At 37.0% G+C, this 288,358-nt stretch overlaps 15 protein-coding genes and 2 long non-coding RNA genes across 26 annotated transcripts; 5 read left to right on the top strand and 12 right to left on the bottom strand.

The window, feature by feature from the left end:
* Window positions 1-16,907: 16,907 nt before the first annotated feature.
* Window positions 16,908-45,098, top strand: tmem121aa (transmembrane protein 121Aa). The gene is made up of 2 exons (XM_082143332.1): window positions 16,908-17,117; window positions 42,662-45,098. The coding sequence occupies exon 2, from the start codon at window positions 43,129-43,131 to the stop codon at window positions 44,077-44,079; it is 951 nt and encodes a 316-aa protein (XP_081999458.1). The 5' UTR covers window positions 16,908-17,117; window positions 42,662-43,128; the 3' UTR covers window positions 44,080-45,098.
* A 1,642-nt stretch (window positions 45,099-46,740) lies between these two features.
* On the bottom strand, window positions 46,741-49,067 carry pth2 (parathyroid hormone 2). The gene is made up of 3 exons (XM_082142659.1): window positions 48,791-49,067; window positions 48,098-48,207; window positions 46,741-47,534 (listed from the first exon to the last, which is right to left on the bottom strand). The coding sequence occupies exons 1-3, from the start codon at window positions 48,911-48,913 to the stop codon at window positions 47,168-47,170; spliced, it is 600 nt and encodes a 199-aa protein (XP_081998785.1). The 5' UTR covers window positions 48,914-49,067; the 3' UTR covers window positions 46,741-47,167.
* Window positions 49,068-53,124: 4,057 nt separating this feature from the next.
* rin3 (Ras and Rab interactor 3) lies at window positions 53,125-67,310 on the bottom strand. Its single transcript, XM_082143979.1, has 10 exons — window positions 66,851-67,310; window positions 64,905-65,565; window positions 64,242-64,356; window positions 63,390-63,462; window positions 63,190-63,281; window positions 60,856-62,286; window positions 59,643-59,951; window positions 55,660-55,791; window positions 54,420-54,583; window positions 53,125-54,335 (listed from the first exon to the last, which is right to left on the bottom strand). Exons 2-10 carry the CDS (start codon window positions 65,502-65,504, stop codon window positions 54,009-54,011), a joined length of 3,243 nt encoding a protein of 1,080 aa, XP_082000105.1. The 5' UTR covers window positions 65,505-65,565; window positions 66,851-67,310; the 3' UTR covers window positions 53,125-54,008.
* Window positions 67,311-73,187: 5,877 nt separating this feature from the next.
* Window positions 73,188-80,332, bottom strand: LOC309479301 (synaptosomal-associated protein 23-like). Its single transcript, XM_082143358.1, has 9 exons — window positions 80,234-80,332; window positions 79,790-80,197; window positions 79,094-79,167; window positions 78,710-78,751; window positions 78,494-78,542; window positions 77,463-77,580; window positions 75,726-75,878; window positions 75,459-75,603; window positions 73,188-75,061 (listed from the first exon to the last, which is right to left on the bottom strand). The coding sequence occupies exons 3-9, from the start codon at window positions 79,148-79,150 to the stop codon at window positions 75,002-75,004; spliced, it is 624 nt and encodes a 207-aa protein (XP_081999484.1). The 5' UTR covers window positions 79,151-79,167; window positions 79,790-80,197; window positions 80,234-80,332; the 3' UTR covers window positions 73,188-75,001.
* A 1,980-nt stretch (window positions 80,333-82,312) lies between these two features.
* LOC309479295 (synaptosomal-associated protein 23-like) lies at window positions 82,313-91,914 on the bottom strand. 3 transcript variants are annotated; one of them, XM_082143347.1, is made up of 8 exons: window positions 91,756-91,914; window positions 89,233-89,347; window positions 85,101-85,142; window positions 84,919-84,967; window positions 84,691-84,808; window positions 84,399-84,572; window positions 83,196-83,340; window positions 82,313-83,066 (listed from the first exon to the last, which is right to left on the bottom strand). In XM_082143347.1, exons 2-8 carry the CDS (start codon window positions 89,287-89,289, stop codon window positions 83,007-83,009), a joined length of 645 nt encoding a protein of 214 aa, XP_081999473.1. In that variant the 5' UTR covers window positions 89,290-89,347; window positions 91,756-91,914; the 3' UTR covers window positions 82,313-83,006. The 3 variants fall into 3 exon arrangements, with proteins under 3 accessions (XP_081999473.1, XP_081999472.1, XP_081999474.1); XM_082143346.1 differs by having other exon boundaries at window positions 91,563-91,887; XM_082143348.1 differs by having other exon boundaries at window positions 91,486-91,887.
* On the top strand, window positions 89,365-95,728 carry ccdc28a (coiled-coil domain containing 28A). Of its 2 annotated transcripts, none has more exons than XM_082143356.1 (6): window positions 89,365-91,435; window positions 93,125-93,284; window positions 93,392-93,555; window positions 93,636-93,790; window positions 94,415-94,437; window positions 95,034-95,728. In XM_082143356.1, the coding sequence occupies exons 1-6, from the start codon at window positions 91,363-91,365 to the stop codon at window positions 95,086-95,088; spliced, it is 630 nt and encodes a 209-aa protein (XP_081999482.1). In that variant the 5' UTR covers window positions 89,365-91,362; the 3' UTR covers window positions 95,089-95,728. The 2 variants fall into 2 exon arrangements, with proteins under 2 accessions (XP_081999482.1, XP_081999483.1); XM_082143357.1 differs by lacking the exon at window positions 89,365-91,435 and adding an exon at window positions 92,358-92,514.
* Window positions 95,729-95,818: 90 nt separating this feature from the next.
* ect2l (epithelial cell transforming 2 like) lies at window positions 95,819-104,418 on the top strand. Of its 2 annotated transcripts, none has more exons than XM_082143218.1 (21): window positions 95,819-95,949; window positions 96,602-96,714; window positions 96,811-96,973; window positions 97,139-97,391; window positions 97,545-97,648; window positions 97,942-98,060; window positions 98,180-98,264; window positions 98,340-98,508; window positions 98,754-98,882; window positions 99,010-99,102; window positions 99,879-100,055; window positions 100,140-100,243; window positions 100,340-100,438; window positions 100,510-100,715; window positions 101,128-101,275; window positions 102,024-102,097; window positions 102,185-102,341; window positions 103,022-103,087; window positions 103,413-103,501; window positions 103,734-103,906; window positions 104,096-104,418. In XM_082143218.1, exons 1-21 carry the CDS (start codon window positions 95,887-95,889, stop codon window positions 104,224-104,226), a joined length of 2,715 nt encoding a protein of 904 aa, XP_081999344.1. In that variant the 5' UTR covers window positions 95,819-95,886; the 3' UTR covers window positions 104,227-104,418. The 2 variants fall into 2 exon arrangements, with proteins under 2 accessions (XP_081999344.1, XP_081999343.1); XM_082143217.1 differs by having other exon boundaries at window positions 95,872-96,285.
* Window positions 104,419-104,665: 247 nt separating this feature from the next.
* Window positions 104,666-110,882, bottom strand: LOC309479266 (Golgi resident protein GCP60). The gene is made up of 8 exons (XM_082143296.1): window positions 110,395-110,882; window positions 109,958-110,099; window positions 108,871-109,011; window positions 108,614-108,772; window positions 108,057-108,219; window positions 107,791-107,956; window positions 106,475-106,747; window positions 104,666-106,394 (listed from the first exon to the last, which is right to left on the bottom strand). Exons 1-8 carry the CDS (start codon window positions 110,606-110,608, stop codon window positions 106,180-106,182), a joined length of 1,473 nt encoding a protein of 490 aa, XP_081999422.1. The 5' UTR covers window positions 110,609-110,882; the 3' UTR covers window positions 104,666-106,179.
* Window positions 110,883-114,313: 3,431 nt separating this feature from the next.
* Window positions 114,314-134,096, bottom strand: xdh (xanthine dehydrogenase). The gene is made up of 36 exons (XM_082143200.1): window positions 133,937-134,096; window positions 133,734-133,791; window positions 132,602-132,698; window positions 131,618-131,726; window positions 131,309-131,435; window positions 131,144-131,205; window positions 130,457-130,534; window positions 129,970-130,065; window positions 129,729-129,870; window positions 129,166-129,258; window positions 128,788-128,939; window positions 128,150-128,243; window positions 127,564-127,673; window positions 126,950-127,134; window positions 126,662-126,836; window positions 125,527-125,616; window positions 125,282-125,451; window positions 124,939-125,065; window positions 123,967-124,089; window positions 122,750-122,846; window positions 121,892-122,016; window positions 120,655-120,788; window positions 119,904-119,991; window positions 119,730-119,816; window positions 119,430-119,621; window positions 119,210-119,355; window positions 118,347-118,428; window positions 118,165-118,260; window positions 117,911-118,039; window positions 117,424-117,498; window positions 117,222-117,274; window positions 116,956-117,070; window positions 116,763-116,828; window positions 116,491-116,679; window positions 116,238-116,405; window positions 114,314-115,543 (listed from the first exon to the last, which is right to left on the bottom strand). Exons 1-36 carry the CDS (start codon window positions 134,015-134,017, stop codon window positions 115,493-115,495), a joined length of 4,062 nt encoding a protein of 1,353 aa, XP_081999326.1. The 5' UTR covers window positions 134,018-134,096; the 3' UTR covers window positions 114,314-115,492.
* Window positions 134,097-135,735: 1,639 nt separating this feature from the next.
* LOC309479565 lies at window positions 135,736-137,171 on the bottom strand. Of its 2 annotated transcripts, none has more exons than XR_014199308.1 (3): window positions 136,850-137,171; window positions 136,163-136,239; window positions 135,736-135,912 (listed from the first exon to the last, which is right to left on the bottom strand). It is a non-coding gene; the product is annotated as an uncharacterized lncRNA (long non-coding RNA). The 2 variants fall into 2 exon arrangements; XR_014199309.1 differs by having other exon boundaries at window positions 136,374-137,171.
* A 1,620-nt stretch (window positions 137,172-138,791) lies between these two features.
* LOC309479225 (adenylate cyclase type 8) lies at window positions 138,792-153,830 on the bottom strand. Of its 2 annotated transcripts, XM_082143210.1 has the most exons (19): window positions 152,567-153,830; window positions 151,303-152,248; window positions 150,826-150,975; window positions 150,615-150,745; window positions 150,411-150,522; window positions 150,064-150,191; window positions 149,443-149,601; window positions 149,125-149,356; window positions 147,759-147,947; window positions 147,575-147,675; window positions 147,266-147,467; window positions 147,101-147,193; window positions 146,807-146,979; window positions 146,072-146,153; window positions 145,292-145,450; window positions 144,961-145,107; window positions 144,633-144,725; window positions 143,277-143,391; window positions 138,792-142,021 (listed from the first exon to the last, which is right to left on the bottom strand). In XM_082143210.1, exons 2-19 carry the CDS (start codon window positions 152,176-152,178, stop codon window positions 141,615-141,617), a joined length of 3,549 nt encoding a protein of 1,182 aa, XP_081999336.1. In that variant the 5' UTR covers window positions 152,179-152,248; window positions 152,567-153,830; the 3' UTR covers window positions 138,792-141,614. The 2 variants fall into 2 exon arrangements, with proteins under 2 accessions (XP_081999336.1, XP_081999335.1); XM_082143209.1 differs by having other exon boundaries at window positions 151,303-153,830.
* A 1,366-nt stretch (window positions 153,831-155,196) lies between these two features.
* Window positions 155,197-161,948, bottom strand: dnajc27 (DnaJ (Hsp40) homolog, subfamily C, member 27). Of its 2 annotated transcripts, none has more exons than XM_082143337.1 (8): window positions 161,463-161,948; window positions 161,105-161,187; window positions 160,610-160,679; window positions 159,930-160,094; window positions 159,723-159,845; window positions 159,469-159,629; window positions 156,515-156,643; window positions 155,197-156,169 (listed from the first exon to the last, which is right to left on the bottom strand). In XM_082143337.1, the coding sequence occupies exons 1-8, from the start codon at window positions 161,547-161,549 to the stop codon at window positions 156,139-156,141; spliced, it is 849 nt and encodes a 282-aa protein (XP_081999463.1). In that variant the 5' UTR covers window positions 161,550-161,948; the 3' UTR covers window positions 155,197-156,138. The 2 variants fall into 2 exon arrangements, with proteins under 2 accessions (XP_081999463.1, XP_081999464.1); XM_082143338.1 differs by having other exon boundaries at window positions 155,197-156,091; window positions 161,463-161,867.
* A 1,902-nt stretch (window positions 161,949-163,850) lies between these two features.
* efr3ba (EFR3 homolog Ba) lies at window positions 163,851-189,195 on the top strand. 3 transcript variants are annotated; one of them, XM_082142493.1, is made up of 22 exons: window positions 163,851-164,075; window positions 170,855-170,931; window positions 171,679-171,806; window positions 171,934-172,084; window positions 175,851-175,972; window positions 176,745-176,894; window positions 177,347-177,472; window positions 178,483-178,561; window positions 179,008-179,143; window positions 179,392-179,553; window positions 180,434-180,545; window positions 180,696-180,747; window positions 180,905-181,077; window positions 181,983-182,220; window positions 182,462-182,590; window positions 182,714-182,781; window positions 183,090-183,217; window positions 183,391-183,482; window positions 183,662-183,710; window positions 185,184-185,287; window positions 185,448-185,497; window positions 185,692-189,195. In XM_082142493.1, exons 1-22 carry the CDS (start codon window positions 163,970-163,972, stop codon window positions 185,789-185,791), a joined length of 2,532 nt encoding a protein of 843 aa, XP_081998619.1. In that variant the 5' UTR covers window positions 163,851-163,969; the 3' UTR covers window positions 185,792-189,195. The 3 variants fall into 3 exon arrangements, with proteins under 3 accessions (XP_081998619.1, XP_081998621.1, XP_081998620.1); XM_082142495.1 differs by having other exon boundaries at window positions 164,022-164,075; window positions 185,181-185,287; XM_082142494.1 differs by lacking the exon at window positions 163,851-164,075 and adding an exon at window positions 164,731-165,264 and having other exon boundaries at window positions 185,181-185,287.
* pomca (proopiomelanocortin a) lies at window positions 186,783-192,280 on the bottom strand. The gene is made up of 3 exons (XM_082142496.1): window positions 191,590-192,280; window positions 191,225-191,355; window positions 186,783-190,081 (listed from the first exon to the last, which is right to left on the bottom strand). Exons 2-3 carry the CDS (start codon window positions 191,351-191,353, stop codon window positions 189,578-189,580), a joined length of 633 nt encoding a protein of 210 aa, XP_081998622.1. The 5' UTR covers window positions 191,354-191,355; window positions 191,590-192,280; the 3' UTR covers window positions 186,783-189,577.
* Window positions 192,281-195,743: 3,463 nt separating this feature from the next.
* LOC309478585 (fibroleukin) lies at window positions 195,744-201,115 on the top strand. Its single transcript, XM_082142190.1, has 6 exons — window positions 195,744-196,157; window positions 199,000-199,234; window positions 199,404-199,541; window positions 199,635-199,851; window positions 200,530-200,725; window positions 200,821-201,115. The coding sequence occupies exons 1-6, from the start codon at window positions 195,759-195,761 to the stop codon at window positions 200,965-200,967; spliced, it is 1,332 nt and encodes a 443-aa protein (XP_081998316.1). The 5' UTR covers window positions 195,744-195,758; the 3' UTR covers window positions 200,968-201,115.
* A 2,596-nt stretch (window positions 201,116-203,711) lies between these two features.
* On the bottom strand, window positions 203,712-219,277 carry snx9a (sorting nexin 9a). Its single transcript, XM_082144183.1, has 18 exons — window positions 219,019-219,277; window positions 215,824-215,910; window positions 215,196-215,270; window positions 214,722-214,808; window positions 210,222-210,321; window positions 208,833-208,977; window positions 208,658-208,745; window positions 208,395-208,520; window positions 208,173-208,290; window positions 207,713-207,843; window positions 207,368-207,471; window positions 206,630-206,733; window positions 206,415-206,492; window positions 206,228-206,304; window positions 205,889-205,978; window positions 204,854-204,968; window positions 204,637-204,728; window positions 203,712-204,533 (listed from the first exon to the last, which is right to left on the bottom strand). The coding sequence occupies exons 1-18, from the start codon at window positions 219,028-219,030 to the stop codon at window positions 204,486-204,488; spliced, it is 1,677 nt and encodes a 558-aa protein (XP_082000309.1). The 5' UTR covers window positions 219,031-219,277; the 3' UTR covers window positions 203,712-204,485.
* A 30,765-nt stretch (window positions 219,278-250,042) lies between these two features.
* LOC309479753 lies at window positions 250,043-252,288 on the bottom strand. The gene is made up of 3 exons (XR_014199425.1): window positions 252,207-252,288; window positions 251,565-251,792; window positions 250,043-250,732 (listed from the first exon to the last, which is right to left on the bottom strand). It is a non-coding gene; the product is annotated as an uncharacterized lncRNA (long non-coding RNA).
* Between the last annotated feature and the right edge of the window lie 36,070 nt (window positions 252,289-288,358).

Raw genomic sequence — 288,358 nt, forward strand, 5'->3', positions numbered from 1 at the left:
TGTGTCTAATGTTGTGCACCTCTTTCTTACAGAGGCAATTCACTGAATTGTGCCATGAAAAATGCTGTTTTGTAAGTGTTTTGGCAGCTGGTCCCTTCACGGTGGTTGTGATCAGCCTGAGCAAATGACCTAACCCTCCATGGGACCAGAGCGATGACAGAGCAGTTTGTAGGGCAACCAGTGACAGCTGGATGCGCCCCAGCAAGGCAAACACACCTCTGAGCTCATACATCTTTCTCAGGGCCAGAGCGCTGACGGGAACAGCATTGCAGTACAAGCTCAGCTGCTTCACCTGCCATTTCCAGCACACAGCGAGACACGACAATGGGGTGTCACAGCTCTGCAGGAGAGAGGAAGTGATGTTAGACAGGACATCAATGAAAGCACTGTTTAAAGCTGCAGTCCGTAACTTTTTTCGGTTAAAAAGGGTCCAAAATAAAAATGTTAGCAAGTACATAACCAGCCAGTGTTCAAAACTATCTGCTTGCCGTAGCTCGATTCAAAACGGTAAGCTTGTAATAATGTTTTTAATTCCAGTGGTACTGGTGGATTTCCACGGGAAATTCGAGTAAGTCTTTGCGTCATTACGTCACATCTGTAAAAGAAGGCGTCTCGGCTAGTAGGCTATGTTGCGTGTGAGGATGTTGGAGGAGGAGATTTATAGCCTTTTCTCACAGGACTTCATATAATTAAACGTATCAATCTTATGGCGGATCCAGAAAGGTTCAAACGACAATCACCAGTGACAGCTGAAGATTCACCTGTTGTAAAATGCAAAAGACTTCGTTCGGACTTCGGAGTGGCCACAGAAAAAAAGAGACTGCCACCGGGCTCATAGGAAAACAAGGATAATATCGGAAGGGCGTTAAATGTAGTCACGCAATGCTGATGTTGTTAACATTAACAATTTGAGAACAAAGTATAATTTGCACGGTTTGACGTGATATGATAAGCGATCGTTAGATTTAATGCAGCCTTAAATTTCCCTTAGTTGGTCAGAACAAAAGTGGATGTTACTTGACTTGTTCAGATGACATTTTCCAGTGAAAATTGTTATGTTGGTCATACTTCCAAAAAGTCGAATCTGTGATTCTGAATGACAGTATCCACACCACCAGCGCGGTTATTGACAGCCGCACATTCTCCTCAAAACATTGGATTCATCCGTGCTGTGCCGAGGCAAAACGCACATAAAGTTGATAATTCCGCGAATAACTGCAATTGCAGATTTCGAACAGAGAGGGCGACAAAGAGGAAAAACTACGGACTACAGCTTTAAAGTCGGCATTAAATGAAAATTCACCCAATTAATTTTTTTCAATGCATGTTGATCTTATTTTGAATGATTCATCCATGCATGTTTACATGCATGTGAATGTTTTCAATCTCAAAACCTAATCAACAACTTAGGGATAAAACAAAGTCCCGTCCTATTTTTTCCCCCCAATAATTCTTTACACTTGAATATACATCAATAATAATCTCACAATTTAAAGGGGTGCTTCGTTGCTGTCAAAATGGGCTTTCAATAAAACTTGGCTGCCTATACAGTAGACAGGCGATTTTTTTAATGTGTTTTTTGCAAACCTTTTGCAATATAGGTAGGAAAACTTCAACACCCATAATGCACTGGACATGTTGCCATCCAAGGCCACTCCACCAGTCTGCTATGGATGCGCTTACCAGAGTCAAATGCTATTTTGCTTTAGTAGGAAATACTTCTTAGCAAACTTTTAGTGATAAGGGTGTCGACTTGTATTGTTCAAGAATTGGTGCAAGAATTCAAGGAGTAAACGTTTAGCGGGAGGGAGTTACTTTCAGTTTTAGGATCCAGCGCAAAACGAATGACCATGAACACAATGTTTTAAATGAGGGGATACAATCTGAAAGAAACCTCCGATCCGTCAGCAAAACAACATCGCTTAGAGGTAAGAAAGCTGCTGCCATAGTGTTCCAGTTTTATCATAATGCTGTTTAATGAATGGATGAATGAATGAATGAATGAATGAATGAATGAATGAATGAATGAATGAATGAATGAATGAATGAATGAATGAATGAATGAATGAATGAGGCATTTATATAGCGTTTTCATATGTACTACTGTACACCCAAAGCGCTTTACAATCATATCAGGGGATCTCTCCTCAACCACCAAGAGTAGACTAGAGTAAAGAGTAGACCCACCGAGAGTAAAGAGTAGACATAGTACAACACACATTTCAGAGATAGACCTACCCTTACAATAACTGTTCTGTTTAATTCAAGATATATTCTTAATATCTCATATATATATATTGGGCACCTTTAAAATAAGTTTATAAAAAATTATAAATTTATGTTTTAATTTGTTTTATTGAAAAACAAACCAAAAATATTTATTGAGAAATCAGTTTGTGTGATTATTTGCATTTTTTTATATATCAATAGCCCTGTCTCCATTTACTTTAATTAAATACAGGTTTAGAATTATCAGAGTGAGTAAATGGATCAGCATTTGCATCATTACCTGATTTGCATAATTCATTTATTGAACTGGGGAAAAAATATAATATAATAAAAAAAAATATTGCAGAAAGCATGTGCATCTTGGTGAATTACCATCTTTAGCTTCAGTTTAATAGTGCAGGAATACAAGTATCACAAACAAAAATGCAGCAAGGGAGAATTACCGAAAATTCATACCATGGACACAGAATTAAGTAAATTTAGGAAAACAAAAGTTTATTTTTTAAAACGATACTAGGGAAGCAACAAAATTTACCCTCTCATATATCCATAATTGTGCCAGTGACTATGTGTTTATACCCTTGCAGCAGACCCAGCTGCCTTGTTTTGGAAGATAGTGCTTGAAATTGATTTATCCCATCCACCTGTAAAAAATTATAAAAGAGCATCATAATCAGGTAAGGTTTCCATGGAGAAGCAATGTTCTCTTTGTTAACGGTAGCTTTTGCTCTCAAGATGAATAAGACATGACCCTGCTTACTTGCAGCCTTGCTGTAATTGGATATCAGCTGTCTAATTGGTGAATGCTTAGGCTTCACTCTCACTAATTACAAATACTAATAGGCTCTCCAGCACTGCCCAGTCCTCTTGTCCATGTCACTGACAAACCGCACACCAAACAGAAAAATATGTTTGCATCATCTCACCACAAAGTCTCTTCTTTACCACAGCTGCCTCTTTCAGGCTCATGATGGATTCTGTTTTCCACAAGAAATGGCACTGAAATACATTTTGGAGGAAGAAACATGGTAGCAGTTTAGACAGAAAAGAAATAAAAATGCTGGTTTTATTCAGGCACTCAAAGAATCCAGCAAAGATGCACCTGGAGAAATTGTTCTGGGTGGTTTTGTTACTTTATGGACGTTTATGATATTCTGGTTCCTATAGATGTTTCTCAGGTCACTCTTTGGGATTTGCTTGTTTGTGGTCCGCATGGTGACAATTGATCACTTAGAAAAGTTATAGTCTCCTAGAAAAGTCTCCTCAACAAGCTATACACGATTTGAGTTATCAAACATACAGTGTAATATTTGAGGAATGAGGAAAGGCATTGATTCAAATCCCTAACCTCAATGAGCAATAGTAAAAGTGATGGTTGCCTTAGCAAATACCGCTAAAAAGTGATGCAACTAAATGCTGATATCCACATATACCCTTCGATATGAATATGAAAAAGGACTGCAATTTCAGTCTGAGCTGAGCTGAAGCCTTTCAGGGGAAAATACAGTAGCAAGTACTCAATAATTTAGTCCGGTCGGTATAGTAAGTATCCATATGTTGCTGCAACTCTCCAAAGGCAGGCTCATGATTTCTGCACTTAAATCAGCTCGCTCACAGACTTCCCAGGGGTTTGGGGACCGTGTCTTATGTGTGGGAAAATGGCGACGTAATTGGAGCTACAGAGATCCCAGTTTAACGTGGCTGAGATGATGCCACTACAATTAATAAGCCGCACAGGTTCCAGTTCAGCCTACGGGAAGAAGATAAGAGCTGATAATAACAACCCATCTGTTCTCTAATAGCCAGCACATTGTGAAGATTTCAGATCGGTGCCGTACTTTAAGAGACTTTCTGACACACACACACACACACACACACACACACACACACACACACACACACACACACACACACACACACACACACACACACACACACACACACACACACACACACACACACACACACACACACACACACACACGCTCTATCCAGAGGGAAGACTATAGATGCTGGCTACATCTGCATCCAGTGGCTCCATGTTATAAGGAGTTGCCATGGTAACTTATGATCCTTTTCCTCAGAATCGTATATGAAAGGGACATTTATGACTCCAAACCACATGTGTTTGTGCTGACTCTCTCGGAAAAAAAAAATCTTCTGAGACAAGTAAAACAAACCACATTACACCAGCACCCAATACCTTCAAATGAGTGAGTGGTGTAAACCACGGAAGGCAAAATGCCATCAGCTCAAACTCCTCTCGCACGCAATCCATCACCTCTCAGAAAAGCCAGGGAGCAACCTTTTCCTCCCAAATGAAAATGTCAGAAAGGCTATGTGCAGAATGGAATACTAGCTCACTATTTCTCAGTATACTGCACAGTATGCATGCACTATAAACCGCCTTTTTAAAAACAGTAGGTGTTATTCCATTCTTAACATTTGTTGAAGTTGAAATATACTATTGTTCATGTCTTCAGTGTGCTTTTAAACCTTTAACAATTCAATATTACCTCGTTATTTTGCTGGGAAAAAAATATAATTCATAAATAATATTGATAATTAATAATATTTAGAAATAGTATCTAAGTAATATTTGTAATATATTTTGTTTGTGATATTTTGTAATGTTTTATTTATTTATTGTGTGTGTGTGTGTGTGTGTGTGTGTGTGTGTGTGTGTGTGTGTGTGTGTGTGTGTGTGTGTGTACTTAACTATATTTTGGGGACAAATCTGTACCCAGAAGTGACGAAAACCTGACAAAATCTCCAAAAAACTCCCTTTAGTAAGTAGTAGTATTTGCAAATCTGGTATAAAAATAAAGTAAATAAAGGTTTTTGGAAAATGTAAAAATGCAGAAAGTTTTGTGTGATGGGTAGCCTTAGGGGTAGGGTTAGTGTAGGGGGATAGCATATATAGTTTGAACACTATAAAAACCATTACTTCTATGGAATGTCCCCAAAAAAACGTAGTAAGCAATTCAAAGGTAATCTCTAGAAAAAAATGTATACTCACTGTACTACAATAGTATGCTACTACGCTATTCAATATGTTTAGGCAGCGGCTATTTTTCACTAAGTGAAAATAGCAGTATTTTCCTCTTGTAAATAGTAGTTAGATGCTATTTATACTTAGTTGCATCTAATGGTTGTTAGATGCTATTTATACTAGCAAATAGTGGCAGATGCTTGTATTGTAGTACCGGTATATAATAAAACATTATGCAATAATAACAACATATTCAGAGTATATGATTTATTTATTAAAATCATAAATTGATTCTGGTTTATTGGGACACTACTTGTACTTGACATTACCTCCCCTACACATATACTCCTAACCCTACCCGGTAAACACTTTATTCCCACTATTAAATACCTGTTAGACACTTTATTTCCACTTTTCTAATATTTTATCAATTTTTATTTAAAATAAAAGATACTCCTAGCTGATATGCGAGAAGAATGAGTTTGGTAGAAGGCGGATTCGAACCCAGGTAAGTCGCGTCAAAAACTATGACCACCCGCCTTACCCTCCATACCCTCCATACCCTCCATACCCTCCATACCACTGATTCTGTTGTCAATAGTAGTACTTTTGTAATTTTGAATGGCTCAATCAGATAACGGTGAGCAGAGTTAGTGTAAACAGTCTCTGCCAACAAGGCGGGCTATTTGCACTTGGTGTAAATAGACACTCCAATATGGGGCAATGTTTAAAGCATAACTGTCACCAAAATGCAACCTAGGGTCTTTTTGTTAATCTACCCGGGGATAATTTTCGTCTAAAAGCATAATTAGAATGGAAATGCCACTTTTAAGTTTGACCGTATTTTCATTTTCGGTCAAATTGCCTTTTGAATGGGAGTGATTGGGGCACTTCTATGATACCATCAAAAATCGCTATTTTAAAAACACTAAGAAGGCTCGACACAACATGAAACTTTGCTCGAAGTATCACCAGGGGCTCTACACATGAACTCCAGCATTGAGAACATTGTTTGTGTACACAGAGTTTACTAAAAAAGATAGATTTTGTGCAACTCACTGTAGCTGTGTCCGCCGGCATTTTGTCAGTCAAAAATAACCGATCTCCGAATGCAACGTAACAGGGAGGAGAGTAAAGTTGGAAAGCTCCTAAAGCTTAGTTTCATATAAATTCACAGATAATTTGTTGTTTTGTCGTTAGTGAAAATCAATATTGACCTTGTATTTGAAAAAGGATCCTCATATAAGAAGCAATACTAAAATTCAGTTCATTCTGAAGAGTCAGTTCATTCACATTCGGAGATCGACTACTTTTGACTACAAAATGCCTGCGGACACAGCTACTGTGAGTTGTTCAAAATCTTTCTTTTTAGTAAACTCTGTGTAACATACACAAACAATGTTCTCAATGCTGGAGTTCATGAGCCCCTAGTGATACTTCGAGCAAAGTTTCATGTTGTGTCGAGCCTTCTTAGTGTTTTAAAAACAGTTATTTTTGATGCTATTATAGTCGTGCCCCAAGCACTCCCATTCAAAAGGCATTTTGACCAAAAATGAAAATACGGTCAAACTTAAAAGTGGTGTTTTCATTCTAATGATGCTTTTAAACGAAAGTTCGCCTCGGGTAGATTAACTAAAAGACCCTAGGTTGCATTTTGGCGACAGTTATTCTTTAATGTGAAGAAAACTCAGTTGGATGCCATTCAAACCACACTGTTCTGCTATTGTAGTCGTTTTGCGCAGATCCTGTGCCAAGAAGCCATTGTCTCCTGCCAGGTCATTAGCACATTTAATTAACAGAGAGAGCAGAGGAGAAAAAGAGCTGGAACTGTGGACAAAGATAATTCCTCAACATCTATTTGCTTTATTCCATATGCTGCACATGGTAATAAGATTAAAGGGGGCTGGGTTCCAAAAATATGGCCTAATTCAATGAGCCTATAGCTAGAACAGCGGCAGACTGAACGCTCAGAGTATCTCTTCGTTTTCCTCATTAATCAACTTTACCAGGAGCGTAGCGACCATAATAACTTATTACTACATTCCGCTTCCCTTTTCTGGGGGATAATCCTTATATTTTGAGTTTTGTTTTACATGTATGTGGCACAAAGAAAAAATTACGTCAGCAGTAGAGCAAAGTGTTTTTTTTTAAAGTTGCCATGCCAAGATAAAAGTAATTTTAACGACCCTTATTATGGCTAGCACTTACTTAAATTTTTCAGCAAATCATGTAGGACTACTTGGTGCATGTTACATAACAAAATTATTATTCAGAAAGAAAATTATTATTCAGAAAAAATGATTATGATGTGTAATAACCCGCACACACACTTTTCCTATGAATTTTAGTATTGCATTTGAGAACCTGCCATTCACCTCTTCTCCTCATCATTTCGATTGGTTGGATCTAAGAACATTTTCATTGCTTTGTTCTGAACATTCTCTCATCATTCAGTCACCCTTATGTTGCTCCAAACCTGTATGACTCACTTTATTCTGTGGAACACAAAAGGAGAAATACTGTGGAAAATATGATGGGCTTCTCCATACAATTATAATGCATTATAATGAACGTCTTTCAACTTTAAAAAAAATGGCACAAATGCACCGTAAGGAGCTAGGATATGTTTTTGCGAGACGTATGGCAGTGGAATGAAAAAGGTGGTGGAATGAAAAAATGCACAGTCTCGAGAGACAGTTAACAGAAGCTGAACTTTTGTTAACTTGTGCGCTGCAGTTTGTGAACACTGTGTCATGTGCAAGACGCTGTAAAAGATGCCAGCGCAATGGTCAAAGACATTCGTCTTACATAGGAAAACAACAGGAAAGCACTGCAGTGGGATTGCAAAAAATGTGTTCTGTGAGATCAGCCCTACCTTTAATGTTCCACAGAATAAAGAAAGCCATTCAGGTCTGGAACGACATAAGGGTGGGTAAATGATGACAGGATTTCATTTCATGGGTAAGCTGTTTCTTTAAGACAAAATGTCTGATCCTAAATGAGCACCGATGGAAATATTTTTCTTGGGATAATACTCACCAATCTGCTTACAGATGAACGATATACATTCACATTAATTTGTACTGCACACATCTGTCAACTCAAGAGGCTTGGTTACAATCAAAGCGGGAGGAAGCTTGCAGAGATGCTGAGTGTTAAATGCAGATGCAGCAGCTTTGTGATATCTGAAGTGTGAGCCGGACAAACCCCGAAGAGGCGTAAGCCGCCGCTCGGCGTCTGCAAGATTGGTTCCTTCCCTCATTACAGTTGGGAGTGACAGGTCCTCAAGAGGAAGCATGCCTCAGCATTTCTGTCCAATTAGATCAGCCTCCCTTTAATATGACCCATTCACCATTACATCCATCAGATGTTCTCATTTATCAATTAGCTCTCTTTAGGGGCACATCTTTGACTATGACTGCAGGGGTAATCAGCCTGACAAATTCTCAGTGAAGGAGCCTGTCCAGATCGGGCAGATAGTGTTTTGCAGTGTGTGCATATCGCTTCAGAAACATCTGTCCGGTCTGTCAGGGACTTGCCGATGCTGTCTTCCTTGTGCACTGCATTTCTGCATCGCCATCCTACTGTCTTTGCTTTAATCTCCCCCATCTCAAATTATATCTGTGTTTCAGGCAAAGACAGTGAGAGCGTAATGAGTGACAGCACAAAGGCAACGCTCTCGCTGCTTCTGCAAGCCAGGCGCCCTGGAAAACTGATCCCCAAACCTCACATTTTGTGCCTACAGCGGAGAACACACATATAGCTGAATAACAACGAGCATCAGTGATGGAGTGATGACCTCAAGCCAGCAGTAGAGATAAACAAACAAACTCTCAGCAGATGCTGAAAACTCCCACCATCCACCTCCTGCATACTTCCAAATAACGGTGCGGTATTTACCTTCAAAATACATTTATATGTAGATTTTGATGCACGGTACAGTAATGACTTGACCTGATCGTGCTACGAGGGTCACGACAGTGCAGTGCGGCCGTGATGGCGGTGACTCTGTGTGGCCGGCCGTGCAAATCTGTAAGGTCAGCACTTTTGCAGGTCTATAAATCTGTCGTGCTCTTCCTTTCCTCAGGGCTGGGGAAGCTCTTCCAGCAAGAGGTGTTCTCCAGAGCAGACGGCATCTAACTAGTGCCGAGATCCCATTTATCACCCGGAGCCCTCGTCCCATCCCCCTACTAGTGAGGAAGAGCACAGAGGGAAGGATTGTAATGTCTTTTACTATGTGCACAATCTTTGTTCGAGGTATCCTAGAGCGTCTTTGTGTATGACAGCATTTGTCTGTTCACAAACTGAGACATTAGCGATTCTGTGATAGCAATTTTTTCTTCACCAGCCTCAGTTTGACCTTTATACCACCCACTTACTCGCACCTACGCACATAGGCAAAGCAGAACCATCACTCTGATTGCATCGTGGAACGCTGATATTTTTGTACCTAAATCTGTTGTTTTAAAAACAAATTATTCAGTCAACCAGAGCTATTTTAGCACTTTAAAGGGATAGTAGAAGTTGGATGTACTTCCCATGGAACAGAAAAACAAGTTATTTATAATGTTTATAAGTTAATAAACTTAAGTTATAATGTCCAAGTTGCTCTTCTGCATACAACAAATGATATTGAGGTGAAAAAAAGCTATCCAGAACAGAACCAACATAAGGTGTTGCAGATATCATCAATGTTCCTAACAACAATTATTTATTGTAACAGCATAATAAAAAATAATAAAAAATGAGCCCTTGCCAGGTCCTGACTGGACGGCAGGAGGAGCTGGGGATGGAGGGTAATTCGCTTTTGAGCAACGCAATAAAGCTGCTGATAATACTGAATGGACTTTATATATAGGGATGCTGTGATAGGCGTCATATCCCTATAGGTAGACGTGGATCAGCTGAGAGTCAGCTGATGCGAACTTGACTGACGTGACCTGCCAGAACTAACGCTACGCTTGATTTCTCTTCTCACAGTCTCTCCAAAGTTTGACTTAAAGGACGTCCTTTTCAAAAAAGACTGCCTCTGCCTTGTATTTACAGCTTGAGCTGATGAATCACTATGATAGCTGCTGTCAATACCAGTAGAATCTGCATCAGTCTTAAGGCCATTATCAACAGCGCATCTTGATTTTTCTGAAACTGTGTCTTATCAGAGGACTACAGTCCTGTACAGACTATAGTGATTAAAGTGATGTGTAATTTTTCAATGTTTAAGTACTCCCTTCTATCCCAGTTTAACATGCAAAAACAAATTAAGTAGTTTCTAAGTTTTCTTCCCTTAAAAAGTGCAAACACTATGCTACTATCAAAACATAACAAGTTTGTTTGAGTATCCCAATAGAATATGTCATTCTGGCCGGAACGCTACAGGGGAGCGGCAATCCTTTTGGGCTCCGACCCTGAGGAGCGCGTACGCCAACAGCGAGCTGGCTTCCTGTAGCTGAGGGAAAAGATTCTGAGGCAATGGCACTCAGCGCCGCCTCTATTTCATGCGCTTGAACGCCATTGGCGGGCGTATACTCGCCCGCGAGATTTTATAAGGCTTCAGTAGATTCGTAGAAGGAGGGATAACCCCCCGCAGCGCCACCTAACTGTGACGCAGTGTCGAGAGACCGACTCGAAGGGGAACCTGTTTGAAATCAGTAATTTGTTGCAGTCGAAGTAGACATATTCTGTTGTGTATATTTCTGTAATTATGTCTTTTTTTTTAGGTGACTCCTGCACTGGACTAGCCTGGAAATCCAGACCTAAATCTAAAAGATTAATGGTCTGGCGTCGACTAATGAAAATCGCCCAGCTCGAGGGGCGGCACCAAGCATGCATTTGAAAATCTCACTGCACGCAACTGGATAACATTACGACCAATCACAACAATAAACCCCATACGCTTAGCCACCAGCGGAGCTAACTGGTAGATTAGACTAGCTTACCGTATCCGGTCGGCAAAACAGCAAAAATGTCCTTCTTGCAAAGGAATGATTCGAGCGGCGTTTTAGATAAAAACCCAAGTCTAACTCGTTCATTGTAGCGGCCAAAGCCGTTTCAAACAACTGGTGTTCATCCATAGCCATCTTGCAATGTTTACTAATGACTTCGACGTCACGGTGCTGTCGTCATCTCGCCTCTGGCCCGCATATATCAGATAACCCGATGTGATTGGTGCAGCTCAGATCGAGAGGCATATTTAATGAGCATCATTACTCGACACCAGAGTAACTCGCTGAGCAAATTCAACTTGTGCTCTCGCGAGAACTCTGGATTACCAGGGTAGCACTGGACTGTATCTGTAGCCTCTTTGCAAACATCCTTAACCATCCAGCAACCTCAACATCAGATGAGTAGGCTGTGTGTGGATGTTTTTATCCTCCCTTTCATCACTAACAAGCCTATCACTTCCACATTTAAATGTGTGTGTTTGTTTTTGCTTCTGCCTGTGTAAGAGTGAGACAGTGAGAGAGATGGAATTTGAACACTCATAGATTATTTATTATTTGCTTTAAGTGATAATGACAGTACTTTGAGGGAGTGAAATTCGCGTTGTATGAACTATCTGTATTAATTCGGCTACATATATTTTGGGTTGATCTGAAAACCAACAGCATTATACTGTATCTACAGACACTAATGGACTCTTTTTGGAAGAAGGATACTGCTGAGTGGCCTCTTCAAATCAGCATTGCAAAACAGCCCTCTGTACACAGAATACAGGCCGACGAGAGACAATTACTGCATTCCAGCAGAGTGGCTGAGTGAAACCAGAACTTATCACACAATGATGGCAGAGGCAATATCAGGAGTGATGTGTGCATCCATGAGAAAAGAGAAAGGCAATTAGATCATTTAAAAGGACAATGTTTTTTTCTGCTACTGTTTCTCCTCTCACAGTCGAAGAAGGCCCCATTTACACTGCATGGTTCAAGTGACCCAATTCCGATTTTTTTCCTCTCATGTGGCACAGATCGGATATGACCGGCAAACGTGTAAGCAGGGAAAAAACACATGGATTCCGATATTCTCAGATCGGTTTCAGGCCTAACTCATATGTGGAAATAAATCTGATATGAATCGGATAAATGCAGTACGTCCCCAGTACATCATTAAAAAAGGGACGTCAACTCATCACATGACTTATTAATGGCGCGATGGAGGACGAAGGCTCAACACAGTGGAGTAATTTTTTCTCCGCCTTACGAGAGCAATGTTTTGCTCACCTTTGAAAATAGTGCGGAAAGCAAAACACTGGATAATCATTTTGTCTGCATCTGCATCCATTGCATATCGCGCTGTTTTACTTCCTTTTCCGGGTCAGAACATCTACATTGGGTCACTTTTAAAAGATGATGTAAGCAGGTTGTCGGATATAGTCAGCAAATCGGAACTGGGCATCAAAACCTGCTGTGTAAATGCAGCATAAGGGTCCCTAATGTGAAATACCACTTTGGCCTGGACATCAGTTTTGAGGGAATATACAGTGAAATATTTTGGAGAGAACTACGTGAAGGGTGTTGTGAGTCATGAGTGTGAAAATGTATGCCCATAAAATGCTCCACGCAATTGTAAATTACAAACAGATTCAGGTACAGCAGAACAAAGATATTTATACAGGGTTGGAACCATTTGAGAGGGAGTAAACAATGACAGAATTTTCATTTTTGGGTGAACTATCCCTTTAAGTAAGATATTAGACACAAAAGTTGCACTTTGCTTCGCCAACAAAAACAGATCTAAACGAAGCCAAAGTGGATTCAATGATCTACCAGCAACACACAGAAGTGTTTATTTTTCTAACAGAATCACATTGTTGAATGAATCAGTTGTGTGAATGATCCAATGTCTCACTAATAATAACAGTTAAATAATTTGGAACCACATAATAGATATGATACATACACAAAAATATATGGTACAAATAAGAGTCTTATGCTAATATGTGATTCTGAATTCAGTCAGTCAATTGTTGTGTACCTAAATAAATCAGTGTTGAACATTTTATGGTGCTTTTGTCAATTTTGAATAAAACAGAACAGAAAATAGAGAGTAAATGATAAGATATTCATTTCATTTTAACACCTTTCTCTATGCATAGAAAGCAAACAAATAAAATGTTTACAGTGAAGCCAAAAGAATAGGCAAAGATCCTATTGTCTATTTGTGAACCTAGTCTGAGATGCAGAGAGGGCCTGAGCTAGTCTTTGATATGGTAAAGAGTGTTACGTGTCCCTCAGCTCCATGCATGAAAGAGGAGCATCAGAAGGGACCTGAAAGGTGTAGAAATCATTTACCGTTGTGCTTTTTTAATTTGCTGGACATATGCACACAGGCCAGCACAAGCATTCCAACTCATACTTCCTTCATTAACAATCTCCTTGTCAAATATTTTGATCCACAAACACAGACAGAACAAATAAAGCAGAAAACATCAAAAGCCATCAGCGATTTGATCTATCTGTGAATTCACAGCCTTCCTACAAAGCCTTTTAGCATTCTGTGAGTGAGGGAGAAAGAATTGCTCACAGGACAGCAGCTTAAGGGCCATTACTTGTTCATTAGACAAAGAATAAACCAGAACTCCGCTATCTATATTTTAAAATGAAAGATGTGTAGGAAGTAAATCTGCATTTAGAAGTAAATCTCTATTCGATCTCCAAGCGGGTTCTCGGAAAGGACTGTTTTCCTTCATTGCTTTTCAATGCCTTTCGGCCTTGAGTTTCTATACGCAAGGTAAAAGAATATATCACTCTTCACAGCATGAATGCACGAGAGGGAATACAAGTTAACACACCTTTGAAATGAATCACTCAGATGCTGAGCTAAAAAAAACAAAAAAAAAAACAGATTGAGAATGTGACAGAGTGAATTGAAATGATTTATTCTTAAACTTAAGTGTGATATAGGCTACACACTGATTGTTCATATGTGACCCTGGATCACAAAACCAGTCACAAGTCGCACAGGTATATTTGTGGCAATAGCCAACAATGCATTGTATGGGTCAAAATGATCTATATTTCTTTTATGCCAAAAATCATTAGGATATTAAGTAAAGATCATGTTCCATGAAGATATTTAGTAAATTTCCTACCGTAAATAGATAAAACATTTATTTTTGTGAGTGAATGCAGCACAATCGCGAACATAAATGGACAACTTTAAAGGCGATTTTCTCAATGTTTCGATTTGTTTGCACCCTCAGATTCCAGATTTTCAAATAGTTGTATCTCAGCCAAAAATGTTGTGGTCCAGGGTCACATATGTACAGTTTGATATATTCTAAGCAAAAGTGAGCCATTTAAATTCCTATATTAATAGAGCCATTGTTTCACCCTGCAGCAGCCAAAACTAACAAGGCCACTGATTTTAGTAGCAAATGAAGATGTTAACGCCCACGTGAACTTCTCAACACACTGCTAATTAGTTTGGCCGAGCTGTAGAGGGCTAATGAGAGGTGGTGCGCGAGCCACACGGTGTCAGACTGCTACAGGGATAGCAAGCGAAGGGGAAGCCGAGCGTGTGAAATCGGAGTGATGTTTAATTAAAACTACATGTCCTAAATGCTGCCAGCCCAACAACAGTCCAACAGTCTCCCAATAAACGTCTGTCCATCAGAATGGCGCCTAATGAGGGAGCATGTGGTTAGGTGGTTCGATATTGAATTAAACTTGGGTTAGAAAGACAACTCTTTTTCTTTTGTTCTTGATTTCTCTTTCTCTTCTGTCTTTTTCTTAGTTGTTAAAAGCTTTATGCACTCTTCTCTTCAGCAGAATCTCAAAACGAATGCATTTTTTTTTCCTATTATATGAGGAGGCCTTCAAGTCACATGTTGTGTATTCTCTCTTATGTATGCATTTATGGATGCTTCTATATGAGCAAGCCTGCATGCATCACGTTTGCATTCATGTTGTTGGTGAGAAGGTTCATTACAGCGGGTTTTGTTGAAAATGTGCTAGTGTCATGATTCTTCTCTATATCTTGTGGAGATTCTCTAGGAAAACCTTAGAGTGGAATTTCTTTGTCTCTTGGGTTACTTCATTTCCAAGTCTTTCTTTCTGTCCATGTGTGCCAAAACATGATGCATTATTCATTTATTTCTTAACACAGATCCAATTAGTTGTGTTTGAAAAATTCATAAGGCAAAGAGAATTGTGTGCAATGATACTCCAAGAAAGGAACTTTCTGAGTATTTTATCTTTAGCGAATGTCTTGGGGGAAATGTTATATTTCAGATGCAGGCAGAATCTGAGCATTGAGCAAAGTTGCCAGGTAACTGTATTATCATGGCTGACTCACAAATGATGTATGTATATGAAATAATAATCTCACAAGATGTTTAAAGGCATAAAATCAGCTTTTGGTGTAATTGATGCCCTGAAGCTATGCCTAATTTCCAGAGAAACTGAGCCAAAATACGCAAACTAATGATCTTGAAATAGTTATGTTTAAGGCACACACTGTAAAATAAAAAATTATGCAGTGCTTCTGAAAATTTCTTGAATATTTCATAACTTTTTAACAGTTTTTTGTTATTAAATGTTTTTGACTATTTTAGTTAATTTAAAAATGATAGAAATCTACTTTTGTTGTGAAGAGTATAATCATTCTGATTAATTATTGAGTAAATCCAACAAGAATAAGCTGTTATTAATAAAGCATTTCTGTTATGTCTAATCATGCATTTTGCTTCCAAACTAAAATCAAGGTTATTAGTCCCATTTGCCTTCTTCCCAGCATGCTCTGGGTCATTAGTAATTGCAGTAGCATTGTTTGACCATTTGCCGTTTACTTTATACTGTTGTTGTTGTTGATTGTGTTGCCACATTTAGTAGTTTGTTGTTTTGTAATCTCAGAATGCATTTGTTCTTCTTAAAATTATCAATTATTAGATTGTTTGTTGTGTGTCTAGTGTCTTGTGGCATGTGGCATGTTAAGGTATTTCATGAGTGTATATTGCCTCATATGATGAGTGTTCATGTGATGTTGTCAGTATACAAAGTTCTGTCATGAAACTCTAGATGGTGCAGGCTGATTGCAATCACATCATTCTTTATAGGGCACAGCTGATTGGTTCATGCCATATCACTCGCCAATTAGCTTGCTGCTCAACCTTCAAATACTTGCTGTTGCAGAGTGCTTTCAGAAACCCTCCACCTTCCCCAGCTCCACCTGTATAGATCTGCTACGGGCAGTGCTCGAAGTGGGCCAGTACGCACCGATATCTGTATTTTAATGTGTAGCGTATTGCGTACTTCTTGCATGTAAGTTTAACTAATGCCTAGATAATCAATAATTACAGATAAAAGATAATCACAATACTCCCCATGACAATTCCAATTAATTCAGATATAAATGTTATATATAATCTGTTTTTAAAACGAACTAATTTGAAGGTCCGTTCTAAATGTCGCATTTTACTAATTTTGAGTAGATATACTGTATGATTTTTAAAGTGCACACAATATTGGTGGGGGTTTCATTTAGCTGTTGCATTGTCCAATAAAGGGTGAAGGCACTGGGCTGACGGTCTCCCAACATAAGCAAATTGCCAATAAATTATGTTCTCTGCTGGGAGGGTGAGGGAAGAGACTGAATCACTGATTCAAGAGAGGGAGAGGGAGTGAGAGAGAGAGAGTGAGAGAGAGAGAGAGAGAGAGAGAGAGAGAGAGAGAGAGTACCGTGGATCGGACTGACGAGCACCGGCCCGCGCGCGCGTGTCTATTTCCTCTCTCAGTGGTGTGGTGCACACGCGTTTCACTAGTTTTGACAAGGGGTTGCATTCTTTTGGAGGCGACATCTCTTGTTTTCCATCAGCGCGCGCTTGATGCGGATTAAATCACTCTAGAAACATCAATCTCGTCTCAGAGTGGATCAGCACCTTGGACAGCGGATGCCAGAGGTACAGTCTGCTGAACGGTCTGTTCGGATGAGGGAGGGTTTCCTGTCAAAATCATGAATTACCCGTTGTGCAATGAGCTGTGGCGAGCACATAAGGCGCGTTGTGCTTCCTAAATTAATATCAACTTAATTGAACTGACTGCATGAAGGACAATTAGTTAATGGCTGGCTGAGTACATGTGTGGATAAAAAAGTATTGTGATTTATGTCGGTGCTTCTAATAGGTTCGAGTTTTAGAGCAGTTTCTGTGGCTAAAGTATCCGTTCATGAATTATTGAGACAGCTAGCACTTTTAGCTAACTAATGGGATTGTGAGATTGCAAAACTATTGGCTAATGATTGTTAAATGAAAGAAGAAAGCAAAATTCGAGGCTTTGACAGATGATAGTTGTCACTGTTGTCTAATAACGTAGAAGGTTTTATTTTATTTTATCTATTGTTGATTATTTCATTAGTTTGGGGTGTGAATCTCGTTAATAGTCAAGTCACATTTATTTATATAGCGCTTTATACAATACAGATTGTTTCACAATCATTAGATTGTAGGAGAAACGATTCAAACTGTTTCTCCTCTCATGATGGTGGTTTTGATTCATCTAGTGACACGAATCTTTTGAATCCAATTCACCCAAAAGATTTGTTCATTGACTCTTTTTGGAGGTTAAGTCGTTACGCTAAGTGAGCATTAGGCTACTGTGAAATAATTGAATCGTAGAATCGTTCACTCGAATCGTTTAACAACTCAGAATTGCCTTTTATTAAGTTTTATTTTACATGTTATTACAATAATCAACAAATTTACACTGTAAAATGTGGTAACCTGCAATTGTTACGTTAAAGAGCAATCTTATCCATAAATTTAGTTTTGTTAGTGTAAACTTAATATATTTATGTTGATTCAGTAATGTTTAATGTTAATTTTTTTATTATTTTTTTATAAAACCGATTAATTTAGATGTACATGAAGCAAATTTTTAGGTTACCATTTTTTCAATGTATAGCCTACTGTAAGACTTAAGAAAGAGTTTAAACACACTTATAAATTACAAAATATTTTTTTCGTCCTTTTATACCTGCTGGGCATGATTTTAATCAATCTATAACAAAGTCTATAAAATTAAGTAGCCTACTATTATGCCATTTTTAATATGTTCATCAGTAATTTTTAGACCTAACTCTTCATCGTTCTTATAAGTGACTCATGTCGAACCGAACATGTTCCTCGTTCAGTAGATCCTTGTTCACAAATGCGATGCCTCGTTCATTACGTTCGGTCACGAACGGGACAACACTATAAATGCCGTTTCGAGTCCGTTTTTGGAAGAAGAAAAAAACGGTCACGAGAACGATTCGTTAAAAAAATTCATTCATAAACATTCCATGAGGAAACCCATGCACTGGCTCGAAATACCAGTCTCGACTCTCCACACTACATATATTTCTCTGAGTCTTTCAAACAATGGTCTTGAGGTTTTCTTCTGTTTTCATTGACTGAATATCATTCTAGCACCTCGAAGGGTTTAAAAGGATTTTACAAACGACTCTTCTACCCGTTTCCACTGACAATGCTGGCTCGAAGCCCGCGGGCATTTTCACGCGCTCTGCAGTGTGTTCTGTGGGAAGCCGAGAGGCGCCTCACGTGACAACCTGAGGGATCCTCAAACCCTTTCACCTCTTGACCATGCATGCACTTTTATCGGCAGCCATGCTTACAAGGTGGCTTTTTCAAAGTCAGTTTATTTATAGGCACATATCTTAGTTATAACTTAGGCTTTGCTAAAACGCTATTGAACATAGCATTTTGGCCAGGAAACACACAGGTAGCATAGGCTACAATCAAACCGTTGTTTTGGCCAACAAATATTTGTAAATGTTTTGCACTACACATTGAAATAAACATACATTACAAAAGCATTAACATTTGTGTAGCTGAATTTTGATTCAAAACCTATTACTGCAATATTGTGACTACTCCCCCATCCCATAACTGCTCCTATAATTCCCTTATGAATGTTTGAATTTTGAGGTCTCCTTTTCCTTCTCGCCTGGTTGGTCGAGGTTTGTTGATTATACATCATTTCCTTCTGACCACAGTTTCATTATTCAGTGTTGAAATCTTTGAGAGTAAGAAATATGTAATCTGAGTAATATTTTGAGTGCTTGAGTATCTGTGCCAGTTTATATAGTCAGTAAGCCCAAACAAATTAGTAAACAGCTTGAGTGATTTGGAGACATTTATGTGGGAAAGAAATAACTTTTATAAAAAAGTCAAAATCAAAACGATTATATTATTTCTAGTACAGTTAATGTAAAATTGCATTTACAGCCCATTTTATTTCTGCAATATTTTGGAGATTTAGCTGGAAATTCAACAAGAAAAAATAGTATTGTGGGATGGGATGTTTTTTTCCCCCCATCAGAAATTGATTGGATTTTGAAAATTGGCCGTTATATAGCCTACCTGATCAGAGCCAGGTGATTAAACGATTAATTTTTCTTTGAAATAATGTGCAAATATGAATTGCTCTCAATTAGACCAGAAAAGACACAGTACACAGGGTCATTTTCATGATGACTTTAATTTACCTCTCCCTTTGATCTGACTATGGCACACAAAATTGCCAAGGCTTTGCTGCAGGCAAATCAGTACTTTATCTCACTTCCTGTGCATAAAAACTGAATTGGGTTTTCAGAGTGTCACACCCCCCTCAACTATCCTGTCTGTCCATTATCAGGACACAAGTATGACCGGTACATTCTCGCCCCGGCTACGGAAGTTCCACCTGCAGATTTCCAATCTCTCTCGGGGTTTCATAAGTGTGACATGACCGCCTCCATTTGCAGGCAGACAGGCATAGCTGCCTCCCTGCCAGTCCAAACCCCCCACTGGCTAATTACTGACACAATGTCAGCATGGACAGCTGGCAAGGCCATTTTGTGAAGTGAAGCATTTGACTGGGGTTAGCTGGATGGAGTCCTTTCCACTGAGTTTTGCATCAGTAGGAGTCCTGGATGCCCACATCAAACACTGCAGCAGTGCCCATGAGATAACATGCTGAATGCACATACACAGCCCTTCAGCACTGTGGAATGATGGTTAAGATGGACTGGTTTTGCTCATTAGAGATAGTTGGATTACTCTAGAGTGTGTGTGTTGTAATATGCTGGGAGGACTTTTAAGGAGTAGCTGTCATTCTAGATTGTTCATATGTGATCACATATGCCTCCAGTGCACTGTTAGCTATATCAGAATCAGAATTGAGTTCATCTGCCATGTAAACAACTTCTTAGAAGGAAGGCGACATGGTGAGTTGCTCCCTAGGTAACAGTAAACCTACATAATTCCAATGAACACAGTTTATGCAGTGCTGAAGTACAGGAGAGGAATGTTTAATATTCTGCAGTTATGTTCAGAATTTATTGGTGAAGTGCATACCGTTTAAGTTAGATAAGCACATATTTGCGCAATTTCAAAGACAAGGCTTAAGCCAAATGCATGTTTGAGGTGTTTTAACTGAAAGTAACTTGCACTGACATATCTTAAAATATGTCATTGCCTTTGTTTCGTTTCAAGATGCACACCAGTAATGTTTTTTTTTTTTTTTTTTTTTGCTAAGGCATGTTTAAAATATAACTAAGGCCTAATCCTGGCTTAATCTAAGCCCTGTCTGTGAAACTGGGACATACAGTCTAAATAACATACATTGGCAAATGCAGTAAAATTATGTGGAACTTTATATATCATCATCATAGTATATTTGTTACTTTGTGATGTGAGGGATGTTGCAATACCCAGTCAGTCATTTAAATCAAGCATTGTTAAAGGGGTGGTATAATGCCCCTTTTTACAATATGTAAAGTAAGTCTCTGATTTCCCCAGAGTGTGTATGTGAAGTTTTACCTCAAAATACCCCATATTTTTTATAGCATGTTAAAAAATTGTCCCTTTTTGAGGAATGAGCAAAAACGCGTCATTTGTGTGTCCCTTTAAATGCAAATGAGCTGCTGCTCCCGTCACAGAGGGCGGAGCTTCAACTGCTTGTGTCCTTAGCAGCTCCGATGACCTCACCAGACACTAAAATGTCAGAAACTGTTCTGTCTTTTTTGTTTAAACCGAAGTTGGACAAAGATGGAGAGACCCAAGAAGAAGTGACAACATGTAGAATGCAACAGGACATTTCTGAATGGTTAGTTGATGAATTTATGTAGCTGATGTGGGGTTAACTATATTCAAGTCATTGAAATCGCTAGTGTGGGAACTGTTGTAAGATGCCTACAGAGTGAGATGCTATTGCATTTGTGTTGCGTACTGTATTGCAATAAACGTGAAAAGACGAATGCGACAGCTTGAGCCGTCTCCCAAATGTGCTCTACTACAACAACTCTTCCTCTTCTCATGGACTCACTCACCCCCTTTGTTGTTCCTGGGGGCGGGGTTTATGTACATTTTAGGGTTTGTGATGTCATGAACTGGTGAAGAAGCTTATTGTAGTCCCTATCAGTCATTTGTTGTAGTCCTTAAAAAGCGATTTCTGTAAAAGAAAATATCTCCCTTTGCTTTGAACTTTGAGCATTGTAACTTTGCAGATGTTGTTTATGCTGAAACAGCAACATTACACACTAACTAAAGTTAAAAAGTTAAATCATAATCAACCACCCCTTTGAGCAGTTGAACTGATGTGGTATATTGGTCTGACCATTTTTCAAATCATTCACCATTTTAATTGATACAAAGTGGGATACAATAAAATGTGCATTTCCCTATCCTTTAAAAAAGGATTCCCTTAATCTAATTTCCATCACAGAATTCTGTTTAACATACATGATTTCGTGGATTGAATATACATAAAATGCTAGTAATAAAATAAACCTAAAATGGATATTTCACCCAAAAATGTAAAATTTACTCACCCTCACGTTGTTCCAAGCCTTTAGGATTTGGTTAATTTTCTAAACAAATTAAAATATTTCTTATGAAACTTGAGAGGTTTCTCTCCCTCAATTAGTCCAGGTAACCCAAACTTAAAGGGATAGTTCACCCAAAAATGAAAATTCTGTCATCATTTAATCACCCTTATGTTGTCCCAAACCTGTATGAGTTTCATGCTGAACACCAAAGATGATGTTATGAAGAATGTTGGTTATCATTACCCAGTTATTGTAATTACTATAATAAGTGCATAGTATGTACATGGGGAACAGGAGAGTAAAATAAAGTGCAGCCGAAATAACTTTTAGATAAAAGACAAAATGGGTGAGAGTTTGAAAAGTATGTTTTTTAAGCGAATCTACTTTCTAAAAGTCCTCAGGGCCAAAAGTGCCCATAGTTGAAAAAAAAAGTCTATATGTAAAGTGGTTTGGGCTGAATTAACTGCAGATATGAAATACTTAGGGTTAGGGATTTAGAAAAATCCCACAACAAAATGTCTAAGAATATCAATACTGTGCTGCTTTACAAGCAACGTAATCAATAGCATTAGTCTGAACCCAAAAAAAATCTACTGTGCCCAATTTTAGCAGAGTAATTCATTGTCCCAAATGAACATTAGTTCCCATGACAACCTAGTCATCTATTAGTTCTCTGGCATCATGACAATGGTACAGTAGCCAACATACTTTCACATGACAAATGTTCCAAAGCAAATGGAGTTCTTTTCAGTGTGTGAGATGTCATTTTAGAGCTGAAAAGCTCATAGCGACTCGGCTTGCGTCTGCCTTTGTGTGTCGTGTGCTGTGTGTGATGAACGTATTCTGCTGTGACGGATATATTAGTCAGGTTTGGTCCTCTTCCCTGATGCTGGATGACAGTTCATAACACATTCTACCTTAGAAATATCTCACAATTAAATCAACTTGGGAATCCACGTGGCTTGAAAGACTCCTTCCAGACTGACTTTTTTCTACTATAAAAATTCACCATGACACCATCTCTTGCCTTACTGCGCACTATGGGTCTGCCTTTCAGAGTCACCTAAAATATAGCTATTATAGTTTTACACTTGAATGGAGTGTGACTGTGTGGTGTTTCTGTTGATGTACCTGGACAGGAGAGTGCAGCCCTTCTATAACAGCAGCATAAAGGCAGAGACCGTGGAGCCTCAGAGCAGCAACCGCTTAAGAGCGCGTGGAGCCTGAATTGAATCACCTTTCAGAGAGGGAGAGGGAAAGATAAAGTGAGTCAGAGAGAGGCTGCAAAGATAACATCTATGTGCCACAATGTGTGATTGCACTGGTTACTGCCTCTTTTGTAGCAGATTTGGAGCTCTAAGTCGTTCCATTTGTTGTCTCTCAGTGTAGCAAGCATGAAAATGGTAAAACTTGTGTGGTCATGAGCCTGTTTCTAAGCTTGCTGAGATGCATTTAATTCTTTGCAAATGGTTTGCAATTTTTGCGCGCTAAAATTATGATTCTAATATATTTATATACTCTATTACTTTGTGTATCGGGGACCAACATAATCAACATAGGAGGAGAACAAATGCAAAATATAAAAATATAAAAAATATCTAAAATGTAAAACCACTGAAAAAACATCAATTGTCTGCTAATCTAATGCTAGATTTCAATTTAGATCATTACTTTCTTTTTTCTGTGGACCACAATCAGAGAGTTTATATTAAGATATTACATACAGTTAAATTAAATGGTGACCACAGCAGTCAAGCAAGCATTTTAGTGAATAATAATTTCAATTTCATTCTGTTTCTCACACAAAGCTATCATATTGCTTCAGAAGACTTGGATTACTTTTATGATGCTTTTTCGTCTTTATTTTTTTTTGGAGCTTGACAAACCCTGGTCCTCTTACATTTCCATTGGAAAAGAGCAGCATGAACATTTTTCCAAACATCTCCTTTTGTGGTCTATATACTGAAAAAAGAAAGTCATACAATTATAGATTGACTTGAGGTTGAGAAAATTATGAAAAAACTTTATATTTTTGGGTGAACTATCCCTTTAAATATTTGCTTAGATTCATCAGGCTTCTGATAATCAATCTGTATTGCAGTATAATTCCATGCACATAACTTCCCCCAATGTGGTTTAATAAAATATGATGCACCTAAAACATTAATTCTGTATCCTTAGCCACCTGCTTAGGTAAATATCATGAACATAATTAAAACACTTTTTATTAGACCCTTCGGCAAGAAATGTAAATGTGACCCATAATGCAGTAGAAACCTAAGTTTTGTGCTTGAGGTGAAGTAAATGACAGAATGATTTTGGATTTTAAAGGTACACTATGTAACTTTTGGTGCTGTAGTGGTTAAAAACCAAAACTGCATGCATTTTGCAGAAGACCATTATTTTGGTTGTGTTTTAGCTCTGCATGACTGTTCTGATGAATATGGTTATCCTACTGATCATAAAACATTTACTACTAGGTTAAGAGAGATAACCAGTTTAGATGGAAACGTTACTGTAGCTTTACCCATTAATAGACACAATACTTCCTTGACAATAAATTCCAGCACAGTGCTAAAACAACCATAATGAAATGACTCTTCAAAATAGATAATGCTTTACAATGAACTCTGTTAGAGAGCTATATGGCAATTTATCTGTTCAATAAAATACCTTACTCACCTGTTGAGTAATAAAAATGCTGTCTCCGCATCGCTTTTACAATATTTCGAATCCCTCAGTTCTCGCAATCTCCGAAAAGCTCAGCCAATGTTGATTCTCATCTTATTACGAGCTCTATCGCGTTCTCTTTTTGCACGCAGAAGCTCCTCTGTTCGCCTTTTTTTTTTCAAGCAGGTGATTCCCTGGAGTTTTAAGATTTAGCGTGTTCTTTGTCGCTTTGTCGCTTAAAACTTCAAACTTTCTCGCTCGTTGTGACAACTATAGCACTCCCATGTCCGTCAAAGTAGCTGTAGCAATTTTTCTCTATTTACGGATATAACGAGACGCAATTTTAGTCTAAAATATAAACACTTATAAATTAATGTGCATACCATAGTGAATTAGGGTAAGATGAAAACACGTTTGGTTTAGTTAAATTTGAACAAAACAAAAAATGTAACAGTGCACATTTAATAGTGGTACTAAAAGGTCACATTTATTTTCCTCAGTCACTGTGGGCTGTATCGGTTTCTAGTCTTTCAGCTTTACACAATCCTAGTCCCCCGTCTCTCTTTAACGTGTCAAAGCTGTTGTGCTGCAAACACCTTGGGTTGCTCAAAGCTTCAGCTCTTATGTGAACAGAGTAGTGGAGGCACAAGAGTGGAAGAGAAGAGATACTCTCTTCTCCTTCTTAGTACAGCACTGGGGACAGTTGTGTCACGCTGAGATAAAGAATCTCATGGACGTGAGAAGACTCCCAATGCCCGGCTTGCCAAAGTTCTGCAGTTTAAAGCCTCCCTGTCATCTCTAACCAGAAAGACATAAATAGTAAGCGCTAGAGCTTTCTGGGTCTCGCCTCATGCCTTTGCCTGATTTTGTGGCTGAGATTCCCATGGGAATGACTGAGACCGTAGAACAATACAGCTGAGAAATTAAAAGATAAATCCTGCCAGTGAGACTGGGTCTGCATTCTAATATCTAATATCTATTCTAATATCTCAGAATGAAGCTGTAAGGAAGACTCTCGACTGAATGTGATCTTAGAGCTTGATTCACTATTCTGGACAAGATAAAGCTTTTAAAAGAATAGTTTATGGTAAAATGAAAATCCTGTCATCATTTACTCATCTTGATGTTGTAGTATGCATGACTTTCTTTTTTTGTGGAATACATTTTATTACAGACTTTTACACATTTTATTATTTATTTCAAATGAAAATGAATGTCGAGCTCCAAAATATTACAAACACACACACACACACACACACACACACACACACACACACACACACACACACACACACACACACACACACACACACACACACACACACACACACACACACACACACACATACTGTATATATATATATATATATATATATTAATTTGTAATATCACATTTACTGTAATATATTGCCATCATTTTTGTGCATGTAACTATATAGCTTTCTTTATATTTTACAAGGGGATAATTATATTTGGTGGTTGTTGGCATCAAAAAGTTTGAAAACTCCTGGTTTAGAAGACTTTAAAAAAGCTGAAAACAGAGATTTTGAACGTGAGAGAGATACAGATTAGACAAGGGCTGACCTGAGAATACTTTGTAACAAGGAAGTGATGTTAGGATTAATTGGAGTGTCAAGAAGAACAATCTGCAAAGGAAAGATGTTAAAGGAAAAGTATCTGAGAGAGGAGTGAGATAAGAACAAAAAGATGTGTTCCGAAAATCTGAGAATTAAATAAAGTTTTACAGTACATCCTTCACTATGAAAGTGGTCTGCTCTGTATGTGTCATCTACCTTAGAGTAAGAATCTGAACCAAAGTCTTAACACCAAAGAGAGCCCAACACCTATATATGCTTTCTTTGAAATCCCTTCTCTCTCTCTCTCTCTCTCTCTCTCTTTTTTCTTTTTCTTTTTTTTTCCCCACAGAGTAGTGCACAGCATGAAGGCAGCTTATTAAGTGAGGTGCTTGTGATGGGTGTTTCCACTTCCAGTGAAATGAAATGGCAGCATTCGAAGAGACAAATCAATAGGTTAAGGTGTAAATGCTAAGTTGAGAAGAAAAACAGCAGTTTTTTGACAAAAGCTCTCCATGGACTTGAAAACTGTCACTGGAAGCCGTTATTTTGCAGGGCTGCATTCAGACTTGATAGATTTTCATGTAAGAAATGTCAAGTACTTTGTGAATAATTGTTGCAATAAGGAAATTTCAATTTTCAGTTTTTCTAAAAAAAAAAAAAAAAAAAAACTACAGTCAAAACCTTTGTTTTGGTTAAATGGTGTGAAATGTCTTTGTCTGATTTTGCTTTAAGAAAGTGCCTTTGTGATTTAGTTAATTAATCATGTCTTGTGATTTTGATGCCCAGATTCTTGTCTACATACATCTTCAGTGTACTTAGTATAGAAATTTAGTGCTGCACTATAAATGCTTTTAGTGCTTGCTATTTGCTAAGTTATGTGGTTGCTAAAGTCATAAAAGTCTAAAATCTCTATGATATTCTGCTTTAGATATGAATCAAGTCTAGGGCTGGGTGTAGTGATTTAGGCTTAAAATGGGCACCATGAATGTAAGGATTTAGTCTATATGGGCACCAAATTAATATTGTGAGTTTTGATCGCGTCACTTAACCTGTTAAGCCTCACCAGTGCGTCGGCGCACTGAAGCGTTTTTTTATTTATTTAGTTCAAAGTTACTATCAGATTAAATGTTTTACCTTGACAAACTATACATCATTAAAAAGATATAAGACTCAAGTTTCAGTATTTGACAACTATTGTATTCTGAGAAACTTATAGTGACAGTTATGTCTTAATTTGTGATAGTTCACCCAAAAATGAAAATTCTGTCATTAATTACTAACCCTCATGTCGTTCCCGCAAGACTTTCGATCATCTAATGGATTAAGTTGATTGTGGCTATGGCAGAGTTACGTTATCTTATGGAAAGATAAACTATTGTGTCTCTGAAACTAATAAGGTGAAGAATCTTATTATGCATCAAACAAATAAACGAAAGATTCTTTGTTATTAACTAGAATCAGCTCTAACTAGAATGACCTCTAATGTAAATTAGAAAATCATATTCTGATAATATACAACAATGCCAAGGTCTCTGGAAAGAGGTTTGGTTAAGTGGTATTTATGTTCCACGTGGTCGAGTGAGCAGTCCGATGGCGGTGATGTTTTCCTCTGGTTGTAACAATGCATTGGGGAAATGAGCTAGAATCTGTTTCAACAGCCTTGAACACAAAAGCTCTGTGGGATGCTGATTTCCTGAAGCACTAAAAAGGGTTCTAAAATCTGGAACAGGCAGATGAGGCCCTGAAGTAGATGCAAGTTCCTTAACAATCTGGAACATGCAGACGAAGGTACTTTGAAGTTAAGGTTTACTCTCCTGAGCTTAACCTTGTTGCAAATGTGTCTGTATGTCTTCTGCCTCTGGGCCAGACACTCAAAATGTTGTCAATTTGCTTTTGTCTCTTTGGCATTGAGACTCAGGACCAGATGTACTAACGCTCTTGCGCCCACTTCAGGCGTATTTGTTTCGCAAAGTGCGCATAAAACCATGGTGAGGTATGTACGAACGGGACGCACCGAGATGAAAGCGCAGACTGTCGCGGGAACTGAAAATGGCAAAATGCACTTTTCGTGTCATGCATATGCATTCATGGGATTGTCAAGGGGAAAGTGGGAGTGTCACATAAAGAGATGGGAGGGGAAGCGTAAACTGCGCCTTATTATGTATTCCGCGTTATGTACAGAAAAAGCCGGTGAAAGCGCGCCTCTATTTTGCGCTGAAAATTCTTAAAAGCAGGTGTAACTTAGGAAGTGGGTTTCCTGGCCTGTGCCATGTTTTCTTTGGTACGGCGTTTGAGGTCCTGCCACCTCTTTTTTTACCTCTTCCACCTGTCTGCGGGTCGAGGATATTGCATTGATTTTTTTTGTGATTTCGGTCCAGATGGCATTCTTTTGTGTGTGTGTGGAATTCCGGCCTTGTATGATGTTTAAATTTGCTGTTACCTCATGAACAAGCAGATCAACCTCATTATTGCTAAATTTTTGTTTTCGCTGTTTTGCCTGACTTGGTGGCTGATCCATGATGGAAAGAGAGGAGGAGGCCCATTCAATTGCGCGTTTAAATACGCGCAATTTAACATATAGTGGGTGGGGACAGGCGCTGATTACCTGATGAACTGCAGGTTTGGTACATAACGCACACTGCGGTTTCACATCAAGCGCTTTCTGCGTCTTGGCCATGGCGCTATTAAAGCTGCCGTCGGCAAGTCTGGCAGATTGGGTCGATTAGCCAAAATTTTGAATGTTTACAACTCTCATGCCCCTCCCCACTACCAGCGAGCACCCTCCCATCGAGGTCGTGCTCGTCAGTGCGTCACTGTGCGTGTGTACCTGATTTTCTGTGAACGCGTCCGTCTCTTCAGCATCTATCAACACCATGGACTCGGAGGTAGGCTGCCCTGGCTAATCTATCCATAGATAGCAATTAACCGAGGAATTGGAAGCTTGTTAGTAGATTTTCTCTCCGCCATCACGCTTCATGCAATCTCCAGGCGAACTTCAGGCGTGGCGTGTGCATGTGATATTAACGTGCGCGAGTGAGGGGGGATCTGTGGCGTGTGCACGACCTGTGATTGACAGTCAGATCTCACACCCCCCTGCGCTGATTGGACCTGATGAAGCGGGAGCGCTGGATTTTTGCAAAACAAATAACACGCTCCAGGTGGAGTTAGAAGCTCGGGTTTTTTTCTAAAACCACCTTATTTATGTTGTTCTGTCGGATTATAGTGTCGATTACACTGAATATGATCAAAAAAATTTTGCCGACGGCAGCTTTAACGCTGCGTTCGCAAATGTACGTACATCTGGCCCTCAGTACGTGCTGTAATTGTTACTGTCTCACCTTTGCAGGTGCATCTATTACAGTCTCTCCAGATGGGAGACTCTGAATGGTATATCTGCAATTGTCTCACCGGATTAATTTGTTGATGAAGATGTTGCACTACAAATAGCTGTCACTGAGAACACTTATTTCCCTTAATACGTATGAAATGAATGTGTGTAGTTTAAGTTTTCCGAACATAGTTATGAATGGATTTGATAGCTTATTGTGGCCTCCCTTTGTTTCAGCCACTGCTCTTGCATCCAAAAAGTCCTAAAGAATTTTTATGGTGGTTGGCTTAAATGGTAGGGATTAGTCTCCTGATGGGTGCAGGGCAGAAACTGCCTGTGGACCAATGGGAAGTCTGGTCCTTCCCATGATTGAGGTGTCTGTGAGTTGTCCTTGCATCCTTATCTGATGGTGTTGGACATTTGTTTGTGCTAGTCCACCAAAGTCCAATTGAAATGTAGCAAACCTTTCTCCACTGTTGCAGCAAGGGCCCTGGAATGTGTTTGTATCGATTAGAAAACAATACATTTTTATTTGATTGTGATTCATTATAGCTACAAATTAAAAAAATGACATAAAAAAATCTCTCTCCTAAATAATGCTGTTAATTATAGGGCAGTGTATTCTCTGAAGTCTGAACTATGCAAATTTTTCTGAACTATTCATAAAAAAGCCACCTCACAGGAGTTTGAAGAAAAATTAAGACTTTTGTTAAGCAGGTATTAAACTAATCAACAGTAACAGCACAGCCATTTATAATTTAACAAAAGATTTATATTTCAATTAAATCCTTTTCATCTGAACTTTCTATTCATCATAGACTCCTGAAAAAAAAAAAAGGTTGAATCTGTTTTCTTCAGCACCAAATCAGCATATTATAATTATTTCTGATGGATTATGTGACACTGAAGCTTTACCATCACAGGAAGAAATAAATTAATATTACAATTGTAATAATATTTAACAATATTACTGTTTTACTGTATTTTTGATCAAATAAATGCAGTCTTGGTGAGCATAAGAGACTTCTTTAAAAAACATATTTTAAACAGTACTGTACATTTGAGGGATATTTGTAAGTATTGGTAATTTAGTGAGAACAATATTAATGTTTGCTTACTTTCTGTGTGACATGAATGAGTATAGTATCATTAAGTATCCATATGCTGGTTGTTGCCTTCTGTGCTACACAAGGTTGTCGAGTCTGGTTTCTTTGCGCACTTCGCACAATCCCTCTGGTCCTGCTGAGAGTGTATATGCTGATGCAGTCTTTAGATCCGTCTTATATCACAGTGTGTATACCTTCCCATTCTTCCTCGCTCCAGCAGATGCTGCAAGGTCAACCATCTTCAGGCGCCATGGGGACTGTCAGACAGCTTTGGTTGGCATCCGGGGAGGTCTTACTTTGATTATTTAGGCAGATGACGAGCGGAGTTCGGTGTTTAAACCGCGGAAAAGGATTCAACATGGCATCACGTCTGCTGTATAGGCTGTTGAGAGAGCTTTGAACATGCAACAGTAGTAAGCAGCACCCCTAAGGGTCCCCCTCACAGAACCAGTCATCACAGATCCTGTTACTGCACACTTCATAGGGATGAAGCTGCTCCGAGTGCAGCCACAGAGACAAGAGGAAGGGAGACAAGTGGAAGTGAGGCATTTAAAGGACAGAATGAACGAGGTCACGGCAAAAAGAGAGAGGCAGAAGTAGTGCTTGAGGCACATCCCAGACAGACGTAATGCACTCTCTTTTACTCTCCTCTGTGTTCCAGTGTGCAAAATATTGAAAGCTCTAGGCACTGTGCCAAGTCGGAAACTCGTGCCACAGATCTGAGAACAGCTGCGTTCTTTTAAAAAAATTGTATGTATCCGGCTTTTGGTGACAGTTGGCTTTCCTTTGCTTTCTTTCTCTCTTTCATAAGTGTCTTTTCTCTGGCCATGTGCACTAATACTGTACATGCGTCCTTGGTCTTGTTCTTTACATACACAGTAATTTAGCCGATTCATTTAAACTTTGCAGTGTGTACATGCCGGAGGTGTTTTCTCTGAGATTGCAGAATGCCTTCTCAAAACAATATGAGAAAATAATCACCAGTATATGACAGGATGAGATCTTATGAGCGCTGTTAAACTAAAGTTGCAATTTTCTGCCATTATCTTTATACCAACAGACTGAGGATTGTTGACTAATGGTCCAAAAATACGGTGACTATAAATAATAGGCCAGTGGTAAGAATTAAAACTGAAATGCTTTTACTGTATCATTGTAGTTACTACTACTGAGGCAAAGTATAAAATGTTTAGGTATATAGCACTTTAAAACAACATGACCAAAAGTGCTTCACATTAGACGTAGTGCAAAAAAATGGCCATACAATAAAATAACAGGATATAATAAAAAAGGTAAAACAACAAGTAGTAAGCCTGAGAAAAAAAAGTATTAAGAGATGTAATTCAAATGTAGATGTTGTGAGGAAAATGGGTAAAGTATTAAAAAATCTTGGTGCTAGTATTGAAAAGGCTATGACTATGGAACCGTTAGTAACAACTGAGAGGAGGATCTAAGAGTTCTTAGAGAAGAACAAAGACAAAGAAGATCCAAAATATAAATAAGGGCAAGTGCACTCAGAGCTTTAAATGCAAATACTAAAATCTTAAAATCAATTCTGTATTTTACTGGTAACCAATGAAGTGAGGCTAAGATTTATTTCAACAAATGAAGACCAATTCACACTGCACTGACAGATGGCAGTAGATTCTTTGTTGGGTTTTGTCGGATCAGTGTGTTACCCTGTCGACGAATGTTGGAGCTTGATTTTGCCGATTCAACATGTTGAATCAGCTTTTGTCTGGTCGTGGATTGTCTTAGAAGTGATTTATTGTAATCTTGTGATTGTCCATGTTGGTTGGTGTCAGTTGGTGCAGTGGGATTTGGCCTTGAAGTTTTACAAAAATCAAGCCTATTACTAAATGTAAGGATAACAGTCTCTAAATCATGTTGTGGTCTGGTCATTTCGACCTGGAGAGGTTTTTCTTTTACCCCGAAAATGCTAATTGTTATTGCGTTGGACTAAAACTTACTGACTTTGCTTACAGATGGTATAACGACTTCTCAGAATGTGTTGTTCTCTGGTCAAAAATGACTTAAATGGCCTTTTAAATTGCTTGTAAATCTCTTGTCATGCTATGTTTTTGCCAGTGTTGGATTTCAGTCTTTTTATCAGCTTGTTTTCTTTCAATTAGTGCAGATTTTATGTTTGTTTTAGAGCTGATTGGTTGTAGGCCTCATTGATCTGAGCTTAATGCACCTCAGATTTGTTAAGGTGAATTTTTCACTCAAAAACTAAGGTGCATACAATATAATGTTAATAAAAATCCCATTCATTTCATGCATCAGTATGTGTATTTATTGTTTGTAATTTCACTACTGTAACTGTAACAACATAAAATATTATTGAGGTCGGAACCAGCACTTCTCCTCCCTGAACGTGCCAAATCTGCCGATGTAATTAATATAATTTGGGAAAACTGTACTAAGGTCTGAGTGGATAGAGAAGGGGATGGCGGCAAAATCCACAGCCAGATACTTTTGCCTCCATTGGTAAAAAGAAAAAGAAAAAAAGAAGCTAAAATACATTGCAGAAGAGTCTAGCCTCCCTTGGTATATCAACTAATCAATGTAGAGATGTAAATTACATATTAGTTTGAACTTCTGCTGATAATGTACCAATACCTTAAAGGGATAGTTCACTTTGAAATTAAATTTTGGTATGTTTTAGCTTACCTCAAGGGCATCCAAGATGTAGGTGTCTTTGTTTCCGCAGTAGTTTCAATTTTGATATTTTTAAGTCAAACCGTTCTTGTCTGTCAGTCATATAATGCAGGTCTATGGTCACTGTCTCAAAGAGCATGCACAGAGAAGTCCAAATTAAACAATTCCCCATCGTAAGTACACATTGATGGCCTAAGACACGAAACGAGCGGTTTGTGTGAGAAAACGAACAGTATTTATATAGTTTTTACCTCTACACAACCACGTCCAAGTGATCTGAGGGCGCGCGCGCTTCCTGGTATGTGACGTGTGCGCGCGTTCTGGCTTAGTCTGCGCAAGCGCCGGAAAGTGTACAAGAGGTAAAAACTATATAAATACTGTTCGTTTTCTCACACAAACCGCTCGTTTCGTGTCTTAGGCCATCAATGTGTACTTACGATGGGGAATTGTTTAATTTGGACTTCTCTGTGCATGCTCTTTGAGGTGGTGACCATAGACCTGCATTATATGACTGACAGACAAGAACGGTTTGACCTAAAAATATCAAAATTGAAACTACTGCGGAAACAAAGACACCTACATCTTGGATGCCCTTGAGGTAAGCTAAAACATACCCAAATTTAATTTCAAAGTGAACTATCCCTTTAATTATGGAGAGTAGAGATATTGAATATTTGATCACCAACAAATTTACCAAGCTACCATTCGAACAGCAGCAACAAATAAAAAATGAAGGTAGACCCCATGCCGAAATTGGACATATAGGTGACAGCAATCTGCTTCAACAAACAGCCGAAATATGCTCTTTTAACACGGATATTTAAAAGGACAGAAGGTCCCATAAAGTGAAAAGAAATGACACCCCAAATAGCCATTTTAAAGCGGTAAAAAAAAAAAAAAAAAATCCTCAAGAGGGGATCCCCACTGCTACAATTTAGTGTGCCTCCTCTATTTTGAAAACCCACCAGTCACCACTGCTTTGATGTGATTTGATTTTGATAGATAGTATGCACAAACATTACTGTGTTGGTAGCTTATAGTGCAAATCAGGCTTGTGCACAATTCAGAATTGAATTGAGAATGACTCCTTAATTCCAATTCAATTCTTGAATTTGAATTGAACTTGAATTGATGTCAAAAACAGGATCTAGAATTACAATTCGAATTTGAATTAAAGGAAGCAAAATTGCAATTCAATAAAAATTCAAAGAAATTCATATACATATTTTAAGTGAAGTGTTTAACAATGAAGCTTTACAGTATATGTCAGATATGATTGCATTATAAATGATATTAGTTTGAACTACTTGTACAGATTACATTAAAAGGATATGTTTTCCCCCTGCAATGAATGTTAAAAGCTCTAGTCACAGAACAAATAATTAAGTTTGACTTATTGTAATTGTAATTTTGTGGAACATGATGGAACATGACTCCATTTCCCAGAATGCTTTACTTTAACCAAGTATTTTAAATGGTTGCTAAACAATTTGAGGTGGACATTTGTTTGAAAGCACAATTTGATGGGCAACACTGGACTTTTTAAGTTTCAGAAGTCCCTTACAACTTCACTCTGCACCTGTAGAGAGAATCTTTAGTGTTGCAGGAAAGATATTCAGACCAGAACGGTGCAGACTCAATGAAAAAACATTTAAGGAGCTATTGAGAATTAGATGCAACAGTGTTGCTCAGTCATTTTTTGCATTGGAATAAATGATAACTGCATTTACAACAACTTTGTGTTTGTGTGATTACTTTGAAATGAAAATTACATTGGAATAAAACTAATTAAACAACATTGAGGGGGTAATTTATTTCAAGAATTTGATCAATATCTATTTTAGAACAAAATGTATGCAGGGTTGAGGAGTAAATAGTTACGTGAAATGAAATTTCTGTTATTAAATTACAAAATGAATGTAGCCTAATTGTATTTAGTTGTATTACTGAGGTAAAATGTTTAAATCAATTAGTTACTAATCAACTTAAAACGAAATTGCTTTGCATTGATAAAGTTATCCAAATAAAGTAATCCAAACCACATTTGTAACTAATAACAGTAAGCAATAACATTTCCAAAGTAACCTTCCTAACACTGAATGCATGCGAGACTCAACACATTCTTTCTGTTGTGTGACTGTGTGGAATTTCTTTGAATTGCCATGAATTTAATTCCACTTCCTGTCATTCAAATTCAAATTCAATTCAACGTCCTGTGGGGCGGAGTAAATTCAATTCAAATTCCAATTCATGAATTGAATGGAGGCCAATTCTGAAATTCTGAATTTTGCACAAGCCTGGTGCAAATGCTGTTTCATACGGCTAAAAACCGTGTAAACATCAAATGAAAGATGAACTGAAGTTTCACTAAAATAGCCAAACCCACAGAGGGGACTTTGCCTCCTCTTTGTCTTAAAGGATGGGTCTTGGCCTGTCTCTGAGCAGAAACAAGATAGCGTTATGAGTCTGTGTTGCTGAGCTCAGACTGCTCTTGCTGATATAGCTCCACGGGGAGTTTTTGCTCATTGCGGCTGCCAGGCTGGATGAACATGTTGATATGATTACTGGAGAGGCCTTCAGGCCGTCAAGCTCTCTATCTGATTCTGCTGAGCTCTGTTTCCTCCCCTCCGGTCCTGTCTGTTCCTGACTGACCTACTCACAGAGTCCATTCACAGTGCCAATGATACATACACAGTCACATGGGGAAAAAATTACAGTGGAAACCAATGTCAAGAACGTGCCTGGGACATATTTTATCCTCAAAATCAGACATTTATTTTACTTAAAAAAAAAAAAATCTAAGCCAGTACATTTTTTTTTTTTTTTTTACATTGTGGCATTATTTTCATAACATTTAAGCAGGGTTTTCTATGGAAACTTGTTTCCGGCATGGAATATAAAATAAAAAAGGCAAGAACTGTGACTGTAAGTTTTTTCTCAGAATTGCGTGATGTAAACTTGCAATTCTGACTTTATAACATGCAAGTGCGAGTATGTATCACACAATTCTGACTTTAACACGCAATTGTGAGTTGTAAAGTCACAATTCTGATAGAAACTCGCAATACAAGACATTGGACTTTATAACTCACAGTTGTGAGTTTATATCTCGCAATTCTGATAAAATATGATAAAATATCAGAAGAAATAAACTCGCAATTGCAATGAAAAAAAAAATCTGAATTGCAATTTTTATGTCTCGCAATTTTCACTTTATTTCTCACAATTGTGAGTTTATATCCCACAATCCTGACTTTATAATTTGCAATTGCGAGTTTATGTCTCAGAAATTCTGAGAGGAAAAAAAAATCTGAATAGTGAGATGTAAAATAACTAATTATATATTGTTGACGTATAAGAGACAAACCAGACAAAATGTCAGTTTAATTGAAAATAAATATATTCTGAATAATATTTTACACAATTTAAATTTCACAATACAAAAATAGTCTTTACATGAAAATATTCTTATATAGCTTATATAACTGTGCCATTGATTATGTTATTAGGGCTCTTGGACAACATTCACAGCTGTTAATTGACTGAACAAAACTAAATTAAATAAAAAAACAAATTGAACTATATTAAAAAATCAATAGTACAGCATACAGATGCAAAATTGGGGAGGGAATAAATTTGGGAGAGAAATGCACATACAGTAATTGTCTCAAAAATAATGTTAGAAAATTTTAATAAAAAGCAAAAATAATAATAGGCCTTATTTCTTATTGCAAAAATATCTTACAGTTTTGTTTTGAAGTGAAATGTGACCAGGATTAGGTTTTTTTTTTGTAAGATTTTCCCAACTAGAGCAGAATGCATGCTCATTCATTACCTTACAAAGCCCCTCTCAGATTTTCAGACACTCGCCGTTTTAATTAAGTGAATGAGGGGGAGGAATGCAGTGAAAAGAGGGAGAGAGGTCAATCAATGAGTAGGAGAGTTGAAAGAGAGTATGAAACAGCTCTGGAGAGGACTCCAAAGAGATGGAGGAGGATGAGAGACCTGGCTCATGAGGGTTGGGGGATGAAGGACCAGATAAAGGTGGGCAGAGAGGCGAAGAGATACAAGGACAACCTCATTTTGTATATGACAGAAGTCACATTCTCATGAAATCTATAATAATTAACTGTTGATTCTTTTTTTGTGTGAGAAATACTGAGTGTTAAATCAATTTCTGTTAGAATAATTGATGGTTGAATCACTTTCTATAAGAATAACTGACCATTGAATTGATTCATATAATGATTAGTCAAATCTCTTTTAATACTCGCAGTGAAGATGCGTCATATTCACAGAAAACACAGATCATGCGCTGGTAATGTTCAGACAGCAGTCTATGTTTATGTTTTGCAATACCAGGCCATATATCCATTCTGTGTTTCCACAGAAAAGGCTTTAAAACCACGGTTTGTCTGATCTAAGAGTATTTTGATGTAATAACACCAAGATGAAAAGAGGGAAAGAGCACGAAATCCTCTACTTCAAGTAGAAGCACAGAGGGTCTTGTTTTTTAGTTTTCATTATACTGAGCAGAAATAAGTGTCACACTCATTATTGTTTTCTTTTATTGGGGGTCTGGCGTATCAGTCTGATGGATGCCTGTTACCACAGCAACACAGCAACCTATAAGCATGTGTGTGTATATATAGGCCTATATATATACATATACATACATATACATATATATACATATATATACACATATATACATATATATACATTTATACATATATATACATATATATATATATATAAAGACTTCAGATGCAAAAGCCTCTATAAGTGCCATCTGAAATTTTCTTCTAGAATGATCATTTATATCAAGCTTGCATGTTTATGTTCAGTTATTTCACTTTAATGGCAATGAAAATGACCTATTAATTGTCATTAAAGTGAAATTACTGAACCTAAATATACGAGCTTGGTAAAAATGATCATTTTAAAAGAAAATTTCAAATGGCAATTATAGAGGCTTTTGCATCTAAAGTCTTCATACACATGCCTATACACTGACGGTTTTTGCAGGAAGACAGACAAAGGCAGATGAATAAAGTTCCAAACAACTCAAGGTTTTATAATAATTCCAAAGAGGCAGGCAGTAGCAAACACTTTAAACATAACAGTAGAGAGTGACTGTGAAGGTACAGCTATAAAGCAAACACAGTTTAGTCAAACACAGCTGAAACACAGAACTCATAATGATGGTGACCATAGTAACCAAGGAGTGGTGGGAAAACAACAAAGGAAGGCATGAACTGAAGAAATACAAACTAAAAGTCCTTGAACTGAACTGAACATAATGGTGACACACACATTGTACAAACGCATACATACATGTATATTCAGCCCCTTACTAATTGCTGAGCTTCCAGTGAATGTGTGACAGAGCCACAGGCTTCTGGCTCTTAAATAAACTATTTTGTTTTTCTATTTGTTAAGTATGCATGAGAAATTAAACATTCAACATCATTTATAAACTTTCTTTTGAAAATATATTTCGGGAAAGTTTGTTGTGTGCTCATTGAAAATTAATAAAGTGTCTCAGGCGCCGCACGATGCGGAATGCAAATCACCCCGTGTTTAAACTGTTTAGTAAGCTTTGTCCATACTTTCTCTGCTAAGCTTGTATGGAAGTCGCTAGATCTGTGTCAGCCAGGAAAAACGGAGGTGTACATAACCAGAGAAGGTGCCAGACAGCTCAGTTTCAAATGTGATGCGCCTACCATAATGTTTTATTTGATATTTAATTTAATTGTATATATACATTTATTAACTTTCATACATTAACGTGTCTCAGATGCTTCACCAAAAATTCCTTTGAAGAAATAAACATTTTGTACTACAAAACTGTAAATAGCATATCTCATATCATTTGAGTTTAGAAGAATTGATAAGAACTATTTGAGTTCATATTGAAATCTCTGCAGACTCTCGATGTATTTGGTAAAGGTGTTGAGATCTAGTGGAGATGCATGTGATGTCACTGGGGTCTTTTTCTCAGAAGAAACATCTGAGAAGGAGGACTATTGTGTATCCTTTATTCCCATTGCTATAGGAGAAACGACTGAGATATTATAGAGGTCTCATTTGTTATTTATACCAGTTGCAGCTGCAATGCAGTAACTTCATGTACAATTTATGTTCTGTGCAGCTGTGTTGCATTTTGAAGCCAATAGCAAACTTAGAGCACTGCCTGTAATGCTTTGCCTTATTGGCTCCTGTGAGTGTCTAGGGTTTGTCTGCTTCACGGGGGGGGGGGGGGAATATTCCTCATATGTGTATTGATTGGCCTGATGAGCTCTCTACTACTCCAGACACTTATTTGCTCCCATGTGTTTTGCCACTTTAATTAAACTCTTGATTTAATGCTCTCACTCCATTTCTCTCTTCACTTACAGTACATTGGGGGAGGAATGTGTGTGCATGTGCTTGTGTGTCTGTAGAACTATTTAAGAACCAGCAATGGAAAAGCAAGATCTTCTACCAAAAGCCCTGAACTACTGTACCATGAGATGACATTAAATAGTTGTTGTTATGCTTGTATTTAAAAAACCTATGGAGGACAGTTTTCAGTTTCAGTTTTCAACTTCATATCCACAACTTGACTTTATATCTTATAATTTTACTTTATATTTCACAATTGTGACTGTTTCTCATAATTGTGACTTTGATTCTTTCTCACGGATGAAACTTTTTTCTTGTAACTGCGACTTTATATCTCCTAATTCGACTTTATATTTCACAGCTTTACTTATCTCAAAATGACCTTTTTTACTCTTAGGCAGAAACAGACTTCCATAGAAACCAAATCTTATAAAGGATAAAAACTCAATTAAACCAAACTAAATAGAGAAGTATTTAAAACATTGGCTTAAATTACAACATAATGGAGCAAATAGGAATATTATCTGACTCTAAATTTACAATGAAAGAGACATGATACTTAACACTAACAATAGAAAAGTCATGAAAATATGGATTGACTATTTGGACATAGACTTGTCATACAGATACCTGGCTTTAAAAATGTAATACAGTGTTGATACATCTCTCAAAGTAGTCAGAAACTGATTTAAACACTTTCTCTATTACAAACCATCACAAAGATTTCTATTTGAAAATAAATATACTTCCATCCCTCCCATGTGAAAGTGTAGAAAATATTGCAAGGTATGTGAGATCTGTCATAAAATAAGGACAACCCAAGGAAAACAAATACCAAATATCTCGACACAAATAAAATATAGAATCTCATATTCAAAGAAGCTTAACATTGATACCTTTTTCATATGTGTGAGTACATGTACCGTAATATTATTTGAGCCATCCTTCTTTATTATTCAAGATTCATTTGAGACAGGGCTGGAAATAATGGCGTGGAGAGTGGGAACTATTCTCAGGGTTCACCAGTCCAGAGTGGTCACAACAATTATACTCTAGGATTGATGTAGTATCTGGCAATTAATTCAGAGTCAAAATACATTATTAAAACATTAATCCAGAAATCAGGCTTTGTGTGATTTATTTAAAGTCTCAATCTGTGGTTCTCTCCACCCTCTCCAAAATAAATAGTTCAATCTTCCGCTCAGCTGCGTGTTCTGAAACTGAACAGATGAGAGTTCAGAAGGTCAAAGAGTCACGTTGTCAGAAAAGAAAATCTGTGCACTAGAAAAGAAAGGAAGTAGGAGGCCGGAAGCAGTGTAGAGGCACAATGCATAACCAATTTTTGTTCTGAGGAATTTAAAAGAGCAGTCATATTAAAAGAACAGACCAATTAAGTTACTGCAGATGTCATAAAAAAAAAAAAAAAATTCTACTTTGTTCTATTTTAATATTGGTGGGATCAGAAAACGAAACTTGATATAAACTGTCACTCAACTGGCAATTTTTCTGAGCATGTGCACTTGGCCATCACGTCGCTTTACACAATGTTGCAGAAGAGGTATTGATCCATAGCACAATTTACACTCAGTGTATCCAGAATTCCTATCTAAAGCTAAATGCATTCAAGATGCAAGATAAATGTAGGGAAAAAATTACAACAGCAGATACACAATAGAAGATATACTGCCACATGCACTCTATATTTTATTCTGTGGATCCATGTATTTCTCTCAGTGTACGGATTTATTGTGCATGATTTTTATCTCTTTGAGATAGAAATCAATCACTTGAGAAGACGTATGAGCAAATAGTCTGTGTTTGCTTCCATATATATCAAACATGAGCGGCATTGACGTGAACTAACTAGCAATAGGGGATTGTGAAGGACCGCTGTGTAAGTAGTGTGCAAAACAAATGTCGCTGTGATTGGAATTTCATACAAAAGACACTAGATCAACGCTAATCCCTTGTTTAAATTTATGTGTTGTTCCCTAATATTCCAACTGAAGAGGAAATCTTGTCACAGTAACATCTAGATGTGACCGTGAGTTGGGTCTTAATAAGAACACAGTGCATTCGGAAGAGTTGCTTTATCTTAAAACAGTTGCTTGCCAGCATTTACATGTGATGCAATTTATTTTAACACTTCGTGTCTACCATGCATACTGAAACTTGCAAAGAATCAGTTGACATTTTTTGGGGGATTATTGTCATTCACATCAGGCCACCTCACACCAAGATATCAGAGTGAGTGCACACCCTCTGCCTGTTGCACATCCAATAACATCTCGCTTTCCAGAAATCCGAGGGTTCCCTGCTGTGTTAGACTCATCATCACTTATTATCACTCTCTCAATAGAAACCGTTGCTATGGAAGCTGGTGACTCAGAGCTCATAGGAATATTAGGGAATGATATTCTAGAAGCTGACACTGTCATACCTAAATATGGATAATGCAGCATAGCGAGATCGAGCTTATAGAACTCATACAAAAAGGAGGAATTTTCAATTAAAAGTATTCAAAAGAGTTAAATCACGGTAAGAACTTGAGGAATGAGGTCAGATGTTAAGGAAAAAAACACATTGAAATCATAATTCAGGCTATATTGCGTCCGCCAACCCACTCTATTTACTGTAAGTGACTTACTTTTACACACAGAAACACATTCCTTTTTGGATATTTAAACATGACAAATTCAGTGCCCTTCAAAATAGCTAAATCCTTTTCAACATAAAAGGCTTTAGAGAAATGTGAAACAAACCCAAGGACTCATGGGATGGTTAGTTACACCTGACTGTACTAAATTACCACAGTGACCCCTAGTGTTTTGTTTTAAAGCTTCATCAGTTGGAACAAGGTCAAAAACATCCTCTGAAGTTAACACATTTTTCTTTCTTTAATTAATAGATGCTTCAAGCCGGCAGAGGAGAAAGAGACCTGTGACCTCCCCTTCCGTCTTCACGACTGACGATACTCCTGTGCACCCTTGACTCCGATGCAGGAGTAAGTGACGACAACGACAAGAGAACGGCACAGTGTCCAGCAATGCTGTTTATATGGGGCAGCTGACACAGACAAGCAGGCCCATGTCGGTAGGAAATCGACACAATCTGCCTCAGCAGTGGATACACATACAGATTTATACAATACGGTCACATTGAATCAAAGAGATATTGACATACTAAATTAGTGCGGAGGCCATGTAAGCCACAAAAATGCGGTAAAGAGTGGTCTTTGGACTGTGTGGAGCTTTGCAAAACGGGCTCCTCAGTCACCAGCATCGATGGACAACAGTTTGCACACCATGAACTAACCTTGCTACTTTTTGAAGGATACGATTTGTTCGTTTTTTACTTCGATAAACAGATAGCACCATGGTTCTGCCGCCACCCGACAAGCGGCATGTGTGTTTGACCACCATTGTGATCATGACCAGCATGGCCTTCATGGATGCCTACCTTGTGGAGCAGAACCAGGGCCCACGCAAAATCGGCGTCTGCATCATCGTCCTGGTCGGAGATATTTGCTTTCTTATAGTGCTGCGTTATGTGGCGGTGTGGGTGGGTGCTGAGGTAAGGACTGCGAAGCGTGGCTACGCCATGATCCTCTGGTTCCTTTACATCTTCGTTCTGGAAATCAAGCTCTACTTCGTCTTCCAGAACTACAAGGCTGACCGTAAAAGTCTGGAGACGGTAGCTAGGAAAGCATTGACTTTGTTGCTATCGGTTTGCGTACCTGGACTGTACCTCGTCCTGGTCGCGCTCGACAGCATGGAGTACGTAAGAACCTTCCGGAAGAAGGAGGACATGCGGGGTCGACTCTTCTGGGTGGCTCTTGACCTTCTGGATGTCCTGGACATCCAGGCTAACCTTTGGGAGCCACAGCGGACGGGTCTGCCAATCTGGGCCGAGGGTCTGATGTTCTTCTACTGCTACATCCTGCTGCTCATCCTGCCTTGCGTTTCTCTGAGCGAGATCAGCGTGCAGGGCGAGCACGTGTCGCCTCAGAAGATGATGCTCTACCCGGTCCTCAGCTTGGTGACCATCAACATAGTCACCATCCTCATCCGAGGTGTCAACATGGTTTTGTTCCAAGACAGCCGAGTCTCGACCATCTTCATCGGGAAGAATGTCGTTGCCATCGCCACTAAGGCCTGCACCTTCCTGGAGTACCGACGACAAGTTAAGGAGTTTCCCCCGCAAGATCCTGCTGGGATTGCAATGGAGATACAGCACAACTCTGTGCCACACAATCAAACTTTACCAAACGCCACGACCACCCTTCCAGAGGAGCCCTCACCGGCCCGTGAGGTCATTGACACGTGACCAGAGCTGACCAAAATGTCTAGACTTTAGTGTTAGGGGGAAAAGAAGAAAATCGTAGTTAGTTCAGACCAGGAAAAGATGAAGCATCTTTCTTCTGGTCCTTTTACTACTGAGCAAGGAGTTCAGCCCTAAGTTTACTATTTTAAAGAATATTTTGTAAAGTGCTACTCATCTAGGCTAAGTGTTCAAATGCCATTGATGCTCAGATGCACAGATGGCAGCTCACAAGATCTTGATTTTAACCAGATTTTGTAATTTCAAGCAGCTGTTTTGTGATGTTAGATATGGGCTGTTTTTAAAGAGATTTGAGTGGTGGTGGCTCACCTTGCTCCACACATGGAATCTGATTTCTGTAGAATCTGAATGCTTGTTATTTTCAAAGTTCTTCAAAGTTGCCCTGCCCCTTGTGTGTTCATTTATAAAATATTTTGGCTAGTTTGAAAATGCTTTAAGCAGTCAATCAAAATCCAGTACTCTCAGCTCACCATGTTTAAATCAATTTCACACAATTCTGCAGATTTTCCCTCGGAAATCTGAGCATCAAATCTGAGGAAATTTCCCGTCTGGGCTTGCTGATGAGTGAAAAATGAGAAACGAAACGTACCAGTTTCAGAAGTTAAGTCCACTCGTCTTATCACAATCTGTAAACAGATCTGAGGCAAGACGTGAACTTCAAGTGAACTTCAAATTATGTTTTCAAGATGTGATTTGAAGATTAATTTTTTTGTGTGTGTGTTAAGATGTGAGCATGTTTTAAAGCAAAACAACTCTCACGGAATTCTTTTCCTGGGTATTCAAATGGAAAATTGTCAGCCTTTATAAGTTTTGTATGTGTGGGTGGATAGAATGGAAGAGAGGACGGAAGAGAGTTCATTAGAAAAAACAGATAATATTGGATGATAATACATGAATTAATATACAATTCAGTCATGTTTTTAAAGAGGATCATTGTATTATTATTATCTTGTTTCTTTTTTTCTTTTAGCTGTGACATTTTAAATGTTGCAAAGTGTAATAAAACCTCCGTAATCTTGAAACTGTGGTGTGTTTGACATTGACAGCTGAAATATGTAGATCCAGCAAACATTGATCATCAGCACAAACACAAAACACATAGTCTTTACTCCCACACCCAGCCAACACTTGTGCCAGAACCGCTGAGAAACAGCAGGACTGGGTGATTCTACATGAGCTTTGAGACGCAGTTCCACTTGGTGAGAATGGGGTGCAGAAAGCAATTTGGCTACTGCTGATTGGCTCTGGCTGCCATGTAGGCCAGCTGTAGGGAGTGATAAATTACAGTTCCTGTGATCCTCAGCCCTCTCATCCATCTCACCGTTATAGAGTTTCTATAGGCTTCCTCACCACGAGGCCTGAGCAGCAGGAAGATTTCCTATTGCACAGTTCTCAGTCCTAACAGAGATGCCATTTCTAGGAGTGTTCCATAAGAGCAATAAATTGCACTTCTGAACTGACACCTAGATATTTTTGACAACTGGAGATAAATGGTCAACTGTGTGAGTCAATCACTTTCTGCTGAAATGTATTACTCCCAACAAACAGCCTATAAATGACTTCTTGGACTTCTTGAATACATAACCATCCATACAGGATTCATGAGAAGATATTATTTAACAACCCCTCCAGGCACTATTTGCAAGACTTGACCTTTGTAAAGCCATTTTGAAAGGTAAAGGGAAGAAAACATTATAAAATTCTAACAAATAACCTGAAGCAGCGATTCAGCTGTCGCAGTGTCTGCCGTCAGAGATTTCCTCATACTTAAAGCCTCTCCAATCAGTTGATTAATCGCCTGCTAGCTCGAGGCTAATGAGGTCATGAGGGTGTATTTAACCATGGCCCTATTTAATTTTCTGCTGTCAGAACATTAAAAATTCCATTTTAAGCACATCATAATTCGGCTTGGCGATAAATTACTAATATTATCATGGGAGGTCTTATCTCCTCTGACACACAGCTCAATTTACCAGCTTGGTTCACTTCATGGTACCTTTACAGTGCCTCAAAAATCTATTTATCTAGATAATGTAATCTACTGTCAAACATGTAGGCAACCTGTTACCAGTGTGTTTTCTAACACACTTTTCCTATTCAAACTTTTAAATAGCCCTAACAATTTGGTCGATATGTTGATCTTTCTCTGAAACTGTATCTAGTTGCAATTAGAAAGCTTTATGTTTAAGCATATGTCATTTTATCGCATAACTTTTAATCAGTAAAATCAAATAACATATGTGAGCTGCGATATTGGATTCAAGCAACAATAAATTTTACTGAATAAGTCAAAATGTTTAACAAAAAAAAGCTGTTACTGAGGTCAATATGATTCTCTTACTGAACAACTTGTCATTTTACAGTTACGTCTGTTTTCAGTTATGTTAAATGAACCAGAATTATACCTATAATGTTATTTGTGAGATTTGCATCAATCTATTCACTAATTGATTGTAAATTTGACAGCTTATAAATAAAGTTTGCTGGTATTTTACAATAAATTAACTGAAACTAATCAACTAATAAACTGAACAACATTCACCGTTTCAGGGGAAAGCAAAGTGCCTATATGAAATCTATTATGGCAGCTTATATTATGTGAATCCCATTAAGGCAAATTGCTCAGACAGTCATGCAGAATGTTTTCAGGTGTTTATTCAAATCAAGATCAGACCAACAAACACATCATGCATTTTCCTTATTCAAAGATCATCTAAAAAGAAAGAAAAGAAAGCACCTTTATCTAAATTCAGATTTTTAACATGGATAGATCACCCAAAAATAAGTTCTCATCATTTACTTACCGTCATGTCATTCCAACCCCGTATGATTTACTTTTTTGTTGAGGAAAAAAAGCAGCAGAAGCATTGTACTATATATCTCCTTTTGTGTTCCATGCAGAAAAATAATATGGGATTAAAATGAGTATATGATGAGAGCATTTTTGGTTGAACTAACCCTTTAACTCGGTTACATTATCTCATGTAGTGATGATCAAATGCTTTTTTTCTCCCACATAAAACACAAAGATTTTCTAAATATTTTATATATTTACAATTACATTACTTAATAACTACTTTGAATTAACTACTAAGAGTTTCTGCATATAGGAATTGAGCCATTTCTGTCTTTCCATTGCTGTCAAAAGCTTGCTCTTTTCTCTAAATGCAGCGTCATCTGCCACCACTATGTTTCTCTTCTGCTGGTGACCCACCCGTGAAGGCCAGTTGCCCAGCCAGCCCTTCACCAGCTCCTCCTCCATCTGTGACTGGCTGAGCGGAAGCCAATCACCCTCCACCAGCTGTTCTGTCCCAGCCTTAGCTGCTCCAAAATCTGGGGCGCTCAGCATCTGAATGCTCCAATCACGGAGCGAGATGGAGGGGTACAGCACTTCCCACTGTTCACCTTTGGAATCCTCTTGACCAATAGCAGGCAAGTTGCTGTTTAGAAGAGAGAGATGTGTCAGAAATGTGTCCAGCGAGTAATAGGCATGCATCGCTAGACAAGCATGAAATGATAACTCTAAATGGACAATGAAACATGATTTATAATTTAGTTTTTTTACACCCATAATTGGGGCTGCAATTTCTAGAACTCTATTAAATGTAGCCGGTTTTAAAATGCTATCTCCAAAAATGACTTTTTTTTTTTTTTTTTAAGGTTAACGAGAACTTTTCTAAAAAACAAAAAAAAAACAATTCTATGTTAGGAGAAAGACTTCCATGTGAAATTTTAAGTCTCTAGCTCAAATGGAGTTGTGTGTTTGATGTGTTGAATTTAGCTAATTTAACCACTAGTTTATAAATAACCACACATCTAATTTATCCCATAATTAATTTAAATGATATTCAAAACAAACTCTTCATGCATGCAGAATTTGGTGAGTTTTCACCTAAGGGATACAAGGCTACAGCTGTTCAAATTGAGGTAGAACAACAACAACAACAATAACAACAATAATGATGATAATAATAAATCTCCTATTTTTGAGGAACAGTTATACCTTTGCAGAGGTCGAAGTTGAGGCTGGGGAAACGCAGATGTCATCAGAGTCACACTCATGAGGACTAAGAACAACAGGGCAGGACGAGGAGGCAAGGATAAAGCCACCATCTACAGATAAATATGTTGACCAAGACATAATATTAGAAAAAAAAATTCTGTACAGATAAGAGAGGGAGAGGATATGCATGCGCAACATTTAAAATGTAGATATTGAATGTAATTTACGAGGGATGCTGACTATTGCCAGAAGATAGTTCTGACTAGAGGCAACTTTGAAATTAAACTCATATATCAGCCAATCAGAAGTATATTTCAGATGTCTACATGCATTATTTATTCACTCACATTATACAGCAGTACTTCAGAACAGACCAAAAAGGTACATATTAATAGCTGCATTTTTATATTTTTAAATACAAGACAATTTTTATCTTATCTTCTGCTTTGCAATATATTTCAAAATGATAAAATCTGAATGAATAAAAAGTTTCCACCTAGAGGAAAAAACTGTTCCGTAACAAAATCTTTAAAAAAATCTAAATAGATGTACTTAAAAAAAAAAATAATTAAAATAGTAATACATTATTATTAAATTAACATGCATTTTAAATTATATATTTATGTATTCATGAATACTTGAAAATATTATGATTTGCAATTATAGTAAAATTAATTTTTATGTTTTTGGTACCTTTGTGGAGTAGTTCTTCCTCTTGGCAGTGTGTTGCTGTGGTGAAGTTTGTTGTCTCCAGTGTGTGGAGTCAAAAATCCAATCAGTCTTGTGTGACTCCAAGCTGGTTTGCAAATCTTCCATGCAATGTCTCAAAGAGGTTTGTGATTGTCCAATATTTCTGTCTAACGCTCTAGGTAGGTAATTAATTGTTGAGAAGTTGCCGATGGTCCCTCTTTATATGTATTGCTTTATCAACTTCTCTGGTTGTAGCTCTACCTCCAAACTCTATTGTGCATTGTCAAGTGTCAGTGTGAATATATACAGGATTTGGTTGTGTGGGATTATATATACCTCTCTTTTTGTCAGAAGTTGTAGGGGGAAACAGAAAAGATAAAAAGGCATGTGTCATTCTCCTTGTTGAAAAGGAAACCGAGCTGAAACAGAGAAGGCCACACCCCTGAATGTCCTGTTTGGATGGAGCCTTAAAATAGAGGAAAGAATCAGAGGAGAAAAGACAACTGTTTGGACGTCAGAACACCTTAATGATGTCTCAAAAAAGGAAAAAGATAAATCTGGAAAGTGCCACATGATCATGATCAAAACTAGTTGTTCCAGCGTTTCCATACTATGGCATATAATAACCTTGACTCAAGCGCGTGACCTACCTGTCACTGGGCGTAACCTATAGGATCACGAGTTACAAGATAAGGGTCGATAATGAGGATCCAGAACCAAATTTGAAGTGACGTGCTTGCTGTCCTCATGTAGCCCACGCACACGTTTGGATTCTAGGCCAAGCAAAACGTCACTCTCATTAAATTTGAAAGGTCTTGTCAAACACACTGAATCCCCCACAAGACAATTTGTCGCATTTTACGCAACCACGGGTAGGTTTTTGCTTCAGAAACACTCAACACAATCTGACAACTGCTAAAACAGTCATGTGCAGACAACACTGTTTTTCATACATAAGGAGCATCTTCTTTTCTAATGAAAATGATTGCATATTTCATTGTTATTCAATGTAAACATTCATCAGACCGTGGAAAAACACGCATTCAACTTATAGGTGACATCCGGCGAAAGAAAACGCTCATTTTCATTCAGCACAGGGAGGCTTGTTACGGAAGCTGACTTTAGCTAGGTCTCATTTAAAATAATGGGCAGCGGTTGTGAGTGCAAGGTTCAGACAAGCAGGTCCTGACAGTCATTAGAGCACGACAACAGCGACGTGGACCGGTCGCGTCGGACATGAGTGGAGGGACAAGAATGAAAGCATCAGGGCGTGAGGCAGATGAGGTCAGGGGATTCAGCGGCGAGAGGCTGAAGAAATGATCTGAAGCGTTTAGTAAACTCTGGCCTCAATGTTGGTTGTAATCCATAGATCTGCAAGTTTTAACATCCACCGTCAACCGCGAGTGTGAGTCATGAGCTCTTTTTACACAAGCAAGCACTCTCTCTTCTCTCTTATTCCTCACCTCCTTGTCTTTCATATCCTCATACAAACCTCTGGATTTTTCATGCTCACAAACTGTGAAAAATCTCAGAGTAAACTTTACTTAAAGGCCATCTGTTCATACAAATGAATTTGAGAGATTTTTTGGAGTGTTTATTATTGTTAAAGTAAATTCTAAACTCTTAATTTTAATAAACACTGTTGTCACAAGATACACTGTAGCTATCTACCAAAACATTAATATCTACTTGTTCGGAACATATCTGAATACAAATAAATATTCTGTACTTTCAAGAGGGGAATGTGACGGGTGGAACATTTTAAAAATGGCTCCTGCTTTTCCTATTATCAAGGTTATGATAACATTAGCATTCCTATCATTAGCATTCTACAGCCAACACAGAAAGATGTTTTTGGCTGCCAGATTATCTAAGTGATCCACAAGCAGGTGCTAACAGCAGCCATGTTAACAAGCCAAACCTTGACCTCCCTGAGACAATAATGGTCTACTGTTCTTTTTAAAAGTCTATACTGTCTATTATGTACAGTAATGTGATGTTATGCAAGCAAATCCCTTCATTAAGCACCCATTAAAAGGAAGTCAGCCAGACATGTTATGGTCAGGGAAGTAATGTGCCATTAATGATCATGTGATCGTGGGTGGCACATTTGTAGGATTCATCCAAGAAAGCTGATGTAATTATTATTATTATTATTATTTATAAAAAATTTAAAAACACACACAAACCAACACATTCTCACCTGTGAAAGGTTATCCCATTTCTTTGGGAATTTAAGTCTCAGTGATTTCAGGACCCGAAGCTGGGCAATATTGTGGCATCATTGATTCATAGGCTGCTAATCATTTCTCAGTTTACCTATTTATACTACGCCCTAAAAGTATGTACTCTTTTTGTGAAGAAAAACCTAGATACTTTTGAGTGTGTAGCAAAAGAGTAGGCCTACACAAGCTTTGTGACATTTCATCCCGTCATACATTTGCGTCTTTAACGGTTGCTCTCTGTCGCATCCTGTCACAGTAAACTGGCATGTCAATCATCTTGTCACAGTTAAAATCCTCCACATTTCATTTCATTTCCTACCGTCTCCGAGAGAAATGCAGTAGCACGTTGATCTGCAGTCGCGGGTCTTTCATGCGGAGAACTCTCCTCATTTTAATGAATTATGACGCATTTGAAAGTTAATGCCCAAACGGATCTTTATGAAAGTCAATGCCCAAACGGATCTTTATGAAAGTCCACATTGTTATTGCAGATGAAATATAACATCTGTTATATTTATAAATCTGATAACGTTAAATAAATATTATTTTTTTTATCAGGTTAAACTTTGATTAGTCACTCAACCCTTTATCTAAACCACCGTCGGTCGCGCATATCCGCCATGTTTTGTAGTTTTTTAACACTTTACACGTGTTTGTAGTTCCTTCTCCAAAGCAATGGGATGTAGGCACGGATCCACACTTCAAAAAACTACCGGAAATACTTAGGGAACATCCGGGTATTTTTGACATACTCTTTTCAACACACAATGCTTTGGGACACACTTATTCTCACATACTATTTAGGATAAATATTGGGATGCAGGGTATGCGCAAAGAGTATAGAAGCAAAAAATATACTTACACTGTTACACACCTCGGGTCGTTAGCGACCCTATACTATTTCTACAAAAAAGGAATGAGAAAACAGTAATTCTTTATTATTTTGACTTGTTATATTGTTTATAATGAATGGATTGAGGAATACTAAAAAGGTTGATGTCTAACTTAAAAAAATTAATGAGGGGGAGGGTGGTGAATGATGTCCCGGGTCACTATGCGTTTTAGTGTTAATTTTGAGAATTTCTATAAGGTATAAGAAAAAAACATGTATTTTTAAAAACACAATTAACACATACAGACCTGTTTCTTTGTAACTGTTTGTGAAATTTACTAGCAATTTATGAGTGCATTTTTTACACCATTTTTTAGTGTAGATATTTGTGTTTAGTACACCATCAGATGTTGTTGATGCAAATGGTTTCATGGGTTTTATGGAATGACACTGTATTCAGGCAAAGATTACAGAGATGCGTTAATGAAACTGTCACATCTGGAAGAGAAGAACAGCATGACATCACACATTTGCATCATACACCTCTGCAATCATCTCATGTGTATAACAGTCAGCATCAATGTCTCATTTTTACCCCGCCGCATTCCCAAATCATTGATATGCGATAAACATAGCTGAGCTCATCTGCCTCCAGAGAGGCTCCACCACACAGAATTCCAATGTTTGATAAAACCGCAAATATCCTTCCCACACGTGTCACCCTGGAGCTAAATCTTTGGCGCCGTCTTAAATATGACAGGTATTCATACACCCCCTCCTATTTTTGTTCATGCACAACAAACAAGAATGTTGCTATTGTTAAATCTCTCACTAACTAATGTGAGGGTTTCCTTAAAAAACTGTCTGTGGGCAGAATTGTTTTGGATCACATGTACATTTTTAGGGTAGCAACTTGATGAGTTACTGTAGTTGTAAAGTCCTTTAAATTCACTCTTACACAACAGATTCAGCTACATAATCTGATTTGACAGTAAAATAGTTGAAAACCATGTACCTGTTACCGCACAATGGGGCACATAAATTGAAATTTATATTAATGAGTGCAAAAATATAAAAAAATCTTTTATAATATTGGTGTTGTTTAGCTTTGTGTTGTGTTTCTATGAACACCGAAAACCACTGCAATGCACAGCCTCTCATAGCTTGTTGCTAATTTATATATTCAGATAATATTATATACAGTGCAGATGATGAGACATGAGAGGAAAGTGTTTTATCTGAAGGGGAACCCTAAAGTTGATCTTAACACACACTGTAAATAATGTAAAAAGTGTTTATTATCAGTATACATTTTTAATATAACAAACATCGTGTTGTGATCATTGAAACACTCACATAACGTGTGATACATATGCATTCATGCTGCTTAGAATAATTTGCCACAAAGTCAGAGCTTATGTCTAAACTATTGTATATGTTGTGAGATATAAAATGCAGCAACAATGAACCAAATATGAAGAAAATATAACACAGAAAGCATATCTGTACTATGGCAAATTACTGAGTACATAATATGAAAGCAATGCAGGTGCATAACCAGTTCAAGGTCTGTAAAGATGCATTGCTTTAAGAAACGTATAAATGAAGAAATCAGCACCGAAACAGGGTATGAGTCACAATCTGTAGAGCCCTGAGATGTGAAAGGATTTGCGTTGTTGGAAAGTTTAAAGTTTCATTTATAAATCATGAAACTTTCAAGGACTGTATAACGCTTGGGAAAATCAGATCTGCTGAAGTAAAGGCTAACAAAGGTGAAGGATGAATCTGATGTGTGTGCGCTGCTATTCTGGAGTCTCAGAAAATGAATGTTTTTATGATGCGAGCTCTTCATGTGAGGCTCACCGTCTCAAAAAATGAGATCTTTTCAAAACAGTTTTCGGATTCCAGACCTGGACCTTTCCAGCAAGCGTTTTAAAGCAAATGCCACTCACCCTGTAAGCCAGTCTTTGAACTCATGTAATTTCCCTCTGCAAATAGCACATTCTGCTATGTGGTTAAGCATTGTATTTTCAGCTTACATTCTTGTGCATCGCTTACATTCTTTTGAATATTAAAGTTGTCCATTCAAGCAACTCAAACCCTCTGATAAAGACTCACCTTTTACTGACACATCATGCGCACACATGCACACAAACGCATTAGTTCATATCAAACTCTCTTCTGGTTCTGGTGTAGTTGGCGTCTGGTCCACAGACTCTTGTTCTGGCCAGCGACCATGGCGGTAGACGAAATAATAATCTATGCGTGGCTCACTGTGGTGCAAGGTGGATTTGATCATGAGAGGAAACTCTTCAGGGGCCAAATGCTTGAAATGGCCCTCAACCAGCACGCTTAGGCAATAGGACTCAGGATCCAATACCTCAAATTTGTCCGCACACTGATTGCACAGGTCCTGAGAGGTAGTGTTGGGACGCACTCCCAGGGTCTTGGTGTTGGAGCCAGCCTCCAGAAAGGACACATTAATGAAGTCCTGACAGGAAAGAAATTTGAGAAAAATTACTAATCACGTTGACTGACTAATGGTTTTCCTTTGCCATTTTGGTTGCCATAATACCTGTACAGAGGAGCGTGACGCTCTGGCTTTGTTTAGGGTGCGGCGACGCTCCCAACGATGAATGGAGTCCTGGATCTCCAAACTTAACTGTCTGGTCACAGCTTGTTTATCAAAATTTTTGATGTGCTCCAGAGCTCCATAAGTGGTGGTGAGATAATATGAACCTAGAAGAATATAGATATATAATGGTGATATAGCACTAACTTTGACATGCTAGCTGACATTCAGTGTTACTTTGTTTGTGACCAAAGCAAATGATAAAAAATTGTAAAATATGTTATTTATTGGTCTTCAGCTATGGCAATCTTCTCTCCCAGAGGTTGATTTTTATTGAAACTAACAAATTTGCTACATTTCAAATGCATTTTATTAGTAGATTTTATTGTTTTACTCTCATCTAGTAATCTTAAAATATGAAAATGAATCAAATTATTACATTGTAAAAGCGTTGACAATCTAAACAAAAGAGTGAACAAATATAAAAAATAAGACCATGTGTAAAGAAAGAAAGAAAATAAAGATAAATATCACCCGTGGACAAAATATTTGTTACATTTATTATTTCTAATCAAGCTGAGTGTCAAATTAGGAAAAAAGTGTGAAAATATTGTTTCATATTTTGTATTTATAACACATTAAATGCTATCTGTCACATTTTCCTCAGCAAGCAAATGAATCTGCCTCTCCAAAAAATGCTTAAAATGTCATTTCCACCACGGAATGCATTGAAACTCAAGAAAGGAAGATATTTAGAAGAATGTCAGTAACCAGACAGTTTCTGGTCCCATTGACTTCCATAGTATATATTTTTTCCTACTATGGAAGTCAATGGGACCAGAAACTGTCTGGTTACTGACATTCTTCTAAATATCTTCCTTTCTGTTCAGCAGAAGAAAGAAATTCATACAGGTTTGAAACAACATGAGGGTGAATATATGATGACAGAATGTTCATTTTAAAGTGGAGTATCCCTTTAAGATGTGGTTGAAAAGTTCTTGATTTTCAAAAAGAAGACGGGCATAATTCTTCTTTGAAGTATGCAATCAATCCATTATGCACATGATCACATCCACGGGTTTTTGTACGTTCACTGTGTGTATGTGTGTGTGTGTGTGTGTGTGTGTGTGTGTGTGTGTGTGTGTGTGTGTGTGTGTGTGTGTGTGTGTGTGTGTGTGTGTGTGTGTGTGTGTGTGTGTGTGTGTGTGTGTGTGTGTGTGTGTGTGTGTGTGTGTGTCCTCACCCTCTCCGAGCTGCAAAGCCGGATCCATTAGCTCCATCATATACTCTACATCCAGCAACAGAGCGCTGATGTTACAGCGAGCCAAGACGTACATCAGCACAGGCAGGAAGTCATCAGCCCCATGAGCCTTTCCTGTAACATACCAATCAGGAAATAATCAAAATACAGTCATTAATAAAATATTTAAAAAGTTTAAATCATTCATAACACATTAATAATACAACAAGCTCACTTTAAGAACAAGTTATTTCTAAATATGTCTTATTAGTGTAATTCAATCTCACAGTATGTGGCAATCCGTTGCTTTGAGAATGTGGATAATGCTGCCACATTGTTAAGGGCCAGATCAATGTGCTGGCTGGTCACTAACAGGGAACACTTTCTCATTCCTGAACGCATTCATTGCAACACTACACAGATTCCTGTTTGGTCATTTGCGCTCCCTGTATTTTATTTGTATATAGAACAAGAAATATATGCAGGAAAGAAATGCACCCTTGACTGCGTCTGGAGTGCCGCCAATACACTACGATCCAGAATATGCTGAGAGAGCTGTGCTGTACACTAAAAGCGTCACAAGACTGACATTATTCTGTATGAGCAATAGGGCCAAATCATTTTAACACTTCAGGCTTTTAATGCTTATATTGTGACATTTGACAATGAATATGTCAAAAAATAAATAAAATAAAAAAATACAGAAACGTATGTTGGATGTAAAAACTGGTTTGTGCTGTAACTGCATACCCATGAGCTGGCTGTCCATACTTATATAATCAACAATAAACTGACATCGGTTTCATTTAAATTGTGAAAAACATTAATTGGAGCTGTGAATATAAAAGATGAAGTCTGAAGTCTGTATTCTATACCTGTCGCTTTGAGTCTGCTTTTGCGCTAGCTTTATCACTGGTGCAGTGAAGTAGACTGTAAATAAAATAGCAGTCAATTTGTTGGCCAAGCTGGAAGGCTAATTCACCCTGGGTTCCCTCAGGATTTTTTTTAAATGCGTTTCAGAGTAGTGGTTGTCGGATTTGAGTAAAATAAGGTCTGTGGTTTACATTTGCTGAAGTTATTTTCTTGTCTTGGACACAGAACCTGATTTCACCAAGTGCAACATGTTCTTGGATCAACATCTTTGTTAGTCCTGGAAAAATATTCCAATCAACCAATCAGATTTAAGGAACAATTTTACAGTTTATGTCAAGTTTAGGCTTTCAACCAAGGTTAGGTGCTTCTACATCAGTGTTAATAATCACCTATCATTTCCCTCTTTTTTAGGGATAACTTATGGGTAGGGGTAGGGTTAGGTTGAGGGGTAGGGATATGGTTAGGATTACATTTTCGGAGATGAATTTGGTTCCAGGATCAACAAAATTATGTTTAACTAACTTGGCAAAATCAGGACGTCCATTTTAGACACAATCAAACTTTATCCCCCCACATCCTTAAGGTTGTTCTCCATATTTAGTAATTTGTCAGCAATGTTTTTCAATCACAATTGTTTTGAAATGCAAATAGGTCTCATCAAGCAATATTAACAACAGACATTATTTTGCTCAGAAATGAAAACCATTATTCTTAAAACATCAAAAATTCCCAAATACTGAATGGCTATATTATCAGTTTGCATTACCTGTTCACGTTGAAATTATTAAATGTTTTTATGATAATACAAAGGCTAGCACACAACAATGTAACTTGACTGCAGTACATTCAGCTTTCAAAGAATGATTCATTGTGAGTGCATCTGTTCCGATCTTCATTTCAAAACAGTGCTTTGCATTTAAATGAAGTAGCAATGCGATTTCAAAAACAAAATTGCACTGCAATGTGTTGAATTTTAATCTTGATCATTTAGAGGCGACGTCCTGATTTATTTGCAAGTAAATTGTCTCATTAGATGTAAATTGTATTACTTCAGTATTACATTCCCACAGGAAACCCAGTCCTTTTATTATGGATCTAAAAATAGCACCTGCAGTGTGAAACAGTAAGGTTCATTTAAGATAATAAAATCAACTAAATGAGAGTAATAGAAACCACAGAATCAAAAGTTCTATCTTTTCTAACTTAGTAGGGTTGAACCAATTGGAATTATCTGTAGTTCAATTAATTTGACTTGAATTAAGTTTAATTAGTAGATAAAAAATTAAAATGTAATGAAACAATGCGAAATGTCATTGTTGATTACACTGATAATTTTTCTGTGAAATTGTGCCTGAGCAAAAGATGTTGTTTTGGACTTCAGAAAAGGGTGGTTTGATGCCCATGAGACTAGAAAGTGTTGCTAAACCATTGCTTAAGATTGTGGTTTGGAAGTTGTAATAGAGGAAATGGATTTCATTTGTGACTGTTCTTTGAGATGGATATTTCTTTGAATAACACTTGAATAATAGCTCAGGATCTGCAAGCAAAGCTCATCTGGGCTAATCTCAGTGCTCATGAATACCTATTAAAGAAAGCACTGAAACAAGAATGGGGTGTATGAAAGGATAAAAAAGATCAGTGGTTCTCAACTGGTGTGTTGCAACCCAAAGATGAGTCGTGACTCTATTCTGATAGCAAGGAGAAAAATAGAAATGATCAAATGCAACTGCAAAATTGTGAGTTGTTAGGATACTAAAATAAATAGGCTCATCCATTTGTAAAATTGAGAATATGTGAACTTCAGCTGTCACTTGATAGAAGCAGCCAGTTTAGACAGATGCCAATATGGACGGACGGGTTGCATGACATGTTTGAAAGCCACGAACAGAACTATGCAAGGTAATTACGTAAAAGAAAATATAACCAAGACTACATCAATTATGGCTTCATTGGAAACAAGGTCATGGCTTGTGCCGACCACATTGTGTTTTGTGCTGTGAATTATTGGCTGCTGAAAACTATTAAAATTACATTTTTATTCAAATTTAAGATTTCAATTAAAAAAATCAATTAAAGTTTATTTAATGTATTAATAAGTGTATTAATATAACATTAAATTGACAATTTTGTAAATGCATTATTATAGCATTTCGTTAAGAGTTCATGATACTATTAATACATTTCAGTTGTTGAATATTGTTTGACATTATTTTTTACTTTCACTTTTATTTGGCCAGTGTAAAATCTGGATCATGAAGCACAACCAAATGAAAACCACTAAACCATAGGTTTAGGGGGGAAAAGAACATCTTAAGCATAGATAACTCAATCTGCAGTTCAGCTCAAATTTTGGTTCAAATTCACATAGTACTATAGCATGGCAAACTGTAACACTATCACTTCATGAAAGTGAAGCGCTTTGTTTACAGAACTTAAAAAAAGAGGGGGCGTTCTTTAAGAACAGGTCAGTGGTTTATCAAGTCTTACTTTCAGTTGTTCTGCATGTAGATGCAGAATAATACAAACATATAAGAGCTTCGAGAATTGATATTATGATCAATACTATGCATGTCCAGCACTCTCTTTTGCAGGTGGAGCACTTCCATATTTGGAGGCACTAATGGCAGCTTAGTTTGAGCTGAAGAGAAACATAGGTTGTGTGATTTCCGTCTGGTTTCTCTGTTCAGAGGTTGTGCTCTTTCCTCCATATTCTCTAGAACTGATGAGTAATCTGAGCTGTGTTTCCCCAAAAGGGCTTACAATGCATTTGGGAAATGCAGCCCTGACAGGTGATAATATAATATAATATAATATAATATAATATAATATAATATAATATAATATAATATAATATAATATAATATAATATAATATAATATAATATAATATAATATAATATAGAAAAAAATTTGAATAGAATATGAAATATGAAATAGAACTAAAAGGGATCTACTAAGGGATCTGAACTCTAGAGAATCGTTTATAGAGGATGTTAGAAGGCAGATATATTATTATTATTGACATGGTATATGTTTATAAACATGAATACCAGGCATCATACAAGTATAGGATCAACTATATCTCTAATTCACAACATTTCAAATCAAACTCACCTGGAGAGCCCACAGACATAGATTCGTAGATCATTTTGCAGGTCTTGAGGAGCAGGTCGATCTTCTTCTGAGGTGAATATTCTTGGTGTAGGTTACTGAGCTTTGTTTGAATTTTGTCCATGACGGCATTTTCAGGAACACTTGTAATGATCCCCAGGTCAGTGGTGGTGGTCCCCTGAACCACTTGCTGGTTCTCTTTTAATTTCTTCAGATTTCCTGCACGGGAGTGGATATCCTTTAGTCCATTATACACAGCCTCCCGCAAGGGTTTCAGGACACTTTTGCATAATGCCGCTTCAATAATGATCTCTGAAGAGGGGGAAAACAGATACACATAAGGAAAATTACATACCACCTCCAAGATAAGCTTTATTCATTTATATATTCTTTATACATTATTTATATGTGTCTGACTTTTAATCATAGAAATCTATGAGGATATGGCTTCAAATATGATATGCCTATTTCACTGTGAAAGTCTTCATAAGACATTAATACATTTTTAATACTCTGGTGCTACAGAGAAGGAAAAGCAGCAAACATATCTTGAGTCTCAGTGCAAGAGCGTTCATTTTCCTCATGGGAAAATATGAAACTTTTTTAATAATGCACCCACAATCACTAGTTAGAAACTTGATGATTTAATGCTGCTTTAAAAATGCAAGAAGATTCCTGGGCTTTCTCTCTGAGCAGTGAATTGATAATAAAAGTTATTGTGGTTTACTGTGAACTTTTTTTAATTTTTATATGGACTGAGAAGCACAATAGAGAAAGCTCAGTTTTTATAGAAGGTCTATTAAGTTTAACGTAAGGTTGGTGGCACAATCTTCAGGTGCTTTGCTAAGATGATTCTAGGCTTAAAAAGTAATTACATAAACAATACAAAAAAAGACAGTAGATGAGTTCTGTTTGCACATTTTGGATTCTTGCTAATTTTAGGATGATAAAATGCTGGATTGCTGAATACAGCAAGATGTGAATAAAACTTCCAAAATGCGCATAAAAACATGCTCGCTTGAGTTTTTATTTGATATTTGTTAAAAATAATTTTTGCTTTTGAATAATTGTTCATCTCAGAAGTGTTCATAAATTAAATTTGCTTGGATGGAAACATACTGACATCAGAAGCTGCACATCTGAACATTTTCACAACTAATTGTTTAGATACTAAAAAGCAGAAGTTCTCAGTAAATATAAAGTAGTGGTCAATTACCCAGTTTCTCCTCAGAGTATGCGATTGCTTCCTGTAAATTTTGCAGCTCTGCACTCTGGATCAAGTAGCTTTTCAGTTGGGTTATCATCTGCCGGATCTCTTGGAGCATCTCTGTGCTGGAGGTGTGCTTCCGCATGGTGTCCAAAGTGAAAGCTCGATAATCCTTAACAAGGTTCCCAAAGTACGTGTTTCCATCCCGGGACATTTCGACAATGCGTTTCTGACACTTGCGGTCCGCATTCATGAAGCCTGTGAGGACATTGGAGAGGTTCGCCATGGACACCATTGATAGTCGTTGCTTGGCACGGTCTAGCATAATTGTTGATGTCCGCTTCATCACAGCACCTGTTGCCACAGTATCCGCCTCCTCCTCCGTGCTACTGGTTGAATAGGAGTCATGGTCTGCAGGAGCTCCACCTTCAGGAGAGTATAGAGAAACATCTGAGACTTTGGGATGACCGGCGTTGATGCAGAGCGAATGGCTGACAAGATTGGGGCTGCTGGAGTTCAAAGGAACAATGGAAGTGTGCTCTTGGGGAATTGGCGTAAGTGGGTTTCCAAAGCTTTGGGAAACTTGTCCCGTCAGATTCTGAGACTGTCTTTTCTTCCTGGGAGGTGCCACTGGAGCATTGGGCCGCTTCGGTTTAGGTGCTACCTCTCGAGTCACCATTGGAGCTCCATTAGTTACCTTAGACTCTTCTTCTGGCACCTCCTGAAGTTGCTGAGTGTCTGGGTCCATGGGCGTGTCCCTTTCTTCTATACTGTCATCTAGGCAAATGAGAGATGCTACAGGGACTTGTGGAATATCGTCCTTTGCTTCTGTGGAGGTGCTGGTGTGAACTTCCTTTTGCGTTGGTTCCTCTGAAGCTTGCTTTTCAGATAACCTCCGTCGGATAGGAATTGGAGGAACTCGATGTGAAGCTGTATTAGAAAGTTGCTTTCCTTCTTTGCCCTGAGCTGGTTGTAAGACAGCTGGCTTGTCACACTCAGTGCTTGGGACAGGAGTTCCCTGTCTCTCTTGCTCTCTGTCTACACGCTCACAGTCACTTCCTTCCCCTTTTTGGACTGAAGGGGGAGGAGAACTAAGAACTGGCTTAAACTCCCCTTTTGAAGGCTTGACTAATGCATAGTTTATAGAGGACTCAGGTGCACTGGGGGGACGAGGGCGTAGGGGTGGCGGCCTTTTGAATTTGGGAGGAGCCTGGACTGGTGCGTTGAGACTCTGGGTCCTCAGAACAGGGATAGAGGAGGTGGGCATCAAGCTGTTGCTGCATTCCTCAATGAAAATTGGGTTGACATACCAAAGCCGGTCACTGCCAATGGAAAGCTGGATTTCACAGGAACTGCTTTGTCCCTGTCTATCCGAAGCACCACAGCTACCAGCAACGTTTTCCACTTCCTCATGACTATTCAGAGCTGAGTTCCAGAACTCTGTGTTAGTATGAGAAATATGAATGTTATCATTATTTTACTTTTACAAGACAATTTCCACATGCTAAGTATAATATGCTAGCATCAATTGCTATTTACACTTATTTCCCATGAACTGTCACCATTTCATAATTGAGATTCATATCGCTTTAGGGTGCGATGACAAAAGGTAAAAAATAAAGTACAAATGTGCACTACCAAATAGTTTTAATACCACTAACTACCATTAGCTTGTACAGTAAGCATTGTCATATACATTTTGTATCGTTGAGGACTACAAAGCTGCACTATTTTTTTCCTATGAATAGATCTTTCGAAAAATCACCTCATCAGTACCCTAATAAAAGCTGTTCTATATTTACATTGTGATGGGCGTCTTGTGAGGGAGGTGACAAGTTCATATGACCAGCCAAATATGACTTACTTTCTGTACCTCCCCTGTTATTGGACACTTTTCGTTCTTGGAATAATTAATCATAGCTGACTGCTAATAGACCATTGATTTTTTACAATAGCACCTGCAGTCCCACATAAAATATGTGCTCAGAAGTTCTGCAGATTTCTCCAGAATTCGAACACATCCCACACATACTCTGCCCCTTGCACATTCATTTCGAAATATTATCTGGGGCGACATGTATACATGCACACAATGAGACACTCAGTCAACTGCAGCATTTTCATAGTATTGCAACCACTCTCTGTTCTGCCCAGCCCTCTCGTCTAGGGCAACATGTGAGTCAGGGCTGCTACTGAATAAGAGCTCTGTTTAAAACATTTCAGTATATTTACCACAGATTTACTCTGAAATCAGCACAGAAAGTCTGCAGACAAAAAAAAAAATGCTGAGTGCAACTTTATATAAACTAAAATTAAAGAAGATAAACTATTGTTACGTCTTACCTGAACCTAGAGAAGAGATCACCTCCATGTCCTCATATTTAGCTACCTTTTGAATTACCTGAGGCAGCTTCAGAGGAAAAGGGAGGATGTCCCTGAGTAAAAAATATAAATGAAAAGTCTATTTTAGACATTTTTAAAGAATATTTTGCAAAAAGTTAAAGTAAAATGATATTTGTGATTTTGTTTGTTGCTTATCTTACCGGCTAACACAGTAGAAAGCAACGAGTTTAAATATGTTCTCAAACACCAGCACAGACCCTTCAAGGTACAACACTGCAGTGAATGAAAGAAAAAGACATGTTAATGTTAGGCACATATCTGGTCCCCGATGTTAGCTATAATACTTCGATTTAGTGGTGGCACTGGTTCTTTGTTTGTGTGACTTACTGCCTACGTAGAAACACTAAAATAGAACCTAACTCACTGTGTAATATCTGTAAGGGTGGGAAGTGGGATAATAATGAATGATGATGTGTAAATAAACATGTCCTGACCGAGTTTTTATTTCAGCCAAAAAAAGAGAAGATGAAAACAATAGACTTTTCAGCTTTGTAACCGCTGGACAAATAAGACTGCTTTGTAAAAATGTGAAAATGACCACACATATGCACTTAAGCACACATAATGACACAGACACAGACACACACAAACACACACACCAGGAAATGAAGCTATAAGAGGCCAGTGCAGGACATCCTGTAGTTACTACTGCAATGCAGGGCTGGGAACAGGAAACCTATGGCCCGCAACCCTTACCGTCAAACACCTTCGAAACCCTTAAGGACCTGTTTATATCTCTGTACGCACTCAAACATCTATGCGAATGTCTTCAGGTATGTATCCATGTTTGTTTGTTAGGGTTAGGGTCTGTATGCAAATGTGTTTGTGTGTGGGTTTATCTATGGCATAAAGGCATTCTGTGCTCAACACTAAATCAAAATAAAATAAAAACATTGGTTTTGTCCATATTTGACCCAAACATAGGTTGAAACAACCCAGCATTTTAGAGTGAAGTTGAAAGAACAGACATTTCTCAATGCTAAAGAACTCACAGGACTTTTCTTCCTTTATAGGCAGTTCCTTGACATGGGGCTCCCCCAGCTGGTCAGGAAGACGTACTGCCAGTACCATCGTTTGTTGACTTGAATCCCTCCTGACTAAAAAGATCTGCAAAATCAAACCAAATGACACAATCAGTTCGGCAGTACCAGAGCTTGTAAGGACCACACAACGCATTTTTGCATTTAAAAACCCAAGACGCAGTGCATGGGAATAGCAAAACAGTTCAGTTGGCTACGAAACATTAAAAAAACATAAATAGATAAAATATGTTGCCGAACAGCTGGACTGAACGCTATTGTTTCTAAAATGAAAAACTTTATATAAATTAAATAAAACTGTAAAAATGAAATACTTAATAATCGTCATAGCTAAAGTTGCTTTCACGCCATATTGCATGATTGTCTACTTGGAGGCTAGTATATTCTTTGTATACTTTGTGTTTTAAGTTTGAATTTGTTTGTACTTGATGCGCCATTTTAAAAACAAGGTGCTCTCTTGTAAGATACTGTAAAAGCAGCCAGGCGCAGCACAACTGTCAAACACTTAGCTATTTGAAAAAGGTATTTGACTTTTATTTTTACTTAAAATAAATAAAGTGCAGTAGAAAAAACCAATGCATTCTATGTGAATCATCTCCTGTGTTTTCCTCTCACCCCAGGAAACTCCTTGCTCAGTATATGCATGGCTCTGTCCTGCTTCATTCCCAGTTGAAGCCACACTGGACACGTCTTAATCAGTTTCTCCAGGATGCTGATACTAGGAGGAACAGGTTTATTGGACTTGCTCACTGGAGATGTGGGAACTGATGGTTTTGGGACTACTGGTGGAGGTGGTCTGGGTTGAGGTGGAGATGAGGGCCTAATGGCAGGAGGTGGAGGTGGTCTAGGCATGGCTGAGGAGCAGCTCTTAGGAAGAGCAGAGGGAAGTTGTGCTGGGAGGGGTGGCTTTGAGGCCTGGGGAGACATGGGTTTGTGGGGAGGAGGTAAGGATGGTTTGGAGTTAAGCTGAGGTGAGGAAGGTTGCACACATGCAACTGGGTGTGAAGTAGGGAGCGGAAGGGAGGCGGTGTCAGTGGAAGGGTTGTCAGATATATCAACCAATGGGAAGGCTGAAGAAGTCAAGGAAGAAGAAAGAGGACTAGGAGGAAGAGGAGTGGTTTGTGAATGGAAAGATGCCTGAATAGGTGAAGATATGGGTGGGGAAGAGGGTTTGGAGAGGCTTGGAGGTGCTGTGGAAGGGCCAGGAGAAAGCATAGTGCATACTGCAGGACACACAGAACTTTGAGAAGAATTCGATGAATGTTTTTAGATCACCCTGCAGAAACAAGAAAGATCATACAAAAATCTCAGTATAACAAAACTGCAACAAACTTGAGATCGAGATCACTGTATCATACAGTAGAAGGAAAAACAGAAGTATTTTTTATTTTTTGTCCCTTGAAAACATGACGTCAGTTCAGAATGTCATATGATCATAATTAATGTGCCAACATGGCTAAGTTGTGCAACAGAGAATGTGTCAGCATTTTCATGTGAGGATGAAATAAGCCTTGTGCATCATAGCAGCCGTTTTGTTCTCTGTTCTAGCTAAGCTGCTGCTGTCTCCCATTCTTCCTGTTTCTTGGCTACCAGGATGTTTCCCTCCTCCAGTTCCTGCAAAAATCTCTCCTTTGGCATTGCTGTACTGTAATATCATATATGACATATGCTTCGGGGGAACTTTACAGCTTGTATGTAACTCATTTTCCATTGCAGACAACAACCCATATCAATATTTATTGCTTGCAAACTGAACATGAGAACTCATGAATGAATTCACTAAATACTGCTGTATTTGTCAGGAAGTAGTTGATTTCTTTAGCCTTTGGTAACACTTTCTTTTACAGTGTCCTTGTTACACGTTACATGTAGTTACTGTAGTAAATTAGGGATAATTACATGCAACTAAACCTAAAGCAACCCCTATTGCTAACCCTAACCCTATAGTAACTACATTTAGATAATTATTGTTATTCAGTACTTAAATGTATAATTACACTGTAACACGGACACCTTGAAATAAAGTGTAACCTGATCCATTAAATAAAACAAGAACCCAATGTCAAGAGACATTGGGTTTAGAGACAATACCCAAGACATAGAGACAAGCAACATGTGTGTTTGTGCAATTCCTCAACATTTACCTGGCTGAAATGCACACACGTTGTTGGCAATCTATATTTTATATTAGTAACCTTTTAAAACACTTCAAATATGTAAAAGCATTACATATTTTAAGTGTATTTGAAAAAGATACAGATCTGGACCTGGGAGACATATCCACATCCACACCTTTCAAAATAAGCGTTTACATTTGGATCCATGATATTCACAATAGATGAAGTGTTTGGAAATTCACAAATATTGATTCATCTTTTAAATAAGTATGAAAAAAAAAGTGAAGACTTCCAGTTGTTCCGGCTTTCCAGTGGTTTTCATTCCTCCTTAAGTCTTTCCAAAAAGTGAGCATAATTTCAGGACTTAACAAATACCTTTTCTGCTCAGTGAGAGCAAATAGCAAAAAACGCTAAGACAGCTGTGGTGTATCTGGCAATACTTACTCTCAGGATGCACCGTGTTCTGAGTCCCAACAGCTGTTTTCATCATTCAGTCTTAAAACTCAACATTCTTCCTTTGGCGTCACAAATAATCCCTCACAGAATGACCAAATATGCAGTAAAAGCTATCCTCCATATTCTTGCTTAGCTCTTTCACTTTGTGTTTTCCTCTTTGGTGCGTCTTCCGAATAATGTATTCCTTTTGTGAATGAGGGTGGCCGAAATCATTAAAATGCAGAAAAAACAAAAAGAAGAAAAAGAAAAATTCACGTCCCCTTTTTTTTTTATTTTTTTTTTTACTTCCTGTCAGCAATGTAGTCAGGAAGGGGCTGTCCAGGGTGGTCAGCCAACCCCTTTCCACCCCCCTACAGTCTCACACACACAGTTGAGCTAAATAAACCTCAAACATTAACACACTACACTCTGCTTCCCGTCGTCTCCGTCTCGCTTTCATAGTGAACGCAGCATAAACAATGTCCGCAGATGTGTTTACCCCAAAAACAGAGCTGTGAGGAGTGAACTTCCCTCCCTCCTCCCCCATAGAGTCTGAAAGTGTCTGAAGTTAAACAACTCCAGATGCTCAGGAACCCCAAAAGAAGTTCATAAGGTCTGCAGTCCAACATATGGTTAGTTTTACCACTGGGAGCGAATGGCATCCCATCCAACCCACCCACCCCACCCTCCTCGACGCTCCTAATCGTTGGATCCATAATATTTGCAAAGAGCGTCCTCAAAGCAAATTGATGGAGAACATCTACACTGCACCACCTGTTCAAGAGCCATCAGGAGGGGGAACATATTTGTGATGCTGCCAAGTATAATGCACTTTTAAACGATTAGTTTTCTGTTTGCATTAGCAGGCAGTTGACTAATCTCAAAAGCTCTGAAAACTTTCAAGAGGGTGAAGCATTCGCAGGTTAATGCATCAAGATCATACTATGAAAATATAAGTTCTGACCAGCAAATTGTGTCCTATGAAAAAAAGTGAATTTTAAATTAACTGTTGAAGTCTGATGTTTTGCATGACAAATCAATTTGTATAGTCATCTAGGTTTGTTTGTAAGAGCATCACAAGGGTTTTGTAAACCCGTGAGCTTGACAGCAGATGCTTCCTGTTAGTGAGGTGTGACTTCCACAAGTGAGTGAACTCAAAGAAGAAAAGACATCTCGTCCCTGACCCAAACAACCTAAGTGTCAGGCATGTAGATGAGACTTCTCTATCTTACTCTCTATTGTGAAATATCTGTATCATTGTGGTAACTGACTGATTGTCACTTGATAATTATGTTCAGAGTTGTTTTTTAAGACTCATAATGAGTTGTGCAAACAAGCAAAAGTTGGGGTTTTTGGCTGCAAGTTAAAATGGCGACGCTGTTCTGGGTTCAGCTCAAGTGATGACTTCTGTGGAATCTTGGAAGGGGTGGGGCTGGGGGGTTGATGTGACTCACTCCTCACATCCAGGAGACTCAGTCACTGTTTCCACTCGGCTCTCACAGCTGCTGCCAGTTCAGCAGAAACACTGCATGAAACTTCCCAAATCACTGTAGCTTCACACAGCTACAGGAATTTCTAAATTCAGTAGTCCAGCAACATTTCTTTGCCCAATACAGTATACATACGAACACTGGAAATAGTATTAAGTCCTATATCCTTGAATTTGATTGGCCGAGCAGCATCTTGATGTAACAGTTCAACAGCACTGGCTTGGCTGTCAGTCTGTGCATTAATGGTGGTGATTTATCGGTTACTCTTTCTACGGGTTACATCATTACACCAATAGATGGCAACAAAATGGTTGTCTTAATGAGTGAGTCATTAAATAATTTATTTAATCAATTCGTTAAACAATTCGGATTAATTCAGAAATTATTTTTAAGTAGCCCACCACCAGATATTTTCGTACTTGGCCCTGTCCCAAATGGCACACTTGCGGCTTTAAGGCCCGATATACTGTTTACATATCGTTAGCCTCATAGCATAATTGCCTAAGTCATATTTCATTGTCTTTTGAAAACAAGAAAAAACACAAAATGACTTAGGCAATTATGCTATGAGGCTAACCTTGACTGGATATGCTCAATTTGCACTGCCGACTGTTTATTTACAGTACCAGTTGTTTACATATACATTTGCAATACCGTACTTTAACTGTAATATGCAGTTACTTTCCACTGCACTTTTACTCGGATAGCTTCTGTCCAAACTTTATTTGCACTACTTTAAATCCATTGTTATATTGCTCATTTTAGCCTAACTTATTACATACTGTATATCTATCTGTAAAATTCTGTTTATAGTAATAGCCATCTATATATTATGCTCACATTCTGTTTATAGTAACAGCCATCTATATTCATATTCACCTGTAAACTCTGTTTATAGTAATAGCCATCTGTATATTATATTCAGTACATATCTAGCTGTAAATTCTGTTCACAGTAATAGTTATCTGTATATTATATTCATAGGACAAATCTATCTGTAAAATTCTGTTTATAATAGTATTCAACTCTAGGGGAGAGTGGGGTGATTTGTGCCAGGGGGGAAGTAGTTCCACCCCTTGTTCTGGAAAACCATAGAATAATTTGGTCATGTGACCACATAATTTTGAAAAGCAATCAATTTTACTCATCCTCCAAAGAAGAGAGATACATGGCATGAGAGTTAAGCACATTTTAGTACAAAAAACTGTTTTTTCCCTTTCAAAGTACATTTTCTATGATTAAGGTTTTTTGATTGTAGTGTCTGGACAATTATAGACAAGTTTGAAAACATTTCACACATGTTTTAGTGCTTTAGTAGGCTACACAATGAGTCTATACAGTAAGCATGATGTTAGCTCTTAACTGCTGGATCATGCTAATTATTCAAACTTGTGGGTCTGGGGTGATTTGTGCCAAAGGGCATGGGGTAAGTTGTGCCAGATCCAGACCACCTAGAGACTTACATACTCACAGGGGATAATCTTGAGAAGTGAGGAGATGGGCATGCCTCATCAGTGTTTGACTTAGGCCTACCTGCTATTTGTTTAATTTAGCTAACACTGATTTCAGTTTTGAGTTTGCACTATGTTAATAAAGATAAGTTTTATTCAGTTTTTAAGTGGCCTAAGTCACAATAGGATGTTTAGAAATTAGCCTAGTAACTTTATTCTTATGTTACATAATTGACAGACAGTGTTCTGTCAACAGGCATCTATTGCCAAAGCCTTTTTTGCCTGAAATGATTCACAAATATCATATATTGTGTTGCTATGGTGCTCTAAATGGTTGCTAGGGCGTAGCTTGATAGCTTCACAATGATCCTGAGAGACTGATTGGTCGTCTGAGTAAAATGAGCCCGCCCCCTTGTCTCTGTGACACTGTGATCCAGAGTTGTGTTCAATACAAAATCCCTATGCAATTGACCATAGTAGGAAAAATGCATGCTATGGTATTCCAGGGTGACAATATCTAAATAAACCTTAAATTAGTCATTTTGTATTGAATTTGTCTTGCTTTCATATAGCATACGGTTCATAACAGTAAAATGTTCTGTTTTACTTCAGAAAGCACTGGCACAATTTACCCCAACATATTTCCCCAAAAGGCACAACTTACCCCGCACCAGGGGCAAGTTGTGCCATGAGACCACTTTTTTCCCAAAAGCTATATTTCTGAAACTATTTATTTCAGATCCAAAGTAATTATTCTCAGGGATGCACAACATCCTGAAATACATGCACATCCTTAAGTTGAAGGCATTACTGTCATGGCCTCACTTTAAAGTCACTTTGAGTAAAAACTGGCACAACTCACCCCACTCTCCCCTATATTTATTCAGTACATATCCATGTCCTGCATTTATGGAACCACTGTAGGCCTATATCCTGCACTTGCTGCTATTGCACTTCTGGTTAGACCTAAACTGCATTTCGTTGCCTTGTACCTGTACTTGTGTAATGACAATAAAGTTGAATCTAATCTAATCTAATCTAATCTACATCAAGCGAAGAACGAACTGATGTGACGTCATTTCGAACAAAATCAGGCCGAACAAAGTTAGTTTTGGGAGTTCGAAACAACTTGCCAAAGTGAACAGTTCTCTTTGTAGGCCCTACATTGGTCCATGGCGATTACGTAATAGGCGTGAGCGGAGGCTCCGTCTTCTTTCACGAGAAAATCTTTTCTGGTTAATTTGGCCTGTTCAGTCGGTCGAGGTTCGATAACAGTATATCGCTGCTCATGTATTTCGAAGTTTGTTTTTGTTTTTGTTTTGGGGGGGGGGGGGTTAAACCGTTTAAACTGGTTTAGTTAAAAGGTCGGAATCATCTTTATGACAGATAAAAACTAATTGTATTTGTTGCATTCTCGTTTTCTGCATCATTTTAGCAAAAGTATCTATTTTGCTGCTCACCATGTTTCTGCTACTGTTGTTAAAATAACCGTGCCATCTGCAGCTCTTGTGTGGCGCTTTACGTATTCGCGAGAGCGAGAGAACCAACGCGCACAGAGCGGAAAGGGCTTGAAGCATATTTAGCTCTAGATAAAAATATATCAGAGGATGTAGCGCAAAAAGATCATTACAGTAAACGACCCTGAGCACGTATGGTGTGAACCACTCTGTTGTCTTGAGGTGCTGCTCACTTTAAACTGTAGAAACGGTAAAATGGCACAACTGGTCCGGATGGAACCAAGCGGTCCGCCATTTTAATACCACGGATAAACAAAAGAAATATTGAAATAAGGGTGTTCAAATAAGACGAGCTTTAAAAATGAATAGCATGCACTATATCTTAAAAGTGGTCATCGGATGTAAAATTCACATATATATGGTGTTTGGATATAAATGTGTCGTTGCAGTGTGTGGACACAACCACTTATAATGAAAAAAATCCATTCACTCAAAAGCCCTTTTTTTTTAATCTTCAAAAAGCCTAAACACTCTCAATAATCAAGCCTTTGGATCTTCTGAGCAATATGATGTCATATTGCTCAATCTCCGCCCACAACCACTGATGGACTGTCCCGCATTTCTGCCCTCAGCCAGTGGTTTATACTGTCCACCAAGGCAGGTTGCCAAGGCAGCACTTTATGTGTCATGTGTGGACACCCCTCATGGAAGAGAGGGGTGGGGTGAGCAGTTGCTCATTATCATTTAAAGAGACATGCACCGAAACGGGTCGCTGTGAACAAAGCTGTTTTTGCGGAGGTAAAAAGGGTGTTGTTTTACACAACCATTGAGGAATTTTAACCAAAGTATGTTACAAACTTTACATGAAGACCCTAAAGAATCATACCAACTTGTGGAAAATGGGCATCCGATGACGACCCTTTAAAGCCGTCTCCAATGCCAGAGGAGAACTGGCCCCCGACTGAGCCTGGGTTCTCCCAAGGTTTTTTTTTTTTCTCCATTAAGGCACCTGATGGAGTTTTAGGACACCATTAGGTCACTTGATGGAGTTTTTCGGTTCCTTGCCACTGTTGCCTTTGGCTTGCTCAGTTGGGAATATTTTGGGGATATTTAATTTAATTTTATCAATCAATAAATTCCTCTTGAAACAAACTTTGTTGTATTATTTAAATTTAATACTGTGAAGCTGCTTTGATGCAATCTGTATTGTGAAAAGCGCTATACAAATAAACTTGACTTGACTTGACTTGACTTAAAGCAGGGCTCAGTAGTTTCGGGATTTCTTCGCTGTATTCTCGCTTTTTGCTCGCAGGTTTCTCTCTAGAGCTCCCCCCACAGCTTCGGAATAGATATTTGACAACACTGTTGTAAAAACTCGTTGGCGATTCTCAGACACCAGAGGCTATAGATCAACGACATCAAAGCAGATGGGACGTTCTTTAAAACGTCTTCTTCATTCGGGTTCGGACAGCGTGAGGGAGCGCAATAATGACAGCATTTTAGCAGATTTCTTTTGGCCGTAAAGCAATTGTTTACATCGCGAGACCTGATATCACGCGAGACTTCCTGACGCAGCGGCCGGCGGCCCGCCGGCTCAAAGTTGCAAGTGCGGATTTTCCGCTCACGGGCACCAGGGGGGTGCAAAACGACCACCATTCAACCCGAAATAAGTAATATAACCATTCCAGTGACTCCGAAGCTGTTCAGTTAAGGTAAAAAAGTTACTTAGTTCACCTTTAAATAGGTGGTTCTCAACCTGTTTGACACCATGCCCCCCATTGTCTAATATGATATTCAAAGACCTCCAAATATATTTCTGGTACTTCTGCTGCTCATTTTCAAGAGAAAAAAGAAGAAAATATTTAATCTATAGAAAATAAGAGTAGCAATAGATTAAAATGATTGAAAACAATAATTATAGAAAAATAATTCAATAACTGAATGTTCCTCAGGATTTACACTTTTTATTACCAACAAAATTACACCACTTTTAGTTATAGTTATGATTTGTACTCACAAATAGCATACAAATTACTTTTCCAGTTTTGGTTTTGGTTTTACATTAAAAATGACAGTTGTTGAGTGCATAAATGAATGCTTTAAATTAACAAAAAATCCAATCCAAAAATGGGCCCCGGCCTCCTGGTTGACGGAGAGAGACATTTGACATTACTTCATACATATTGTTAAGAGAGTGATCACAGTTACCATGTCATTGAATTGCTTTACAAATATAGGAATTGTTTTACTATAAACAAGTAGTACTGTAGACCTAATACTATAGGCTACCTGTCAAAAAAATCATCCGCGACTTCTTTTATAAAAACACTTCTTTTTGTGGTAAGCTCCATATATGCGTTATGTGCTCCATATATACATGCATACTACGCTACATAATGCATTTTTTGCATACCCTCAAGGTTCCCCCTGGGGGAGGGGCTCTAATACTGAACTCACTACCGTGTAATTTTTGACAGCAAAACAGAGTATATGGCAATTTTGTGTCTAAGAACTTCAGTATTAACATCTTTTTTATACCATTGTATACAAAACATCAAAGTTGTGTTGTTGGTCTGAATTTCACTTCATGCGAGAATGCAGTCTAAATGTACTTCTGCAAAGTGAAAAGTGTTTGTATTAGTTGCCAGTCACAGGTATCCCTGAAAACGAAGAAAAAGAGTCCAAAAGAGCTTAAGCATGTGTTGGCCTGCTTGATATATGCCTAACTGTCAAGACAGAAACGAGCTCTGCTGCACTTAGCCACAGAAAACAATGTGGTAGGCCCAATAACACCACTACAGAACATAAATAACTAGAAAAATTCACTCATTTGATGAAGTAAAGCAAGCAATAAGATTAGGTGTTAGAACTCTGAGAATAGTTAGAGGTCTGAGAAAATTCTCCTACATAACATAAGTAAACTATGCTTTTTGAGGCCTCCATTTTAGGAAGCACTTTTTGTGGTTAGATTTCAGTCTAACAGCAACCTCTGCTGGTCATTTCGACACAAAGTCCAGAGGACATACAGTACAAAGTACAACATAAAGGGATTATGAAATATCTCCCCCTCCCTCTTGCAGCCACATCTCTTCTCTTCTCTGATGACGTGTTTACTGGAGCAAGGGTGGGACAACCTGTCACTCACATGACATCACAGCAACAGCATACCACGACCATCCAATGATCCACTCAATTCAATGGACAAAATTAATTCCCGCCCTAAATTTTTTTCTTGTTTAAGAAGCCGTTTCACTCGGATATACGATATAATAGGGAAGAACAGACAATTGCAACTTAAATTTTATGCCGACTTGAATCACACTTTCCAAAGGCTCAATCATCTTAAAGCCTTATTATACAAATTATTTAATGACACAGCTTGTGTCCAGCTATTTACAAACACCAAGATTACAATAAAAATCTATTTTTTTGTCCAGGGCTTGATTCGATCCATTTGGTTGTTGACTGGATTTTGAGTTGTGTCCGTTGCACACAAAACTGGAGGTAGTTGAACGGAAGCTTGTAGGGCAGGGGTTTAAACTGACTAAATGATTGGAGAAGTCCTGCAGAAGTCACTACAGAGAAGTCGGTCTTTTCACCAGAAGATTGAGTTATTTAGATTAAACGTTACAAGGTAAAAAAAAAAAAAACCACATATGCAAAGAATAATTGTTCACAATAAATCTAAAACATGCATTTAGAATTTTTTTTTTTTTTTTGTCATGCCGACTTAAACTTGTGGTGGTCCTTTCAGTATTTCCCTTATTGGTGTGTCCTGGCATGTTCTTCTGCAGCAGTAACATTATGTATATTTGTTGTAACCTGGCAAAAAAAAAGGCAATAAAGGAGTCAGTTCACACATCTATCTATCTATCTATCTATCTATCTATCTATCTATCTATCTATCTATCTATCTATCTATCTATCTATCTATCTATCTATCTATCTATCTATCTATCTATCTATCTATCATTACTGTGCCAAGTAAAATACACAGATCATTTCAGTCGTTCAATATTTTCCTCCACTGAGCTCTCAAATCTTTCTGAGTTCTAAATCTTAAATTTTTTTAAATTATATTTGTTAACTTAATTAACATAAACATACGTGTATAAGTTGTCACTAGAGAGTATATTGTCAGCTAGATCTAAATCTCTAGTGCCACAAATGCACTAGTATCCCAATGAATCACCTCTGGATTTAATAATAGTAACTTTACCTTATCACTGATGTCCTGAATAGTTTGGTTCTGTTTGCTGATCTTGTCGCCTAATCCCAGTGCCATGCTCTTTATAAACACAACGCTGTCGCCCACCTTCTTCATATCATCTTCCATCTCAACTTCTCGTTGATCATTTGTTATTCTAACAGAACAAAAAACACTTGAATTTTCCAGCTAAGACCATTACACATCTATTAGATAAACATGTGTCTAAATATAAATTAACAGCTTGTGCCATATGGCAACGCAAAACACAAATCTCACCTTTTGATGTAAGGGCTGGAGGGGGCTGCTGACCCAGCAGAAACAGCCTGCCCATTGTGGATGGCACTCTGTTGGCTGGGTACCACATTCCGCTTGCTTTCTTTTGGTTCCTTACCCTGCTTATATCTCCTGCCACTCTTGAAGGACTTCACTCTGAAAGAGGAGCCATTCAGATCCAAAGAAATAGATCAAATACAAGCACTGAGGTGAAAACCACAAACTAAAGTTGATAATTATATCTGCTGAAAAGGTAAGCTTAGACCAGCATAGTGCTGGTTTAATGCTGATCTAGGTAGTGGAGCAGTATACTGTAGCTAGGCAATTCACCAACAAAATGTAGTTGATTAAAGGAACACGCCGACTTTTTGGGACTTTAGCTTATTCACGTATCCCCCAGAGTTAGATAAGTCCATACATACCCTTTTCATCTCCGTGCGTGCCGTAACTCTGTCTGACGCACCCACCTCCAGCTAGCATACTGCTCCCAGTAAGTGACAAAATAACGCCAACATTTTCCTATTCACATGTTGTAAATTGTATAGTCACAGCATGTACAAATAACATGGTCGCATGAGAAATCACTCCGCAGAAGTAGCAGTGCTTCGCCTTCTGATAATATAGTTCCCAGTATGTATACGTTTAGAAGATGGCTGTGTCTCATGTGACCTTGTTATTTTTTACACACTGTGACTATATCCTATATGTATCCTATATGTTTCCTATATGTAAATAGGAAAATGTTTGGCGTTATTTTGTCACTTATTGGGAGACAGTATGCTAGCTGGAGCCATTTACTTCCAGTCTTTGTGCTAAGCTAGGCTAGCGGTGAGTGCGTCAGACAGAGTTACGGCACGCACAGAGATGAAAAGGGTATGTACTATGGACTTATCTAACTCTGGGGAATACGGTGAATAAGCTAAATCCCAAAAAGTTCCTTTAAGCAGTTGGACCAGCATGGTCTTTCCTGGTTGACGGTTAAGCTAGTTAAGAACCTGGCGGGGATATCAGTAGACCAGAATCTCACTTTGGGTACTAGCATCCAAAACACAACATTTGTTGTTCTTTTCAGCATCTTACATGAAGTCCTCTGTTTATGAATAATACACTGGAAGAAAGAAGTAGCCAAGTTTTTGAATAAAAAAAAAAGAAGCTTTTGTAGAGCTTGACACAGCTAGAATGTATTTAATGTATAAATGTATTTAAAATTTCCTTATAAAAAAGCCCATTGAGTTATAAGACTTGATTAATTTACATGACTTTTCCAGTTCTAGAAATCACACTTCACAAAAGGTACCCTATGTAACTTTTTTTGTTAAAAAATTCTAAATTGAGCAAGTACATCATGAATCCATCTTCCAACCCATGTTTTTGTCTTATGAATAACTACGGTACGCCTATAATAAGTGTTTATATTCAGACTGTAGCCCGGTACCTGCGTCATATAGATAAATAGAGAGAAGTAGCTACGGCTACAATGTTTTTCCACAAGACACATGCAATTTTGTTTATTAACTCCTAGAGCGCCAGATGTTACATAGTGTACCTTTAATTTATGCTTTATCACTTAAAGTCATCTTAAGTCATCTTTAAGTCACCAGGCCCCGGCCCACTAAGAATTCCAATATTATTCCACAGTGTCTTACTTCCTAATTGTGTTGTAGTCCGACAAGAAATGTAGTCTAACTCATTTTAATTTAAAACTCATTGTCACATAATAAGGTAGATGCTCTAACCAACCTGTTCCATGGCCACACACACAGGCCGCAGCATTTGGACAGCTCGTTCAGGTTTTTTCGAGCCCGTTTCATGTCCTGCTCGATCTGGCCCACTTCCTGTTTCACATTCCTTAGTTTTTCTGATATAGAGAGAAAGAGAATAAAGGTGTGGTAGTCACCAGTCTGTTGTCCATTGTCAATAGTGATGCATGAAGCATGGCTCACACAGAGGTCACTTTCCAACCAATCAACTTTCTGTTGGTCACCGCAGAAAATTTGCATGATTAACCTGATCCCAGTGCAGAATGGGGATTTTTTTTTACCTTCATACGGAATTCCCGATGACTGGATTTTGAAAGTGAAAATTTGCCAACCAATGGCGAATGGGATTGCACCTTAAAGGTAGCGTAGGTGATTTGTTCCAGAAACATTTTTAACATTCACATCCTAAATGCAATCAATAAGTTAAGTGGTCTTAATGTATTTATATGAAAATATATCGTCTGTGGAAGGTGTAGGACCATAAAAAGTTCATCCAATCATTACGATGTCCTACCTGCTCTTCTTAGTTAATATGTTACAGATGGAAACCCGTGACGTTAAACTTCGAGCAGTTTGTGACTTGAATTTGTGTTTAAATGGCAACACTATCAACGGCGAAATGAATCTGCAGCAGTCAAGTGGTACAGCTCAGTGTTTATGTTCATTATAATTGTAATGTTATGTGATTTGAGACATGCGCTAGTTTAACACCGTCTCTCATGACGCTTTTGTTTGCCCCCTGCTGTACGCGTTCATGTGTTTTGAAGGAGGTGTGGCTTTGGAGATGCTCTGAAGGGAGGGTGGGATCTTATGCTTTCAAAGCTAGCTTGCTATTGCTAGCCTCTCAGAAAAATGCCTACCCTACCTTTAAGAGGCATTTCATTACTATAAAGTATACTCTAAATGCCGTCCGTAAGAATATTCAGAAATGATTTAATGTGTGAAAAGGCCTCCAAATTTTGAGAAATTGAAGTAGACATCAGGAATCAGGTGCATTGAGATAACACTCACCTCCCTGCTCATCCAGCATAGTTATTGTTTTGTCCCCGACGGCCATAATCTGCAAATACACACATGCTTCAAGTCAAGTTCTACTTCAAGCAATGAGCAAATTGCAATTGTTCTGAGCATTTTTACATTTCAAATAGCAGCATGTGTTATTTGGGACAAGCTTTTAAGGAGCATCCATGTGTCATTGGTTTAACTGGTTGAAATAAGACAACTTACCTCCTCTGTCATTTGTAAAATCCGTCTACAACTATCAGCTGACTGACAAACAAATACAAAGAAACTTAGTCAAACATTACTGTAGTATAATGATAAATCTATTTTGCTAAACAAATTTTATTAATACTTCTGATAAACTGTGGTTGTTCAAAATGAGTTTTGGTCTCAATAAACCACATTTGACCTGGAAAATGACAAGAACTATACAAGTGAGAACAAAAGAGAAAGAAAGATGGAGCAAAGAAGGAATTTTATCTCTAGTTTAGAGAAATAGAATGCTGCTTCCATACGTGCTGGGAATTTTACAGGAACAGAAACAGCATCTAATAAAAGAACAAGAGGACGTAAAAGAAGATAACGATATGTATGATATCACAAACCTACCTCATCTGTTACACGGTTGGCTTTAATTGTGATCTCATCCACTGACATGTCTGCCATACTGCTGAATTGGGATTCTGCTGGCACAAAAACTTTACATACACTTTGGGAAAAGTAGCCTATACAGTTAAGTCAAAGTTAAGATGATACATTTGCTTATAAACAAAGATTGCCACAGATGGAGCTTTCCATGGAAATACAACTAATTTCACGTGATTGTATGTGACAATATTAAACGAAGAGAACCATTTAAAATATTTTTACTTTTGGGGGGAATTTTTACCCCACCTTGTTAAGACTTATGGGTGTTCCAAGTCAAAATTGGCCAGCTTTCAAAAAACTGCTTATAAATCTTTTGTTATACTATATTATTGCCAAATATTGGATTCAATCTTTTTATCAACTTTTTAGAAATGATTGATCGTAGGCATAAATAATCTGAGTTTATGGACCTCAGTTTAAGACCTTAAAAAACTGAGGCGAATAAACTCAGATCAATTAGGTAAAGGATTTTCAACACAGCACAAGGGTAAGTCAAAGCTATCAAGCACAGCAGAATTTTAACAAAAGTTTAAGTTAAAGTGAGAGTTGTCTACAAAGTATAAAGTACAAGTACAAGTATAAAGTACATTTTAGTTAATGTACAGGTATAAAGTAGGCTACATTTTAGTTAATGTACAGGTGTATCTGAGAACTTACTCTCAAGACGCTCCAGAGTTCTGATGATGAGTGATGAGTTATGATTCAGTTGTAGGCTACATGTCGAAGTTTGCTCTTTGCACCACAAAAAAATTCCGCAGAGAGAGTTAAGGGTGTAGGCTACCTATACAAAAACCAGCCAATTGCCATTCAAAACCCGATTTCACGACGAAAAAAACTGTTCTTGGCAACACTGAAACGGGGACAGCGGCATTTGGTTAATGAGGGCATTTAGCAAGAATATTACTACTCGGAAGTTTCCAGTAACTGGGTTAAGATCACCTACATTACACAGTTAACTATATGATCGCTGATTATTAGGCTACCATTTAATTGCTGTCAATTGTTTTAAACATTGAATCATGCATGTTCTCTCCGTTAACATGAATTATCTTGAACCTGCTGCAGCTGAAATGTTCCTATAAATATATTTAGGCTACTTACCAACTGCATTCTGAGTAAATATATTTCTGATATATATTTAAACATATTTAGAATTGCTTGATTTATAGTCGCAATTGCGTTATAAAGTCAGAAGCAGAATTGCAACTGACTTTTTTCCCTCAGAATTGCGTTCTCGTATTTTGTATCTCGCTATTCTGACTTTATAACACACAATTGTGACTTTATATCACGCAATTCTGACTTTATAACTCACAATTGAGTTTATATGTAAAAAAGAAAAAAAGTGTAAACTTGTATCTTTAGACAAAACTTATCAGCAGACTTTATGTTATATCCAATGTGCCATTACATTTGTCAGTTTTTCAGACTCTCAGGGAACAGAGAACGCATCAGAGCTGGCTGATAACTTGATGGTTCCTTCAGGCTCCACAGCATATGGAAACCCTCCTGGACAGCAGACACAGAAAGTTTCTAAGGGAGTTGAAACAGAGGCACTGTCCTAGTTCTTGAGACCTCAAATTATTCAAATAACTGAGCTACTATGAAATCCTCTTGAGGAAAACCAGAAAACAATCAGTCCAAGTAAAAGTATCCATGAAAAAGATGAAAGCTAGAATTAATATAAAACAGTAGGCTAACTGAGATCAGATGAAACGTTCTGGCATAAACGTATTTTGATTAACCAACTGTAGGGGCCATTGAATGTGTTGTTACATATATGAAATGATTAGATAATTTCATATACAGGTATTGTACCTACCTTTAGTACTAATTGTGGGCAACCATTTTAAACAGGAAGTGAGTTGGCAATGGGGAAGGGGCAGTTTTTTGATCTACATGGAAAGATTCCCCTTAACTTTGTGATTTTCGTCTATCCAATAAATATAGTTTCCAATAAATAACATTTTTCTCTACTTCTTCAGTTTAAAGTGCAAGGCTCGTCGCCTTAATTTGTCAATTGCGCTGTGTGCGTGTTGGGGTCAGAATTATTGGCACCCTTGGTAAATATGATCAAACAATGCATTGCTTATCTTTAATTTAAAAAACAAAAACACAAAAATCTAACCTGTCACTGAAATAAAACAAAAAAAAGTTATAGTATATGTGTGAAGTATATTCCTTTTCATATTTACAATTTAGCACACCAGGGTGTCTAGGAACATGAAATTATTCGGCCATGAATTCTTGTTTCAAAGGAGCATATGAGGAAACACAAAGGTCAAATTACCTTAATCATTTATCCCGATGGGTAAATACAAAGAATATAGTTCTGATGTGCAGCAAAAGATTGAAAATAGAAAGTGGCTGTATGAAAACACCTAAAGTACACACTCAAGATGGGTTTGGTGCATGCAGGGATAAAAAAGTACCCCATGTGTACGATTAAATATTCTGCTGGATCTTTAATGTTGTGGGCCTATTTTTCTGCTGGAGGTCCTGGACTTCTTGTTCAGATACATGGCATAATGGATTCTATCAAACACCAACAGATAAAAAAAAATAAAAAAATCTAAACCTGACTGCCTCTGCTAGAAATCTTATAGTGGGCCATTGTTGAATCTTCCACCAGGACAGATCCAAAGCAAACATCAAAATCAACACAAAATAGGTCACTGAGCAAGAACTGAAGGTCCCTCCTATTTTCTGATCAAGTAAAGACAGCCTTGGTGAGAATAAGAGACTTAGGTCAAACTTTTGTTTAGGGTCCAATTCTCACTATTAACTAACTATTAACTATGACTTTTGCCTCAAACTCCTGATTACTGATTATTAATAGTTAGTAAGATAGTTGTTACGTTTAGGTATTGGGTTGGATTAAGGGATGTATGGTCATGCAGAATATGGCATTATTATGTGCTTTATAAGTACTAATAAACAGCCAATATCCTAGTAATATGCATGCTAATAAGCGACTAGTTATAATTGGACCCTAAACTAAAGTGTTACAGAGACTTCTTTAAAAAAAAATATATATAAAAAAAACACACACATAATGAGCTATACATTGTGGCAATAAGCACTTCAAACCTTCACCTTAAAAGCATAAAGTAATGTGGCAGCACCTGCTGCTGTCAAGTCAGGTCTGAATATTTTTTAAAAAAGGGGGAAAAAACAAGGAAGGATTATACTGGCTTTATTAGAAATAAAATAGACTTAGTGAAATGTCCTATTCCTATAGCATGGTAAATTAAAAAACGACACTACCATAAATTTTACCCAAAACATTGAACAGGACTAACTGTATTCACAAGGCCTATTAATGTCTTAAGATAATTAAATATGAGTATAATCAGTAACCGAATCAGAAAAACATTACATACAAACCAAACATCTAATTAGCCCAAACATACATAAACGGCTATAAGGGCAGCATAAAAGTACATTAAAGGTTCTGTCATAAGTCTTTGGCCCCTCATTCAGATTAGTGAAACAATTAGCCATGTTGACTCAAGTCCAGAGAGCGGGACGGACAAAACCCATCACCATCCCGAGAGATTAGACTCCATCCATCACAGACTGACAGGACAGCAGTGAGCAAAGCCGCAAAAACAACTGCACTCTGTTCGTCCAGCATATTTGTCCCACATATTAAGGGTGAAGACTAGATTGTACAGGAGGCTCTAATATGTTTGTGTGTGCACGTGTCAACCTATTTACAATAGAACAAAGACTGCAATAAAAGGCACAGATGGCATCGGAAAAAATAAACTCACTTGCTGCAATTCATTGCTGTGAAGCAGAAAGTTTGTGTGTAAGTGTGTGGTAAGATCAAACAATCAGGCTCCTGAAAGATGCTGGAAGTGTCCATTCTCTACAGAAGTTTGTTGGCTCGCTGGTTGGCTTCGTCAATGCGAGCTTTATTCATATCAGCCTGGGCAACACAATTAATAATATATTTTTATATATATAAAATTATACAATCATATTATATAATAAATAAATAAATAAATAGATATATTATGAACTCCCGTCATTTAGGAGTTCAATAGTGTGGCTTTACCTTATCGTTTATGTGGTCAATGGTCTTGTTCTGTTTTTCGATCTCATTGCCCATGTCCAAGGCCAGATTCTTGAGATTCCCGATGATGCCGCCCACCTGCTCCAGATTCTCCTCCATCTCATCTTCTCGTGCATCATTCGTTACTCTTTTGGGAATGATAACGCATACAGTACATCTTATTATACACAGAATAATACAAAAAGTGACTAATCTAAATTAATAATCAGGAGAATAAATCAGCTGTAAAGACCACATACATGTGGAGCCAAACTTCAGATGCACCAGCCACCCAAATTATATTTAATGCGGCATTGAAGAAAGACATTGTAGCTTATTCTAGGTCAAGCGCTGCCTGCTTAGACAGGAAGGCAACAAATGACCATTGTTCATTTGTTAGCAACATTTAAGGGTAGGTAAATCTGAAACCGACGCTTCCGCAATAACACATTAGCATGCAACAAAATGGAAGCTTATTCAAATGATGGCACAACAGTTTAGCTCTACAAAAATAAAGGTATTAGGAGAAAATGTGGCTTTAATGTTGGAATTTTTAATCAGACCAAATGTCACAAGGACTGACTATTTCAAGGACATAAAGCAGGCACATGACAAAAAATAAGCAACAGTATTAACAGTATTAAATACTGTTGTTTTTTTTTTTTTTTACAGTGATACAATCATAATAATATATTATAATACAATGTTACAATAAAAGCATTAATAGAATTATTATTATTAATATTGTTAATAATTGGTATTATCATTATTTTATTATATATTATTTTACCAAACAGTAAAATTCCAATACTAACATGGTTATGCTTGTCTTAATTTGTTTGCATTCAAAAGTTAAACCATTATTTTACTTTAGCGGAAAACCGCGGGGAGACCTTAACGCTTCTCTTTGTTGACAACAACAGATTTCTAAACGATTCTCATTACGAATTTGGGAAGATGGTTGGCACAGGTTGCGTTCCCAAATGCAAATTATAAGTGTCTCAAACACTCAGCACTTGCAAAGTAGCATTTACTCTTTTATATTCTCTTTTATTTACGAAATTCACATGGGTCATACTTTTCAAGTGGGAAATTATGGAAAAATCACATCCCTGATATAGCCCAACATATGTTCTTGTTTACTTTCTATTAGCCAAGTCTGACACTGGATCAATGGCCAACATTCTCAGTGTATTTTGCCCTCACCTTTTGATGTAGGGGCCAGAGGCGGCTGCTGATCCACCTGAAACAGCCTGCCCATTGCGAACGGCGGTCGGTTGGCTGGATACCACACCGCCCTCTTTTCCCTGCACGCTGGTGTTGTCACCGCCTGTGCCCCAAGTCCGCTTATATCTCCCATCATGTTCAATGGAAGACACTCTGAAAGAGAGGTTTTAATACTCTCATTTACCCCAGAAAGATGAATGATGAAATATAATACACCGTAATGCATAATATTTTAAATCCAGCAGCTGGAAGTTGAGTTATAATAGCGAACCTGTCACATGGGCACACACACAGGCCACAGCATTTGGACAGATCAGTCAGGTTCTTCTCAGCCTGCCTCATGTCCTGATTGATCTGATCCATTCCTTGATCAACTCGCCTCAGTTGCTCTGATCAAGACACAAAAGAGCAGATTTCAATCAATAAACAATGTCTTAATTAGTCAGCATCTCCTAAATGAAGTTTTTACAGATTGGGATGGAATGGTGCAGTCACTCACCTCCCTGCTCATCCAGCATGGTCATTGTTTTGACCCCCGTCTCCCGGCTCTGAAAATATACGCATGCTTATATCAGGTTATATATAACTCTAATGAGCAAATACGGGTAGTTCTAAGCATTATGTACTTCAGGTAACAGCAAACATGCTTCTGAAGCCTCCAGGTTTCACTGGAGCTCTTACCTCCTCCGCCATCTGTAGCATCCGCCTAGTGCTTTCAAGTGACTGAAAGAAAAAGAAACACATATTCAAAAGGTAATCAAATCACTATTGTAATAAGAAAACAGCACATAGTCTATATTTCAGGTCTGCATGCAAACATCAAATAAAACAAAGCACAATGAATAAATGTAAATTTAACACTTTCAGCTCATAAGTCTTTGGCTCATAAAGCCACAATGTGTAGATCTTTATGAGTTGACTTTAATTCGAACACACTGATAAATTCAGAAATATGTATGAAGAAATGTGAAAATCCTAGATAATGCTATGAAGCCATGCAAAAAACACACTACATACACAGGAACACAATAGAGAGGCATACATAAAACATTTCCAACTTGGCAATTAAAGAAATTGTATCTTCACATTTTTTTTAGATATTTGACAACATTATACACTGATGAGCCAAAACATTATTACCAGTCACAGCCAGGTGAAACAAATATCATTGATTATCTCATATCAAGGCCACATATTTAAGATCTAGGTAGATTAGACGGTGAGCAAACAATCAATTCTCATAATCAACATGTTGGATGCAGGAGAAATGGGCAGGAATAAAGATCTGACTGTCTTTGACAATGACCATATTGTTATGGCAAGGCGACTGGTTCAGAGTATCTCTGAAATGGCAAGGCTTATGGGTTCCTCCTGGTCAGCAGTGGTGAGAATTTACCAACAGTGTCCAAGTAGGGACAAACCACAATCCAGTGACAGGGTGTTGGCCACCCAAGGCTCATCAATGCACGAGTTAATGAAGACTATCCCGTCTTTTCCGAAATGCGTCACAACACACAGTGCATCATATTCTGCTGCGTATGGGGCTGCATAGTCACAGACCAATCAGAGTGCCTATGATGAGTGCTTACAATAGGAACGCAAGCGTCAGAACTGGACCTTGGAGCAGTGGAAGGTGGTCCCCTGGTCTAATGAGTCCCGTTTTCTTTTACACAAGTGGACGGCCTTGGACTTGTGAGCCATTTACCTGGGGAAGTTATGGCAGCAGGATGCACTGTGGGACGCCGTCAAGCCGCTGGAGGGAGTGTGATGCTCTGGGCAATGTTCTGCTGGGAAACCCTGAGTCTGCCCATTCATGTGGAAGTAAATTTGACACATGCCACATACCTAAACATTGTTGCAGACCAGGTACTCTTCTAAAGATCCTTATCCTCTTTCAGCAGGATAATGCACCCTGCCACACTGCACATGGGTCTCATTAGCCGCGTTTCCACCGAAATTACCCGGAACAATTTGTCCCAGGAACTTTTTTCCCAGGAACTTTTTTTGCCCCAGACCGGTTGCTTTCTGTGTTTACACCGCGGTCTAAAGTACCGGGAAGGTAAACTCATAGGGTAAACTGCGCGCAACTGCTCCTCCCAGTCTGCGACGGACAGTAATCAGTTTTGAGCGCCACATTTATAATAAGTATGGAGGAGTTTCAAACTGTGCTGCAGTTATGTATTGGTTTACTAACGAGGTAATTAACAAAACAAAATAGACGAGCACTGATACTAAAGCGTGTTCAGAAAGCTCGTATGCGTATAAAATTAGACAAGGTATGTTATCAGTTATTGTGAGATGCCTGGGACGAACGCGCAAAAATTTCCTCTTTCGCAAATACGCTTAAAAAAAAGCCTGAACCCCGTCTATCAATCATAAATAGTGAATAGTCTTGTAAATAGTTGTTTGTTACTAACCTCAAAGCGCTATATTTCAATCCTGTTATAGTAAATTTGTAACATGGTTTAGAGTGCCTTGCAATAGATGACAATGTGTAAACATAATGACTTAATAATAAAAGCTGTGGCAGAAAAGAGACTAGCACTGATAAAGCGTGTTCAGTAAGCTCGTAATGCAAACGTTAGATATAAAATTTGTATGTTATCAGCTTTGCGGACATTGACCGTGAGATGGCTGGGACGAACGCGCAGAAAGTTTACTCTTCCACAAATTCCCTTAATAAAGCCTGAAACTCGTCGCCAGTCCACCAGTTTTTTTATTAAATTCCATATTTGCAGACAGACAACTCTTACTGCATGAAGCCACGACACGAACCGCAATAGATTTTTTAAAAAGGGAGGTTAAAAATAAATAAATGCTGCGTGGTGTCATCCAACCAAAATGCGGCGTGAACACAACCAATCAGCTTGTGCAGCGCACAAGTCCCACCCCTGAAAGTTCCTGAACTTTGAAAAAGTACTACCTCATGAGCAGGGACTATCGGAGGGGGAAATATTTACCCGGAACTTCATTTAGACCCTGGTTCCTGCGGTGTAAACACATCGAGTACCAGCCCAAAGTTCCTAGTTCCTGGGGAAAGTTCCTGCGGTGGAAACGCGGCTATTCATGAAACACGAGCAGAACGAATTTTTTTGCAAATCGTGTGTAAAGTGGTTCTGGCATAAATTTTCGGATTCATTAAAATGTTCGTATTTTCCAAATGTTAGTTGGTACGAAAGAAATCTACACCTGCTCCCAGCCACCCGTAAATAGTGCGTTTAACATCCGAACGTTTTGCTCATTAATAAGGCTGCATTTTAATTCACCTTAATCGGGTACATATTTACACAGCATTTTGAAAAAATATTATATATAGTAATTACATATGGTTTTTCTTTTTACTTTTATTATGAGATATGTAGATATGCTCGATGATGATGGTGGTCCTCCTCCAGTTTGAATAAGATTTTTTCAAAGTGAACTAATTCGTTTTTTCTTCACTTCTGGGACTGTTCGATTAACAGATGAAACTCCATTAACTGCATCTGTAATATGCTGCCAAGCTTCCTTTTTTTTAGGACCTGATACGCCACTATGTACGCTTGAAAATAAAATGTGGCGTTTTGAATGAACTTCTGATAATAAAACTTCAATTTCTGCATCTGAGAAATTTCTCTTTTTCATTCGCTTTTGAGAAGACTTGTTGAAATCCTTCGTTTGGTGTCATAATATGATGCCCATATATAGTTGTCAGTCGGATTTAATGGGCGGGATTTATGGTAATTGAGAATGAGCGTGCACGCGCGTCCCATGTACGACTGATTGGAATTCATTAACACACACACACATTTCACTATCACATCTGACGTTTACGAAGTATTTGTGAATCAGGAGAAGAGTTTTCGGGAAGGTCTCTTTACGCGCAAATCACTCACATATTTACTCGTATATTTACGAATGTTTCATGAATGAGACCCATTGTTCAGGAATGGTTTGAGGAATGTGTTGAAGAGTTCAAGGTGTTACCCTGGCCTCCAAACTCCCCAGATCTCAGGCCAATTGAGCATCTGTGGGATGTGCTGGATCAACAAGTTAGATCCATCTCCACCTAACAACCTACAAGACTTGAAGGATCTGTTGCTAACGTCTTGGTGCCAGATATACCACAGGACACCTTCAGGGGTCTTATAAAAGTCCATGCCTCGGTGGGGCGGCACTGTTTTGGCAGCACACAGAGGACCAATAGCATATACGCAGGTTATCAGAATGTTTTGGCTCATCTGTGTATTTATCAATATTTAAGCATTTGCTTTAAACCTATTTAAAAGTGTGATTCCTCCATTCTGAGGGTACTTAAACACTAACGGTAAAATCACAGTTAAAAAAACCAAACCAAACTGATGTTAGAATAGAAAGGTGGGTGGGGAATGTTTCATGGATTTGTAGTTTACCCCCAGTCACCCATGCTGAGCATGAGCATAGAGGCCGCTTCATGCTATTAGTCTTTATTACAGCACACAGGCTCATGTGAGTCCCTTCAGAGGCAGCAAGAAGAAGAAAGAGAGAAAGAAACAAAGTTGTGGGTAAAGAAAGAAAGAAGTGCGTTATAGTTATCGAAGATTTACTAGCACAGAGTCACTTATTTGCAAATTCAATTAAAAGACATTAAGATTTTTTTTTTTTACAACTGTTAGTGCAAGAAATGTATTAAGGTTGCGAAATAGAGCAGTATAACAGTGAGTAAGAGAAAACTTTGTTTGCTGTCACAAACAATGAGTCTGTACCGTACGTATACAGGAACTTGAAAACATTGCATCTAATAACAAAGAAATGAATCCTTTCATCCTGTTACAGTATATGATGATCAGCATACCTCATCTGTAACTTGGTTGGCTCTCATTGTGATGTCCTCCACTGACATGTCTGCCATCTTGCTGGTGTCCAAGTTTGGTGACCCTCCGGTGGTCTTAAGCTCTACGCTCTGGGGTCTGAAGGTCAGAGATGAGAGGTCAAGGTTTAGAGGCTATTTTCATACACACACAAACAAAGATGCCCAAATAAAAAGCTTTCCCATGGAAATCGACCACCTGGAATTTGAATTTGAAGGAATTCTATCATCATAATTCAGCCTCATGTTGCTCAAATTATTATTTTTTTGGGTGAAACTCCATAAAGTAGTCCATTCAACTCATTGACTATTTTTACAAGTCTTTGAAAGTCTTACAAATCAAAATGTCAGTTTTAACTTTTGTAGTACATAGAATTATGCAACATGAGGCTAAGTAGATGACAAAATATTGGGTGAAAAGTTCAAATATCTATAATGCAAATAAAGAAAAGCATGAAAGTGATTAACAATGTTGTGTGTTGTCAAATGTTTTAAAATGAACAGTAAAGTTAATCAAATATTATCTTAAAAAGGTTACAATTCAGAGAACACCAAGAGGACACAAACAGTACAGACACAACACATTTTTTCAATGCCCATTACACGCCTTAATGTTAAAAGTGAAAATGCGTATGATGTCTGTGCTGTTGAAAGGACTGTTAACAATGGTGTGAGATGGGTGTGAGAGAGATACAAGAGAAGCGTGTTGTTTTTCTATGAAGATTTTGTGACCAATGTGGTCCACATAAGACACACCATTTTGCGGTGCGTTTCATTGCAAAGAACCCTGACGCTTAAACAAAAGAGCAGAAATGCACATAAAACATTAATGAATAAACAGATACTGAGGTCAATTATCGACTAGCATAAAACTGTCACAGCTTACAGTAAAAATCTCACATGCACTGTAGTAAAACTAAACTGCAGTAAAAAGATGAAAAAAGTGCTTATAGGCCTAAGTGTTTATGGTGTGAAAGAGTGTGTAAAAGGCCTGTCTTTGTACACAGGAAACAGATATCTTATGTTTTTCCTTAGTTTCTGCAGCTTTTTCCTGTTTCAAATGCCAGCAAGGTAGAGGAAAAAATCCACAAGAACTAACTTTAAAGAAAAGTTCACACTATATATCAATATATCATCTAACCCTAGATCCAGCCATCACAAATCCCCTTCTGATCTGGGAAATTACATTCTGAACATGTTCACTAACAGGTAACACAAAAAGAGACAGAATTAAAGCCTCAGTCACCATTCACTTTTGTTATACATAAAAAAAAAAAAAGACGCAATGAAAGCTGACAGTCCGAGGCAAATTATGCTTCACATCTCCTTTTGTTAAAGTCATTCAAGTTTGGAACAACATGAGGGTGAATAAATGTTGAAAGAATTCTAATTTTCTCTTTCAATGCACTTCTCTGAGTGTTAAAGGGACACCCTAAAATAAAAACTGTCATAATTTAATAACCCTCATGTTGCTCCAACCTAACACAAAATATATTTTTAAGAATGTATGTAACCAAACAGTTGACTTTTTTTCTCCATACTATGGAATTCAATGAGGTCCATCCACTGTTTAGTTACCATATTGTCCAAAATATCTTATTTTGTGTTCAGCAGAAGAAAGAAAAAAAAAACTTAAACAGGGTTGGAACAACTTGAAGGTGAGTAAGTGACAGACTTTACATTTTTGGGAGAACTATCCCTTTAACTTGCTTATCCAAGGTTCTTTTCAAAACAGTTAAACAAGTGTTTTAAGCGGGCTAACATGACCCAGAGAGTCATATTAGGCTACTCACTCTCCTCCATTGAACAGTCCAGCCATGAGAAACACCTCCTTAGGAATTGTACATTTCCAGTTTGTCAACAAAAACCGGTTTCTCGAGGGAAGGTCATTACGTCATGTCTCTTACACTATTTTCACTATATTCTGTATCAGATACGCTAATCATCATCTGGACTTGCATTAAGATCAAATTCGGACTAAACTACAAAATGCTTCCTCTATATATGATGCTTGGGATCTGACAAATCATCTACTACACCAACATTCAGGAAGCCATAAGTTACACAGAAACCATTCAAGAAAATCCGATCTTATCAGAGAGTATAAACACAGCGATGTTTAATGCTGCTGATTCCAAGATTGACATTTTACACCCAACTCCAGAAGGACAGAGCACAAATTTGCCAGGTAACGTTAAATGAATGACCGCGTTAAGAAAGTTAGTAAGTTAACGTTACTTTGAAAGTGGAGAAAGTCCTTGTGATCTTGATCCAGGATCCCAACACCTCTATTTACGGTCAGGTTTTATACTTACTGTTTACTCATGATGTTTCACGATGTTCTTTATCGCTAACTTACTGGTAAAGTGTGTTTGTTTATTTAAGGCAGTAGTTGGTCAGTTGGTCTCGTACTCAGTTCCGCTTTGGGGAAGTAGAAACGCTTTATCATCCTCTTTTTTTTTAAATACTGGACGGAACCTGGAGCACAACGTTTCACTCGCTACTTACTGAGGTTGATTCCAGGGCAGGAGAAGGATAAGACTGAGGATCGATCGGTCAAAGTGTTTAGAAAGTGTTAATTTCCCGTGCTGGTCCAAACTCTATCCGAAATTCCTTCAGACAGATTATGACAGTGGTGCGCATGTGCGGTCATATGACAGGTGACTTAGTGCGCATGCGTCAAAGAGAAGCGAGTATAAATAGAAAGGATAATTATTAATAACGACAGAAAAGATGCTGAGTGGGGTGAAGCGTTAAATAGAGGTAGTTAACATTCTGAAAGATCATGTAATAAATAGAAGAAAAAAAAATCTATTTTGGCCATTATTATTATTTAGTTTATGTGCAATACAAATGTGTTCCTGGACGAAAGGTGGCTACTTTCGGTACACCATTAGAGTCATTTTAAAATATATATAACAATGAAAAAGACCACTGTAGCACATTTTAGTAAATTCTTAAAGCGTCTCTCTGTTCCTGGTTTCTTTTACAATATTTGAATAGACTCAGGCAGTCATCCATTTAGTATTGGAACAAAAATGTTTCTCTTGGTCAAATTTGACTTTGTTTTTGAGTAACAGTTGTTTAGTTGAATTACAATACAGTGCGTGTTGATATCACCGTGATGACGTGTATATCCCGGAAGTGCCTTAATGTAAACTTGCAGCCAGGTCAGCTGTACCAACTTTAGAGCCGTCTAATCTCATCGAGAATGTCTTTCAGACGGGATAATATTTCCTTCTAAAAAGTGGAGTCTTCCTTTATGCGGTAAAATCATACGTATATGTTGTCGAATAATATTTTGCATGCGCTACTACAGTGGTTCCGTGATTAGGCATGTTGTACACGACTAACGCCACACCTTGACTCGGTCGCATATTATTTACATGTTACGTGTTATTGTAAAACAGGATTAGACGCGCTTGCTAATGCGCGTGATAACACGGTTTAATATCATCGGACAATGTTTATGTTATGTTTCTTTACCAGTGTGAAATATTTTGTCGCCTGTTCAACATTCTACTGTAATCGCGGATTAGTTGTTCTCAACCAACCTGGGTCGTCGAGACGCACTAGGGGGCCTCAGCAAACTTTATATAACATTTTAATTATACGAATCTGACTTAATTACTAAGCTATATAACGTTATACTGCAAAAAATATGTGCAACAACATTTCTGTACAGCTGTTGTTTTATAGCAAAACAGTTTATGAAATTTCTGACGTCAGGAAACTAATTGTGGTTCATTGTGTTTACAATTGTATTTACACTCTCCGTTTCTAGTAATTAAATGTTTGCAAGTATATTGGCATACATGGGGAACCTTTGACCTGAAACCACTTAACTTTTGCTCATGTCTTTTACTTTATTCTGTAGATAATTTGGATGACACAATGGAGGAAAAGAATAAGAAACGTAAAAGCCCAAAACCGTCTTCCAACCAGCCGCCTCCCCCAGTCACTGCTCGGAAAACAACATCCAGCAGATCGTTCGGTGTTGGTATGGTCACTCACAGTCAGAGGTCAAAGTATCGCAGGTGAGCATCATCTGTCATCATTAAAACTGCGTAAAGAATTAACATTTTCATATTTCTATCGTCATATTTTGCCATTATTTTTTATTCATTTTGTTTTGGGGTGTTAGGGGAGTGAGAGACAAACCAAGGCCTCAGAGTCAGTCGGGTAAGAGCAGCCAGTCGGGCCACATCCAGCACTCGTTTCTCACAGACGTGTCTGATGTTCAGGAGATGGAGAAGGGTCTGCTCAGCCTTCTCAATGACTTCCACTCTGGAAAATTGCAAGCCTTTGGTAAGCTCTTACAGTACGGTAAAAAATAAATTACAGCGTGTTTACAGTTTTGATTGAAGTCTAAATCTTCTCTGAATCAGGCAACGAGTGCTCAATCGATCAGATGGAGCATGTGCGGGAAATGCAGGAAACACTGGCTCGCCTGCACTTTGACCTTTATGGAGAAGTGGATGAGCTGCCAGAAGACCAGAGGAAGTCTGCTTATGACACTAACATGGATAAACTGTTATCGAATGTAAGCAACATTAGATATTTGGTCCCATTTTATGTTAAGTGTCTTTAACTATACTATGTACTAACATTTAAATGAATCAAATTATACAATTCACTTGTACTTACATTGTACTTGTATTTAAAGAATGCATGCATGCAATCAACATTGAACTGGCCTGGGCTGAATAATGAGGTGGTTTACAGCAGAATTGAACTCATTTCATAATTGATTTACACAGTTATTAAACTGAACTAAATCTCAAGCTGAAAAATGACACTTGATTTCTGTAGAGGTGCTTAACAGCAGAATTTAAATTTGTCTCATATTTGATGAAGTTTGCATCATTGAATGCTTTGAAACAATCTGTATTGCATAAAGCACTAGATAAATAAAGGTGACTTGATTTGACCTTTCGCCACCCTTAAAACTAACTGTACCCTGAAACCTGTCGCTAACCTTACCCGTAACCCACCTCAATGAGCAAAACATTGTATCTAACTTTTTTTTTTATGTAAGTACATAGTGGTTAAAGACACCTAATATAAAGTGTGACCAAATACTTAGTCATAAACCAGAAATCTATGAGTTCTTTCATGCATTTGTCTAGTCAGTCTAATGAAGTTCACTTTTTGTTTCCCCCTTCAGCTGGAAGAGTTGAGCTCCTCAATGTATCCTTTCATGGTTTCACCAATTATGTTGATGAATCAACTGGATGATATTGTAGTGTTTAGTTAAAGGGATATCACCCAAAAATTTAAATTCTTTCATCACTCATCCTCAAGTTTTTTCCAAACCTGTATGAGTTTTTTTCTTTTGCTGAACACAAAAGAAAATATTTTTAAGAATATGGGTAATCATATGTTAAAAGTGGGTAAACTATGGGTTAACCATATGGGTAAACTTCCATAATATGAAAAATTAAATTCTGTGAAAGTCAATGGTGCCCCACAACTGTTTGGTTACAAACATTCTCCAAAATATCTTCCTTTGTGTTCAGCAAAAGAAAGAAACTCGTACAGTTTTGGAACAACTTGAGGGTGAGAAAATGATGACAGAATTTTCATTTTTGGGAGAATATCCCTTTAAAATTGATCAGGTAACATTATTACGTAATCTTGAAATTTGTCTGCATATGCATTGTGTAGTACAACAGCAACATGCTACATCCTTAAAATCAAATAGTTGTTTTAAAGGTTTTTCTAGCACAAGTCATTTCTTTTATGCCTTAAAAACTGAGTTTGAAATCTTAACTATAATTCCTTAGACAAAAGCTTAACATTGCTGACAGTCAAGATGTCCCCAGAACTTCCAGCATATGAACTACAAAGGCTCTACCATGCAGAATACTGTGTGTATATTTAGCACAACACTGCTATGGAGAAACACCAGTATTACAGTCATATCGGTGACACTGTGGTCTTAAACGTGTAGAATTGGTCAACTTGGGTTGTTTGCACTCTATAGATGTGATATCACAGAACAAATCCAAACAGTTGTGACGAACTGCCCACTTGTCTTTCTCATCGGATCATTTCACATGTTACCACAAGAAATAAATGTGCATAAGATGATGTTCGATTACATTATGACATCTAATCTTATGTCTTAAATGTTGCCTTGGAGTTGTACAATAGCAGCACCTTTGCATTATCACTAATTCACTTTAACAAGGAACTGATTGGCTCAGTTTGTATTTATTTATGCCCGTTTTAAAGTGATTAATAGAAAGATAATGGCAGGTTATTTTCATGTCAGTTGATGTCAGTTTCCTGAGACTACTAAGACTGCAGAACAAAATTAAAGTTGCATTGTATATTTTTGGTTATAGACTATATAGTTCTATTTACATATTTTATTTTGATTTAAAACATTGGAAATGTAAAGTGTAACCTACTGGCTGATTGTTGATTAAACTTTTTATTCATGCTTCTATCAATAAAGTTCAAGTTTTAATGTCAAGTTTTATGACCCACATATGAATTACGTAGATCAACAATATGTTTATGTAAAAATAAAATAAAATATATGTTGAAATAACTGTCTGCGACCGTGAATCCAGGAGCTGCTCCAGGAGAAACGCGATTCGTGTGAAGGAATTTCGCAGAGCTTCATTTGTTATGTGGTCTCTAGGGAAACGAGCTGGGAATGGCGCTGGTTCCTGGATGTTCACTAGACTAGAGGTTTGTTTAGAACTAATCTCCAAACGATAATAAACGGATATTCGTGCAGAATTTATAATAATTAGCGCCTTTGCAAATAAAACAAATACGTCTCCGTCTGCTATTTTATTTAAAAACCAGGAAAGTGATAGTTTTTGGACTATTTTAACAACTGTAACTGTAAGAATGACGTCTGTGGAATTTAGAACCTATTATAAGTCAAAAAACCGCGGGAATCCGGATTTTCTGAATCCCTGGCAGATGAATGGAAGTGACTACAGACAGCCGCAGTCCGAAGGCACAGAAACCAGATTCAGTTCATGGACGCCTGTAACAAATAAAGCATGTAACCAACAGGTCAGGATAAAAAAGGGTAACACTTTACTTTTAGTGTCATTGTTAAATATGTTACATGCATTTACTATAGTAATAACTATAAATGATGCTTAATTACATGTAACTAACTCCAAATCCATACCCTAATCCCAACCCTATAGTAAGTAGGCTACATTACTCAATAATACTCAGTAGGCTACTTAAATGTATAATTATAGTGTAACAAAGACACCTTAAAATAAAGTGTAACCAATTTTATATTATAATTTTATATATTTTTTACTTTTACATTATTTTAAGATGAGACAACATTTAATCTAACTAAATAAATGTGCAGCTTTTTCAGGAGAGAACAACTCTCATCCTCCATTGGTTTGACCTGTGGACAGACCGTCAAAGAAAAGAATTTATTTGTCGGCTGCTGAGGAGATGCTCCAAAACTCAGCTCAAGTAAATTCTCGGTGCATAATATCTGATATCTCACCACGCACAGGAATTCCACTTTCTCATACAGATTACAATGACTTTGTATGGTTATGATTTTAGGTTCACCAGTGATTGTTTGGCAGAATCAGTCCCCATCACCCGGATGGACTTCACGGCAGTGCTGCCTCGCTTTCTGTCTCTCTACATCATGTCCTTCCTAAGTCCTCGAGACATCTGCGCCGCAGCACAGGTGTGCTGGCACTGGAGATTCCTGGCAGAGCAGGTAAGAAATGAACCGGTACAAACGTGCATTTCATTTATTAGATCACATTTCTCTCTTCACTCAAACATTGTTACTGAAAATCTTCTAAAATTCAATTTCAGAATGCTGCCAGAAATGTCAAAGACATGTTTACTCACTCACAGTGTAATCTCTATGTGATTCTAGGACTGTCTGTGGTCTCCGAAGTGCATCCGTCTGGGATGGTTTCTTCCCTACAGCCCATCAGATCATGAGTACGGAGCGTGGAAAAGACATTATGTGGCCTGCACTGCCAGTTTAGACATCCTGACTGCACGGGAAGCAGCAGATGTCTATGGTACCTTGAATGAGAGTTTGACAGCACCAGAGGAGCAAGAGGATAGATGGAGAGAGCACAAGATAAGACAAACCATCAGAGAGAAGATAGCAGAGCATAAAAGTAAGTACCAGGGATTCCAGCATTGCTTGTAAATGTCCTCATGAAATGATCTGATTGAGGTTAAAGAGTTTTATGTAATGGAAATGATCTGAGGCTAATAATGTCATTTGGCAGATGTTCTGGTCCTCATATTCCCTTCTGCTTTCTCCACAGAGGCTGCATTGAAGACCAGGAGGGCATGGTTAAACACGAGTAAATTGGGCACATCATCTATACATAAGCCACTGAGTCTCACTGCTGCTCTTGTTCAGCTTGGGGTGAGACTCTGATATAATTATAGCGAAAAAGATTTTATCAACAAGCATGTCATCCAAATAATAATACAAATAATAATCAAATAAATATTTAATTGGTGTGTGAATATAGGTGACAACCCTGGTTTAAGTGATGAAACTAATTGATAAAAAAATTTAATCACTGATCATTTTGATCATGATTATGTTAATTTTATCTTCATCTTAGATGCGTTTATGTAACACAATATTAGTCTTGTATTACATGCACAGAAATATACACATTATGGTAATTTCTCATGTTTTTTTTTCCATAGGAAAAGTGTCGATTGGAAAATTCACTCTGTAGTGTGGAAATAAGAGAACCGTGGCTTGATTTGAGGATGAATAATACTCTTGAGAGCACATGTGACACCAGTGTAGTGAAAACTATGAGGTCAGTAATAAGATGGAAATCTCTGCATTCTTTTTTTCATGCATCATGTTTAGTACCTTTTTTTATTTGTCAAACAACAATAATGGAAAACTATTCCTGAAAATGCTGTTGCCTTACAGTTCACTGTTCTGCAAACCAGTCAAGTCTTCCTACTGTCCTCTTCCTCATTTCCTGCTTGTGTCATCCAAAGTTCCTGGATATGAAGTAAGACGTTCAGTTACATCTCTGAATGATAGACAGTTGTTTATGAACTGAAGGATCTCAACTTCATATTTCTAGCTGCTTCTGGCCGCGGTGCAAGTGTCTGTGGTGGTTTTGCCATATGACTCACAAGTAATGACCTTGGAGGCTTTGCTCGCTCTGGCGGAAAGGGTGATCCAAGGCAGGATGATGCAAAGTCTCGGCATTCTGGTGGCAGGAAGCACAGATGAGTTGACTCTCACAGATGGTAATTTCCCTGATTAATTCAACATAATTTCATTAAAATGGAATATTTGCCTGCTGGAATAGATTTTCTGGAACATTCTCTAACTTTATGATGGCAGATTTTTTTTTATAACCTTAAAACAAAGAGCTACTGTCAAAATCATGCCAAATATTTCAATTGCTCCAATGAACAACATTATGTTTTGTCATAACACAACAAAACACCCTGCATAATATAGCATTATATATATTGTGTTTTATCCCCAGGACTGAGCATTACTGAGAAGACAGTGCTGAAGCCATGTGTGAGGGAGTTCTGGGAGAAACTGTGTGGCTGGGTGGTTCCTGCTTCAGATGGAGGGAGTCTGAACATCTTTGTTCCGCTGGCAGCTTCTGGTAAAGTTTGTCTGTTTTGTCCCAGTTCAGTACTGGCTTCACACAGGTTGTAGCCATTGAGATGCCATTCCATGTGACATTTACTGTATATGTTTTATTCAGATGTTGTTCTGTATTGATCGTTCAGTTGCAGGGATGGATCTGATGAGGAAGTTGTCTGTTTTGACTGGTCTGAATGTCAGAGCTCCCACAGGAATCTGCACGGGCTCCTACCAGCACAGTGAGTTTCAGATATGTCTTGAGAGTGGGTTCATTTGTGATCTACTGTATTATACTTTCAGTCGAAAGTTTGGACACATTATTATTTATTATTGCCACATTTTAGAACAGTACATTCATAAAACCTATGAAACAACAAATGGAAGTTAAATTATGTTGTGACCCAAAAAATTTAAATCAAGAATATCTAAGACCTTTAGAGATTAAAGCTCTGCAAGCTCTGTTCATTCAGCCAACTTCATGAGGTGCATCCTGGGATACTTTTTAATCAATATTGAATGTGTTCCCTGGTATAATGTGTACTTGTTAGCTGCTTTTAATTCCTTATTCAGCCCAACTGAATTACATTACATTCGTTAATTAATCTTAAAATCATGTTTCATTAAATAATTACAATTATTATTCATTATACATTTTTTTAAAATATAAATTATGATGTAAAATAATAAAAAAGACTTTGTTTCATTTTAGATTTTTGTTGTGCATGTTAAGATTATGAAATATATTATTTATTATTTTAAAATCTATATTTAATTATAGCATTGTTTATTATTTAGCATTAATTATAGAATTATTATATATATTATATTTATACTATATATATATATATATATATATTATAAAATAATATAGATTTTAATACCAATACTATTACTGATAACAATTACAATAATTTCTTGTTTAATTTGACTTAAAAATAAAAAGATAACCAGAAACATGAATTCAGTCAAGTATCATGATAGTGTTTTAAAGAAGCGGTCTCAATATTTCTGTTAGTTCTCAGTGAGTGGTCCGGGTCTGGTGAGTTTCCTCCATTGGTGTATCTGCATGAGACCCTCCTCCTGAGCTGGTGCAGACAGGCTGAATGGATAGAAGAAGCCTGTAAGGAACTACGGAAACAGCTGGGGCCACAGCTGCACTTTATATGTCAAGAGATCAGAGGCCGCATCCTGGGTAAGTTAAAAAATTAAAACACAGTTACGTCATTTACTTCCTGTGTGTGTATTCAAACCGTTTTCTTTGTTTGCGTGGCTACAGGTCTATTCCTCTGGGATCATATAAAGATGCCTGTCATTTCCCTTAAATCTGAGGTCATGCAGTGTTTGGTTCGTGGGCTCGTGGCTCTGATGAACGAAACTCCAGTAAGCAAAAAATAAAACATTCTGTTCCAGTAAATCTCAGGTTATCGCTGCATTATATTGAATTCACTGATTTACTGTTTTACTGTCATGCTGTAGGATGATCCCTTAGACTTCTTGGGACACTTTCTACTAAGGTCATCAGTAAACAGTGGTGTGAAGAACATCGATCCATTCCCCAGTCCAGAATCTCCAAAGGTTAGTGCTAATCTTTCTATAATTCAGATCATTTGGTTTACCAAATGCCTTAAAAATGTGTCTTTTTTTAGGGTTTGTTAAGTGATGCAGATAGACGCAGTGCTGTGTGCAAAGAGCTTTTGAATAGTGAGAAAACATACGTGAGGCATCTTCAAGCGGTGGCCACAGTGTTCTACACACCTCTCAGAGCGGCACTGGACTCCAATCGAGCCATCATCAGCTCAGTCAATCTCATCACCCTCTTCTGCCCTCTGCTGGACATTTTGGAGGCAAACAAGTAAAATACAGTCCATTCTTCCTCGCAGAACCTGATTTCACCAAGTGCAACATGTTCTTGGATCAACATCTTTGTTAGTCCTGGAACAATATTCCAATCAACCAATCAGATTTGAGGGACAAGTTTAGAGTTTATGTCAAGTTTAGGCTTACGACCAAGGTTAGGTGCTTCTACATCAGTGTTATTCACTTATCATTTCCCTCTGATTTTAGGGATAACTCATGGGTAGGGTTAGGTTTAGGGGTAGGGATATAGATAGGATTACATTTTCAGACAGGAATGTTGTTTCAGGATCAACAAAATACAGGAACGCGTCTAACTCGGAAAAATCTGGACGTGCTGTTTCCACATACATTTCTCTTTCTCTTTCTGTTTCTCTCTTATTCTCTGGCCTTCACAAATGGTCTTGCAGTGTTTTTCTGAAGGAGCTTACTGAGAGGTGGGAGGAGTGGGCTCCGCTGCAGTGTGTGGGGGATGTTTGTGTCAAGTTTTGCACCAAGTTAAGAGTCTACACTAACTTTTTCAACAACTATTCTACCATTCTGAGAACTATAGACAAGGTATGTTAATGTTGAATATTGTCTTTGTACATTAAAAAAACCTAATAAATATTATACAATGACTTGAATAAACCTCTTCAGTGATGAAAATGTTTTAATTTCTAAATTAAAATGCATTTTGATAGATTTTTTAATAAAGTCAAAATTGATATCATAGTGGGGGGGGGGGGGGGGGGATCAGCTGAAGAAAGTCTCATTAAAAGAATGACATTCTTTCTTTACTGAGTAGTTGCCATTATATTTTATTATTATTAGAAGCAAAGCAGTTTTGCTAAAAATTTATAAATATTTGAAAAACTTTTCTGCCAAATCAGAGTCATGTGGTACGAGCAATGTACGGAAACAAAACAGGAAATGACATCATTGCAGACCCTTCATGACTAAGTGTCAATGTTGATAGGTCTCTTACATACTTTTACATTGTTACAAAAATATATTTTAAATAAATGATATTCTTTTGACCTTTCTATTCATCAAAGAATCCTGAAAAAATTATTAGGCAGCATATAATATTAGGCAAGGTATTTTCAACATTTGATAATAATAAGAAATATCTCTTGAGCATCAAATCAGCATATTAGAATGATTTCAGTGAATGATCATGTGACATTGAAGACTGGAGTAATGCTGCTGAAAATTCAGCTTTGCTACTACAGGAATAAATTACATTTTAAAACATAAAAATAAAACAGTTGTTTTTATTGTAAATATAAAATAACTGTTCAGTAATATTGTATATGTTTTGTAGTGTCGTGAGATGCTTCCTGCATTCCGCACCTTTCTGAAGAGACACGACCGGACCGTTGCTACCAGAATGCTGAGGTACAGTAGAGTTACAGATCTGGTAGTTTTCTGGCTAAATAAAAGTTGTACAAGAGCGACTTAGCAACACTCCAATTGAATGTCCAGTCTCCAGGAGCTGTTTCTCACACCATCCGCACGGGTGGAGGAGTATGTGACTTTGCTTCAGGCATTAACGCTACACACACCGCCTGAGCACCCAGACTACACACAGTTATCATCTGCCCTCAACTCGCTGATGACTTACAGTGACTTCATACACAAGGTGTGATTAAAAAAAAAAAGCACTCATTGAATAAATATGAACATGAATGTTTTCACCTCAAAGAGGATCTATTATGCTTGTTTACATTTGCAACTTTCTTTAGTGTGTAATATTGCTGTTTGAGTATAAATAAGGTCTACAAAGTCCACTCAAAGGGGAGGTATTTTCTATATCAGTAAGCACTGTTTCTGAACTCCCTGAAACGCCTCGTTTGTAGTCTTGAGTTTTCTTTTATGTACAGCTGTCAATCATGATGTTACAGCCCGTTTTTATTGCATCAAATAACTAATTAAAACCAAACTTACTGGACATCAGCGTGATAACTATCTAAAATGACAGAAACCATCTTCAGAAAGAGTCAGAGTCAGACTGGTAACCCGAAGGTTGTGGGTTCGATTCTCAATACCGACAGGAAATGACTGAGGTCTGTGTCCTTGAGCAAGGCACCTAATCCCCAATCGCTCCCTGGGCGCCACAGCAAAATGGCTGGCTGCCCACTGCTCCAGGTGTGTGTGTCCATGGTTTGCAGAGTGTATGTGTGTGTGTGTGTGTTCACTACTCACTGCTCCTAATGTGTGTGCACTAACCTGGATGGGTTAAATGCAGAGGACAAATTCTGAGTATGGGTATTCTGAGTAAAGTCACTTTTTTTAAAACAGTGCTTTGTTTTCCACTCCCAGTTGAAAAAGAGTCTGGATCGAGACTTGAGAATCATGGAGGCACAGAGCACAATTCAAAGCTGCCCAGTAAGTTGCACAGTCATTGCACCAGTCATTTACACACAGAGATCAGGTTCTCACAGGCCATTAAAGGTCACGAGGCAAGGTTTCTGTATTTAAAACAACAAAAGTCTGTGATAGACAGCCATACACAATTGCAGTGCACTGTATTTGTGCAGTGCAGTTGTTCTTTATGTGTTTATGTGTTGTTTTGCTGCTTTTATTTTTATATGCTTGTTCTGTAAAGCACTTTGGTCTGTCTAGCGGCTGTTTAAATGTGCTATATAAATAAATGAACTTGAACTTGTATGCTCATACACACAGTATAACACTATTTCTGTACTTTATTTAGAATTTGTTGGAGGGGAGCAGATACTTGATAACCACACAGGATGTGGCATTACTGAGCTGCCTTAATGGAGACATTGCTTCTTCTCTCAGGTAGTACCTGACCTGAGATCAAATGACAGAAACAAAAGCCTCTCTGTCTACTTGAAGCCAACTTCAACGTCTACTTTAAAAAAAAAAAATTAAATGAATAGTAACAGCATAGTTTCAAATCAAACTCAATATATTGGAGTATAATCAACAAATAATTGTTCTAATCAAGGGACCGGATTTACTCAAGCAAACCCTACTGACCTGTGATGTATTTATTCTCATTTTTTCTCAGGATGTATGAGCATGTGAGTGACCTGGGAATGTTTCTGTTCAATGATGCCCTCGTGCTCACAGAGAAGAGTGTCTCAAACGTGCCGTTTTGTCTGGCAAAGAACACGACTCACACCTTTCTCGCCTCTGTGGCTCTGCACTGTCTAAACCTCACGGAAATCACAGATACAAAGTGTATGTGCTATTATTAGTACTGTCATGCAGTGTTCAGGAGGTTAACACAGGAAGTTATAAGTCAACACACACACATACATATACATATACATATACATATATATATATATATATATCACTTTAAATTATAATATTCTATTATAACATATATTTAAATATACACTTTTAACTTCATCATTATCTTTTCAGATGTCCGAAACGCTTTTCAGCTGGAGAGCCCTAAGCGGCAGTGGATCTGTGCTACAGATAGAGAAGAGGACAAGATCAGGCTGCTGTGTGCTTTACGCAGTGCTATGAGTGCTGCTATAACACGAAACTAAAGATGAACATCATATTTACTCCTGTAAGCTAAATGATGAAACTATGATGGACATATTTAATTCCTAACTTGCTATTTTTTTCATTTGTTTTTATTACCAAGCAAATTGAATTGGTATGATTGCTACATCTGATTATGATTGATTACAGTATGAATTAATGCATAAATATAAAAATCTGTATTTTTATGCATACTGGATGTCCTTGACCTTGTGATTTTGAATGTATAATTTTTACTTTATTGCTGGAACAATGCAGAAAAATGGGATAATCATACACAGGGCTAAATAATCATTTTCATTATAATTTAAAATATTCTTCATATTTTACATGCACACTTATGTCGGGTATAAAAGCATTTATTTCACAAAAAATAGTGTTCTCACAGTGTTAAAGATTTTGATTGCATTGTGGGACTTCCCACATCAGTACACTTGCAGATATCATTAGGACAAATTTTATTATCCTATTTATACAAAAAAGACTATTAAAAAGACAAAAATCCATCACCACGTGACATGGTTACACCTAGCTGCCACTTATAATTCTTGAAGAATTAAATGACATTTTTTAAAACAATTATCTGAACTGATAGTCCAAAATATTTAGAGTCTTTTTACCTACACACAATATCTCTCCATCTTTGTAGTGTGCAATATTGTGTGCATAGTTTCATATGCTTCAGTATCATCAGGATAGACATGTATGCTTAAGACAAGCAAATACACAAAATATAATAATATGAACCCTTACTAGAAAGCCAAACAAAGTCGTTAGGAACTAGACATTTCGGAGTCTAGTTGTAGTAGTAGTAGTCCTAGTTCTTGACTTGATTTTATGCACAAGTGCACATTGTGTGCAAATATATAGACATAACAATCATTTACTCACTTTCAAGAGGTCAATAACATCCTAACCTCCAGTTTCAATTAACACATAAATGGAAAAGAATAATGTTTACGATTAGGCCTTAATATAAAAAGTAAAAATTATTACATTATCTAATGCTTGATCTATTTAACAACCCACAAAACAATATAAAAAGAAAAACAATCCTACACACCAAAGAAATACAGTAGTGGCCAAAAGTGATTGGTTTGGGGATTTAATGACCCTACAAGTTTGATTAAACCATCAAAATATGAAAAAATATTTTATATTTTTATATATTTTAAATATGAGGGAAGAATAAAGCACTAACCTTGAGGCATTTATCTAACAAAATTATTTGGCAAAAAAAGGTGTTAACTGTAGCTATATGGTTTATTTTACTATGCAAATAATGCATAGAATAACAAAAAGCTCACAGGAAAACATACATTGACTACAACATAACCAGTTATTAATATTTTGTTTGTTCTCTCGTTTTAGCATGCGTTTATAATTTCTTTGTATGACAGCCATGCCAAACATTATGTCTGCATAATTTGGCATGTTTAATTGGATTATCACAAAAAACACAAATGATTTCGAGCACAACTACGCAATATGCTTACAAAATCTTTAAGAATTTTTTAATAATTTGAATAAAAGGTGAAGATATACATTTTCCTAGTCCAGATATCACTTTTGGCCACTACTGTATAAGATGAAATATCACCTGTTTTAGGATTCATAAATGATTTTTCAAACTTTAAAGTGCTTGAATCACATCAATTAAAAAATATATGTATACACCACTCCTTCATTGATTCAACATAATAAACATAAGATTTTGGTTTTCTTGCATGGAAAAAATATAGAAATTATTAAAGAACAGGACTTCCTTTTGATCATGACACCAAAAGCAGGATTCATGCATCTTTCAGTAGAAAAGAAAACGACATTCGAAGAAAACAACATATTTCTTATATTTCATATTTCAACAGCACAATACTGTTGCCTCTCTTGAATCAAGACTCGCTCGATATTCTCAAAGGTAGAGATAGTGTATGCAGCACCTGGTCTGGTGATATTTATCTAGTGTAATAAACTCTGTAATAGACAACCTTTGGCCTCCAGAGGGAGTAGGAATTGTCAAATTTCAGAAGATGAACTCCCTCACCGGGATATTGGTGGCTGCCTGCATAAACTTCCTCGTGGCTGTCACGACGGGAAACAGGAACCACCTCATTTACCAGCGGACGTCTGCCCTGTTCTGTCGGTTTCTCTTTTTCAGCTTGTGCTGTGCCTTTAATTAGGATAGAATTGAATTAATCATAAATATGAAATAATATTTTTTTAATGTGTCTATGAAATCCACCTTCTTACCTTCATTAGCGTCAGTAGTAGATTCTCCTTCATTTTTGCTGTCTGTTGGAATGGTCAAGTCCTTCCACTCAAAGTACAGCCCAAAACCAATATCGTGGTGATCGGTGGCAAATTCCCAAAACAGGTGTGAGCCATGCTGATGAGTGGGCACCCGTACTGTCAACACCTCCCCTCGGCCCACCGTGATCACAGAGTCTTCATCGTGCAACACCTTTTCCTTAAACTCCTTAACCTGAGGCCGTGTCCACATAGAGGGAGCAAGGATAGCTACTTCTGCATTCAAGAAAGAAAAATAAATGAATGTAAGAGGACAAGTAATGTGACGACTATATGTGTGAATAAACGTAGTGTTCCAACTTTAAAAAACAAATTATTAGTGTATATATATATATATACTGTATATATACTACAGTTAAAAACTTTGGGGTCATTTTTTATGTATCTTATGATCAGCAAGGCTGCATTTATTTAAACAAAACATAGTAACAGTAACAAACAGTAATATTGTCATTACTCTAGTCTTCAGTGTCACATAATCCTTCAGAAATCATTTTAATATGCTGATTTGCTGCTCAAGAAACATTTTTTATTATTAATGTTTAAAAACAGTTGTGCTTCTTAATATGTTTGTGTAAACCGCAATATATTTTTTTCAGGATTATTTGATGAATAGAAAGTTCAAAAGAACAGCATTTATTTGAAACAGAGATCTTTACTCTCACTTTTGATCAATTCAATGCATCCTTGCTGATTACAAATATTAATTTCAGACAATCTTACTGAACCTAAACTAAAAGCAAATTGTTTTATTTTTATTTTACAAATATATTTTTATTATATTTTATTATTGTATGTAAAAAAAATTTTATATACAAGCCTATAAATATATTCATATTAATTTAGTAAACGCATTTTATTAATGTACATAACTAAAAACTATTTCATTATGTATTTGAAATATGAAAAAACTCTAATAATAACAATATGTTGTGCAGCATTAAATCAACATATTAGAATGTTTTCTGAAGGATCATGTGACACTGAAGACTAATGTGTAATGTAAAATGAGTAATGATGCTGAAAATTCAGCTTTGCCATCACAGAAAACAAACCATTTAAAATATTATTCATATTTCACAATATTATTGTTTTACTGTTACTTAACTTTTAATCAAATAAATGCAGCCTTGGTAGGCATAAGAGACTTCTTTCCAAAACATGAAAAAAATCAAACTTCAAATTGTGGTGTATAATATTCTTAGCTGCAAATAGAAAATAAAAATAGACAAGAACTTGCATAGTTTGATAAAACATACCTTCTGTTTTCCCTTCTACACACAAATGGAAGGCTTTTGAGTCTGACTGTTGTTCGTGATTCTCTAATGAATTCGATTGGTTGTTGGGGTTGCAGGTGGGCACTGCTTCATTTAAGACAGGAACAGGAAGAGCATTCGAGTCTTCCTGCTGCTTCTGCGAGGCCATCTGAAATCATAAAGAAGCAACCTAAGACCAGGATCCTGATGAGAAGTTTCCTTGAGTCAAGTCACAGACTTTCCGTAAATGTCTCCAGGTGTGTTTGTACCTGCTGCAGCTGGAGGGCCTGGTGGATGTATTGTTGGTAGTGCTGTTCCTGCAGCTGTCTGATGAGTAACTGCTGGTGGTCTGGGTTGTCTGGATACTGCTGTTCGGCATATTGCTGAAACTTCACTGCCGTCTGTGCATTCAGAACAGCCATGATCTGCTCTCTGTGCACACAGATGTTATATACTAGATTAGAAGTTATCAACACATTTTAAAGCAGCAGTCATCCCTACAGAAACAATAGAGAACTCTATTCATCAAAGAATCCTGGGGGAAAAGTATCCCGCAGCACATCAGTATTCAACGTTGATAATAATAAGAAGAGTTTCTTGAGCACCAAATCAGCATATTAGAGTAATAACGGATTATGAGACACTGATACTGAAAAGACAGCTCTGTCATTTGGAATAAATTACATTTTTAAATATATTAAAATAGAAAACTATTATTTTTAATTGCAACCTGTAATATACTGTTTTAACTATTTTTGATCAAATAAAAGCAGCCTTGGTGAGAATAATATATTACTTTCAAAATCTATAGATTACCAGCACTCACTTTTGTTGCTCTATCTGTAACCTCTCTGCCTCTTCTTTTCTTCTCTGTTCCTCCTCTTTTATCCTCATCTCCTCTTCTTCTCTGCGTCGTGCTTCTTCTTCCAGCCGCCGTCGCTCCTGCTCTTCTCTCTCCAGTCTGAGACGTTCTTCCTCTTCTCTCCTAAACACACGCACATACAGAATAAAAAGGGCTTCCTACAATTCTTATTAGACTACATTATGAGAAGCTTTAGGCACTTTAACTAATACAGAACCTACTGTCTCTTTTCTTGTTCCTCTTTCTCAATCTTATGTGAAGTCACATATGGTGCAAACAGAGCACAACAGGAGTTCAGAAGCTTCACAAAGTCCTCCATGGCGTCCTCTTTGGCCATGCTGCCAAGCCGTAGCCATTCTTTCCTGAGAAATGCAGTGATAAATGAAGCGTCTATAGACATTGTAGGGTTGTGCAATATGGCATTTAAGTCACCATGAAATCAAAATGGACAATTCTTGTTATTATTCTTTATTTTTAATTCTTATGCCCTCATAATCCTCTAATCAAAATAACTTCCCCTCCCCTTGCAGCCACATCTCTTCTCTTTGATGATGTGTTCACTGGTGGGAGGGCGGGAATAACCTGTCACTCACATGACATCACAGCAATAGCAAACCACAACCATCCATACTTTTTGTGCACATCCAGACACTTTTTGGCAGGTGTTCGATCAAAATAAATCATCAAACTCAAAATAAACAAAAATGGCTTCCCAACAAGAAAAAATGTAGGGCGGGACTTGCTTTTGTCCATGGGGAAGATTTTTCTTGTTGGGAAGCCATTTTTGTTTATTTTGAGTTTGATGATTTATTTTGATCGAACACCTGCCAAAAAGTGTCTGGATGTGCACACTATCTCTTTACTGAAGCCATTTCTCTTGGACATAAATCAAAAACTATTGCAACTTCCGTTTCATCCTGAATTTAATATGTATGTATGTGTGTTAAATTTATATATATATATATATATATATATATATATATATATATATATATATATATATATATATATATATTATATATATATATATATATATATATATATATATATGTGTGTGTGTGTGTGTGTGTGTGTGTGTGTGTGTGTGTGTGTGTGTGTGTGTGTGTGTGTGTGTGTGTGTGTGTATGTGTGTGTGTGTGTGTGTGTATCATGGAATGCTACCAAATATATGTGTTTATGTATATCATGCTACCAAATTTCATGGAATTTACTCCAAGGTATATGAATACCAGGGTAATGCCATTTTTTACTGTACTGAGATAATTATACTGGGCTTATACAGTAATTACATATATAATCCTCTGTTACCTTCTGTCGTTTCCCTGCCAGTCAAAAAACCCAATTTCTGGACATGCTTCTGGGTTATAAGGGCCAAGAGTGATTTGCTTATGTAGTGCAACCAAACGGAGGTTTTCTTCATATGTTGGATTAAAGGCTTTCCCATTCATCTCTGTGTGGGACAAAACATGTAGAAATCATCATTAAATAATGACTCTTTGACAACATCTGGGAGATCCTGAATCACTATTATTATCAGTGGCATTTCCAGTTTCTGAATGGGTGGAGTTATTGTTACAATGTATCTAGACGATGAGTCACAGTAAAGGGACTTTAATTCTGTTTTGCTACCAATAAACAGTACATGACTGCAGGTTGTGACCGTACAGAATAAAGTTGTAAACATTTACTGGACAAACAAAAAAGGGAAAGTGAAAGTCTAGGCTAATTCATTATATGTACGGTACCTTTAAAGAATTTCAGCGCAAGTCCGAAGAGCTCCTGTAAAGTAAAACCCCAGTTTCTCTCCAAACTCCAAGTCTTCTGATTTTCTTCGTTATCCTCACATGATTTATGGTCTTCCTCAGTGCCGGGCGCGTGAGTCTCGGTGTTAATAATACCGTTCTCGCAGTTTTTATCGGTCCTCTCGCTGCCATGTTCTTCTCTGTCAAACTCCATCATGTCAAACAAACTGTCACTACGAGCTGCTGCTGCTGTCACAGGTGGCCACGTAGCGCAGAAAACACTTCTCTTCCGTATATTCCCACCGGAAATCCCGGATATTTGTGTTAAATTCAGCTCGTTGACACCGCGTTCACTTTTTAGTTACGTCTGTAACTGGGCAGATAAAACCCAAAATGTTCTCCGACGAATTTTCGCTTTGTTTTAAGGCTAAAATGTCACTTGGACATGAACATTACCTGAGCATACGTTAGCCGACCTGACTCAACTAGTCGTAATGCAGCTAGTAAACTGAACCACATTTCACTTCTAAGTACTATGACGAGATATTTAATTTACATTTTTTATATTTTGTATATAGTTTTCTGGTCACGCAGTTTTATTATATATTAAGATATATTATAAGCTAGATATTAACTGCAGATATTCTTAAGTATTTTGCACCTTTCATATAGCTACATAAAACAATTTTTTGCATAAATGTTTTAATGTTAGCCTAATATTTAACTGAATTTGCTTTGTTATTGTAATTTGTTAAACAGTGTCAAGTTTTCTTCTGTAACTTACATTCGTGTAGCCTATGTAAGGCTTGGTTTGTAGCCTTTTTTTATTGTTCTTCAATAAGCAAATAAATAGCAGCATTTTGGCAAGGAAAAATATCATTTCAAAACCCTGAACCATCAAGAAACGTTGGGTTGGTGCAGTCTTTAAAATGTATTTAAAGCATTTAATGGTGCCCATTAACTGTTTGATTACCAACATTTTTCAAAATATCTTCTTTTGTTTTCAGCAGAAAAATTTAATTTATACAGGCTTGGAATGATGAAAATTTTTTCATTTTTGGGTGAACTATCCCTTTAAACACATGCAAACAATTGTCCAAATGCCAGCAGACCTCATGAAAAACAGGAAAACCCAGAATTTTAACAGAAACAAGCGTTTCCAGTCTGTTATGTTTTAACATGAAAAGACACAAGTGGATCTGGCAAGCTTTTGTCCTGTGATTTTGCCAACAACCATTCTCTTCCACGCAAATTGAGTGTTTAATCCTCTCCTTCACACTTACAGATTGAAGTCATTGCATCAGGCTTTCAAAAGCACCCTATTCTGCCATCACAGACCTCCACAGATAATGGAGGGATTGGAATGAGGTTGTAGGGAACACAAATAATGTCCAGAATCTCTCAAGATTGTACCGAATACATGGTCACTCTCAGAAGAGAGAGGTTTTCATTGACAAACACCATTATACAAAACTTAATAAGGTATCAGCCTTAACAAGAACTATATGTCAGAACAAGCTTTTATTTAATATAGTGAGGTGTTTTACATTTTTCAAATACATAAATCATTCATCAACAATCAGGGCCGGTTCTAGACATTAGGAGGCCCTAGGCAAAATTCATGTTGGAGGCCCCCCACCCACAATAAAAAAACACTTGAAACAAATATGATTCCTAACCTTTTTATTTATACAACATTTAATTTTAAAAGCAGTATATTTTTACTTACACAGTACATAAGTTTGGACACATTACTATTTTTAATGTTTTTGAAAGAAGTCTCTTATGCTCATCAAGCCTGGATTTATTTGATCAAAAATACAGAAAAATAATATAGTGAAATATTATTAAAATTTAAAATAATGGTTTTCTATTTTACTATACTTTATATTTCTGTGATGCAAAGCTGAATTTAGTGTCACATGATCCTTCAGAAAACTTTATAATATTCTGATTTATTATCAAATGTTAGAAATTGTGCTTAAAGGAGAAGTTCACTTTTAAAATGAAAATTCTGTCATCATATACTCACCCTCATGTTGTTTCAAACCTGTATGAATTTCTTTCTTCTGCTGAACAGAAAGGAAGATATTTAGAAGAATGTCAGTAACCAGCCAGTTTTTGGGTCCCATTGACTTCCATAGTAGGTAGTATATTTTTTCCTACTATGGAAGTCAATGGGACCCAAAAACTGTCTGGTTACTGACATTCTTCTAAATATCTTCCTTTGTGTTCAGCAGAAGAAAGAAATTCATACAGGTTTGAAACAACATGAGGGTGAGTATATGATGACAGAATTTTCATTTTAAAAGTGAACTTCTCCTTTAATATTTATTTTATAACCTGTGATACTTTTTTTCAGGATTTTTGATTATTAAAAAGTTGTTTTTAAAAAGTCTTCACTATCACTTTTTGTATATTTAACACATCCTTGCTGAATATTCCTGTTTTTTTCTGTATTTTTGATCAAATAAATGCAGGCTTGTAGAGCATAATAATAAACTTCTTTCAAAAACATTAAAAATAGTAATGGGTCCAGACTTTTACCGGTACTGTATGTACATATTAATCAAACTTTATCTAAGGTAATCTCTTTTTTGTTTAATGAAGATGTTATTGTTGTTGTTGTTATTTTGCTGTTTTATTCAATTTATTCACAGTTCCAGAATCCCACTTCAGTAGATGAGCATAAGTGCTTTTATATTGCATTGCTACCTTAAATATGCTATACACAAATCAAGTGGAAGAGAAAGACACGATCGCTACTGAGCAGAAAAAAATATATAAACTGATATTATTGGCGTAATGTCAGGGTATAATCTAATCATCAGCATAATTTAGAAGATATACCCATAGATATGAGATCCTTTATTTGAAACATTTAAAAATGTTGTAGTGTGTTGGCTTTTTAACTTAGAATACAGACGTCTTGTCTTTTAATTTTGTAGCTTTTTTACTAGTCAGCTCCCGACGCGATGTTATTCATTGTACGCGCAAATTCAAAGCGTCGCGTCTGGGCACGTTAATGACGCTCGCGCTCTTTTAAACTCGTAATAAAGCGGTGAATGATTTTTCCAGAAATGACGCTGATCTACAGTACAAGTTTATATTTAGAATACATTGCAATCACTCCAAAATAGATGACGACAACTCACACACCTGCATCACGAGCTGTGCTTCTTTGTATGCTTATGCTTTTGCCTCGCAGCACCTGATGGATGCGTTCGTTACACATACTTTCAGAAGCCGGCACCCGCTTTGTAACGGACACATTAATTGGTTTAACTGCAGTAATGTAACAGTCTATGGTTAAGATAAACATCGTCACTATTTTTAGTTAATTAATAATTATTGAAATAAATTGTAGATAGGACATTTGTAAAAAAAAATTTTTTTTTTTTTTTTTTTTTTTCTCCTCTGTCTGGGCCCCATCCCGCCAATCGGGCCCTAGGCACGTGCCTAGTTTGCCTTTGCGTTAATCCGGCTCTGTCAACAATCATATTATGACTATTTAAATTAAAGGAACCGTATGTAAGATTGTGGCCAAAACTGGTACTGCAATCACTTTCAAATTACTGTAGAGCGGTGTAGATCAATTTTCATAAGTACATTCAAATTTTAACAGGGAGCATTCTTAGAACTTTAGCTAACGTTTTGGCAAGGTTCTCTTAGTTCCTTCAGTAAAATTAATAGAATGTTTATTTAAACGTATCTGGTCTTTAATAATATTCTCAAAACCTTAGCAGATAAACGTTATTTATACGTTGTTCGTGGAGTATTTTTCTGAAATGTTTTAGTTGGAAACCTTTTTAAATGCTTACTCTTATTTCAGAAAGATTAAAAAAAGAAAATTTTCATAATGTGTGAAGAATGTTCACATAACCAAGAAAAAACTTTTAAAATACATTTTAAAAGCTGGTCGTTTTGTTTTAAAGTTTTATTTCTGGGAACTTAATGGGAACATTAGCAAAACGTTCTTAGAACATATTTTTGTTAGATTTTGAAATTTGAAATTTATTTGAAGGATAACCCCTTGAGATGCATCATCTCGTTTTCGAGGGGGTCCTTAAAACAAACACAAATACAGACAACAGGTTACATTGTATAACACATAATACTTCACATTCATACCAACATTTAGCTCTCCATATCTCCTCACATGCCAGCCCTCTAAGTACATTAAAACAGTAAGTATACAGTCATCACATATAACATGCAGGTTCAGTACCATTCAGTATAATGAAAATCACATGTTTGAAAGTGGGTATAATCAAAAGCAAAAACATGGGTGGTATTAGTATTTAAAGTGGCACTAAGCATTTTTTGTGCTGTAGGCTACCGTACACTCACAGTTGAAAATACGGTAATACCAGTGTATTAGAAAAGCTGTTTGATTCTACATGAGAGTGGTTTCCATTTTCTATCATGTTGAGATCACATGACCAGACCACTCACTTTATCTTGTTATCCCACTATAAAAAAAATAATATATATATATATATATATATATTAATAATAATGGGTGACAAATGTGTATTTCTACAATGGGATTACATGAAAAAAAATGATTAATGCACACTTTTAGTATATTCATATAATGCTAGCTAAGCTTCGCTTAGAGCACAGAGAGCTGATAAAAACACGAATGCCTTTTTTCGCAGTATAATCTGCTCAGTACAAAATCCTCAATCGTTCAGTTTCTTTGGCAGTTATCGTTCATCACTTAATGTATGTGTTCACTATTGTGCATTTTGAATGCTGAGAGCTTTTAAAGTCAACATAAATATCCGTTTGCAACCCCTGTGTGAATGGGACTTGAAGTTATCCATCAGGAATTAAGTGGATTGTGAAAAGTCGACCGAATGTGCAATGCTTAAATAGTTATGTGGCAAATGGTTAACGTTATTCAATAGCCTATGCCAGCAGAAAAGGAAAATTGTTTCAGGGGAACAATAAGCTATAACAATTTGATTTGAAGATTACAAAGACAAACTAAATGTTTGCACTGATGATTCATTCCACAAAACAAAGAATATGGATTAAGGTTGCACATAGGGTCCATTTTGATTTCATGTTGACTTTAAATTGAGTTTGCTGTGTCTTACACATGCACTGCCCATGGAGTAAAGGTGCCAGGATCCGCAGGAGGACACTAAAACAAACACACACACACACATGTATTTAACGGTCAACAACACTTCATTAGGCCCTATCAGAAGATATGATATCAAACATTAAACCACATCAAATTTAATTTGAAATATATTTTATATATACACTACTATTCAAAAGTTTGGTGTCCATAAGATTTAATAAGTTATGGTGTCCATAAGTCTCTTATGCTCATAAAATATTGTCACAAATTAAAATAACGGTGTTGAATATTATTTTAAAATGTGATTTGTTCCTGTGATGGAAAAGCAACATTTTCAGCATTTTTCCAGTCTTCACATGATCCTTCAGAAATCATTCTAATATGCTGATCTGCTGATCAACTTTGAAAACGGTTGCGCTTTTTGGGGAAACTGTGATACAGTTTTTTCAGTGTTCGTTGATGAATAGAAGGTTCAAAAGAACAGTATTTATTTGAGACAGAAATCTTTTGTAACTGTGTAAATGTCTGTACTGTCACTTTTGATCAATTAAATGCATCCTTTCTGAATACACATTAATTTCTGTCAAAATTTTTTATAAAATCATACTGAGCCCAAACTTTTGAACAGTAGTGTCTGACTTGATTTGAGAAGGTATATAATGAATTCATCTTCAGTCTGAAATGATCCTTGTTCAGATTTGATGCAATGTTTAATTTGCAGCTCTGTGAGCATTAAAAAGTTACTACATACCAGTTTAGTAAACTTGTCCTCACAGGCATTTCGTATCCGCTCAGGCGTGGCGGGGCTGTCCAGTCTGAAGGGTCCAGTCAGGCCAGACTCAGCCCTGGCAGCAGTGATGGCATCTTTAATGGCATAAAACACTGAGGACGCCAGAAAAAGAGGAGGCTCGCCCACAGCCTGAGCACAAGCACACAGCCTTAAAGGTTAACAGACACAAACTATGATCTTAGTGTGTGAAGTCGGTTGTTGTGGTGCGACCAACCTTTGAGGAGAAGATGGCCCTCTCGTTGGGAGCGTCTCTGAGCAGAGAGACCTTTAATTCAATTGGAATATCCCCAAATGCGGGAATCTTATACATGCCAGGTCCGCGAGTATATAGGTAACCATCAGGAGAGTAGCGTAGTTCCTCTAGCGTGAACATACCTAAACCTTGCATGAACCCGCCCTCCACCTGCACACGCAGCCATAAATCAGATAATATGCATAATGAAATGACAATTGAGTGATCTGCTTTATTCATTTTAGATGAAATACCTGTCCAATGTCCAATGCTGGATTTAAACTCTTGCCCACATCCATGACTATGGACGTATGAAGATTCTGACAGGAGAGATTTAACTTTTTAGCTTGCATCTCAAATATGTAATTTGTTATGTAGACCAGATGTCCTGTGGTCAGTAAAACTGGCATTTGAACATAATAAAGACACAATTAACATTGGCATTACCTTTTGTGTGCCAGTTAGACAATCTATCTCCACCTCTGAGACGGCCACGCCATAACAAAAGTAGTTAAATGCCCTTCCTGAATTTGTTTCAAAGTCATAACCAAGATCTGGAGTCCTATCAAATATAATCGGATTAATTATAACTGTCATTTCTATGAGGACCAACATGATTAGCACTGTAAAATGTGACAATGATCAAATTTATTAAAATGTATTAGAATTTGATGAGTTTATTAGTTGAAGAAAATATTAAGAAATCAACATACTTGTAAAATCCACTGATAGACAGGCTTACTCTGTCAAAATAGGCTGCTCTCACCTGCAATAGACAATGTCAAATATATATACACAGTATATATACATATATACATATATATTACACACATATACAAATATATATATATTATATATATACATACACACACAAACATTTACATTAAAAATTACATGAAAAAAATGTATACTGACCCAATCCTCCCAGCAGCCTTTGGGGTTTTTGTCTTTGTAAGGCTGAAGTCTTTGAAGTAAAGTCTGGCAAGCATTCTATGGGACATTACAGGTTTGCGTGGAATTACTGATTATGACAAATGTTGATTTGAATTTAATTTTTATGTTTCTTGCTCACCAAGGTAAAAAATACAGTAATACTATGAAATATTATCACAACTGAAAATAATTGCTTTGTATTTTAATATACTTTAAAATGACTGTGATTGCAAAGTTGAATTTTTAGCATCATTACTCCAGTCTTCAGTGTCACATGATCCTTCAGAAACATTTTTTTTTAATATGATTCTTTGATGAATAGAAAGTTGAAGTACGTAAAAGTTTTGACTGTTACTTATAATAATTTTAATGTAGATTTAAAAAAAAAAATCTTACTGATCCCAAACTTTTGAAAGGCAGTGCACATAAAACGAATCATAAATTTGAATTTCTGGTGCATGAGCCTTACATAGACGGCCATGCCGTTAAGGTCTGAGGAGGCAGAGGCGGCCGTAGGGCTGGTGTTGGGAACTGTGCTAGTGCTGGTCTCTGAGATGTGAATCTTTGTGCAGGGGATTCCAAGAGTTTTACTGGCCACCTGCACAAAACAAAGATTAATATAAAAAGCTCTGATCAACATTATATATATATATATATATATATAGTGTGTGTGTGTGTGTGTGTGTGTGTGTGTGTGTGTGTGTGTGTGTGTGTGTGTATTACCTGGACCATTTTAGTATGCAGGCCCTGCCCCATCTCTGTTCCACCATGAGTTAGTAGAACCGAACCATCTGAATACACAAGTACTAATGCTCCTGCCTGAATCAGAAATGTACATCACAAACTTATATACCCAATCACCTCTTTCTAAGAATTATTTAGAGCCTGAGAGGAAGAGGACTGACCTGGTTGAGGAAGGCAGCAGTGAAGCTGATACCAAACTTGGTGGGAATGATGGACAACCCTCTCTTGGTCCAACGGTGCTGCCTGGAATGAAAGGATTACAGCAGTTCTTACCCAACAAGCTTTGCAGTACCTGAACTAAACATATTTACAGTAACATCCAAATAAAATCCCTTCATAAAAATGACATCATTTGCTGCTCTGTGTCAGTTTAGTATTATTACTATACTGTAATAATATTTAAAAAAAAAATGTTTTCTAGTTTTCATTTTAGTTTTAGTAATTTTTACAAGTGCTTTTTGTCATTATTAGTTTTTTCATAATTCTATTTAGCTTTAATTGATTTTTATTTCAGTTTTATTTCTTCAACTCAAACTTATTCATTTCAGTTAGATGCCAACACATTCCTATCATTCTTTTAATTTTGTTAAGTTTGTCATCTAATATTACAGTAGTTTTATTTGAGCTTTATTTCAAGTAACGAACATGATCTTACTTTTTTTAAATGTATTTTAGCTTTAGTTAATAACTCTGACGCTGCTCTATTGACACTGAAGTGTATTGAATATGATAGAGAAAATAAAACATCAAAATGTATTTAATTGTTTATCTTTTATTAGTTATTTATAGATGATATTATTATACATTTTACATCATAATTTGTATTATTTGTAAATTTTGAGTTTATATATTTTTTTTACTATTTATTTACATTTTTATTAATTTATTTTTTATCTTATAATGTCAGAAAGGCACCAAAAACTGTTTAATTTAATTTCCACTACACTTATCTAAAAATATCAAAGAAAACATGTCTCGTTAAACATCACAAACTCTCAGCTTAATATATATGAGTATTTCAGACCTGTTGTATTGTTCCACCGCATCCTTGCGCTTGTTGAAGTCTGAGATCTGCATGCACTCCTCCCAGCACTGATTAATGGTAAACTGGTCCAGACATTGATTAAAGGGCGTGATATCTCCCTCCTTGTACATGTTCAACTTCCTCACCTGGAATTAGTAAAGGATCCTGTTACAAGTGATCTGTGTGGACTATGAGAGAGAGAGAGAATTGCAGTATGAACCTCTTCTGCCGGCAGACCACAGCTCAGAGCCACATCACTCATCCAGCTCTCTGCGATCATCATGCCCTGCGGCCCACCGAAGCCTCTGAACGCAGAGTTAGACGGCAGGTTGGTTTTACACATGTAGCCTGTGCCACGAATGTTAGGAATGTTGTAGGAGTTTTCCATGTGGAACAGTGCCCTCTCCATGATCTGTGGATTGAGACACAATTTTAGGCTTGGAGGGTAAGAATTTCTTGTAATGTGTCTCGTTGACCACCAGGGGGAACAGATGTTCAAAACTTTGGGATGCCTACTCACTGACAATGACAGGTCCTGTGAATTGCCTGCATTGCTGTAGAACGTCACATCAAGTGCCATCACCTTTCCACTGTTCATGTATCCAACCTAGACATGTGATTACAGAGAGATCGTGTCTGAGAAAAGTCTAACAAGGACAAGGACAATATTTGGCTAATTTGCAACATTTCTCACCTTGTAACGACCAAAGAATGGATGCCGACCCCCTGTGACCAGCATGTCCTCATCGCGATCTAACATGCAGCGAACCGGTCGCTTGACCCTGGAAGAAAAAGACAAAAAAAAATCTTCAACTTCCACAATGTGACATATAGCCTCCCTTTATATGTACTCGACGTACTCGTTACATCATTCCGATGTACTCGTTACATCATAAGAAGAATGGCATCTACGCTAATGTTAGTCTTTCCGTTTATTCCGAGGTTTACTGAAGTTAGCCGGACCCGGGCCGTATCCAGATCAGACGGTGGACCTGCGCCTGGACACGACCACAACGCATCCCTGAGGAGCCAGCCTCATCAGCCCTGTGAAGGCCTCATGGACACCTCAAGAAACCCGTCTCCATACCGGCGTGATGACTCCGACCTCCAACCAGATGGAACTGGATAAATATTGTGAATGTTCTGATCCAATCTGACTTCTGACTTGTAATGCTGCCTGAATCATAATCATACACTGTTCGTTTGTTGGCCAGAGGTGAACTGGCCCCCGACTGAGCCTGGTTTCTCCCAAGGTTTGTTTTCTCTATTCTGTCACTGATGGAGTTTTGGTTCCTTGCCACTGTTGGCTTGGCTTTTGGCTTGCTTAGTTGGGGACATTTAATATTCAACAATATTATTGATCTGCCTTACATAAGGTGGACGATGACGAAATTTTCTTCTAGAAACAAACTTTGTTGTATTATTGTTATATTGAGTTTTCATACGTATGCGCGGCAACAGCAACCACTGTGGAGAGAATGGTGCTCCGACTCTCTTTCCCTCCAAATCCTCCTCCCATCCTCTTTACACGACACACGATCCGGTTGGCAGGCACTCCTAGAGCTTTAGCCACAAGGGCCTGAGCCAAACACAGCAAATCATTTCCATAAGGACAGTACAATGAACATTATATTTTGCAACATTAATAATCCAGTCACATTTTTGTTGACATTTTGTTTTGATCTATCTATCTATCTATCTATCTATCTATCTATCTATCTATCTATCTATCTATCTATCTATCTATCTATCTATCTATCTATCTATCTATCTATCTATCTATCTATCTATCTATCTATCTATCTATCTATCTATCTATCTATCTATCTATCTATCTATCTATCTGTCTGTCTGTCTGTCTGTCTGTCTGTCTACTGTATCTGCTTGTCTGTCTGTCTGTCTATCTACTGCATCTGCTTGTCTGTCTGTCTGTCTGTCTATCTATCTATCTATCTATCTATCTATCTATCTGTTTATCTATCTATCTATCTATCTATCTATCTATCTATCTATCTATCTATCTATCTATCTATCTATCTATCTATCTATCTATCTATCGATCTATCTGTCTGTCTGTCTGTCTGTCTACTGTATCTGCTTGTCTGTCTGTCTGTCTATCTACTGTATCTGCTTGTCTGTCTGTCTGTCTGTCTGTCTATCTATCTATCTATCTGTTTATCTATTTAATTAACTGTCAGTCTGTCTTGTCTATCTATCTAATTATCTGCTTGTCTGTATGTCTGTCTGTGTGTGTCTGTCTGTCTGTCTGTCTATCTATCTGTTTATCTATTTAATTAACTGTCTGTCTGTCTTGTCTATCTATCTATCTAATTATCTGCTTGTCTCTCTATCCATCCATCCATCTATTATTTATTATTTAACTAAGTTTTTTATGATTATTATTAAACTATAACAATATAAATAATTATAATTATAATTAAATAATTATATTATTTATTAATTATTTGTATATGACTTATTATTAGATAAAATGTACATTAATCAAATATTATTGTTTATTCATTTCAATTATTTTTTTTTATAAAAAACTTTCAGACAATATTTTGTCAAGCTACCATCACCATTTTTATGTCTTATGCCATCATATAAATTCAGTTTGGATTGAGAATGTCATTTAGATTGAGAATCCCCTACAGAAAGTATTTTTTTTTATATGTTTACTTGAGTCTTGGAGGGCGCCTGTGTGGAAACAAACAGCTCCATTTCTCCATCCTCTCCACGAGGGACAGCCAGCGTGCAATTAGTCTCCAGATAAAAGTGTTCCTGTCCTCCAATGTGCATCTCACCTGCAGAATCACATATTTGGAGTCAGCTCATCAAATTAAAGAGAAACATGACCACAGAATTTGTGCACATTTATAATCAGGTACAGACTTCCTGTTTCATTAATAAACATATGCTTTTAAATAATATGACTCTTTTATTAGACACTTTCTTTATTCAGAAAGAGGCTTGATGCAGTGTATCACAACCTATGTTTCCATCCAAAGTTGTGAATGCGCAAATATTGGAATATTGCATAAAACATTAGTGAATAAAGCATCGTTTCCAACTTTTTTCTTCCTTGGAAATTAGTCCAAAATATCTGTAATAAAACGGAAGTTGCTGCAATCAAGGACGCCTTTGACTCTTTTTTCCTACATCATAAAGGAGTTGTCGTGTTATTTTGTGTTTTGGAACATGTGAGGCGTTTCTGGCTGGGAATTAAACCAAATTATTTTGATGACAGACTTTGGCTCAGGCATTTCAGAAGAAATAAAACTACATTCGAGATGCTGTGATGTGATTAGTGTGCTGGTTAGTCCAGATATCCAATCACATCCACTGTTGAACAAAAAAAACGACAAAAAAATTTGCATTAAAAATAGAAAAAATATTATCAAAATGAAATGGAATAAGCTCTGGACCAAAAAAAAAAAAAAAAGTTAAATTTTTAGGGCTTTGGGTTATTTTGACCCGTGAGGAACTCTTTTGTTACAAGTACAGGAGAATTAGGGTTAAATAGAAACATGGTTATACCATTCAGTGTGTGATCAGAGTCTTTGAATCCTTGCGCAAGATCTCCTCTCTCTATACTTCTCACCGGCTGATAGAAGGACTTGTTGGTAATAGCATCCTGTTTGAAAGAGTGAACGCAAACATGTTAGCAAACCAGTCAAGCTTATCTTTATGCGCTGTGTGTAAAAAAACATTTACAACCTTGAAAAATCCTGTTATGTAATGATGACAGCAGGAGAAGTGCTAAGTAATGGTGAGAGGTCAGATCACATAACCAAATGTTTTGCAATAATATTGTAGATCAGTGGTACTGGGTCGAAAACCAGAAGTGAGTTGCAAGTCTGTAGCCATTATCAGAATTGAATTTTAAACATTTACTTTTGTTCAATATGCAACTTTAAAGTGATAGTTTGCCCAAAAATGAAAATTAGCCCATGAATTACTGATGATTTACAATGATTTACAATACACCTCCTAGGTGTATATGACAGTCTTCTTTCAGACGAATACAACTGATGTTATATAAAAAAAAATCCTGGCTCTTCCCAGCTTTATAATGGCAGGGAATGGCTGTTTCTGTTTTAAAGTCCATAAAAGTGCATCCATCCATCATAAAAGTGCTCCACACGGCTTATAATAAAGGCCTTCTGAAGCGAAGCGATGCGTTTGTGTAAGAAAAATATTCATATTTAACATATTTAAAATTCTAGCTTCCAGCCAAATGGCCATACGCAGTCTACTTACACCTAATGTGAAACTTACGAAACTTGTGACGTCAGAAGTAGCGTAGTGCGTCATGGTGTAGCGTAAATATCAGAAGTACGTCGCATTACTCCAATAAGTTACGCTTAGACTTAAGTCGAATCCGTATGTTCGTTTGGCCGGAAGCTAGTTATTTTACTTTATAAAGTTTTAAATCTGAATATTTTTCTTACACAAACGCATCACTTTGTTTCAGAAGGCCTTTATTAACCCCCTGGACGCGTGTGGAGCACTTTTATGATGAATGGATGCACTTTTATGGACTTTAAAACAGAAACAGCCATTCACTGCCATTAAAAAGCTTGGAAGAGCCAGGATTTTTTTAAAATATAACTCTGATTGTATTCGTCTAAAAGAAGAATGTCATATACACCGAGGATGAGTAAATCATGGGCTAATTTTAATTTTTGGGTGAACTATCCCTTTAAGTCACCACTTTAAGTCTACTATGTCTATGTGCGCACATAAATACAAACCTGAATAGTGACAATCACAGGCTCCAGTTCCTCATAGCTGATCTTCACAGCTTTGGCTGCTCTCTGAGCATGAGCCTGTGTGTCTGCCACAATGGCCCCCACTATATGTCCAACACATGTGACCTAGTATGAAAGATCAATGTGGGGAAGAAAACCATGAACTCTTCATGAATGAATAATAGTGACAAATAATTTGTAAGACGTATCAAACACACACTAACTATAAAAAGTTTGAGGCAGGTATGATTTTTTTAAATGTTTTAAGACAGAAAGCTATGCTCATCAAGGCTGCATTTATTTGATAAAATAAAAATGTACAAAAAAAAGCATTTCAGCATTATTACTCATTACAGTCTTCAGAAATCATTCTAATATTGCTGATTTGCTGCTCAAGAAACATTGCTGCTTAATATTTTTGTGGAAACCGTGATACCTCTATATAGAAACGTCAAAAGAAGTTATTTGAAATAGAAATGTGTTTAAAAAGTCTTTCCTTTCACTTCTGATCAATTTAATGTGTCCTTATAAAAAGTAAAACTAGTAAAACTAACAACTTTAGTTTTTCACTATAAGCCAAAGGTCTTTGCTGCAAATGTCTGGCATTTTATTACTGTACCACGTCCAAGATGCTTAACCATTAAAGAACACGTCAAAGTGTAACTGCAAATATAAGTGATCATGCCGTTAAAATATGCTTGATCATACAGTCTGAAATCAAATGAGATGCATGTGAGAAACATTTTGCACGCGGATCCATCTACTATATTGTATGTCTGTCACATGTGCATGACGTCATTTGCTACAACTTCCGAATGATACACTGGGAAATGTAAAAGCCATTGTCCTATGGTGGCCTAATCCCTGATTTACTCTGCATCATAACTAACAACAGACTTCTATATAAGAGGCAAACAATACGTCTCTCATTAGAAATATTGCACAGAAAATGCACTAAAATATAGATTAATCCACCTTCTCATCTGCAAAAACGGTCTCGTCATAGAAGACAGGTCCTGTCATGTTACTTCCAGGAATGTCTTTGGCAGAGATAAATGCAACCACTCCAGGAACCGCTATTGCATCAGAGGTGTCAATTGACCTACAAGAAAATCAGGTACACATGTAGTTAACAATATTGGATAAACATTGTCTCAGATGACAAACAATCTAGTTCAGAACTGAACCTTTTTATGACATGAGGTTCATAAAAACAACGTAGGCTCTCTTAAACATAATCACTGCGCATGTGATAAGTCATATAGATGGTTTTAACCCAATCATTCCAAAACATGACGTGTTTACTTTTTCAACTAACTTTATGAGGGCATGAGCTTTAGTGCTTGTGACCAAAGTCAAATGGAGCTCATTTTCATAACAGGGTATGTCGTCACAGTAGACCGCTTCTCCAGTGGCTTGCTTAAGAGCGGAGAGGTGCATGATCGGCTGCCCCACTATATCACCACTATTAAGGCCAGGGGGAACTGCCTGCAAACAAAGAAATAAAGTTAAGCAATCTGCCAAAACAATACACAGATAAAGCAAAGCTTTATTTATATGTACCTGGTAGAGCTGTACACTGGATGGTGAGTCCAACTGGAAGAGCTCAGTAGCAGTGGCGTACTCAGGCCGGATGTCTTCCACATTCACACCCTGTGGAGACACAGATTACAATTAAAGTCACCGTGAAATCAAAATCGACAATTCTTGGTTTTTATGGAATATTAGCCTACAGAATTTATTATAAATGATTTATCTGTGCACATCATTATTATTATTTTTAATTCATGTGCCTATTCTATTCTCCTATTCTTTAATCAAAATAACTTCCCCTCCCTCTTGCAGCTTCTTAAATAACCGCAAAGGGTTGTGAGAACATCAGATCCGTGTCATTTGCGTCAGCTCTTAAAGTGACAGCAGCCTAATATTCCTGCTGCTGTCTGTCATTAATGTTAATCAAACAACAAAAGACAAAAATAAAATAACTCACAGCTCTTGACTGATTCACTTTTGTAGCTTTAATAAGGATTAATATATATATAATTGTTGGCACAGCAGGTAAAAATCTGATTCAATTAAAAATTGTTATATATTTTAAAGCATATTAAATGTTAAAATGAAGGCTCTCACTCATACTGTAATGTTGAATGGCTTTAATTACTCATTTCATCCACAGAAATTGAGAAAAATCTATTTCATCAGTAGCTTTATTGGTATCTGTGATACTGGCCTTCATTCATATTCAGTAAAGAGATGCCATTAGGTAAACATTTAAAATATGCCATCTTTATGTTGTTTCTACATTTCAATATGAAATTATACAAAAAATATAATTATAATTAACATTTGAATGTGAGATTAATTTGTTGTTGTTGTTTTTTTGTCGATTGACAGCACTAATTTGAATTTAAATTACTGATTTATTTAGTAATTTATTAAAATTACATCGGAGCCAATAGCCTTGTGGGCAGCGCTCCGACTTATATACAGTAATGTATGACCCGAGTTTGTTTCCGGGCTTGGGGTCCTTTGCCAATCATATTCCCCTCTCTCCACCTGTCTGATCTCTACACTGTCCTATCCAATGAAGGCATAAAAAGGCCCAAAATATAACTTTAAATTACTTCTGTTTTGGAATTTGTCAAACACTTGAATGTGTAAGTGTACAAAAAACAAACAAACAAACAAACAAAAAAACCTCCATCTGCAGGTTCAGAGCCAGTTTGTGCTGAACAGTGAGGAAGAACTTGTAGAAGAGGCTGATAGTCAGTGTGCGCCTGTATGTCACCATCCCACCAGGAGCTGAGGGAGACAGACTCATCTCTTCAGCCAATGAGGTGCAGGCTTCCTCTAGAAGCTCCTCGTTCCATTGCCTGCAATAAAATAACAATTCTGTGAAACTGATGCAGTCATTCTGCTCATGATTCAGGAATGAGGCTGACTGTCGGAAAATAATTGTAAAAAATTGCCGGCCATCATCTTCTACCTGTTGAGCAACTTGTCGCATGTGGCCGTGGCAAGGACAGTCACAGCGGCCATTCCTCCATAGCTTATCCGGATACTCTCCACTATATTGGATTGCTCCTTGAAGAATACATTCATCCCGCATGTGACAATGGAGATGTCATCCTCCTTGCGAGGGGACTGTTTGAAGGCTGAGAAGTACTGGCCCTAAAAATCAATTGAAAGAATGACTGATTAATCACACTGAGATACCGACATCAATATCAATGTCTTTCCAAACCAGTATAACTTTCTCTTTTTTCAGCTGAACACAAAAGCAGAAGAGTTAAAGAAAAAACAAGAATTATGGAAAGATTCTAAACGTAAATGGCTTTCCTCACACAAAGCCCTAGGATGACTTCAGAAAACTTCCAATATAGCAAACAAGTCATATGGACCAATTTTGGAGCTCGACAGTCCAGATCACCATTCATTTTCATTATATGTGAAAGAGTAGCCATGATTCTTCAAAATCTCTTTTGTATTCCACAGAGGATAGAACATCATATGGGTTTGGAACAACATTAGGGTGAGTAATAGATGACAAAATGATCATACTTTCAATTAAAACATTTATTTTGAAAAGAATCTGCAGACCTTTTTTGTGTATGGAATCACAATGGACAACAGAATCTCCTCTGGCTTCAAAACGGTCTTCCTATAACCAGGAAAGAACTTGTCATCCATTTCAAGAACACGTTTCTCCCCTTAAAACATCAGAAAAAGATTTTTGTAGAATTTTTAAAACATACATTAAAAGTTAAATTCATACAAAAATGTATTTTTGCTATCATAAATCATATCATATCATGTCAAGAAAACATACAAGGTCAACACCCTACAGTACATGTTACTCATAAACTAGACTGTACTGTGAAAGTCCTATTTAGCTTCCAGAATCCTTAACCCCTGCCCTATGTACCACAATCATTCAATCGGATGCCAAACACTGTGAAACTGTACATTTTTGACAGTATCTCTAATTTCCTATAGAATTGCAATTGAACTACAGTAATTACCACCATAACATTCAGACTCCAGCCGGAATGCCTGTAAAATGTGTGGAATAGAATATTTCCCTAGACTGGCTCTGAATGTTTTCTCTGTTCTCTGTATTCTGTATCAGATCTAGAACTTTTACAACCTTTGATCCTCGATCAGGGGGTGGGGGTGTGTGCTGTACCTTTGGCCATCACCGTGAGTTTGCAGCCAGCAGCCATAAACACAGGGTTGAGGTCTGAAATGGGACTCGCTGTCATAATATTGCCACCAACAGCCTGAAAGCATTAAAATGATATTTAAGTAACTGAAATGAATCAGTGATAACTTTAAATCACAGGTTGGATGATTAAAGCATGATTCATCAACCATGTGAATCATTTATGTTTTATTGTTCAAGTTAGGCATTTCATTAAGTTAAACAGTCATTAAGTAACTTACATAAAACACCTTGTCAACACTTTGTTTTGATGGTCCCCTTTAGACATTCTGTTGCCTTTAAGTAACATTGCACCTATATGTCAACTTACTCTCATTAGAGTAGTAGCAGAGTACCAGTAGACTGTATGCTTAATATCTGCACACTTTATTTACACTTTATTTTGATGGTTCCCGAACAGACATTCTACTGACTATAAGTAACTTTGCAAGTACATTTCACCTTATTCTACTAACCCTAACCCCACCCCTGACAGTCAACTAATAATCAAGTAATACTCTAATCAGTTATTTGATAAGAAGGTGCAATGTTACTTACAGTCAACATCAAAATAAAGTGTAACCAATGCTGTGTCACATTTTGTTTTCAGGAGCATGACATACCGCAACATTTCGGATCTGCTGTCCTGCAAACCAGCGCAACTGTTCAAGAACAGCCTTAAAGATCTCCGTCTGTTGAGCGGGCAGCTTCTTCACCGCTGCATGCAACACATCCCCCAACACAGTCAACGTCACTGATGCGCCAACCTGGATGCCTGTGAACCACATGCTTGTTACAGCCGAGATTAACCGTCAACTATCAATTAACCTAAGCAGTGAAATGCCACTGAAAGACTAGACTGAAGACAGATGAATGCACATACAGTTCTGACTCTATAATGTCTTATATGTCTCATAATGTATTGTATTGACAAATAATATTTGCTTCAAATTATCGAACAACATATATTGACAGCATCCCATTAGGTATATGACTCTTACCATCCTGAGTGTGTTGGATGATGTTCAGTTCTGGGATGTAAGCTGGTGCCAGAATCACAGGGTAAAGAAGGTTTTTGAACTTCATCTCAATGCCTAGAACAGAGACTCAAAACAATTAAAAACTTGATCCCATAATGTTTTGCATTGAGTTCTTTAAGTACTGCACAAAGAAATAATGTGTGTATTTTTGCCTTGCCTTGCGGTTGAGTGAATAATTAAGTCACTCAAGAAATTAAGAAATTGTTTTATTCCTGAATGAATCAACATTTTGAACAAAACAGTGAATGATTAAATGACTCCCTGTTAAATACAGTCACTTGTCGCCACCTACTGGCATAACAATGTAACATGCAGAAAGAATGGTTTCTGGACATATTTCTGGTGAGATTTTGAAGCACGCATCTGATGGACACTTGTAGGTCACGTGCCAATGATAACATGACGAATGTAGTACATCCAGATTACATTCATACTATTAGAAAATCAAATTCAAGGACCGGAACTAACTGTATAATTTACACTATTTTCATGTTATTAATATTCTTAATGTATGTGGGCCTCACCAACTTCTGTGTTCCCAACCACTAGTTTAGCGTTTGGATAGGTCGCCTTCAGCTCCAGGAGTTCCTTGAGGGAGCTGGGTTGAATCCAAGACACTCTTTCCCCTATAAACCTCAGCTCTCTTTGGGGCTGTTTACTCAGACTCTGTAGAGCACAAATATATCTTAAACTGTTGATGCATCCATTTAATGCAGTAATCAGCCATTTTACTATGATGGTCATTCAAGCTTATTTTATACACACCATGAGCTCAGGCGGGAAAATTATCTCTTGTGTCGGGTCCAGTGGCATAAACTCTGATTGGTCATACAATTTTTTATCTGAAAGTGTTGAATTGTCCTAAAAATAGAGAAAGAAATGTAAAAAAAATATTTGTGAAAGTACAAACGGGCAACTGGCGCCACTCAGATCCCTAACAGAGTTATATATATACCTTGCAGAGGAAAAGTCCTTAGATAACATTTAGCACTGATAGGCTGTACTGTGATGATTGTGAAACAGTGATCTTGAAGTGTCTGTTTGTTTCACGGTTGTAGATTTGACCTCACATGCTTATGAGTGTAAGTTCAAACATGTGACTGGTTTCTTATGAGAATGCAATGGCTGCCATGTCATTGATTTCATATCCAACTATGCTATATGTTTATCATAAATGGAAAGAGTTAAGGACAAAAACGTGCTTGTGCTCAGAGAAAATAGAGCATAGTGTCTGGATGTCTGTTCTACTCACATTGACATGCTCTTGTGTGTATCCATTAGTCATACAGCAGCCATTCGTTTGTCCTTTCCCACCACAACATCCCCCATCCTGAAATTAAAAGAGGCAGATATTAAACAAAAGATATTGCCTATGGTAATTCTGATTATTTTACAGAAATATTCCTTATATCAGCTCAGACTACCTGGAAATATTAATCTTGTACTTGAAATGTACCAATATGATGGTAGCCATTGACTTGGTACCCAAGTCAATGGCTACCATCAACTGTTTGGTTTTCCAACATTCTTCAAAATATCTTATTTTGTGTTCAACAGAAGAAACAAACTCATTCAGGTTTGGAAAAACTTGAGGGTGAGTAGATTATGACAGAATGTTCATTTTTGGGTGAATTATCCCTTTAAGCACTTTTTAGCTGCACTTTGGGGCAAATTATCATTTGGATATACGTCAAAATAGATCGTTCTTACACAAAAAAAAAGTACAATCAATATGGATGTTTAAGTCATATCAACTTAAATTACATTAAACTGACTGAAAAATGTGTTGAATCTTGTACAATTTAAAATATATATATATGTTGATGAGTTAAAGCAATGTAAACACATACGTCGTCATAACTTATTGATCATATAATTTTTTAGTGTACACCCATAAACTCCCACTTACTCTCACAAACTATTATATATATAATTTTACCTTCGTGAATGTCCTGTAGCCTTCCAGAATAGGCCGGTACCCAGTACAGCGACATAAATTGCCTGTGTGCAACCAATTTTAAAAACAAAAAGATTTATTTAAAAAAATATATTACCTTAAGGGATAAAAGTTAACAAAATGCAGACGTTATGACTATTAATATACCTTGAAAGGCCTCCTGAATGTCATGCATGGTGGGTTGTGGGTTGTTTCTTAAAAGAGCGTACATAGACATCACAATTCCTGGCGTGCAGAACCCACACTGTGACCCATGAGTCTTTGCAATTCGCTCCTGGATGAAAAGATTATTGTTGTCAGAGATACTACACCACAAGCGAGCAGGACAGCAATATATCAGGTTATGCAGATAATGTTGAAACTGTAATGAATGGAGGAAGGAAAAGTGGTTATAATGTTATGTAATCTGACATTCTTCTCTCATTATTATCTGAGAAAATAAGATAAAATTGAGACCTGTACAGGATGGACTTTGCTTGCCACACTGCCGATGCCCTCCACGGTTGTTATTGCACAGTGATGCACAGAGCATAGAGGAGCCAAACATGCATTAACCGCATAGTGACTTAAAGAGTGTCATTAAGGTCTTAACTCTGGCATAAGTTTCAGAATCCTTTAACAATTATGTTGAAATTGTCAACAGTTATCACCATGAATCTGTTACAGATTCCAACTTATTGCAAGATGGGAGTTGTGACAGATTTTTGAACTAATAATAATTCTAACATCTAAACTTACTTCTCTTTTCTAAACTTTTACTTCTCTCATTTTACTCTGAAACATGTTTGTGTCGATGGAACATTCTGAGATGCTGATCAGACCATATCTCACGACATATTGAGTAATCAACTGAACTTTTTTTTATGATTTGAGATCCAAGTTTGCTCCTTCCTAGTAACAGAAGGGTTTGCATATGAAGAACCAATCAAACTGTAGGGAAATTATGAAATGTATCATGTAATTTTTGCCATTCTCCTATTCTATAAAAACTGTTGTATTATTTTTGCTGGTGGGATTCTCTCTGATATTTGTCTGAGATCCTCCGGCCGTTATTAAAGCACATTCAAAGGCATTATCTGGATCTGTAATGCTGCGCAGCAAGTTAGTTAGAGGAACAAGCTATTTAGCGAAACACTAGAGATCTTTCTATTCCCAAGTGATAGTGTGGAGCGGGTTAAGAACACTAGACCTTATTCCCAAGTGATAGTATTCGACGTCGTTCGACTCTTTGTGAGACTCTTAGGCGGGATTAGAATTCGGCCAGGTAACTATAATTCTTAGGCATTTTATGGGGTCAGAATAGCTACACTTAGGTCGTCAACCCGAGCGGTCAGAGGTGAACTCAACTGAGTATAATATTTTCAGGTGTCAGGGACACTCGGTTCAACTTAAGTCAGGTGCATAGGGGAACAATCTACCACAGAGAACATAAAAAGATACATAATCCGGTTTTGATGTGGATGATATTTGGACACCATTACAGTGCAGGCTCCACAACCTCCTTCAGCACATCCCAGTTTGGTTCCTGTCAGACCCACTGCAAGCATCAACACTAAGGAAAACAGTCACACTGAAAAAACAACAGTCTTACAAAATCAGTGTAGGCCTAAATGAGTAATACAAAATTACTACAATGTACAAAATGTTGGTAATGTACAATTTCAAGGTCAATAAGATGGCAATCTCTTTAGTCCAAAATGACTTATTTGGATCAATAAATCTCACTTGTATCAGTAGTGGTGTAATGTAAATGATTGATGAAGTTAACAAAAATTAACCAATGGTTAATGCTGAAAAAATGCTGTTACAGATAATTTCTACACTGTAAAAACGTATGATCCATAAATTATGACAACATTTGTTTTAAAATTGCTTAAATAGGCTAAATAAGTCATTTTCAACTTTTTTATGTTATACAAGATTAATTTTTTTAAAGTCAGTTAAATACAATTTAAGTTGAAATGACTTAAACATTCAAGTTGCTTGTACTTAAAATGTAAAAAAAAAAAAAACAGCAACTTCATTTATTTTTTTACAGTGTACCTGGTTTGACTCTTACTGAGTACTTTTGTTGGTGTAAAATCTAATTGATTCATATTCTGTAATATTAATCAAATTTAGGAGTTTTTATTAAAATGCAGGGGGGATTAAAACAACAAAATTCTCCACAACTGTTAATTTATTAAATTTCTCTCAAAAAGTTCTATCATTGAAGTATTTTATACAATCATACTGTATAGAAATAAGAATAAGGGACAGGCTTGATCACATATAGAAACAAATCAGCACTTTTCATGCGCAAAGACAACAAAATGAAAGTGATGCAATGAAGTAAACCGACCGACAGTGACGTGAGCAAACCTCATGAATAGTCAAAGGGACCCTATCCCAAGCAGGTAGCAAACAATTCAGTTTAACCAAAAACATAACTCCAGAAGACATAAATATGCTGGGGTTATGGTCTAATAATGTAAAAAACAAAACAAAAAAACAAAAAAACATTTAGAGGACAAAAAGCTTTCAGTTTCAACACACAGAGACTGTTACGCAGAGCAAAAGATCAAAAGGATACAGCTTCTCCTTAGATATGTCAAGAGGGTTATCTCAGGCTCTGCATTCTTCTCAGTGATCTGCACAGAATTAATTATGGAAAACACATGTTTGGCCGTACTGGCTAACAACTTTAACCCAGGGGAAAAAGCAGAAGCAAAAAAGTTGAAACACGTAGTGAAACACATAAAACAATGTAGCCTAATTATTAAATTCTCAAATTACCTTTTTTCCATTAACGAAGAAAACGAGGTCATCCCCTGAAGAATGTAATGTATTCTTAATCTCGTCCGCTGTTATCGACATTTTAATTCCCAGTGTTTCCCCCAGTATCCTGAGACCAAATCCGTGAGATGAGCGCTGCTGTCACTGTTATAAGTGAGCTGACGAACTATGAGCGCTGCGTCACTTGACCAGATTCTTATCGATACATGATTCTCATGTATGGAGAATCACATTTGGGAAGGTTGGTTAAAAGATTAAAACAATAAAAACATTTTTGTTTCAGCTCACAAGTAGTCAAGAGAATTGATTACTTTACGTTTAATTTTTTAAACCTTGATACGTTTAATTTTTCTGTCTGCAATTGTGTAACACTTTTTAACACTTTATGAACTTTCTAAAGTAATAACATAAATTATACTTAATTACAAGCAAAGCAAGTAACCATAAACACATATATATATAACATATACACACACATACTTATATATATATATAAATATATATATATATATACACACACAAACAGTGGGTACGGAAAGTATTCAGACCCCCTTCAATTTTTCACTCTTTGTTATATTGCAGCCATTTGCTAAAATCATTTAAGTTAATTTTTTTCCTCATTATTGTACACACAGCACCCCATATTGACAGAAAAACACAGAATTGTTGACATTTTTGCACATTTATTAAAAAACAAAAACTGAAATAATCACATGGTCCTAAGTATTCAGACCCTTTGCTCAGTATTTAGTAGAAGCACCCTTTTGATCTAATACAGCCATGAGTCTTTTTGGGAAAGATGCAACAAGTTTTTCACACCTGGATTTGGATATCCTCTGCCATTCCTCCTTGCAGATCCTCTCCAGTTCTGTCAGGTTGGATGGTAAACGTTGGTGGACAGCCATTTTCAGGTCTCTCCAGAGATGCTCAATTGGGTTTAAGTCTGGGCTCTGGCTGGGCCATTCAAGAACAGACACAGAGTTGTTGTGAAGCCACTCCTTCGTTATTTTAGCTGTGTGCTTAGGGTCATTGTCTTGTTGGAAGGTGAACCTTCGGCCCAGTCTGAGGTCCAGAGCACTCTGGAGAAGGTTTTCGTCCAGGATATCCCTGTACTTGGCCGCATTCATCTTTCCCTCGATTGCAACCAGTCGTCCTGTCCCTGCAGCTGAAAGACACCCCCACAGCATGATGCTGCCACCACCATGCTTCACTGTTGAGACTGTATTGGACAGGTGATGGGCAGTGCCTGGTTTTCTCCACACATACCGCTTAGAATTAAGGCCAAAAAGTTCTATCTTGGTCTCATCAGACCAGAGAATCTTATTTATCACCATCTTGGAGTCCTTCAGGTGTGCTTTCATGTGTCTTGCACTGAGGAGAGGCTTCTGTCGGGCCACTCTGCCATAAAGCCCCGACTGCACTCTAAAAACTCCTGGGTCAAAAATAACCCATAATGGGTTATTTTTGACCCAACTCCTGGGTTAAAAAGGGACCAACTAATTTATGGGTTATTTCAACTCAGAAAATTGGGTTATGCTTTTTGACCCAAATTATGGGTTAAATACCTGACCCAAATGTTGGGTTTAAAAAACCCAACATCTGGGTAGAAATAACCCAAAAATTAGTTGATCATTTTTTAACCCAGGAGTTGGGTCAAAAATAGCCTAACTTGGGTCACTATCCCAGTATGCCTCATTTCAGAAAATAAAACTTTGTTTTACATTATATTACACACTTCAAGCACTTTTACATTTTTATTGCATTAAATAAAAATCTATAAGAAAAAACACACACTTGGACATGTTTATTTTCATATTTATTTTAGGTCACACTGTAATAACAATATTAGAAATAAAAAATAGAAAAATAAACAACAATTCTCAGAAGAGCCTCAGGAATTTAAGCCTGGGGCCAACTTTGGGGACAAGATTTTTGATAGTGTCCTCATCAAAGAGAAGAAATGCCTCCTCATCTATCTGAAAGACAGAAAACAAGACAACATTAGTATTGTTAATAAGTCGAGACAATTGTGAACCACTCACCAGACACTCTTTCATTATCAAGCAAACAAATAATCACTTTTAAGGGAATGCAGTGGCTTTTTTTTTTTTTGAAGAAGTTGTGACTTTCACAAAATCTTGCACTGACACATTTAAGTCTTATTAAAAAAAAAAAAAATGTAGGTATAGAGAGATGATATAAGGGCAATAAGAGTAAAATGCTCACCTCTAAAATTCTCTGTCAGCTCAGACAGCTGCCACTCAGTTAGCTTGTCAGCGACAAAACTGTCCATTCAAAATGACCTGGAGAAAACATAGCAATATAGAGGTTAGCAACAATTTGAAGACTTGACCCGCTTCTTTAACTCTCACTACTTCAGCCAGTAGAGCACTGTATAATATGATAAGCACGGCACAGCTGATAAACATAACTCAACTATTGTGTTGCCTCGTCGCTCTGTAGCCACGGCTATGGGGCTCGCACACCGGAGAAGCGCCGCGTCGCGTCTAGGACAACTCGAGGTATCGCTCACCGGACGTGCACTCTCTCAAGGGGCTCGCACACCGGACGCGAAGCGCAGCGCCGCGTCTTTAAAATTCGAACACATTATTCTCTATGAGTGTAACGGGGACACACACACACACACCGGCGGTCTGTCCGCGGCACCCAGCAACGGCTCAGGACCGTGTTCAAAATCGCGTCCGGTGTGCGATAACGTTACCTCGAGTTGTCCTAGACCTAGATGTTGTCGTGATAGCCGCGGCTACATGCCAACCACAGAATTACCACGGCTAACGCTAGTCTCAACGTAGCAACGTATATTTTTTTTTTTAGCAAATGGTGCTAAACTAGCAACAGGGACATGGACACAGAAAAGTTAACATTACATCAACACTGAAAATACTCTCTTACCTTGAATATAGATGAAGTTGCACCGATGAAGCACAGGCCAAAACGGATCGAGCGCGAAGCGACGGTTATTTCAAACGACTGTTGTGAGAAAATTCCAGAACAACTGCGAGAGAGAGAGGGAGAAAGCCAACCCTATAACCCAGAACATGGGTTACTCTTTGAAAAATAACCCAGAAACCCAAACAACCCATAAATTGGGTAAAAATATTAGCCCTATAACCCAGAAAATGGTTACTCTCTGAAAAAATAACCCATAATTTTAACCCAACACAAATAACCCAGAAAATGGGTTGAAGAAATAACCCAGGAGTTTTTAGAGTGTGGTGGATGGCTGCAGTGATGGTTGACTTACTACAACTTTCTCCCATCTCCCGACTGCATCTCTGGAGCTCAGCCACAGTGATCTTTGGGTTCTTCTTTACCTCTCTCACCAAGGCTCTTCTCCCCCGATAGCTCAGTTTGGCCGGACGGCCAGCTCTAGGAAGGGTTCTGGTCGTCCCAAATGTCTTCCATTTAAGGATTATGGAGGCCACTGTGCTCTTAGGAACCTTAAGTGCAGCAGAATTTTTTTTTGTAACCTTGGCCAGATCTGTGCCTTGCCACAATTCTGTCTCTGAGCTCTTCAGGCAGTTCCTTTGACCTCATGATTCTCATTTGCTCTGACATGCACTGTGAGCTGTAATGTCTTATATAGACAGGTGTGTGGCTTTCCTAATCAAGTCCAATCAGTATAATCAAACACTGCTGGACTCAAATGAAGGTGTAGAACCATCTCAAGGATGATCAGAAGAAATGGACAGCACCTGAGTTAAATATATGAGTGTCACAGCAAAGGGTCTGAATACTTAGGACCATGTGATATTGTTTTTCTTTTTTAATAAATGTGCAAAAATGTCAACAATTCTGTGTTTTTCTGTCAATATGGGGTGCTGTGTGTACAATAATGAGGGGAAAAAAAGAACTTAAATGATTTTAGCAAATGGCTGCAATATAACAAAGAGTGAAAAATTTAAGGGGGTCTGAATACTTTCCGTACCCACTGTATATATATAGGCTATGTATGTTGATAATTAATGTTAGCCTACTCAGTAGTAGGATATTTGTATAAGTGTAACCCAAAATTGTCTGTGTAAATTAGCTAATCAAGCTTCAACTAACTTTAACACGATTTAAATTTGTATTTGCATTATATTACATTTATGCGAATCAATAAATGAGGTGATGATGGATGATTCTCTGTATTAAACAAGCAGTTACTGTCCTTATAGTGTAACAAACGTAGGCAGCTTGTTTTTTAAATAGTATTTATTTGAAACTTTTTATGAAAAGGTGTCTTTTTAAATGTAGGCTAGTCGCCCCAAGAAAACATCATGATTCAAAGATACATTGCAATTATTTTTTACAATGATTTTACTGTTTTCTAGAAGGCATCAACCTTAAAGTAACAAGAAAAGTTCAATCTTACCACCACACAATTGTTTGAGATATTTTTGTTTATTTCTTCCTTATGGCCAAAGCAAACAGAACAAGCATACATCGTATGCCTTATTTTCACATTCCTATAACATACACCTTTCATAAACATTAATATATAGACATAAACATATTCACTATGCCGATAACAAAGAGTTATTTTCATGTTGGCCAAAAACTAATATGATTTAGTATTATGTTTATAATTTTTCAATTGTTTGTCTGTTTTTATCTGCTTTCAATAATGGCCTAATTAGACAAATGTTGAAAATAATTTTGGAAGATATTATGTACCCGTCACCAATATATTAAGTCTCCCTATATATATTCCAAAATTGAAAACAATGTTGAATATTTATAAACACTGCAACATCATTTGGTGGCCTAGTGTGTCCCAGAAATACCAAAGTGTACTGAGAAAAAAAGAAAAAAAAAAAGGAGAGAGAGAAAGAGAGAGAGAGACAAAGAATTTTGGCATTCTCATTTTATCACCATGTAAACATTTTACAAACTGTTGACATATTATGCATTACCTGCTTTTCATAGAAAATTAGATATGTTGGAACAATAATCCTTGGATTTATAGCTTTTCCAGAGTGTTAATGAGTAATACCAGAGAATGTCTAATAAGGGGAGAACTTCCACTCTCAGTAAACTTCCGGCTTCTAAACTGGTTGCAGTTCCACTCTGGTTCCATATGAGGGCGCTCACAGGACGAGTGCAGAATGAATGGAGGTCTATCGAGCTATCCCCCTCAAAATCCACTTTTCTCAGGATATAATTTTTTGTCTAGTAATTTGAATGTTGTATTCGAAAGGAGATGCAAAGAAATTACACATTGCTGGGTGTTAGATTTTTTTAGAGTCACTTATTTACTTTAAAAAGTCTTTTAAAATGTCAATGACGTCATACACATCGTACGACCAGAGATACTGCTTTACGACAATCCTTCAGTCACTTTGGTGCTGCGTTCATTAGCAGCGTTCATTAGCAGAATGCTAGTGTGTTATGGGCAACAACAACTCAACCTGTAAGAAATCGAAAGGAGACAAGTACTCGTTCATTCAACTTTCGACCAATAACCCATGTTGAACTTGCAAAACCTACAATCAAATCTGAGATTTCTCAACGGCAATCGGGTGAAAGAGACAAATTTAGCCGTCTAGCTCCATAGACTCCCATTCACTTTGCACTCATGGGCGGTCGCTCCCAGTGGAACTCTGGTGGAACTACAACCAAAATTCGGTACAATAGGACTTAATAGGGAGTGGCCAGGCTCTCCGACGGCCTCTGGTAATACAAATGTATCAGGCAATTAGCTAAGCGAGGGTGACCTCATACTCTGTACTACGGTGGCCCAGTAGTGCACAACACAACGGAAAATGTACAACACAACGTAAATAAGCCACAACACAACGAAATAAAGCTGCAACACAACGGAAATGCTCCCGACCACTAGAGGGCTCTCGGAGCGTGATAAAGTTAGTTTTCCATGCTACTGTTCTATAGTCAGCAGTCTAAAAAATAAATCAACACCTCGATTAGTTTTAACAGTATGTAGCTAACCATTGTATATCGACATTTACTAATTCAAAATCACCTACGTGCATTATAGCTGCATTTATACTCTAGAATGCTTTGACGCGCTACCACAGTGCATGAAGAAGTTGTTAAAACGTATAATTTGTATTAATTAAAATGACTTTTAACATTCAAAAACAGACATGTTCAAAATCCAAAGCTTTATTGTATTGATAGTAGACTGACTTACTACAGCTGACTTTTTTCCAATACCTCCCTTCATGTATTTACAGTAAGCAATTATTTTTTTAGGAAATTTATGTAATATAATAAAAGTTTTTATTTCATTTTATCATGTTTCAAAGGTTGTAGTTCCTATTAACCAGACTGACTTACAACAGGTGAAATTGTGCTAAAAGCTCCCTTCATGCACAGTACACATTTTATTTTTATTTTTTTATAAAAACATTAAGAACTGTAATTCACCTAAAGGGTTTTTTTTGGTACCAAAGCTTGTGGTAGGTTTCTAGTGATCAGACTTATTACAGGTAAAATTGTGCCAATACCTTCCTGTAATTCTGCAATTCACCAAATGGTTTTTATTTTTCAAATTATATTATAATAAATTATACGTTTTAACCACTTAGTGGAATTGCCTGACTTTCCTTTGGGGATCATGCGCTGTGGTTGCGCGTCAAAGCATTCGAGTATAAATACGCCGCTATAATTCATTCTAGGTGATTTTGAAGTATATTTTATGTCGACATACAATGGTTACATACTGTTAAAAGTAATTGTGGTATTGATATATTAAGACTGCCGACTCTTATAGAACAATGGCAAGGAAAACTAACTTTACCGCGCACCGAAATACTTCTAGTGGTCGGGAGCATTTCCGTTTTGTTGTGGCTTATTTCCGTTGTGTTGTGGCTCATTTCCGTTGTGTTGTGGCTCATTTCCGTTGTGTTGTGGCTCATTTCCGTTGTGTTGTGGCTCATTTCCGTTGTGTTGTGGCTTATTTCCGTTGTGTTGTGGCTCATTTCCGTTGTGTTGTGGCTCATTTACGTTGTGTTGTGAACTTATGTTAGCTTTTTAAATTTCGTTGTGTTGTGCACTACTGAGCCACCGTACTTTACTCTCCATTTGCACATTTCTGTGTCAGGGCAGTTGAGCATCAGAGCACATATGAATATGACCTCCAATTAAATTAAGTGTTATAATCAGTCTAATAAGTTGATAAGTTGAATCCAGAGTTCCTTATAGCTTCTGTACACTATTTTGGTCTTGTTCCAAGATGAGGGATGTTTAATTTGCAGCTCTGCCTATTTTGACCCTTTGAAACCTGGGGTTAAAGTTAGGAATTTCACAGACAAGGCTTAAACCTAGTCCCAGACTAAAATGCATGTTTGAGCTGTCTAGCAACTTGCACTGACTTATCTTAAAATATGTCATATATTGTTTTGTCTCAAGATGCACACCAGTAATGTTTTTTTTCTAAAGCACATTTATAAAAGCTACTTAAATGCACTAACTGAACTAAGGCCTAATCCTGGCTTAATCTAAGCCCTGTCTGTGAAACCGGGCCATTTCAGGACAAAAGGAACATGACATTGGAAATCAGAAGAAATCCCACAAGAGAAATAAAGTTATTACTATTTACAAAGAAATACAGAGAAAATGGAAAATCACTTAAAGGCAATGATTCATGAAAGAGACATGAGTCTCTAAAAGAGGTATTGAATGTGGTTCCTGTCCAGTTTTCAATCAAAACTCATGTTATCTCCAAGAGATGAAAGCCTCCACTGGCCTCTCGTAACTCCTCTTTCTTGCGGGCCTGTACCAGTGAAAAGACCACAGCAGCGAGGGTGTTCCTCCCGAGAGAGATCCCTCTGCTGGTGATTCTCTCGCCGTAGCTTGAGTTCTTTTCCCTGCTGCTAACAAAGTATGTGCGGACCCCTCCCCGTCGCTCGCTAACCCCTTTGACGTAGATATCTCCTCTAAGCTGTAGCACAAAGCCGTGGTCGGCCAGGATACGGCTCGTGCCCTCCGGGACCTGAATGCGCCCACTGAGCCCTGTGCTGTCCATTCGGCTAGCAAGATTCACAGTCATGCCCCAGATATCATACTGGGGCTTAGTGGCGCCAATCACCCCGGCGACTACAGGCCCATGAGAAATACCTGTGTGATAGAGGAGCAGTTTTATGCACATTAAGGGTCTTTCAGAAGAAGAGCTAATGTAGATACAACATTTTGTAACGATTACAAGGCAAAAGTTAACTCTCATCCTCTCCTCGCATTCTGTAACAAATCCATCCCTAAAATTATACTTTTTTTTTTTGTCCAGAAAGCTTATATTATTTAATTTTTATATATTTTTAATGCTTTTTTGGGGGGAGATTTTGTATTATCTTTTTTTTTTTACATTTACCTTTAAATTACAAAATTTTATAAATAAATAATCATTTGAGAATATTCTTCACATCCTTTCAACTTAAATTCAAAATAACTCTTCAAAACATGCATAAACCAGGTTAGATCCGCTCAAAATATCTCACATTGGGTCAATATTAGTGACTTTGCCGAACTCTTGTGAAAATGTTTTATTTAACATGAAATTTGTGACTCTTGCCACTAAATGTCATTATAGCTCCGCTGGGTCCTGAAGTCAATTTCTTTTGTGTGTATTCATAGTTCATATTCAGATATAAAAATGTTGTTCAAGAAACAAAATGATTTTCGGGTCAAAATGACCCGAGGGAAGGATGATGAAAATTCTTAAGATAAATGCCAAGAAGTTCCTAAGAATGTTCTTAAAACCTAAGTGCAATTCTTAAACACAATCTTAAAAAGTTACAAATATTGACAGGTTTTCTTGTTACTTGATTGAAAGGCAGGTATTGCTGAAGATTTGTTGAATGAAAAACACCTCAAAACCTGTAGAATTGCCTATAGATTAATGTAGTTATAATAATAAGTTCACAGACTATTTTCATCGCGACTGGCTTGGAGTTCATGGATTAATTTGCGCTCCGTCTTATTTCGTCTGTGCGTTCTGCCTCGCTAGTTCTAGGTAGAATAGTGATTTTCGTGATCGAATGGTGTCACTTCAGAGTAGCCTACTCGTCCACATTCCTGGTAGTAATTTGTATTATATGTAGCTAGTGTTGTGTTGTAGGCAGCCTAAATGACAGGATGGAGATAATCCTAACTTTAAGAAGTTATTTATGATGATTTTTAAGAGCATTCTTTTCGGAAATATGAATACTTCTTAAGCTGGTTCTTTACATTTAATAAAAAAGACAAGAAAATTCGTAAGAAAAGTTGTTTGGGAATACAAAATATTCGTATCTTTAAAATAAGAAGAATCTTATATAAGCACTTGTTTTTTGTGTATTACTAGTAAAGAAGTTATTTTAGAAAAGCACAATCTTACCGACACGCAACTGGAAGTTGTTTGAGGTACGTTTGTTTATTTCTTTCAGAGTTTCTTGCATGGCCAAAGCGAACAGAACCAGCGTACTGAGGTGAGCCCACTCGTCTTCACATTCCTATGAAATACACACAATTGAGCCTTAATTTACAAAAATGCAACTTTTCAGTTACTAAACTATTTAATTACTATTAATTATAATGAATTCATATTATTGAATTTTTAACATTTATTATGTTTTTATTAATTTATTAAAAAAAATAATTGTTATATCCTTCCTGACCAACATGATGGTCAGAATTAAAATGTTATTATTTTTTATAATTTACAGTTCTGCTCATAAGTTTACATACCCTTAGCAGAATATGCAAAATGGTAATAATTTTAACAAAATAAGAGGGATCATAAAAAATGCATGATATTTTTTATTTAGTACTGTCCTGAATAAGCTATTGCACATAACAGATGTTTACATATAGTCCACAAGATAAAATAATAACTGAATGTATAAAAATGATGTTCTAAAGTTTGTATACCCTTGAATCTTACTACTGTGTGTTATTTTCTGGGTGATCCAAGATCCAAATGTTTTGTGATGTTGTTCATGAGTCTCTTGTTTATAGAGCACTCGGAAATTACCTTCGGAAATTACGCAATATCCTTGTGGAATGTTTTGAAGGCGAGTGCTCCGAAAACAATGACTCATGAACAACATCACAAAACATCTGGATCTTGCTTCATATCTTGGATCTTCTCCATATTTCAACCCTTTCCAAAAGCAAAAGTACGATTTCGAAATCCATTTTACACACTGAGGACAACCGCAGGACTGCACATAACTTTTACAAAAACATTCACTGAAGTCAAGGCGGCACTTTTGGAAAAATGTCAAATATTCAGGATATGATGGAAATCTAAAGGATGTGTAGTATTTTTCTGAAGAACAAAGCTCAGTTTAACTGCTCAGGACAAACAATGGACTTATGAACAATCATCACAAAACAAGGGCTGTGGAAACTTTGTAATGGGGTCATTTTTTATAAATTCAATTATTATTTCTGACTTGTGGACAATGTGTAAACATTTGTTATGTGAAATATCTTATTCAGGACAGTACTAAATAAAATAAATACGTTGCACATTCTACAATGGCTATGAAAACTAATGAGTAAATTCTTGTATAACATCTTGTTATTATACATCTTGTAATTGTATAACAATTTCTTGTATATTTTTATCTGATTCCAATATTGACCTAATTAAACTGGTGCGGATAGTATTAACAACAAATATGGTTGTCCAGTAGCCTGTAGTACTGGCATACATTTTGAAATCACATCATGCCAAGGTGTCACTCACCTGTTTTTCAGGAGACAGTCCAGAAGCAGCCATGTAGCAGCTGCCAATGGTTTTGATTTTCTCTATGTCCTGGAAGTAAGGCTCTTCCAGTAGCTAAGGGGACAACCGAAGAAAAAAAAAAAAAAGAAAAAAACTAAGTAACCCTGTCTCTGAAATATTTCACTATAACAATGTCTAATGATAAAAGAAGTGAGTGTTTGCACATAGCCAATACATTCCATTATTAACATCTGAGCTGCTATTAGCCGTTAAATCACTGAGCATGTCCAGGCCTGGGCTTTTGACGACATTTGTTACAAAGAGGATTACTAAGCACAAATCCATGTACCTCATCAAAGTCAGCGATGATCTCATTAAGAAGACGCAGACACTCCACATCTTGATGAATCAACTCTTTCTTCTCGTAATAATCTGTAAAGTCTGGAATGGAAGCAAACATCACCCCAACTCGCTCGTACGATTCAGAGAACAGGTCCTTGAAGCCAAAGAGTTAATACAGTTGTGTTACTGTTATACTTGATTAATGAAGAGGGCATAGCTTCTGGAACAATTGAAATAGACCCTCATTTTGAAAACAGCTTGACAATGTTATTACTTACATTATTATTTGTTATAAGTTTAAACTATTAGGGTCTGTCATTAATAATCTACGCAACTACCTCATTGTTCCGGTCTCTCTCGAGAAAGTGGCGAGCTACATGGCCAGGAAGAATGTTGTACAGCAGACACTCATTATGCTCCCTCAGTTCCTTCATGTCCTCCACTTCCTGTCTGGCCTGCAGACGCCACAGGAAGTCAAGCCTGGCTGTAGTTTCTAACTGTAGGTTCAAAAGCAGTAACAATTTCTTGAAACATACTGAGATAACTTAAAGGGTAAGTTCACCCAAAAATGAAAATTCTGTCAGTAATTACTCACCCTCATGTTGTTCCAACCCCGTAAGACTTTCGTTCATCTTCGGAACACAAATTAATATATTTTTGATTAAATCTGAGAGATGGATCACTCCTCCATAAGTATGGAGGAGTGGTATCGAATCTTGCCGGCCCATAAAGTTAGTAAAGACAATTTTTTAAATAGTCCAAGTGACTACAGTGGCTTAACCTTAACCCTAACTTTTTGGGCCGGCAAGTTTCTATGGGGTTGGAACAACATGAGGGTGAGTAATTATTGACAGAATTTTCATTTTTGGGTGAACTAACCCTTTAAAACACAAAATATAAATTGCATGTCAGCTTTGATTGTTTCAGTTATTTTACAATGGGATGATAATTAAAGCTAAGTGGGGATTTGGTTATTATTTATTTATATAATTAAAAATAAATATATTTATTAATTGTTAAATAAATATGTAATAATTTTATATTATTATATTATTATTTAAATCACTAGTATATGCATTCCTATAATACATTTTTTTAATAAGATGTTAATATACTACCTGTCTACTGTTGTAAAGGACGACCACAACAAACATGGCCATTAGCAACACAGAAATGCCTTTGCGTCTGAGGTACTGAGATCTGGGAAAAACACACATTTACACACATAAGAGGGGCTACAATTCAACAGTCCAGGAAGTAATTTGTTGGGGTATGAAAAATGTTCTTGACTTTCTAAAAAAGTTTGATGTACTATATAAGGGTCAGTGACAAACAATGATGACCAAGAGGATGAAAAGGAAAAATCTGCATTTTAAACATATGCAATTTTACATTTAACAAAAATGTCTGTAAAATTTCAAATGTTATTCAAATTTAAAAGCTCTAAAAAGGTAAAAAAATAAATAATAATAAATTCCTTTACACTTTAAATGCACATTAATCAAAAAGAAAAATTCTTTGAAAGGATATTTAAAATGTACTTTTAAATTTATAAATATCACCAAGTTATGAAAATTACTAAGTTTTCTTTGTGTTAATCTCAACTAATATTGCTTTTTCATATTAAAAAAAACCAAAAAAAAAAACCAAAACATTTTTTATATTTTAAATTTGACCTGTAAATATACTGCTACTTTCAAAACTGTAAATGTACTCTAAACAATAATAATAATAATAAATTGCAAAAATGGCTTATTCATTGTTGAAGTGCCTAAGTGTCTTAAAATCAAACACATTGCCACATTCAGAAACTTGGTATGATATGGCCTCTTCGATAAAGCAAAATATTGTACCTCTGAATTTGGCCGTTTTGGTGTTGGCGGATAAAGAGCACATGGAAGGCTACCTCAATGAGGTATGTGTAAACTGCAATGACTAACATCAGTACTGCCAGCTTCAACAGACAGCTGAGTCTGAGGAACACAGCACACGTCACCATGGCCAACACACCACTAAAAACAAAGAACTGCAGAGAGACAGAGAGTTTTATAGTATGCCTTATAGTGTAGTCACAGGAATGGTATTCATGAAATAGTACCAGATTAAGCATTACTGACACATTTGTATTTAATATGTATCTACCGTACCTCAGGATGGGTGCAGATGTTCACAGTCAACTGTGAGCCTTGTTTGGAGGTCTTGATGCTTTCCTCATCCTCTCCAACTGTGTTACACCACAACTGTACAGCAAAAAGTTGGGTTAAGAGAAGCATTTTAATTTGGCCCAAGAAACTATCAATTCTGGCACTCACAATATCACAGGAGGCCACACCGAAGTTAATAGTAATAGCGGTGAGGGTGAGCAGGTTACGGATGCTCTTGGTCTCGTGGATCCAGCAGCAGAGATGCTGTAAGTATGGTGGGGAGCGCTTAAATTCCTCAGCCAGTGTTACCAGAAGCAGTAGCATGTAGATAAACAGGAATACTAAAAACTGGATTACCATAGGACAGATTCTGTGGGGGACACATGCATTCAGAGCGATATATCGAAAATGTAACACATTTTAAAATTCAATGAAAGTCCACATTAGGCTTTTGAAATAATGATAATAATAGCTCACTGTGGTGAGGGGATGAGGGCCTGAACAGCCATGATGAAGAGGAGCACGAGGAAAGAGCAGGCCAAGTTGGACTTGAACATCTCATCTCGCATCTGAGAAAACTGAAAGTGCAAATTTGGTGTGGGCCTACTTGTAAGCAAAAGTGCTATATGACGTATAAAAGCTGTTCCTCTGCAGTCCATACCTTTCCCTCAATGTGTGTGTCTTTGAAGACCAACGTGAAGGGTGTGATGTGTTCCTTGCGCATTCGCTCACTACTGCGCACCTCGATGGCCTGCTCGATTCTCTTGTTGATTTCTCGAGACCCGGCACAATGGGGAATAATCTGATTGGGCAACTGCATCAGGGAGCCATTCGTGAAAGTGGCTAAGATCTAAAAGATGACAATACAAAAAGCATAGCAAGTGAAAAGAAAATCTATTACAATTATTATGAGAGATGGATGACCTGTATAATGTGCTTGGCATACACATACACATATATTGTATGTATGTATACCAAATTGTGTTTCTTAAAATGTCTGTGTGAATTTGCTGCAAACTTACTTTCCCTATGGGGACAAATAAACTGAACTGATGTCTGGTTTTGCCCAAAATTGGAGATTTTTTATTTATTTATCATATTGATTGATTAGTCCCCAAGCTAACAACAGCTAACAACTGAAAAAACTATGGGTGTAACAATACATCGTGTCACAATATGTATCGTGGATAGTGACAATATGTATTTTGTACAGTTCACTCAAAATTAAAAGACTCTGTGTGAGTTAAGTGTCTGTTAAGTTAACTGACACTAAAGTTTACAGAGTTTTAGTGTCAGTAATACATTAAACTACTATAATGTTGAATATAATGTATAATAATGCAATGGGGGAATATTTGTGGGTCCTGATAATGCCAAATGTCTTATGTTACCAGTAAAAAGTGGCCTACATAATTCTAAATATATCTAGTCAGTGACAGAGTGCAAGCATATTCGTCTAAAACAACTCTGTATTTTCAGCTTCAGAATCATGAATATTTTATATTCTGGTGTCACCATTATCCTTTGGGTTACCAGCACTAAGTCCAAGCCTATTAATTTCCACCCCCAATGTAATACCAAATTTAGCATTTTAATCAACATTACATTTTTTGTTAACCTTTTGCCACATGTCTTGGAGAATCGCAATAATATCGTATCGTGAGTTCAGCATCGTGATATGTATCAAATCGTGACATGAGGGTATCGTTACACCCCTAGAAATAACACATTTTTGCCTTGAGCACAGACTTCCATATTAAATGCTTACTGTAAACATGATTTTTGTTTAGTTTTACAAATAAGAGACTAGTCTCTTATAAATAATTTTCTAATGTAATCTGCCATGCCATTGATGCTGGTGATAAAGTTTAACTTGTATATGTCCTGGAACATTCCTTTAGTGTACTAAAGAATTCAATGAATAACATAGTATGGCACAATTTAACAGGTTTGATAACTTTACATCTTATCACTAACTAGAAAGAGAAGTAAGATTAAGAAAGGTTTTGAGGCCAGCACAGACTCACGCAGTTCATTCCAATGACGTTGTCAAAAGGAAGCTCAGCACGCCATGTAGTTTCAACTTTGCTGGTTCGCCGGACTTTAGGAGGCCCCTTGTCTTCCTGTGGGGTTTGGCGGATCAGAAAAGTGTCGATCTTGTGTTTGCGTAAAAACTCATTCCGCTCATGGCCTTGACCTTCTTCTGTCTCATATACACCCTCTAGACAGTCCAAGGTGGCTTGTGATATATGAATCCTCCTAATATTATACAATTTGTTTTATTATTCAAATATCAATTGCATTTAGTTAAACATATGACCATGCTAATGATCCGGTGTACTTACCCTGGGACTCCTCCAGCCTCTAGCATGTTGGCAACATCTACGTCCCAAGACCACACATCAAACTGCCATTTCTGCAGACCCAAAACCCCACACAGAACTGAGCCGGAGTGTATTCCGATACGCATGTCCACATCTGTCTTCAGCTCCTTACTTACATAACTGACAAAATGAGAGGGAAGAATAACATTTTTCTGATTTTTGATAATCTCTTTTGATGTCATCAGCAGAAATAGACTTAAATCGCTATAAAGCAACTTGGAAATAATAGAATATGAATATTCCAAAAGATCAGGGGTGTTCAGTCCTTCTCCTGGAGGGTCAACATCCTGCAGAGTTCCAACAGAGCCCAAATCTGCCCCAACATGAAACTTTCAGTAATCCTGACTTCGACAAGCTGGTTCAGGTGTGCTTAGTTAGGGTTGGATCTGAACTTTGCAGGACAGTGGACCTCCAAGAGCAAAATTAGAAACTGTTGCAAAAAGATTTAGTGGCACGACAGAGCAAGTCTTTTGGGGAAATCAACATTTGAATGGCTTGCTTACAATCTCTGGAATTGGAAAAATATTGAGAATTAGACACAAACTCTTTGAGTGGGGGGTGTCTAACACGTAAAATACACACCGTATAGTGTTTATCATGGCCAGACCCAGCTCCACACAGCAGCGAGCATGTGCAGTTTGGGGCTCTGGGACCCCAGACACACAGTAGTAACAATCTCCAAGAATCTTTATCCTCATGCAGTTATTCTCCTAAAATATCATAAGATATCTTTTAATAATCTTCTAACATTTCACATTTCGGCATAAAATAACACATCTGACACTAAAACTAATTGTGACACTTGTGATATTTACAATAGTTACAACAAAATGATTCCTTAGCTCATACAGTAAATGACAGTCTGACACGCATTGACCAAAACCCTTTTCCCCAACTGCCTGTAAAACTCAAAGGTTAATCTTTCTCACCTCAGCAAGGCGATCAAAGCGACCGAACAGCTCATTGAGTGTGCGCACCAATTCCTGAGCCGACATGGTCATGGAGAGAGAGGTGAAGCCTTTTATATCAGCAAACAGGATACTGAGACAAGAGCACATATATGTTCATTTCATGAACCATCCTCGCGGTCTAAATGTGCTGGAAGGTAATACTGCACAGGAAGCAGTGTGTACCTGACGTCTTTGTATTGATGAATGTAGGTCTTATGGAACTGTTGAGGAAGTGATTCATCATCCATAGAAGTCATATCACCAATCATCTCCATAGCAATAAACCGAGGAAGAATGGACATCACCAAGCGTTCCTAACGCAAAATGATTTCTCATTTCCTGAGGTTTCATATTAATGATCTATGAATATCATATTAAGTCAAGAATCACAAACCTGTCTCTTGTTCTCTTGCTCCATCTTGACTCGTCCTTCAATGCAACGCCGCGTCTCAAGGAAGGCCTGCCTTTGTGCACGATCCGATAAGTAGTGGATGAACAGTCCTGCAGTATTCATACCCATGTACAACAGACCTTTCGCTAGTAACTGGATGAAAACCATGAGTAAAAGTTAGCACAGTAGCTGAAATGAACAAGACAAGATTCATTAGTTGATCTCTCAAGTCGACAAGTGGACAGTCTTGAGATTCTGATACTGGTGTGCTCATGTGCCATAATAATGGAACATTTATCCAAAGGAAGACCAAGCACAACTCCAAAAAAAACACAAACTTGACTCAAAATCTCAAGGATAGTTCTCGTGATCATCTTCAATTTCGATTAGGCATTTATGTCTTTTTACTTTTCGACACTAAGGTGAAAATCAAAAGTGAACTTTTAAGTTTGATGAGCTTTAATCTTGAGTCCTTTTTACCTTTCTTACAATGGCTGTGTCATTGTAGTTCCTAAGGGCATCCACTAAAAGGTGCAAGGCAGCGGTGAGGAACCCTGTGCAGATGGACCACAGAAGAGGTAGGGGCAATAGCGTGTAGGTGGCGAACAGGGTGAAGAGCACATACCAGGACTGGTCCTTCTCCAATCCATATACCAAACTACCCAGTGCCTGAACAGTCTGGGACAGCCAACTCGCCAGCCCAGCATAGCGCAGGTAATCTGGACACATCAGTCCTTTATAGGTCAGAACTAAGACGCATATGACTGCTCCAAGTGCCATGAAGAGCCCAGCAAACCATCCTTGTTGAAGGTCCACCATCTCAGGGGCCACTGCCAGGTATATGAAGAGAATATGGAGTTTGGTAAGGATATCGATGACATTAGTGACTACAAGGGAAGTTCGGCGCTGACCAGATGAATGATGCTGGTACAGACGCTCGAGATCATGAGATTTGAACTTGTGGTGGAGAGCAGGAAGGAAGATTCCACGCACCGTGGAGCCCCAGCTTACAAAGAAGTCTGCGTCACTGAGTGAGTCTGTGGACTGCCGAGTGGAGGTGGAGTTGCGCTCTCGTAATGGATGGATGCGGGCCGCAGAGGAGCGCCGCTTGTGCATGCCAGCATTGCCCCGTGCAGCTTTGTTACGAATCTGCCTGTTGATGTCATCGATGTAGGCATCAGTAACAATGATTTTGTGAGAATTGGCTGCTCGTCCCTCGTGGTGCATTCCTCGTTGGTCGATAATGTGACGTACCGCATTCTGCCACATCAGTTTCTTGCGTTTTAGGTGAGGCGGGGGAGGCGCAGATGTGCATACCTTAGGTGAAGCAGTGACTTCTGTAGAACTCAAAGCCATTTTCTGAACCTTATCTGAACAGGCTTTAGATCCCAAAACTCAGATAAAGACCTCTATCAACTGCACAAACCTGAAACAACAGAGACAAAATATTTAATCTTTTGATGAAACTCAAAAACAAACTTTAAAATGATTTAACCCTGCATGCAAAATGACAATGCACGTCAAACAAGCCCAATACCCATAACATGCCCTCAGAATGCATCCAAAACAAGTTTAATACACTCAAAGACTCCCAAAACAAAGTTAAATACCCCCCCCCCCCCCCCATACCCCTAGAACAAGTTCAATATCCCCAAAATGAGTTCAATAATAAAAATTAGCAGAGAACAAAATAGATTAAAACTACGTAAACACATGCAATAAATGTAAATGAAAGGATACTTGCCATTGATATGGTCTTGTATCAATGCATGCATCTGCTCCGCCATGAACAGTAGCCCTGGTACTGATCCAGACACAAGCAAATATCTAATATGGCACATTCTTGTCCCTCAGTGGTGTAATGCTCAGCAGCTGAGTGCAGAATGAGTCTTCTTTGACAGTTTTCCCTTCTGCCAAGCTATTCACCATAACTATGCAAAGCATAGCGATGTAAATGACTTGTCCTATTATGTTACCATTCAACCATATTATTCATCACCTCAGCATTGGGTGCAGACAACCTCACTCGTTTAAAAGATGTCCTGTCTCCGGATGATTGACTCTGTCTTGAGAGCTGAGTAGCGTTGTCTTCAGGTAATGAAGTGATTGCTCTGCCAGATGGTCTGAAAAGCTGTCCTGACCCTTCACAGAGGTAGCAGAGCACAATCTGCTTATCCTATGGAAGAATCTCGACTCTTGATGGATATGTTTAGAGGCAAAAATAAGTGGACTTGAACTCAGCACAGTCAGTGAAAGAAGAGTTTGGGATGCAGATGCACATAGACACACACGCACACAGTAATAGGTTGAAATATAAGGGATTATCTACTCAGCAATAGCGCACGTGATCCATTAAGGCCTCACGGTCACAGCTAACAGGATAATGTCCATGGCAGGTGAGTTTATGTGTGGAGGCAAGAGCTAGGTTAAAATCGAATTGCTCTGGAAATTTATTTTTGGAAAGCCCTGTTTTGTTTATTCCATGTTTCAAATAGTTGATTAAAAGTGTTTTGTTTTTTTTCAATATCTAGTCTATCTTGCCCAGATACATTATTAGACTTAAAAAGGAGAAAAGGCAATAATTTGTGATTGGTTGAGATCTGCTTTTGAGCAGACACAGTGCAGGGTTTTAGTTAGCAGGCTGGGCCGCTGATTCAGGGAATGTGGGAAGTAAGCTGGATAAAGTGCTTCTCACTGATCTGGTTGCCAACAATATGTGCCAGGTCAGAAAGTGACTGAACCATCTGTTTCCGTCTCTTTAGTGGATGACTTGGGCTAAACAATGTTGAGTTGCATTTACACACTGGCTTAATTTTCGAAGTATAATATAATACAACAGGGGCCATTCACACAGAATGCGTTTTTGAATTCCACTTCTGCTTTTCTATTTTTTTCTAGTTATCTGACCGTTGCGCTCGCGTCTTTTGAAGTGTCTCATGCATTACGCATTCTGAAAACGTGGTGCTTTAGTTAAAAGGTAAAAAAGTCCAACTTTTTAAAAAACGCATCTCTAGACTTTGCCCTGTGTCTCTATTTTTAAACGCAAAATAATTTCTGTATTAATGGTCCACAACTCTGTAGCTTTTGTGAAACTGGATTAGTTTGTAATGTTGTGATTTAATAATGCAATTTTCAAAATCAAAAGGGACCAAAAGTGATTTAAAATTATTCCTTTATTACGCTATATAAGCCGAATGAAGAAAGTAAATGCTTCTGTGCATAAAACAGAGACACTTTTCCCCATTGAGCAGTGGCCTTGGCATTCATTTACACTGGCCTCATCTTTCTATTCTGCATAATCACAAACATGCTTCTTATTCATGCTTTAACACATTTTATACTCAGACATATCAATGTCACACAATGAAACAAAAGGTGGAAACAAAAGTGATTTCAGTTAAAAGGTTCAATATTGTGTAGTAAGGGTTGCTAATGAAACATTTAGCAATACAACTCATCTTTTCACATCTACAGATGATGCAAGTCAAACATTGTTCAGATACGTTACATAGTCCAACATAGCGAATAAGGCAGCACATTATGAAATGCCCTTCAAAATAAAAATGAAATAGAGAAAAAACGTGAACTTGTTTAAAAATATAAATAATGGTTAGATTGCACATGTACACCCACATCATGTTGTAAACACCACGGTTCCATAAAAAAATACAACATTTGATATACTTGCATTACAGTGATTATTATTAATATACAAGGGCCAAACAAAACATTGTTGAACTAATGCATGTTGGCACATCTACACAGCTCTGCTAATGTAACAGTTTTATCTCCGTTATTTTTATCTATTCCAATGTTAGTGTAAACAAAGCTCCTTTCTTCTTTCGTTATCCTGGGATCAGATACCATCACTGTGACAGATTCACAGAGAGTTCCTTTCATGGTTAATACAGTTCAGAGTAGAGAAAACAACCATATATGTGTATCAGCAATCAATCATTTTTTTTAGCTTTGCGTTTTGCAAAACCCCCAAAGGTTTTGTAAAGACTGGTAAACGGTACTCTTATACACTAATATAGTCTTGGCACTAGTGACCACAACATTTCATAGACTACCGTTCAAAAGTATTGGATAAGTAAGATTATTTAATGTTTTTTTTTTTTAAAGAAGTCTCTTATGCTCACCACAACTGCATTTAATTTGATCCAGGATCCAGTATACAGTAAAAACAGTCAACTGCTAAATGTTTTCTATTCGAATATATTTTAAAATGCTATTTATTCCTGTGATGAAAAAAAGCTGAATATACCAGTGTATTTTTGTGGAAACCATGAAACATTTTTCTTAGGATTCTTTGATGAAAAGAAAGTTAAAAAGAACAGCATTTATTTGAAATAGAAATCTATTTGAAATAGAAATTATGTAAATGTCTTGTAAAATGTACTTTCACCTTTGATCAATTTAACACAATTGAATTAATGAATTCCTTTACTGTACTGACTTTATGAACGGTAGTGTATGTTTGGTAAATCCATTATTTAAAAAAAAATCATTAGCTTATATAGTACCCAAAAGTAAATAATTTTAGTCAAATTAACAAATTGCATTTGCATGACATACCATGTTTCTTGAACAGGTTGATTTAAATGTATGAAATTTGATTCTCTTCAAAAGACTTGTTAGCAGAATCTAGCATCAAATATGAGAAGACTTGGGATTTTTATAAAACCCAGCTCTACTGTTAAATTGCACTGAAGCAAAGGTATTGGTTAAGTTACAGTACATGTTTGGTGCTGTCCTCTTCTTTGGAGTGAGCTAAGGTGAAGCAGAGGAAAAACTGGGAATCACCCATGTAAGTTATGGTATCCTTGCAAGATGCATTGGGATTAAACAACAGCATTTGAATGCTAAATCTGACTCACAAATAAGTAGGAAAATAAAAGGTCTTGAAACTGTACGTCTGTGAGCAAAGCAGCACAACAGTCAGATGTCACAGGACAGACTGGGAAAAGGAAAGGTCCACCAAAGTCATTCTCGTGCTCGAAGGTGATGTGACGTACATATGATCTGGGCTGAGAGCATTGTTTTCCCTATTACAACTTGACATGAACATGTATATTACATTATAAAGTAAACAGGACAACTGTGGTGACTGTGTCATAGCTGTACATCAAACTCAGCTGTAACTAAGTCTTTGTTGGAGTCCAGAGGCTTCTCCATGTGTCTTAAGCGTAATCTTCACTGAGAAGGGAACTCTGCAAATGCGAGGTAACTCTCCAACTCCAACTAATGGCAATGTGAAGCTGATCAACTTAAAACAAGGGAACATGGTTAAGTTTATGATAGCCTTAAAGGGTCTTAGTGGTCATTTGTTGGTTTTTGATGAAATCTTGAGGCGAAAAAACAAACAAAACACATTTGTGGTGTTACAATGTTGTACTTCAAATATTGTGATAGCATATTTAAACTGCCCTGGCTCACGCAAGGTTTTTAATGCACAATTAATAATCAAAATTATAAATAAATAAATAAATATATAATACAAATTCAACAAACAAAACACCACAGTAAGCAATCTAAGAAAAACAAAAAACTGATTTGAAATAAATAATGTTTCAATGGCACAATGAAGATTAAAAAAAAAATTTTTTATGGCATATCTCAGACATAATGAGGAGTATGTTTGTAATGGAAACCATGTGAGATGCACTTGTGTGTGGACACACGCTCCTACTTGATATTCTTGAGCAGGGACGTGCGAGCGTTAACCACTGCTTTAAAGGCATCCTCACTGCCTGGGGCCACACACTTGTCCGGGTGTAACAGCACAGCCAACTTCCTGTATGCCTTGTTGACTTCCTCCCTATGAGCACGAAATGAGAAAAACCTATTAGTCTCAGTTTCAACACATCAAACAGGCCTTTAAAATGCTGATATAGCAAAACATTGTGGTCTCACTAAAGAGGGATCACAGTGAAGAATCAGCTAATGAAGATAGGCTTGGGCCTGAACAAGGACTGTGATTGGTCAGGCACGAGGAATGACACAAGCTCATGGTTGGCTTCTCAGGGTGTTGGGGAGATCTCAAAGAGGCAGGCAGGAGAGGATTTAGGGATGGTAATTGGATTGCAGGCATTCTCTAAAGATCGTGACCCACATGATTAAACCAGCCAAGCTAACACAACCTGCAGTGTGAATGCTGCATCAATCATGTTAAAACGCTATAATTAAATGGGAAATCTTTCTACTGTATCAACTGTTTATTCTGACATTCTACTAAACATTCCAGAAAACAGATTAGTAAGTACTAGCTTTGGTTTTCTTAAAGGTACACTATGTAACTTTTTTCCTTTAACTAATGAGTCAATACACATTGTTTTTGTTTAAGCCAAGTAGTGAATGATGTATGAGCAGTAAGATAATCATATTCATCTGCACAGTCAGCTGAAGCACAACCAAAACAATACTCTTCCGCAAAATGCATGCTGTTTTGTTTTTCCAACCACTTGAAGGCCAAAGGTTACATAATATACTTTTAATGGTTATTATTAAAGTAACATAAGCAAAGATGGGACATAAAAATAAAAATAACCTATTGACATCAAATTGCTCTTATAACTTTGGAGAGGTTAAGTGAGGTTTAAGAAAATAGAGCAAAATCAACATCCTAAACCAAATGCAACACCAATAGGGCTTGCACTAGTACTATTTTTAAACGATTGCTCAACAAATTTTCCATATTTGGTTTATTAGTGCCACATGCTAGATTTTTGACTGCATAAAGTCTGGAGCACAAAGTTTATTACAACCAACACAGCTGTTTAGGACTGGTTAAACAACTTTACAGAACAACATTTTAAAACCCAGTGGCCAATATGAATACAGTAATATATTTAACATTTAGTTTTGATTTAATTTTAAAAAATAATTTAACATAACATTTAATTAGCCATTTATTTAAATAAATTGATTATCATTTTATTTATTTATTAGTCTACCTTAAGTGTCACCGGCCCACCGGTGGGCCCAAAGCCATAACATATTTAAAACAGTAATATCCTATACTAAACTTAAACTAATCTTGACAAACTGTATATCATTTGAAAGCTTACAATCGGTGACTGATCTTAAAAATAAATTACAGGGGAGTAGTAATTTATCAATTTGCAACAAGAATATTTTCATACTCCTAAGGCGTGTTCAGACCTTAATTTTGAAATAGTAATTGAACATGAAAAAATCATGAAAGAATGGTGGAAATCTCAGTTTGTTTTCATGGCAAGAGTTCATAAGATAACATCCATTCATTTTTTTTTTTTTTTAAAAGGTCTGAAAATGTTTTAAATATAAAGAAAAAAAATAATAGATTCACCATTTGTGATGTGGCAGCGAGCTATAACGCACATACGTGTTCTTTTTATGTATTTATTAGAGGTTGAATTCATATCAAAATCTGCCAAACTTCCCATACTACTTCTGAATAGGATGTCTACTTCATAAATTGTATGAAAATTGTCGAAATATTCACATTGTACATTGTCATAAACTCAAACTTCTATAACTTTTTTTCTGTTTCACTTTCAAAATGTATTTCACTTCTACAAAAATCTGCCAAATGTCTTCTTTAAAACAAGACCAATCCTACGTCTATATTCTAAAGCATTCACCATCAAATACATTTATATTATACAAGAAATCAGAAATTATACAAGATATAAGTTTAAACATTGTCAATATGGTACATCAGGCAAATGCATATATACATAGTAGATACTGTGGTAGAAAATTTATGAATAAAATAATAAAACTGTATTTTAAACTAACCATAATTCTAACAGTAATGACACATAAACTTTACTTCCTCTTTTCAGGGCTAACATTCTAATACTTGGAAACACATTGTACTAAAACGTTCTGTTTTTGTCTATTTGGAGTTATGGAAAATTGTTTAATGCTGACTATAACAAAATCAAAAACATTGTCCCATGACATATTGAGTAATCTTAAATCTTAACCCTTTACTTGTGTTTTTTCTATGTTCCAAGATATTTTTGCATAGGCCACTAACAGAGGGTGAAAAGGAGGGGGCTTGCTTCATATTAATAGAAGTTGACAATATTAAAGTCATGAGTTAGGCAGTTTTTGTGATTTGGTTTCTATGTGTCATGTCTTTATCCTACAAAACCTGATGTATTATTCTATGTGGCTGAGATTTCTCTGAGAACTGCTCGAGAAACTCTCCCGGCCGTAATTAAAGCATTTAAAGGACAATTGCTAGAGTTTGTCTGTCATTTATGCTGCGCAGCAACAAAACAAGTAAGTCAGGAAAGCGAGTTAGTCAGAATAGGACTCGGCCAGTTGTCGACTGAAGACGCAAGAGCTAGAGTATAAAGGTATTGGTGTCGATTTGGAGACGCCACAGATAGTAAGATCAATTGGGTGTCGATTTGGAGAAGCCCCAGAATAGTTAGGTTTAGGGAAAAATCTACCACACTACTGTTCAAAATGTTGGGGTCAGTAAGATTTTTAATCTGTATATCCCTCAGTACATTAACCAGTTTCTGTGCAACAGAGCCCATTATACAGAGCAATAGTCAGTATCTAAAATAATAACCATTCATCCAGAGTATAAAGTACAACATTTCAGCAGCACAAGTAGAGACATGTAGGATTTAGCATAAGTTTTACCTTGTGGCGCCAGGTTTAACCCCCAGCATATCCCAGCTGTCTTTGCTGTTGCGAATGCGTCGGATGGTGTCGGCCTGCTCTTTGGTAAAACCTACGTTGACCTCTGGAGTAGGTCTCTTCCCTCCATTTTCACACATGTCAGTTATGGAGGAGAAAAAGGCCTTTAGAGGTAGACACAGTAGGTAAACAACAGTCATTCATTAAAAACACAAAAGCAGGTTTGTAAACTGAAAAGAGTCGAATGAGACAAACACCTGAAACATTTCATTGATGCCTTCACCACTCTGGGCGGAAGTTTCAAAGTAATGGAATCCTCTGCTCTCGGCCCAAAGTCTCCCCTCACTCTCATCCACCACTCGCCTTTTGGTCAGGTCAACCTTTTAGGGTGAACAACAGCACTTTATAACAGTCAAATCTCAAATAAATCACAAATAATACAGATATTTAAACACTTGTGGCACCTTGTTGGCACACACAACGAAGATGATGTTCTCCATGTTGGCCTGTGAGCCCATCTCCTGCTTCATCTCTGTGAGCCAGCTGTCTAGAGCATCAAAACTTTCCCTCAGACCAACATCATAGACCAGAATCACCCCCTGAGAGTCCTTATAAAACTCATTGCGAACCTGTAAAATACACAGCAAAATTAACCTAGGATCAAAATATTCTATGCAAAAATAGATGACAAGTTCAAGTCATCATGAAATCAAGACAGAAAATTCTTGTTTTTTAATGGAATATTGCAGTATCATTGCACATCTTTTTGTTCCAAATTCATGTACCTTCATAATCTTTAACCACAACTATCCAATCAATTTCCGACAGACAAAATCAAGTCCAGCCCTACATTTTTTTCTTTTCTTTTTTTGACGGAGAAGCCATTACATTTGGACATACGCATGTAACAATAGGAAGAAAAGACTATCCCAACTTCTGTTTCATGCCAACTTTAGGCATTACACATTGACAGCAGCTCTATACTACCACACTGTGGTTAGTTAGATGAATTAATAGAGCAGTAACAAAAAACAATTATGGATTACATTCTATCATAAAAGGAAACATTTGTTTCAACATAATTATTAATATTACTCTATAATGTCAAGTCAAGTCATACAAATATAAAAAAAGCAAGCAATACCTCATAAAAGAAAGGATGTCCAGCCATATCAAAAATGTTTACTTTTATCTCCCTGTCTCGAACCTGAACCCTAGAGGTGAAGAAAAAACTATTTAATTTACATCCCATCAGTGAATCACAGTAATTGTACTTTATTAATTGGAATTAATGTACCTTCTTTCTTTTTTTTAAAGTGCATCAACAAGTATGTGCCAGTGCACCAATAAGTGACAAAACAACTTCTTTAATCATGTTTAAAAATATATATAATTATATTAATATTTAACATTACTGCAAAAAGGTAGATAAATCAATTAAAGAATGAATGAATACAGGATAATAAAATTATAAGTGATAATATTTTGAACAGCAGGATACAAAATAGGTGCATTATGTGCCATGTACAGTATATGATACATTTTGGAAAGGATGTTAGATTAAATTCTTGCTGGCTGCCTTTTGAACATTATATTGAGAAAACACGGACAGATTATTTGTCAAACCCACATCACTTACTTGGTTACGCCATAATCTATCCCAATAGTGGCTAGATACTTGGGCACAAACCGCTTTTCACAGTATCGTTTAATAATGCAGCTCTGAAACAAAAAATTTTAAGAAATATTATATATGTTTTAGGTAACGTTAACCTAGTATGCAACACACTATGCAGGATAACCTAAAAACGAAATCCTACTGAATCAAAAGCTCCTACACTTACAATCAAATAATGTTTACAGTATCAGTATTCATTTACATTAAATACACTTCAAAACATATGTAAGGGGAAATCATTTTAAAAGGAGCATACTTCTTAAAAAGAGAATTGAGTTTGATGTCTGTATGGGTCATACTAGTAACAGTATATTCTTACCTTCCCCACCTCTGCATTCCCCAGACTAATAACCTTAACCCGTAACGACTTCTTGTTTTCTCGCCTCTTCTGAACATTCGTGTCCATATTGCACTTATTCCCAAACCACTTCCAAATGAGGAGATGAAATATCCCAAGAATTCACGTATGACTGTTTGAGTCGGTCCGTCAACACAGTAACGTTACGTTAAGCAGCCTGCTATATGGCTAGTAACAGAGGGCCGGTGTGTCACGGAATATTATGGATAACATTTGTCCATAAATCGTAAGTACATTTCACACATGATATGCTGCCGACAAAAACAGCAGGTATTTTAGCAGGTAGAAATGTTTAAAACTCCACATGCTAACGGGCTAGCTGCCCTAGCAACGACTAACGTTATTTGTCACGCGATTGAAAACAACAGATTCAACAGAGCCTTGTGCTATAAAATAAATATAAAAATCTAAACATATAGTTTTAAAACACCATTTTAAATGATATATTTCCTAAAGAGGTTAATGAAAATTATAATAAGTAAGCATGATATGTATAATCAAAACATAAGGGCAAATTATAGCAAACAGATAAAGGGTTTCTATGGAGACAGCAGCCCTATTACATAGATTCGTCAAAGGGGAGTCAATTGGCTATGTCCAATTCGTGAACGAACCGTTACTTTGAATCGGATCTTCCCAATGAATCAATTGAACCAGCTCACAAAAGCGGACGCAGTGTTGCCAGATGTACGATAATTATCGTATTTGTACGATAATTTTGACCTCTGTACGATGTACGATCAATAATGAAAAAAATCCCATAATGTACGATAATTTCAGAGTTTTCAGTCTTTCGTCCAAACACACATCCTACCGCTTCTCTCTCTGACCCCGAATCATTTCGCAGGCTCGCCTGCCTGCACGCAAGCACACGTATACACACACACACACACACACACACACACACACACACACACACACACACACACCACATGGTGTCGACCGCACGTCAACACTACACTACAGTTTTGCCGAAGAAGACAGTTCAGTTTAGATCAGTTCCATGATGGCATCCAATCTGTACCGTAAAAGGATTCCCCTACCAACAACACCTGCCAACACAGCACAATCCGATGATGACAACAACTTAGAGATCGAATTTGAATCCTTCTAGTGTTAATTGTGCACTTTTTTCTCTCTGTATCATAGTTTAATTATGGTCTAGTTCAAAATGTGGACTGTCGGCATATCTTTTGCACTTTGGCAAAAAAAAGTTAAGTAGCCAGACTTCCTCCAGTTAGTGTGAGCGTATTACACAGCTTGTTTAAATTGGCTGTAAAATTATTTGGAAAATAAAATTGTTGGAAAATAGCTATATTTTATGTGTTTGGTTCGTGTACGATAATTTTTCTCAAAAAACGATAATTTTGAGGTTTTGGTACGATACTTCGACATTTCTAATCTGGCAACACTGAGCGGACATAACTATATAACCAGTCGTTCATGACTAGGAGTGAATCGGTCCGAGTAGTTCTCGATTTCTCACCGCAAAGTTGTGTGGTTCGAATGACAGACGTACTATGGAAGTTAAGCAGCGAAGTTACGTCGTTGTATGGGAAACACATCCCAGATCGATCGGTGTATCATCAAAGTACCGCGAGACGAGAGCTAATACAGAGCAGACGTTTCCGTATGCTTTTGAATCGCTCTCGCGGTACTTTTGATGTCACAACGATCGGTCTGTGCAGCGGTCGAACAACACTGTCTCTTTCATGTCAGACTCGCAATGTGTCGAGAGACGACGAATGAGCTGCATGCTAGGCGTGATTTTGTCTTGAAAAGAAGAGAGAAAGATAAATAAGTAAAAGCTTAATTTGACATCATCAGACTTCAGCGTCAGCTCTCCGCCATTTGTGTTTTTTTACGCATGGTAAGCCGAGGCTCCTGGGTCTTTTGAATACGAGAATGGCATATTTAACCAAAATGTGTCAATAGAAAGCATGCACACATACTTATACTGTATATATGAATGACGGGTTTATAGTCCGGCACGAAGCGGAGCATTTTCAGTGAACCAAAAAAATATTTGATAGATGGTGCGAACACATGAATCTGTTTTTAGAATCGGTTCTTTGAAATGAGTTGTTCAGAAGAACCGATTCACGGACCTCACTAAAGTCAATCAGATAAATATTCAAACTACAGTTTAAAATATTATATAAAAAATACATTTTGTTTAATGTCCAAAAAATAAGATCTAAAGGGCAATAAGAGTCTCTATAAAGAGTTCCTGAGCCATGTAAGTGACAATGGGATAGAGAGAGTGCTACAGACCAATAGGCAGGGAGGGAGGGAGGTGGTGGTAGGCTGGTATTAACAGTCAACCGTGAATGAAAGTTTACATGTCTATAACTGGTAGTTTTGGACTTTCATGCTTTTATAAAAGGATTCTGAAATAAAGCCCACAGTAGATTCGTTTTTAAAAGTTTATATTATTCTCATTAAGTTATTTAAGGATAGTCAAGAAGATGCCACTTGCAAGTTTCCCTAATTTTTCAGGTCTCCCTAATTTTCTAGGTCCAAGAAGACTTCTCCTGGACTGCAGTACTCTTTTGGATCATCAGGTTGGAGGTGGTAAGCATGTTTTTAGGCTATTAATGTGCTTTTGTTGTTTCTTTCATGCTGTTGGACTAACATGCCATGTTTAATGTTATCATTTGTAGCACATGAGCAATTTATTTACATTTGATGTTTTTAATGCCAGATTCTCTGTTTGTCAGAAATTTGATCCATTAATTTTTGATATAGGAATACTCATGCAACATTTAGCAACTGCAAAAAATATTGTTTTCATGAATAAGTCATAGTTTTGTGTCTAAAACTGAAACCCGGTCAGATTAATACTGAGCCATTTCACATGCCATGGATTACACGTCAGGCCAGAGTAGAAAACACTTAGTATCCTGATGTAGATTTAGGTTTCTTTTAAATAAAGATTTTCAAGACGTATTTATGACATATTTATTTTTATTATTTTTATATTTTTTAAATAATTTTTTGTTAAAAATAGTAAATAAAAAATTAAACAACGTGAATAATAATTTCATTAGTTATTTAGACAAAGTGGATTTGTTTTTCTTATGAAGTACATAGTATTTCTTTCTCTTTAAACCAGATATAATATTAAAAACTCTAGACAAAATCAATGTTTAATCATACTCTTTCTATAGCAGCCAAAAAGAAAAAGTCATGTTTTATAAAAAATAAATAAATAAAATTGTGCAAAAAAACAGACATACAAAAAATAATAGGCAACAATTAAATACTACTCAAAGACTAGAGAGAGTCAGCAATAGGAGGAGGGGTTCTAGTTGATTGACGCATGGCTGCACCAATTGAATCCTTCCCCCTCTCATCCTGTGTCTTCACCCTCTCCATCTCTCTAACGCCCTCCTCATCTCCCTCCCACTCATTGTTGAATGGTCAGGAGGTGTGTGAATGTGTTCGTCTTTGCTGAGGAGGGGCTGCGTGCGTGCTTGATTGTGTGTGAGTGTGTATTTGTGTGTGTGTGCACCTGTGTGTTAAACCAGCATTGTTCCTGATAGAGGGAAAGCGGTGCCGTGTTGTTTGGAAAATCCAAGGTCATTGGAGCCCGGTCACATGCGGCGTATGCGAGCGTGCGTGTATGATTGAGTGTCTGTGAGTGTGTGTGTGTGTGTGTGTGTCTGTGTCTCTCTCTCTCTCTCTCTCTCTGGCTATGTGACAGAGAAAGAGGCTTCAGGCAAAGAACAGAGAATTTCATCAGGTTTTCCATCAATGTACGGTAAGGGCGATTGTGTGAGTGCATGATTATGTGTATATATGGTAATTCCCTCCCTGTGTTGAAGGAAAGATTCATGTGCATCAGAGGAGATTATGGCAATGACAGCAGAATGATGCTGAAGCAACAGATTGCATGCAGCAATGCAGCTCTGCTCTATTTATTGTGCATATTTCGTTTCATTTTTCATTTTCAGGCTGCACCGGTTTAGGTTCATCCACACTTTGCACCAAATACTTAAACACGCACTACTAAACCACACTACTTCAATGTCCAGTTATTTACTTTGACTATGCATTTACATGTTTGTACACATATTGATTTATTTTATTTATATCTCCTGCTTTATTTGTATGATTTTGCCCGACCAGCATGCATGGTCGAGGATGTTTTGAGTGAGCTGCAGGCAGCCAGGCTGCGACTCTGATTTCTCACAGCGTGGATGTGCGACTGGCTGTAGCACTTCAAAACCAGATCGATTACATTTTCAACGGCCTGAGTATATTTCACCCAGATTTCTCCATGCATGCCACAAAACAGTGTTTTGAGAGAATGTCGGATTAAGTCAGTCATATATGATGATAGATTATGCTATTCAGATTTTTACACTTAAGGAATTCAAAAGAGGAATAAATCAGCAATGACAAATCATGTATATGTTTTTCCTACATACATCCTACACACATATATAATTAAAATGACATTGGCATTGATGATATTGAGTATAAAAATAATTGATAAATTTACTTTTCTTCGGTTATTCTTGTATGCTTCAGTGCTTCAAAATCTGGCTTTTTGTACAAAGGAGTTCTCATAGTCAGTGTTACAAATATACTTGTTTTTTTATTTGTGCACTAGAATCCTGATAATCCTTAATATACACTACCATTTAAAAAGTTTGGGCTCAGTAAGATATGTTTTAAAGAAATTAATACTTTTATTCAGCAAGGATGCATTAAATTGACCAAAAGTGACAACAAATATTTACGATGTACAAAAAATTATATTTCAAATACATTGTTATTTTTAACTATCTATTCATTGATGAATCCTGATTTTTTTTTTTTTGAAATATATGAAATAGTTAATAATAAGACAATAGTTATTTAAATTGAATAATATTGTACAATAGTATTACTGTTTTTACTCTGTTTTTGATCAAATGAATGCAGCCTTGCTGAGAATAAAATACATTTATTTTAAAAACATTACAAACTTAGGCTACTTACTCAACTTTTGAATGGTAGTGTATCTTTTTTAATTTATGCCACAATGTATTTATTTTTATTTACTTTTTCTGAATCCCCAAATTTTCTTTTGATTTATATGTTAAATTAGATGTTTTATTCTTAGTATATTCTCAGACTTTTGGACATCACTGTGTGCCATTTATATTCACATTTTGGTAACAATTGCAAACTATTTTAGGGCATAATATGTAATGCTTTAATAGCAATACTGAAACACATTCACTGTACCCTAAAGCTTTTACAAAAAGGCACATCATTATTCTCATACAGATTCCTGGGTATGCAAATCATAGTTTTAGATGAACTAACTGCTCATGGAAGTAGAGATGGCAGTGACAAAGTTAAGGAAGTAATTCAATAGATTACATTCTCCTCCCTATCATGAAGTTCCCTCTCTGTAGTTCTGCTTTTTCACTGTGACACTGCCGTATGAGAGTGAGTGTCTTTGATATTGTGTCCTGTTTTGGGCAATCTGAAGGGATATGGCAACTGTTTTGGCTGATGTGCTAAATATAGCTGTCATTTTAAGAAGCTCTAACAATTCAGGGGAACTGTATTTAGAGTGAATGCGTCACTACGAGAGAGGCAGTGCCCAGAGTCTGCGTTTTGTGTTTCGGAAAGATTGATTTTCCATACTGTAGCTTCCACAACATGGAGTTTGATTCATTCGCATGCATAGTGAGTTGTGTGTTATGTAATTGCTTTAGTAGCTCTAATCAAAGCCCTATTAAAGCTGGATGTCTTCTAGTATCCCTGCCAGCTTGGAGGATATCATATCAGCCATATAGTAGTACATCCGAGCATGACTAGTTCTTTATTGTGACCTAATCCTCTTTGTCACAGTGCCAGCGATAGCCTTTGTTTTGCAGCGTATGCAGATAGCAGATGTGCATGTAGGTTGTTCTTGGCAACAAAGTATGCACTTACTTCCCTAGAATTGATGCTACACTCCTGATGTTAATTATTTAGTTGTTTGTGCTTTTTGAGCGTAACAGTTTACATTTATTTTGTTAACATTGTCATTAAATGTACAGCATTATGATATAGTGAGTTGAAATAATAAACCTAAAAGCAGATATTTGGGCCTCATGGGCTCAGTCAGTGTGACTATAGATTCTGTCAGGTGAATGATAGGTGAGTACATATACCCACATAAGAGACAGAATTATGAGGGTTGTAAACCAGAGGGAACTGTGGAGGTAATATTTACCACCCTGTCCGAGAAGCAGAATGCCAAAGTGCTTGCGTTTCATAAATATAGCTCATGCAGTGTAAAGCAGTTCCTGTAGCTCTTGTATGGAGCTTGGATTTATGAACTCAATGTTTAGCCTACCTTCTGCTATTTGGATGATTATGTTGGAGGGCTGCTCATCAAGTCCTTCGTTTTAGAAGCACAAATGCATGGTACAGATCATTTTTTATGCACTGAGATTTACCAGTTTAAACCAGTTTATAGTTAAATTATTATTTAAATATATATATTATTCATAATAATAAAAATTATTATTATTAAAAACTATAATAAGATAAATTTAGAATAATATTTGTTTTACTCGACACCATTTTCAACTAAAAACGTAAAACTTTTTATGCTTTTTGGCTGGTCATTAACATGACAACAGCATTTTGGGGGCCTGAAAACGCTAACTTTTGAAAACGGGTTTCAAAGTGCAAGTCTTTGAACTATACCGTTATCGTCTCGGTGTAAACCACAGTGCAAAAACGTGAATTTGTGACAACAGTGACATCATGCACACGCGCATTACGTGTTCAGTCTATAGGCACATAGTGTTTCTTTACAAAGTGACATCTCCAACTACTGACCTGGCATGCATAACACAGCGTTTTTAGATGTTTTTGCGGATCCGTGTGAACGAGATTGTTTTGACAACGTTGTCGTCTGTACACAAAAAAATGCAAAGTTTCAAGAAAAATGCAAATGCAGACATAATTTGTCAAGTAAACGTAACATACCCTATAAGTTTTAATTTATTTTAATCATTTGTTCTGACTTTTAGTTCCAATTTTTTTTAAGCATGTCTTTATAATTATTACATTTTCCACTATTTTCCATAGCCTATGCCTGTTTAAATTCCATTTAGCAAATAATATGTATATACGTGTTTATTTGTAAGAATGAGCTAGCAGACAAAACCCATTAAACCTGTTGTTTTGAAAGTATTTTTCCTAACCAACTACTTAGGTCAATTAAAATGCACAGCAATCTGTATAGTTGTTTGTTTGTTTGTTTGTGTAATTTTTTAAGTGATTACACATTGCAGTCATCAATGACCCCTTTTTTGACAGCAGAAACACTCTGCGAGTGAGAAACAGTGTGAGTGTGAGAGGATTCACTGCAGTCTTGAGTGTGTGGGTGGAAATATTCGTGTTGACTGTCAAGGTTGTTTTTTTTTTGTTTTTTTTTCTGCTTGTGATGCTTTAGGCGTAGAGGTGTCACGCTGATGTGTCAAAACGCTAGCAGGTGCACGGGCCAATGTGTGACTCACACTCCAGCTCTTCTCACATCTATACAAACACACCATAATTGCCAATCACGATCTTGGTAAATGCAAGCTTGACAGCAGCTAGTCAGACAGCAGGCTTCAGTCAATATACCTACATTTTGTGTTGCGTTTTGTAGACTGATTCTTTCACTGATAGATTCTATATAAATTGCTCGTATCAGTCATACTGTGTGTGATATGATCCCTAAAGGGGAAGTTCCCCAAAAAATGAAAATTCTGTCATCATTTACTCACCCTCAAGTTGTTACAAGCCTGTACAAGTATCTTTCATCTGTTGAACACACACAAAGAATGTTGGTAGCCAGACAGTTGACGGTAGCCATTGACTTCCATAGGATTTTTTTTTCTACTATGGAAGACAATGGGGGCCAGAAACTATCTGGTTACCAACATTCTTCAAAATATCTTCTTTTGTGTTCAACAGATGAAAGAAACTTTTACATGTTTGGAACAACTTGAGCGTCAGTAAATAATGACAAAATGTAAATTTTTGGGTAAACTATCCCTTTAATATTTGTTGACTAGAATGAATAGCCATTGTGTGGGTGGGTGGTTGAACGCTGCAGTCTGATCGCTCCACCTGCTCTGGTTTGTTTACTTTCCTCCATGATGAAGCTCTTTCACTATGGTAATGGTGTAAATAGACTCGTCCTTCCCAGGGGTCTGGCCAAGGTGCTGCCTCTGACTCATCCGCCCAGACGGGGGTTTGTGTGTGTGTTTATTGAGAAAGCATGTTTGTGGAGTTTTAATTGGGTAGTTGACAAACAACATGGACATGAACGGATTTTATTCAACATCAAAATTTTAGGTTAAGCATTATATGAATCTATAAGGAAAAGTTTGTATATTAGATGCTGTGACTAGTCAAATTGTTCACAATTTTAATCACATTTTACCTTCATGCAGGTCGCTTGAATAGTCCTGTGGTGAACAATGACATTTTAAAAGAACATGAATTCCATTTAGCCTCTCTCAATTAATATGATTCATTAAACTCATAGCAGACTCTGTTACTTTGCTACAGTTTATAAGAAGGTTATGAACATTAACCTCAGTGTTGTTATTAACTAAAACTATTCAAAATCATTTTCAGTAACTGAAATAAAATAAAATATTTGATGAAAAACTTCAACAAGAAATTGTTGCCATGGCAGCCTGAAATAAAGTTGAAGTACTAAAATTAAAAAAACTGAACTGGAATGACAATAAACCATATATATAAAATGAGAAAAGCACATAACAAAATTACTAAATCTTAAACTAAAATTAAAACTGAAAATGAAAAAATTAACACTAATTGAAAATAATAATAAATACTATAACAGTATATAAATAACACTGACTAATAAATAATCATGTTGTTCATTGTAATTTCATTATACCTAATGCATATAACTAATGATATCTTATTCAACTTTATTTTCTAATGAAATTATTTCCAACTAATCGACGACAATTGAAAATCAAATCCTTTTTTACCATTTTTCCTTTGTGATTTACAATGTGTCCCTTTATTGGTCTTCATAAGCCTTTTATAGGCTTTCAAGTGGCGGTGTAAAACCAAAACAATTCTAAATGATTTCTTTTCAAATCCATTTAACGGCACACCAAGCTGCAGACGTTTCTTAAATACAGATTAATGCCTTTCCCTGAATCGACTGGCCTCACTTACTAGATTACAGCACACAGGTCTAATTTATTTAATGTGTTGATGCAATAAATAAACCTCACATTGAGTATAATTATAAAGACTATTGATCAATACTACATGCTGGAGATGCTCTGCTGCTCTAATTCACTTTGCCCCATGTGATTCAGGGGTTTGTGGATGCTGTGGGGCCCTGAGACCCCGCTATAAGCGGCTGGTGGATAACATCTTTCCAGAAGACCCTGAGGTAAGGTCAGATCAAATGAAAAAGGGATGGTTCACTAGGCTTCTAGTGGTTATCAGTCATCAGTGATCAATGCAGTGATGTAGACATAGGCTTTCAATGGTGACATTTATTAGTTTTAGAGCCACTGTGGCATGGCAGATCTGCTGCGTGGTCACCCGATTGCAGTCAGTCGTTTTCACAGACACGCATGCTCTCAGTTTCAGGGATTTTCAGACTGGGGTTTGGAAAATTTGATTTGGGAAATTACGAAAATTATTTTAACATTAAGAAATATTGTTCATTTCTTGCTACATGCATATGATCATAAATGATTTGTGTAAATGTCTTTTTCATCCTTCGCTTTCTCACTACTTGAATGCCTCTATGTTCTGTACAGTTTTGAAATTATATTTATTGGAAATGCGATATGCAAATACATTTGAATTGCACATTAACACAAAGTATAAATTAAACAGTTTTCCAGATTACAAATAAAAGCCAATTATTTAATTTGAGAAAGAACCCCCTGGTATATTTGACCATGGTTAAAGCACAAACTGGAAAGTATTTGAATCTGTCTCTCTTCTGAATGATGATACAAGCTTCAGGATCTGTGTTAGACTCAGAATAGAAGACAAATCATCTATGCGAGGTTCTTTTTGGGGAGAGAAAAGTTTAAAGTGACATTTTATGGTCATTTTTCATCTTATGTTCTTCTGATAGTCTCTCTATCTGTCTACCCATCTTGTCTTGTCTTCTTCTTTGAAGGACGGTTTGGTGAAAGCTAACATGGAGAAGCTTACATTTTACGCCTTGTCTGCTCCAGAGAAACTAGACCGTATCGGTGCCTACCTGTCAGAAAGACTATCCAGAGATGTTGCCCGGCATAGATATGGGTAAAAACAAAAACTGGAAAAAAAAATGTAGTGATTGTTTTGACTGTATAATTTATACCTGATTTGTCACTATATATTTGTCTGTGATCGTTGTTAGGGCAGTATCATATTTGTGTGTGCCTCACAGGTATGTTTGTATTGCTATGGAGGCTTTGGACCAGCTGCTGATGGCCTGTCACTGTCAGAGTATAAACCTTTTTGTGGAGAGTTTCCTTACTATGGTGCGCAAACTGCTGGAGGCAGACAAACCCAACTTACAGATCCTGGGCACTAACTCAGTGAGTAAAATTTACTGTCTTTAATCTCTAGTGAAATCTACTTACGGACCTATTGATGTAGTTACAGGGTGAAAATGATCACTGGATAAATCTACTTTGAGTCGGGTGTCTCTGCAGTGCGGATGGAGATGTGGCTGCTGCATCAAAACCACAGGTTCAGGTGTAGGGCTGGGCAAAAAACTTGATTTTTCGATTAATGTCGTCGATTCAAAATCGATTCTCAAAGGCCACGAATCGATTCTTAGGGGTTAAAGTGCGTAGCGCTGAAACACTATTGTTATTGTTAATTTTCCCATGATGCAGCATTCTCCATCTAAAACTGATCGGGCAGACCGAAGTCGTAGACACTTGAAACTTTGAGGGCTGGTAGTACTCACACCGCTTACAACGTCACCAAAGGCGCGCCCGAACGGCCTGACGGGGACGCTACACCGGTCAAAAGTACGAAATGGCTCATAACTCCTAAACCGTTAGGCGTAGGCTTATGCCTCAAATTTGGCTCGTCACCCTGGGGAAATTTTCGGGTATTTGGGGTTTTTCCAAAAACCTACTTTTGTGACCTAGTCCTAGGTTTTTGGCCCGACCGGAACCAAACCAGTGCAGCAAGATTATCTGGAGTCTGATTGTCAATAGTTATGGAAATTTCGGTTCACGGTCCTTAAGGGCCGCCAAAACGTTCAAAGTGGGAGGAGCCACTTTTACTAAATTGGCTATAACTCATGAACGGAGAAATTTTTACCAAATTTTCATTCTGTGGTCGCATGAAAAAGGATGCGGCGACTGGCCACTCGGTGGCGCTATAACTGTTAAAAAGGTGTCAAAATGATGTATTTCTATGGCAAATCCAATGAAATGGCTGAAAGCGGCCCTCTTCCTGCTTGATTTGCATACAACCTCACAAAATCGGGCATGCGCATGCGTCACGCGATCCTTAAGAATCTTGGAAACTTTTATGGACGTCGGGCCATTGGTGGCGCTTTAACTGTTATAAGGATGAAAAATGGTCTATATTATCCTATGCAAAATGACATTTAAATTACTGAAAAATGGTCTGCTTTGCGCGGAACTTCACCAAATTAGCTTAGCGCAATATTATTCTAAAGAATTGTTCAAACTTTTACGGAGATCGGGCCATCAGTAAAGGTATTACAGTTTAAAAGGAAGAAAAAAAACACAACAAAAAATACCACATTTCCATGATAAATGAGCTGAAAATGCAAAAAGCAACCTTTTCCCTCTCTGAAGTACAAGTTTAAAGGCTTGATATAAATTTTGTAACCAGCAGCTCAAGCATCAAGTGCTGAGACCCTATAGTTTTTTTTATAGGCCTTTTTTAGGCCCTTTTTATTAGGGGTTCAAGCGCGTAGCTTCTTCTTTCTTAATTTGCAATAGACGTCCCAATCCTTCTTGTTCCCAGTTCTGTTTGCTGTACCCTTTGCCACAGCTCTCTCAAACATAATGTTTTTCAGCTCATTAACAATCCATGGTGCCCTAACATTCTTCACTGTACATTTTTTCATAGGTGCATGTTTGTCCACCAAAGGGTAAAATAATCTTTAAAATGCTGACAATGCAGTATCAGGGTGAACTTCCTTATAAACATCAATCCAACATACATTATTTACGTCTGTACAAAATGATTCTTGACTGAATCTCTTATATGATCTTTCATAAATTGCTTTTGGTTTCCTAAGTGTTTACATGCTTGCTAAATAAAACATAATATATTTTTACGCATGTGCTTAAAGGCCTTAAACCGCTTAAACCCCTATAAATGCTGCTTGCAGCTTTACATTTTTCATATTATTTATTTATCTATCACCCAAAAGCCAGTATTGGTTTTCCTACACTGTTCATAGGCTTGCAGCCTCCATGTTACAGCTAATGCTGAGATTTTGTTTGTTTTATCTTAAACATAAAATAACCTGATCCTTTTTGATCAAGGCATGCGACTGTTCTGACTTGTCCAATTTTCAGCATACATTTTTCATCTTGCATCAAAATCCTGTCTATTCATTGTATGCATATGAAATATAGAGCTGGGTTCTGTTTTAATGTACCAAAGTGTACCTAAAATAAATAGTTTAATATACAGGTTTGTGGCTCTTAATTTCTTTATTATTAATCAACCACTTGTAAACTTATGTTCACTGTTCTTTTTTATAAATATAGGATTTATATTAAATCTATATTCATTGAGTCGAATCAAAAATCGAATTCAGAATTGAAATTAAAATGAAATTAAAATGTTAAAATGTCGTAAAATGTTTTTATTTTCATAGAGAAGATGATGTTATAGCTAGACCATGAAATATGGTTCTCCTCATAATGTATATGCCCATTCCAACTTATCTCATTTCATTTTACATGACAAGCATTCAAAACAAAAATGAATTTATCCTCTGTACAGTAACATGAAACCTCAACATCGTCCCTGAGAGCTTTACACCCACCTAACTCACATGCTAATGGGAAGAGTTCTCAACTTCAAAACCGCTCACATCTGATGCTTCTGAAATATAAGGGCTTAAAGATTAAAAAGAGATTACTTTTTACAGATAGAGGCCAGATGGGGCAGGGCTTAAGGCATGTGGCCCATAAATGTTGAAAGCAGTGCGCATGTTTACAGAATTGATGGGTTGTACAGAGTTTTCATCTCAGTCTCAGTATGAAGGTTCTCTGTAGGCATTGTGTTGGTGTGGAACTCAATGTGATCAGTTGCAGCACACTGGGTAACTGCTGCTATTCTCAAATCTTAAGATATCCTAATCAGAAATATCCTAATCTGGTGTACTGGAAAAAGTGCATTTGCCGCATAAGTACGGATTACCATACCTTAAAGAAGGGGTTCTCAACTGGTTTTGCTTTAGAACTATTGACACAAATTGTCAAGACTTTGACAAAATGTCTTAAAATGTTTTATATTACCTTGAACTGCATAGGCCCATCAATATACAAATATTCAATATCAAGCTTCAGCAATAGCAGGTGTTTGACTTCTAAATGTGTTTGGTTTCTAAATGACCTTTGAATTTGAACGTTTCACCGCACAACACACGTTATGGCACAAACCATGTATTCAATGAAGTTTGTGTCTTTTTACTTTGATCTTATATAGTTTAGTTCATAATTTGAGGATCAAGGCATGTCACAAAACATGTCCATGTTGGATGTGTCTGATTAGCTTCTATCCAGTGACATTTTTTTTACACCAAATTTAAAGGGGTCATTTAACGGAAAATCTAAATGTCCTTGATATTTACACACACACTGTGGAGGAGGGCATGGATTTGTGCAGTGAAGTTTGCCAATCACAGCAGTGGGCTTTACTTGCATTTCTGAAAAAGTAAAGCCCTCTGAAATGAAGTGTTTTTGAAATATGTGAACTTTTTTTTATGTAAAAAAACTTGCTAAATTCATAAGAACCCCCAGAACTCTGACCTCCAGAAACATAATATAAAGATCTGAGAATGCATTCCATGACCCCTTTAAAGTACTTGCATTATATAATTAACACTTTTAACTTTACCCATAACCTTAACCGTAACTGTAACAAAATTCTAACCCCTATCATCCTCATTATCCTAAAAAACCTAACCGTAACTCAAACTTGTTAGCAGTAAATGCAAAAAAATTCTGGAACAACATGTAGTTACACAATAAATCCATAGTATTGTAGGCATTTAATGTTAGCACATAGTAGAAAAGGGCACCTATTATAAAGTGTAACCAAACTTTCTATATTTTTCTGCTCTTTCTCTTTAAGTTTGTGAAGTTTGCAAACATAGAGGAGGATACACCGTCATACCATCGTAGCTACGATTTCTTTGTCTCACGCTTCAGTGAGATGTGCCATTCCAGTTACGAGGATCCAGACATTCGCACAAAGTGAGCATGTCTTTCCAGCATTTCAATAGAGGAAGATTTTTACACCCCAAAAATATGCATTTTCAAAATCTGGTTTCTTCTTGTTTTTGTTGGTTAAGCCTCTGATGCATGGTGTCCCTTAACATGGACAGATATTTAAAGGTACACTGTGTAACTTTTGTCCCTCTAGCCGTTAAAAAAATCTTAACTACATACCTTTTATGTTAAAACTGTGTAATCTAAAATGGATGGAAATTGTATATGTAATTCAAATACATAAAGGAAATTACTTATTCAAAATAGATAGAAGTTGCCTAAATCTAAAATGTGTGACTTTCATTTATAAGACTATTTGAAATTAAATAATAATGTTATAATAAATAAATAAAATAATAAAAATTATTAATTATTTTATGAATAATAAAAATGTATTATTAAATTGCAATTAATTAAACAATATTATCCACAATTATATGACTTACTGTGAACTTCAAAGCTTTGTAGAAGGATATATAAAAAGGAAATTCACATGTGTGTACACATGCCTGCATGAGAGTGTGTGGGTGAGATTGTGCCTCATTGAGTGGAACAAGATTAGAAGTAATATATTCTTCTTTTGAAGTAAAAGGAAACTATTTTTTCCTTTGATTTAATAATTCATGCACCAGGGGCTGAATTGCATAATTCAGTGCACTTAAAATACCCATATATATATATAAATCCACATGTCTCGTAAGCGTGACTAACTAATGTCAGTTTGGGTTGTGTGTGTGTGTGTATATCTCTGTGTAAGGATTCGTATGGCAGGGATCAGGGGTCTTCAGGGGGTGGTCAGGAAGACTGTCAATGACGAGCTGCAGGCAAATATTTGGGACCCTCAGCACATGGACAAAATCGTGCCGTCGCTCTTGTTCAACCTCCAACAGGAAGAAGCCGCAGAGAGGTGCCTCGCTTACACAATCACACATGACGAGAAACTGACACTTTTAGTCTAATGGAAGTGTGAATTTTCCTTCCGAGAAACAATGTCTTGCTAATAACCATTAGCCAGTCTTTGTGATTAAGCTAATGAACTTCTAATCGAATGCTACTGAAAAGTGTGTGAAATAACAGCTGACTGCCTACAACTGAGGTGTCAGGCTTTTAAATGCAATAAGAAAGTAATTTATTCTGGAAGCTGCTGTACTGTAAGCCTAATAAGCCCAAAGCCCGAGGGTCATGTGCAGACCATGAACCATGAATTGAACTGTGTGATGAACTTGGAACCATAAAACCTGTTCATATCTTCACCTCTGGGGAAATCACTGACCACTACTAATGGTATTGCCAACAACAATTGCCTATTAATTCAGCCCTGGTTAATGTGTGTTTTCTGTTTCTGATTCCAATCGATAGGTCTCCTTCCCCAGGGGCAGAGAAGGAGAAGGAAAGTCCAGTGGAACTGACCGAGAGATGCTTTCGAGAGCTGCTGGGACGAGCCGCCTACGACAACATCAAGAATGCTGTGAAGCCTGTGCTCATGTGAGTGTTTATGCACCTGTACCTTATCAAACACAAGAGGGCAGCAAGGAGACACGTCTGTTTTCATGTTTCAGTTCATTTTATACAAATACTTTAGCATGAATATTTTAACAATTAATTAACAATTGTTGATTTTAAATTTTATTTTCAATATTCATTTTGAATAATAAAGGACATACTGTATATGTGGCAATATATGGCATAAAATTAAACTTATAAATGAATGATTGAGATGACATTAATGATCATGTTACTAATTGACTGGACTACTAGTACATATGCACATACACTACCATTCAAATGTTTGGGCTCAGTAAGATTTTAATTTCTTATTTATTCTTTTTTTATTTTATTTTTAAGAAATTAATACTTTTATGCAGCAAGGATGCATTAAATTGATCAAAAGTGATGGTAAAGACATTTTTATGTCACAAAAGATTTATATTTCAAATAAGCGCTGTTCTTTTGAACTTTTCTATTCATCAAATGATCATGTGACATTGAAATCTAGAGAAATGGCTGCTGAAAATTCAGCATTGCCGTCACAGGAATAAATTACATTTTATAATACTTTCATTTAGAAAACAGTTATTTTAAATTGTATCCCAAACTTTTAAACAGTAGTGTAAATGGAATTGACATGACTGCTTGAATGAATTATTAATAATTAAAACAAATTTTATAGAAAATTAACTGATTTTTGATTTTGTTAGTCAAGGTTTCCATTTATCCATTTAAATAAATTTATGTCGTCCTAGAATTTTTTATTTATTTTTTATTTTTTTATTTATTCCATAATGACACAAATACAAAGCAGTAAAGAAATATAAAATTGGAAAGAGAATACTTTTTTTATTTTTTTATTAAACAATTCGTCCTCATTGTTAGCCTAAAACAACTACACAGTAAACGTATCTGTTACGCCGGTGTATTTTATGACCTACTATTATGTGCTTTATCCTGCTCTAGTTCTGTTTGCTGAAGCTAATCATTTACTTTTGTATTTTCAGGCACCTTGATAATCATTCACTCTGGGAGGGGAAAACATTTGCAGTGCGCTGTTTCAAAATCATTATGTACTCCATTCAGGTAGATACAAACAGCTTTGCTGAAATTTGTATGAGTATGTAATGCAAAATACAAGACTGCATGGCCCTTTGATACTAAATAATTATGGGGTGTTTGGGACCATATTTTATACATTGCAATGGGGTTCAAACGTCTCATACCAGTAGCTAAAATATTACTATTTTTGCAATTGGAGTTAAAAATTACATTGATTTATTAACATTTCATATTGACTTTACATCATAACATTTATCTCTGTTTTTAGTGTTAAAAATCTGTTTATATTTATTTACAGGTTTAAATACAATTTTTAATGGCCTCAGAGTTTTGGACCACAGTGTATTTTGAATCTAACTGAACACTATCATTCAGTGTGACTCTAAAGCATGACAATATGATGTGATATTTCCATGTTCATCTGTGTGATTGACTGATTAAAACTATGTCTACTGTTGGCCCAATGACAGACCCAACATTCACATCTGGTGATTCAGCAGCTTTTGGGCCACTTGGATGCCAACAGTAAGAATTCAGCCAGAGTGCGTGCTGGGATAGTGGAGGTGATCTCAGAAGCAGCGGTCATAGAAGCCAGTGGCTCCATAGGTACCAGGCTGTCTTTAGACCACTAGAGGGAGCACTAAACCCACCTCATTAGACAAAATAAGCACTTTATATGATTTTGTTTCTGATGATATTGTTCTTTCATTACTTATTTACTTCTTAATGTAAAATTTCATATGCATCAATGTTTATATGTTTGACAAATAATTCGATTTTATACTGTAGAAATCATACACATCTGCATTGTTCCTTTTAATTTAGTTTCGGCTGTGTGCCGTACCTCTCCACAGGGCCCACAGTACTGGAGGTGTTTAATACTCTACTGAAGCAGCTCAGGCTCAGTGTGGACTACGAACTCACTGGATCCTATGACTCTTTTGCAAACATGGGCTCCAAGGTCATTACAGTACATGAGGAGAGACAACTCCAAGAATCTGTCATTAAAACTATTGGTGGGTGAACAATGAATGTTTGTGAGTAAATCTGGCAGTCATGGCGTTCAGCAGTCAAATATTTTTGTAAAATGAACGTGGCTAAACACTATAATTGACTGTTGTCAAACTGATTTCCTACATAGCTGATCTCAGTTTCATATCACTCCACATTTTCTTTCATATCAAATAACATTTCTATCTCAATATTTTTAGATTAAAAAATTAAAAAAGAATTGATAATTGATTAATTGGTAATTGTTTTTTTTTCTAAATAGAAAAAAACTTTAACTCCATCAAACAGATAGACAGACCGACAGACAGAGAGATGGATAGATAGATAGATAGATAGATAGATAGATAGATAGATAGATAGATAGATAGATAGATAGATAGATAGATAGATGGATAGATAGACAGAGAGATAGATAGATAGATAGATAGATAGATAGATAGATAGAGAGACATAGAGATAGATAGATAGATAGATAGACAGACAGAGAGACAGAGATAGATAGATAGATAGATAGACAGAGAGATAGATAGATAGATAGACAGACAGAGAGACAGATAGATAGATAGATAGATAGATAGATAGACAGAGATAGATAGATAGATAGATAGACAGAGATAGATAGATAGATAGATAGAGAGACGGAGAGATAGATAGATAGATAGATAGATAGATAGATAGATAGATAGATAGATAGATATTTCATGCCTGTTTATTTATTTATTCGCTAAGTAGCTGTGTAACGAGTGGGTTAATGTACAGTCACCTAGTCATTATCACAAAATAAAGCCTATCGGGAGTCCCATGAGGGGTCTTGTACCACCCTGAAGGGATTTATTTAACCAGCTGACTGTGCACAATCTCTCACTTAACTTGATTTTTTTACAGGCTCATTTGCAAACACGCTGCCCACCTACCAGCGCTCGGAAGTCATGCTGTTCATCATTGGTAAAATTCCTGTGCCTGGCATGTATCCGTCTCTGGGGTCAGCCAACACCGGGTGAGACAGGGTTACAACCTAGACCTTAAATATTAGACACGTTTATAATGTATTTCTGCTGGCCAGAGATGAAATGCAAATTAGCTGAGGATTAACACAGATAAACGCCAGCATAGCAAGAATATGTGTTTTGTCTGTTTCTGGTTTCAGGGTTGAGGGCAGTAGGATGATCCAGATTATGTTGCTAAAGTCTCTGCTGCAGGTGAGCTGGTTTGTGTCAGTCATAATCACACGCTGTGCCTTGCAGAGGGCCATTTACTCTCCCTGCTGTTTCATGATATCCACATTTGCTGATGCAATCCAAAAGTTTAATGGTCTCATGTGCCTTTTAAACGTCGGCCTCTCCCTTTCTCCTTCAGGTAACAGCAGGATTCCAGTCTACGAACATTTTGACAGCACTTCCCACCTCATTCCTGGACCCTCTCTTGTCCTTTACTCTGATGGAGGACGCAGAGATCCGTCTACTTGTTCTCGACATCCTCGTCAGCATCATTGATCGTCATGACAACCGGCACAAATTCACCCCTGTCAGGTTCGGGCACACTGACCAACTCAAGACTCTAGGAATCTACAATGTACCTCTAAAAAAATGACCAAACTACCATGGTTTGATACATATCATGACATTTTACTGTTGTAGAGTAGTCCTTCTCTAAAAAAGTAGTTTTCTTTGACTTTTTTTTTTCTTTTTTTTTTAGATAAGCCTAAGTATGTGTAACCATGCATGATCAATTAAATACCTAAACACTTAATAACTTATTTATATCTGATTTGACCCTTCCAAAAAAAAAAAAGATATAGTATATATATAGAAATAGATCATATATTTTTTTTATAGATACTTTTTTTTTTTTTTTTTTTACTTGATAGTCATATTAAATAATATTTTAGTTTGAATAAAACCATATGTTACAGTATGAAGCACATTTTAAGGTTACCTGAGGAAACATTTACATTCTACTCTGTATTTTGATATATGGAGTAAAGATAAAACGTATATATATATTTTTAAATGTACTGTAGTGATACATTGTAATACCATGGTAGTTTTGGTCATTTTTGTTAGCGAATTGCTCTTATATGTAGTTTTAGCCTATATTTCTGCCATGACAACTCTTGGAGAGATCAGCATGGTAATGGATATGACCATGTTAATGTATTTGGTCTTGGCGGAATAGATCTGCTACGCTGCCGCCAATACATTCACAGACATTGCTGTGAGCATGTAAGACATGCTGCTGCTGCTGCTGCTGGGGAAGGTGGAGGGTTTCTGAAATGACAATGCGATCGCTACTAAATTAAGTTAGGACCTATCAGCCTGTGCCATCTAGAGTTCCATGCCAGAAATTGGTATTTAGTGGGGACATTTTTTTATATCATATAATTGCAATTATATATTATTGAATTTTTCAAATATTTTTGTGTTGTTTTCTACAGAATTATATCAGATATCTCAGTACTAAAGCTGAAAGTAGACAAATGCTCAAGGCAGGATAACCTGTTCATGAAGAAACACAGCCACAGGCTGTACCGCCACATTTACCTGGCCTGCAAAGAGGAAAGCAGCGTCCAGCGACACTTTGAGTCTCTTCATATGCTGCTGGGGTTGATCTGTGTGGAACTGGCCAATGAGGAGGTGGTGGTTGACCTGATCCGACTGGCTTTGGCCTTACAGGTATTTCTGTCACTCCCTGTGATATGTGCATGACTGTGGACACACCAGTGGCATAATAATATATGCTAGTAAATCTAAATGTTAAAAGCTAACACAAGTCGACTTCTCTTTACAATATGGTCAAGTAGTATTTACTGTGTGTCTTACAGACAAGTCATTAAAGTGTCTATCAACCTGTGGTATAACAACAATAGTACTCAGCTTCTTTTTTTATTTTCCACTGATGCATCCTCTTCTTCAGGACCTGGCCTCGACTGAAGAGGCTCTTCCTGTATATACCCGCTGTGCCATCCACGCTCTGTCAGCTGCCTACCTGAACCTCATCAGCCAGCTGACCACTGTGCCCACCTTCTGCCAACACGTCCATGAGGTGATCTGTCTGTCTGTCTGTCTATCTCGTCTGTCTGTCTGTCTGTTTTTCTGTCTGTCTCATCCATCCATCTACCCATCTGTCTGTTTGATAGAGTGACAGTTAAAGTTTTTTTTCCTGCAGGTGATTGAGTCAAGAAAGAAAATTGTCCCTTTCCTGCTTCCAGAGGATGTTCTTGTTGAGAGCTTTAAGTAAGCAACACCTTGCAGTCTTCAAACCACTGTAGAGACTGTTCAGACTAACATAATGTTCTTTTCACCATTATGAGAGACACAACTTTTGTGCCACGGTCCACACTGACAGACCGACAGAAATGTGTAGTTCTGTCTCATTTCTTATGAACATCTGTGCTGGGTCGGGAACGTACTGTACAGTTTTTTTTTCATTCTTTCAGTTATGGTTAAATAATCCTAGTGCTCCTTCACTCGATGATCATCATGGGTCTGGTTCTTACTGCCTCAGAAATCTGAAGAATAGCTTTTGCCTCTTTCTCTTTCAGGATCCCAGAGAAGCTGGAGACGGTGGAAGGAGAGGTGCTGTTTTTGCAGGCTAAGATAGCAGAGATGCTGGGCGGCAGTGGATACAACACAGAGAGACTGGCAACACCATACATCCCACAGATCACAGGTCTGACCCTTAACCTAACATTTAAATACACTGAAACTGCATGTCCGGTCGTATTTTTGTCTTTTTTGGGGGGCATTTCAGTTTAATATTATATTACAGCTGAGATTTTTTTCTTTTTTTTTTCTTGTATTCTTCATAGTATATAAAAAAAATATATTGTTTTTGTACCTCAGATGAAGACAGACTATCCAAGAGAAAGAGCATTGGAGACACTGTCTCTCTGCAGTTAGAGATGGATTCTAGAAACAGTCCAGAGAAAGAACAGGTAACATCTTCATTACTCTAGTGTGTGTGTGTGTGTGTGTGTGTGTGTGTGTGTGTGTGTGTGTGTGTGTGTGTGTGTGTGTGTGTGTGTGTGTGTGTGTGTGTGTGTGTGTGCCACCTCATAGAATTGGATCTACTATCAGCTATATTTTTATTCATCTATGATCTGTATCCTTACAGAGATCCACAGCAGAACAAATAACATTTGAAACTCTTAAACAAGCCATTGGTAAGTCTTGCATGATTTGAGAGTTTACTTGCATTGACATTGTATGGACACTACCGTTCAAATGTTTGGGTTGAGTACCTTTTTTTTTTTTTTTTTTAAGTAATGAAAACTATTATTCAGCAAGGATACATTAAATTGATCAAAAGTGACATTAATACAAAAAATATTTTGAGCTATATATTTATCACAGAATGCTGAAAAAAGTATCACTGTTTCAAAATTGATAATTAGAAATGTTTCTTGTTATAATAATTATAATGATTTCTGAAGGATTATGTGACACTGAAGACTGTAGTCATGTATATTAATGATGCTGAAAATTCAGCTTTGCCATTACATTAATAAATTACATTTAAAATATTGTTAATGTATTTTAAAATGTAAAAAAAAAAAAAATCACAATAATACTGTTTTTACTGTATTTTTGATCAAATAAATGCAGCCAAGGTGAACATAAGAATTCTTTTAAAAACATAAAAAAATCGTACTGACCCTAAACTTTTTTACGTTATTAGGTCATTTTTATGCTTATGTCTTTAGTGTTGTTATAGAAATGCTGCAGAACTGTCTCCCTGATTTAAGGGATAGTCCACCCAAAAAATGAAAATTCTGTCATTAATTATACTCACCCTCATGTCGTTCCAAACCCGTAAGCCATTCGTTCATCTTCAGAACACAAATGAAGATCTTTTTGATGAAATCTGAGAGCTTTCTGTCCCTCCATTGACAGCTACACGACTACCACTTTCAAGGCCCAGAAAGATAGTAGACATCATTAAAGTAATCCAAGTGACTCCAGTGGTTTAACCTCAATTTTATTAAGTGACGTGAGTGCTTTGTTTGTGCAAAAAAACATAATTTACCACTTTCTTTACAAAATATGAATCTTGTAAAACGCTCGTTCACGAGAGCACCACGACTCATGCGTGTTGTGTTGACGTTGCGTGAACGCGCACTGGAGATAAATATTTTGTAATTAAAGTGTTAAATTATTATTATTATTTTGCACAAACAAAGCATTTGCATCACTTAATAAAACTGAGGTTACACCAGTGGAGTCGCATGGATTTCCTTCTTACGATGTCTTTATTACCTTTCTGGTGCCTGAAAGTGGTAGTTGCATAGGCTGTCAATGGAGGGACAGAAAGTTCTCAGAATTCGCTAAAAAGATCTTCATTTGTGTTCCGAAGATGAACAAATGTCTAACGTGTTTAGAACAACCTGAGAGTATTTAATAACAGAATTTAGAATTTTTGGGTGAAATAACCCTTTACTGATTTCTATAAAATATGATTTGAAATGATCCTTTTTCATTAAACACAAAAGACTAGAGAAGACACGATACAAATTTTTTTTTATTAGTTGTTATATCATTAAATTTAACTAAACTTTTAAAGGGTTAAAAGGACATTTTGTCGGCTGGTCTGTGGCAGTTAGCACAGAATCACCCGTGAGTGTGTGTGTGTTCAGTAGACAGTGTGAATGTAGAGGAGCTGGAGAGAGAGCGCAGAAGGCAGGTGGTGGAGAGGTTTCAGAACGCTCCATTTGAGGAGATAGCAGCCCACTGCGGTGCCAGGGTGAGTCTAATGCAGCAAGCCTGTATACACACACTCTCTAGCTCTAATTTTAGCATCAAAAAACACAAACACTGCTCTTCTGTTCAGTGCCTACATCTGTTCGTTTCTTTATATATTGTTGATGACCTCTCCACCTGTACTGTTTTTTTTATTTTTGTAGGCTTCCCTACTGCAGAATAAACTCAACCAAATCTTCGAGATCACAATCAGGTACATGATCTTCTGTAACAGTTTATAAATGAGCTTTTCTTAACATTCAATTGTGCATAAAGGACGATATACTATGTAATATCATATATAAAAATACATATAGTATGAATCGACTACAATGGAAAGAGGCTGTATTGTCTGTCTCATGTGATTGACATTTGTTTCATCTTTCTTTCTCTCTCTCGGTTGGATAGGCCTCCGCCGAGTCCGTCTGGCTCTGTCGGGAACGGTCACGGCCGGACCCGCTCAATACCAGTGTATGAAATGAACTTTCCAGACCTCTGTGTATACTGAGATACTCTGGAGTCCCAGTCACCTCATACAGCTGTTTTCATCCTTCTATTATCACTCCTACTCAATGTCCAGGTGTAACTGTCTTCTAAACCATGTCCTCTAGTGCAGTGGTTCTCAACTGGTTTGGCCATGGCACACACATTTTCCCATGGTCATTAACCCACGACCCAATTTACTTTTTTTAGGAACTTGACCTAATTCCTAAAAAAGTATATACAAAAAAAAGTGTGTGTATGTAATTAGTCCATAAAAATGATAATAAATCATCAAAAATGGTCAACACACACATAAGTGCCATCCCACTTTACTTACGCACACATAAATTGTAAGAATATCACTAATACTGATGAATAAACAGTCAAAGGTAAGACTATTAAATACAAGTCCTAAACTAGTTTTTGTTAATACAATAAAGTAAGCTAGTAAGAGCCGCCACAAATAAAATATACAAAATAACACAAAGTGTTATAATAGAACAGCATGCAAATCTTTCCCAACTTACACACAAAGTACCTGTGACATAATTTATTGGTACTTTTTTCATGACTTACTAATTGACAACGTAACTACAACATTGCATGCTTTTAATTTCTGTGATAAGTTATAAACAGCACGTGCCGCCGCATTTGCGCGCTACAAGCATAGTATAACGTCTGACAGGACAGGAAAGTTTGTTTTTCTGAGGTTAGAGACTTTTTATTTCGTAACAAGTAATTGAAATAACGTTAGAATAATGACACTGACAACATCTCATCTGACCGCAGATACTGAATCAGGACAACTTGTTTTTCTGCGTCTGACAGAAGTGTCAACAGCTTTCACGCACGTCTTTCAAAATAAAAGTCTTGCATCAGAAAAACATAGAATTACGTTTGTTGTTGTTTCTTTGACTGCACACTCCGCAACCCACTCAAAACGGTCTTGCGACCCACCAGTTGAGAAACACTAGTCTAGTTTATTATCGGACTTTAGATAAGGATTATGGCTGTACTTTATCCTGAGGTCTATTTATGCCAACAAAGACAAACAAACCAAGAGAATATACCATGTGTTGGTTAAATATGCACTTAAACACTTAGTCCAGATAAAAAGGGCAGAATTTATTGACAAATGATCGTAGCTTGTCTGCGTAGAGAGTCTGTTGTTCAGTCTGTTGTTCAGAGCAAGTGATTGGTTTTCTTGTACTACTAAAAAGTAAAGCTGCCTTAAATTTTGTATCTTAAGTTAAGAACATTTGTTTAAGAATGTCCTAATGTTTCCAAAACCTTTTTCAATGTGTGGGTACAAACAGTTTAGCTAAATACAAGCTTTGTTTGCATGTTTAAACGTCTCTACATGCTGCAATAACAGTTGTATTTAAAGCAATAATTATTGAATTAAAAAATTAAAACTATTGGATAGAAGCTGAAGAAAAAATATAGCAAATAGTAAGTTTCCAGTTCAACTGAATGCAGGTTTCCAATTAGAAGTGATGGTTAAAGGGATACAAATGAAAATTCTCTCATCATTTACTCACCCACATGCCACCCCATATGCATGATTTTCTTTATTCTGTGGCACACAAATGGAGATTTTTTAGAAAAGTCCATATAATGCAATAAACATCTGGGACGGCATGAGGGTGAGTAAATGATGAGAAAATTATCATTTTTGGTGGCGTATACCTTTAATGACACTGTGTAAGAAAATGAATGTTCGCATAGTAAAGTCAGTCCCGTATCATCATTTATTACTATAATCGCTGCAGTTTCCTATATCTGTACCTCACTAATAGGTGAAGGGTACGAGTTTTCATTTGTTTTTATTGTATAAATGTTTTTTTTCTGAACCAGAGTGAAGTGATAACGCTTCTTAGGGCACACGGTCACATTAGCAAAACTTTAATGACTGTATTTCGCAGAGCAACGGTAAATGTTATCACAGGTCATTGTCTAACTCAGAGGTCACTTCCAAACAAGCAGCTTTATGTTGGTAAATGTAACGTATTTGTGTTTAAAAGTTAAGCCCCAGGTTTCACAGACAAGGCTTAAGCCTGGTCCCAGACTATAATGCAATAGGACACATGATGCAAACATACAGATTACACAACTAATTCAAGTTTGTTGAACATTTAACACACGAATTCGCCGGGTTTACCAATATAAAGCCGTTTGGTTTGGAAGTGACCACTGAGTAAGCGGCACTTCATACATCACTACATGCAGTACAGTATTGACAATGGACCTACTTTGCTCGCAAAATTTGCTGAAGTTTCACTAACGTGACCACACTTTTAATGCAAATTTCTCAAATGGATCTAAAAGGATCAGTTATGTCCCTTTTTTTGCCATGATATGCGTTTCATTTGTCGCTTGTACAGTGTTTCCTTTCTTTTTGCAAAAATGAATAAATAATTTCAGGTTTATGTGTAACGGAGACCAGCTAGTAAGAGCAGTGAGAGTAGAACTCAATCCCCTGGCCTCAAGAGGCGCACTAGCGACTGACGCTGGAGGCTGCGGTCTTTAGCATCCTTGTTAACGGGCCCACTTTCCCATGCAGGTGACGCTGGTTCGAATCCCGCTCACAGCAGTGCGTGTAGGACCAGTTACACTGGTGCCGTGACCCGGATGGGACTGGGGTTTAGGGGTAGAGTGTAACGGAGGCTAGCTATTAAGAGCTGTACGAGTAAACCTCACTCCCCTGGCCTAAAGAGGCGCACTAGCGAATTACGCTAGAGGCTGCGGTATTTAGTAGAACCGGAGGGGTTACGTATGTCAAGATTTTGTTCTCCCAAATTTAATCGCAGCACTTTAAAAGCTCACTGTGTAAATGTGGTGTATGCCGAATATACTTCATGTTGTGCGAAATTTCTTGTCTAAAATGTTATGGTGTTATGTGTAGTCATGTCATATTGTTCCGGTTCCACATATAAATTTTACCATGTTTTCTTGTTGTAAAATCTGTTTTAGTTCTTGAAGTCATTTTTTGAAGTCATTTTAAAAATTTTGTTTATTGTTTTGGTAATGCCTGGAATTTATTTACCAGCATAAAAACAACAAGTGGGTTTTATCTTCTGTCAATATGGCTATGATGTTCAACTGATGGAATGTTTTAGACTGCTTACATGTGAGGTGATTTTGCATGTATGAAATCAAATATCAAAGTTTAGTCTTTCCTTGTCAGCTGCTGCATGCACTGGGTGTTTTGTCTGTGCTTTTACCTTTTTTCCATTTCAATTTTTAATCAGTGAGATCATTACAACACTGTGGATCGTAATTAGTCAACCTGTGTTTAGATCACTGCAAACGGATATGACTTCAGAACTGTGTTCTGTGAATGTTTGCCTACATGAAATCATTAAGTGATGTACATATGTGGTGTGAATAATAATAATATCAATTAAAGACTAATTTTATGAATTCAAAGTCTGACCTCTGTTTATAGCTTTATTGGCAACTGCACATACTGCTGAATGATGAATTTGGTGTGTGTTTGTTTCTCAGAAATGAACCATTTTGTTCTTTTCTGCTTGAAACGATCATTTTATGACACATTTTCAAAATGTACAGTATATTACATTTCAATAAATAATCTAAAATTGCTTTTCCTTTAGCTTCTAAACCAGTATTTAATCACCACAGCATTTCTATGTACAGAATTCAGGATTTATTGTTGAATACAATGTGAATAAACTCTAAAGCATCAAGAATTAAGTGCTATTGGTAACATCACCCACCCTCTTTTGTTTGACTATGCATGATAAGACCCTCTCATTAACTCCTCTCCACCCGTCCCATTAAAATCCCCTCACTGGTCCTTCCTCTGGTGCTCTTTGTTTATGACGTTTTTGAAGAGTGTGAGAAGGGGTTTCTGACTGCGCTCGTCCCAGGACTTCATGAAGCCTCCGTAGCGTTTGCTAGCAGGCGGGCTGCTCCAGCGGAAATGCTTCATTTTGTAGGAGCCGTCCTTCCTCTCCAGTGGATAGTCGACCTCGTTGGTTGCCAGCTCGCGCCTCATCTCAGCCGGGAGAGTCTCAGCAGATTCCTCCTCCACGCCGTTCGTGTACACCTTGATGGGCCGGCGCTTGCGACCCACCGGCTTCCCCCAGCGGAAATGCTCCATGGAGTAAGAGCGCTTGTGCTCGTGCAGAGGGCTGGACTCTGGGTCCATTTGCTCAGCCGGTGCGAGGGCATCTGGGGACAGGGCTGCGAGGACCTCGTTTTGCTCCAGCTCGGGAGGCTGCAAATGGATTTCTCCGGGGTAGATGGGGGTTTCATCTGTCAGATCAGACTTGCATAGCTGTATGCATTCCTTAGAAAGAGCAAAAGAAGAAATACTTTACAATTTAAAAATAAATACAAATCATAAAGTTAACGTTTTCCAAAGAAAATGCAAGTGGCATGGTGTTGTTTTAAAATAATTTCATGGTAAACAAAAATCCAGCACACAACCAGCTTTCAAAACAGTTATATTATTACAACATCTCATGCCTTTTTCAGCAAATGTAAAATACAAAAAGATCAATCAGAGAAGCTATTTAAATGGCACCTATTATGCTTTTCTTTTTCTTTTCTTTTTTACCAATGTCAATATACTGTAGATATAATGCTGCATTCACACCATGTCGTAATTACCATCATTTCGATATGGCAATACATGATGTACTCAAAGCTGTTCACATCCTCGGACTGGGAATTGTGCTTTCTATGGCAATACTATCAATGGCAAAATAAATCTGCATAGGTTAGGTGGTACAAGTAGGAGCTCTCCGAAAATTCTCAGTTTACAAGCTGTAAACTGCTACAAGCTTTCGAGGACGCCCTCGAAAACGAGATGTTTCATCTCAAGGGGTTATCCTCAACAATAAAATGTCAAAATTACGAGTTCTATGAGGATGTGAAACGCTTTTTACAAGTTGGAATCTTGTATGGTGTGAATGCACATTTAATTCAATTTACAGCTGCTGGTTGACCAATCAGAGCAGACTAGGCTCTCGGTAAGGCGGGCTTTAAAGAGAAAGGAACTAAAACAAGAGCGTTTCAGGCAGAGTAAATGTATTTACATGATTTAAATTTACAATGACAGGGCCACTAAAAATAGGGTACACATTATCACTGAAAATAATACACATAAAATTGGTGTTATTTGGTGTTACCATTATTTATAAAATGGTCAATATAAAGGTATAGAACATATCTAGTGTGTAGGGTGTTTGGAGTGTATTGCTGTTCTATCTTTTGCTAGGTAAAAATCATTAGCCTGATCAATCAATAATAGCACACCTCTTTTCAGCAAGCCAAGAAATAGAGTTGTGATTTGATCAAATTCCTAATTCTAAGTGTTAGCAATGGTAATATTTGCCTTAGCAAGCACCACTAATAATCAATAAGTATCTACGAAACAATTTGAATTTGTGGACTGAAAAGCAGTCGTGCAAGGAATATTGTAACTCACCAAGATGCTCTCCTCAGTGTTGAGGTCTCTGCATCGGGTGTTTTCCCAACACTGAGCTCTAACTTCACAGCCGCCCGCACACAGTACAGCCAGAGCCAAGAGCCAAGCAGGACACAACATCCTCACCATGTCTGATAGAACACAATATTAATAACATGGCAGTATTCACAATAAAATACAAATGAACGAAAGGATTATTTCATTGCACACCAGAATTAAAAGGACAATGTGAACAGAATGCATGTCTGTGAAATAACACTTTATAGTAAAAAATAAATAAACATGAATCATCATGAATTATCAGAAGTGCAAAATCAAAAATGTTTAAAGTGAACCGAACCTCACTGCATGAATTTTTTACCCACCTGTTGTGCAGAAAGAAGTCCGCCGAACCAAAGTTCTTCTCTCCTGAGAGTCTGTGATCTGTCTGGTTATGTGCACGTTTGCTTGTCTCTGATGTCTGAGATCCTCGTCTAGTTGTCTTTTATAAGCTATCTGTGCGTCAATTCCTCAAGGACACTAAACTCTGTCACTTTTAATGGCTGGTGCAGGTTGGAAACCCTGGCGCATCATCCACGGTACAGATGAGTAATCCATCAAAGATTGTCAGTCAACAGTTAAAAGTCATTTGTGAATGAGTGCAGGATTAGGACGATACCTTCATTCTGATGTCTGGCTTATCAAATCATTATGGTATTTTTCATTAAGTTTAAGGGCATACGTGTCAGTTTACATGACTTTGGTGATTAAAGGTTAAAATGCACTTCAAATCAATTATACGGCATGTGTTTTTTTGGTGTGTAAGGGAACACCTGTGCTAATCTTGTGTTGAAATGAAATGGAAGGTGAGGGATTTGAACGAGGAAGCCATCTGGGTGTATTCACAGTTTGCGTACAAGCAGAACAAAGGCTCATAATTTCACCATTAACATGTTTGGATATGACTGAATGCCAGTAGCAGATTAAGCTGAGCAGACAAATACAAAACATAAAATCATGGTATTATATACATGGTCTTATTGCCGTATTTATGCCAAAAATTACAGTAAATATGGGCCGAGCTCTTCAGGGAGGTAAAAAAACTAATTTATATAAGCAGAAAATATTGAATAAAAATAATATGATTATAATGATGCTATAAAAATGCATTACCATCCGCAATATTAATAATATACAGTAATAAAAAGATGACTCACACTTTGAAAATAAGGCATGCTAAACAACTATTTAGGAAGGAACTAAAGGAACTATTCCAGGAAGAATAAAAATGTGAGTAATTTAAGCAAAAAAGTACAAATTAAACACATTTTTAAACAAATTACAGTTTATAATTTCAGTGTATATATTATTTTTATATATTTATATTATATATTATATTTAAATCTTGTATTTGTTATTTTTTGTTATATAAATTTTATTAACATATATAAATACAACAAAATGAATTATATTATTTGTATTAGTTACATTTGACTATGCAACATGCATATTTTACAGTTAAAAAAAGTATTTTACAATCACAATTAATTTAATAATAATTTTTAAATAATACTTATTTAGTTCGGTTGTTATATTAACATTATATCAAACTGCCACCCTACATGATTGTAAAATCCTCTGGAAACGCCTTAAACAGCAATATTAAAATATTTATTCCTGCACCTAATCCACTTTAAGACAGAAAATATTTGTTAGAATGAAATGAAAACACTGAAAAAAAAAAGAGGTTCCGGATTCTAAAGCTTTGCTCCTGTATTTTTAAATAAAATAAATCAAGTGTTAAATGAAATGTCTTTTTTTTCCAGATAAATGCCAATTATTGCTAATAACAAATAAACATAATAAATAGTGTAAAAAACTAAAATCGTGGTCATGATAAAATCACAGTTGTAGACATTTTTAGAATAGATATTCAATTAGGAAAAAAAAAAAATCCAACATCCAGGTAAACCTAACAATAAGTAAAAATGCCAAGCATATATTCTACAGGCTGTATATTCACCCACACTGCACAGTGAATGTAATCCTATTAGAGAAGATTTAGAGGATAAGATGTCTGTCAGCCCATTCTAACACTGTTCACAGCACAGCATTTCCTACCAACAGTGAGTGAGAGAAAGGGACATATACTTTCTTGCCACATTCCTAATTACAAGGAGATTTGCCTGTCTGGCGAAAGGTAACTTTGCTTATCTCATTTGTTCACTTGATTATTTTTCAATTGCTGCCATTTTATTTTAGCCTTTGGAATTTCAGGATGCATTATGCTCATGAACAATGTGTGCATCTGTAGAGTTACATCTGTTCTCAGTGACATGATGATGCAGTAATGTTGAAGGGCATGTTGTACATCTAATGATCTTTCAATGCACTTTGAGGGCAAAATGCTTGATGAATTCAGACTCAGTCGACAATATGAGTCAATAAATATGGAGATAGGCATTAGATAATCTTTCAAAATCTGCATCACATGATTTAAATAAGAATTTTGAAACAACAGAACATAAATTATGTTAATATTATAGTTAAACCAGTTCTTAAAGACTGGTGGGCTACACAACTGTCCACACTAGGCCCGGTACCATTCGGATATGAATGTAGAATCACTGACATTTCATTATTAAGTGAATGGACTGTATACTAGCACGCACATAACCACTTTACTCAAGTCAAGATATTACATCTAGCTTATATTTCTACTTCAACAAAAATACTGTTACAAACTTCACATAATTTATAAATGTTCAGGAATCATCAATGTTTATAGAAAACTATTCTTCATTGATAAACAGACTTTTCCATATTTTCATATAACACGTAGCCTATTATCACTATTATTATTATTATTAATTGCACCACACAGGTTTTACAACCTAACCTAACCCGATTTTCAACAAAACTAAACACAAAATTGCTTTTTTCCCCTTTTTTTTTTTTTTTTTAAACAGTGGTTTACTGAACAAATTGTGTTTCTGATTTTAAATGAATTTAGTTACAATTAAGTTTCGTAAGGATAAACACATCCACAAGACATCACTAACAGGTTAAGTAAAATATAATGAATATATAGACTAATATCGTGCATATATTTAGCAAATGAGTTCATTTCTCTAGCTGACTAAGCTGTGGACACTGGCTGACTTGCCTGATGTAGGCTAATGCTACGGGGATATTTTTTACAAGCTGTTTTATGGATGTCTTTCCGCCGTTGAAACTCTGATTGAGCGATTACACGAGATATAATACGTTCAAGTAAGTTGTACTGTATCATTCAACATACCTACAGTTGTTCATTCATGGTTGAAGAGATGATTGCATTCACTCGCGGTCCACGCTGTTGCTTCAACTGAGGAGGCGCCTTTATCTGTCACGCCACACCAAAGAGCGTCAAAACAGCATTCATTGTTTGAATTTCGTGATAAAATGGACATAATTAGAAAAATGACACTTTATTTATTATCGAAAGTAACAAAACGCGGTGCTAATTGCGATTAATGGTGGTGGTTAATGGTGGTTAGGTTACAACGCTGTATTCGTCTTGTACACATAAGACACACGAAAATTCGCGGGACAAATATGTGTACTGTTACACCACTTATTAGGCTACTATTTAATCAAATGTCAAGGAGGAAAAATTTGTTTTATAACATAAGGTAAAGTTAGGTCAACCTTAGCGGGCCAGGGCTTGGCGGACAGCAGGGGGCGGGGCGCGTTCGGTACGCCATGAGAGTAGCGCGATACGTACCGTGGGTGGTGTACGTTTATATACTTACTGTCTATGGTGGTGTATCGCAGTTTTTCGGTTCGGTCTGAATATCGTTACACCCCTATTTAATTAAGAAAATTAAGAAATTATTATATTAACAAATTGGCTATTATATTGCACGTTATGGTGCTTATAGCACCAATCGAATGAAGTTTGTTATCAATAAATGTTAAAATAATATGGCGTGTACATTTATCTATCCCATTCACCAGTCTTTTAAACCCAACGTTTACTGAACGTTTTATATATATATATATATATATATATATATATATATATATATTTTTTTTTTTTTACAGGACTATTATATATATATATATATATATATATATATATATATATATATATATATATATATATGTGTGTGTGTGTGTGTGTGTGTGTGTGTGTGTGTGTTTATAGGCCTACATCTCATCCTAAAGTCTTTTAAATCTATTCATTGGCCATCAAGTGAACCGAACAGCCCCTCCCAGCATATTAAAAGAAATGATATTGTCTATTCAAGACATTTATGAATTGCATTTTTATATATTTTTAACGAGTGTCACCATTTACCCATTGATTCTATTATTTCTTTACGCAGAATGCTGGGTGGCAATCTGTTTAGGATCTCAATTACTTCCCATCTTCTCCAGAGAGGTCTAGTGGCATCATTAAACCATGAGGAAATAAGCTTTACCAGTCTGAGAACCCAAACAGGTTTCAGGGTCTGATGAGGATTTCACTCCCTAGTCCTTACTTTTCTGGAGAACTTCAGTCTTTTGCAGAATGAGGTTGTCTCTGCTGTATTCTTTGTTTCTCTGGGCAGCATGGGCCCAATTTCTTGTTGTCAAATCCAAAGACGCTGTTGAAGAGTCTAAATCCACAGACTTTCCTAAAACAGACACTTCTCATTCTAACACACATCAAGTTAGCAGTGGCCTAATGCAGTGTGGTGAATACAGCAATGAAGTGATGCCAAATGGACAGTGTCGTTTAATAGCCACATTACCCCAGCTGGAGGAACAGCGGTGTCCCGACATGTTCCGCTGTACAGATGAGGTCTCCTACTGGCTGCGTGAGAATGAAGAACGCAAGCAGCAGATGCAGGACCTGAAAGAGACCATCTCAGAGCTTCAAGAAGAGCTGAGGAATCACAGGCATCGCATCAAAGTGCTGGAGTTGCAGGTAAGAGCTACAGGCTTTTAACAAAGTGTGTTTCTATGAGTCAAGCACCTTCCTCATTCCATCATATATTTCTTATGTCATCCTATATTTTAAAAGTTGAAATGGGTCATTTCTGACATATGAAACAGTTCTCGGTTCTTGGATGTCATGACACCCAAAGCAATATTGGGAGATATTGCTGTTTATTACGTGTTTTACAATGATTTTATAGCCTTATAGCCTATAGGCTGTTTACTCAGAACGCATTTTTCCATTTCACTGCGCACTTTCCCATTGTTTTTCTATGTATTCGCATGCTAGACGAACGTGTTTGACTGATGCGCTTGCGTCTCACGTCTCTTGCAGAGCCTCGCGCATGACATGCCGTTCTAAAACGGAGGAGCTAACGCTAAAAGAAGTTCAACTTTTAAAAAACGCATCTCTAGAGCTTAAGGGGCTGTGCACTCAGAACACGTTTTTGCATTACACTGCACTGGTTTTCCATGGTTTTTCTATGTAAACGTGCTAGATGGATGTGTTTGAATGTTGTTCTCGCATCTTTTCCAGCTTTATTGTGTATGATACATGCATTCTAGGGCTGTGTTTAACTCCACTTTTAGATGTAAACTCACAAACTTCCCAAAGCACTTCCCCTTGGGGGAATCCTCACCACCATTTTGAAGTGTGTTCAACTTTGTCAAGTTGATGAGGGAAGTCCATAGCAGATTCCAAGTTATCAAGGGCATAGTGCGTTTCATTTAAAAACATTGCAAGTCCTCCACAAGTAGTAGGCACTCATGCAACTTAAGCGATGACGTACATCTGAGTTAACGAGATGGAGGGACGTTAGAACATTGGCTGCGATCCACTTTAAATTTGTAATATGCCCTTCACTCGCTAACTTCTCTCCGTCTTATGGACTCGAATGTGAGCGCCCACTACTGGTGGAATTGGTGCATAAGGTTTAAATGGAACACTCTAAGCCCTTTATCACTTGGAATTCACTACAGAGCTGATTTATTATTTAAACCCTTTTTTTCTTATGAATTTGTTTTATGCACCATTCAATATGCATATAAGTTGTTGGAGAAAATATATCAAATCCAATAGGTTTATTAAATTCAATTCACATTTATTTGTAAAGTGCTTTTCACAATACATATTGTTTCAAAGCAGCTTTACAGAAAATGCATGTCTACATTACAAGAGTGATCTGTTATCAGAGATGACTGTATGTTTTTCAGAAATATACATCTACAAATCACACAGTTATCTAAAAATTGATTAATTTAAACAATGTATTAATTTAAGGCAGAAACAATGAGCTAATTTAAGTAATGAATTCATGTTTGTTAACAATTAGGATATATAGAAAAATAGCATTGGTGCAAAAATAGCTTGGAGAAAAAAAAAAAGAAAAAAAATCAATAGTATAAACATTAGGTGGCTACAAGTAGCCTATTATGCGATTAAATCTCAACATAAGTAATATATTATACACTATGCGATTAATTCTCAAAATAATTGAGCTGCTTGAAGTGTATATCAGAGTAGACTCGCTCCCTCGCAAAATCGAGAGACTAGGGCCTATCCACATAAACTCCCCTCACCCGGCTGACAAAGTGGAACTCACTTCAAACTAGTGGCAGAGATTCCCCCAGGCGAGGGGAAGTGCTTAGGGAAGTTCTCGAGTGTGTGTCTAAAAGCTAATTGGAATTCGCCCTTGCTGCACTCGAGTTAAAGAAGGAAAGGGACATGTTCGGTTCACTTAGCTTTGTCGAGACCACGACACATTACCATGTGGCCACGAGATCATTTTCTCAGGATGACGACATCCTGAAGTCGTGGCCTCGAGATCCTATGTTGAGGGAACGACATCCTTTTCTCAAGGCCATGAGTTTAATGCATAAACAAACCTGTGTGTCCATGGCAACCTGGGATTATTACGAATTGAGATTAAGTCTTTTTCATTGTTTATTTGCTAAGAAAAGTATATCACACGTTACATATTAACAGCTGTACTACACCTCCGTATTGTGCAGAGACAAATGTTTTGGTAGCGCACTGTTTCTGTACTAATGCCTCCTTAACCCTGATCAATTACTGGATTAGCGCTGGAACCTGTCCAATAGACACATGATCAGTAGTGAGCACATTGCCAACAATGCTTTTCATTCATGTACAACAGAAATATGTGCGAGCAGTTAATTGTATATGAATTTAATTTATGTTTCTTATTATTGTGAGCAAAACCAGTTTCTCGTTGATATCAATTGAATTTAAACAGCTATAGGCCTACATTGCATTGCAATAACAGAAGTTTGTTTGGCCTTTATACTGAAGAGGAAATGGCCTATTTTCTTTCATCATTCCCAGGTTGACAATGTTAAAATACATTTTAAATAAAGAAGTTATTTTCAAGTATTGTGGGTAATTTGGGTCTTTTACTCAAGTATTGTTTAAACGGAATGCTTGTGCTCTTACTCGTCCAAGCAAAATGAATTCATTTCACTTTTTACAATTTCAATTAGACCATCAAAGAACATTTAGATCTTTCTCAGGTCATTGACTCAAAAAAGGTGTTTTCCCATTTACTTTTTACTGAGCTAACATGTCAATCAAATCATGATTCAGAGATTTGCTTTCTTCAAAAAAAGGCACTAAATTAACTCTTTCCCCGCCAGCATTTAATAAAAATATTGTCGGTCAGTGGCAGCATTTTTGATCATTTGCGCAAAATTTTCAAATCGCAAAATGAACAATATTACCAGATTAAACACTGTATCTGTGTTAGTTTTCCATTTGTTTTCCCATTTGAACTTTGTGCTTTGAATTGCTGAATGTTATTTCTCTGTGCTGGCAGAGCGAGGAGAAGTATGGATTAAACTCGTCTTTAGAGCACCGCTTTCACACGCTGCAGCAGATCTATGAAGAGACCAATGCTCTGCTGCACATCCACGGATCACTCATCTATGACATGCAAGCACAGATTCGCAACCTCACTATGATAGTAGAGCGTGTGAGGCGCAATCCTGGCTGTATGATCAATATCATCCGCACAACCCCGCTTCTCAGCCCCCAAGATACCCTTCACCCAGGTCAGCAATATAGGTACTGAAGAGCTTACAGGGAAGTAACATTTTGACAAAGTCATAGAAAGTTAAAAACTATGCTATATTTAAAGTCACTGGCATCTCAGACCTCAGTACTGAAATATGTGGACATTTGTAACAATAGCTTGATTTGATTTAGTATTTGTTTCCTCAGAGGTTCAGCATGTAAGAAACTGTCCAATTGACTGTGCATCACTGTACTACAATGGAGTCCACCGATCTGGGATTTTTACTGTTGTCCCCTCATTGGGATCGACTCCAGTCGACGTTTATTGTGATATGGAGACTCAAGGTTTGCATTTTTCTAATAAAGTTCTCATTGACAGGTTAAATTATGAGCATTAGAGGCTGTTATTTGAGATTAAAGAATCATTCTTTGGACCAGGAGGTGGATGGACCATGTTTCAACGTCGGCAGGATGGAAAGGTCAATTTTAACCGCAAATGGACAGAATACAGGGATGGCTTCGGAGATCTACATGCAGAATTCTGGCTGGGAAATGACCATATCCATGACATCTCCAGCCAGGGAGAGTATTCCCTTCGCATTGAACTCGAGGACTGGAATGGCAAGCACAAACACGCACTGTACCAGAACTTCTGGTAAACATTTGGAAAGATGGTCTGAATATTTCAACTAAGAACACTTACTTTTTGATTTCAGTGGATTTTAAATATATTAAATATTATTAATAGACTTAAATGAGAAACAAATTACAATTAATAATAATAATATTAATATGGAAACTTAAAAAATTACAATTTGGCTAATAATAATAGCTATATATAAATAATAGCTTGTTTCCGGCAAAAAAACTAAACAAAACAAAAACATTTTATCTTGCAATTGCAAGTTTATATCTCACAACCAGAAATTCCGAAAAACCAGAATATCTAAAAATTTCTTGCTGTTGTGAGTTTATATCTCACAATTCAGACTTTTTTATTTCTTAAAAAAAAAAAATATTATGAGATATAATCTCTAATGAGATTATAATGAGTGGCGGAAACAAGCTTCCATATTATAATAATATTAATTAGATGTAATAAAATATCTGAAATAGTTTTAAAACACAATAATAATAATACATTATATAAAATATTTAAAAGAACAAATAAAAAAAATCTAATATTAATACTAAATTATGATCATTTGTGCAGGTCTTGCACTTATTTCTTAAGTGTTCTTACAAGAAAATAAGTTCCTTACAGATGCTCTGACAATAAGATGCATTTCTGTAAACAACTCAAGCAAAAATAGCTTTTTTTTTGCTTTGGCAGGATTGAGAACGAGGACAACCACTACCGTCTCCATGTATCAGGATTCAGTGGTACAGTCGAGGACTCGTTCGGTTGGTACCATGACAAGCAAAGCTTCAGCACTCCAGACACGGGTGACATCTGTGCCGAGATTTCTCACGGAGGCTGGTGGTACCATCAGTGCTTCTTTGCCAACCTCAATGGAGTGTATTATAAGGTTGTATGTAAATGAAGGAAAAATGAAATCATTCCAAGATATAAAATATGAGCCCAACCATCTTAACTGTGTCCTGTGTTTATCTTGACCACCAGGGGGGGCGTTACTCTGCCAAAGGGAAGAATCTTCTGGGGCCTGATGGGATTGTGTGGTACTCATGGAAGGACTCAGATTACTACTCCTTGAAGAAGGTGAGCATGATGATCCGCCCACGGATATACAAGCCCCGCCTCTCTCCATAACACCGCTTTAGGCCTGCGTAAAACAACAATGTTGTGACATCATTGGGACATTATTGGTTCTCTGTATGTATGTAAACTGTGGTTAAATGGAAAGTCCCAACTGGATATCCAAGATAAAATATCCAAATTTCTCATTCTGTATAATCATGTCTGATAATCTTATAAAACAATATGTATTAGATTATCAATAATTTTTAACTTGCACAATTTTATTTGGATAATCATTAATTAATTCAGAGATTAATATAAGATTGGTATACTTTTCATATTTTAATTGGTGTTACTGTACATTTATTTTTTTGGATAGAAATATTCAGAGGAAATCTTTTTAATGCTGGGTACACACCAAAAGATAATCGGGCTGATTTTGGGCCGATTTCTCCCCTTCCGACAATCCTAGCTATGTCCCGATTCTCTTGATGGTTTAACAGATTATTTTATCAGATTTTCCCTTGGTGTGAGGTGTGTTAAGAGTGTCCGAACCTGCTCGGAAGAACGTCGGAGCCGCTCCGATCGCGAATCGTAAATATTAAACATGTTTAATATTTACGATCAGAAATCCTGATGTGTGGGGGGAACTCCGAGGACAAACACGCGCACGCTCTGGAGATTATCACGTGAAACAAAACAATATCCAATCAGAAAGCGAGATGATGGAAGACACGGCCATTCTCACACACACACACACACACACACACACACACACACACACACACACTTGCAGGAAGCTTAATGTTAAGATTTAGTATTCATAAGTGTAAATTTCGAGGAAACAAGCCTTTGTTTTTCATTTTAAGAGCAGAAATTTTACAATACCTAAACACAATATTGGGTTTGAAAAATAAGAAAGCTGCAAAGTGCGTTTCAATCTGTAAACATTTTCAAATTTTTGTTTAACTTTTAAGTTTGTCACTGTTTATGTATATGTCTTTTTATGTTTGTTTATCGGTTTTACTCTTTGTACCCCCCTGACTGTAATTGTATAATTCTTAAAATCAATTTAAAAAAAGATAAAAAATAAAGACAATAAAGAATGAATATATTTCTGTATAAAAGGTTATATATAATGGTAGGTACAATGGTTTTTTCACGTGAATTTTCTGTGAAAATCATTCCAAACACTATCGCCATTTCTTCCTGCATATCGTCCGTCATGCTTATTCTGAAGTCTCACGATATTTTGCGAGATTTCCTGTGTTCATAGTCGAGACTCCGGTTGAAAATCTGTTTGTGTGTGGTGTGCTGTCTTTGTCACATCATGGCACACCACACACTATAGGAGCAAAACGCTTAAATCTAGGATTTTTTGTCCTCATGTTTGTGGTCTGTCACATTTTGAAAATCTTATAAGATGTAAAAAATATTTTGGTGTGTACCCAGCAAAGTCCCAGTTGAAACAAACCCCTTGAGTTAAGAAAACCAAAATCTAATTGTTGCAATGTAAAAATAAAATCAATTCAATCATCATAATAAAATAAATTAAAAAACAATCTTTATTATAAAAAAAGATTAAACATATTATGTTTAATAATCGTAAGGGTAAGTGCAACCGGCCCTAGAGGTTTATGAGAACATTTCAGAAAGCTCTATTAATAGATATCCTATCACACATGGCACATGTAAATATGTTTGCTGTTTAAGCCTCAATAATTCTGTGTAATGTAGAGGTAACGGGTGTTCAAATAATCCCAAAATGTACATCCTTTCAATGCCTAAATGTATATTTCACAACATTGTTTACATTTTGTAACTTCTTTGAGAATGTGTAAAAATGTCTTAGTTTTTGACAAATGTATTGCTTTATTATATACAGCTGACTTTCTGAGTTCTTCAGACTTCTTTGCCATGAGATAAACATATCTGCACCATCCATAAAGACTCTTTCTGCCTATCACACACTAACAGGAAGGGTGGAACAGATCAGCAAATGAAACATGGTACTGGTATAAAAGAGGGTTTGAGGGGCATTTTGTTACAAAGTCTCAGAAGAGAGACAAAATTAAGAGACACCTGATGAAATGAAAAGAAAAATAATGTCAAAATGTATGCCTTCCCTTGTTTAAAGGAAGGAAACAGATTTGGGAGAGAAAGAGTGGCTGTGTCCGAAATCGTATATACTCTTTTGAGTAGGTACTTATTTTGAATACGTAATTACTTTGCGACTGAGAAGAATGATGTTCTATATAGTATGAATGTAATCTGGATGTACTACATTCACCATGTTGTCATTATCATGTGACCTACCAGTGTCAGTTACGTCACTTCACCGCCATTCACAACTCCTCTCCGTGGCCTCATGGGATAGTAAAGTGTCCATTGTATGCATACTTCAGCATCTCGCTGGAAGTAGTAGGTCATCCGGGTACTCTTTGACTACTCTATAATGAATGCAGTGAATTTGGACATACTAATATTTTCACATACTCATTTTCACCCGCTATATAGTCGGGAAGCATGCAATTTTAGAAGCAGCCAGTGTTTCCTTGCGTGAGGTCCTTTCACTTGAAATCCAAACACACGCTGAGGTCATCATGCTAATTTCCTCTTTTTCCTTTCTGAGGTCAAAGTTTTGTTTCCTCTTTAGAAGAGGAAAAAACGGACTCTGAGCTAGCATAAATACTGGATCTACTATCTTCTCCAAAATGATATTTTTGTGCTCTTGCTTGAACTGCAAAATCAATTTTGATACTAGGCCAAAAAATGCAGAGCAATGCCGACCATCACAACTCTCCTCGCAGACTTGGAAAGGTATAAAGAAAGATTTATTACACACTAATGGGCTAGTTAAAAACACTTTTTATACACCGAGTGTGATATATGACATTTTAGTTTTGTTTTGCATAGAACATTTTACCACAGGTAAAAGACAATGTCCTTATTGCTATTATCCAATACATACCACTTTTAAATCTCTGACATATTTAATTTGACATACTACAAGAAAACAATATATTACCAGACAATTTAATTAAGACATTAATAAACCCCATTTTGGTTTAGAAGGCCCAGTCTGAGCGTATGCATCCCTGAGAGACCTTTTTACTCAGAGAAAATTAAAAATCTTAAATGTTAGGGAGTGTTACATTAGCTTACGTGACAGTTAAGATCTGAATTTCTCTTGTTCTTGTGAACAAAATATTTGGTTAATGAATAACATCATATGATGTGCATTGTTTGTTCCCTTATAACCTATTTTTGTCTATGTTACAAAGCAGTAATACAAAATTAATTCTGACCCCATAAAGGGATATGGTGATGGAAAAAATATGCAAGAAACATTGCATTTGCTTGCAAAAGATTTACATTCCCCCGAGAAACTCGAACGCAAAGTTTCTCAAGGGAACGCAAAAGCAATTACATAATTTTTCCTCCTATCGCATAGTTTTTTCATTCATCATGTCCCTTTAGGGGCTCCGTAAAAACATGGCTAACTGTGAACTAGCATAAAAAAAGCAAAAGCAGCATCTTTTCTTGATGTTCCACAGTTTGATGAGTATTGCTGTTTATAGAGTGTGTCCTCACATGGTGGTATACTGACCGAGCGCTTTCTTCAGCTTTTCAGCAATCTATCCAATGAGAACAAAGCAGAACGTTACATATATACTATTCTGCATTACATTCATCGTGTTTATGGTGTTCATACAAACTAGAATCCCCGCCTCCACTCACCGTTTCATAGAATTTCACCTGTTCCTCCAGGTAGAATTGCATGAGTCTATTGTAGTCATAGATACGGTTGTTATGGAAGTGATTCATCTCCGCTAAAGACACAGATGGCAAGTCTAAGATTACATGTGTGACTAAGACTACAATTACGGACACAGGTTCACATATAAAGGACCACTGTGACAAAGGGTCTTAGATAGACAACACTTTACTAACGTACCTTGCAATGCATAAGACATGGTGCTGAGATTCTTTTCCATTGTGTGTTTATCTTGTTGGCTAATTTTATTCATTGTCACCAAATGATCAGCCTCTTTCACTTTATCAATGGCAGCCTGAGGGGGAAATGGTTTAAATACTCATTTAAATAAATAATAGTTAAAATAATAACATGAGATAAGTCTGAGAACAGTATTAAAAATACTTCAATTGTGAATTATTTCTACTATTTTCCATTACAAATTATATTCTCAACATAACAAATTTGAAAGAAAAGATGCACTGAAAAACAAATGATAATAAATTAATTATTGAAATATAATTCATTAACGATAAAATAATAAATACTGAAAATATATATTTTGAAATAATTTTTTTGTCTTTTTAAAAAGTGTACTCTCTTGGTAATCCTTAAACTTAGTTTATTTCCTGGTGTAAAAGAAAAACGCTTTTTAAAGCATTATCTTAAACATTTTATGACATCATTGAACACAGATTTATAAATTCAGAAAAGAAAAAAGGCATTTTAGTCATTTTTAATATACGTTTAAATTAAGTTACAACATACAAAATATTAATCATGTAAATGAAAAACCCCACCTAACACAAATAACATAAATAAATTCTAAGAATGTTTTGATATTTCAATTAATTTATGAAAATGGTATTTCCGAATGTTCCCAGACCTTCAAAACATCCAGTTTAAAAAAAAAAAATGTAAATTTTTTTTTAAAAAAATTGGTTATTATAATTTTATCATTTTGCAAACATTATGGGAACGTTACTTATGATGTTCTCTGAACATTCTGAATCAAGTAGTAACATTTCAGATTTTTTTTTTCCATGAATGATGTATAAATAAAAATTTTGTGCTAACATTTTGACCAGCCCAGAAAACTTTGAATGAACTCTCTATTAATGTAACCGGAATAATGTTTGTTCATAACTTAGAGAGAACCTTGCGTTAGCCAAAGTTCTGAGAACGTTCCCTGTTAGCTCCGACTAAATGTATTTAAGCAAAAGGTGAAAGGTTTACCTTGTGAACTCCTATTGTGTCAGGGAAGCAGCCCAGTAGTCCCTTGTATTCGTTATTTGTTTCCAACAGGAAGTGTAGATCTTTTTTTGGCTGATAAACAAATGTTATCATTATTGAATCTGTAAACAATGGCTTAAACTCATGGATAAAACTAAAAACAGAAATCACGGATGTCGTTATCATTGGGTAACCTTGATGGTTACAATTCTATCAAACTGTGGAAATGGCAGCAGAGGATGTGAGGGAACATGCTAATGATGAGTGACCGACACTGGCAGAGGTTCAAGGACTGAAGAGTTTTTTAAGTATTTAGGAAATGAGGAAATGTACTTCTGATACCTGTGCTGCAACCATTTCTGCTATTTCTTCATATGTTTTCCCTGTTGCAGTTAATGCCTCTGTCAGAGTTGATTCCCCTGAAAATAAGGTACAAAAAAAAACATGATTAGGTAATCATTAAGTATTAATATTTGAACTCTGAGCATGATATGAAAGCATTTTAATAAACAAAGCTGTAGTTTCTTACTCTGGTATCCACTGGTGTTGAAAACCGATGACAGGTTCTGAAATGCTTTTCCAATCTGCCGATACTCCTTTTGCAATGCTGTTGGTTTAAAAGCAGAATTTCTTTACTTAGGACAAATCACAAAATAGTAACAGTAATGAAATAATGAACATATCTTTTTTGACAGTATAGTAAATATAGATTTACTGTGGCAATGAGGAAATACGTGAACTCACGGCCTGTACATCTCTTCCAGTGAAGATTCCCAACAGCCAGTAGTTCCTTAACACTGTTGTCCATAGATCTACTAAACTGGCTGTACGTTTCAAACTTCTGCTCCCTAAAAATCACATCAAGACAAGACCATTGTTTATTAAATTAATATATTAAATTATAAGAAATTATTAAATGTGTATAATATATTTGAGGATGGTAAGATTTAATGTCTCTTTATTTTATACAAATATATATATATATATATATATATATATATATATTTGTATAAAATAAAGAGACATTAAATCTTATACTGTATATATATATATATATATATATAAAAAATATTATATTTTAATATATTTTGAAATGTAATTAATAGATGGAAAAGCTGAATTTTCAGTGTCACATGATCCTTCAGAAATCCTTCTAATATGCTGCTCAAAAAACATTTCTTAATGAGAAAAAATTAAGAAAAATCTTTATGAACCCAAAATCTGAATGGTAGTATAGATTTCATATAATAAATATATTCTTTAATAATTATAATTCTTATTCATTTACAGTAATTATAAATCATAATTAATATTATACTTATATAAATAATATTTGGCATTTTTATATAATTCAACATTTTGAATAAAAATTAATTGAATAGATTTTGTGATATAATTAAAGGGGTTAATATTTGATTATTTTTATATAATTCAACATTACAAATTAATTGTATTAATTTTAGGAAAAAAATATTGCCTCACACTTGAGCAGGATCTATCTCTGGGAGTTCTGGATCTATGGTGGAGAAGATTTTCACTCCCACCGTTTCATCTTTCTCTGCTTTCCGCTTCCCTAGTTTCCACTCCTAATAGAAACAACAAATAAAACATGTCTTACAACACTGCGCAACTTACCTATTCACTAGCCAAAGTTAATATATAACACTGTAAAACACTTCTAAAGTATGTGATCTCAATATCAGCAAACACATGGCAATACTCAACAGAAGAGCTCCTTAACTGTTTGTATGCATTATTTGACTATGCATTTATATCAGTATATAAAACTGTACGTCTATTACTTGACAAATATTTAAGCAAATGCACCTTCTCGTCTCTGTAGTTAAGGAAGAGCTGGAAAACTTCACTGTTTGAGATCACCGGATGTCGGCACATGCGGGACATCCAGCCCTGCAGGCGTTCCATGCGAACTTTGATAAATTCCTCTTCAAATCGGCCTAAAGAGGAATGGAAGACAGATGCTAGAGAGTCTACCAGCCAAAAACAAGGCCTGTGCAGGCATGCACACAAGAACGATAACTACATAGATAACTATATTAGCATCCACACCAATCGTCTGCCGCTTTAAATGCTTGAGCTTACTAAAGAAGGATGGGTTGAGATTGCCAGTCAATGTTTTTATCGTTACCGTTATAGTTGTGGTATAGTTTTAGAACTATATCTTTATCATTATAGTTATCGTCCTTGGTGTGAATGGGCCTACAGAAAGTGAACAAAATGGAAGATGGTGCAAGAAGCTGGTCTAAAGTGACCAGAGAGATGTCACCTGTAACTTGTTTGTCAGGCAAACATGGGATGGGTAGAGCACAAGCAAACTTCTCCACTAGCCTTTCATATAACCAGTCGAAGTGTTTGTATCTGTGATTGACAGGTCTGTTAGTAGTCTGAAAAATAAAAAAATAAAAATAATCCTAGACACGTTAGCAAAACAGTTACAGAAAGTCAATATTATTCAAGCAGTCCTGAGAGGAGTTTCAAAGAAACTTACATTAGGTGTGACCTGGTATTCAATGTAACTCTTCAGGCCATACATTTTTGTACCCTTTTTGGGATCAGCCACTACACAATCTAACGGAACTTGTGGATACAGCCATACTGGACCCACCTCACCCGCCTGCAAAACAAACATTAATCAAATAAATATAAACGTGTTAATGTATCCAAACCCAGAGTTGTTTGATTATTCTGTTATCCAGACTAATCACTCTTCAGGCATGGAATCAAATCACATGACAAAGTCAAATAACTTACATAAATGGGCAGTGTGTCATTTCCTTTAGCTATGTGCTTGGTAAGCAGATACAGCTCTGGATTTGGAGTCTTGGAGAACCCTGGAAACCTTTGGGAAAAGATTAGAAGAGCATTATTATAGGTCATTTTATTAATGAAATATTATTATTGTCAGTTATCAAAACTAAAACGTTACTTGTTGAGTGCTATTTTCATTGTAGAGTGACCCCCGCCTCGCTGCATCGTTCCGCCCTCTTCCGTCTGGGAACCTCCATAACCACCTGTTGACTTTCCATCATCGGAATCATCGTCCCATTCCTCATCAAAGGAATAGACAGAACCTACGTGACACAACAAATCATCATCATATACAATAATAGAACAACAGACCGAAAAACGCTTGTTCGAGCTCTTAAAAGCAGGATGGATTCTGATTGGCTGTCTGTGTTTTTATCATTCATCAGCTGGAAAAGATCGTTCTGAAAATGATTCCAACAATTTTGTTTCTCTGTGCCGTTATTGTTACAGTTGTGGTGAATAAAAAGACTGCATAAAAAAGTATGCTAAAGTGAAATTATTTTTCACAACGGTATTCATACTGAACGCATATGGAGGGGCCAGAAAAGGATCTGCTTCCTTGCGCAAATGTAAATATATCACTCTCAGCTTATTTCAGAACAACTATAACAGGCACCAACAAAGAAAACTGTAGTGATTATTATAAAATACCAATGAAGTACCCAGTGGTTTCCATATACAATACTTGGCTACCTCAGCTGCATTAAGAGCTTATTTATGGCTTTAACTATGGCATGTTTAAAAGATATTGATATATTAGAGAAAGTTCAAAGTCCTCATAACAAAGCAGATGGTTTTTCAGACCACATGACGTAGAGCTGTAGACAGTTAAGCAGAAAAATCATTCATGAGCTGTACCCGTTACAGAATGTACATGTGCTCCAAAAAAAAAACTGGTTTGGGGTCAGTAAGAATTTTTTCATTGTTTTTAAAGTCTCTTAAATCTCCAATTCTGCATTTATTTGATCTCAAAATGCATTAATACTGTGCAATATAATTACAGTACAATAACTTTTTTTCTATTTTAATATGTTCTATAATGTGATTTATTCCTGTGATGGCAAAGTTGAATTTTCCGTGGCCATTACTCCAGTCTTCAGTGTCACATGACCCTTCAGAAGTTAAACAGTTGTGCTGCTTAATATATTTTTGGGGGGAAACCGTGAAACTTTTATTTTCAGGATTCTTTAATGAATAGATCATTCAAAAGTATAGAATTTATCCATCCATTCACCATACCGATTACCCTCTGCAGGATCATGGGACAGCTGGAGCCTATAATATAATTTATAAAAAAAAAAAACGTTTTTGTAATTATATAAAACGATGGTCAAAACAAATTTATAAATGGTGTTACAGTCAGTTCTGATCAATGTAATGCTTCCTTGCTGAATAAAAGTATTAATTTCTTAATTACTGACCCCAAACTTTTGAACAATATTGTGGATAGTTATAGACAGATAATCATAAAGATAAAGATAATGTACTGTAAATGTTTTCCTTTTACCATTATTGCCTGCTGGTTCCTGTTCAGTGTAGTTCCAGTTGTCGGCAGTGTTGTTGTTAGAGCATGTCGTGGCAGTCCAAGCCTCATTTCCATTAACCCCCTAAATAAAAGACAACATTAAAGGGGTGGTTGGATTATGATTTCACTTTTCTAACTTTAGTTAGTGTGTAATGTTGCTGTTTGAGCATAAACAACATCTGCCAAGTTACAACGCTCAAAGTTCAAAGCAAAGGGAGATATTTGCTTTTAAAGAAATTGCTTTTTAAAGGTAGGGTAGGTAATCATTTTTCTAAAAAAAAAACATTCCAAATTTGTTTAAACTGTCTTTATATACCAATACATAATTAAAATGTAAGTACTCTGAAAAAGAAAATATAAAAATCGAGTGACTGTAGACCTTTTAATCTGCAATAAACACAGCTCATTATTTCCATTCACTCCACCCCCTCCCTTCTGAGCTCCTTCCAAAGCCACGCCCCCAAAACACATGAACGCGCGACGCCAAACGCTCAGGCTGGAACAAGACGCATTTATTACCTGAGACGAGTGGAGAGGAAGGAGCGCAGTACATACAGTGACATCATGTCAGAATCACATGTAATAAAATACCTAACTTTATCACTATGAATATAAACAAATAAGATTTCTTTTAGTACTCACTATCAAGCTAGCATATCGATAATGGTAAAGTTTCATTCGGTAACGAGCTATATTTATAAGGCAAAACTAAAAACAGGTTGCATTGATACACGTTTTTCCATTACCATCAGTTACACTGTGATGAAGATGAATTTCGTGTAAGATTCATAACATATACGGTGTTTTGCATGTAAGAGTTTCCATGATGAAAACATTGTTGACTCTAATGAAGACTAACGTACACTCCGAGTCCGGAGAAAAGTACCGCATCGTCGGTTCGAGGACAGGTCCGGGGTTGAGGGCGAAGCAGAGGAGGTCGTTCAAGAGTGCGGGCAGGGTCCGAGGAAGTAGTTTTTGCCTTGTTTGCCTTCGCTGACTGCATATGCAGGTGCTTTGAGCTGAATATTTCCGGGAACGGTGACATGTGATGAGTGCACGCAGGGCAGCGCGCGCAGTGGGGCTCGGGGCGGGCACGAGACATGAAGGCATCTGATTGGTTCTTTACATTCGCACCGAATGGCAGTGATTGGTCAGAGTTTTTAGTGTCCTGCAGCTGCTACAGAGGTCTGATTTTTTTCATTCCTTTTTCTAAACACATAATAATGTATTGACTACTATCAGGATGGAAGGACCATTTCACCCAGTATAAAAAAAAGTGTTTCTGAACAGGTTACCTACCCTACCTTTAAGGACTACAACAAACGGCTGGTAAGGACTACACGACATTCCTCCCGGCTTAGTGACATCACTAAACCTAAAATTTACATAAACCCCGTCCCCGGAACACGATTTATAGATTATCAAGACAGAATATGCTAATCAATGACTAGAAGATAACTACACAAGCTGCATAAATTCAGAAACGTTGTCTACATGTTGTCACTTCTTCTTGAATCTCTCCATCTTTCTGACTCCGGTTTGAACATAAAAGGTTAACGTTTTTGAAATTTTCAGTGCATGTCTGTGTGAGTGCAAGCTGTTGAAGCTCCGCCCTCTGTGTCGGGAGCAGCAGCTCATTTGCATTTAAAGGGACAGACACAAAAACGGTGCATTTTTGCTCACCTTTAAAAATGCTATATAACTTTAACATGCTATATAAAATATTTGTGGGGTATTTTGAGCTAAAACTTCACATACTGTACACACGCTGGGGACATCAGAGATTTATTTAACATCTTGTGAAAAGGGCATTATACCACCCCTTTAAATCATTATTTTAAACAAATCTAAATCCATGCTGACCCTCAAGACATTTGATTTGGCATTTTGTAGGTAGTGAAGATGCCTAAAGCTTAAAGTGGATTCTCTCAGCTCCTTCCCACAATCCCCGTCCAATACCTGTGCTTGAATTATTCCTCAGTTGACCCATCTGAATATAAGGTATCTGCTCAAATTACGAATACACACATTTTTACTAGGAACCCTTTTTAGGCTCCATCAACCTCACAACTAGATTTAGATTACAGCGATTCACTCTTCCTGGGTTGGCCATGTAACATCTGAAGCGCATCAAAAATGCAGCTGGCTCATATTCAAATTCACACATAATATTTGCTTGTGAATCACCATTCACTCCGTAACACCGTGTCTGACATATAACATACAAAACAGGCTGGCCCTGTCCCCTAAAACCAATCTTAAACATAAAGGTCCTTTATTGGTATTGATGGTTTCATGAAAAACTTTTAACATTCAAGGAACCTTTCCATTGCACAAATAGTAGAAAAGTCGGATTATTCAAATATTCTTTACACTCAGAAACACAAAGGTTCTTTGCAGAACTATACATGATTTGAATATGTACACACTCAGTATAAGCACATGCTATAGACCTTATGCGCCAGAGAAACAAGGGCGCCGCCATCTTTAGAATATTGTCTTTTAAACTTCAGTTTTTGCGGTCGCCCTGTATATTTCTATGGCATTGCTGTCCAGGAGTAATTAGCTTTTGAAGTGGATTTACTTAATGTAAAGTTAACGAAAGTTATCATGAGGACTGTGATGTTTAAAGCAGATGACTTGACAAATGTCAGTCGACCGGGAAGATTTTAAAACGAGCCGTTCATTAATAAACACGCAGAATCGCTGTGAAAATACAGACCGGAAGTCAAAAGACAACGAGCGCAGCGCTGAAAAGGGGCGGGGCTACATAAGGTCTATAGAACAAATATTAATAAAAAACATATTTGAATTACCAGTGTAAAACAACGTTAATGAGAATCTAACTGCCATTTTAGAGATTTTACAAACCATGAATCACACAAATGAAAACTTCTTGGACAAATGGCTCATGGTCACAGATGAACTGAATATAAGGTATAAAAATATAGTTCTCTCAAATCTATCCACTAAAAAAAGGCCTGGATGCGCTTTAAGAACTAAAAGGCTAAAGGCTCTTGAGTTTGTCACAGTCCATTAGTCTAAGATTTAATGGCCAATTCCATCAATAGACCTGACCTTGATCCTGCTAAAGACTAACATCCAGCTAAGAAAAACCATTTTTCGTGCTTCCTGGCCTCACCAATTAAGAGCATCTATACCATTTTCCCTGAGCACAACATTACTGATGTGTTTATTGTTATTAGAACTTTGGTGTTGTGGATCGCTCTAAAGTCATCGAAGGCTGATGGAAACATTAAGTCGTTAGATATGTCTTTTCTCCACTTGTACCATTTGCTCAATTTTCATGTAAGGGTGCTTGTACTCAAGATAAACTTGACAAGCTTCATCCCATGGAGATAAATTCAGTATATGGACATCCAATGTGTAAAATCTACCGCCAGAGCCCCTTGTATATTCATAGTAAATTGAATTTCATCACAAACTGTTCACCCTTAAATTTTGTTTGCTGATCAGTTACTGAAGAACCACACACACACACACACACACACACACACACACACACACACACACACACACACACACACACACACACACACACACACACACACACACACACACACACACACACAAACACACTGTCTCTCTATATATAAAAGTAAATATTTTTTGGAGCACATGGGAATGGGATTTATGTGGCAACAATTTTTTTTTAAACAATTTTCTAATACTTGCCCGTAACAATGCAAGTCATCCATAATTAAATCATTTTTATATTATTCACTTAAATTTAGATTTTGTAAAAAAAAATATATATATATACATATATTCATATATTCATACATTTACATTTGTCTGCAAGACTCAAATAAAGCATTTAAGGATAAACCTTTAAATCAAAAGGTTAGTAAGATCATAAGGGACTTAAATTTGGTTAAACATGACCAAATTTTAACTTATAGTGTATAATTCACTGGTGAAAAGTCAAAATTTTCTGCCAAAATTTTCTACAGATGGTGAACCTGGTCTAAGATTAATGCTGAGATAGATTTCACTTTTATGTATCTGCAGACTGCCAGGCATTTAAACACTGTTACATGCACACTGGCGCTGTGCACAACACAAAGTGAGGACATCTGACAACCTAATTAGACAAAGAGAGACGAGGAAAGACGGGTCCTATAATGAGGCCCATTTACTCTCATTCTCCTGCTTCCACAGGAAATGGATTTCAACTGCAGACGACACATAGGGCCTTTGTGCATGTTATGCTCACCAGAACTCTCATTAAATGACTGTGGATTTCTAGTAAAAGGTGGCTGAGAAAATGAGGAAGAAAAACTTTGATTTGAATAGTGGGTTTTGTTGGTTGTGGCTACTTATTTTTAGTGAGCACTGCTTTACATTTCATTTGAGGAACTGTAATACAACATGCAGATACTGTTCCTCATATTATAGCATTTTAAGCTAGAATTTCATATAGTGCATGCTCACCACAAAATGGTTTAGTTGATGTGGTACCTGAGTGTTTGCTGAGCTGTTGTTGTAACCTTGGCTGTGAGCACCAATGTTCTGTGTCGCTGATGCTTGTGTGGATCCAGGGTTGACCTGCAAACATTATAATATACTCATGAATATATTCATAAAAAAGTAGCCTGATATGTAAAAAAGGTAAATATGAAAAATATATAATAAGTATATTTCTGTCATATCCAGTCCATGCCTTTTGCTTATGCATACATACTGTAACTCAAAAATTTCCAGTCAAATTACATTAAATTTGAGGCACACTGACTGTGTATCTACAGGAAGGCCAAACTAGCACCCTGCTCATTGATGTGGTCTAGACAGCAGAAACAAGTTTTCAGAGTTTTCAGTTGTAACTCTTGAGTACTAAAAATGATGTCACGCACTTTTCTCATTTCATCTATTGCTCTGTATAAGAAGAAAAAAAAGCTCATGATTAGGATTTTTTTTTTTTTTTTTTTTTTTTACCTCAATATAGTCCACTGGCACAAGGCCTACATTTCCTCTGGAATTCCGAGCCTCTACCCAGCCACCGCCTACATTCTACAAAAAAGAAAAAATATAAATGCATATGAAATACAGATTTTTTTTTTGTACTGATGCCAGCTTTAAAAACGGCAGTTTATCTATCTATCTATCTATCTATCTATCTATCTATCTATCTATCTATCTATCTATCTATCTATCTATCTATCTATCTATCTATCTATATATATGATATGATATGATATGATATGTATCATGTGTTGGGGAGTAACTAGTTACATGTAATGGAGTTATGTAATTTAATTACAAAATAAATGCAACTGTAATCCATTATAGTTACTGAGAAAAAAAGTGTAATTAAATTACAGTTACTTAAACATATATATTAATGTTTAAGTATACGTTAACACACACACACACACACACATATACATATATATATATATATATATATATATATATATATATATATATATATATATATATATATATATACACACACACACACACACATATATATATACATATACATATATATACATACATATACATATATATGTATATGTATATGAAAAAATGTGAATCTTGAAACATTAGTGCTGATCCTCACCTGGTTAGTGATCGTGAGTATTTCACCTTCTTGAACACTCAGCTCATTGTTGCCAGTCTCCGCGGTGAAGTCATATAATACCTGAGCCTGAACACAAAGCCCACAGCAAACATATGGGTAACACAGAACAGCAACGGCATTAATATTTCAGCGTGGCACGAATAAAACTTTCACTTCTGTATTTTGATACTGAAAAACATTCCTAAGACTAATAAACTTCAGTTTAATCCTCTATGTAGGCTAAATGTGTAATGTTACATCAAATTATAAAGACAAATATTCAACAAAACTCTACAGCGTCAACTCCAAGAATCATATAAACATGTCCATTTTTGATAATGCATCTACACGGTTCCCAAATGAGAATATTATGATGAAACACATTTGTTCACAGCAATGTCACCTTATCTTCCAAATCTTAATATATGCTGGAAGATTTAATACCCTTATTTCTTAATATGAAGGCTCATCCACATGACCAGTCACCACACAACACAGCCAACATGTAAACCAAAACATTAAAACCGGTTTTCTGGTTTTCACCTCTAACCAAGTTCATCTTTCATATTTAGTGTGCCAAGTGTTTATCCATACCAAAAGGACGTGTTCACTTGAATAATAATGCTGACAAATCATTGTACACTGAATGACATGTTCCCTTAGTTCTGTTCCTGCCAGGATGCACCATGTTCCTGTTCACAGCAATAAGGTGGACACCGGCGACACAAAAGGACTGTGCCATAATGATCTAGTGAGCTGCCTACCTAGATAGCATTTTGGGGTGGGTTTCAAGTCAGCTAACCGTTTGTGTACATTTGACTCAGAACCTGCATATATTTCCACAAATGCTATTTAAGCAACTCATTAGGTTTGAGAGACAGACAATTTTACCTATTACGTTTCTTTTCAAATTTTTTTTTTCAAGTTAGGTTTGAAGTGATGAATTCCCCAAGAGATTGTTCAAACCTAATAATATACATGCACACAATTAAAACAATTATTTAAAAAAATGTTATAATGCACATACAAATTTTTATTTGCTCTGATTTGTTTTAATATATTTAACCAATTTAACGAATTTATTCATTAAATCTAATCAATCTGTATGGTTAACATCAAATCATGCTTTTTTCAAAATGTTTGATTATTTTGTGTGTTTCAACATTACATGTTTGAAACCAAACAAAATTAATTTGTTACAGTATTGCCAATTTATTTCATAATAAAACACTATCAAATTGTTTGCAAGATATACTTTCAAAGTATATTTTCAAAGTGCGTGTGTGTGTGTGTGTGTGTGTGTGTGTGTGTGCGTGTACAACTATCTTTGTGAGGACCAGTTTGAGTTTTAGACCATTGGAGTGAGGACAAAGAGAGTAAAGTGAGGACATTTTGGCCGGTCCTCACTTTCTGAGACCCCTTTAAAGACCTGTTTGAGGGTCAAGAAAGACTTGGTTTTAGGAATAAGGTTATAATTAGGTTAAGGGTAGGTTTAGGGTAAGGGATCGGGTTAGGCAATGAATGTCCTCATAAAGATAGATGTACAAGAGTGAGTGAGTGAGTGTGTGAGTGTGTGTGTGTGTGTGAGTGTGTGTGAGTGTGTGTGTGTGTGTGTGAGTGTGTGTGTGTGTGTGTGTGTGTGTGTGTGTGTGTGTGTGTGTGTGTGTGTGTGTGTGTGTGTGTGTGTGTGTGTGTGTGTGTGTGTGTGTGTGTGTGTGTGTGTGGAATAGACTGGAAGCAAAGGGAAACAATCAATGACTTTGTGTACAAGAAATGCTAAAGAGGTGGGCATGAGCCCCATTGAAAGGATGGAGACTGATGAATCAAATAAAGTCATAGCCATATTTTTATACAATGTGATAAACACAGACTAAATTACCCTAACTCACCCCAGTCTGAAAAGGTCAACTACAGTATCAATTCAGTCATACTGGAAAACCATTTTGTAAAGAAAACCAAAAGTCTGAAGGCTACATTGCAAAAAAAGATTTTTCTAAGTTGTAAATAAAACAATTGATTATTTGAGTATGTGAGTAAGTAAATCATACACCGATTTGTTTTCTGTGTGTACAGCACAGTAGTAAACAATAAATGCCATTGCTCAATGCACTAGAACAAGCACTTACTTGTTTCAAAAGGCTTACAGTATCATTTATAGTCCCTGTACATGTCACAATAATCTTGTGTTTTGACTGTATGGAAACATACAACCCTGATGAAAGCAGAAGAGCAGGTTTTGAATGAAATGCTAGCTGTGTGATCAGTTTGGAATGTTGTATTGAGAGTTTTGAAATATATCACGTACTTGTGAAAATAGTTACAAAGCTATTAAAACTTCTTCTTTTTTTCTCCCCTAATATTTCACTATGTTGAAAACTTGAAAAGAAAAGAAAAACACCTTCAGCAATTCCTGTACATCATGACGTAATTAACTTAGCACGTGTTCCATGACATCCCAGTGTTATATGCTCCAAATAAAAAGTTCCAAAAAGGCACACTCTATTGCTTTTGAGATTTATATTCTAGTTTCATGTGTTCTACTCCCGATACAGCGCATAAATCCAAGTCATTTAACCTAAATTCTTTCTAAAAAAAACTTTACAAAAAAACTTAAATTAGCTAAACTACTGGCTAGCTTTCGCCTCTGATGTCCTCTGAATAATTTTACATTTTGTAACAACTAAATGAGCAAATGTGTGTATTTATTCCCAATAATAACACATTGGCTGATGCATCATCATCCTGCACATACTAAACATGTTACAATTTAAAAGTAACATATGGTTTTTAAGGGGGGGCATCCTCCCCCCACCAGAAAACGATTCATTGAAAAGATCCGGCTCAATAGAACAATTCATTCACGAATAGGGCATCTGTTTTAGCAACAGACACAGTGCAGTAACGTTACAGTTCATACAAGTCTCAAGACCAGCGAAATGACCACAGGTTTTTCTTGCTAACTAATAAACCCATTTCGGTAGAATTCGTCAAATAAAACTCTTTAGGTTATATTGAAAATTTTTCGAGTGGTATTTAGTGTAAAACGCAGTGTATATAATAAACTACACCGATGACCTACAACAAGCTACGATGCAACATGAATTATTCCTCGTTGTAGTCCATATGAGACAAATACATAATGCGCCACATTCATTTCATTAGTAGTGTTCATCCCAGTGTTATGCCAGAACTTACCTTCACTGCCATCGTGGTATCAATAATTTAATCACCATTAACATGCGATATGAGCTCACAAAATAAACAAAACGTAGTAAAAACAAACCTTTCTGTCCCTAAATGTAGCGAAAAATACGCGTTTGTTTTTGTGTAGGCTAATGCAGCAGTGGCCGCTCTCGATTAGCAAAACATAGCTCGATAAAATCCAGTTATCTGACCCATATAACGAGATATGGGCGTTGAAAATGTAGAAGTTTCGTCCTCTTTCCCTAACTCAGACCCGGAAAACTTTGGCACATTGGCCTCAAAATGTATGACTTATTGAGCTGTCAGAGCAGCTCTTCCTCCAACTCACACACCGCCCAGAAAAAGCTCAAGTAAACAACAGAGACATTATGTAATGAAACATAAGATTTCAGCATTTATTCAAATTTTGTAAAAAGTACCAGGCATTTTAGTTATTATTATTATTATTTAAGCTTTTTATGCAAAAGGTTTAATTTGAAATCCTTGTTTTGTAGTAATGAAACAGTGTTTGTGACCGTGCTTGAGGTGTGTCAGAGCCCAGAGCAGGTTTGCTGAAGGAACGGCTTCTCCAGAAACAGGACTTCACTGCCACTGTCACTAACATGCAGGTAAAAAAAGGAATGGCGGTGAGAAAAAATAGAAAATAAGCAAGGAATTGCACCAAATATGTGTACACCCATGTTGAGGTAAGATTGCCATCTACTGGTCTTAAAAGGTAAGTCATCCAATGCTCTATTTATCACTAGCCTATTCCATTGAGTTCCTTTTAGATTTTTGGACTGTTAACCATATACACACACACACACACACATATGCTTATTAATATATTTGTTTGAGTACAGTCAATGTTTGGAATCATTATGTCATTTAGGCTCTATTTTGAAGTAAACTATTGCCCCTATGAAGAAATAATGTAAGAAATTGATATTTTTTTTTACAGCCAAAATGCTCTAGGCCTAATCTTCTTCATTGCACGGTTGCTCTTAAAACATACCATGATTTCATCATTGATGTTGTGTGGATTTGTTGTTTTTTATGCTGGTTGATTGAGTCTGTACATTAGGACAACACCTGGCATGCAAAGGCATGTCTAAAAGAAACAGAATTTTATTGAATAATTTCAGACGATACTGTGTTTATCATACTTTTTGATGAAGCCGTCACCTAATTTCAGCTTGAATTTTTTTGTGCTAGTTAAGTTCAGTTTGACCATAAAAAGTAAAACAAAACAACAAAAATTAGACAAAGCTATTTATTTTTGACCATTTTTAAAACAAAATTGAACTTTGAAAAGGCTTTCGAACTTTAGAAGTGTATTCAGTGCTAGAAAAACATTGTATGTCTGTCTGTCTGTCTCTTTATCCCCATCCATCCATCCATCCATGTAAAGTTGAGAGCAGTGTGTGAGCACATTTGAAAGACTTGAAGTAGGTGAATGTGTGTGCATGTAAGCTCATGACACCAATGATTTACTGGAATACAGTCCCACCTGAGTAGAACTCCCTCAGTTGCCTAGGGAGATTCCCAGTTTGGTGAAGGTTATGTGGTCATTTTCAAGGCTTTGTGTGTGTGTGTGTGTGTGTGTGTGTGTGTGTGTGTGTGTGTGTGTGTGTGTGTGTGTGTGTGTGTGTGTGTGTGTGTGTGTGTGTGTGTGTGTGTGTGTGTGTGTGTGTGTGTGTGTGTGTGTGTGTGTGTGTGTGTGTGTGTGTGTGTGGGAGTGGGAGACAGAGAGGTTGGGTGGGTTGGGGGTCAGGATGCCAGCAGCTGCTCAGTACTGATTGTGTTCCACTTTTGTTCACTGTCCTCCACATCAGCCTGAGGAGAGACAGAAGGGAGAACACCCAAACAGAGATGCTCTCTCTCTCTTGTGTGGGAATACTGATGAGTGAGGGGAGATGAGAGTCAATGAGAGATAGATGCAGGTGCTGGAAGATCTTCCAGGACGTCTGGGTTGCTGCTAATTTAATACACCCTTTACATTCTCTGATCTTTATTTGTTCCTCTCTGGGTTAATGTGCATAACTTTGCCTAAAAGAAAAAAAGATGATGAAATATCACTCACATTGGCAACTATATTTAACTGTATCGCTTGGTATTTTTTGACTTCTACACAAAGAATGTACTTGCTTCCAACAAATTTAAGGCTTATCAAATTAACAACAGAGTTTGTTTTTATTTTCTATCAATTATGGCTTCACTCTTGGTTGATGCATTTTTAAAAAATAATATAGATTATATCCACTTTCACAGACAAAACTGACTGAACACATAATGATTACATACTGCTTCAAATGTGCATAACATTTTTTGAAATTATCTGCTTTCATCTTTATACCAATAATATACAGTAAGAAGCCAAACTTGTGTGCAGACAGATTCATTAAGGAACGCAAAGGAACACAAATTTCAGCTTTTTGTCTTTTTGTTATAGTGCCTACATAAGTATGATCATAAAATATAAAATATATATATAGAATGATAATGATAAAAAAGTAAAATACCTAGTATATATATATATATATATATATATATATATAGGTATTTTACTTTATATATATATATACATAAATATATATATATATATATATATATATATATATATATATATATATATATATATATATATATATATATACATACAGTATGTATATATAGGTTTTATTGGTATTTTACTTTTTTATCATTATCATTTAGATATATATATTATATATTATTTATATATTTTATTATTATTTAGATTATATATAATATTATTTATATATTTTATTATTATTTAGATTATATATATATATATATATATATATATATATATATATATATATATAGCTCTGTCATGGTTGTAGCGTTGTTTCCGTTGCACCAAACAATTTTGTAAAAAAGTCAAGCTAAAATCATAACGTTTTTTCAAAGATAGTGTACTTATTTATAAAGGAGACAAGTGACAGTGAAGAACTTAAAAATATGAGCATGTGCAAAATAATTTAAATGTGATGTGTGAGGAAAATAAAGAGAAATCTAATTATACAAAAAGTGTGAAAATATTATTAGTTGTATCTATAAGCGTACAAAAAAGGTATACAGTAGTTTATGAAAATAGCCTTAGCAAGACAAATTAGTTTTATTCCATAAATGTTCAAATTGTCATTTCTATTACACAATACATCATTGAGATGTGGTGGAAATTACACTGTGGTGGGAATTTTCATGATATTTAAAAAGAGAGAGAGAGAGAGGAAAAACAGAATTATCCTGATTCATGTCAATAAACTAGTGAGAGAGTGAAAAATTAGTTTAAATATAGTTTATTTCCCTAAAGTTCACTCAAAGCTACATTATATGTTAAATAATACAGAATGTTTGTTGTAATGTAATTTTACACTCAGCGAGTGAAAACGAACCTCAGGTGAAATGAAAATGCATTTACAAGCATAGAACAGTAGAGGTCTCTATAACACAGTCTTTTCAGTCTCTGTGGCTGTAAGCACGAGTTGCATGTACTATGTATTATTTATGAGGTGTTAATAGCTTACAAAAACAGATGAAGTATGCACTTTAATTTGATTTAATGAACTGCTTCTAGTTTTTAATGTGTCGGTAACTATCTGCATATTGTTGATTAATAAAACATTGAGTGTGTCGCTTAACCTCTGTTATCACAATAAATTATCCCAAATAAAGGGTGGACAGTCAGTTTATTAAAGTGTTCTTCAGCTAAAATGGTTTTCTATATATTTATATATAACCTGAATGAATTGACTCAGAAACGTTGCTCTTTGATTATTTGCCCCTGCTCCTTTAGGGGTTTTGTATCCTGAAAGGGCTAAGAATAAATCAAGATCTGCACCTGCAAATTACCCCAGCCGTATTAATTATCAATGCTCTCGTGTTGCCAAAGAAAATTCTGTGTTCAGAGGTCATGAATTACTTGGTGAATGGAGTGTGCCAAAAAGTTCATTGTGCTCAGTTTCAGAGCACTTGTGTCAATGGGATATGTTTGAGAGCATCACAGGTGTATACTCTTCTTTTAGCGTTGAAAAGGCTAATGCACATCAAATAAATCAACACTCATTTAGATTAGAAAAGATTTTCATTAAATGGTTAATGGATGCAGTTTGCTGGTGCAAAATAGTAGCCTAATGAGGCTGTGGTTTGGGTCCTTTTCTATTTATTGATCAGTCTAAACATTGCATGTCCAGATAAACACTATATTACACTATTCATTCTTTATTCATAGGCCTACTTGAATATGTTGCTTACAAACTAAACTCTGACAGACTTTAGTAAAAGATAGTGTGTCTATACGCAACAAACTTCCATATTATGAGAGGGGGTTCAGCAGAAAGTACCTGGCACTAAGACAGGTGTGGTGACAAATCAGGTCCTCCTCGAAAATCGGGTTTCTTTTAGGACCCCAAGCGGATCATTGGCTCAAATTACTTTTACTCTCTTTAGCGCCTGATTACAATTCCTACAACATCATGTTATGATGGGAAAATGCTGTTTGAACAATGTTATAATGACCATTAATGTCTGTATTAGCTAGCTTATGTACTAGCATAGCATGCAGATACATGAATTAGCCTGATAGCTTATACACACATTTGCACTTACCCATGTATTCACAATCATCTTTAATGTAACTACATGTTAAATTAAGTGTTAAATGTCCAAATATTTCTACTAATAACCGGAAGTTTCGAGGCGCATCGCTTCCGGTTCAGGTCTTTAGGCCTATGTGCTTTGTTAAATATAGAGCAGTTTTATTCAAGATCCCTTCAAATGTCCATCGCATATGCAGATTGATATTTAAATGTGTGTTTTATTTTTCTCACTAACTTTTAGATGCAGTGCAGTGAGACCTGTTTTCCTGTTTGTTCATGTGACGTTCAGCATAAAGCCTATTAAAACAGACCAGATTTGACACATTATATAGAGTTGCCTTTTGCTCTTTTTAGTTTGTTAGCAAGGTAAACCAGACATAAGAAAATAAATAAACAATTGTGTCCCACTCTCTATTACCCTTTAACTTACAGGTACATTCAGAATTTTAGTAATCAAATATCACCCAGCTGTAAGTTTAAGTGGTTCTCATTTCGTGGAAATGCCGTAAAAGTCCCACAATTACAAAAAAAATTCTACTTGCAGAAAAAAAGCTCTTCAACCCACGTCATGTTTTAAAAGCAAAGTTTTCATATCGATCAGAAATCTCAATAAACAAACCCCTCCCTTCTTCCATTGAATTCCCTCACAGCTTTTGAATACTGCTGTAATGATGTAGACTAATTATGGTTTCATTTACTTTAGTATTTTGCTTCGTGCGAGATGTTTATTGTGCAGGAACGTAGTTCAGAACATTGATCAGCAATCCTGGTGACTGATCAATACGTTCAGAATAATGCTGGCGCAAATGTAAACTTATACACATATTATTCACAGCCAGTCATACAGAAACCCTTGCAACTGACAAATGAGACAATATATTTGTATTCATTTTTAAAGTTTTGTTTTGAGGACAATAACATTTCCCGGTGAATGACAAAAGGCCAGTATTTGTCTGTACTTTAGAGATGCTTTTGTGCATACTTGCACGTATATGTGATTTGTGCGTGTGTGTGTGTGTGTGTGTGTGTGTGCATGTGCGTGCATGTTTTATGGCAGCTGTGATCTTTTGTCAAGCCCTAGTATTATTGCAAATCTCCCTCTGCATTGAGCTCTGGTGATATTTATATTTATTTAGATACAATATCATATTTATTACATTTTATTTTATTGCGCAAGTATAGCATTTTATTTTTTAAGCACTCCTAAGCATTTTCTAAGCACACAGAAGAATGAAATATATTTAAAGAATAAGAATAATCATTGTGTTTTATACTGTTTTGAAGACAGCTGCTCATCACTGGCCATCACAGATGTGATAACATCCTAAACAATAGTTTTAATTATAAAACTGTAGCTTACCTCTCAGCTCACAGAGCTTCATAATCAAAACAAAGTGCTTTCAAATATACATAATTCGTCACTGTCTTCAGTACATTTTATGCGACTATGCTGTACATTCTTATGCTGATGTGCACAGTTCATTTTCGTATGTGAACCAGAAATGTGTGCTAATTATAAATGCCTTGTGTTGCTTTTGCATTGTAAATAAAAAATAAAAAATACCTGGTGTGTTTTAATAAAAATCTCCACACTGCACATCTATGTAGCTTATTATAAGCTTGTTATACAACAGACCAGAGGAGTCCATTAATATATAAAGGCCCTCCCTCGAGGTTGACCTCCTCTTTAATTGGTTAACACATGTAGGCTGTGTTTCATTAATTTGCCTGTGACCTCAGTATTTGGGTATTTGATGCAGAACGGATCATTAATTGACAGGCATCAGAGTGTATTATATCAGTAAAGTACATAGCTTCATATTTATTGTGGTTCCTGATGTGTAGACATCAGTCCGGTTGAGAATAAATATAAATTTGAAACCCATTTTAAAGCAAAATCATTCTGAAACAGACTATTCCTTTTTAAATCAAAAAGGATTCATTTATTTATCTGTATAGATTTCATTTTAGAATTATTTTTAGATGTAGGTTTGCTTTCAGACTCTGTTTTGTGACTGGTTTGTATCTCTGGTTTGCTACATTTTCTTTTTTCATTTTTTGCTTAATTTAAGAGGTTGAGTCAGTGCACTAATTGTAATGAAATGTATATAATCTTACACAGTAAAAAAAAAAAAAAAAAAAGATCAATAAGTTATGACAACATGTTTTTACATTGCATTAACTCATCAAAATAAGTTAAGCAATTTTCAACTTTTTTTATAAGTTATACAAGATTAATTTTTTTTTTAAGTCAGTATAATGTAATTTAAGTTGAAATGACTTAAACATCCAAGTTGATTGTACTTAAAGATTTAAGGCAGCAAAAAAATTATAAATAAAAATGTATACAGTGGCCCGGATAACATAACTATATTGTGCCAGCATTTATTTCTTATTTTTCTAAACATTAATTTATTGCAGGGCAGAGAAATGAAGGCTGTGTTTGCTATAGAAGCTATTATATTATGAATATAATTCAAAAGGAAAGACGAGATGATAAGGCAGTTATAGCCCATATCATATTCCTGTCAAATTTAAAATAATCTCAAAGGTTAGATCAGATTTCACTCTCCTAATTGATTCTGAAGCTGATACGTCCTGCATTATTTGTACTGATGAAAGCGAATGAAGGACAATGGCCTGAAAATGATAAATATGCTTTAGGAATCTTAAAACACACAATAAAGCCGATGTCCTTCCAACAAGCTCATTACATGAACCTCAAGCTGTCTAACACTGATCCAAACTCCCAGTTGTAGGTGAGAAATGACAGAATTGATTATGTATTTGCAGCCACCTGTAGTTGGAGATGAGGCACCTGGCATCAGACTGCTCCCTGCTGTCCTATTGGCTGATGGTGAGACTCCTGCCCAATAGAAGTGTCCTCCCCCTGTCTCGCCCCCAGCTCTGGAGCCGTGCTGCGCAACAGGGGCAGCAGGAGCTGCTTTTTACCCCAGGAGGGGCTCACTCCTGCTGGTCCGCTGGCTCGCTCGGCTCCTGTCCTGCTGACCGGGTGAAAAGGAGCCACTCGCCAGGGACCTGCCCGCCTCAGATTCCTGCACACATTGAATGCCTCTCACACCTGGAGATGTGAATTTGTACTCTGTCTGAACTCTATTATTTGTGCGATATGAGAAGCAGTTGGCATTTTTGATACAGAGACAATTTGAGGTTTCCATGAACACTGTTGTATGATGTTTAATAATGCAGGCAGCCCTTCAGATATCTTGAATCAGGCTGTTGAGGCTTTGCTATTACAGCAAGTACAGTGGAGTTTTATTTATTATTATATTTACACTACTGTTCAAAAGATTTTTTTTGGTAACACTTTACTTGAAGCCTTTATATACATTATAAAAGTAATTTTAGTTAATTAAAGTATAATGCATTAAAAAACATGACAAAAAAACAATTTCAGATGGAACAAGGAATCTGCGAATATAATGCATTTTAACTTTGGTTACAATTATTTATGAAAGGATTTAAAGAATTATAACGTACATTATTAATCCCTTTAAAATACATTATACATAAATGCTTTGAAGGGTTAATTCACCCTAAAATGAAAATTCTGTCATCATTTACTCACCCTCATGTCTTCGAAACACAAATGATGATATTTGAATGAAATCTGAGAGATTTCTGTCCCTCCGTTGACAACGCAACTACCATTTTGACGCTTCAAAAGGTTCATAAAGCAATCGTAAAACGAATCCATATGAATTGAACGGTTTAGTCCTAATTTTCTGAAGAGACACGATCGATTTATATGATGATCAGATTTAATTTAGGCTTTTATTCGCAAGAAAAAAATTCAACAGACATGGTAAAAACGGAAGCTCAAGCATGCTTGCTTGACGTGCGAGAACCAATGAGGTTCATTCTCGTGTTACGCAGCACGTTTGAGCTTCCGCAAGAACCAATGAGGTTCGTTCTCGTGTTACGTAGCACGTTTGAGCTTCCGCAAGAACCAATGAGGTTCATTCTCGTGTTACGCAGCACGTTTGAGCTTCCACAAGAACCAATGAGGTTCATTCTCGTGTTACGCAGCACGTTTGAGCTTCCGCAAGAACCAATGAGGTTCGTTCTCGTGTTACGTAGCACGTTTGAGCTTCCGCAAGAACCAATGAGGTTCATTCTCGTGTTACGCAGCACGTTTGAGCTTCCACAAGAACCAATGAGGTTCATTCTCGTGTTACGCAGCACGTTTGAGCTTCAGCAAGAACCAATGAGGTTCATTCTCGTGTTACGCAGCACGTTTGAGCTTCCGCAAGAACCAATGAGGTTCATTCTCGTGTTACGCAGCACGTTTGAGCTTCAGCAAGAACCAATGAGGTTCATTCTCGTGTTACGCAGCACGTTTGAGCTTCAGCAAGAACCAATGAGGTTCGTTCTCGTGTTACGTAGCACGTTTGAGCTTCCGCAAGAACCAATGAGGTTCATTCTCGTGTTACGCAGCACGTTTGAGCTTCAGCAAGAACCAATGAGGTTCATTCTCGTGTTACGCAGCACGATTGAGCTTCCACAAGAACCAATGAGGTTCGTTCTCGTGTTACGTAGCACGTTTGAGCTTCCACAAGAACCAATGAGGTTCGTTCTCGTGTGTTACGTAAACACATTGACTTACACGTATTTGAGAATCAGAATAGCAGGTAGTTAATGCCAAAAAGTTAGAATAAAAAAGGAAATAAAAGCAATACATCAGCCATACAGCGCTATTGTGGCTGTCGTGTGTCACGTGACAAGCATGACGCATCGCCATGGAAATAATAAGGCGAAAAAAAATTAAGCATGAGGGTCAGCTAGAATATTTTAAACTTACGTGCGAAAGGCTTAAAGAAATTAATACTTTGATTCAGCAAGGACAAATTAAATTGAAAAAAAGTTAAAGACATAATGTTACAAAATATTTATATGCCGTTATAATCCTGGATTTTGTTTTATTATGGTTTCCACAAAAATGTTAAGCTGCAGAAATGTTTTCAACATAATCATTAGGCTATTATTTTTTTCTTTTCTTTTTTTGAGTACCAAATCAGCATATTAGAATGATATCTGATCTCAAGAATGGAGTAATGGCTGTTGAAAGCTTTGCCATCACAGGAATGCATTACATTTAATATTCAATATTAATATTACAGTTTTACTGTATTTTTTTAATCAAATAAATGATTTTTTTTTTGTGAGCATAAGAGATGTCTTGTACAGTAGTCTGTTACACATAGCCTAATAGAAATGTTTAAGTTCAGAAATATCCAGAAACATGTCTTTGCTCCTTTTTTTTATATATTTTTTTTAAGTATTATGAATGTCATTTTTGAATATTAATATAAAAAAAAATGAAAGTTTATTACAAAAATGGTTAAAAACCTTGTGAATTGTCTGTCTTTTGTAGTATGTCCTCTATGATGGGTGGCCAGACTGACCACAGAGCACAGGTTTGGAGATGGACACTGTATTTTCTGCTCAGCGAACCATCAAGGTGGAGGTGGCTAACACATTTGAGCGCACACACACTCCATGAATAAGTGCTTCCATGTGACGCCAGGCATTATCAAACAAGTAATCATTTCAGAGGGGTGGAAGGTGTGTGTGGGAAGAGAGTAACTGAGGGAGAGAAATGTGTTATAATTACAACCAGTGAAGCATAGTCTTCATATAAAATGCATTAGTTTGACTTGACACATTAATTATCTGTTTTTGCAGATGTTTTGCAGCATTGTTGTGCAAACAATTTTAGGGGTTGGAATTATGGGAAAGTGAGCTGAAAATAAAATAAGTGGGAGGTTTCTTGCAGATTTACCTTCATTCATGCAGAGAGAGCGAATAGATGCAGCTGGAGAAAATGGAGCCGAAGCGAAAGGATCATCCCAACAAGGTTATCATTACACCCTGCTCCTCGCCCTAACCCCTTCAATTTTTCTACCCACGTGGATTTCAATGCACTCTGTTTTTTGGCGGTTTGTTGTAGTGGCGAGTAAGGGGGAGGGTTGCAAGGCTTCCCATTCAAGCATCACAAAGTACCATAATCAGGAAGATAAAGAAATTACACATTATAGATTTCAAAAGGAGATAATGGACTATTTGTTTGTTTTTATGCTTATTTGTGCAAATCGTAGGTGCTCAGTGAAGCCTCGCAGTTGAAGGATTGCTGCTTTTCTTTTAAAAGATCTTAATTGCAATGCGGGCGATCCGCGTTTTGTTTTTCCCATGGCGAAGTGGATGGCGGACACAGCTTTGTTTTAACACCGATCTTAACAAAGGGAAACAGATTGTGCCTTTTAGCCTTCTAGACGTCCTTGTGGAGGATGGGAGCATGCATTTTGTGTGAATGTGAATGTTGTTGGAAAACAACAGCATGAAAGAGGATAGAAAAAAAAATATGTCATCAAATTCACCATTATAAGAAAGAGAACAGGTGCCCTTCTTGCATAAACAGCTTTAAAATGTAATGAACTGTTGTCATTGTATCAGATAAAAGATCATACGGTACACTTTTCAAGTGAAATGAACATTTATTTTAAAGTTTGTTAGGTTTTAAACTAGTTTTTTTTTCCCCCTTTTTAACCCGATAACAAATACTTAATATACAACTACATCAATATTGGCAATATTGATACCAATACCTATACCTCTATTAAACGTAAATGTTTAATGACATATTTTTGATTCATTTTTTTGTTTCCCTTTCATTATTAATAATGATAGAACATGATCAGTTATTTAAAGTCACCATGAAATCAAAATGGGCAATTCTTCTTATTTTATAAACGGAATATTGCAGTTTTTACTTTAAATTATTTATCCGTGCACATCATTATTGTTATTTTTAAATGTATGTGCCTTTGTAATTTTTAATCAGAAAAATGTCCTCTCCATCTTGCAACATCTTTTCTCTGATGACTAGCGTGAGGGCGGGGCAACCTGTCAATCATATGAGATCACAAACCACAACCATCCAATCAATTCCTGGTGTATAAAATCAAGTCCCACCCTACATTTGTTCGTGAAGCTGCTTCGCTCAGTACGTCACAGTAGGGAAGACTTTCGCAACTTCCGTTTCATGCCGACTTTAACAACCACATAATATCAAACACCACAAAGCCCATTGGCAAATGAGAAATGTCCCATTTAGCTTTGTTATTATTTTGTGAATTGAAATAACTCTGTTTGAATGAATGGCTGCTGTCTGTCAAATGAGACAGAATTTTTACACCCCCAAGGCTCCAACACATTAACTTAATGAATAATTATGTTAAATATGTATTAAAATCATTTGTATATAAAAAATCTCCATGGTTTGATATTTTCACTTGAAGACTGGCCCTCTTAATGCATCAAAAAAGTACCCTATAAATATAACAAAACAGAAATGCAAAATTGCATTTACCGATTCGGTCACATTTACCGTTGCTCTGTGAAATTTTTGGTCCGAAATTTTTGAAAGCGCAATTCAGCCATTCCTATAGGAATTTGCGTGATTGGGAGTTTCGTGTGAGGTCAAAACATTTCCCACACATTTTTCTTATGTTCAAGTTGGTCATATGGATTCAACATGATGACCAACTGTGAGATGCCTGGTTTGTGTGAGTTATGCTTCATACATCACTACACTATTGACAATGGATCTTTTTTTGCTAATTTCTGCTAATGTGAATGCTACACACAAACACACATACACACACACTCATCTGATGGTCGTCTGTCTGTAATAGAATGCTAATATTGCTACTCTTTCATGCCCGTTCTGAATGGCAGCCATGTTGGCTGAGGTACCAGGCAGCCAGAGGAATGAGGAGGAATGATACCATTGGCACTGCTTGGATTTTACATTTCAGGGTTATGGATATGTAGTCCTTTCAGCAAAATTTACAATTTGGGAGTAGTGGGTACTGTACATTATCTGAAAGACAATGGGGTCTTCCTGTCACATTTTATTTGCAGAAACACATTTATTTTTGGTGATGCACCAAAAGTGTTCATTTAGGCAAAAACCGAAACTGAAAATAAAGTTTCAGCAATGAATTTCGGTATCTAAACTCAAACTGCTGTTCAGGGTGGTGTGCACTATAGGTGAGAAATTAAACCATTTGTGATAAAGTTCTTCGGCAATGAGCCGCCAATATACAGTTATTGCTACTAGTGGCGGCTGGTGGGTTTTAAAATAGAGGCAGCACACTAAAATGCATAATTGGAGAAGTGCAAATTAAACGTCTTTTTTCCGGCCATTTTTGGTTGTCAAAAGTTTGGTGCATCACTGTATATTTTTCTATCATAGTGCTGACTTATCATTAAATTCTATTGTTTTTCGTAATGAGCTAATTATATTTTCTGTGTCCTAAACGTATCCCTAAAGCTAACCCTTTTTGCAGTTTCAGATTTTAAATGAAGACAGTATTTAATATGTTTATGAGGCTGTTTTCCTTATAGGCCAAACCTGACCCACACAAACACGCACCGACGACAATTGATATGTCACAATTAATGAAGAAGATTCAATTTCAGCGTGTAAAACTATGCTCTGCTCTCATTGGCTGGAAGTTTGGGCATGGTATCAGAAGCACAGCTTTATCTCTGCATCACAAGAGAGATACTGAAAAAGAGGCCTGATCGTAATATCTGTTTTCCCTCTCCCCGCCTGCTGTGTTTCACTAAGCTTTATCAAACAGCCGTGTGTTTGTTTGCAAATGCAGGATTTCACGGGTCATCCTTTATCAGCTCGCTCTCCCGTCACCTCCAGACTTCGCAGCATATTGTGCCATGTTTTCTCCGTTGGCTCCAAAAAAGCCGCTCATCCTGGCCAGTGCAGGCTGGCTAGTGTGTCTGTGTGTGTGTGTGTGTGTGTGTGTGTGTGTGGCGGCGCGAAGGGAGCCATCTCCTCTCGCAAACACATGGCCCGCTCACTTGCCCGCCCTCCACCCTCCTTCGCTAAATCATGAGCAGCTTTTGAGGAGCAATGCTGAGAGCATTCGAGCGATCTGCAAATTTGGAGCAACGCTTTTATTGACACATTCAGAACGGCTAACAATGTTATCACGACGGCAGCAGACAACGTAGAAGATTTTCTCTCAGGCGCTCTCAGAGAGACTCTCCGACACCCCTGAAGGTGTTAGCAATCGGCTAATCAGTGTATTTCTGTGGTGATCCTCCTGCACCCTCCAAAGGATTGTGGGGAGGTGCAGCGACCGGCCAAGCAGATCGTCCGGGCCTTCCGGTTTAAATAGGACACAAGGCTACAGAAACAAAAGAAGCCATATTAATGGGATAGCGCTGTCAGATAAAACATTCTCCGCTGCGAGCTTCCAAGTCAGGTAAAAAAAAAGGTACATTGCTAATCCATAATGCCAGATCTGTGCTTTGTTCACTTGCCTAAATGCAAAAAAGGAAGTAAGCAGGGCGGCCCAGAAGGCTGGAGTAGAATAGTGCAGAGGATCATAATCAGGCGCCCCTGATCCTTTAGTCGCTTTCCAATCGCTCGGACAGACTCCTTTAGCCGCTGCTTGGGGACAACTTTCAGATAAACTAGGCCATCACAAAAGACTGAGAGGATTGCCTTTTCAGAACAGAGCAGTCGCCTGTTTTCTCCGGAAGATGTAATCCATGTTTAATCCATCACTTATTGACTGATTTTCTTTGTTTTCTTTTCTTTCATTTTTATGTGACGGATAGTTTTCGTCTTGTTCTTCTGTAAACAAAATACAAGTCTGCAATAAAAAATAAAAAAAAAATAAAAAAAGATATATATATTTTACTAAAGCTGCATTCCGTAACTTTTTTGGGTTAAAAATTATCCAAAATAAATTTGAGCAAGTACATCACCAGCCAGTGTTCAAAACTATCTGCTTGCCTTAGCTCGATTCAAAACGGTAAGCTTGTAATAATGTTTTTAATTCCAGTGGTACTGGTGGATTTCCGCGGGAAATTCGAGCATGTCTTTGCGTCATTACGTCACATCTGTAAAAGAAGGCGTCTCGGCTAGTAGGCTATGTTGCGTGTGAGGATGTTGGAGGTGGAGATTTATAGCCTTTTCTCACAGCACTTGATATATAATTAAACTTATCAATCTGATGGCGGATCCAGAAAGGTTCAAACGACAATCACCAGTGACATCTTAAGATTCACCCGTTGTATTTTTTATTTATCCTTTATTTAACCAGGAAAAGCCCATTGAGATTAAAAATCTCTTTTGCAAGGGAGACCTGGCCAAGATAGGCAGCAGAACTACATCACATCATTACATACGTACAAGACACACACACAAAAAACATGAAAATAAAAACAAATTAATTAATAGAAACAGTTTGAAAGCCAATTATGTACTTACAATGAAATCTCAATTAAAACATTGACATGTGAGGGAGTCCAACTCAAAACATCTAATTCTTAACTTAAAAACACTCAAAGGAATCAATTTACTAAGTTTTAAGTTGTTCTGCAGCAAATTCCATGTAAAAGAATGTTGTAGAATGCAAAAGACTTCGTTCGGACTTCGGAGTGGCCACAGAAAAAAAGAGAGACTGCAACCGAGCTCATACGAAAACAAGGATAATATTGGAAAGGCATTAAATGTAGTCACGCAATGCTGATGTTGTTAACATGAACAATTTGAGAACAAAGTATAATTTGCACGGTTTGAAGTGATATAATAAGCGATTGTTAGATTTAATCGGCGCGATTTACTGTAATGCTTTTTTCCCCTTAGTTGGTCAGAACAAAAGTGGATGTTACTTACTTGTTCAGATGACATCAACCGGTGAAAATTCCTATGTTGGTCATACTTCCAAAAAGTCGAATCTGTGATTGCGAATGACAGTATCCACACCACCAGCGCGGTTATTGACAGCCGCACATTCTCCTCAAAACATTGGATTCATCCGCGCTGTGCCATGCCGAGGCACAACCCACGTAAAGTTGATAATTCCGCAAATAACTGCAATTGCAGATTTCGAACAGAGATGGCAACAAAGAGGAAAAACTTGTTTATTTTGCTTTAACAAACAAATAAAATATTTCAATTGGATTCAACTGTAAAATTAAAATAATAGATACAAATAAATAAAATGATTTCCAATTAAATTCATAATTTAGTGTGATGTATATATATATATATATATATATATTACAATTAATGGTGCCTCTTGACACCTATGTAATAACGTGGAATTGTCATGATATAAGATGTGACTCGACAGCCCAAAACGTCCATCTGCATATGCAAACCACCAAAGAAAAAAGAAAATATGAAATATATAAAAACTCATGCTGTGCAGAATGGACAGACGGCCAGTGACATTTTGTAATGTGTATTTGTGCTTTCTTCTGTCACATACATGTTGTTGAATTATTGTATATTTTGTGACTTTTCTCAGTAAATATTGATATTTGCGATTAATTCTGATTACTTTGCATAATTCATTTGATTTGAATCAACTGACAGCCCTAATATTAAGTTCATTTTAATTTGCACTATACTTATTAAACTAATGTATCTTGTAAATCATAATTATTCAAAAATCCTGCTGGCTACTATATGAAATTAAGTTTTATATTTCACATACTCAGCTGCAATATCTTTGGAAGAAAATATAAAAGTACTAAATCGTGAAAAGAATCAAAATACAGTATCGTGAAATATTACTAATTTAATATATTTTAAAATGTTATTTATTCCTGTGATGACAAAGCTGAAATTTCAGCATCATCACTCCAGTCTTCAGTGTCACATGATCCTTCAGAAATCATTCTAATCTGCTGATTTGATGCTCAAGAAACATTTCTTATTATTATCATCATCATCATCATATTAATAACTGTTTTCTTCTTCTGGAAACTGAGATATATTTTTCAGGATTCTGTGAAGAACAGAAAATTAAAAAGAACATAATTTATTTAGAAACCTTAACATTATAAAGGTCTTTACTCTCTCTTTTGATAAATTGTACATGTCCTTGTTGAATAAAGTATCATTTTCTTTATAAAAAAATCTTATTGACTCAATAACTTATGTGACATATCGCAAGCATTAAGCTGTTTTAAGAAGTGATTTTTCTAATGAATTATGATGGGTTTTTGAAAAGAAGAACGCCTCCTCTCGCTTCGATTTCCGGTGAGTTTTCTGGCGTCATATTTTCTGGTGGCCTTTTCTCCAGTTCTGTTGCGCATCCTTCAAGTGGCTCCCATTGATGTTTCATCTTTGATATCCTTTACAGGGCCCCCGGGTGCCACAGGGCTTAGGGGGCCCCCTGAGGAAGACGGAGGGGCCCCCAGTGTGGAGCTGAAGGTCTTCAGGGTCCTGACAGCGTTGATGGAGTTGATTCTTGAGTGGCCTCTCGCGGCGTTCAGTGGTGGCCGCAGTGAGCCACGGCTTTTGAAGTGATAGATCTTAAGGATATGAAACAAAAGTAGGGATGGATTGAACTTCATCTGCCTACAGGGGAGGGAAGGCAGTGAAGTCAGATGGGAGATATGTAGGGTGCGGACGGGCGGAGGTGCTGGGTCACCGGTGAGCTAGAAGAAAAGAGCCTTTAATCCGAGCATGTCTTGTAAGGTCAGGAAAAGTTCGCAGGATGAAAAAAGGTCAAGCCAAAGGTTGTGCTGATTTATTTAGTGCCACATAGGGCAAGCGTTTCACCTGTACCCCTCTGGCACTCTGAAAAAAAAAAAAAAAAAAATACTGTTTGTAAGGATGGAGCTACAGAATGAAAAGGTACTACGGTATGTGTGATGAGGATGGTTTGATGTTGAAAAAATACTCAAGAAAACTTTAATATACGAACCTAAATATTGGCTGGATTTATTTTAACTGGTTATAATTTGTGGGTATATTTAGACTACAATAATGTACAATATTGTAATAAAATATTCAACTTGTTCCTGTGATTAATGGAAGCAGTTAAACACATGCGGTTGTTAGCTGTTCTGCTCTGTACAAGTAAAAGTGGTACAGAATCTAGAGCTGTATATATATATATATAGCTCTAGATTCAATAATTTTTTTTAATTGTGTGTATTTTATTGTGTGTACTCAATTTTATTGTGTGTATGTATAGCTCTATAGAATATAAGTATATATATATATATCTATATTGAAGTTAAATTTTTTTATTCCAATATTGTGGATTATTGCATTATATATATATATATATATATATATATATATATATATATATATATATATATATATATATATATATATATATATATATATATACCGAACTTATAAACTCCTTATTGCTGCACAGAGTTGACATGTAAGCATTTACACAGAGGCTACATCTGCACAATTATTGTTATGGAAGTAAAGTTGTACATAGTTAGTGATGAATAAATTAACACAAAATCAATTACAATTAATGTAATAAAATGCTAGATTAATAAAATTTCATTAAATTATATAAATAAAATATTAAATTGTTATTATTTATTATTAAATTAGCTATAATAAATAAAGATGTAAATCAATAAATAAATGATACATAATTGTTGACTCATCCAAATTCAAACATTTATTGGCAAAACAGTTTACCTAGCAGTAAAATGAGAAAAATATGTTTTTAATAGCTGAAAATTATTTATTTTTATATCACTGCATTAAGCATGTAGCTGTGAATTTATGCTTTGGCATAATTAATGTACTGTAATTAGCATAAATAAAATCATGGCAGCAGGGTTCAAGCTACACGACCTATGCCACTCTGTTTCATTGTGCTCCACAATGATGAGTATTTTCATATTTGATTATTGTCTTTTTATTTGTTTATTTATCATTTTCAGCTGTCACACTGATTTAGCCTATAACTTAATCTTGACTGCTGAACCTGTAATACTAGCACAAACCTGCCACATAAGCATGGGCGAGTGAGCACTGAAAACACTAATTAAAAAGCAGGTGGATCAGCCCTGTGGACTGGCTATTAACCCTTAAGTCAGGAAGGACTGCCCACAGCCCTGCCACCCACAAACCCCATCTGTCTCTGAGGAGACGCTCCAGTACCATTTTACACAGAAAATCTGTCAGGATATATGACACGTTGAAACTGGTGTTTTATAGTAGTATACTGTGATCTACAATATAAGTTTTTTTCACAAATAAGCCTACACTTGAATGTGTACAGGAATGTTGTTTTTAACAACTTTTAGATAAGGGCTTCGTGTATTAGTAGATCGTAAATTGACCACAATGGTTTCAAAGATCTACTCATGCTTATGATGCTTTTGGGGAACAGCCCACATCAGTTCGATTGGTGAGCCAGATCAACTTATTCCTAGAAAAGAACCAACTCAAAAGAAAGATTTGTTTGCAGATCTGGTTTTCGGGTTCAACTCACCGACTCAATAATCCAGTTAACAGTCTCAGTGAATACCTTATCACTTAACTCTATAAAGCCATATGTACAGTATATATCATATCAATGATATGGGGCCGATAAGTAGGGACCGATGTTTATATGAATTTTATATATGCAGCCTTTCTTTTGATATCTTGGTTTTAACTCACATTTATATTTATATAATATTTATAATATGGCCCTATTTTGGCATGTTTTTGACTACGACAAAGCAAAGAAATATATATATATATATATTTTTTTGTATGATATCCAAAACACAAAATTATAATAGATTAGATCATATTAGATACAACTTTATTAATCCCTAGGGAAATTATAATGTCAGAAAATTTGACATTGAAAATACATTAAAGAGGAGGGGGGGGGGGGGGGGGGGGTAACAAAAAGATTGACAGCAGTACAATGAAAGTGAAAAAATAAATGGACAAAAATGTTACACTTCATATAATATTATATTATATACAGAACAATATATAATTATTATAATATATATTTTTTATAATATATTGAATGATATACAGTATTTATCTCTTTTAAAAATGTTGATCTAAAAGTTGAATTTTTTTATATTTTTTATATTGACTATTATTTTTAAATGTCAGGCTTTATAGGTAGAAATTTAGTTCCTCACATAGATATATAGGTATTATTTTAGAAAACATGGAATGTAGTTCACAAGTTGTATGGAACACTTTGGGGGTCGTTTTGAGAGTTTGACAGACATGGTCACTATGAACTATGATTGTTTTATAGAAAATAACTGTGTGAAGACCAGTCAAAATGTACCTGTGCTACAACAAATAAAGAAATAAATGGCAGCATACAGGTTTGGAACGACATGAGGGTGAGTAAATAATTAAAAATTTTGGGTGAACTATCCCTTTAACAACAAATAACAGAATCCCTTTGTAATTTAAACAAATGGACCCACTGCTGTCATGGCATGCCCAGTACCTCCTCCGACATTCTGTTAGCAGGAGAAAGAGAAAGCGCGCTAAAAGAGTTGCAGTGTTTTTCCCCTCTGTGAGCTTTTTGTTAAGGAGAACGCCTGAGGCCCTGACAGACACAGAGAGGGACAGAGCGAGAGCAGGAGAACAGTCACTGCCAAGCTCTCTTCCTCCTTTTGCTGGCAGGCCCTCACCGGCATGCTGTCCTTCTGACCTTGGTGGGCCTCGCTGAAGAAAAGAGATGGCAAAAATGGCCGTCAGCTCCTCTTCTGCTGGGCCGCCTGGTTTCGGTCCTCAGCCCTGGGGCGGGACTTCTGCTGGCTTTCTGCAGGACTCCTTCAGTCCACTCACCCAGGGCTTTGATGCATATGTTCTGAAGGTGGCCGCCGCCGCGACACAGGCATGGTGGCAGATGGCAGACCTTCAGGCCTCCGCTGGTCAGACTGGTGTTCATTTCCCAACTTTTTTCTGCCTGAGTGTTTCAGAGGAAGACTCAGCAGTGCAGAAGAGCTTCTTCTGGTGCGAGAAAGAGAGACAGACAAAAAGAAACAGAGGGTGAAATAGATATTGAAAATGCCTTCAGAAGATCAAAGTGCTGTTTTGTAGGGAAAAAACAATGCTGGTCTGTAGATAAAACATCTTTAATGCAACTCTATGTAATACATGAAAAACTTTCCTGATGAAAATAAATAAATAAATGTTTATTCCTGCACAAACCCATCTTGTTTCCCAGTACTGTCTTAACTGGATTTATGCAGGTCTGATACACACTGAGTTGCAGCAATACTAAAACCAGAATGAAAGTGAAAAAAATAAAATAAAAAATAAAAATAATTCTGTCTGAATGAATCAAGTTAAACATATCAAAATCACTGTAAATCTATGACTGCAAATGATATATTAATGCACCAAGTGACTATGTTGTTTGGCAACTATAAATACTTTACAGTTAGTTTGAAAAAAACAAAACATGTTAGACTTTTAGTTATTAAATATAATAGCTGTATGTTATTAGTCAGAAAAATTTTTTTTTCGGATTATTATTATTATTAATCAATACATTTCTATTAATTTATCAAACATTGCTGCCTTTAATCATATTGCTGTGGCTTTTGTTTTATAAAAGCAACACTGCAAAAATGATTTTTTCAATTAGAGTAGGCTACATTTGTCTTGTTTTCCAGTTTCCAGTAATTTTGTTTCAAAAGTAAAAATATCTTATTGTACAGATGTAGAAATACAAGACATTACATTAAATTAGCCAGTTGAGGCTACACATTACAGTATTTATTTATTTACCAATGTTTACAGGTGTTTTAAGGCACAACTCACACAGCTCATAATGAAAAAAAATAATAAAAAAAAAATAATAATAATTTAAGCCTAAGATGGTTTGCTGGTTTTTCCTGGTCTAGCTAATGTCCCAGCCTGGTTAAGCTAGCAAATATCCAAAGGTACTGAGGTACTGAAACTGGGAAACCAGACCAGCCTGGGAGACCAACTAAGACTAGCAAATTAGTATTAAGTAATATTAAACTATACAGCAAGTAATATTAAGCTGGTCTTTTGCTGAACCAGTCCAGTCTATCAAGGCTTTTATTTTCATTTTCATTTTCAACATTAATTTATCAATGCCCTGTTTTATTGCCCTTATCCAAACAATTAAGCGAGAATTGAATTTGGCTTGATGGGTTCGAATTATATTCCCTCATGTTGTGAAAGTGACTTCCGAAGCCAAGCACTTTTGGGAAACGGGGCCCAAAATAAGTTTTTGACAGAGTGTAATTTAATGCAGGCAAGGTGAGGTTGAGATGAGGGAGGGAAGCGAGGGATAAACGGAGGGTGAGCTAGAGAGAGATGAGCGCTGTGTGTCCTTGAGACAGATCTCCTCCTCATCCCTTAGGAACCTGCCATCTCCTTGCCCATCCTCTGGAAACGCACCGCTCACACACACACACACACACACATATGCAGGCACTCACGAACACACTCTTCCAGACAATTACCGTCCTTTCTCAAGATGCTCGCAGGTATAGGCCAGCTGCCACGTCTCACAAATCGAGCGTGCTGTTCAATGCCTTGGCAGAGGGCGACAGGGGACGGGCGCTCATCTTTTTTCTCCATCCCTTCATCCGTTTTTCCTTAAAGTTGCATGGCGGAGGACAAAATGGACAGATGGGGAGGCCTCACTGTCCTGATGTTTGGGTTCTAATTATATTAGCCCAGGCCCTGCATGGATCCACGATGAATGTTTACTCAGCCACCAATTTATAATCATTTAGTGAACACCTGTTTAGAGGAGTCAAAAAAAGAGAGACAGAGTGGGTCAGGGGCCAGATGCGGAGAGTGGAGAAAGTAAGCAGCCCGACGGGTTGGGTGAAAGATTGGGACGGGCCAAGAATGGAGACAGTTTAACGGTCATATTTTCAGAAAGACTGAAGGTAGGCCTCGATTATGGAGCACAGCCCAGTCCTTAGTTAAGGATACCTCCTAAGAAAATCAAGAAAATATTGTGTGACTTCTTTGTAAAGAAAGTCCAACGATAAATTTACTTTGTAAACAATTGACATTCATAATAATAAGACTCCCTTAAACCCCTTTAAAGTTTCTTCACTCTCTTATACAGTTAGTATTTTTTACTGTTAGTAATTGTTCATAACATATTTAAAAAATAATAATTTATAGCTATTTTAATAATAAAAAAATACAAATAAATATGTATATCAATTATAAATACATATAATTTATGTTATAAATGATCTTGATATTTAGTGACCGCAGTCAAAATGCAATTCAATAAACTATTTATAACACTGAAGATTTTCTGGAATTTACAAAAGCAAAGAAAAACATAAAGAAAGAGCTGAAACAAAGTTTAATGTATTTGTTACATTATTCTTAATTACCTAATTTAATTATCTTGCATGTCAACAGATTTTATGTTTTTTTCTTCTCAAAGTTGTTGATGTACTTAGATGAACTTATAGCATATAATGTAATGCTCCTTGTGATGCAGCTCTCTTTAAAAGCTTGGATTTTTACATGGACAGAAAAAATCATGATACATTTCTTAAGAGTCAGGTCCACTTTTCTTATGCATTTAACCTTTGAAAAAAAGCTGCACTATTTAAAAATGTAGCTAACAGATCTTTGTTTTTAAGTTTAACAGTTTGGAACAGAACAACCTAGGAATGGATCAAATCATCAACAATAAAATGCACAATAAAACTCACATATGGAGCCTCTACAAACATTTGATCGGACATGCCTTCCTACATCTTACACTGCTTGCAAAGGTCTTTCAGCTTTCGGACAAAATATGTCTGGCGCTGGTGAGTCTGTGTATCGGACTCTTCTAAATGCATTTACTTTAGAAATTGCCATTATCAGTGCCTCAGGGAAGAATGTAGAGTTATCATGTTGAGTTATTGACAAATTTTGTCACTGCTGCGAAATCTCATATGGTGTTAACCTCCTTTCCCACTTTTGTCCATCCCCTCTCCCTCTCTTCACATATCAGCCCATCTTTCTCAACTTCCTGTGCTCCCTTTTTTGCTCTCGCTCACTCTCTCTCAAAGGTCAGGGCTCTGAGTGGGTCTGTTTGAAGCATGGCCTTCTGCAGAGCACAGGAGGGGTGATCTCCACAGGGAAAGGGAACGCTCCTGCACCCCCGGCTGTTGGCCCTGATGACTTTGGAAGACCCGAAGAGGGCCATTTATTTTAAATCCTTGACCTCATCCCGATACCCCCCCATTTTGGGTGTCCAGTTCAAGCCACACAAGATCTCAGCAAGAAACAGTGTCAAATTGTACCTAGTTTAGCCAGAACTAAAGTGTATGATTTTGGTAAGAAATACCAGTGGAGTCATGGCGTCAATCTGTAAACCAACTCGGAAAGCTAATTAAACACGGGTGTCTTCAGGAATTTCAAATGGGTTTCGAATGAATGTTTTTTGATTTGTGAGTAAAATAAGGTGCTTTATTTCTTGAAGAGATATTCACATTTTGACATTTTAGCACAATCACAAATCAAAATAGATTTCTGAGGAATCAGTTTGAACCACACAAAATTGCTAACAAGTTAGCATAAGAACTACAACAGTTGTCCAAAAACACACAACACAACAGCTTAAAACTTCACAAGACTTTGTATAAATTATATTGTCAAACAAAATGCAAAAGTCTCTTCAAGTAATGCAAACCAAATACCTTTTTTACTCAAAAACTGAAAGCCACTAATTTTAGCAAAAATGCTAATTCTTTCCCAGACTATAAACTGAACAGCTCTACAAAGGGCTGAAAGGAAACTAATAACAGAACAATTATATCACATTGGTGAGGAAGAACATGTCTAGTTGATCTTTTTGTGGATCGTGCTTTATGGCTACGCACATAAGAGAAGAATAATTGTGGTTTGAATCCAGGCGCTGGTAGCGGCGTTACCTGTGTCCCTGCTCAACAGAAGTACTTCAGGGACAAGAACATGAGAGAGACAGACCACAATAGTCCATGAGTGTTCTTTTGGTCAAAACGCCTCTTTGGATTCACACCTACCAGGCACGTATGTGTGTGTGCTTCTGTGAATGTGTCTAGAACAATAGGAAGGTGATCGCAAACCCTCTTGAAACTCCACGGCGAGTAATTGGCTTTCAACATCCGTATGTGAAAAAGAAGAAAAAAAAAAAAGAGTTGTTGCTATAATAACAGTAAAACATTTAATTCAAGGCCCTGCTGCTGCCCTGCTAACACATTGCGTGCAGTTTATTTAATGGTGTTTGATGTACCATATTTTACTTGAAGGTGGAGGTTAAAAACAACAACAGATGTTTTGATGTGCAGAATATCATCTAACAATATGCAAGGTCAGCAAAAGGGATAATCATATTCTTTCATCCTCAAGGTGGGATGATATCTTTAAGACACAAGCTCTAGTCCAGACAAGATAATGACATCGGCACGCACTGTTTCATAGTCAGAGCAACACATAGATGACAACAATAGAAAAAATAATGCCACAACCTTCATGGCCTCAGATCCTCCTCCTGCGTTCACTTCAGCAAGTATTTAGCGGTGGGTACAGAAAGGTCATGGGGTGAGGAGGGGCTTTGTGATGGGGGAAACAGCAGTCGCATTGCCATCCTGATGACTTAGTTTGAGTAGAAATCCTCTAATAAAAACATTGACCCATGTAATTGATTTTAATGGCAGCTCCGTGCCATCTTTCCCGCGCTGGCTGGACGCCGGCCAGATGCCATCAGCGCCGCCCCTGGGGGACCGGTGGAGGCTGGGGCGGAGGGAGGGCGCAGATGAGTGCCTGCCTCTGAAGTGGAGAGTAACAAGAATAGATTAGCGTGCTTGATAAACACGGCGCGCAGCGTGCTCCAAAGGCAGCCGAGGGTACAACTGACCTTTTTGTTCTCTGTCAGGGGCAGAGGAAGCAGCAGAGAGGGGGTGGCGGGGACAAAAAAGACCATCCTCCCCAACCGCGAGACCCGACAACGCTTAGCCGCCGCACGGCAACATCGTCTCCGAGGACCTCGCGATACGGCACGGCGGTTTAACCGTATTAAACAGCCTCTGTTTTTGCACTTCTACGCGGCTTGTTTGTTCACAAAGCACTTTACGTGGCATCATGGTCTCGGCTGCTGTTGGGTTTCCACTTCTATTATACTTGGAGAGAGCTGACACAGTATGATCCAAGCTGCAGGCTTCAGGGGGTGGCTTTTATTTACACCACTTTCTCCTGGTACTTCCAGTGTCCTGGCAGCTTTTAGCCAAAGGGGAAGTAGCGCACGCCTGGAAAGGAGCGCTTGTTTTAAGTGCTTCACACTGTTTGTGTCTTTTGTTGACTGCTATCGCTTTCCATTGCTCTTGGCGGGGTGAAAAAGACACACTTAAATACACACTGAGCAAATGAAGGTTAAGGCTAGCGTGAGCCTGACCGTGGGATAGTTTACATCTGCTAAGTACCCAGGGAGTGGCGGCCAACGATATCGACTCGATCGAGGGAAAAAAGGCTCAGGTGCTGTCATTCCTCATTGATCGGGTGGCGCGTCTTACAAAGCACTGTAGACAAAGTTCCCATAGCCAGATTTACACGCCGATAACACAACATCGCGCCCTCGACTGTCATGTAGCTCGGCAAATGACTCCAAAAGTGGTGCGAGAAGGTCAAGGTGAAAATTCTTTCCGTAACGACGGCTCATTCGGCTCACCGGTGGACAATTTTGCATGAGGCGAAGCGTGAGCATTTTGCTAAGTTTGCGAGTGCAACTTTGTGCTGTTTAATTTACCTTGCTTGATGTCTGCCAGATGTACCCGAACGTAGATAAATTAGTGAGCACTTAATGCTCATCTTACAAATGAACGCATCTGTGTCACATTGAAAACGAACGGCTGGCCTCCTCAGCTAACCTTATCCCCCATTCTCTCTTACTCGCTCTCTCCTTGTCACACATGAGCTTGGGGGATTGAGGTTTCAGTGAGCACACACTCAGAACAATACCCACGTGGGCCTGGAGAAAAACTGTGCTTAATTGTATTAATTTACTGCATGGACTAACGAGGAGGCAACAAGGGGAATGGCACATCAATGGCAGCGCTATCTGACAGAAGGGGTTCTTGCCCAGGCCTGCGAACGGCTACAAGGGGACCCTCTTTCTCCTTATTCCGCTCTGTTGCTCTCTTCTCCCAGCGCCTTGGGCTCCGCCAGATGTTGTCAAGAGAAGGCATTGTGACACAGGACTACTGCTCCCTACAGCAGGTGGCGCCGCAGGTCGTTATTATCACATGCGCGCAAACACGCGAAATCTCACTTACATGCACGTGGGCCTTGTTGACCGTTTCTGCTTGGTGAGCAAGCGCAGATGAGCTGTCTAATTGGATGGCAAGTAACAGCCTGACAAGATTTCTTGCAAGAATACCTAAATCAGTGGATGAGATAATGAGTGAGCTGAAGATGCTTGCCGAGCAGCATCAGACTGGTGGGACTCACTGGGACTGTGGCTGCCTTTAGGGCATCCGCCACAGCGTAACCAGTCCACTGTAGATCAACAGCCAAAATGGGCCCTCACTGCAGGCCTTAAATGAAAATAGAACTCTCTGTATTTCACTCGCTCTGGCGAAGTGACTATGAAAGAGATGTGAAGAATTTACGATTGACTAGGAGCAAATGGTGGATGCTTAACTCTTTAAGCAGGGTCGCCATCAGACCAAAAGTACTTTTTGGAATAGCCTACTATTTGGACCCCAAAGAAACAAATCAATCCAAAAACAAATGTGTCTCTGTCCACATTAATTTAAGTGACAATCCTGTTTTGTATTAGAGTATATTCGCCACTTGATAATAAGGACTTTTTTAATAAATTTCGAAAGTTTCAAAGATCTGTCTGCCACTGTCGGAAAAACAGATTGTTCTACTCCAATCTCACACCATTGGTTGAGCCAATGCTGTTGTTGTGTAGAGCAATATATATTATAAATCACTGAATAAATTACAATATAAATGATATTAAATAGAAAAAAGTTATTTCAAATTGTAACAATATTCCACAATATTACTGTTTTTCCTTTTTCTTTCTCAAATAAATGCAGCCTTGGTGAACATAAGAATTTTTTCCATTCCAAAATATATTTAATTATTTAGAATAAAATTACTACGGTAACACTTTACAATAAAGTTCCATTTGTTCATATCAGTTAACTATATTAGTTGAACATTCTAAAGCATTTCTTAATCTAATTAATGTTAATGTTAATTTCAGCATTTACTAACACATTATTAAAATCAAAAGCTGTATCTGTTAATATTATTTTATAGGACCTGAGCTAACATACTAACTTACAATGAACAATTGTATTTTTATTAACTAACATTAACAAAGATGGATAAATATTGCAACAAATGTATTGCCCATTGTTAGTTACTGCATTAATAAAAGTTATCTAATTGTAAGAGCATTGAGTGTTTAAACAAACTCGAGGAAAAAAAGAACGGCAAAATAAGTGTTTTGTTACATTTAACGGCAAAACAAATGCAACAGGGAATGGAGTTTGTAGCAAAGAGGGCTGGAATCAAACTCTATGCAAGTAAATGAACTAAGTAAGTGCTGGACCGACCCAGGGTGACATTTGGAATGCAGCATTCCCTAACTTATTAGACTACCGTGCAGTCATTATCATAGCAGTGCTGGGCCAATTCATTTTCAAAGTGCACCAGATGTGCTCCCGCAATTATTCCAGCAAGGACTGAGGTTCAGATGTGTGCTCACACTCCCGGTCTTGTTGGAACTGCAAATGTCTTCCATTTGAATTCCTGGCTGACCTTCTCTCATTTTGTTTTTTTACATTCCATTTCACATGCCATGTTTTGCATCGGTCTGGGGCGAGTTTGGAACGGTGCTAACTATTTTTATTTATTGCGCAGTTCTTGCTCGCAAAATTGCCTTTTGAAGCGTTGAATGAGAGAGACTGATATGATTATGTGTTATTCTGATAACCCTCAATCAGAAGGGGCTGAATAATTAAACAGAAAAGACTGAAAACCAAAAAGTATCCAAATACTTTTTTTACTTAATTTTGAGCCGTGCATCTATTGATTGCTACAGTAACTTTAAATATGGGGCATTGCATTAACGGTAATCTTTGAGGCTGTCGGCTGAAAGGACATAATCTGTCGACTGTAAGGACATTCTTGCGTATTTTACAGAGGCAAAAAAATGAAGTCTAAGTAGAACACTGATGCCCTCTGGCATGTGTCACCGCTGGACACCTCTCTTGAGTGACATAGAAGAAGAGAGGAGGCATAGCAGGTGAGGTTAGGAGTTCTTCGTCTTGGGCAGTGACAATTGCTTGAAGCGTCTGACACCTTAAAGAGGCTGGGACACAGATGGGAACTGAAGACCTGTCATTGGTTTCTGGAGATATTGTCTCAGGAACAGTTCCTCCTGGATAGCAAAAATATGCAAAGATAAAATACAGACAGAATCCTTGAGTCCTTTGCAGTGTCTTGTCTTGTGTAGTAATGCATTTTGTTAAAAAAAAAAATTTAATTTCAATATTAACTAAAAATAATAATGATGTATAATGTATGTTTGTATGTATGTATATATATGTGTATGTATGTATGTATGTATGCATGTATATGTATATATATGTATATGTATATATGTGTGTGTGTGTGTGTATATATATACACGTGTATGTATGTATGTATATATATATGTGTATGTATGTATGTATGTATATATATATATGTGTATGTATGTATGTATGTATGTATATATATATATATGTATATGTGTATATATATATGTGTGTATATATATATATATATGTGTGTATATATATATATATATATATATATATACACACATACACACACACACACACACACACACACACACACACACACACACACACACACACACACACACACACACACACACATCAAATGCACAACCTTATATAAAGTTAAAAAGTTTTTATAAAGTCTTGTGCAACAAAAAATATTTCTGTAAGTTTGTCTGATGGATTGTGAATGGAAGCCAGACCGATAAACCAGACCGTTGCTAAAATTATGCCTAAATAGCTATTGGTTATTGGTTAACATTATCCAATAACATATTGCAGCCTAAAGTTGCCTATATGTTGCATAACATAACACCAATTAACCATTCAAAATATGACCACTAACATGCCTTAAAACAGTAAATTCTGAATTTATGTCCCAATGACAAAACTGCAATATCGAGATTCTTTACCTTGTGTTCTTTAAGTGATAATAAATAAGACAAACTTACATCTTATTACTGTTCAGTGCCATTTTAAAAGCATAACATGAGGTCATCACCCCGTGATGCTGCGGAGCAGAGCTGAATCATGGCCTGTGAACTGTACTGTACCATTACTCCATGCTAGAAAAGGTCAAGAACTGATCTTGTACAGTTTTCTTTTTTCCCTTTCTGTGCAAATGCTTTTCTTTTCACTTCGCTCTTTGCTTCCAATTAACTGAGTAGGTGTTTTATCCCATAATTAGTATCTTCATTTCCTGTCTGAAGCCTCATTATCAATGCAGCAAATTCACCCACAGTAATAGCTTCTAGTACTTAATGATGCCATTATTCTTAATGATACTGTTTTTAGCTACAAAGGAATAATTACAGTTCAGTTCTACTGGATATGCATGGAGAAAACGGTGTATATTTTTCCTGTGGGTGCGTGTGCATGTGTGTTTTTGTTTTGTTTTAAAATGGACACTTGCCTGTGATCACATTTTTGTACTGTAACAGGAAGTGTGTATTGGAGAAAAACATGGTGAAATGGAGCGGCAGAAAGTGAGAAATCAAAAGCTCTTTAAAGTTTTTCCCCATCATAGTTGAGCACATTATTGATTCATAAACATTTGTTATATTATGTCACCTATAGGTTTATATTCAATGACTGCAGAATACATATTTACATGTACATTTAGTTAGAGAGATTGTTTACCACTTGCTTTTACTTTTCCAAAATATCCCTATTTAAACACATGTATACGGACAAATTCAGTGACTCACAAATACAGGTGGATACCCACAATTTACTTAATTTATATTGGTGTCATTATGTTTTATAATACATCTAAGAGCTCTGAAATGAAACAGGACATTTCTAGTTCAGTAGTAAATGTATCATTTTAAAACTTAAAAGGTTTTATATGTAAACTATAAGATAGACAAACAAGTTTTTGTGGATTTTGTCTATAAATGTAGTGCTGTGATGAACTATTACATGCAACACCCTCATTTCCCTCTAAACTAATTCTTATTAACCAACGATGACATCCAAAACGCTGCACAATGATATTGATAATAATAGCAGTTATAAAAAAATAGTAATAAATATAAGAAATAAATGGTGGTAAATAAAAAAAAATAGTGGTAATAAATATATATAATTAAATATCAAATATACGATATCGACACTACCGAAAATTTTTACAAAATATCTCATACAGACCAACAACAAATATGGTAGCAATATATAATTTGCATCACTACTATGGAGTCTTTTTTTATAACACACACACACACACACACACACACACAAACACACACACACACACACGCACACACACACACACGCACACACGCACGCACACAAATATGTGGTTTACGGGGACTCTCCATAGGCATAATGTTTTTAATATTGTACAAACTCTATATAGTTTATCCCCTTACTAACCCTACCCATCACAGAAAACTTTCAGCATTTTTGGAATTTAAAAAAAAACACAGTTTAGTATGTTTTTAAGCCATTTGGTTTATGATGACAGTGCCCTCATAAACCATGTTTACGTTGTAATACCTATGTCATTATACACTGTGTCCTCATAAACACACACACATAATACATACACTATATATTCTGTATAGATATAGTCTAAAATTAAAAAGGAAAAGATCAAATTTAAATTACACACTGTATGCAAAAGACAAAAATGTGTTTGGGCCACAAAAAGAATTGGTTAAAATTACTGCGTACAAAGCCTTGTTCCTTTGCCAGTTCAATTTCCTCTAATGTCACAAACTTCCGACTCTCGGTACTTGACAAAGCAGGCCATATTAGAGTGAAGTCAGCCATTTTAACCCTCCTATTAAGCCTCTCTGAGTACTCATTTGACTTTGGACAGAAGTCTAGGTGTCCTGCTTCTGTGGTCCAGCCTTGCTCTCAAACGTCCCACTGACCAGATGTCCAAGTGTACAGCACAGAACGGCGCAACATCCTGTCCATCTTTCTGCTGTTCGAGGTTTCAATGGCTCATTCTACTGCAACAGAAAGGGTTTCAGAAGCTATTAAAACGGAGGACGTACCCTACGCCACAGGCGATTTTAATGGGGCTTTGAGAGCCAGCATGTTACAATTGCTAATTGGTAGTGTGAAAGAGCTTGTTGTGTTTTGCCATGTACACTGGGCCTGCCTTTACATTGCACAACCCTGGAGGCAAGAAGATTGTTTTAGAGTAAAAAGCACGACATCGTTCTTCTGATATGACTGCGTATTCGCACGCGCTTACAAGCAGCGCATTCAAATGTTCGTATTCGCCAGAACGGCTGATGTGCGTGCTTCTGCGCAAGAGCTGTTCAGACATCAGGCTCGAGAGTGTTTTGTTGAAAAGAAAGACTTTTGTCGCGTGTTTAATTGAAAAGATGCTCGAAACTGCCTAAGGTAGTCCTCTTTACTCGCAACATGAAACAGCATTTTAAAAATGTAATGCTAATCTGGACAGGACCAGAAGTTTGCATGCAAAATGAGCGAATGAATATGCATGGCCGTCATCTTATGGTTTGCGAAAAAAACATGGGATTCTAAAGCAACTAGACAAAGGTCTTTGTTGCAGCTTCTCTCTGATACCTTGCCAGGGTAATTTCCATCTGTCTGCTCATGCTTAACTCCCCTCTCTCTCTCCATCTATCTCTCTCTCTCGCACTCCTGCACCCCCACTCAGTTCTGGCATTAGAACCACAGGAAACAGTGTCCGTTCCTTTACACGATGCGACAGTCTGTTCACCTACCCAGTGCTAACGCGGCGTGATGTGCTTGTTGGCTGATCAGAGAGCCGCTGAGCTGAAACTCCTGACTCGCACCTGAGACACTCACCCCTCCACCCGCATCTCTCCTCCTGTCCTGTGAACACACTCGCTCCTCCAGCCCGCAAACTCCTTCTGTCCCACTAAATAATGCACCTCTCCGACCTCACAGCCGCCCGGCTCCTGCTGAACTCAGGTCCTGTTCTCTGCATTCCGGTTTCCAGAGGAAAGTGTTGTCGCTCAGAGGTTGCTTTTCCATATCTCAGTCGTGCTTCAACAGATGTTTCTGCTGAAATTCCTAGGGAGAAATTAAAATAGACACAAATGAGACAACTGGTGACATGCAGTAAGATCGTAGAACTATAAAATGATTAAAACGTGGATATCATGACCCAGGTTTTTAAAGGAATTTAATGAGAAATGTTTGAGTTCACAATGAAATCTCTAAAAAATATATAAAAGCAGCTGTTATAGTCATAATTATGGGGGAAAAAAGTTGCAATTATGAGATTCAAAGACACATTGCAAGATATATAGCAATATTGTAAGATATTGTGAATAATAAAGTCGCAATTGTGAGAAACAAATTTGCAATTGAGAGATTTAAAGTCACATTGCAAGATATAAAGTAATATTGTAGGTTACAAGTAAAGTAAAGATATAATATTTCTTACTCTATATCTAATATCTAACATAACTAATATCTTCTTACTCTGAGGTGCAACAGGCTTCCAAACGTATAAGATAACCAGTGTATTTGTCTCTGGTGAACAATCTGTGAAGCTATATTTCTAAGTAAATCTCACTTGTGATTTTTTATCCCTGCTTTTTCACTTCCTCTCACACTTCTGCTTTAAACTTCCTCAAACCTGCATTACACAGTTTCCCCAGTGATTTTCCAGTCGGTCTCTTCTGGTTAAGATGCTTGTCCTGATTCCAACACAGATTACACATTGACTACTTTATCTAAATCGAGCGAGGTATTCGCCGATCATCTCGGCAAATGAATATTGTCACTCAGATTTTTCAAATCCTCCGCCTGTGCTTTTTCTTTGATCAAATTTATCAGTAAAATGAAGAAGAATCTTAGTGTGAGTGCAAGTCTACATTGTCCTAATTTCACTAAAACTAGTTTAATCATGAGACATGGAGACAATGGATTTTCCAATCATCTAAAAGAAGCACTTTTGGGATTGCTTGCAGTGATGAAATGACTTTGTTTCGGTGGTCAGAGACGCTTACAAAAATCTTCAAGTCGAGCTAAGGAGATTGCCGTGACGGCTGAACGTATGTCATTTTATTAAGTTGAAAGCACGATTTAAAAAATATGACTGGCCTTAAGCTGTAAAGCATGTTGAAATTGTGTGAGCATTTAATAAAGACACTCAGACATATGGCAGAGTCTTACTAAGACATCTGAGGTCAAGGGGGAAAAGTACTACAAGGCTGAAACAGCAGTTAGAGCACTAATCTCCTGCATAACCCAGGGAATGGCAGGCTATTGCATCTCGAATCATGAGCATTCAATCATTCACTGCATTATGGAGAACTTTCTAACAAATATAAGCAGTGCGGTCTGCTTAAAACTGCATGATGCCAGCATTATCACATCGAACACTGATTTCTTCTTTTAATTCCTTGTGAATTATGTAAAGCTCTGATTGTGGACCTGATTTTATTTTAAATGCTTAATTTCAGTAGGCCTACCTTTATTTCAGGTCACACCTAGACAAGGTGTGAGACGAATCTGAGCAAATAGGTTGTTTAAACCAGATATAAAAGACTTAAGGTCAAATGCATCTGGCATGGGATTTGAATATGACAGAATAAATCTAGATACTGTGGGTAGGTTTAAACAACAACAACAACAACGTACTAAAAATGGAAAAAGGTTTTTCTTTGCGTTTTTCACGTACAGACGACAACGTTCTTCCGCAATCCGTGAAAACAACTAAAAACACAGTATTATGCAGCAAGGCCAGTAGTTGGCGACGTCACTTTGTAAAGAAACACTACGTGCGTATAGACTGAACACGTAATAGCATGCGCATGGCTTCACTGTTTTCATAAACTCACGTTGTTGTAATTGTTGTAGACTTGCAATTGTGTAATTGTGTTCAAAAACTTGCACTTTGAAAACCGTTTTCAAAAGTTTGTGTTTTCAGGACCCTACAACCCTGCTGTCGTGCAAATGTACGGCCAAAACACATACAAAGTTTTCAGTTTTTAGTTGAAAACGGTCTCGTGTAAACTGATCAACTAGGGTTTCTTACGCAAAGGGCCGAAATAACAAATTGCTTTACATTCAGGAAGGATGAAAACTTGATATTAGGGCAAAAAAAGCATTGTTACATTTTTTTTTAAATAGATTTATTATATTGAGTTTTTGGACACTGGACATTGGTACCCACCATATTTTTCAATGCAGGTGTAAGAAGTGTGAGGCTTCCACTTCATTAGCCACTATAGGCAAATAACCAGAAGAATGACAAAGTGCAGTAAATGGATATATCAAATACCAATATGCAGTATCAAGCAGCATGACAGACTTTTTGTATACAGCTAAATTAACTGGAAGCGGAAGACCAAAAGCCTGGCACATTAAAGTTACAGAAGGCCTCACTCGCTCTTACCTTAAAAGTAAGGTGGATATTTAACTTTACATATAATTTGGTTGCTTTAAATCAATTTAGAGTTCTTGAAAGACTGTCCTGTAGTTCTCTTCAATGGCGTGCCTTCACCAGCAGGGGGAGACATGTGCTGTGTGTACTGAACCGAACACCCACACACCATAATCTATTCTCACCTCTCCCCCCTTCTGCTCTCCTCTCTCATCCCCTCTTTTCTTTTAGAAATAAAGGCCTGTGGAGAGAGAAGGATACCACCCTCATAAACCGCTTGTGCCGTGCGTAAGGGAAAGGGTGGGGTGGAATGTCACATCAGATAGGTCAAGTGCTAATTTTGCTCCTATCTGTCAAAACAAGACACAGTTTAGAAGCTCCATTAAATGCCAAAGTCAGACAGAGAGCACGGGTTACTACCTGCCTTCACCTTCAACTTTTTCACCTGCCCTACCACTAATACAGACCAGCAGAAGAATGTCAATGTAATTCCTAAGAAACAGATCATTGGGGTTGTTTCCCACCTCTCCAATGGCATATATTTGCTTGACGGTATAAGGGTCGCAAAACTTTGACTGTTTTAGACAGACTTTGCAGTTTGGCAGTGTGTATAGTGATGGTTCTGACTGTGTGTGTACATGTCCGATTATCTCTCTGTGTTTGAAGTGCTGATTCACACACACTGATCCACTCTATCGAATAAGCAAACAGTGGCGTAGGGGGCATTATCACTCCCTGCAGCAGGACACATTTTGGCACGAAGACAACAAGATGGGTTTTGATGTTTCTAAATGTAAAACAAAGTCTTTAAAAATACATCCGATAACGCTGATTGAATTTTGAATTTGGGTTCTTAACCTGCAGCGTGACATGCTACACACTTCATTTAAAACTATTTTTAAAATACTTGTATAATTATACATGCCGTTTTTATGACCTCATATTAACTGAGTGGTTACATGAAGTATTAGGACTATTAAAATTCATTTGTCACACTGCAGGACAATTTAAGTGAACTACGAAAAGCTAAAAGGTGATTTTTAAATCAATGTCAGTTACCTTACCTTATCTTTTTTTTTTTTTTTTTTTTACTTATATTCATCAACTAGGCCTACCAATTTTTTTGCTGGACATTAACAGTTTAGCAACACTCTTCACACAGTTCACTGCTTAAGAAATAATATATCATTATTAATATTAATAATAACAATATATTATACAAGAAACACTCTTCAGGAAACTCTTTAAGGCACAGTTCACTGCTCACTTATACAACTCTTCTATGTCACTGATAAAAATGATTGTTTTATATTTTAATGTATTTTAAAATGTAATTTATTCCTTATTCAGCATCATTACTCCAGCAGTCAGTGTCACATGATCCTTCAGATATCATTCTTATATGCCAATTTGGTGCTCTAGAAACATTTCTTATTTTGAATTTTTCTGAATTCTTTGATTTAAATTGAAACAGGATTTATTTTAAATTGAAATCTAATTATTTTTATCAAAAAAAAAAAAAAAATTGCTGACCCCAAACGTTTGAACTGCAGTGTGAACGTATATATTATGCATCATATACAAATCATTTTTTTCTTGTTGTAACACTTATCCAAAGTGATTTACTAGAAGAGTTTAAATAAACGTACACACAAGGAAATGTACGTCTGCTGGTAGCATGTGTAGTGTGTGTGGGCACGCACGTATATGTGTGTGTGGGAGGTGGATAATGTAAACACAATATATATGTATCACTCCCTAGAGGACGCAAGCGCTTATAAAAGGAAGCTGCTTTCAGTGTCTCATTAAGAAGCAGATTTTGCATCAATTAAATCTTCATTTAATTTCCAGGTTTTTGATTTCCATTATAGGCTCTGGTTTGCATTCTAATCTCCTGCCCTTTAATCAGGGGTTATGGGGTCATTAGCTTCTATTTCATCAGGCTGACCCCTCCCCGGCCCAGCCCCTATACCCTCAGGGGTGCAGTTAGCAGATTTACCCCCACCTGCCTGCCCCCCAACAGGGGCTCTTATCACCTCATCAACTATTCCTCATTTTGAACGTTCTTTGGTGTTTTTCTGAGCACAAGGAAGAAGAAAAAAGGTTCCACTAATAGCTTCATTTGTGCTGACAGCTTTGCGAGTTCATGCCAAAACAAGCCCCCCCTTTTTATCTTGAGTCCTTAAATAACAACCAGTGAAAACAACATGTTTCCATCCCAAAAACACCAAACAACTTTTGAGTGACACGAGAGACCCCAGGACCGCCGGTTTGCTGTCTTTCACTCGCTCTGGTGTGCTCTTTTGTGTTTCCACGAGGGACGACAGTGTGACAAGTGTGTGTCTCACATCCATGACTTGCCTTTTGTGTGAATATGTATTCAAAATGCATGTCCCTTTTTGTTTGACTGACTGTCCACTTATCTGCACGTGGCGACCTGGGAAAGGGGGTTGCAAACCAGAGCAATCATGAAAAAGGTGCTATTGTGAGTGAATGCATCATTGGGACTTCATTTATGGTGGTTTATGCTTTAAACAAGTGTGTGTGTGACGCTCGCATGTCTGAGTATAATGTCGGAAAGCGGAAAAAACGTGCTAGCAGAGATGAATTGGCCTCAAGTTTCAAAGAGAGTGTGTAATGAAGGCTGCGTGCATGAGGAAGCAGCAGCGCTGGGCATATTTGGCCACACCTGAGCCCCTGTTGAAGGAGCAGTGACATCCCCCAATCACTCTCTCTCTAACGAGACATAGAGGTTACTCACGTCCACTCCCTGATCCTTTACATCAAGTGTCATGTCAGTTCAAACATGCACCTGCAGATTTTTGAGCTTGTTCATTTTAAAATAAGTTGCCAAAAAAATTACTTGCATCTTAAAAACAACTTTACGTTGGCCACCTTTTATTCTAATAAAAAAAATGCAATTAAAAGGCCCGTGACCCTGCAGAGAATGGATTGATCGATGGACTATATTAAAGGTATAGTCCAGCCAAAAATGAAAAATTCTGTCATCATTTACTTCTCATGTCGTTCCAAACCAGTGTGCATTCTTCTACTGAAAACAAAATTGGATATTTTGAAGAATGTCAGTAACTAAACAGTTTTGGTTCTCATTGACTTCCATTGTGTGGTCAAAAAATACAATGGAAGTCAATGGGAACCGAAACTTCAAAATATCTTTGTGTTTAGCAAAAGAAAAAATGCATACAGGTTTTGAATGATATGAGGTTGCGTAAATGATGACAGCATTTTTATTTTAGGGTGGACTGTACCTTTAAAAAGGTGAATCCCCCCCACCCCCCAATGGACATGTCATGCACTCGACATTCGCAGCTTTAATTACGTAGCTGAGGGGGAGGGGCTATCAGAATGACAAAATAACCCTATAAAGTTCATACACTACACGGTTGAGTACATAGTGCATAGTATATAGTGCGTCATTTGGGACACAAATATAAAGTCATAACTGAGAGGTATAGAGTTGAAATTTTAAGTAGGCAGAAATGGGCATTAATACATCCAGAGCAAAAAGTGAGCAATGTGAGCTTCTAAAAAACAAAAAAAAGGCTCATGACACCCCTGCAACACATTGTAAAGTTTAAAGTGCAAAGTGTTTTTTACCCCCGTCTTTGGTCTATTTGTCTGTGCGTCGTATACATTGTGTTGAAGACTCTTAAAATGGGGGCAACGTACCTTTGTACAATGCAATTGTGCAGTTCCAGATGTGGCACTCGGGCAGACGAGAATTTGTATAAGTGTGTACATATGTGATCAATCTCATGAGAGACATGATCTGTCTCTTTGAGTGTAAAATGACCATCTCTTTTATGATGGCGGCCCCCTTGTGATTGTCATGCACTGCTGTGCGTCTAATTGTCGAGTGATGTTAATCCCCAGGGAATCGTTCACAATGCCATCAATGGAAAAATTACAGTATCATTTGCTTCATTAACATTAATATGTTCAATAGCAACACCAGTTTCAGAATTCATTAGTTTATGACCTGTGACAAGGTATGTTTTTTTTTTTTCCTGCGTTTTCCTCACCACACTTAAAGGGATAGTTCACCCAAAAAAACCAAAAGATTACAAAAACCTGTGGAACACTAAAGAAAATATTTTGAAGGTTTCAACAGTTTTTGTCCATTGAAAGAAAGTCAGTGTGGTCTAAAACACTGAAACCCACTAACTTTCATATTTTTTGCATTTGTATGTGTAATATTATACACAAAAATTCTTACATTTATAAATTACAAATAATAAATTAGATGTTTCATACTGTACGTTCTTTGTTTTCATCAAAAAAAAAAAAAAGCATTCTTACTAATGCAAACATTTTGAGGTTAAGTTAAGCAATAGCTCAAGGGTCATTTTTGGAGAAGCGTATATCAAACCGATAATACTTCTCGGAGAAGTTTGTCCGTTCTTATTCCTCTCCACAGTCTTAAAAGAGCAAAGGGGAACTCTTTCATGCATGAAAGAAGAAGAGCTGAACAATCATCACAAAAGCCCTTCAGAGACACTTCTCGAATTTCCTTCTTTCAATTACCTAGAACTTCCTTTAAAATGCAACGCCACAGTGTGTTGTCCCTGACAAAGGGAAACGACTTTCTCCATGTCCTGAGCGTAATTGCCTGGGGGGTCTGAGGCATGTTCAGAGTTCCAGTGATGTCTTACTTCAGTTTAATGGCCTCTTATCATCTTCAAAATAAAAACACACACTTCAAGCCTGCCAGAGACACTTTTGTGTCAGCATAAACAACAGGTTTAAATGTGCCCCAGGCTGTATTATTTGTAGACGCTGTTATATTCGATGTTTGTTATTTTAGAGTTTAACAGCATCAGCAGATGTCACTTTGGGAGAAAGACACACCCAGCAGTTTCCTGGGAAGTGACTGCACCTGTCTTCTGCTATCAGATAGTGTAAAAAATACTCACAGCTATTATAAATATTATGCGCAATGCATATATAAAACGAGTAAATCAAATTCAATCACACGCACTTTATTGAATTCTAGGAAAAGGCTATGAATAAAAGAAAAAAAATCAGACCTCTTGTTGATTTTGCGACATGAGATATTGTAATGCTTGAAAAGCTGAAATTGTGACCGGTTCACAGAAAAATGAAAATGCATCATCCTTTACTCACGCCAATGTCATTTCAAACCTGTAACTTACTTTCTCCTGTGGAACACACACAAAAAAAGTCAATTGGGGTCCAATGTTGTTGTTTTGGACCCTATTAAATTTCACTGTATTGAGAAAAAGTGATCCAAACATTCTTCAAAATGTCTTATTTTGTGTTCCACATAAAAAATGAAAGTCATAGAGGTTTGGAATGACATGAGCGTAAATAAATGATGAGTGAATTTGCTTTTTTCAATGAACTATCCCGTTAAATATATAATTAAAATAGCAAGTTAAGGACAAGATACCCTTGAATGTTGCATGGTATGGTACGCCAGGTCGTTACTTTCTCTTTGGGTTAAACAGTACAATGGCTGGATGGGTCTTTAGTAACCTTGGCTGGAAGAGAGCTGTTAGTCCCTCCCTGAGGTAAAGGGGATTTAGACCCAACATCCAGAGCTCAGCGCTGGCCTTCTCCCTGCCAGGAGCTCTAACTCACTCACTCCAGGCCATTGTGTTCTCAGCACATTCCCCTGGAAAAAAGGAAAAACAATGATGGACAAAAAAGCCCACACCGAGGGCCATCTGCTCTCCCCGGAAGCCGTGAAGCTGACCTCCTTGTCACTCTCACTGTCCGTCCCATCTCCCTAAACGGTTCTGCGAGATGGGAGAACCCACCGGCACCGGGCCAGGGGAGGCATGTCCTCTCACCTTGAGAGAGTCGGACGAGACCTGACAGACTCCAGGACTCAATTTCACCTCTGCGAAATAAAATGCAGGATGAAGAGGTGAGGAAAAGAGAGACTGAGAAAAACAGAGAGAGACACAAAAGAGGGTGGCGGTGTGGAGTGAGTGGAGTGAGGGGGCAGGGTAGTGGGAAAAAAGCCTTGTGTTGCTTTGCTTTGTAATAGGAAGGCTACTTCTGTTTTGCCACATTAGAGCAGTTATTTTATAACAAAGAAGAAAGAGGAACTTATTAAGAATTCTTTAGAGACACCGTTTCTTTTCTTTTCACCAGTCAGTGTGGGAATTAATTTGCAGCACAATAGGTCACGCAGATGGTGGCAACCAATCTATCACCATTATGATTGACACTTAAAGAATTCTAAATTTGAACAAATTAAACATCTTGAATATACTGTAGATAATTAACCCTAATGTTCTATTGAACGTTATTTATGCTGCATGTATAATTTTTTTAATAAATATGTTTCTCTGTTTAATTCAAAGCCCAATTATTCATGGTAGTTTTATACCTGGGGTGTAAATGTGAAATGAGAGCTACTAAAAGGTCTTTTAAAACAGAACACGGGGGTACAAAACAATACAACAAACAAATCAAAAGAAAAATACACAAAGCTATAGAGAACTAAAACAAAACAACAAACAAATTAAAAGAAAAACACACAAAGCTATACAAACAAAAACAAAACTAAAACAATACAACAAACAAATCAAAAGAAAAATACACAAAGCTATAGAGAACTAAAAGAAAACAACAAACAAATTAAAAGAAAAATACACAAAGCTATACAAACAAAAACAAAACTAAAACAAAACAACAAACAAATTAAAAGAAAAATACACAAAGCTATTCAAACAAAAACCAAACCAAACTAAATAAAAACAAAACAACAAATAAAAAAAACACACACAAAGCTATACAAAACAACAACCAAAACAAACTATAACAAAACAAACGAAACTAAAACAAAATGAAACGAAACGAAACTAAAACAGAACACGTTGTTTTTGCTCTTGATAATGAGCTCAGGTACAGGTATAGCGGCAGAGAAAGATAAAGAGATAAAGATAATGTATGAGCTGAGTTCCCATCAAACTGCTTTGTCTGTGTTTATTTGAAAGGAAAAACCAGGATACAACAACACACTTTGTCATTACAGTGTTTCCTCTTGCCTCATGGAACGATATGAAGCGCTCTAGCAAACACATCTGTTCTCTCACAGAGCAGATAACAGCACTACAGATCTTGTTTTCAGGTGCTGGAAGAACATTGGAGGGTGGGAAAACTGTATTTCACGAGAGCCAGTTGTAATACTGTTCATATTGGTCTTCAATGTAACTGAAAGCAGTTTATTTCAGTTTATTTTCAGTTCCTCATGTTTCCCATAGTTCCAGTCAATATTATTATAACACTTTTTTCTCCTTTTCTATCTGATGTTTTCATAATTATTATTTTAAATATGTTATGCTGTTTTACATCTGATAATTTGAACTGGAAATTTTTTTATTTTAAAACGGTGGCTAACAACAAAATCTAAAATCACAAGGGAATTTAATCATGTTGCAATCTATGATTCAATCATGCAAAACTCAAATAAATGTATGCACATTTATAATGATTTCCAATTTTGACATTATAAATGCATTGGATATTAAATTAATCCTTGTTTATCTAAAGGAGAACCATCTTCCTTCCCAAAAGTAACATTATTATCATTATTACTGCAACTAATGAACTGCCTTGACAAGATGTACCAATACTTATAGCTTATTGAAAACTGATGTATTACATGAATATCATCCAAAAATTAACCAGCTCATTATTCCAATTATGCATTACACACTTGTGCATGTGTTAAAAAGCTTCACCAATATTTGTTTTTTCAATATCCACCGTCATCCATCTTACTCTTAAACTTCGATGGCCATTTATCCAATTATTGTGTCCATAATGGCTTTTCATCAGCTCATCTCTCCTTCCCAGCGTTGTGCCTTAGCCATTTACCTTTCCTGGAAATGTCAGGTTGTGTCAGAGTTGTTGGCAAATGTTGCTGCAATTATCTTGACAACTGGGATTCCTTAGGGAGGGGAGCTGATTGCTGCTAATTTACCCGTGTGAGTGCAGTAGGCCTTACCGTAGACCGGTAAGGAGGAGATGGGACGGAAAAGAGCGAAGGATAATCATTTTAATCTCAGCTCTAAAAGAATGCCAGTTTTATTTAGTAACAATTATTTCTTTTAAACCCTACTGATTGTGTTTACCCCGACAACAAAGCTTCCAAAAGTCAATTTCCGTCCAACTGAAAAGAATATAAACAAATAAAAACACTTGAGTGTCTTCAGAAACCTTCAGAGAAACTTCACTGAAAGCTTGCCATCGACTGGCCCCCCTTAGCGCTGTCTTTACTTGGCCTTCTGCATTTAACGCTTGGACGCAATCTAACGATTTAGATTGAAGTTTGGGCACCATTTCGCCGTCTGAACGCTTCTCAGAGAAGGCGGACGTACTGTAGTGGAGGAAAGGTGTGTGAAACAATACCTCTTTCCAAGTTGCTCCCTTCCACTTAGCTACTGCTTGAAGGCAGCACCAGGTGTCTCCGCTTCCCACTGGCACTCCTTCTCTTGAACCGAACCAAAAGAAGAAAAAAAGAAATGAAGGAAAAACCCGACAGCCACTCAACCTTCACAACCCCCTCCTTCAGAACCACCCCCCCAACCCCAGGCAAAATGTATCCATCTGATTCTCACCGCTTCTTCCTTCACATGAGGAAGAAGTGCCAAGTGCAGCTAATGTGCTGCTGGAAGCGTGGAGCGTTTGTGACACTCCTCAGCGCAAACGTACAGCTGGCATGAGCACAGACAGGTGGCCTGGCAAGAAGCTCCTTCCAAAGGAGCCGGCACGGCCTGAAAAAAAACCCTCTTTTCTGTCTGCCGCTCCCTCTCTTTCTTTCTTGTGCTGCTAGTTTTGTTATAAAGTGGGGCTGCGTTTCAGAGGGAGTTGTGATTGGTGAGCATATGTGTTACATATGTTCAAAAATGGTGGAAGGATTGAAAAACAATAATGAGTCAACTGAGACATGCTAATTAGTTAATTGGGCACTGTGAGTGCTTTTCTTATGACATACAGCACATTTAACTCGTGTCTTAATGATTATTTGACGTCCAAAATGTAAAAAAGTGGTGAAATAGTACATAAGCATCTTCTTTAAAGGAATATTCTGTGTTCAGTACAAGTTTGGCACAATCAACAGCATTTATGGAATAATGAGGATTTTTACATTCAAATAATTTAGACGCGTCCATTAAAAAAAAAAAAAAATGACAAGGTACTTAATGCAAGTGAATGAGGCCAATATTAGGAGGATTTAACAGCAGAAATGTGAAGGTTATATTTTATAAAAGCACTTACATTAATTCTTCTGTTACAATTTTGTATTATTTGAGCTGTAAACCTGTAAATCATTTTTACAGTTGCTTTATGGTTTTAGGCATTATGCTTGTCATGGCAATGAAGTTGTAAAATTGGATTTAACTTTACGTTTACATCTTGTGGGTTTACTTTTGAAACAGTGAGTATTTTAACCTTTGCGGATTGGCCCCATTCACTGCATTGTAAATGCCTCACAGTAAACTAGATTGTTGATTTGTTATAGAAAAGCAAAATAAAATTGTGGTAATCAACTTGTACTGAACCCATAATACTCCTTTATGCAAATATTTATAGCTGTATTACCTGATAATTCTAGCTTCCTGTTATAATTATTCTTCCTGGTTTTGGTTTAAATAATCTAAAAAAAACCCCCAAAAAACAGAAAATCTTCTGTCAGGAATTTAATTTGGGCCAAACATTTTTATCTTTAACAAAAAATGACTAACGGGAGAGAAAATACAGTTGCCAATGGGTGTGGGGAGACTGTATTTATGAAGACAGACAAAGGATTCACATCTTGGCTTTCTGCTTTGCTTTGGCACTTTCCAGTGGTGCCAAAATGGGCAGTGCCAGCACTTTGTGCCCGCTCTGCCTTCTCCTCCATCTGCTGGGGCAAGAGGCCTGAGAGGGTCAGTGCCCGTTACTCTGTTCTTCTCTTGTCTCAGCCTGGAGCTACAGTGGACACACTTAATGCAGCCTGCAAAAGGCTAACGCTCATGTTCCATATGCTCTTCATTTATCTCCAAACCAATCCCCAAGTAGTTACACATGTAAAATGGCGTTTATAGCAATAAAATGTTCGTGTTTGATTTGCTGTAATCGCTTCAAGGAGCTTCCATCTCCCCCAGACACAGACAGTTGAACAAACATTTACAGAGTCGTGTTTCCATCTCCTTAAGATGAGCCTAAAATAGCCTAAAGCAAACTTAACTACCTCTGGGAATCATTCAATACCCGTCGCACAGCGGGTGTAACAGCCTAGAAAATCACTTAGGAGATTTCCCCACTCCTCAGCACTGATTTTGTCATTTTTTTCTTCTCTCCCTTCATTCCACTGCGAGGGTCTTTGTTTTAGGCTCTAGTCCTTGAGTATTCTATGAGTATTCTACTCACATATTGGTAATAGCCACCAAAAATTGTTAAACAATTCAAAATGAAACAATGAAAAATTCAGAAAGCTTCTTACAATAATTGAAGAGAGATCTCATTTTAAAGGAGTAGTTCAGCAAAAAATGATATTTACTCATCATCATGGTGTTTCATATCCATTTGAATTCTGCTGAGTACAAAATGATAATTTTTTTGTCTTTTCCATTCAATTACAGTTACATTTTAATTGGGGGCTGGAACTTTTACATTCAAAAAGGGCACAAATAAAACATACATACACATACATATACAGTATACATATATACATATACACATATACATACAGTATATACATATACACATATACAGATATACATACATATATAGCATAATATCTATATTATATAGATAATATATCATATTATATGATATATGATATTTAGCATAATAAAGACAATAAAGACTTTTAAAGCTATATTAGAGTTGTACATAATTTTTCACTAATAATGAGTAAGTCTAACTCGAGAATCTGACCCGTCTGCTTTATATATAAGAAAGTCCTACGAGTTTAGAATAAACTATGACTCCACTTGTTTATGGTGTATGGTTACAGTAGGAAATAACAAAAGGAAGTGAGAAATGTTTTGATGTGAGTGTCCTTTCCTGGAGCATAAGTCATATTGTTATTTAACATGTTCTCTTAGAGAATGTGGCTGTGATGTAGCAGCAGTGGGTTTCTTACACAGAACAAGAGGTCTCAGAGGTGCCATGGGCTACAAGAGTAACGAGCAGGGCAGATTAGAGTCTTTCTCCAGCTCCGCTCCGGGCTGCCCAGTCAACTGTCACTACGCTAACACGACCTGTCGCTGCTCTCAGCGCCTCTGCACACTTCCTTTCCTGTCAGACACTGTTTAATACAAACAATTAGCATCGGGAGCTAACGGCTAGGAGTAATTTCCCAGCCAGTGCCTGGAGTCACTGCACTACTTGTCAGAGGATCTCACCACGAGCTAGTGCTACTCCTGGCTGAGCATGATATGTCTGTTGAGTTGTAATTGTTACCACACAAAAGTATTTGAGCACGTGCAAAAGATTGTCTTTGTTAAATTAAGATGGAAACAAAGGAGTATGAGATATAATCCTGCATGCACATTATGATTAAGTGTATGCTGGTTTTTGATATTTTTGTTTGAATAGAAACATATATAAAATACTTTTTCAAAGACAACATGTGGTCTAATTTTAAATGTGCCGTCTTCATGTATATATATTTATCCACTAAGCACAGCCTTGAAAAGCTGCTCTCTCAAATTAATTTTTGAGAAGTTGAATTCCTCAAAAACGGGAAGAATGAAGACAAAACAATTGAAACCTGGCAGAGAAAATTCCAAGCATGCTTCTCAAAGCAGTCAAAATTATGAACGGCCTCTTGGTAATTCAAATATTGCGTCCCCCAAGGAGCAGGCATTTAACTAATGAAAGCTGTGTTCAAATGAAAGTTGGACTCTCTCATTAACAAGCATTAGAATGCTCTCAAAAGAGTCACGTGTAGGGTGAAAGCATGTCATCAAAACAGTCTTTGCTTGAAAGACTCGGAAAAAATATTGTAATAAAGCCAAGATCCTTGCCTAAACAAGTTTCAAGGCCAGTAAAACACAATTATAATGATTGCTTGAGGGGGGAGTCATCTTAATACATAAAATCTTAATTAAAAGGCTTCTCTCACTCTTCTTTATCTCTTTCTTTATCTCTCTCTCTGTGTGTGTCTCTCTCTCTGTGTCTCTCTCTCTGTGTCTCTCTCTCTCTGTCTCTCTCTCTCTGTGTCTCTCTCTGTGTCTCACTCTCTCTGTCTCTCTCTCTCTCTCTCTGTGTCTCTCTCTCTGTGTCTCTCTCTCTGTGTCTCTCTCTGTCTCTCTCTCTCTCTCTGTCTCTCTCTCTCTCTCTCTCTCTCTCTCTCTGTGTCTCTCTCTCTCTCTCTCTGTCTCTCTCTCTCTCTGTCTCTCTCTGTCTCTCTCTCTCTGTCTCTCTCTCTCTCTGTCTCTCTCTCTCTCTGTCTCTCTCTCTGTCTCTCTCTCTCTCTCTCTCTATCTCTCTCTCTGTGTCTCTCTCTCTCCCTGTCTCTCTCTGTCTCTCTCTCTCTCTCTCTGTGTGTGCTCGTTTCTGTAATAGGAGGGGTAAAACAAAAGTTATTTTTTCTTCTCCCCCCTCCCAAATATTTTAAACTTCACTGCAGGGTGTCATGCTGATATCCATTTGAAAGACTGACATTTTTTGTATGTGTGGAAAATGCCTTTGAATGTAGCCCAGAGTGACACTTATTTTCATACGCACTTAAGCAGGCAACTCCATGGGGCAATGTCTGCCCAGTTGCCCAACTGATTTGTGAATGTGACTACAAGGTGAATGAGAAGAAAACAAGAATTCTTTTTAGGGATAGGGTATTTGATGTCATCATTTACATACATTCAAATCTTTATGAAATGGCATATATTAAATCCTATTTATATTAGTCTATTACATACATGCCAACCATTTCAAACTCACCTGTCTTTTAATAAGGCTACTTCAATATTATTAATATCTAATTATTTCATATAGGCTAGTATTGTATTGCATTGCATTTCATTTTAAAATGATATTGCAAGTTGATTCACTCATTATTCAAATTATGTATAAAAGGAAATATTGCAATATTGCAAATATTGCAACAAATACTTTTGTTTGACATGATACACAGCATTTTTTAAAATATATTTTCACACATATTTTAATAATATTAATGTTTCAATAAGTAATACTATTTTAATAAATTAATATATGAATTATTAACAACATATAATTTTATTAAGCAAATTCAGATCCAGAATTATCTGTTACATTTACATTTTACATTTATTAATTTAGCTGACGCTTTTTATCCAAAGCGACTTACAATTGCTATATGTGTCAGAGGTCGCACGCCTCTGGAGCAACTAGGGGTTAAGTGTCTTGCTCAGGGACACATTGGTGTCTCACAGTGGATTCGAACCCGGGTCTCTCACACCAAAGGCATGTGTCTTATCCATTGCGCCAATATAAAAAATCTCTATAACTATGTTATATATTTTTTAAAGTTGTGTATTTACATTATCCCGACAATTCCCGACATATATTCCAATTAACTTCTAAATCCAGAGAAATTTATATTTTAATTCGAAGACACGGACCGTGTCTTTATTTCCGTTTTGTCGCCGTCAATGCCGTCATATCCGTGTTGTCTCTGGTTTCCGCTCGTGCTGCCATGGCAACCAGAGCTATGAACCAGAGCCCTCTGATAGTAACCAAACTGACGCGGACAACTGTGTAGTTCGCAATGTCTATTTGCACGCTGTTGTTGTTTCGTTCGAACATTATGGACCATGGCAAGCAGACTTTGGATAAAAAAGGAGAACTAAACAGAGAATCAATATCAGCGCGGTGTTTTCGAGATGTCGAGAGCTCCCATGGACACTATATAAACGAGAGCTCCACGTCCGAGACTTCGACAACTCCTACATGTACTTTATTAAACAGGTGAGCACATTTACATAAAACTAATCAAGGTCAACAATGATAAAATGTTAGAATATGATCTGTATGTTATTCTAATGTTGATCTAGCTTACTGCTAGTCTCATACAGACAAACTAATGTTAACACATACATTTCAACACATTCAAATGCAGTTTAGAGTGATAGTGTAATGTTAGACCAAGTGAAACAGCGCTGCGTTACCTCTCAAGTTTAATTTGTCTAATAAACTGACCTGTGAGTAGTAATTCTGCGTGTAGTTCGGTAGAATGAAATGTCCATATTCCTTTTATATCCGCGGGACTCTCATCGCGTTTGGAGCTGATAGCTGTCTCTTAGCAATCCCGAACTGCTTCATATCACAGTCATGATAAAAGCATCGATGTATTCAGTAATCCATATACATTATTAGATCGGTCGGCTTGACGTTGACGACAAAATCCATAATTCATAGCAAATGTTGCGTCATCAATCTACGCCTTTGTTATTGTAAATAGGTTAGCGACCCCTAATGGAGAAAAAATCCCATACTGTACGTTTAAGTGTTCAGCATTCAGTGTTGTGACGTGTTTTTGTTGGTGGTTTTGTGTCTGTTTGTGTTTTTGACGTGTCAGTCGCCTAGTAGCTAACGTTACAACTGTAACATAAGGAACTGTGACGAGAGATTTCCTATAGTGAGTCCTATTCATTTTGAATCGATGTTTTTTAATGTAATGATGAACAGTTTGGCGTCATAGCGGTAAATGCAGTACCACATGAGAAACAGTTCAGGAAGTTTGAAATTAGGCCTAATATTAGGCCTAGCTGAAATGCATTTTAGATCAAATATTGCCATATTTGTATAGGCTATATTTGGTTCGCCAAAAGAAGTAGTCAAGTCGGAGTCAACTGTGTCTGTGCGTTGACTGAAAGTTGAATGAATGATTCAATAACTCACTCATGGGTTGCTTCTCAAGTGAAAGGCTGCATACTAGCGAGGCGATGTCCTCCTTCCTAGTCCAGACTCCAGAGCTACTTCTACCGTTCCATGGAGCCTTGTGGGCTTGAATCCTCCAAACACTAGAAAGAGATGCATGGCTAGTCACACACATGTTCCCGCCCCCACGGTCATGACACGAAAATACTATTAAAACGTAATTTGGGAAAAAATACTTTGTAATAAATATCTTTATAGTAAACGGCTTTCTATTAATGCAATACAGTGAATGACCACCGTCTGCAGTGTCTCACATTAGCAGTTTAGTGTCAAGTTATAAATTTACACCAAAACAAAAATAACATGTAGGCTTCCATCGCTGAAGACATATATATTTTTTTCTTATATTTCCTAATGATCTCAGACAAGCTCAGTGAGTCGTATTCCGTCATTTCTTGTTCGTAAATTGTAATGTGTGCAAAGGATTGTGGGCGTTTTGAAGGACGTAACAGTGGCCGTTCTACAATATGCATTCTTGTCTGTACTTGTGAAACGTCATCAGTCCTGTTTCAATTCAAAGTTCACATCTAGCCAAGTACAGTTCAAATCCCCGGATGTGTTCTTGATTCGCCCCTTTTATCGAGGATCCATCGAGAGGTGACTTGTGAGGACTTGAGACAGCCAGGTATCCCAGAATACATCTCGCAACAATTGGCAAGCAATAGCGAAGGAGAAACCCCGCATAATTGAAAAAAAAAATACTGTTATTGTCCGAAATGAAGTTTTAAGAGTTTTTCAGACGACAATGTAGTTGTTTAAAGCTCAAATCTGTGGTTTATTTATAAAGATAGCGCCTATTTGAACATTTTATCTGACGTTTTCGGAGTTGTGCGATCCAGTCGATCACCGGGTGCTTAGCGCTCTTTAACCCCGCCTGGAACAGCCTTACCTTGGCTAGTCCTTTTGACGTTTGCCGCTGGCTCTGATGTCTCTGTAGCGGTTAAACATGAAATATAATTAGACTTGTGTATCTAACTGGCGATCTTTGGTCTCATGAATCTATAATTTATTCCCTGGCAAATCGTTTTGGCTGAGGGCAAAGTGAAGTTTCAAAACCTTATACTGTATGTTTAGGCTATTTAACTTTACCGTTGTAGCCTACGAGAGCGCTGACTTTATACGTTTGACTGAATTGTTTGCTTTATTTCTTATTGTATAGCTTCTTATACCTTTTACTTAATCTGAGTGCATATTGCCTGAACCACATATTAATGTTTAATTTTTTTTTATATGTAAATGAAAAGAGGCAGGGTTGTGTTTTATTTTGTTTTGTTAAATATACATGCAGTGAAGACAATCAATGTTATCTTATGTTTTTTTCAATGATGTACATTAGGTTTTGTTACATCTTATGTTGTTAAATACATTTTTAATGTTATTAATGTGTGTTACCATTATGTTGTTTTGTAGTTGTGTGCATGACACACCTGAGCAGCACCTTCCATATGTTAGTATTTAGGCTACCTCAGCTTGTGGAAAAGCTATGTTGAACTTTGATTCATCATGTGGTTTTCTCACTATTATCAGTGTTATTATTATGACTGTTGTCATAATAGGTTAAATGTGCAATACAGATTTGAGTTGCAGTGTGGCTTTGCTAATTCAGCAGAAAACTATTTAAAATGTGCATGCTCAATCAGCATTTACAATATTTGTACATTTATAACATTTATTATATAGGCCTACGTTTTACGTATGCCATAGCCTACATAGTTTTAGTATTTTATTTAAATGTAGGAGACATTTTAGGAGTCAGTTGTCTCAGGTTCAAGCAGTCTTCTCCTCTCTGATCAAGGAAATTGTTCATCAGATCTATATTTCTTAAACCTGTATGGTGCTGTTGTGTTTTGACAGGTTTGTTGAACCAGCTGTAGGGATGATGTTTCAGTGTGTCAGCTTTAATTAAGTTGATGCCTGTGACCTTAGGGAGAGGCTGAGGGACAACAATGGCCTTAGAGCCTTGAGTAAATACCCAATGACTGTCTTACTGTCATGTCACCCAACACATGAGAAAACAAACTCTCCTGTTCTTTATGAGTAGTGTTGACATCTGCTTGGTATCATATCAGATGTGTTGAGTGTAAACCGATCAGGTTACAGGGCACATTAAGATTGTGTTTTAAGTTTTAAAGTCTGTCTTGTAGAGTAAAAGTTTAGGATTGACAATATCAGTGCATTAGGTCAGTCTAGCAGACATATTTGGTCTTTGATAAGTAAGTTCATGTGTTACGATTAACACTGCTTGTTGGTTCTGGTTTTGAGTCAAATTTTTGGCCTGGAACATGGCCACTAGGGTGCTCTGTCCATTCAACAAGAGCACTTGAATTGTATCATCTCCTCTTGGTTCACTGTGGTCGAGCAGAGCGCTTGGCTTGGGCAGTTGTTGTTGCCACAAGCAAGCCAATCTTCAACACATATTCTCTCGAGTGCCCCTAATGGTTGACTTCATCAGCCTTGTGACATGAGCGTCAGTAATAGGTTATTTATGGTGACCCTGAGTGTGTTTTTGGATGTTTGCTTCTTTTTATTAATTTAGTCCCTCTTACATTTACACAGAAAGATCATTTGAGTGCACCAATGCGGAATTTATACATTTGCATTGGCTCATTTGCAACTGCTATAGCCTATAAATCAGAAAGGCAAACCATTGAACAAACAACTAAATATTAAAACAAATAAACAAGGCAATAACAATAAATTCAGTATGTAATGGTGGAGCTTGTCAGCCCAGTTTAAAATAAACATTTTAAATGTTAATATTATTAATAATTAAATATTTCGATTAAAATTAAATGAATATATTAATTTGTATCTATGCTAGGCCTATACTTTACTTTAAAAAAAGCATTATTGGAAAAATCTAATTGTATTATATATTTTTTAATAATTATTAAATAAAGGTGGAGTGTTTTTAAAAAAAAAATTTTTTTAACACCTGCACCACCTTACAGGATGCAAAACTAATGAATACAAACAGGTTTTCCAAACAATTCCTCAGTCTGGCATTGGTTGGGCAAACTGATTGCCCCACCACAAATTCAATTCATTGGTGGTTGAACGATTTTATAATTTACTTAATTATTTATTTGAATGGATGTAAACACTTATTTTCTAGTGTACCTGTATCTCCAATAAGAAAAAAAAAACTTTCTGAGAATGTGGCTTGATGGAAGATTTGGCTTTCTGAGCTGTTAAGCGGCCTTACTTGACGAAAAATCATTTAGTCTTATTGGAAACCTATTAACTGACAACATTTGCGGCCCAAATGGAAACCACACATCTTCACTGTTTCTGAACTCATTGCTTTGATAATCAATAATACACTTGTCAGATACTCTTTAACAATCTGAAGCTCAATCTTTCTAAAATGCAGTGCTCATTTGGATAGATCGGATTTTATACCTTCACTGGTCAAATCAGCTCATGATTTAAGACGTCACCCACCAAAGTGAAATTCCTCATTCCACTTTAGGCACTCTTTTAGAAAACTGGATTCATCCCAGAGGTCACATATCTCCAGCCCATCCTATTTTATATATCTTAATGGTCTCTTGAATAGCTTTGAGTTCTGGAGGCAAAATGAGATTTGGACAGTAATGTCAGATTTTAAGATACCTTCAGAAAAGTAAAAAGAGCAGGAAAAGGGTCATATATCTCTTGAGGGGTTTGGGGTCGACACATTATAAGTGTATTGACGACATACACCAAAAATACTTATTTAGACACATTTGTGCAACATATTGAAAAAAATATAATCATAAAATCTTATAAAGCACACCGATCTCTTTATTTCAGATGCTATGAGAAAACAGGTGAGATGGTTGAGGTTTTAAAATAACTTGGTGAATTCTTATGTGTCGTCTGAACACGAGCAGTACGTGTTGGGTGGAGATCACACTTGCGCACCCACGCACACATATTGAAGCCGGACCGGCTCTCACAAAACACCTGCACTTAAGGAGCACCTGTCAAGGGGAGGGGAGAGAGGGGGGGAGGGGACGTACCTCGCCTTGTCTCCACGTATTGTCCTGCAGCGGAGCACGAGAGGGGGAAATAAGAGCGAAGAGGGGCCACCTGTCTCCCTTCATCGCTCCCACTCCTTCATCTTCCCTCGGAGCGATTACACCAGGTCTCCGACACTAATCTAATTATACTGCTAAAAAGAAAGAGAGACACCGAAGAGGAGCCTTAGTGTGTTCTAATTAAGGCATTGCCAGAGGTTGGAGACAATGCGAGCCATGGTTTTTTTTTTTCACATGCGATTGCGAGAGAGTCATAAAGAGTTTTGCTCTCACTTAAGGCAAGGCTATTGTGATATGTAGGACATCCGAGGGGCGGAGGGAAAGTATAACTATCAGCAATCTGATGTAAAGGTCATGCAATGAGAGAAAGAGAGTGAGAAAGAGAGAAATGGATGGAGGGAAAGAGTGCACTAGGGCTATATGAATCATAAGTTTTGTCAAAGAGGTAGTGGCAGGGACTGGTCTATACGAGCAAGGTCGCAGTTCAGCGTCGCGCCTCAGGACCTGCTGCTCTTAAGCAGCCGCAGCTGCATTGTTCTCGCTCCGCCAGTGGAGACTCGCTGTGTCCATCCGATTAGCCACTCCGTGACCGTCCTTCACTACAGTATCACATACTGTTTACTGCGAGGGAGACCTTTAGTGAGGAGACAGATTGTTCACTTTGAAAGAGTCCTCTAGCCGGCCTGAAGCGCCGTTTGTGCATGAGAGTCCTCCAGTACTTCAGGAAACTCCCACACACGCTACTCTCCACCATTATGCAGCGACAAGAGGCTTTAGCCAAACAATATAACATGCCGTTATTTTGCCGGCCATTGTTCTGTAGCTGTAATTGATGAAGTGATGGAACAAATGCGTTGTTTCATCTTTGTCTTAAAATGTTAAGCTTTAGTAGCATGACGTGAAAGGCTTTTTTGGAAAATATTAAGGTAGGCCTACTCTTTATGTTTTAAGGGACTTCGTTAAACGCAAACTGGTTTTATAAAGGGCTAGGTCTAAAAAATACTTGATCTATGTACTGTACATATACTGTAGGTCTGTTGCATCGCATCTCGCTGTTTTTTTTTTTGCATCTCACGCCTTTTTTAAGATGCAATGTCAAGTAGCTTAATTTCACATTTACATTTTGTTAATTTCAGTACCGACTTGGTACCGAAATCGGTACTTTTGACAACACATTGTTACACATCAACTTTTGCCATCCGAGTGATTCCACTAAGTTTAATTTATGTTGAGGTCATGGCTGTGATGTGACCTGCAGACCTGCTCCAATAGGCCAGAGTAAGATCATTTGAAGAATGTAGGACATGATGAATCAAAGATTGTTTTACAGGGCTCTACAATATATCGAAATATCGCAAATGTATATCGCAATATGCATATCGCAACGGCTTGCAATAACTGGGGTCATGAACAAAAGACAAAGAGAAAATCACTCACTGCTCTTGGCTGAATAACTTTTGTAGCTTTAATAAGAATCAGTATATAACCTAGGCTATATATTTAAATCATACAGTGAAAACTAAGCAGTGTTTATTTTTACATTTGATTATTCAGTTTCTGTTGTTAAATAAACCTAATGTAGGCCTACCTGAAACCCTAAACCCTGTGGTTTACACTGATGTTAAAATGACACTTCTTATGCTACAGTAAAACACTGCTGTTCACTTTCAGAATTTGTAGGGATGTTTTCTTGTCAAAAAAAAGAATGTGAAACATGTATGTAGGTTATATAATTTTAAATATATTTTAAAGATAATTAAAGTTCATTTACACACTTTAAGCATATATCACATATCGAACATCGCGTTATTTAATGAGTTTACGCATATCGCATTTTCTTCGTGCAGCCCTACTGTTTATGCTTTTCAGAATTAATTTGTGACCTCCATCATTGATTGAATTGAAGCCCCACTGCTTTACAAACGGCTGAAGATAAGAATCATTGAGGTTGTTTACATGTGCACCAATAATGTGATTATTTCTAATAATCACAAGGACTTAATCACAGTAGGATGTTTACATGACAAGAGCATACCACTTCACTCCCGTTTACATGCAGCTTTCATTATTCTGATTATTCACTAAGAATTGCGATTATTATATAATGGGGTATTATTCACATACCCCAATGCACAGCACATGATGAACTCGCATACAGTCGGTGTGTTACCGGCCACTGTTTCAATCTACTTGCGTCAAATGCGAAACACATTTCTGTGGATGTTTTGGATCTTTATTTCGATGTTTTCGGCCATCAATATACTGCATTATATTCGTGCCACCCAACATTGTCAACATGTACTCAGCAGCACCCAAAAAATGTGATGCCTTCTTTACTGCTAGGTTTATGAATCTGTGCAAGACGACGTCATCGGTGTAGCCATTACAAGTACATGCACACTTTGGGCAGAGTGATAGATGAGATTAGAGTGTTTACATGCCTGTTTATTGCGATTTAAAATAAGCATGCCACATATTTTTATATTATTATGTTTACTATGATTATGAGCTTAATCACATCACTTTGATCAAAGTTTTGTGTTTACATGAGGTCAAGTTTAATCGCAATATTGCCTAAATCTCATAATAATCGCGTTATGAGGGTGCATGTTTACGTGTCAGTGTTGATCTTATGAACTTTTCTTCACTTTTCTGATTGAGTCATTAAAGTTGTATTTAGGTACAACAACTAACAAGGTACTGTAGGTACAGCCTACAGCTTGACAGGACTCTGTGCCACTTGTTGCCGCTTTCCATGTTGGTTTCTTTTTTTAGCTGCTTCTCACAGTTGAAGACTACCTATCCTGGAAATGGAAGATATAGGCTACTAAATGCTGCACAAGTACTTCACTGGATTTCCTCCTGTCCCTTAAGAATGTGACCTTCATACACTGATCATCAGATTCAAACTCCTTGCCGGGTCTTGTCACTGGGTCCACCATTTTCAAACTCCATTATTTTTAACATTTCTTAATGATGGTTAAAAAAATCAGGTTGGAGTCTGTTACTACAGTGGTTCCCAACCCTGGTCCTAGAGTACTCCTAACTCTGCACATTTTATATGTCTCCCTAATTAAACACACCTAATTCAACTCATCAGCTTGTTAGTAGAGACTTTCAGATTAGAGAGACATCCAAAATGTGTACTGTCTACTTTACCTAATTTCGACATACTAACACATAAATGCCAGACAAGCTGGTAAACAAGCCCGTACAGTGTCCAATTGGTTAGGGTTAGGGTTAGGGCTAACCCTAACCCTAACCCCACATCGTCCCTCCCCACTAAACCCACCCACCATACCCGAGATCCAGTTTCCATTTGTTGAGCTTTCAAATGTCGTTGGAAAACACTGCGTCATGATCGTGAAGCGATCAGATCCCTGAAGTTCTATAGCTTTAGCCAAGCAGTGGCTAAACTCCGTGATTACGCGATACCTTATGTTGTGTCTTGCTCGTTCGAGACCGCTCTAAACAAAGATATGCAACCTACTATGGTTTAGTAATGTTTCTCGAAGTTACAAACCAAAATGTGGCGTAAAAGCATCGGGTGTAGTTTACATGTGCGTCGGCAGCGCTTTTTCATACAAATACTTGGTATAGTTTGGTCTCTAACTGAAACAATGCTGCTTGTGTGCTAGATGAGACCTTTCTATTTTTTCCACTTGAGCAGTGTCTGTTGAACTTGACATGCTTGTAAACATTTTCTGGTTTTGTCTCCATATTAAGCAATGACCTTGATTATTATTATCGTATACAACTTAATGTACACTATATACATGTAATGTATCATGCACATTAATAAGTGGTCATTGATGAAAGTTAGCTAATTATTTTAATTCTGGCGGTCATCAAGGTGAATCTTGACTCAGTGTTCCAAGCCAGCATCAAAATATGTCATGCTTTTAATATCAAAGTTGCACTTAATGCTTGTGAGTTATAAAGCAGCATGATCTATCTTCTTCCATGTGCTGCAATAAATGCTTCCCTTATGAAAGCTTGTGCTTGTTCCACGATTGTCCAAACCGGCTCACGGACGCAGCCAAGATATCAGCAGTCAGGAATCATTTTTTCTCCAACCCCTCCAAACCTCCCTCAGTGTCACATGCTGGGTTTGACTTTGAGGCACAGTCCTTCGTTCCAGCGCCATTATATCACATCTTCTTCTGTTGCCCAAGCCTGAGGTGCCTCGGGCGTCTAATGCCTTTTAAGAGCCATCACTGAAAAATGCAGGATCCATCAGTGTCCTTTGAGGCTGGCTGTTTTGGCATGGAGGCAGCATGGTAACAGCTTGCTGGAGTAAGGTGACATTTCTGGGTATGCAAAGTAATAGGAAGGGAGGGAGGGGAGGTGGGGGCGCCAGAGAGGGAATCCTTGCGGGAGAGGGGGTTGCTCCTCAAAGCCCTGCACCTTTTGACTTTGCTTGGAGTAAAACAGATGCTAACAGCCTTAGTTATGGTGTAGATACCACAGCGCACTCCAAAACAGGCCTAATGAAAGGAGGGGCAGGGGGTGCAGGCGGAGAGAGAGACTAAAAGGTGTTCGGGAGGTACGCCGTCCTTTCTGAGGCTGTCAGGGCAGGTTATTTTTAATGGAGGCTGATGTGGGGGGGGCACGTTAATGAGTGATGTGTGGACAGCTCTTGTTTGTGCCGTGGCGGAGAGTGGGACCGCAGAGGCTCGCGTTCGTTTGTCAGGGAAAGATTCGGGGGAAATGGTCTGTGTGGACGCAGCTCAAGGTGAGACGAGAATAGTTAGAAAGGGGGTGGGTTTTTAGCATCTTGCTGCTTGTTTTTCCTTTTCAAAGTCACTTTTTTTCTTGGCCTGAGCATAAAGGATGAGAAAAACATGACAATATTCACCTTTCTACAAAGATCCAGGGGTGGATTTAAACCTTTGCGAGCCGCACTGGCTACAAAAAAACACACCATTTATTCTACTTCTAACAGCTCACTCTTTACAAATATTTATAAAGATTCCATGGAGTCTGTACATGGTTGCTGTTGTGTGCTCATTCTTTCAGGATCATTTATTTACTCACTCCTTGCATTTTTCTGATGCCTGACAGGATCTCGTACATGGGTTACATGTTATAGTAAATTAGAGGTGATTTAAGATGTCCACCAAGTTGGCAACGCTTTGGAATATATAGTGACGTTACTTAGTGAGATCTTTTTCTATTCATTTTCAATTAATTTCATGCTATTCCTATTTGATACAGATGTGCTTCTTCACATTTGGGCACTTTTATATTCCAATGGTAGATTTTTTTTTTTTTTTCTACTATTAACTTTAAAGCAGCACTCAGTAGCTTCGGGATTTCTTCGCTGTATTCTCGCTTTTTGCTCGCAGGTTTCTCTCTAGAGCTCCCCCCACAGCTTCGGAATAGATATTTGACAACACTGTTGTAAAAACTCGTTGGCGATTCTCAGAACCCAGAGGCTATAGATCAACGACATCAAAGCAGATGGGACGTTCTTTAAAACGTCTTCTTCATTCGGGTTCGGACAGCGTGAGGGAGCGCAATAATGACAGCATTTTAGCAGATTTCTTTTGGCCGTAAAGCAATTGTTTACATCGCGAGACCTGATATCACGCGAGACTTCCTGACGCAGCGGCCGGCGGCCCGCCGGCTCAAAGTTGCAAGTGCGGATTTTCCGCTCACGGGCACCAGGGGGGTGCAAAACTACCACCATTCAACCCGAAATAAGTAATATAACCATTCCAATGACTCCGAAGCTGTTCAGTTAAGGTAAAAAAAGTTACTTAGTTCACCTTTAAACAGACTTCTTTCTTTCTTTCTTTCTTTCTTTCTTTCTTTCTTTCTTTCTTTCTTTCTTTCTTTCTTTCTTTCTTTCTTTCTTTCTTTCTTTCTTTCTTTCTTTCTTTCTTTCTATTTTTTTATTTTCTATTATTTATATTCTATTATACATAATCAAGACAAAGGAGTCTGGGATTTTATTTCATAAAATGTTTCATTCCTGTCCATATAATCCTTATGTGATGTGAGTAAACAGATTTGGCTTACTGTCCGTAACGCAGAGAATTGAGCGCAAGATTCAGGCTCTAAGCTTCTCCTGGACCATTTAATTAATGAATAAGTACTTAATGGATATTAGAATAACGGTGAGGATGGGGTGGAGGAGGGAATCCGGAAGAGATGTTAGGGGGATGAGGCTAGCGTCTGCTCATATACCCTTGTGATATGATTGACAGGATAAGCTAGACAAGCTCTTCATGAACATTTGTGTAAGAGTTCATTTACAATTGTCTTTTCCACCACAGAAAAAAAAAATATTTCAGTGTGAATGTGTTTTTAAATTACAATTTATGAGTCTTACTTCTAGCCAACTGTCCATGTGTAGTACATGTTGTAGTTTTCAGTACAAGTTGATTTCAACAGCATTTGTGGCATCATTTTGATTTCCACAAAACTTTTGACCCCCTTTGTTTTCTTAGAAAAAAAGAAGACAAAACCAAGGTTACTTTGATGCACTTATAATAGAAGTAAATGAGGCAATTTTGTAGGTTTTAATCAAATAAATGTGATGCTGATAATTTGGTTTCCATAAAAGCACTTCCATTTAATTTTGCAACTTATGTATTTAAAGTTTAAATCACATTTTTTTTACGGTTAGGGGGTTAGGCAGCTTTTTTAGGCAGTACGTTGTCATGGCAGTGAAGTTGTAAAATTGGATATAACTACTTCACAGAAATGGTTAGTATGTTTTTTTTTTTTCACAAAAATATTATAATTCACATTATAATATTCATGTTAGCACACATTTCTAAGTGAGTATTTTAAAATTGCAAACTGGCCATATTCACATCCATTGTGTGACTCAAGTTAATCCATATTTATTTATTTATAATAATAATAATAATAATAATAAAAAAAATATATAAAAAAATTATATATATAATTTTTTATTTATTTATTTTTTATTATTATTATTCTTTTTTTTTTATTAAAGAAAAGGAGATACAAGGAAATCATTTTTTGAGGTAATCAACATTATGCCACACATACTGCCTACTGAGCTTAACTAGCATTGAACGCAGAATATTCCTTTACAAGTTCTTCAAGCATGAACTAGGACACTGAGATGACATCTATAGCTGCACTCCCTGTCCATTTCATCTGAGATAGAGATGAAGCAAACTGGCACCCTGTTGTTTTGCCTCCCTTGGCCCACTGAACTGAGAAGGTCCTGTTGTAGGTTCTGCTGAGCTCAGGAATGAAGGTCTCCTGCTGAGAGCGGGATGTGGGGGTAGTGTAGGGCAGACATGCCAGCATGGGAAGGTGAGGTTTGAGAGACACGAGATGCTGAGGTCAGTGAACACTGCGACCCCTCTGTAATAATATCTGCAAATGCGTGCATTCATGCATAAGCGCACTACTAATGCAGGGTTGCAATGTGATGTCTGTATCAGTTTCCCCCACTCTCAATGTGCCCATGGCAGCCCTGTGTATTGAGATCACAGACCTCGAGCTGATGGGCCTGTGTCCCACTCCTGCTGTAAGAAAACCTGCTTCAGTGGCCCCTCGCTCCCCTCACTTGTGCTGGAGAAAAAAGGATCGGATGAGGATAAACCAGTGCTGCTTAATTGGATTCCTGTCTAGGGACAGTCCAGTGTGGACACAGAGAGGCGAACTGCTTTAGCCTAAGCTGTGTGTGTGTGTGTGTGTGTGTGTGTGTGTGTGTGTGTGTGTGTGTGTGTGTGTGTGTGTGTGTGTGTGTGTGTGAGAGAGAATGAGAGTCTGTGCACATATGTAAAGGGAGTATTGGATGTATCTCTCCATAGCATCTTCTAGCTTTACATACAGTATGCAAAACTAATATATATATATATATATATATAGGCTATATATATATATATATTAGTAGCATCACATTTGGCACAATTTACTGAAAACAACATTTGGTTCTTGTGTGTAGTGTTGTTATTAACTAAAAAAACTATATATATAAAGTATATAAAGTATATATATAAAGTAATTGAAATGGTCTAAGTGCTAAAATTACTAAAACTGAAATAAAAAAGCTAAATAGAAATATAAAAAATTATTAAAACTGATAAAAAATAAAAGGTCATTCAAAATGTGAATAAATATGAAAATAGTATATAAATAATAGTAAAATAACACAGTTTGCATGTCACATGACCAATCCATTTAATTATAGCTATGGCAGAATATTCAAATGGTTAGAATATTCAACGCTATTTCACGACTAATTCGTAGTATGAGGTGGCTAATTCGTACGACCTCACTCATACGATTTGTCTAAGCCCCAGTGATGGGAAGGTTTAGGGCGGGGTCAGGGGTATGGTAATTTGTATGAATTCGTACGAATTAGCCACCTCGTAAAATGCGTACGAATTGCCGTGAGATTGGGTTGGAATATTGGTATAAGTTTAAGTCTGAGTTGAAATCCTCATCCGCTTTTGTTGGAAAAGAGCAGTTTAGACATCTTGCCTAAAATGTCCTTTTGGGTTTCATGATATTAATTATTTTTTTATTTTTTTTGGCTACAAACTTTTAACACCCGTTAAATTAAAATGTGTTTGTTTAATATTATTTGATTTCCTGTTTCTCAAAATTTGTGCAGCTTGGATGATGTCACAATTTAACCACTTTCAGCCTGATGGGTTCAATGGCTGCGCTTTGTCTCGTTCTAGACCTGAACTTATGCTATGTAGAATGTCATCAACAATAAGGGATAATTACGAGATACAATCGGCAGGACAGAGTGGGTTGTTTTTGACAAAGAGACGGAGAGATTCAGTGAAAATAAAGCAGATAAAATGATGCAACCAAGACATTTCACCCCTCCATGTGCTTCCATTAGTGCTCCAGAAATTAACTGGGGCCAGTAATTATACACAGTGTTTTTTTCCATCTAATTCTTTATTTAACCTTCACCTGGTACACGTCTTTTCATGTCATTATATGTGTGTGAAAAGGACACACAAAGGACAGGTTTTTAAAATACACGTTTAGCTATTGTAAGCCATCTTGTGTGAAACAATTCTGGGTATGTCACATCTAAAGCTTGATCTGTTCACGCTAATAATGAACGGGATTTCAAATGAATCAATATACTGTCTGCGCCACCTAGAACAAATTAAAAGTTGCAAAAGTGTTTTTTTAATAACAAAATTACACCTTCAACTAAATGACTGACAGTCCATTCATTCAGAATTAAATGAAAATTGTATTACAGTTGTCTTAGTTTCTCTAAGTATGGATATCAAAACATCGTTTGCATTCGCAACAGGCAAACAATGTTTTTTTTTTTTTTTTTTGTGGCAGGAATAACTATCGTGATTAAATTTTGATTGGGACCTTAATATTGAACACGCATCACAAACAAAGATTTATTCATTTAAAAGTGAGGAGGCAGTCAGACTCATACTGTACGTCTGGGACAGGTTATACCTGTCACACAACAAATGCCGGTCTGCTTGTGATGCGGACACCGATCCCTAACCGACTGAATAATACACACACTTAGAAAAGGTTCAGAGCAGAGCTTGGAGAAACTGATGTTTTGATATTTAAATTGTTTATTGAACTTGTAACTTGAGATTCAATGCCCTCCAACTTGTCATGCATATCTCGCTCTTTTTTATTTAGGAGTATTTGATTGACAATGATCATAATGTTGAGCACAGTCCTTCAGAAATAAATCTTTGATACAAGCAGATCATATAGAGTAACAGTTCAGTTATCGAATGTTGGCCCTTAAAAATGTGTGGGGGGAAAAAACAAGCAATTTAACATGAAGGAGCAATCCATATTAGATGTTAACCTTTTTTATTATTATTTCAAATGTATTTTAATGATTTTTTTATTTTTTATTGAACATTAACTGCATTAATGCAGTTTTTCAGCAGCAAAGCTATTTTATTAATATAAGTCGCAGGGCAGTGTTGACAACAAGTTTCTGTGCTCCTTAGTCTTGAATGTTTCTGTGTGTGCACTGCACTATCTCTGTGTGCGAGTGACTGTCTGTTTGTTTGTGTGTGCTTCAATGAAGGTGCATTAATTTAATATGGTGATTAAACTGACTGGAACTACTTGTGCATTCAACATTTTAATGCACACCTTCCAGCCAAATATGTATTGTAGCCTTTTCTGTGATTGAAGAGTTTGTTGTGTTTCAGTTATTTACCAAATTGAATAAATTACTTTAATATTTAAATGTTAAATGTATTGATCTTATTCTGCAAAGTGGAAACTTACAAAGGATTCAATTAATCAGTTTATTTAAAAATTATTTAACGAATGAAGCACGCCAAAAATTATGACAAAACCCTAATAATCGTCAAAGCTCTAAAACAGTCGATTAACCTTCATAATCGCATAATCGCAATTATTTCTTTGACAATTAATTATCAGCCAAATTTCATAGTCATGACAGTCCTAGTTGTAGGCTGTAAGGAACTTTGTATTTAAGTGAAATAATTTGGTGAAGTGATATGGAACTGTAATCTGTTCAAGACCCTGCCTGGAACAACTATAACTGTGTTTCTTGGAAAATAATTGCACACCTTAGAATATCTGTCAACCAATCTGAATCAAGCATTCAACAGCCCCGTAATAATAGGATAGTAAGGAATAATTGACGACGGGCCGTTAAATTATTAGAAAAATAATGCGCTACCTTGGATGTGCATTATATTTTTTTATAATTCAAAGCCCCAGAGTCAATTATTCCGCTTGTACTATGGTTACCACACCTCAAAACATTGTTCAGATGATGTATTTCAAGACATTTGTCAGGTTTTTGTCCTTGTATGTCCTTTTGTATGTAGGACTAATCTCACACATCTCATTCCAAGCCTCCGTTGCTAATTCCAAAACGTCATTCTAGAGCTATACAGAGTTCTAATGCAGTTATTAATGCAGTTTTAGAGAGAGAGGGAGAGAAAGAGAGAGATTGATTAAGCGTTTGTGACTTAACTGAGTCTGTGCGTCTCTCAACAGTGTTCGGCAGCAGCGTCCCTACGAATAGCGAATCTGTAACTTTATCTGCTTCAAGAACAGGACCGTTATTACATAGTGAATAAATTCATAGCTTTTCATTTGTTAAACTATTTACTGATAAATCTGTCAGAGCGGCGCTGACAACACGTTTCTCTGCAGGTGTATGCATACTGTATGTGTGTGTGTGTGTGTGTACTGTATGTGGGAGAGAGAGCGGGAGAAAGAGAGTGCTTTCCAGAATCAAGCATGCAACTGCCACATATAGTATTTTATAAGTAGGCCTATATAAAAAAAAAAATGTAATAAAAAAAATCATTAATATTTTTCATCAATGAAAGATGGATGAGAAGTGATTGTAACAACATCATAAAAGTATAATAAAATAGTCACATGGCTTGCTCACTATATTCTATTGATCATAGCTTGCAAGAATATTGTTTATGTCAAAATCTATTACTAACTTTGATCATCAATAAAGAAGGTTTACACAGTGTGCATATGCAATACCAGCAGGGGTTAACTGGGCCTTGCTAACCAGCTAACACTTAACCTGTTTTTTTTATTTTAGAACCACTGTGTTTGACGTTATTAGGCAGAGTAAGTACTTACTGTCTCTTTGCGAAAAACAAAGAGCAAAATGCTTGGAATATATAGAATCTTCATGAACTCATAACATGTTCCAAAACACCACAAGAATCCTTTCATTACAAATACAATTGTTCCAATGAGTAGACTATCACAGTGCATGATAAACAGACCAAGAAAACGAGGTCACATTTGAAACAATGTCAAAATGGTTATTTGTGCACAAAGTATCTCAACAATTAAAGGATAAACAGGATAAACATGAGAAAAAGGATAAAAGGATAAAAAGGATAAACATGATAAACAGACCAAGAAAAAATGTCAAAATGGTTATTTGTGCACAAAGTATCTCAACAATTAAAGGAAGAAATCTGATTTCTTCCCAAATCCACTTATCTGAAACTAGACAGCTCATCTCTGCCAACAGACAAAAGATCGGTCTGAAGTTCTTCTAGATCGCCTTGTTTTTTGCTTGGCAGGGGTTGACAGTGCTGTAGCGTCTCATTACCATGGTAATATAGGGTTTGAAGTAATTACCCACCGCAGATGAATAGGAGACATCTCGGAGCACACTTTGCAGTGGCCTCTTCCTGACAGGGTAGAATACTCGCCTCCTGTCCCTTTTGTCATCAGCAGCTAACTGGCTGTGAACACCTTAATGTGCAGGCTACCGCAAATCCTGTTATTTAAGAGTACAGATCCATTCTTTCACTCTCATCAATTATCTCCCTTCACCAGTCGCTTCTGAGGAGCAGTCGGAGAGGTCTCTGGTTAACTCTCACTCCTCTGCCATTTACCTCATCCTTGTTTTTTAAGCAACGGGAAAAAATTGTGCAAATGCGACTGGAAATCATTGTTTATGGTCCTCTCTCGTTTTCAGGATGATGCTTTAATTTATAGCTGTCATACTGTGATTTGAAAGAGGCAGAGCAAAACTTGGGATCACTGTCTTGTCTTTTATGTGTGCTGAAGTAAAATACATGTAAGAAATGACATTAGCATGACCCGCGGGATCGTGGGAAGTTTAATTGGGAGATATATGACATTGGTGTGGCGCTAATCAAAACGCTTAGATTGTTAATTACACTGTGATGGTTTAACCAGTTGTATAATCCCTGTTCATTGTTTCATGATAAGATATCAGTTTCACTTAATAGATGTAGTTTTTATGTCATCCATCCTCCATTGAATGTCTGGCAGTGGTGGAGTGATATGTTTAATAATTGGGATGCAAATGCGAACATGAATGTTCAAATAACTTTGATTTAAGTAACAGTTCATCCAAAACTGAAAATTGCTATCATTTATTCATTCTTATGTCTTTCCAAACCCATGTGACTTTCTTTTTGCTGCGGAACATGGAAAAAATATTTTTGAGCCCATAAAAATAACAAAAATAACACAAAATTATTTAGTTTGTTGTCCTTTTTTTGATTGTACATTTTAATAAAATGCCTTTACGAACAGCATATACTCAATCTAAACTGTAAAAAATATCCTGTTAAATTTAAGAATGGCAGCTGTGATTGCCAGAAATTCAGTGCAACTGAATATTTCATCAAGTGATATTGTTGGATATATATATATTGTATATATTGGTAACAGACAACAGTAAATAAGCATTAAAAACATTCTAATGTACATTACTAATAACATAAATGATAAAATCAAATATAATCATATGTCACCCTGGTCCTTCTGGAAATGTTATTTTACATGTTTGTTTGTTTGTTTTTTGTAAATTATATGGTAAAATTTTTTACTTGCAAAAACTATAAACTATAAATTTGACTGTTTTACTGTAAAATTCAATAAATGAAATTAATGTGATAAACCATTTAAGTATTTTAATTAGAATTTTTCACAGCATAAGGTAACTTACAGTTTGCCAATTAATATTTTACTGTTGCATTTTTGAAGTCTTAACAAAAATGACAGTGTGGTTGTACTAGATTTTCTTTTTAAAGAGAAAAATAAGTCTAAACAACGTGAATATCATCTGTTTTCCTCCATTTTGTTGGCTTTGCTAACAGTATATAGTTTTAAACTAATAACAGTGTGGTTACTTCTCTCCTGAAAGTGCAAAAAAAACATCAAATTGCCTTGAAACACATAGATTAGAGCTGAGAGTAAGAATCTTATTACGTGTGATTTGTGCCTGAAAGTTTCTTACATGCATAACCTCAATTTGCTTGTTCTGACCTCTTTTCTCCATACTGCCATATGTTTAATACTCACACTGTCTGTCTCTCTCTCTCTGTCTCTCTACCACCCTCTTCCTCTCTTAGTGCATAGCCACACAATTGAACTATCCAGAGAATGTGTTGACGGCTTTAATGACATCCAATTTTAGAGTCCTTCACATCCATTAGTGGCAATTACCTTACCTGAGTTTGCATTAGTGTTAATACCACATTCTTGCAGGCAGGAATAATGAAAATAATATGACAGTTATGATATGAAATGTTGGATCAATTTTCATCATCCTGAGGAAAATGGGCAGCTTCCATGTTTTACGCTCCACCTTCCTTAACCTCAAATTACGCTGCCTTGGAGGTGCAAGAGGAGACGTGAGACTCAAAGAGAACACACTCTCCCTACTTTTAACTGTGAGAATGTTTTGTGACTTTTAAGCATTTTTTTTTTTTTATTATACCAGAGGAAAAGCATATCACTTAATTACATTTACATTACATTACATTTACATTTGGCAGACGCTTTTAACCAAAGCGACTTACACTGCATTTCAAGGTACACATTTTAAATCCTTATCAGTTCTTGCTTTCCCTGGGAATCAAACCCATGACCTTGGCGTTGCAAGCGCCAACGCTCTACTGTTTGAGCTACAGGAAAGCCAATTAATATAATAAACTTTTGTGTTTTTTTTATAATTTTTATTGATCTTTTATATTGCAGAACTCTCTAAAATCCATTTCTGCCACATAAAAAAATTTAAATAAATGCTTTGGAATTGTGTAATTATGACATAAAGCAAAAATTTATACGTAAAAAGGTAAAAGTTATGAGAGAAGTCATAATTTTGACAAAATCAATTATGAGAAGATGGAATCATCACAAAAGTAAAAATTACAAGATAAAAAGTTATACAGTTATACAAAATTGGATGGTTTATGTCAATTTAAACTTTTCATAATGTTGGCTTTTTTTTGGGTCATAATCATGATTTACCAAACAGGGTGGTGGAGGACGGAGGAGTGGTGGAGGACGAACACTGCTATCCACACACTCAGTGACTGATTTGAAAAAATAGTAATAAAATTAACAACAAAGTAACGCATTACATAGAAAAAGTGACTGGTCTTTAATTACACTCATAGACTTAATGCACAGATCATTTGACATGCAGTATCAGATTGTTTTGTTCCGTCTATTTATGGTTATCACTATCAATCGGATTCAATCCTGTGGTGAAAATCAAGTTTTTAATGTTGTTTATATGTCTGTGGTGTTTTTAATGTGCTTTAAGACAAACCATGTGCAAATTCATAAGTCAACACGATTGCTGAGTATTTTCTCCTTAAAACTGCAGTAAAAAAAAAAAAAAAAAGTCTAAAAAACGCAGTTTGAAATCGCTGGTGTTTCTGACGTCACAAACTGCCTTGTAACCAATCACGTCAACGTGCCGGCCGGCTTTAGCATATCATTAACAGCAAACTAGCAGGGGAGTCTCGAGAGAAGCCAGGGTATATGTTGATTTAAAAAAATCAAGTAGATTT

This window comes from Leuciscus leuciscus (genome assembly GCF_965113295.1).
Source record: "Leuciscus leuciscus genome assembly, chromosome: 17".
Taxonomy (NCBI): Eukaryota; Metazoa; Chordata; class Actinopteri; order Cypriniformes; family Leuciscidae; genus Leuciscus; species Leuciscus leuciscus.

What these genes read in the sequence shown, in the direction of transcription:
- pth2 (XM_082142659.1), bottom strand. Translation starts at nt 48,913, where the DNA reads ATGGAAGATTTGCAAACCAGCTTGGAGTCACACAAGACTGATTGGATT. An exon ending in GGAAGAACTACTCCACAAAG is followed by an intron (nt 48,208 to 48,790) that starts GTACCAAAAACA and finishes ATTTATCTGTAG; the next exon opens with ATGGTGGCTTTATCCTTGCC. An exon ending in CAACTTCGACCTCTGCAAAG is followed by an intron (nt 47,535 to 48,097) that starts GTATAACTGTTC and finishes TCTTCTAAACAG; the next exon opens with CAACTTGCCTGCTATTGGTC.
- ect2l (XM_082143217.1), top strand. Translation starts at nt 96,115, where the DNA reads ATGACGTCTGTGGAATTTAGAACCTATTATAAGTCAAAAAACCGCGGG. An exon ending in TGCTCCAAAACTCAGCTCAA is followed by an intron (nt 96,715 to 96,810) that starts GTAAATTCTCGG and finishes TTATGATTTTAG; the next exon opens with GTTCACCAGTGATTGTTTGG. An exon ending in GGAGATTCCTGGCAGAGCAG is followed by an intron (nt 96,974 to 97,138) that starts GTAAGAAATGAA and finishes ATGTGATTCTAG; the next exon opens with GACTGTCTGTGGTCTCCGAA.
- tmem121aa (XM_082143332.1), top strand. Translation starts at nt 43,129, where the DNA reads ATGGTTCTGCCGCCACCCGACAAGCGGCATGTGTGTTTGACCACCATT.
- pomca (XM_082142496.1), bottom strand. Translation starts at nt 191,353, where the DNA reads ATGGTGAGGATGTTGTGTCCTGCTTGGCTCTTGGCTCTGGCTGTACTG. An exon ending in ACACTGAGGAGAGCATCTTG is followed by an intron (nt 190,082 to 191,224) that starts GTGAGTTACAAT and finishes GCTCTTTCTAAG; the next exon opens with GAATGCATACAGCTATGCAA.
- dnajc27 (XM_082143337.1), bottom strand. Translation starts at nt 161,549, where the DNA reads ATGGACACGAATGTTCAGAAGAGGCGAGAAAACAAGAAGTCGTTACGG. An exon ending in GACATCCTTTCTTTTATGAG is followed by an intron (nt 160,095 to 160,609) that starts GTATTGCTTGCT and finishes TGTATTTTACAG; the next exon opens with GTTCGCAATGAGTTTTATAA. An exon ending in GCATCAATGAAATGTTTCAG is followed by an intron (nt 159,630 to 159,722) that starts GTGTTTGTCTCA and finishes CTACCTCTAAAG; the next exon opens with GCCTTTTTCTCCTCCATAAC.
- rin3 (XM_082143979.1), bottom strand. Translation starts at nt 65,504, where the DNA reads ATGCTTTCTCCTGGCCCTTCCACAGCACCTCCAAGCCTCTCCAAACCC. An exon ending in GATCTCTTCTCTAGGTTCAG is followed by an intron (nt 62,287 to 63,189) that starts GTAAGACGTAAC and finishes ATACTAACACAG; the next exon opens with AGTTCTGGAACTCAGCTCTG. An exon ending in TATGTCTGTGGGCTCTCCAG is followed by an intron (nt 55,792 to 59,642) that starts GTGAGTTTGATT and finishes GGTATGTTACAG; the next exon opens with GAAAGGCTCATGGGGCTGAT.
- ccdc28a (XM_082143356.1), top strand. Translation starts at nt 91,363, where the DNA reads ATGTTTAATGCTGCTGATTCCAAGATTGACATTTTACACCCAACTCCA. An exon ending in CAGAGGTCAAAGTATCGCAG is followed by an intron (nt 93,285 to 93,391) that starts GTGAGCATCATC and finishes TTGGGGTGTTAG; the next exon opens with GGGAGTGAGAGACAAACCAA. An exon ending in GAAGAGTTGAGCTCCTCAAT is followed by an intron (nt 94,438 to 95,033) that starts GTATCCTTTCAT and finishes ATAATTCCTTAG; the next exon opens with ACAAAAGCTTAACATTGCTG.
- LOC309479225 (XM_082143210.1), bottom strand. Translation starts at nt 152,178, where the DNA reads ATGGCTTTGAGTTCTACAGAAGTCACTGCTTCACCTAAGGTATGCACA. An exon ending in GCCATGATAAACACTATACG is followed by an intron (nt 149,602 to 150,063) that starts GTGTGTATTTTA and finishes TCATTTTGTCAG; the next exon opens with TTATGTAAGTAAGGAGCTGA. An exon ending in TCCTTTACAACAGTAGACAG is followed by an intron (nt 145,451 to 146,071) that starts GTAGTATATTAA and finishes TTGAACCTACAG; the next exon opens with TTAGAAACTACAGCCAGGCT.
- LOC309479295 (XM_082143346.1), bottom strand. An exon ending in TGCTACAGATGGCGGAGGAG is followed by an intron (nt 84,968 to 85,100) that starts GTAAGAGCTCCA and finishes GTATATTTTCAG; the next exon opens with AGCCGGGAGACGGGGGTCAA. An exon ending in TGTGTGTGCCCATGTGACAG is followed by an intron (nt 84,573 to 84,690) that starts GTTCGCTATTAT and finishes CCTCTCTTTCAG; the next exon opens with AGTGTCTTCCATTGAACATG.
- xdh (XM_082143200.1), bottom strand. Translation starts at nt 134,017, where the DNA reads ATGTCGATAACAGCGGACGAGATTAAGAATACATTACATTCTTCAGGG. An exon ending in GTTGCTGTTGCCGCGCATAC is followed by an intron (nt 119,992 to 120,654) that starts GTATGAAAACTC and finishes TTTTTCTTCCAG; the next exon opens with GGTCAAGCGACCGGTTCGCT. An exon ending in GCGGTGGAACAATACAACAG is followed by an intron (nt 118,429 to 119,209) that starts GTCTGAAATACT and finishes CTTTCATTCCAG; the next exon opens with GCAGCACCGTTGGACCAAGA.
- LOC309479266 (XM_082143296.1), bottom strand. Translation starts at nt 110,608, where the DNA reads ATGATGGAGTTTGACAGAGAAGAACATGGCAGCGAGAGGACCGATAAA. An exon ending in GAGGAACAAGAAAAGAGACA is followed by an intron (nt 108,773 to 108,870) that starts GTAGGTTCTGTA and finishes GCGTGTGTTTAG; the next exon opens with GAGAGAAGAGGAAGAACGTC. An exon ending in TGTAGAAGGGAAAACAGAAG is followed by an intron (nt 106,748 to 107,790) that starts GTATGTTTTATC and finishes TCTTGAATGCAG; the next exon opens with AAGTAGCTATCCTTGCTCCC.
- LOC309478585 (XM_082142190.1), top strand. Translation starts at nt 195,759, where the DNA reads ATGAGGTTGTCTCTGCTGTATTCTTTGTTTCTCTGGGCAGCATGGGCC. An exon ending in TTGTGATATGGAGACTCAAG is followed by an intron (nt 199,542 to 199,634) that starts GTTTGCATTTTT and finishes TCTTTGGACCAG; the next exon opens with GAGGTGGATGGACCATGTTT. An exon ending in GCACTGTACCAGAACTTCTG is followed by an intron (nt 199,852 to 200,529) that starts GTAAACATTTGG and finishes TTGCTTTGGCAG; the next exon opens with GATTGAGAACGAGGACAACC.
- snx9a (XM_082144183.1), bottom strand. An exon ending in TGCCAGTGGACTATATTGAG is followed by an intron (nt 214,809 to 215,195) that starts GTAAAAAAAAAA and finishes TAATGTTTGCAG; the next exon opens with GTCAACCCTGGATCCACACA. An exon ending in CATGTCTTATGCATTGCAAG is followed by an intron (nt 204,729 to 204,853) that starts GTACGTTAGTAA and finishes CTGTGTCTTTAG; the next exon opens with CGGAGATGAATCACTTCCAT.
- efr3ba (XM_082142493.1), top strand. Translation starts at nt 163,970, where the DNA reads ATGCCACTTGCAAGTTTCCCTAATTTTTCAGGTCTCCCTAATTTTCTA. An exon ending in TCTTTCCAGAAGACCCTGAG is followed by an intron (nt 170,932 to 171,678) that starts GTAAGGTCAGAT and finishes TCTTCTTTGAAG; the next exon opens with GACGGTTTGGTGAAAGCTAA. An exon ending in GATCCAGACATTCGCACAAA is followed by an intron (nt 175,973 to 176,744) that starts GTGAGCATGTCT and finishes TCTCTGTGTAAG; the next exon opens with GATTCGTATGGCAGGGATCA.
- LOC309479301 (XM_082143358.1), bottom strand. Translation starts at nt 79,150, where the DNA reads ATGGCAGACATGTCAGTGGATGAGATCACAATTAAAGCCAACCGTGTA. An exon ending in CCAACCGTGTAACAGATGAG is followed by an intron (nt 78,752 to 79,093) that starts GTAGGTTTGTGA and finishes TTTGTTTGTCAG; the next exon opens with TCAGCTGATAGTTGTAGACG. An exon ending in TCCAGCCCTTACATCAAAAG is followed by an intron (nt 75,604 to 75,725) that starts GTGAGATTTGTG and finishes TTGTTCTGTTAG; the next exon opens with AATAACAAATGATCAACGAG.